Source organism: Molothrus aeneus, chromosome 7, assembly GCF_037042795.1.
Source record: "Molothrus aeneus isolate 106 chromosome 7, BPBGC_Maene_1.0, whole genome shotgun sequence".
NCBI classification, from domain to species: Eukaryota; Metazoa; Chordata; class Aves; order Passeriformes; family Icteridae; genus Molothrus; species Molothrus aeneus.
Genome location: NC_089652.1, coordinates 14,212,924 through 14,461,708, shown reverse-complemented (window position 1 = coordinate 14,461,708; position 248,785 = coordinate 14,212,924). Strand labels below are relative to the sequence as shown.

Sequence of the window (248,785 nt, the reverse complement as noted above, 5' to 3'; positions counted from 1 at the left end):
TTTTTCCTGCTTCTTCCTTTCTTTTTTTGCCAATCATAGGACAGCTCCATTCAGAGCCCCACTGAATGGATTGCAAGGCAGGAACCTCCTACCCCATCATGGCATTGGAGTAATTGCTATCTGCCTTACTGTTCATGTTGTGCTTCTTCCCTCTCTTCTCTTACATTTTTCTCTTTATCTGATCTTCATAAGTCTTTTCTCCATATGCCTGACTTCTCTGTTAGCTGCAGTTCCTAGCCCCCTTCCCACCCAGCAGCTGTGTGGTGGTAGGTGAGGGGTTTCTCAGCCTGCACCTGTGTCTGCTCAAGCTGTACACAGCTGCCTGTGCACCACAGAGCAGGCCAAGAGTGTGTGCTTCCCATGACAGCTACTTTTTACTGCTTGTGCAGAGTTCATGTCACTGGTAACTGCAGTTCTTTTTTTTCTACAGATGTACCTTCCAGGTCAGGAAATCTGCTGCTCTTTTAAAAATGTTTTTGCTCTTTCTGAGGTGTGCCAGCCTGAATGCAATCCTGTCAGTTATGGGGTTTAACAGCTGATGCCATCCTCTGTGGGCACCAGACAAAGAAAATTCTGCTCTTGGGTTTAGCATGTCATCTCTGCTTTTGGTGGAGCTGTAGAGATTCAGATGCCCCCCAGTGTAGCTCCTGTTGGGGTAGAATGATACAGAGATGTTGGGCAGAAAAGGGAGAGTTGTGCAGTTCAGCTTCCTGTCTCTCTTGAATTGATTTTTATAATGAACTGCAAGAAAGCTCTTGCTAATCTGACCTTCACTTCACTAAAGCTTGGTCATGTCCCCAGATGGCAATTCGTGTTAGGCTTTGCTTCACTGCTTATGCAAAAAGGCCTATTTTTCTTGAAGGTTGCAGATGTTTCCTAAACCTTCTGGAGAAATCAGCATGGTAAAGAATTTTCATTTTAAAACATCCCTGGATGTGCAGAGGAGGCAAAACGAAGGTTAAGTTATTGCCTTCTTTGGAAAATAGGGTAGGATAGCACTGTCCCTGCTGGAAACTGAACAAGGAATATAACTGGGTGATGAAGATCTGCTTTAGGAGTGAAGCTTTCAAACACTAGAAAAGCTTCCCAAGTGTAATTTTTCTGCCTTGCTGGAGCTGATCGAACTGCCTTGTAACAGCCCCTTCTCCAGTTACAGGAATCAAAAATGGGAGTGATTCCATATAATTTGTTATGAATTTTCCATTAGCCTGCACCCATAGGCTGTAGTCAGTCCAGGCCAGTGATCAAGCCTGCTTCAGGAGTCCATGACTGATACAGGAGAGGAATATGGCTCAGTGTGCTGGAGAGAGAGCCAGTGATCAGTTTGTGTTTGCTCAAAACTGCTGTCAAAAAAACCACCCTGACTCATCAGTTAAGGAAATGCATTGAGCATGGAGGGAAAGGAGGGTAAGGCACTCTGAGGCATTTGTAATGCACTGCTGGGAGTGACACTGAGGTTACAGCCACATTGTTTGCTGCAGTCTGTAGGTTTCCTTGCTCTGTGTGTGTCTGTCACTTTAGAGAGCCCAGCTATGGCTATTTAGTGCAACACTCATCAGCCCAGCTGTGGATCCTTGTGCAGCAAGCTCCTTTTTTAGTATGGGAATGTTAGAATGGAGTAGAGCTCTCTTAGGAAATTTTAATCTATTTTGATTTGAAGATGGAAATGAAGTTTTCTCCCATTTCTGCCCTCACACCTTGTCTGGCATGCACTGTCACTGGTTCTTGTTTGGCTGGTTTCCTAAGGAAGACTTGTTTTCATAGGGTGTGCACCCTTCCCACTTACTTTTGGCCATTTTTCCCTTTCTCTTACAAGAACTATCTTCTGAGCCCTTAGGCCAAATCAGCTGCATTTGACAGGGATTTGAATTCTCTGCACTCTTGTGTTCTGCAGATTTTGTGAGGAGAAGAGAAGATGACAGAGGCGGGGAGTCTGTGCTGGCCGTGCCCAAGGTCGCAGTCACAGCCGCAGGCCTGTCCCTGCCAGCCCGGGGGAAGCTGAGCCAGTGCCTGCCCTGTTCAGGTCACCAATCTCAGGAGTCCAGGCAGCAGAGCACAGGGGCTTGTCAGTGCTGCTCAACCCACACACTGAGGACATGCATAAAGTCCAGAGATGCCTTCTGCCTCTTACATGGGAATATGGGCAAGCATTGCAACCTGTGGAAAAAAATGTCTTAGTCTAGGAAGAAAGCCAAGAGGGGGAGGTTACTATAATATAGGGAATTGTTGCTTTCTATGCTTCATATTCCTGCTCTACACCAGCAAGCTGCTTTACAAATTTGACAGGATGGTTTTGAAAAGCACAGAGAAAAGCTGTCATTTCATTCCTTAGGCTCTTACTGTAGGACAAGTTTCTGCTGGGAGCTGCAAACTCAGGAAAGTCTATCTCTGTGCCTATGCAACCTGCTGCCCTCAGGAGCAGGCAGCCAGCACAGGTGGTGGGAGCAGCCAGGCCATTGCTAATGCTCTTTATGGCTGTCAAAGCCTTTTACTTTTGCCCCTTGTCCTGCTGGCAACTGGTGAGGCAGTTGTTAACAGCTTAGAGCAAAGGAGACAGTTTACTGATCTAGCCTCCCATTACCTCCAAAATATCCATGAATGCTGGTATCTGTACATTTTAATTAACATGAGCTACATATAGAAGCACCATTGCAAATTAATATCCTATTAATAATAGTAATATCCTTCTGTTCCCAGCAGTTAAGGACTTGCTGGCAGTGGCTGTGGCACGCACCACAGGGTTTAGAGCTGCATGTTTTATTTTCAGTTGTAACATGGAAAGGATGGTCTTGGCAATTTCTGTCCTACTTGCTGCAAAATTAAATATTGGTTATTGTGCAGGGTGGATGTTTGCTGATTAGAAGTCCCTTGGGCAGCTGTTGTGCCAGCTCCCCCAATAGCTGTGCAGTTATATGAATTTGGGCTTGTTGGCAGTCCAATTTAGGAAAACTCTCTCTCCCCTGCAAAGTTAATTATTGACTTCCTTTTTGTGCCCAGATCCTCTTCTGACTTTGGGGCAAAAGGAATGGGGTAGAGCAATACCTTCAGGAAAATCTTCATCACTTGTGGGTTATGCTACCAGGAAGTGAAACTGTTTTAATGACCATGGCAGCTCCTGTTGCTTCTTTACACTTGTTCAAAGCAAGAACTGCTAGAATATATTCCAGGCATTTTTTTGGAGCGTGAGAGTATGAACCCATCTTGACACCTCTTTGTAGTTCAGTTCAGAAGTGGGTTTTAGCAATGACTTTTCAATTAAACAAAAGGCCTGTTTGACATCTCTTAGAATTCAATGCCGGGGTTTTGGTGGTAGCAGACAGAGAAGAGGAACTACCACATGCAGGAAAAAAAAGATGAAGAAAATGTTCTTCACATATGGAGGGTGGGGAAGGAGACACGGTAAAGGTTGCCATGGCAACATTCCTTGAGGAGAAGTATTTTTAAATCTGTGAATTTTAGCATCAAAAACACAGTTGTGTTTCCCACAAAAAGATTTGGGGGAGGGCTAGAGTGGAAAGAATTTTTCCCCCTACTTTTCAGGTCATTCGAGTTTCTTTTACAGAGGAGCCTGCTCCCAAGATAAATGAAGTATGTGTGAGTTCTATGATCTTAATGCTCCTGTAAAGAAAGCCTTGCTTCCAAGAGGCAGGAAGCATCAGTCATAGTTCTATATCTACTCCAACATCTTTGGCACAAGCACTTGATCATCTCTTTAATGGAAAAAGTAGTTCAAATTAATCAATGCTAGACCAGTTAAAAGTCACAAGGACAAATCTTGCAGGATTTTACATTAAAACTAGTGTACCTTGGCACAAAAATCTTAAGTTTAATTGATGTACAGTTAAGTTATGGTAGTAGTGATGAGGTAGCTGAGGCCTTTTGCCCTGGCCAAAGAGGAGAGGATGCAGAACTGAAAATGCAGAGAAACCAGGTAAAAGATGTCCCTGGTGAGTGTCTTGGTTACTTTGATGACACTGAAACATCCCTGTAGGTGGACAAGTGATGCTCCAGTGACACACAGGAAATGTTTGCTCTTGATGTGGGGTATCAGTGTTGGGACCACCTCTGACCCTCTCTGAAGCTTCCCTGCTCCAGTCTCTGCAGTGCAGAGCCACTCATGGGCACTGGCAGGCTCTGCTCCCACCTCCCTGCTGGCATCCAGGCAGGTCAGCTCTGTCACGAGCCTGGCACATCCAGTGCTGTGCCTGCTTGGCTGCCAACTTTGAAGTCTCACCAAAAAAGGCTTTTTTTTTTTTTTTAACAGTTGCTTCCAATTCAGTGGTGACTCAGATACTGCAGCAAGGATAAAGTGATCATCTTCCCCTACAGAGCTTTACAGCAGAAGGCCCTGAGTATCCTCTCTAAAAGAGAGCTTGGTGAGCCCAGCCATCAACTGGATTCAGTTCTTTAATTTAACTGATGGAAAAAGATACTCCAGCAGTGCTGTGTACCTGCTAGCTCAGGGCCTGTGTTTCAGCAATAGACTAAATGATTCCAAAAGTACTTTGTATCCAGAAAGCCTGGGGAAGGGAGGCTGGGAGGGAATGAATAGTCAGGCAGAAAACAAAGGGACGATTCACCCATTAAAGCTTTTTTCCTGACCAAACTTCCCTTGGCCATGAATACAGGAAAGGAACAAAAATCTCTTACAATCATAATAGAAAAAGGTAAGTCATATTTGGCCATTTATCTTTTTGGGGGAGGGATAGGATGTCTAAAAAAGCAAAATTCATACTTCAAACGTAATATGAATTCATAACTCATACATGTCAAAAGTGTGGAAGAAGACTTCCCTTCATCTTCATTGATAAAACCTACAAGCAGTAGGTGCTTTGGGAGGAGGGGAGTGAGCCATGTGAGTCAACAGGAGCTGATAGGGATGCCTGCAAGAATACACCACTGCATATCATGGGAAACCAATGGTTGCAGCCATCCCACATTCATTGATAAGCAAGATATTTGGGAGCAGAGAGAGCACTTTGTTCCTCTGCTGTGCAGAATTCATACTGAATTTGACAGACCCTGCACCTGGATTTGATGTAGTGTTCTAAAAGGAAGGAGCAGATTGATTGCTTTTTAACAGAATGCTTTAAATTAACCTCAGCCATGGGCCTGGTTCTGCAGTCCTTTGCATAACTATTATTTATGCTGTACAATTGCATTGAATACCATTGAGCATCCAGTATATTGGTCTGGTACAGCTGCACTGAAATTCTAGTTGTGGCTTTCAGTTGTTGGAACCCAAATTTTTGGATCTGCTTAGATGTTTGGATTTTGAATACTCTCAAACAGTCAAGCACCTACTTGACTATTTAAACACCTAGATGTCTTTGTAAGTCTAGTATTGCCATAATGTAAAGGAAAAGGAAATTACATGGAAGTTGCCTGGCCTCTGGTTTCATATTCCAGCAGTGCTAAGTAGGTAGAGCCTGTTGCTGTATATACCCAGTAGTTCACAGCGAATGTCTTTTTTACTTGAGGAAGCTTGATGGTGATTTTTACATAGTAAAGATGAAAATACTGCAAACATACATCATGCATTTATACATTTTATAGCTGTACTGTTCCAGTGTGGCAAACTGAGCTGAGCAATCACATTTTCTCAATTACCTTCAAGAACTGGAAATCCTTATCACCTCTGTGTTTCTTTCTCCCATTACTGCTGCACTGGTCTTGAAATTGTCACCAGAGCTAAAAATCCTCATTCTGTAAATGAAACTGTGATTTCAAAAAATTTTACAGTACAGTCTCCTCATAAAACTCCACAAGTCTTTTGCTGATGTGACTCACTCAATTACTCATGTGGGCAGACGTTCAGATAATAAAAGTGGTTAATGGAAAGCTGTGAAAAAAACTGCTGGTTCCTGAGGAGGCAGCCAGGGGGAATGTACTGTGGGTATTTTATCCTAAGAGCTGCTGAATTCACTGAGCTCCCAGGCACTTTTTTAAGATAAGGATTTCTCCATTCTGCTTTTTCCTTTGTATAAAAACAGCTTGAAATATCAGATTGCCAACAGAGAAGCAAAAGCACACCAGTTGTATCTGTTTGCTCTTCTGCTCCTCTTCCTACATATTAGAGATGATAGCCAGTCTGTGCCCTGAAATAATCCCTTTATCCTCCTGATGTACATACCTAGACAACAGCATTCTAATGAGCTCTGGGTTTCTGAATCAAGGAGCACAACTAACAAGTGGCTAAACAACCTCTTTTGCTGGAAGTGTCACATACACTGACAAGGATCAGATTTTTCTGGAATTAATAAAATTAAGAGATTTGGCCTTGAGATTTGGTTTGCCATAGGTCAGGAAATACATCTAGGAAACAGGTTTCAATGACATTCTAGTGAGTGCACAGTAGAGGAATATGGCACCTTTTGAAGTTCACGAGGCAGAAAAATGTGGAAAAGTAGTAAGGTACCACTTGGATGTGAGAACTGCACTATCTAATGAAGTTATACATGTGTGGTGGCTTCAAAGAGACTTAGAATTAAGCCAAAACTGAACTAGTGTAAGTGGATGAACTAACTGAACTAGTGTAAGTGGATTAGAGCTAAGGGCTAGCTGGCATTTGCAGAAATTAACTCTTGGTTGTGTGGCTCTGAGGCTGGTAGAGTTTTGGGGGATGTGCTACTGCAGTTGCTGTGTGAGCCCGTTCCAACAACAGTGCTGGATATAGAAAGAGAGGATGTGAATATATGCTCGTTTTTGATACAAGATGAGCTGGGAGGGAGACTATGGTTTGACTTGTAAAATAGAGCTTCTGGCACAGAGAAGCAGTGCATGCATGTTGAGGCTCTGGACCAGAGAAAGTAAGCTGTCAGGTTATATTTAGCCACTACATGCTGCAGGAAAGCACAGAGGGGGAAGGAGGGGAATGATTGCATAGCTGAGCCCCATGGGTAGTGAGCACACAGAGCAGGGAATGAGGCTGTTAGGAGAGGATGAATTGCCTTGGTGTTCCTGATTCAAATAAATCTCTATGTGAGCCCAGGCATCTGCACAGATTTGTATGCTTACTTTGATTACCAGAGCTCAGCTTTATTTATCCATCAATAATACCCTAGACTCCCACTAGGTGAAGAGTGACCAACCTGTGGCCTTCCAGCCATTCCCCTCTGCTCTCACCCTAGGGATGTCTCCTGCAGCAATCCCATTCCTAGCTGGGGAAGCAGTAGTCTCAGAGGGGCTCTTAAACCAATGTCCTAAACTGCAGTACAGCCCAGCTGCACACCCAGCTCAGTCCTAACCCACTGGAATCTTGTTAGCTAAGGCTGGCATCTGCAAAATGGGTTAGGCTACCCTGCTGCATTTGAATTCAGGGGTGTGAATCCTCCATTGTGTTTTCTAGAAAGCTCAATCCTAAACAGATGAAGATGGAAAAAAAAATCCTTATACCTGTATGAGACAGATCAAACCTTGCATGCTGATGTGTGGCAGTCAGTCATTTGGGTCCTGTCATATACTCCAGGGTGCAGAGATTGTAACTTTGACTAGTTTACAGCAGGATGGGTACAGCTTAGGTTCTTAACTCTTTCCTGCTAAAAGCTCACTTGTATGATTCAGAGATGCTTTTGCCTTTGCAATAAATAAGGCCTTTCAGCTCCCTCTCCGAGGAGACATGTGGAGAGGCCTGGCTGCCTTCTGTGCATAAATATTTCTGTCAAACTGGATTCAGACTCAGGTGGATGAAACAACTGTGCCCATGGGAGCCATCAGCCTCCACCTCCTGCATCACTGAGATTTGTCTTGTTGCCATACTGTCAAAATTAGCTGTGGGTGAGAGAAAGGGCTGAAATGCTCCTGTATGTTCACTAAGCAGGACAACAGAGCAGTTGGGGGAAGGAGGGAGATGCAGACTGTAATAGTGAAGAGAAGCTGTGCAAGGAGAAGCTGCCTTCACAGCCTTGAGAAAGGGGATTATTTGTCCAGATGTGTGATAGAAGGAGGAAAGATGACTTCAAAGGTGTGATTAATTATTCCCTTCCTATGCAAGGGAGTTATGCTAGTTACAGAAACATCACACATTGGGTTTGGTGGCTCCAAAGAATATGCAAGATCATAAAATATTTTTTTAAATGGTTTATGTGGTAAAAGCAGGATTACAAACAGAACAGGATTAGAAAAGCTCCAAGGGGTGAGTTCCTGGAGTTATGCAAGTACCTAAAAATCTGAACTTAAATTTCAGGAAGAAACAAAGACCTCAAAGAATGGTTCTGACTGCTGCAGCTGCTGCAGACCAAATTTGAAAATGTGAAAAAAGCATCAATAAGTCAGTAATAGTGAGCCAGAATCAATATTTCAGAGAGGATGAATTTTTGTATGTGCTGTAGTGGAGCATTAACTACCCTTCAGTGGCTCAGTGACCATATTAGACCTTACCTGGGGGATGCCACAGGGTCAGGAGAGAGTGGAAAAGGACTGGCAGTTGGTCTGGGTTAGCATCTTAGAGAAGGAATACCAGCAGGAAAAACAAATTAGAGCTGTTCTTTCCTCCCCTGTTCCCTGAATGCTTGTCGTTTTATCCCTTGGAAGGAAACTGATGAGCAGCTATGCTTTGTGCTGGCCTCTCTTTGAGACCATTTGTTGCTTGTTTTCTTTTAATGTCTGAAATGTTAGATGATTTTTCCTATTTGGCCTGACCTCTTCCTTCTGGGGAGCGTACTTCCCCTTGTACTGGCTCTGTCCTCACACGGTGCTCTGTTGAAAGAAAGTTCAGCAGAAAACTAGAAAAAAGCTTGGGATTTGGAATAAGATGTGCCCTCAAACAGATGGTCTGAATCTCTGCAGCATCTCCTGCTCCTCTCTGGAGGTGCTGTGAGGTATGAGATGTCAGCTGTGCACTAGATGGTTCTGGAATAGCAATTTTGGGCAAACACTTCCATGAGATGGAAGCTACTCTCCTACCTTTGTGCAGCCAGCCTTTTACCCAGCAGCAGTTTCTCATAAGCAGAGAGGTTATCTGTGGTTATAATCTTGATTGCCCAGCAAATTGCTGAATGCCTGAGGAAGCAGGAGGAGAATGTGCAGCTTCAGGGTGTGTGGGTTTTTCAGTCTGGTTTACAGTGAGCGCTGGAGGTTGAGTGTTTAGGATGCCTTGAGATCCTGACACCATTTGTTGCAGAATTAGACAGCTGCATTCTGTGCTGGGAGGCCACCCCAGCACTCTGGAATAGCCATGGGAGTTCAATAAACTGCTGTTTGCTTCAGAAGCTTTGGATTATGAGGCTGGCAAAGAGTGGCTATCCAGGCAGAGGCAGACCCAAACACCATGTGAAGCAAGCATGAAGACTGTGTCTCTGTTGGGGCAGTGAAGGTACATGCTTCAGTTACAGACTCTTTTCCTCAATTGCCCAATTCTCCCTCCCTCCCTCACCCCTCCAGTAAATGCTACCTTTCTCCTAAAGGGCATGGGCCTATATATATCATCAGTACACATGAGCAAAACTTTGGTACCAGAGTCCTTTGTCCTTTATCCAGCTGCAGATCTGCTCAGCTCCATGTGATGCAGCAGCACAGGGATTTTCAGCTTTTGTTCTGCTGTTTACAAAGAGTGAAAAGATAAAAGGAAAAATGTTCATAAAACTAGAGCACAGTTATATAAAGAAGTGCACTGAAAACCTGCAGCAGGATCTGTCCAAGATCTGACCTGGTCATCTGTCCAAAGATCTTTACTTGTACCCCTTATGTGATGTGCTGTTCAGTTCTCTGTAAAGCAAAAGAAATGGAAGAGACTTTGATTGTGATTTCTTACTCTGTGCAAAACATAGGTGGCCTTTGAGGTACCCCATTATTACTTTTCTCTAATAAGGAATTGATGATTCAAACTGTATGTGTGGGACACCCATGCAGAGTGCTCAGCTGCAGCATTGCATGTGACCAATGGGTTGGCTCACCTGTGTAAATTTTTGTGAGGAGGGGACTCCCTTGGGTGATTGGCAGGGCTAAAACCCTGACATCTGAGAGAAGTTGGAAGAATAGTGGTTTCCCTGTGCCTTTGGATCTTGGATCTCCAATTTAAAGTCTCTAGACTGCTTGCCTTTCTATTTTTTGGTGACTGTTTGAACAGCACCTTTAGGTGAAAAATGTCTTTGCTCCTCAGTCCTGAAGATATTAATATAAGGGAAAATCTTGCACAATAGGATTGAAAAAAAATTGGAGAAGTTACAGTGTGTAATAAATTAGGGCTGAGGGAATGTAAAAACTTAAAATTAGTTTAGCACATCACTTGACAGATGGGAAGTAATTTATGTAAATTTAGGGAAGTGGTAGTTGGATTCAGTTGATCTAATTTAAACACTATTTCTAATTATTTTTTGTATGTATACAGAGGATTATAGAATGGTCATTATTCTGACAGAAGGACTCTTCATCTTTAAATTTAAATCCATAAATCAGTACCCTATTAAAATGTAAACATGCTGTGATAACAAGCACCTGATTATGCAGGCAGGTTAGTCCAGCTACTCTGGTGAACAGCTGTGTGCATGTATTTCAGATAAGGCTTTTTCTTGTGCCCTAAGAACCACAGGCAGAGCCCTTGAGAGGTCAAGAGGTGCCTGATCCACAGGTGGGAGCTGATGTTGAGTGCAGATCTGAGAGCAGATGGGCTCTCACAGGTTTCCACTGAAAGCAGGCCCGGGTGGCACCCAAGGGCACAGAGGGAAGATGACACAATTAAACAGTTGCCCCTCCCTGCACTCTGGTGCTGCTAATCCAAGTTTAAACTCCTAACAGCATCTTTGGAGAACCTTCTCCTTTACATTTTGACAGCTCTCTCGTTTTGCCAAGAGAAAGATCATGTAGGTTTACTGGGGAGCTGCCAAATGACAGCTTGACTTCACACCTGAGAAGCAAATGAATGAGGAGAGAAGGAAAGCCTCAGCCTGCCTCCAGCCTGGCACAAACACAAAGAGTCTTGGAAGCATGGGCATGAGCAACTCCTGGAGCTGCAACAGCAGCAGCAGATGTGACACAAGCAGAATCCAAGCTGAAGCTGCAGTGGAGGAGGGAGCACGGGGCCTGTTACCAAACTGCAAAAGCATTATCCATCAGCTGCACACCCTGGGGGAGGTGGAGGCCTGGCCATGGATGATTCTTGCAGGTGTGGGATAAGGCTTGGAGCGCCACACTGCACAGCAGCCTTCTTGAGTTGATTTGGCTGGCTTTCCTTCCTTGAGCCATTGCAGTAAAGACTGCTCTCTCAAGACATGCATTAACAATCAGCAGGGCAGCTGACAGCCATGACTCATTCTTTAACTACCCCAAACCCAGTATTTTTGGATGTGTAACTCATGGTTTATAAACTCTGTGGGTAGAGGGCACCAAGAGACATCTCTTTGCTCCTTGTGGGTTTAGGGCAGAATGCCAGACTGTTGTGGAGAACTGCAGGCAGCCTGACTCCACGGGTGTTCAGGCACCCCATGGGTGTTCAGTGACAGCACAGGTGCTCATGAGCAGTCACCTCTCTCCTCCCACAAGCATCATGGTGAGGTGTCTCTGGCAGGGTATTCTGTGGTTCATAAGCCTTTTTGTGAGAGTAAGTCTATTACAGCTACAAATTGCCCTTGGCTTTCTAACTGCTTGTAGAAAAGTAGTAGAAGTTGTGAATTTCAGACCACATTTTAAAATGGGAGAAAAATGATTTGCATATGAGGGTTTTTTTACCAGTATGATGAACACTGTCCCTGACTCATCCTTCATATGGGAGAACTAAGCAAGCTAAGAAGAAATGACCTTCAGGGCAGGGATTTTCATCTTCTTTACTTTTATGACAAGAAATTTCCAAGGACTGGCCACAAAGATTACTAGTTTGTTGCCTGACCCGGCCAGGTGTTTGTAATCTGCAATTCTAGAAGTCAGGCATCTCCAGCTGGATGCCTTTGCAACAGCAGCCAAAGCCAGAGAACAGCCGTTCTGTAGGAGCAGGCTGCTGCCCAGGTCCCGCAGCGCTGGATGTTCTCTGCCCAGCTACCTGGTGTCTGTAACGTGAGCGCTGGGGGAGCGCCAGGCTCCTGCACCGCGCCTGGGCTGCACCACACGGGCAGCAGGAGCTCTGTGCAGCCCCACGGGAACAGGAGCGAGTAATCACAGCTGCAGCTTATTCCAAAGGGACACATGAGCTCCCCTGCAGAAAGCTGGGACGCTTCTGCCCAGAGGGCTGGTTGGTTGGGGTTTTTTTTTTGTGGGAGAAGGGCTACTTCTAGGTTCAGGTGGAGAAATTGAGTGGGAAAGCTTTGCACGCTCCTCGAAAGGTGGACATTTTCATCACAATCCTGGAGTGACTTCCCTGGAACATAAAGGAAATCGGTGTTGAAGCCGGGAACTGACCGATCAGACCTGACTAATGGCCCCAGTGCAGCCTCAGCCACGAGGCTGTCCTTCCTCTCTTTCTGCTGACCCTTCATTATGTGCTTTTTTGGCAAGGCTGGGAGTTCACCCTTCCTCACGCCCCTGTAGAACAGCAGCTTTTCAGAGAGGATCGCCACAGAGGACGTTTCGCTCTTCCTGCGGCGATCCCAAGAGCCGCTCAGCGGTCGCCCAGGGGCAGGAGGGTCACATAGCGCTCGGAGCCCCCAGGGCTATGGGCAGAGGTGGCCGCAGGGCAAGTGAATTAAGGCGGAACGATTTAGAAGGAAGCCAAGGCTGCCCAAAAGGCGCACTCGCGTAGTTATTTATTGTTTCCCGGACAGCGGCACCGGGGCCGCCCGGGGGCCGTACGCCCTTTCCCCCGCTCCCGCCGGAAACGCCCCCCGCGCACGGCCGGCACGGAAGTGGGCGCGCGGGGGGCCGCGCGGGGGGGCGCATGCGCAGGAGGCGGCGCGCGGCCGCGCCCCGCCCCCGCCGCGGTGGGGGTCTGGCGCGCGCTCCGTGCGCGCGGCGCGAGGCCGGGCCCGGGCGGCGGGCGCGGAGCCCGGGGGGGCGGGGGGAGCGCGCGGAGCGGGCGGGGGTGAGGGACGCACGGTCGGTCTGTCTGTCTGTCTGTCGGTGAGTCGGTCGGTCGGTGAGAGGATGTGAAGATGGCGGAGCTGCAGATGCTGCTGGAGGAGGAGATCCCGGGGGGGCGCCGGGCCCTGTTCGACAGCTACACGAACCTGGAGCGGGTGGCCGAGTACTGCGAGACCAACTACATCCAGGTGCGCCGGGGCCGGGCAGGGCGCGCCCTCACGGCCGGGCCCGCGGGGCTGCCCCGCTCGCCGGGCCCGCGGCGGCGGGCGGACAGCGCCGGCTGCTGCAGCCCGGGCTGGGGGGGGAAAGCTGCTTCACTCCAGCGTGAGCTACCCTGGCGTGACGAGGCGCTTAAATGTGTAATTGATTCCTAAATTGAATTCCTTCCACTTTGTGAGTGAAATGTTTATCCTGGATCGTGTCCCTGTCCCCCTTTTCGTCCCCTCCGCAGATTCTGATCTGCTTTGCTGCCGAGGTGATGTGATAAACCGAGGGCACGGCTGACTCCTGCAAATACAGTGTTGGTGCCTTTTAATTTAGAGGAGAATGACATAGGCTTCAGTAGAGTTATGTCTGTCCGTTTGTATTTCCCTTCTCGAGCAGGACTGTAATTCCATAGGAAGGGCAGCTACCAAGTGGTAGGTGCAGGATGGAAGTGTGATGTAGTGGAGCTGGTACAGAATTAGGGAGAAGGAGATGAAGTGCAAGTGCTACCGCATAGTGTGGTTTTTGCAGTGATTGCTCTAATGCCAGGCTGCTGCTTCTTTAATTTCTCTTTCTAGTGGAAAGAAAGGCAAAATATTCTCGGTTTAGTTTGATAGTGATAATAAGGCCAAATGAAAACTTTGCCCCCAAACACAAGAAGACACCCTGAGACATGTCTGAGTGTGCAGGAGGGAAAGGTAGGGGGGATGATGTGGATTTGTGGTGTCAGTATTGAGAGAATTCCAAAGTGTCCCAGAATTGTTTCTGAATTCAGTCCCCGAAGGGCAGAGTGCTTGTGTGCTTCCAGAGGGCAGCTAGCGATGAGATCTGTGCTGAGACTGTTCTGTCAGTGAAAATGGGAGAGACTATTTAACCAGAGGCAGAGAATACTTAGAATGTCCCTGTCAAAAAGCTCTCAGTTTCCTTTGAATTGCTGAATGACCAGCTGTCCTTTTGAGAGAAGACTTTGCATATTTTGGGTCATTTACAAAACAGGTCAATTACAGTAAAATGATATCAATATATTTTATTATGTAATGACACTTCTGATGTTGAATTAGCGTGACTTGGGGTTTTTAAGAGACACGTTGAAATCTTGCAGTTATGACCTGACATATGTGTGTTTAAATTTCTGCTTTTTTGAGAAGTGATTTTTCTGGAATATGGGAGAGGAGTATTGGAAGGCAGAACCAGATAGAAAGAACTGCCTGTAGTTGGGTTTTTTCCTTTGACTTTTTTTTTTATTCTTTGTATAAATCAAAGTTTGCAAATCTCTACAGAACAGATCCACTTTTAGTGCCTTAATGAAAACTGCAGAAGGGGACTCCATGCTGTTTAGTGCAAACAGAGATCGAAAAAAAGATGGTTATTGCCCCAGACAGCACACAGTCCATAAGGACAGTCTGGGATCACAGGAGATGGATACAGACAGATGGTGAATGAAGGAAAAGAATGAGGTGCTCTTGGTCAGCCTGATGGATTCTGACCACCACACAGCAATATCTCAAGTGCTGGCAATTTATCCAGGCATCATGGCAACACAGAGCTTTAAGGGGGAGGTTAGAATTAAAGAATGAAGTTGTGCTGTGAGCATTGACTGTGAGGTGCAGTATGGGTCACAGCATCAACATGCTTACATTTTTAAGGAAGTGGGGAATGGAGACATCAGCCAGGCAAAAGGATCTGGCTTTTGGACCGCTCTGAGACATGACAGGGTGGGTTTGCTATGGAGAGCAGGTTCAGTGTGAGGGGATTCAGGATTTAGGTGGTGCGAGTGTCCTAGTAACAAATCTGTCAGCGAGCTCGCCCCACCTTCACCGTGCCACAGCTGCGTAAACTGCTGCACCAGATCTCTGTAAGGAGCTGACTTTTCCTGCTCTACAGGAGGGGAATAGATTAATGGGAATAACTGTTGGTTAATTGGATATTTGTGGTAATAATATTTTTTATTCCAAAGTTGTTATGTCTGGAGGAAGTCCAAATTATTTTCAAAATAGTAGCCTTGAATTTTTGGGGGAAGATGGCTTTGTAAATGCTCTGAAGAGTATGGAAGAGTAATCATCCAGAAAGTCATGTAATGAAGATGAACTAATTCTACTGTAATGCTGTAATATTTCACTTGTGACAGAAGATTTGTTGTGGATAATCTTGAGATCTAGGGGAGGCTCAGGTTGTGGCTGAGACCTAAGTTTATCTGCAGGATGGTAGGTGCTGTGGTGATGGGGACATTGAAGGCCCTTCATTGGCCTGTCTTATCTATTTCAGTAGCCAAGCCACTCCCTTTCTGTGCCAGTTGCTGCTTTGAAGTTTTATTGTCCAGTTCAAAAACTGTTGCAAAAGCCAGTGAGGCACAGGCCAGTGTAACAGAATTTGAAATACAGTGCTAAAGCAAATGGGTTTTTCTCTTCCCCCCACCCAGCAACATAATTGCAGCTTCAAAATAATTAAAATGTAATCTCATACATGAGGAAATTGCTAGTTCATAGTAGTAGAGCTGTGGCAATTGCAACTCATTTGACTTCTGCTTATGAAATGAAAAATCTGTTCTTAAAAATTTTGTCAGTGTTTATCCAAATTATGATTGATATGTAGCTCGATGATTTTAGCAACAGGGAATGTTACATAAAATGTTATCCTTCCCTTGAGTCTGTGATATGGTAATGTATCAGAAAATATCAGCTTTAAATTTTGTGGAAAATTATAGGAAATACAGCAATTATATAGTAAATGGACCTGCAGCAGTGAAAGAAAGGACTGCTGTTTGGGGGAAAAAAGTTTTTTGGTGTCAAAAATGTCTTATTCTTCTAATAACTTGGAGAAATCATACAGTGTTTTTATGTCATGCTGCTTCTTAAAGAGAAGGGGAAAAAAAGCTTTTTTGTTTAGGAGGGTGTTTGTGTGGTAGCTGACAGAATGTCAATCACAGGTTAAATTTTATATGATCTCTTCAATGCTTTATGTACTAGTACTGTGTCCCCTGTTTCAGTCTAAACATGCAACAGAGAAATTCTATAAAATTTGATTTTTTGATGTACTTGGTATTTGCAGTCTACAGTGATTTATCTGGTCTTCCATAAAATCAGATAATAGTTATATTGGACAGTGTATTGTGTTTACAAAGTTTCCCTATTCCTTCTTAATTTTGTTCAGGAGTATCATAAAGAAAATTTCTACTTATGGTAGTATAAGTAACAAGGCCATACAGTTATGTGACTTGCACATCTTGTTACTGACGTAAATTCCAACACTGGCTTGCCCTGTTAAGTTTCTTTGAGCTTGTCTTGTATAAGTTTATTCTGAAATAATCTTTTGTTTGTTTCTCATTATCACTGCTCTTTTAAAAAATCAGCTTTTTCTTTTGTGCAGTGCATAGAGTTTTCTAGAGTAATTGAATGCTTGTGTCTGTAACTCTTTGTTGAAAGAGTCAGAAAAAATTACCAGGTGGAGATATTTCAACCTGTAAGTGTGTGGTGTGCAGAGATTTGAGGTGGGGGAGGTCCCTGATCTGATTTCTCTGATGTGTTGGCTGGATTCTTCTAAAAGGCTCTGTATTTTTTAGTTTTTCAATATTATTCTGCTTTACTTGTCAGCTCTAGAGACTGAAAAGCTTCTGATTTTCCTCTCTTCATAGTCTTCATGTTGCCATCACTGTTTGCATTTTATATACAGAAACAGTCTTCTGGTGTTTGTGAGGGGTAGGGTAGAAAGAGTAGTTTCATTCTTGTTCTTAGTAGTCAGTCCATCCTGCTGATTACTGGAAATAACCTGCTTTCATTCCTGCAGATAGCATTATTTAACTAGACATAGAGGTGAAAACTACTTGTTTCTTGGTAATTTTACTACAGTCCATAGATCAGTGAATTTCATAGTTGCTTTCCACATTTCTGTTATTTTTACTTAGATCTCATAAGCAAACCCAAGTGGCTGTAGATTTGGAAGCATCTTCAGTAGGCTGAACAAGAGAATGAGGCATCTCTTAGCATATTAGTTGTAAATGACAGGAATGGTGGTCTTTACAAACAGCAACTTAATGGTTACAGCTTTAGTAATTTCCATGGAGTTGCTTGTAACGACTGGTACCAGTATATAATTTGTGTAATTATACAGGGAATTGCAGGAAATATGGTTTATAACAAGTTCAGGAATGATCTCTCTTCAATTTACTGAAGATGTGTATCACCTTAACAGAGATGACTGAGTTAGATTTGTAAAATTATTTAGTTTTCAGAAATGCGAATATCAGAGGAAAGTTGTTTTTGCTCTTTCTGGTCCCTAAGCTTGTTTATTCTATAATCCAACTTCAGTGAAGGGGTGATTAATCTTAGCACTGATGGAACACTTGTTCTGCAGGCATGAAAGTGGATATTGATTAGCTCCAGCGAGTATTAGTCCAGAAGTTCAGGAAGATGATAACAAGTTGAAACTCTAAAAAACCTATGAAAGAGTAGTAATGGATACATGGGCCATGTGCTATACTGTCTCACTCCTAAGTTCAGTGAATATTGCATGGGTAGTATATCCATGGGTATATCTTGTCCATCAGCCTATGGTAGGACTTCATGAAAACCGTGGGATTTTAAATTTGAATATGCACTGGTGGATTAAACTTGAAAGTCAGCCAGGTCCCCACCAAGCTGTTCTCTTACTCTCGGTCCTCAGCTGAGCAACAGAAGAAAGTAAGGAAAAAAAAATTCCCAGCTCATGGGTTGAGTTAAGGACAAGGAGGTCACTGACAAATTACTGTCGTGAGCAAACCACTCTCAGCTCGGGGAGTATTAATTTAATTTACTGCCAATTAAAAATAGAGTAGGACAGTGAGAAACAGAGTCAAAACTAAACCCACCTTCCTCCAGCCCTCCCTTCCCAGGTTCAATTTCACTCCTTCTTTTCTAACTCTCATACTTCCTCCTTCTCCAGTGGTGCAGGGGAACAGGGAATGGGGGATGCTCTAGTTCATTCATATCACTTTGTCTCTGCTGCTCTTTCCTCCTCACAGTGTTCTTCCTGCTCCAACGTGGCCTCCCTCCAATGGGGTACAGTCCTTCACCAAGTGCTCCAAAATGCTTTGGAGCACAAATCCCAGGTCCTTCCCATGGACTGCAGTTCTTCATGAATTGCTCCAGCATGGGTTCTTCCCAAAAGCATCCAGTCCTGCAGGAACAGACTACTGCTGTGGGTACCCCACAGGCACTGTTCTGCCCAAAGCCTGCTCCTGCATGGATTCTCTCCATAGGCTGCAGCTCCTGCCAGAAGCTTCTTCTGTGGGCTCTGCACAGGCTGCAGTTTCTTTCAGAGCATATCCATCTGCCCTGCCATGGGATTCTCCAGTGCTGCAGGGCAATCTCCACTTCAGTGCCTGGAAACACCTCTCCTTACTCCTTCTCTGACCTTGCTGTTTGCAGGGTTGTGTCTTTCACACGTTTCTCACTCCTCTCCCAGCTGCTTCACACTGGTCTTTACCCCTTGGTAGATGCCTTGGCACAGAGGTGCCACCAGCATGGCTGACTGGCTTTTGCCAGTGCTGGGGCCCTCTTGGAGCTGGCTTAGAGCTGCCTCTGGTGAAGTGGGGGCAGCTCCTGATCTCCTCTCACACAGGCTGCTCCTGCAGACACCTGGCTACCACTAAAGTGGCTCCTTAGGTTTGGGAACTTCAGTGAGGATTAATTAGAACATGTTTCCTTTAAGTGAGTCAGTGAAGCTGGCAAAGTTGTTGAAGAATTCATCACTCAACCAATCTACTTTCCTTTTTCATCACCTGTGCTGTGTTTTGCCAGGAAAGCTAATTTAATGCATTTGTTAATGCCACAAGTTCAACCTGGAGGTCAGGAAGTGCTGGATTGATCCTCTGTTGAGTGGATATGAAAACAGCATGAGCCATTTTATTAGTGGTAATTGGAGTTGCTGGTGGTAATACTGTACGTGTAGGTATGAAAATAAAATTTGTAAATATGCAAGTTGCTAATATAAATGTTGTAACACTAAATGTTGGTTACAAGTGGTGTTCTAGTTGTTCCCTTCTATAGTTTATTTTCAGACTGTGGTTATTGAATTATATTGATCGAGAATTTTAATTCAGAGTAGAAAGCTTCTGCATCCTACAGTTAATCAGCTCTCTGAAATTTATTGTCCATTGCATGTGTTTTACTTGAGTTTACAGTTATTAATCTTTGTGGCTTAGTGCTGAGGCAGGAAGTGGTGCCTATGTAAGGCAAGAGCGTCTCCAGTCAGTGCTTTAAGCCAGTAAAATCTTACTCTGCAGTGTTCAGCAGAATATTTTCTTGATGAAAAACATTGATTTAAATACCATATTTGCAGCAGATTTATTCAGTAGAGTCTATGTCTAGAGGCTGATGGCCTTTTTTCTTTTTTAAAATTTTGTTTCAAATGCTGTTTTCACACTTAATTGCACACCTGAAATTGACCTCTTGCTTAGTAATCTAAGTTTTGTAAATTTTGTTGGATATCCCTACCAGGAACTTCAGTCATTGGGCTGCTTTATGAAGCAAAACTCCATGTCAATAGATGAAACCTCATCACAGCACACTGAATTTAGGAGCATTTCCTCTTCTCAGGGCTCTCACTAGTAAGGTTGGCAATTCTTTCTTGAATAGAATGAGCTAATTTGTTTTTGCAAGTGAGATGAGTCTATTTCAGTGAGAAATCTTAATTTTCTGTTTCTCAGGTGCAACAACTAAGTTGCTCTGTCAAATTTAAATGTATATGCTCTGAAGTATAGACTCTATATGTGCTATTCCATTTTCCTGTAGCTTATTTCCCAGTAGATGTCATTGTAATACGTATTCTTAATGGTGTTTCAGTTTGAATAGTAATAAGCACTTGCCTTATTATTATTGGTGTAGTGTTACCTTGATGAAGTTGTTTTATGCTCAGTGAAATGCAGGATGAGGAACAAATATTACTTGGTCTGGGGTTTTAGTAGCCTGTCTGTGTTGGATATAACACACAGCCAAAGCTAGCTTTGTGCCAACTCATAAATTTACTATTTTTTTTCTTAAAGGCTCTTCCAAGTAAGTGTAAATGTTTTTATTAGGGTATTCTGTAACTGCGTTGTGAATTTCCTGCTGACAAGAGCAGTGCCATTGCTTTGCTCAGGTGTGGGGGGAGCGTGAAGTGAGGGAGGAGGAGGGAATGATCGAGGCAGTGAGCTGTTAGATGGACAGTTTAGGGTGAGAAGTTCATCAAGATCCCAGCTATCAAGCGTGGTTATTTTGAACTTTTGTGCAGCAGTAGTGCTGCTTTCTGGGCCTGAAGGTCTGTAGTGCAAAGGTGAGGTGTTGTTTGTGTGGCCCCCCGTGACAGCTGTGTGCAGTGGGGCTGGCACCTGTTCAGCACGAGAGAGTTGGTGCACATAACCTGTGGGGCTTTCAAAAGCACAATCAGTGCTTGATTTTCTGCAGAGTCTGTCTCAAATAACAAAGTGTCTTCTTGACACTGCTGCTTTTGCCAGACAGGAATATACCAGCTTAGCTGAAATATTATTTCTCATCTCTGTTCAAATTCAAACTTTTAGTGTGTCTAACAAACAAAACGTGCAAAGCCATTTATTACTGAGTAGTGTATGAATTCAAAGCACACTGATTTGCCTTGATTCACTTTAATAATAATCATTAAATAGTATGTGTTCACTCAATATACAGTGCAGATTCTCAATTATCTTGAAGTGTGTCCTTTTATACTGTAAGTTTGAGCAATGCTGGCCATTGCAGCATTTGTAATTCACTCTAATTTTTAACTAGATGGCGACTTTGTAAATTGGCTTGAGAAGTGCAGCTTTTTCATAGCTGTCTATGTAAGGCAGAGTGTTTGCTGCAGGTTGTAGAAGTTTATTGTCTACCTGCTTTTAATTGGGTAAAAACCAGAGGTCTGCTGCAGCTTGTGGGAAATGTAAAAATGTTAAATATCCCAAATTAAATGGCTATTTTGAATCAGCTAACATACATTTATCTGTATGGAGGGTCTGTGAAGGGACAACCCAAAAATAGTTAGCCAAAAGGAGATGAGAAATAGTAAAAACAAAAGTTAACCTCTTATCCCCCACACTGCTAACAACAAAAGAAGAGGCTGAGGTGGATGACAGGCTTTAGAGACACTGAAAAATGCCAATATGAGCACATGCTCAAAAAAGGAGTGGTTGAGTTTTGACAGAAGAGTAATGAATTACAGGATTATTCAAATAATATTAAGAAAAGTATGAACTATGTATGCTGGTTTCCCATTTTTCTGGGGTAAAGTACAGGGATACTAAATTAAGTTTGAGAGGTAATGCTACTTAATCTATGGAATTATTGTTAGGAGTTAAGGCTTAGGATTTAATGATATTCTAGAAAGGCTAGACATTTTAAATAAATAATGAGAATATAAGCAGTTCTATCTTCTCCTTTCATATTCTTTTGCCTTGCATTTATTCCATGATGGAGTTTTATGTCTCTTATATGAAGTATTTTGCACTGTCCACTGTAATTCATTTCACTGGATTATTGGGGATATTGCTTCTATTTAATACTGTAGTTTCTGTATCCTGAATATGATATATCCTGGATCCTTTGAAATGCTTTTTGCACAATTGGTGTTGGATTTGCCTTTTAAGGAGAGGGAATTAATGTGTTGAGTTACTCATATCAATTTAATAAGATCTAGATAAATTTCATTTGTGGGAAAGAGAGCTAAAGGTTTTTATGTGATGGAGTATATATGTGTGTGCTGAAGTGGTGGTAGTAAAATTAATGGGCTTTTTCCACCATGACTAATAACTAGTGAACTGGGAGTGAAAGGAGTTGTAGAGAAGAATGAAACTGTGACAGTACATTTATTTGTTATTTATGAGAAATCAGTCTGCAGTGTTTATTGATGTACTTAGTTTTCTCACTTTATTCCTCTGTTAGAGATCTCAGGAATTAGTCTCAAAGATTTAGGCCTATTGATGTTTGTGTTGTCCTTAGAGGTGTGATGCCCATGAAGTGACTCTGTCTCAGAAGGGGCAGAATGATTGAGCATGCAGAATCTCTGGATCAAAGAGTAGTGTGTTATCAGCCTAAATTAGTGAGGGTGTTGGTTTTGAAGCATTTCTCTCACATTCTGAGTGCACTGTCACAAGAGCAGTCCATTCCTGAAAGAAAGAGGTAATTCTTTGACTATATGTGCATCTGTATAAATGAATCAGTTTAGATAATAGAAGGTAGAAAGTTATCAGTAGATTCTGAATTGCTATTACATTTGTCTGGTGGTGATAATAATTAATTTAAATCATCTCCAAACTGAGGACACTTCTGTAACCACTTGATGGAATGAGTTAATAGAACTGTTGTAAATCATTCCCATTTTATTATCTGCTTAAAATGTACATCTTGTATTTTCTAAATATACATATATATGCAATCTTTACATTTGTTGGAGTCAGTAATTCAGTATATGCTACAAATACATGCAGTTTTGATGACTGGAGCAAGAGGGAGGGGTAAGCCTCTAATTTTTGTTATTCTCATTTATATACTCATCTGTCCACCAAATGCAGGTCCTTGGAAACAGAGCTTATTAGTGTGATGAACTTCTTATAGATGTTTGTACCATTTTAAGACCCTTCATTAAAGTATGGCTTATAAGTTGTACTCCTTATGCAAGACAGGCTCTTATGAATTGTCTCATTCACTCACCAGTTGGATAATTAATGGAGTTATAACTTATTTAACCACTTATGTACATATGAAAGAATTTTTTCATTAAAGCACAAGTGGGGAATACATTGCCAATAATCCACTTGTGTCTGTAAAGGCTGTGCTTAAAAGTTCTCCAAAGAGAAGGGGATTTTCCCTTGTTTTCTTATGATGAGCAGAAGTTAATATTTTCCATGTGTTTAACTTTCCCTGAAATTTTCTTATTTTTTTTTTAGTTGTAGATTTTGTTAAGGACACAGAGAAGAATGAGATTTATTTGCCACTGGTAAAATCTCAGAGTATTGAATTCTATTACATTTAGCTTCTTTTTTAGCTTGTTTTTTTGTGTGTGCTAAACAGGTAAGTGCCTCTGCACAGACCAGATCCCAACTTGAACAGGCAGCTGCTTATACCTAATTCTGTTGGTTTTAAGTAGCACAGCTCTTAAGTGATGTCATATCTAGATCTTGTACTTCACAAATCAGGGTAAGTACAGCTTTTGTGTGCAAACAGTGGAAGGAGTTTATTTTGGTCTGGATTCCATATGCCCTTAAGGCTCTGAACACAGTCCTTCAAGAATTGTTTGCATGGTTTTCTGTGACTAATTGTAGGGGGAATATGAGTACTTTTTCCTGAGTTGTAGGGACAAACTGTTCAATAAAATGACTGGAAGATGATGCATGATACAAAAAAATCCAACTGCTTGTGTCTAGGAAGGTGGAGGATTAGAGGTTATACAGTTGGTAGATTCTTCTTGAAGGAGGAGAGAATTGCTTGTCTGAAAAGCAGCTTGAAAATTCATACTTTCTCTGTGCATCTTTGTCTTAAAACCTAGGATTCATGTTGTGAAACTCTTCAGGATGGTTTTATTTATTGCCATAGCTGGATGGATGTATAGAGAGTTGATGTTATTTAGGCATGTCTTGTCAAATGAATAGGTCATTCATGCAACACTTTTAATTCATGAAGGTGTAGAGAAAACCCTTCCTTCAGATGGTAGTAGCACTTGCTGAATATATAGTTATAACAATCTGTTGAGACAACTTGAAAATGGGTTCACATTAAAAAGAAAAATGCAAAGCAAGAGAATCTTTTATGACATAGAAAAAGCATTCAGCAGTTGAAATGTTCTTATTTTTGTCATTTCACTTCTTTGATGTTTCTATTTCTGTGACAACAAATTGCTGAGACTTGTCAGAAGAATAACATGAAAATTTGGTGAATAAGTGAAAATTGAGACTCAGCCTGTGTCATAATTATGGTGAAAGTAAACACAGTCATGGGGACTCTTCATATCCTCTATTGGAGCATAAAACTCCTGTGAGAGGAATCTCATGTTCTTTCACCAGTCTGCAATGTCACTTACACTTCCATGCTGTAAGTTTTCATTTCTGCAGTTTGGTGCTGCCCAGGTAATGCTGTGTCCCCTGTGTGCTGTGACAGCCGCTCCATTGCAGTGCAGTGCAGTGGGTGTGTGCTGGCCCTGCAGCGCTGCACGCAGCACGTGCAGCCCTCGGGATGAGAGTTCTCTGCATGTGGAAAAGCTGCCTGCTCCTGCCCTAGTTAGAGATGATGGAATTTGGCCTATGTGGGAAACAGCATGATAATTCTTAACTGTGGGATTAAAATGACTCCTTCCTGAAATATTTGTCACTGAATTTAGATTGTATAGCAGAAAGGGTTTCCCCTATTTGAAACAACCGTAGTCCGTATATGACTTTTCTTTGAAAATTGTTTGAAAAAATTGACTGTGCATTTGAAAAAATTCATTATTAGTTATTTTGTTAGCTGAGGAGAATAGTGTATTAATTTACTTAATGAAAATCCTAGTCTTAAGTTTTACTGGGCTACTCTGGATGTGTCTGTTGTAGGGTAAAAATTTCAGTACATTTGTCTTTTGCTGAGATGTCTGACTGATGGTGTCTTCTCTGTCCAACATGAATGCTTACCAATCTATACATATTGAAAATAGTCAAAATTCTATAAATATAGGGGAAAAAGGTGTTTAATTGCTCTTAAAGAAATGCATTCTGTCTGATATAGGATTGTCTAAGGAATGTTTATAAAGGTCTTGGGCAGAACAGCACCAGTAAGTGCTGAAGTCAGTATATGAACAAACCTTAAAGGGCCTGGTGAAAATCTGGCTCACATTAGATAAAAAGAGACAAGAAAAATTATTATTTCACCTGTTTTGGTAAAATAAGATAGTACCTGCAGATGTTTTTTGTTGGTTTTTTTTTTTTTGTTACAGAAGTGCTTTAGTGGAAGCTGAGGTATTGAGGTATGGAACATCATTAATATGTGTGCAGAGGTGGGCAGCTGTGAATTTTGGAGCATTGCAGCAATGCTCTACTACTTTGAGAGTGTTTGTCTGATTCATTCCTCTGTCCTTTTCTGAAGCTCTTATGGTAACCACCTTTTTCAGGACAGACTTCGTAGAACTTCTTGTACCATTGTATGTAGTGCTTATTTTTCATTTTAGAATTGCTTCCAGGTTTACAGAGCTGTCTTCTGTTGGATCCCAAATAACTTGATTGATTTTTTGAAGGTGTTCTGATAGAACTACGTCCTTAGCTGCAGCCTCTACAACATCCTGCATGGAGATTTTCTCCTGGATGTTCACTGGGATATTGCTGAAGTTTTGTTTTTCAGAATGTCCTCATGTGTAATTTTGTGTGTTTTTCACATGAGTTATAGTTTGTTGTCTTCAGCTGACATCAATGTTAGAACAAAGGAACTCAAACATTTTAGAAATAGTACCAAATCTTGTTTGGTACTGCAGTCATTCTCATGGGGTTTGTTGTATTAATTTAAGTTTATTAAATGCTTTCGATTCAAAGAATGTTTTTGGTGCATCATCTACTTTCTTTGTGTGGAGGCATAAAAACAACCTTACAGAATTTACAGAGCTGCCAGTGGGTCCATGGGTTATTAGGTAATTACAGTGCTTTGTTTTAAGACAGCAGATTTAAACATTTACTGTATGAAATTCTGATAGAGTTCTGAAGGAATTTTCAAAAAAATATGGTCTCCTCAAGCTCATCCTGATTGGTGTTCTGAATGATGGGCCTTTATAGTTAAGCAAGAAGACCCTTATTCCTGGTAGTTTTTGTTTCAAGTCCTGTCTTTTCTTTACCAGACAGAAAACTCTCCATATTGTTAGAGAGAAATTCTGAAATGGCTCAGTGACCTGCAATGCTTTGTTTCAAGTCTGGGGAATCTTAGAATTATTGTATGTGGAGAAAACTTTGCCAAAGTTGGATTTGGTTATCAAGCATATTGCTTTTGATAACTCGGTGTGATACCTGTTAATTCTTAAAAAAGTAACTTGGTAATTTGCAGAAAGAAGTAGTTTTTAAATTGGATGGAGGTTACTGTGTTACAGTTGCAGCATAGTTAACATGGAAAATCAAATGCACATCCTTTTATACATGTAAAATGGCTGTATATTGTTTTTAGAAACTAAGTTACCACTTGCATGAAACAGTCTCTCTTTGGGTAAGAAGTATTGCTCTTTATGGGAATGTAGGTCATGCTTAGAAAATGTGTGTGTAAAATAGAGATCTTGCTGGAAATAATTACAGAACATTTGATGCTGTGCTGTTAAGTTACATACTGCAGGTTGAATATAGCAACTTGGCTTGCTGTTCTTGAGCTACATAGCAATTGACAGAAGGTTTACTTATAATTTTGAAGTAAATGGACCAAAACTGCTTGTTAAGCTAGGAAAAAGAATAATTGCTACTTACAGTGCTTGCAGAAAAGGGTTTTCTTCTGCTTATTTTCTGAGATTCCTAAATTGTAACAGCATAGCAAAGTTTGAGTATAGTCGAAATTAAAAACCTCCCATAACCTTAAGATTTTTTAATTTGTTGACAACTCTCTTACAAGCATGAAGAAGAGCTCTGGAAAATCTTCATTTCTAGCAGTTTACCCTTGGGAATCAGATTGGGACTCCTCAGTTGAGGAGGTGACTTTTATATTTCTAAAAAGTTCTCTAGTAAGTGCAGAATGGAGACTGGGTTTGGCTAACTGTCTCTGCATAAGAAGCCAGAATCCCATTCTCACTCTGCCAATATTGTATTTTGTCCAGTGCTATGGTAACAGGAGCAAAAGGTTGTAAAAACATTCTTTGCCAGAAAAATGAGCAGAAGCTTCTCTCAGGACATGTAGGGAACAAATCTACTTAATAAGAAGGCACTGGTTTTGATTTTCAGATTTCAGAGTGAACTTTCACTAACTTTCTTTCACTGCATCATGGTGGTTTGTTCAGTTAATCTCTATCATGGGTCAGTTATGACTGGGTATCATTGAGTGTTGCCACCACCTTCAGCAGGTGGGTTGTACGACGGGTCAGCTTTCAGAAGGATGAACATGGATATCAAGAACAAACCAGCCTGTTGTTGCTTGCTTCTGCTCTCTTTCTGGCAGCGTTTATGGTGGCAGCAAGGAAGAAGTGTGAGCTGTGTGGGCTGCTGTGATTTGTCAGTCAGACAAGAATATGGCGCTGTCTGGTCGTGTAACGGGCCGCAAATGTGCATCTGAGGTGATGGCACTCAGGCACTCAGGGTGTGGCATTGCAGGGGTCAGAGACTTGGGCCTTTAAGTGGTTCTGCAGCAGGCAAGGACAGCTGTCCTGTTTGTTTTAATGCAGGAAAGAAAGAGGGACAGACTGGGCAACCTTTCATAGAAAGGTTTCATGGAAACCTTTCATTCTTTCATTCTGTGCTCTAGAGTGATCAACTGCTGCTGCATCTCACCCAGGTTCTGCTAATTTAGCATAAATCTCTAGGTTTTGGGGGATGCTGCCAGTGGCTCTTTTGCCTCCTAGAGGAATATTGTATATTGCAGCTGTTGTGTGAAAGTTTCTTATTTTGATCTGTACGCTTCATATAAAATAAAATATTTTTTTTTCTGTTCTGTCAGATTGTGGGCATGGATCTGAAGACAGTTCCTTTCTTTCATTGTGTCTGAATTGGTAGCAGCTTTTAAAAGTGCCAAGCAAGAATAATTTCAAATTTAAGGTTAACTGATCATTGTGAAGGGATCTGTGTAATCTAAGTGTCTTTATTTCCTAGAAAATGAAGAGTGACTATGCAAATTCCTGCCCCCCTTTAGTTTAAACCCTCTATCTGCTGTCTTTGGAAGGCATACTCATGTTGCCTGATAGCTATGCATCTTTACTTCTCTTAAAGCTTTTTTTAGCCATAGTTACCAAAGGTAGTCAAAATATTCCTTCCAGTGTGGTAAAATTTTGGGGCTTGCTTGTGTGAGGAGGTAGAGAAAAGTGAATAGCCATTGAGAGACTTGTATTAGTTGGGGTAGCGATGTGGGAAGAATTCTGAGGATAGCAGGGCTGCCTTTGCCGTGGAGAGGAGGAAAGGCTTTCCAGCAGCTTGCATTCCTTGAGCTATCCTCAGTGTTTTTGAGTGCTTGAGGAAGTGGGAGGGTGCCGGAGCTCCGTGTTGCTGTGGTAACTGATGTGGGTGTTATCTGCACACCTGCCAGCCTCCCTCGGGAGCTGCTGGCCCAATAGGGTGTGCATCTTCCCGGCTATGCTGCAATTACACCCTGCCAGTTACAGGTGTCCTGCATCTCCCTGGCTGCTTGGGGGGGAACGTTAGGGTGTAAGCTAAGGGTGTAAGCTAGGGTGATGGTGGAGGATATGGCTGTGTGTCCTACTTAGCTTTCTTTGCTAGGAGCTTGTGATGTCTGGCAGTGCATGAAACAGTCTCTCTTGGAGACCGGACACTTGGAAGCAGAATCTGCTGCTGCTGCCACAGATCACTCTGTTTGTGATTCTAAATCAAAGCCATTAGTTGACCTCAGTCACTGCTATGTAATGAATTGAATTGAGAATTTATAGTGGAAGAAAGAAACTGGCAAGATTGGGAAATAACTCAGTTGTTACATAAACCCCTGTGACTAGATAATATTTTGTAAAGCTGAAGTAGATACCCTTTCTTAGAAATGATATATTTTGTCAGATTTCGAGACACAGAGATAAAAGTCTGTTAATCTAATATTGATACTGGAGGAAACAATTTGTGCAAAAGCATTTTTTGTACAGCAGAATGTAATTACTATATGACTGTAGTTTTTACTTGTGAAAGCCACTTTGCATATGAAGTAATTTTTGCAAATGCTACCACTTGCTTTATTTTTATTAAGTAACTGTAAAATTAAATTTGACTTTATCAATGATTTTGACTCATAAATTCAGTGAAACCTCTGCATACTAAAGCGTCCTTGGTGAATGAAGAATTGTAGAACAGTAGGTATATGAGATAATAGAGTTAAGCCTATGGATCCTTGCTGTTTCTGAGGTTCTTAATTCAGTGCATTTGTATTGGCCTAGCCTCTTATAGCCACAAATGTGTTGATACTGTGTTGCTATTAAAGCCAAAATTGGCCTTGGCTCTGGAACTCCAACAATAATTATGTTATTGCAGGAACTGGAAAACGACCCACTTCTCTCAGCTGTGTTATTGCAGAAGAGCTACCAGAGAGGGCTGAAACCTCCTCTGGTTTCACCGAATGAGCAGGGGAGTGGGTTCCCCCACTGCTGCTTCCTCTGGAGCAAGAGCAAAGTCTAATACTGTCATGAGTAGCTAGTAACACAACTATGTATTAACTGTATTTTAGATGTAAATGCCTTGGGATGTTAGCATGCTGTTCTTGTGATACAATTTGTGATGCAAATACAAATTGCATTTATACAATACATTTATAAATGTACATTTTAAACTGTGGTACTGCTGCCTTGAAAAAGTTTTTTATAACCTTGTCTAGTAGGTTTGTGTGAATACATCATGCCCTATTATTTTTGCATAAACATGACTTTGGCTCTGTTCTCAAGGAACAGGAACTTGTGAGGTCTGATGAGAGCAGGACATTTGTGTGTGAAAACCGGTCTGCCGTGCTTGTGAATGTATGGAAATAAATACAAAGTTTGATTCTGGTGATGGTTAAGGGAAACCGATGACAGATTTGTTGCAGTGATGCAGGCGGTATGGAAACAGTGGTGCAGGTGATTAGATGTCAGGGAAGCTGTGCTTGTCCACAGCTCCCATTTGCTGTGTTTTTCTCTTGGGTAGAGTAGACTGATATTGCTGTCATAGATCTCAAACCAGTGAGCTAGTTTTACCCTCACTGGCGGCCTTGATTGCAGTATGTATTTTAAAAGGCAGCTTTTCATTTTAGGAGGTTAGGTTCTGTGTGTGTTTCTTTGAAAGGTAGCTTTCCTAGCTGTTAATCAAACCTACATTTTGAGGCTCAGCACAGAACTGAAAACATCAAATAAATTTACGGGAGTGAAAACAAAAGACTGCAATTTAATGCAAATGACCTTGTAGAGACTGCAGCAGGTTATTGATACTGAGTTTAAGATAGCTTAAAAGTTAGGCAGTTGCACTTGTAATCAAGAAGTTCCAGTGACATTTAGTGAGTCATTACAGTTTTTTAATAGTTTGGAAAGCAGAATAACTTGATGTCAAAGGCTTTTCTGGAGTATGAATGGTAAGAGTATATTCTTTAGGTAGCATACTTGTTATTAGTATGCAGATAAATAAAGATAAATTGTAATTATAAATAATTTGTTAAAAATGGGAATAACTTTATTTATATGATATTAATATTAGTGTAATAAGATGAATGCAGGTAACCTTGTGTTTGGAAAATGCTTTTTTAAATACCACATTTATTACTTGCTCTATGAATGTTGTTTGAATTATAAAATCTAGTGATGGTTTTGATGCATTCTTAATTCTGAACCCCATATATTCTGTAATGATTGTGTTTGGCCTAAATGCCAGTGTTCCTTACACAGCTTTGTTGATTGCTGTGTGATCTTTGATCAAAAGATGATGTGTTTTACTAGATGTAGGACATACAGAATTCACAGTGCTGTGAGAATAGTCCTAATCCCATTTTCATCTGTAAAGAGAAGAGTTTACTCTTCAGTTCACACTTACAGGTTCACACTTACAGGTGTTTAAATTGTAAATGCACTTTGTGTGAGCAGTAAGTTAATTGCTTTCATGTAGATGTTGAGCAGAGCCTTTGGATACATTTGTGGAGAATGGTACTTACCTTTCAGCTTGACAGATACTGATAAAATGGGATGGTTTGGGTGCCTGACTATCCTCTGTCTTTGCCTGGATGGTCCATCCACAACTGAAGTTCCATTTACTGCTGATTCTTAGACTGTGTCTTGTCACTTCTGAGAGCAGTTCATTAATAAAAAAAAGTTGTGTCACTAGGAGGCTTGACATGATCTGCTCCTTTCTTCACAGATGTGACAAAGAGTTTTCAAGCAGATTACTTTCATTATAGTTAATGTTCAGGTAAGGTCATGCTAAAATTATTGTGAAATAAAAATATTCCATCTCCAAACTCTAGACCTACCATTGCTACTAATTTGTAGGCCAAATTACCTGTCTCAATGATCTTTTTGCTTCCTGTGCTCATGGTCTCAGTGTGCTTTGCTGCTCATGTTTTCTTTTGAATGCAGAAGAATAGAAAGCTGTCAGAATTTATGAGTGGGTTTGTGGCAGGGTATGTGGGGAGAAGTGTTTCCCATTTGTGTCCAAAATGTTGTTTGCTTATGTTGCCTAACATTTGATTAATTCATAGTATTTAGGGTGCAGAGTATGTGTAAATGGGCAATGACTATGAGCCCTTCTTAATTTTAAAAGGAAAGTGTATACATTTGAGTAGGGTAATCAAGCGATGAAGCCAGCCTTTTGTCTAAAATAACAACAGAAATAATTATATATATATATTCATTATATAATCATGAATAAGCAATTACATAGAGACAGATCTTTGCACATGGAGATGAATAGTAGAGAGATGATGCTATAAAAATTGACAGGAACAAAAAAATTCTACTTCCAGCTCCAGGTACTGTGCAATTTTGGTTATGTTAAAGAACAGGTACACTGAGTTTTCCTGTGTGCTAATAGAACACATGGATTGTTCTGCATCCAAAAGGGAAATCTGAGGTTTTTCTGGTGGCACAGAAGTAAGTGCCTTAGAGATCTATGGCTCTTAGGGGAGAGCTCATTTCCTTCTGTTCTTACATGTCAGTGATTGCTTCTGCTTCTTTGTGCCTGTTTCCTCCTGTGTGTTAGAGACCAGCTCCATAGGAATTGGTGGGTACATGTTTTCTGTCCTGGGAATGAGCAGTTCCGGCAGTGAAAGAGGAGTCAGGGATATTCTTTAGCAAGTATTTAATGAGCCAGTTTGTTAAAACAGAAAACTACTGTATTTTTCACTGACAGTTATGTAAGTTTTTGGCATGATTTTGACTTAATTATTGGATTAATGATGCTCAGTTTTCTTCTCAATCATTTTTTGTAGTTCACGGAAGGACCTCAGAAAGCACTTGGATGGGCTGAGCAAATGCCATCTGTGCAGTTGAATAAAAGTGTGTAAAATACTTAATTATGTATGAGGCTTTCAGTAACTTCAAGGAATTCAGCAACAATTAAAAGGATGATATAAGAGTTCAATCTATTTTTCACAGGAAAACTGAAGTGTGCTTTGTCAGTATCACAGTTGGGCACATTTTGTACTGAATAATGGAAGCTTGTTGAACTCTAGCATGCAGCTTTTGTTCTTGAGGCTTCTTGAAGCTGATGCAACCTCAGCAGAAACCTGAGGGGTTTTGCTGGCTGGTCGTAAGACAAATGCCAGCTTGGGTTTGTCTTAACAGTAATCAAAAGAAACAACTGTTACATCGATTAAATGAAACAAATCTTCTGTCTTCTTTTTAAAATTTTACCATTACTTTTTCATCACAAATATGAGTGTGTTTCACTAAATGCTACTGTTTTGAACAATAGCAAGAGATGCTCTATATACTGGGGAACTGATTAGTGTATTCTGGATATACTTTTTTGTGTAGTTAGTCTCTTCAACCTCACTTCCTCTCACTTCAACCTCACTCTTCAACCACACTCTTCAACCTCAGCTTCTACGTTTATGCCTAAATATTACTGCATAAGTCCCATGCACAAATCCCTTGAAGAATTGATTTGAGTATGAATTGAGATTTTTTTTTCCATTCAGAACTCTGTTTGCTAAAAGATGTGAATGACAGTAGCCTCAGAAGTGAAAAACTCTATTTTTTCACCCCCTTTCAATTCAACATTAATAATTAATCTTGGAAGAAATTTTTGTTGTAGTCATATTGATATTAAAGCCAACAACTTGTGTCAGTGTTCTTTAATAAGAATCACTTATGAGTTGAGAATTTCCTTCTCAACTCATAGGTCCAGAGTTTTTGGCTCATCCAGTAGGATTTGTATAAGTCTTGTTAGCCCAGCTGCAGAACTGTGAATTTCCAAGTTGATGATTACTGGATAAAGAACAATTTTTTTTTAATTGTAGCAGGAAAGAAACCTAACTACAATAGCCAACTAAAATGCCAGTAGCTTTTAATGTTTCCTTTCATGCACCACATTCAGACCTGTCTTTATGAGCTCTTTCCAGTTCATAGGAAATGTATTTTTCTTAATGTGTTGCTATCTTTGAAATCTTTCCTTCTCATTTGGTAGCATTTTGAGCATTTGGTAGCATTTTTTCTTTTATCTAGTTTCACCTAGTTGGATTGATGTTTTGTAAATCTTACTGTAGAGTTCACATTGCCTCCCATAATTTTTTTTCTTTGTAGAATTTTTCCATTAGTAGCTGTTTTACTGTTCAAAATTATTCAGGTTCTTAACAGGGACACAACAGACCTTATCACTAGGATTTAGCTGATCACTCTTTGGGTGGGAGAATGCCTTAAATTCTTTGTTTCTTTCTAGGCCTGCATTTTATGCTCTATATACATGTAAGAAATTCCTTTTGCCAATCCTACAGCCAAATAGTTTTCTCATTTTGGATACCTTACTGCATGTTTTATTTTTTCATCTGCCCCATTCGGTATTTGTTTCTTCTTTGTCATCTGTTTTCTATTGTATAAAATTTGGTGTTTTCTTAGGCAGGAGAATAAACATGGAGACATTTAATTCCTAAAGTAAGAGGATATTTTACAGAGTCAGCAGTCCAGGCTATTTCTTATTCAGATCTGGTAGTGTAATTGTGCAGATAGTGTATATGGAACTTCCCGACTGGGAAGAAGTAGTGATGCCTGGGCTCTGCATCCTGACATGAAAGGTAGTCATATTTACATTTACTGCAGGTTGATTTCCACGTAATTTCTAATGCTAGCAATTTGGTTTATACAATCTAATAAAAAATGAGCAGTATTTTTGAGCAGAACATTTATGATCGTTCCTGAGCTGTTAGATTTAGTGTCCATTGTTAGACTGGCATGTGGAAGTGGAAACTGTTAATAATTCTCCAGTGTCTGAAAGCAAGCTCACGCTATTGCCTTGTGTATGTAAGACATGGCTTTTCTGACTGCCTGTGAAGTCTGTGCATTTGTAGCTGACTTGAGTGACTTTGATCTCCTGCTATCTAAAAGCCCCAGTTTGTACAGTCACTGTAGTGTGTGCTGTAGCTCTCAGGCTGGATTCATCCTGTGAAGCATTTCCATGTAGCTGATGCTTGTTTTGTTTTCTGGTGGAGACAAAATAACTGTTTCAGTACTGGGTGCCTCCCACAAATGGAAAATGCTCCAGGGAGAGCTGGGCAGAGCCATGGCTGCTGCTGTGTCCAGGTGCAAGGGGAAACACTTCCTGCTGCAGCGGGGGGGAGCAGCTCCCTGTAGGAGCTGACCCTGTCCCCAGTCTATGTGTGGCTGGCAGGAGCATCAGATGAGCTCCGTGGTGAGTCAAAATGCTGCTCTTACTGCTGAGAGCAGGAGAAAAGGATGCTGCCTTGTGACTCACATGAACACCTGACGTGTGCATTGTGTGGAGAAAAATGATAATCAGTATAAATGCTGAGCTCCTGCCTGGAAATTCCATAACATGGGCACAGAACACATGATCTAAACATTTCTGTTTAATGCTGTGAAGATGATCCAGCTGTGATACTCGAGTATTTTAACATTGTGTGAGAAGTCAAAGCTCCAAGTTTGAGGTAGAGACACAGTTCAGGTGAAGAAAAACTATAGGTAGTGGAGGGCTGGAAAGACTGCAGTGATGCTCCAGCACTTGTTCCTTTTCTAGCAAGCTCAGCAACTCTGGATACTTCTTCCCTCCTTATTCTTGATTGTATCTTTCCTTGTATTTCTCTGGCTATGCAGTGGTTTGGGTGAGGCAAAACTTATAATTTGGTTTATGGATCAGATGATTTTCACTGGGGATGTGCCTCCTGGTCTAATTCACTACAGTAGATGGAGTGTGCAGTCAGTGTTGGGGACATCTCCTGTGACAGGTACTGCTGATGGAAGTGGATCCCGAGTCTCCATAATACCATGACAATTGCTCAGACCATAATTCACTGAGTTGCTTTGCTTTTTCTTTGTGGCAGCTAAATAGTTTTATTAGGGGTAGTGTTTGCAATTTTGCATGTCAGGGAAGATAATGGAAGTGACTGGAGTTTAAAACAAGCATTCGTTTCTAAAGTTAATTATAACTAGGTCAGGTACTTAGTCTGCCATGTGGCCCTGCATAGACAATGGAATGGGTATGTTAGGTCTAGGAATGAGAGGATCCCTATGCTGGCAGTGTTCAGAAGACTCGTCAGTCAAACCGTAGCTTTGATTTCTTAAATTTATTTTCCATTAAAAAATACAGATCAAACTGATCTAATGGCTGGAAGGATTGCTTTCCTGAGAGTTGTGTGTGGATAGATGTTATGAGCCTGTATTTTTTCATAGGCATGCATAATTTTATGTGTGTGAATGCTAAAGATACTTAAAAACTGAAATGGAGAGATACTCAGAGGTCTGCTTCATGGCATTTAATTTAGGTCAGGGCACTAAAAACACTTGCTATCAGTGCTTGATCATGCTGAACACAATGTTTCTGAGAACTGAAGGGCTTTGAGGACTCTGGTTAATATGCTTAAGTATCCACAGGAAAAAGGTTTTTTGTTATAAAGAACATAGAACATGTTTCTCTTGTTTTTGATATTCTTCACAGAAACAGTATTCCATAGGTTACTGAAATTACTGCAGAGTCTTATCAGTTTGATATTTTTTTCTTTCACTAGAGAATTTTGGTAGGTATGGATGTTGATACAACTTTTTGTCTGCCTTACAGTCTCATGTGAAGCATACTGACTGGTATTTTTGTGTTAGGAAGATCAGGAGTATCAGAACTTAGGCTGCCAAGGATTATGTTTGAATTTTGTTTACTGATAACTTGAAACCATTAGCTTATTAGCAGCAATCCCTTTATTTACATAGTTACACACTCAGTGAGCACGGCAGCATTTGCAAGCAATGTAATTTAGTGTCCATGTGGAGTTTAAATAGGGATCTTGTTACATAGGAGCATATGATAAGATACCAAATCTGGAAATATACTTATCAAATTAAAAGATGGATTTCATGCTAAACACTACTTATCATCTCAAGTTACAATTCAACTGCCATTTATTGTTATATTTCCACAGGGGAACTTAAGATTTTTCTGTAAGTATTCTAGAGTTTTTACTATTGCTGTGGGTCATTGAAGTTTTCAGCTCTTGAAAGTTTTCAGGGTAAACATGATTGTTTTAAAATGCTGTCACTAATTGTTTTTCTTCTTTTGAAATGGATTGACAGTAGTAGGTTCAAGTAGTCATTTTAATTTGAACAGATTCTTCACAGGAAGAAAGTTCAAACTTTAGTTTTGCTGTGCCAAATGTGAGTGGAGTTTGCCTCAGAGATGTTCAGGTTCTGCAAAAAACAGTTGTGATTGGCTAAATACATGAATTAGACACATCAATCAAATGGGGTTTGGTGCTAATAACAGTTCCAAAGTAGTTTAGAGTACTGTTTTGTGAGATCTTTAATGTGTTTTGCATTTGAGAAGTTAGTTCCTTGTTGGTTGGAACTGGGGGTGACTTGGATTTAGCTAGTGGGTTACATCCCTGGAAGGACTAGATCTGAACATGGATTCATATTTGTGCTTCTTTAAGCAGAAAAACCATAGCAGAGGCTCATAATATTTAAAATTACAGGTACTATTCCTTTTGTTCTCAAACACGTAGCCTATTAATGAAAAAACACTGTGTTTGCTGGATTATGCTCAGCTCCTCTGGATATACAGTGTACTAATGGAAATCAGCATTTTCTGCTTCTATAAATAGATTGGCAGCAGCTGCAGAGCCAAACAGGCAGGCTTCTGGTCATTTTTATTATTGCCATTGAGAAGTGGTTTGAATGGCTGTGGAGCATGGCTGCTGCAGGGGAGTGTGCAGGCTGAGCTGGGGGTGTGAGCAGGGAGAGGGCAGGAAAGTGTATTTACAAGGCAGCAATGTGAGAATAGAGGTGAAGAGCTTGATGTATCTTCATTTGGGAGTCCTTAAGCTGAGTTCAAGCTCTTTTGTGTACAAGACATACTGTTCAGCTGGTTAAAAGTCATGAGTTCTTACAGGAGATCTGGGGATAGCGTTTTTCTAACTTCTTTATTGTTAAATATAAGGCAGCATTTATAATTGTGCTCTGTTGGACAATATTCTCATACTGTGCCTTTAGAAGCTGCTAAAATTTTCAGTTCCTTCTTCTGTTGGTCTTGTTTTGTCTTCTACATGGGAGAGAAACATGGTGAGAAGGCTCACTCCTGCAGCACTCCTCCTTCCTGCCCTGTCGAGGCAGCTTTTGGATGAACAGCAGCTGCTGCTCTGCTCCTTTCTGGCAGATGAGGAACTGGTACTAGTGCAGCCTGCTAACTGGCCAGCTAAGATACCAGCTAAGATACCATGTTGTTTATGGACACAGGAAGTTGGCAGGAAATAAAAAAATATTGAGTGTCTTTCATCTAAACATTTAATTGAAGTCTTGTGTGTGTTTACATGTGTGGGATTTTTTTCCCCATGAAAGCTAGCAATCTTCTTTTAAGAATCATACTACAAGGTCTTGGGAAACATAGTGAGCTGTAGGAATTGTTTTCTTGAAATACATGTACGCTTACTTTCTGTGCTTCTCAAAGTCCATATAATACAATGGATGCTAGATTCAGCTTGTGCTGAAAGATGTGAAATGACTTTATATTCCCTCTTAATAACAGCACATTTCTTGGATCTTGATACCCAGCCTATGTGGATAATATAAAAAGCCAAGGAAATAATGAAATGCAGTATAATAATGACAGGTGGGAGTAGAGAAACATTTATTGCTTTAGAAACAGCACCATCAGCCTGTGAGATGGCTAAAGGTCACCTGAAAGTGAAGTTCACTGTGTACTGAAGCCTTGAAAACTGGAAAGTTTCTTAGCATCTTAGTTGTATATTTTACCAGTGCTTTAATCTGTATTCTTTGTACTGGATCACATCTTAGTGATATTAACTATTTTTCAAGGAGAAACACAGAACCCCAGAAATTAGAATTCTTAGCTTATTGTTTTTAATGCTGTTTGAAATGTATGTATGTTTTTAAATTTCTAATGGATATCTTGTCTGTTGATAGCCTAAATACTTTTAGGTACTCTACTACTAGAAAAATGGATCATATTAATTTGTCATAGAAGAAAGTATTCACAATGTGAAAAAGTACAAAACATGTTCAAGAAGAAAACATGGACTTACTCTTTGTAAAAGGATTCCTCTCACATTGTATTCAGCTACCATCTTACAGGAATATAGTTCATTCTCTGTGAATGACTATTTGTAACAGCAATGATTAGGAGATTGAGGATTAAGTGATTAGGAGACATGAGGAATATGGTATTTGGCAGCTCCTTGTAGGCTGTTAGGAGTTATAAATGAAGTAGCAAGTTTAGAAAAATGAAACAGTTCTAAACTGTATAAAATCTAGGATAGGTGTCTCAAAGTGCTTTTCAAGTAAATTGCTAAAATATTGAATGAGAAATTGAACTTTTTCCAAGAAAAATCTGAGTATATTTCAAGAAGAAAAGGAGCTTAATTCTTCTTAGAAAGTGTAGAAATGCTTTAAATACCAAGGTATCTTCTGTGGAAAAATAGCAACTTTTATTTAGAATTAGTTTGATTTGTATAATTCGTTGTCTGTAAAGAGAGGCAAAAAGAGTTCATTCCAAGAATCTTTGTGTGAAAGACTTCATACTAAATAACCCTTTTCTTTGTGTTTTTCAGTCAGCAGATAAGCAGCGAGCCCTGGAAGAAACCAAAGCCTACACAACGCAGTCCTTAGCAAGCGTAGCCTATCTGATCAACACCTTGGCCAACAATGTTCTCCAAATGCTGGATATCCAGGCATCCCAGCTCCGGCGCATGGAATCTTCAATCAACCACATTTCACAAGTGAGACTTTCTTCTTTTGCCTTTGATATTTCATAGCAAGTAAAACTCTGAGCTGACATCTTGTGAGAGAGAAGAATTTAAAACAAAAGGATGCATTTCTTCTCATACTCATTTGGGATTGGGTCTCATCATGTGATTCTATACCAGTGTTAGTGTGAGCATTTTACATACCAGAGCAGGTTAAATGCATTCTCAGCCAGATTATTGTTTGGAGAGGGGATCATTCTGCATAAGCAAAGAGCACAGAAGAATTGCTAATGGTAAAGTGAGAATATTATGTTAAGAAATACTAAATGGATGGTGAAAAACAGTACTCATCATCCTTTTACTTTTTCGGTGGCTGTAATACTGGCATCTAATGACAACAGCATAGATGACAAAAATAGTTTGCTCCTGGCTTTTCTTAATCAAATGTACTTTGCAGTGACATGAACAAAAGCCAAAATTCATGTTTCAATTTGTGTATGGCTGCAGAACTCCTGCCATTGTTTGCAGTTTTTCTGAGCAGCAGTAAACTAAGCTCCTACAATCAGGAACCCAGCTTCAATCACCACATTGATAAGAGTTACTACCAGAATGGGCTGAGAATGAATGATATATAAAAATGGGGATTTACCAGCCACTTGATGGATTAAAAGAGAAATTAAAAGCAATGATACAGCTGGTTCTGGTTTTTGTGTGTTTACTGAATATTTTGTGTCTTAGTTGACCAATACATTTTGGCTACTGGAGTTTCTTGATCTCCATGCAAGAATATAAATTAAAATAAAGAATACTGTGTTATTTAGAAAAACATTTGAAAGTAGGGGCTTTGCAAGGTAGGAAATAAATGGATGGATTGGATCTATTTGAACCAGCAAAATAAGTGAATAATTTTATGCTGGCTAGTGGGCTGAATTGCCTCTGATTGGGTCAGAGGAATCCCAGGGCAAGTACAAAGAAAGAGGTGGGGGAGGATTTTCTTTTGATAGGGCTGTGCTATTAGATTGCTTCAATTGTCTCATGGACCTGCATCAAAAATAAACTGCAAGTTTGATTTCTTCTGCTAGATGCTCCATGTTAATCATTATGTGGACAAGTAAATTAATTTTTTCCCCCAGAAAATGTTATGAATTATCCTGTGTATGCCTGTGTGCTGTATCTGTATGCTCTGTGTGTGTATGTGCTTCCTCACAGGCTAGTGCCAGCTCACATGTGTTCAGCTGTTTGAGAGCCTGATGCAAAAGACAGTATATTTTGCATTTCGTGAATGTGGAAAATTCATTTTGTCAGACAGCTTCTGTGAAGTAGCTTTTGTGGAAAGAGTCATACCATTTTAAATTTTTTCCTCCTGAGAAGGTGACATTTATGCAGATTGAGAGCTAGGTCAGATTGTCTTTGACCTTTATACAATACAGCTAGTTATTTAAAATAGAGCACTAAATTAGCAGTACCCCAACACTTAATGAAGATGTATCTGCAAAATTTCATAGGTTGAGCTTGAACAACCCAAAAAAAATCTGTGATTTTTTTTTTTTAAATTCTGCTGTAAAACTGAAAATCTAGTTTGTCTGGGGGGATTTTTTTATGTGGTTTGTTTCAGGTTTTTTGAGCCTGCATCTGTATGTAGGATGCTCCCCAAATCTTTATGGAAGAAATAATATCAGAGGGGCAGACAGTATTTAAATTTTGGATATTTCATACATGAAGTGTATTGATCCAAGGAACTTTACTAAGTTAAGTTAATGTGTCTGGAAGTGGCTTTCCCCCATAATACCAATGTTGTAGGTTAGCGTGTTATCTGTCTTAATTTCCAGGGTTATTTTTCTTTAAAAAAATATTTTACGCAGTTTCTCTAGAAAGAAATAATTTCTTTTCAAGAAATTTGGTTATACTTCTAAAATTAGCCTAATCTGCAGAAGGTTTCCTTGGTGTTTATGTTGGGTGTAAAGTTTGGTGAGTTTTTTCTAACAGGACTGAAAATGTGTTGTGGTGTAATACCTCACTGCCAAATTAGGATTTCAGTCAGACTGACTTGAAATGAAGTCAGTAACATAGAACAGAAAACAGGTTGGTAATTACAGATGGTAAATTAATTTTTGCATTAATGCTTTAGTCAGTAGGTCTTGTTATTTAAGTTTAGAAAACAGTATATGCAAATTGTGATATCTTGATGGAATCCCACTTTTAATTCTTGTTTGGGATTCCACATATGCTCCAAAGAAGGGAGCAGAATCATTTGGTGCTTGGTATGAAATTTTTTCCCAAAGTGCTTGTTTTGTACAAGTAGCTCAGACTGGGAGAGGTGTGATTAACTTTGTAAGATAAAATACTGTGATTCTCTGTTCATTGGTAGAATGCCAATTTAAATCCCTTTCTGTGTTTCCTTCCAAATGCCAAGCTAATCAAAGAGCTGAAAAGGAAGTTGATAATAATTTGTGCTTTTTCAAGTTGTGTATAGGTTGTGAATAAGGAAATTGTTACTATTGAAACTATTTTTATGGAAGTGATTAAATCCTATTGGTTTAAAAATTAGAATTACTTTGGTTTGGTCTGAAAGCTGATGAGTCTATTCTTACTTGCCTTCTTGAACCTTGTCGAGAACTAGATGATACACAGTGTTTCATATTTGACTATGAATTTAAATCTTAAATGCAGATCATATGTACAAATATTTATACTTATTAAAAAAAATATCTTGCAGCTTTCAAGCTAGCAGTCACTGTGAAATGCTACTAATGTCCAAATTCTTTAAACTAATCTGGCAGATTTTCAGGTTTAAATATTTGTATGATAAGAAATGTTTTTTTCATGTTTAGCAAGGTCATTTATAAATAACTCTGCTGCTGATTATATAAACAAGCAGGTTATCACCAAGATGAGTAGCAGTGCTGAGTTTTCTGCAGTGGCACTGTGTTGTGGGGAGATGTGCTACATCCTCCCCTTCCAGAAGTGCCTGCCACACTCTGGGCTGTGAGAGCAGGCATTGGATAGACTGCAGCCTTGGATTCTCTGCAGGCACAGCTGCTGCTTAGCTGGGCTCCAGCAACATCTGCCAGCTGCTCAGTCTCTGCAGGGCAGTTCACTTGGGCTTCCCACTGAAAAGTCAGTAAGGGTTTGTGACCTTTCTCACTTGTCTTATGCTTGCAAGGCACAAGAATAGCAAAACACTTAAAAAATGGTGATGCAAGGCCAGTTTTGCACAGGGCACGTTACCTGTTTATGGAACAAGTAGTTTTTCAGCATTTTTATAGTATTATGATCTCTTTCTTTTTGTGTATAAATTACATGCAACTTGAGACAATTAATGTCACATTTCCAACATGTCAGTATTAGGCAGTTGCTAATTTTAAAGTAATAATCCAGTTTTCAAGGTAATTTGCAATTAGTTTGAATTGCGTCAAATTAATAAGATTAATCAAAAATAAAAGTCCAGCAATACTAGATTTAAGCAACATTTTCTTCTAAGATTTTTGAAACGGAATTTTAAAAGCCTAGACTACCAGACTAGCATTAATTTATAAATTTAAATTAGAATTGTTTGAGAAGAGGAACAAATTAAGGCTTCTGGGGACTTTTGTCTCTGAAATTTCACTGTAATTCAGACTTTCAGCATGCTTGTGGTTGTGGTTTAACCTCAGCTGGCAACTAAACACCACATGGCTGCTCACTCACTTGCCCCTACCAAGCTATGGGTAGAAAATCAGAAGTGTAAAAGTGAGAAAACTTGTGGGTTGAGATATGTACATATCTCTTTAATGACGATAATAATAATATAGAAAATTAATATTTAAGAGAGGAATCAAACCCAAGGAGAAAGGCTGCAAATGAAAGCAATTGCTCAGCAGCAGCTGAGAGCTGCCCAGGCAGGCCCCAGGCAGCAGTGCCCAGCCAGGCTCCCCCAGCCCGGGGCTGCAGACCATGAGGCCGTGTGGAGCATTGTCCCCTGGTCAGCAGGGCCAGCTCTCCCAGCTGGGTCCCTTCCCACCTTCTTGTGCACCCCAGGGTGGGTGGGATGGGCAGCAGAAAAGGCCTGGACTCTGTGCAGTCTCTGCTCAGCAGTAACTAAAACATCCTGGAGTTATCAGCTCTGTTCACAGCACAAATCCAAAATACCGCCCCATACTGCGAAGAAAAGGAATCCTGTCCCAGCCAAAACTAACTTAAGTTAGTTAAACACTAACTTCATACTTTGGGAAAATTTGTTTATGGGTAGAAGAGAATATTCCTCAAAACTCATGAGTTCAGTGGCTTCTAAGTGAACTTGTAAGTAGTGCTAACTTTCCCAGAAATTATTTCATGGGGTTTTTTCATTTTAATATTTGCAGAGCATGAGACTGGCTTTTTTGCATTCAGTATGAAAACCTGATGTTTCAAAATGGCCAGAAAATTCCTAACACAAAAATATGTGGTGGTTCACACTTATTGTTCCCCTTAAGCTCTCCCTTGGCTATTGCAGGGATCTTGGAAAGCATATGAAAAGATGATAGTAATGAGCCTAACCTCTAACTAACTGTCACATGAAAGCTTTTGGAAAAGCTAATGGAGATATGTGAAACAATTTTTTAAAAGCATAATAATGCTGTCAGGTATCCAAAATTTCTTGTTAGAAAACAGGGTTTTAAGTTGTAGAAGGGCACAGTGTATCCTATCTGCTTTTCCTAACAGTTTTCAAGCCAGGTGTTTTGTTAGTCCAGCTCTAACCCCAAAACCTTCTCATTATACTTTCTAAACTGATGAATAAACATTTTGGTGCATTGTCCTGTCTTGATAAGGGATTTATGTTAGTACTGGAGGTAATAATTACCAGTGTGTTGGGGATAAATGTTTTCATTTTCTTTGGTAGCAGGTTAATCTTTGTTACCTCCTCTACTAATGGAATACTGTAGTGTTCCTTTGTGCTATTTTATGGGTCTATTATGATCTCATGACTTCCATAGTCTACTAAACAAGAAAACGAAGTGTTTGGAAAGCTGCCAGCTAACGCTTTTCAATACCATTTTAGGTGTGTGGACCAGAATTAGGTGCAGTTTATATACATTTAGTCATTCTGTAGCTATTCAAGGTAAAAGAGATGTTCTGAATCATAATGCAAGGGAAATCCCACCAGATGAACTTCAAGTTTTAATTAGGTTTTATGCACTTCATTGTTTGTTACTGTAGTCATGCCTCATGATCACCATAGTCCTTAAGGAAGCTGGTTGTACCCGTGGCTCCTATTGAAAACCCACTCTTCATTCATGGAAACAGCTTTGCGCAGCACCAAGTTACCATTGCTACAGTAACATGAGCATTAAATATCTGTACTTGCATTATATTAGTAGATAATTACATCAGAAAGTACTGAAAGAACATATTCAAAGTTGCAGAGTTCTAGTACTTGAAATAGAAAGTGAGAAATCATCTTGCCAACCCTGCACTAATAACTTTCTTTTTGATTTCTGGATTGAAATTAAAGCTCTGAGTGCAATATCCAAGGCATAAAATGGTTTTGAAGGACCAGATTCAGACCCATAAGATTTTGATGTTCCAGTACATCCTGAAGTGCAGCTGCTATTGCAGCTGAAGTTTTCTAACATTCTAGCAAATGGCATCAGGGGCCTGTGAGACAAAGAACATACAAAAGTCATGTCTCTGCAGTTCTCCAGTGACATGGCTAACCACAGATAGTCTGCAGTAGAGATTTAATTCATCAGTGGTGCATCAGTCATGAGACTGTCCTCCCAAGCTCTTGCCATCACATATCTTCAGCTTCTTAGGGCAGTATGTGTCCTCTGACTGGTGAGGTGAGGAGTCTGTGGACCATCTTTTCCAGAATGTGTGCTCCTATTCCCTCTGCTGCAAAAGCAAGGGTCTAGCACAGAGAAGGGATAAAAGCCTGAGATGGAAGATGAAATCTGACATCTTACCCTGATGCAGAATGGTGTACTTTAGGTACTCTGGCCTGGAAAATGTTGTTGTGCTCTGTTTGCATTTGTGCTTGTACCACAAATATAGCACTGTAAGAGCTCAGCTGCACTGCTCTGTTGGGGGTTGGTGTATAGTCCTGGTCATCTTGGGGAGCTTCAGAAAGGACCTTAGCAAATTCATTGGAGAGTGGTTTAGTTGTTAAGTAGCTGCAGAAATACATGTGTTTCTGTAACACTTGTTTTGAATTCCTGCAGAATTATGTATTGGCCAAACCTGGGTGGGTTTTTGTGCAGGTGCCCCAGGCAGTTTAACTACCCCTATTAAATTCATTGTGCAACAAACTCGAGCTTTCCAAAGAGAGATTTGCCAATACATTTTCACCTTAAAATCTATTTTTCTGTAGCTTTATTTTAAGAAATAGCTATGCACCTTTAGTGGAAACCTTACAGTTCTAGGCAGGTGGAACTAGAGTGGCAGAATGGACATGGCAAAGCTGTAGTCGGTGCCTAATTTTAGGAAAGGTACAAAATCTTGAAAATATGTTGCTGGGAAATAATGGGCAATCTTGATGATAGTATTGTAAGTTCACATATAATGCCCCATGTATTTGTGGAAATCCTTCCATGGAAATAATGCAAAGAAATAACTTCTTGGAAGTAGTTTGGGGATTGGTTGGGGTTTCTAAAATATTTTTTGGTCATTTTAAAGGTTATGATGATTGTTCAAGGTAGCACAGGTTCCATTAGCTTGTTTTGGTATCAGTAGCACAAACAGCAGGGTAAAAGAGTCTAGCTAACCCCACTGCCCACAGAAAAATAAAATAGACAAAAATGTGTGTTGTGAAAGTGAGTTCTCATTTGTACCTGTTCCCCAGTTACTACAAAGCCTGATTCAAAACTGTGAAAAGTGTTTCTGGTGCCATTCAAGATCACTGAAGTGGTAACAAGACATCTCTGACTGTTTGGTGGTGATTCTGGCTGTTTTTACTTTTGTTTTTTTATCCTGTAGCTAAAACTTTTGTTCACAGTTTAGCATATTTCCTATAGTGAAAGCTGTTTTGTGAACAAGCAATTATTTTTGGTTTAAATAAGGCAAGGAACTCCATGGCCCATGATTTAAGAGATTATAATTTCCTGGAAGAGATAAGTGGACTTTTTGGTAGCATTTTCTTACTCTTGTTACCTAACAAGATTCACATACATGTTTTTAAGCAGTGAATTTTCAGCAGGACTTTGTCTTACACCAAAGATTCTCCTGGGGTACTGATTTTAGTATATAAAGTTGGCCCTGGGTGTCCAAAGGGAAGGCAATGGGCTTAACCTCTGGCTTTATTGTGGATACATTAGTATGGAATGTATTTTAAAATTTAATCATTGCTTTGTGATGAGTTGTAATGACCAAGATACTTTCTTGATTTGTCTAAGTGAAAGTTTATTCTATCATAGGATTTACCAGTCCTAATTTAGCAAACTTTTGCAGTGCAACAAAACCTGCTCGTGATTTGTTTTACAGGTCTTAAAATTAAGGTTTGGGAAGGCATCCTTACACTTCATCTAGTTGAAGTCTATGCCAAAGACAAGCTTAGAGACCAGTTGTAAAATAAAAAAGGATAAGTGAAGGAGTCTTACAAAACAGTGTCAGTAAATTGATGCAAACCACTAAGAATGGAAAGGAGATCAATTTTTTGAAACTGAAAGAGCAAGGGTAACAGAAAACCCAAAGAACCCCCAGCTGTTAGCGTGGCTTTAGAGGTGGTAAATTCAGCAGTAAGGTGAAGAAAGATGTTGTAATCAAGTATATGTAGTGATATGTTTAGTACAGTATAGAGATTTTCAAAGCATTAGAACTGATTTAATTTTTTTTGATACTGACTCTGTATTCCAATGCATACCACTGTTAGTAAATACACTGCGTCTTTTGTAGACGGTGGACATTCACAAAGAGAAAGTTGCTAGAAGAGAAATTGGTATCTTGACTACAAACAAAAACACCTCAAGAACTCACAAAATCATTGCACCAGCTAACTTGGAGCGACCAGTTCGCTACATCAGGAAACCTATTGATTATACAATTCTAGATGATATTGGACATGGAGTGAAGGTAGGTGATATTGTTAAAACAGCCAAACTGCAAATTCATTGTCTTTGTATATTTTCAAAATAACCTGATGCTTTTCATGGTAATATACCAGTTTCTCCTTGCCTGGACAATGTGTCTATAAACATGAGAGGAGTCCTGTCCGATTTCCAGTTGTCCCTTCCCCTTCTCTTGTCCCACTGTTTCTAAATGTTGCAAACTCACTGAATCTGATTTCTGATTGGGACTGTGAGTCCCACCCTCAAAAATGCTTCTGAATATCAACTTGTGTGATGCTGCTATTATTGTTTGGGTCAGTTGCCAGGGATATACATGGGGACTGAAGGGCTATTGACCATCACTTTTCTGCTGAATTAGCACCACAGAGTGTGATCCAGCTGTAATTGCCCCTGGTTTACTTTGACGCTCACATAAAGGAAGGGTTTGCATGAGAAATGTTATGGCCTCCCCTTTCTTCTTTCTGCCAGGGTCAGTTATACACAAACCCACTGATGTGCTTTGTTAAAGGGAGTGCTCTAGAACTTTTGTGCCATGTGGGGTTTTGAGATGGGAGTGTTACTGCCAAGTTTAAAGCCAGCTGGTTTTCCCTTTCAAGATAAGGAAAAAAGAAGGAATTTCAGGGCAGAGGTCAGACTGAGGCACAACTTGTGGCTGTTAGATCAATGTACACAGCAGCAGTAATATCATGTTTGAGGTTAGATATATGTTTTTAAAAGCACATCCTGAATATAAGCACAGTCTTAGCAAGTGTGAGCTCATTGTTAACTTGTGCTGCCAGGAAAACAAGTACAGAAATGAGAACACTGACAGTATTAAAGTTCCAGGAAATGAAAGGTAAATAGCACAAAATGACATCATTTTTACAAGGCAAACTAACAAATCTGTAAACCTGCTAAGTAGCAGTAAGGTAAGATGCTTCTTCCAGTCAAAGTACACCAGGATTTCTTTTGCTTGTCTTGTAACTGGGTATCTCTGTTGACCTATTTGCTTTGTCTGCTTGGATGGCCATTTGAATAGCAATAGGTTGTTTAACCTAACTCTTTAAAATTCAAATTCTGAGCAATTTGATTTAAGTATCTTTCCCAAGCAATTTTACTTAAGGTCTCTTCAACATCCTGTTTGTTAATTGGAAAGTCTCCTTCCTCCCATTTCTTACCCAAAGAATCAACCTCTGAATAGATTTTTAAAAAGACAAATAAAAAAACATACCTAACTTTAATAACTACAGTTTTGACCAGGAAATTATTACCAGTTGTGTGTTAAAATCTGCTACCAATTTTGAATTTATGCAGGTCACCAGATCTCCTTGTGGATATGGATGAAGCATATTACCCTTGTAGGATTGCTGTTGCTAATATTTTAATCATCACTTTTTGTTTTAGGGAGATCATTTTAGAACTCATTAAAGAATAGTTTTTAATTGCTCTGCATCACAATCTTATTTAGCACTGGCTCTAAATCATTATAATTGGTATCCCACTTACCTCAATGTAGCAGTCATACTAAGATGCAGTGAATTATGTTCTTCTAAAAGAACATAGTTCATCAAATGGATGATGACTTGAGTGTGTTTTACATCCATTTGTTATGCTTGTGATAGACTTAAATTATATTTACCATGTACTATGTTTGTCTAGAAAATGAAGAAATATTGTGTACTTGTGAAACAATAATCAGAGAACTTGAAGTCATGCTATCCTTAAGATTGTAAATATGTTCCAATTAGGTTAATCCTGTGTTTAGGACAGAAGAAGGAACAGCTTTCTTGCTGATGGGGGAGAGGTGGCCAGTTGTGCTTATGAACCTGTTTTTGTTCTGCTTGAGAAACTCCAGATTAGTTTATTAGATCTCTGGCTTTAGAACAGAGAGAAAAAAATGAAGTATGTAGAAGCTTTAAATTTGTGTATATATAGCTCTTTATTGTTTGAGCTGTGATACTTTTCCCTTCAAGTGAACATTCAGAAGGAGTTGTTGCATAAACAGTGTTGAAGTTCCAGTTAGCATCAGGGTTCCTCAGTCTGCATTCTTTGTCCTTTTTCTGCTGAAGGGCTTCTGCTCCAGTACTTGGACCTGGAATTATGTATTTTCAGGCCAGGCAAAATGCTGATGCAGCAGACATTCATTGCAATCCCTGAGAAAGATGGCAAGCTGAACAGAATAATGCAGGCATAAAAGGGAGGATTCTTGGCTGAGAAATTCAGTATGCTGTGCAGAGAGAAGTGGTACAGGCCCTTAAGCATCTTCTTCCATTCAGAAATTTGAAGCATAGTGGAGACAATGTTCAGGGAGGGTTGCTCTATAGTATGGTTTCTAAATAGATGTGAGAGAAGTCAAGTGCCTCTGTATCATCCCAGCAGTCCCTCATCTTCCCTCCCTGAAGCTGCAATGCTGCAAAAATCTAAAGAATCTTTTGTGTGAAAGAGACTTGCTTACAATTTTTTCAAATGTTTCCCAAGTTACAAAGTCTTCCAACCAAAGAGTTCTTTAGTCAAGAGAATAGAAAAAAAACAAGTGCTCCCTTCAGAGAGAGAGGTGTGTATTTAGGCATTGCAGTTATCAGGCAGTGCTGCTGAGGTCTCTGCAGAGAGACCTTCCAGTGTGACTGACCTCTGTGGCCAGTGCAGGGGGACCTGGTTTTCCAGTAGAGCTGGACAAGGCAGAGACCATAGTGGTTAATTGATCCACAGAACTTTAAACTCTAAGACAGGAGATTTTTCTTGTAAATCAGATTATGTTTCATTTTAGTAGAGCAGAGTCTCTCCTAAATTGATGGAACAAATCAGTTACTCTGGATGCTCTACTATTTATCCAAATATTTAAATAATTATTTATTTGAATATTTAAATATTTATCTGAATATTTGCTGTTCAGTGCTGCAGAAAGTGTAACAAACTTAATGATACATTTAGATGAATTGAACTAAAACCAGATCATTCAAAGAGAAAGACAAGTAATTTTAAAAGAAATTACTATGGAGAAAGATGTACGATATTGTGCCAGTAAGATGCAGAATTTAGTGTCAAAAAGCTAGCACTTAGGCTTTAAAGTAAGATTTTAATCTGTTGATTAATGTCTTAATTTATACTTTAGGAAATGTGGATATGTGGTACAGTATCCATAAAGAGTGCTGTACTTCTTACAAGACTGAATGATTTGCTCTTGATCTTTGTTCAAGAGAGATCTCATGGCATCACGTTAACTAACAGCATTCTCTATAAAAGAACATGCATTAGCTTAATATGCTAGAAGCTTCCATTTCAGCTACTTGTAAATGTGCTAATGCATGTAAACAATTTAAATGAGCTCAGACTCATTGATAAGGCTCAAATAAGGCTTTGACAGCTCAAATAAATTAACCTCTGAAGTTAATCCATCTAGATCTCATGATACATTTTGAAAGAAGCTGCCTTTTTGTTAGCACTGTAAGAACTTGAGTAAACAGTGTACAAGCATTTGAATGCTAATTTTAAAGTGGTCAATGTATATTAAAATTTTCAGCTTGAAGATCTTTTGTTCATGACATTCTGCTTTAACCACTCTTTCTATGATCTACTGATACATTATTTTGTTAATGCTGAATGCTTAACTTTTTTCTTTCTTTTTCCTTTCTCTTCATATCCTGAAGTTCCAACTAACCTTTCAATGCTTTTTTTCCTTACCTCTTTTATTTGCTCCATTTATGCATTAAGTGGTTGCTTAGATTTAAGGTAAGAAACCCCAGGGCTGGATTTCCATTCCTCTTCTGAGATTATTACACACGGGGAGATGATTGACATCAATGCTAGAGATTATTTAAAACAACACCCACTCTGCCTTTTGTGTCACAGAACTTCTGTTGGGTAACTCATTGTGGATAAGCATTTTGTGATATAAATTGCTGTGTATATAAATGGAAGTTAACACAGTTAATTTTAAAAGCTTTGTGGTAAAGTATTAGCTGCCCTCAGCATATCTAGCAGATCATTTATGAGGGAGGGATGTTGTCCTAGCCTTGAGTAGACAAAAATATACACAGACTAGATAGCAGCTGAATATGAGCCTCCCCCTGTGTAATATTCTTTTTATCCTATATGCGGTGTAAGCTACAGTTTGATTGGGATTCATGTTTCAGTGTGAGATTGCTCAGATAATGGGCTCCAAAGGTGTGTAACAAATTCAAATCTGTATATTATTTTTTAAAGTTGCAGTATTCTTATTTTTTTTTCAGAAACTGATAGCAGTGCTTAAATACTCAGAGGTAATCATCTATAGAAACTTCCAGAAATGTCATAATTGTGTAAAATACTCAATAACTGTTAAGCAGCAAGATAAGTGATTTATTTAGTTGAATAGTAAATGAATAGTGCATCAAAGAACTCAGGCTGAAGTATGTCAAATTCTTTAAATGTTAGTAGTCTTAGTGGCTGTAGAAGCAGCAATAAAAAGCATCAAATCAATTAGACAAGCAGTTAAATCAGGTTACATGATATTATGGTGGAGTTCATAGTACATTAATTAATAGATAGGTTATAGCCTTTATTGAATATGATGATATCCTCCTCCTCCTGAAGTGCAGCTGGTTTAGGGGGAGAGGGACTGGAAGATTTTTAGTAGCAGGTGCCATCATTGTAATGAGGGAAGTGTATTTTAGAACATAGAACGCCAATATATAGAATGAGTATATTAATTAAAGGAAGTTCCAAGTTGACGTGAAATATTTTAAAGTATTTTCTATGCTTGGAAAAAGCTAAAAGAAAATCCTGCAAATTCCTGAGATTGCCTATAAAACCAAGTATTTCTGTAGATATCTCCATGATGCCCCTGTGAAGAGGACAGAGGGTACTTTTAGTCAGGTATTTAAGTATATGTAGCATCTCTAATAACAATGGAAAACTTGTAATTTATGAGAGAATTCCCACATGTCATTTGAAATTTATTTTTACAAAGGTGTGTGAGGTGTACAGTATTTCAACTCAGTGTTTGCATACTTTTAATTTGAGAATGGCAAAATATGTCTCCTCCCTGTTTTTTACTGTCTGTTTATATAACATGGGTACTTTTGATGCTGAATATGTCTTATTCTGGACACACTTAATATTGGATGATGGTTTTCTCAGTGTTCTTAAAAACCAATTTTCAAACTCAATTTTCTTTGTTGCTCTCTGCAGTTGCAGTTTATAAACAAGTAATGACTATCCTAAGAAAAGTTTTAACATTGTGTAATTATAGATTGTATGTGAACTGACATATCTGTGCATTATCTGCAGTGACAATAAGAGTTTTGTACGGCTTTTCAGAGTAAATATTTTTTTCTGTTTATAGGTTTGGAATGAAAACATTTTTTGTTATAACACCATTCCTTTATTTACTAAAGTGAACCCAGTCAGAAATTTGACTTGAGGAATCAAACATGTCAGTCAGCTTCTCATTGGCAAAACATGAGTTTGAAAGAGAAAACAAAAAAGGCAAAAAGCTGTGCATCATCTCTCAGTAGACCTGAGTTATTCTTTGTCTCACTGTAGTTTCTGTGCATCAAGCAGAAAGAAGAGTGAAAAGCAGTTCTGTGGGAATGGTTATTTTACTTCACTTAAAAGTGATTGGATATGAAGTGTTTGGCCTGCATTTCTTTTTTGTGATTGCAAAAAACCCTTAGCCTTACCTAACAGCTATAGTTTTAAACTGACGGACTGTAGCATTGGATTTGTGTCTGAGTTACTTAAGTTTTAAACAGATTTTGAAGAAAATTTCAGTTACAAGGCAGAGGAAAATCTATTGAAAATGACCTTGTTTAAGCCTTTTTGTATTCACCAGACTTGGTTCTTCAATTAATTTGCATGGGTGGATGTGGGAACAACAAGTAAGCTCACTTGCTTGAAGCTTCTACTTGTGGTCATTTGCCAAACAGGGCTGAAATTTATACATTTCACTTCCCTATAAACTGGTTAATGAGCTGACAAGCAAATGGTTTGATTAGACATGCACAGTAAGTATTTGAGTGGCTGAGCACAGCCTGAAAATAAATTTACTTTGAGGTGGCAGATGATGGGCCAAAAATCTATTCATCATCTCTGCAGCATTAACAAGATGAAGCAAGGCATGGAAGGGAGTTTTCATTCAGCCTTGGGGTGTTTTTTCCCATAATTGGATACCAAATTGCTCAAGAAGGTTGAGAAACTGCCTGAAGGTTCTGAATATAATCCGTGAAACATCACTGATGGGACGCTTTTTCTTACTAGGTTTGGGGAAAAAAATTATTCTTTTGACATCCTGAAAGTTCTAGAAAATACAGTTTGAATTTAAAGCACCGCTTAAAAATTTGTGACTTTGTCCAGCTTTAGAAGTAGCTCCTCCTGAGGTTTGATTGTGTTCAATAGCTGGTATTCAGGATTTTGGGGGGAAAAACAGCCAACCAACCAAGCAACCAAAAAAAACCCCAACCCCCCCAAAAAGCCCAGCTTGCTTGCTTTCTTGCAGGTAAGTGCCTCACATCTGTATAGATACAGGACATTAATGCAAATAGTTTTGCAGTCTCTTGACCAACTCCCATATCTCACCAGCTATAAATTTCTGTACTTCCTGTTTTGTTTTGTTTTGGTTTTTTTTTATTTTTTTTGCTTGTGAAAATATTCCCAAGAATTAAACTGAATGAACGGCATAATTTATCAGCTTTAGCTGATTTATTTATTTCAGTACAAATTCTTTATACAGTGGAGTGCTAAAGAAATTCAATATGTTAAATGCCGATAAAAATGTAAGTATGAAGGAAACTCAGTCATATGTAGGACCATAAGATGGTGTTTTGATCATTGCAATCTATGAAGAACTAGTTGCCAAAAATAGAAATTGGCCAATTAAGTCTTAATTATTTTAAAAATTAAAAAATTAAGAGGGTAGCTTTTCTGTAAGTACTAGAGAGTACTACTACTAGAGCGTACTCTAGTCGGTGCCATATTGTGTCTTGAAGTCATCAGATGGTGCCTTTCTAAAACTGTAGCTCAATAATAGAAAACAGTGGATGAAGTACTATTGCACCCTTTTGGAACAGAATGGTCCATAGGGATCAATTTTTTACAGTTCATTGTATAGCTGTTACTGTGGGGCTGGATCCCAGTGCATTTTCTAGCATGTCTTACTCACTAAGGATCTGCTTTTTAGGTAGTTTGTGTAGTTTCTTCCTCAGCAAAACTTCCAATTCCAGCTCCAGTGCTGACAAAGTTACAGCTTTGGTAGAAGATATTTTTCTGTGGTGCATGTGCTTGTTAATTCAGCTGCAAGGTATCCAGTTAAAGAAAAAAAAACAGCCAAGATCTCTTGGTGTTCCACGACTTCTGTTGGAAATTTTGGTGTGGTTTTTTTTTCTGTGAGAGAGGAAAAAAGTCATTTGAAAAATCCCTGCATGCATTAGGCACAGACCCTGTGCCCTATTGTCTGTTTACAGGGTTGTCTTCCTGCTTTTACATCAGTCATCTGTGGTTTTATCCTGAGCTTTGTGCCCAATTCATTACTGCCTCTTTTTTTTTTTTTCTGTTCTAAACACAGTGGTTGGCTGGTTAACTGTGCAGTTGTGAGCAAAGGCACAGACAGATACTCCTTTATCTTTCTGGTTGCAGGCTCTCTTTTGCTATGCATTTTCTTAAATTGATTTCCAAGACTTAAGCGAGAAATCAGCCCCAGCCTCTGGGGCTGAAACAAACCACCATCAGACAGATGCATTCCTCTGCTTTCACCCTCTCATTAAATCAGCTGCATCTGGGTAGTTCCAGCTGTGCAGGACCAGGGGAAATGATATCAGAAACAGTGCAAGTTCTGGCAAATACCAGCTTACTCCAGAAAAATGATTTTTTAAACTTGACAGCAAATGTAAATGTGACCTTGAGTTCTGGTTGTTGCTTCAGATTTTACATGTTTGTAAGAGCGATGTGTGTGGGTGAGGATTTGTGTATGGAAACTGTATTTACAACCATATGTGCAAAATAGAAAAGGCGATACAATAAAGTTTGGAAGAGAGGGGGCATTAATGGTCTTCCTTCCCCTCAGTAGAAATTATTATAGAAGGAGACAGCTGTATATATTGCAGTGCTTTAATCTCAATTGCAGTTGATGCAGTTTCAGATTTTTTTAGCATCTTGCATGCTTTTATTTCCAAGGATCTGTCCATTTTGATCAGAAGTGTTGAAATAATTGTATCTTTTTAATTTCTCTTCTGTGATTATTTGGCAGTAAGTCAAAGGGGAAGTAGCACAGGATTGTTTAACTTAGAGTAGCTGATCTTAAAGTCACCAGTCCTGTCAGATTTGAAGACAACTTTGTAAATTCTAATTACTTGCTCTCTGAACAGTTCAATTTCAATGTTGAAAAGTCATTTCCAGTACCCTGAAACTAAACCTACTGTCAGTAAATCTCCTTATCTTTTAGGTTGGGTTTTTTTAAGGATGGTTTCTTTTTGCTAAGTTCCTGGGCTAAAAACGGGTCATTTTTTGTTTGGCCACATTTTCTAAAGCTTTTGTCCCATCCTTTTCAAGGATCTGTGTATTTGCAGTGTTAATGGAAATATCAAGCAGTCACTGAGCTCTGTGTTGGTGAGGCGAGTGTTAGCTCCACTTCTGGCTGTACCCAGTGTGATGTTCCAGCATCCTCCGCCTCAGCCATCCTGTCTTTTCATGTAGCCATAGCCCTGGGATGCCTAGAAGTTCGTTTTTGTTCTTGCAATCATTGTATAAAAAATAATAGCATTATTTGTATGAAATATATGTAATTTTATATTAACTGTAAAGTGATAGCCAGTGGTTACATCATCTTGTCAGAAACAATAGTGTAGCCAATTAAATCCCCTAAATGGAGTATTCAAGGGCACACAGATTGGTCTGTCATCTAAAGACATCCAAAAGCAGAGGCTGAGTGGGCTCTTTGAAATACAGCAAGTGACAATTCAGTGAGCATTTAATTAAAGTGGATTTTGTTTGTTTGTGGTTTTTTTTTTTTTGAAAACTCAAATAGGCAGGTGAGTGAAACAGGCATGTTTAATGAAAGAGGAAATACAGGGGGTGCTGCAACTTTAAAAAAAAATTCAGATTTTGCTATTTCTTAAATGTTCCGTGTATAGAATAAAATATATTTCATTTTACACTTTCCCTTTTCCCTTTAAGTAGTTGTAGTTCAGTGCTTACCTCATCCCTCACTTGAATTAACTTTAGATTTCTTGTTGCTTAGAGTTGGCTTAAAGGACTTTATAATGCTGTGCAACATAATTTTGTCTTAAATTGACATTACAGAGTACTCTTGCACAACTAAATCCAGACATCTGTTTTTGAATCTGATAAAATACCTCTTCCAATGCTTGGGTTTTCTTTTCCTCCCTGCGGATTGAAAATGTGATAGCACTGGGATTATTTAGAGACAGGGAATCAAGTTTCAGTGGATTAGAATACTGAACATATTACTCTTTATTCTGTTGTCAGTATTTATCAATTCACAAATCTAAACATTGCAAAGGTTTTAAGTGAGTTAGAGTCAAATTTTGAAGGAGTAATCTGCCTTCAATGATGTTTGCAAACACTCTTGAGTGCCTTGATCATGGTTTCATTTTTCTGTGGGAGATGGGGGCAGTAGCCAGGACTCACATTTTAGAAAGAAGAAATGCTGTGAGATAGAGCATGACAGGAAGAGCTGAGAGAGGGATGTAAGCACACTTGTTTAGGTTTGCTGAGTATCTCTGTGCCTAAGCAATGGCTCAGGCAGTCGTAAATCTGAGCTGTTTTGTAAGCAGACCGTATACTGATTCCTGTAAGCATGTGTGCATTGAGGGGATTTTGCTTGGCTGGCAGAATACAGGGAAGCAAAATGCACATTGCTAACAATTGTTTACAGTTCCTAGATTAATCAATCAGTCAGGAATGCAAATGAGTTTTTGAAAGAAGTTAGAGTCAATTATTTTATGCAAAATTTACTTCATTAGTATTTTAACCTGACAGAGGGGAAGTGGACAACCGCAGTTATATCACATCACTGCTAAATACTTTTCTCCCTATCCATTTATTTATAAACTCTGAGATGAAATTGCTACAGATTTAATGGGGGGGGGGAAAAATACGCCTTTGTATTTTTCTCAAAATAGCTTTCTCTGTATGTTTATATGTATGTAACTAATATTTAAAGTAAATATCTTTAAAAGTTTTTATAATCTGTGAAAACATTAAAACATTAATGGATGATTTATAGATTACTTTGACTTCTCCATATCTGTATAAATCACATTAGATTGTGGCCTATTAGATAAGCCTTAGTATTTTTAAACAGTATTCAAAAATATTTGTGCAAATTTACCATTCAGTAGTGCCATGTGAAATAACTGCCTTTTTCTCAAAAGATGACTGGGAGGTTCAGCCAAGTTAGGTGCAGTATCTGTATTCTCAGAGTTAACATTTATGTGATAGCCTGAAGGCAAATTCACTTTTTTGTACAATTTCTAAAAACTATGTAATAAAGAGTCCTTTGAGCACAACTCTTGACTTCTAGCAGAGTGGAAATTGCATATAAAACGCATGGCCTCTCAAGTTTTTTTGTTTGTTTAAACCTTCCCTTCCTTAGAGTTAATTGCTAAAGGCATCTCCGTGTCTGTCCCCTCGACCCTGAGCTCAGTGAAGGCCGTTTTTGTCCCCGTTCTTTCATGCAGGTCAGCACCCAGAACATGAAGATGGGTGGGCTGCCTCGCACAACACCACCCACCCAGAAGCCACCAAGTCCACCCATGTCAGGAAAAGGAACTATTGGGTAAGTGCAGTTACTGAGTGGGTGAACAAAAGGGAAAAGAGGGAAGATTCTTTCTTTTTCTGTAGTGGGAGAGATTTCATGGTTTTATTTTAAGCGTTCACAAAGGTCAAGAGGTGTTATATCTGCATCCTCTTATACTGATTGTGTCTTTGTGTGTTAGTGTGCTGCTGCCAGAAGACAGTGGGCATCATCAGCCTTTCCCAACAGGAACCTTTTTCTCAGTGCAGAACACTTAAAATTACATACTGTAGAGTAAAATGTCCTTAGCTGTGGTTTTCACAGGTGGTGCTAAACAACTGAGAAATGGGTGCATGGCACTGTTCGTTATTTGTGATGTGTTTGATGAAAGTAATTTCATGCGAAGTTTATGAACCTGATTTTATGAACCTGAAGTTTATAACCTGATGTGTTATAATGAGTATATAATATATAATGAATGCTGTTTACTGGTGTGTTTTAATGTATATACATACAGAACATGGCGCTTTATTTTAATGGAAGATAATGGCTTACCTTTAAAACAAGAATGGGATGTGGAACACAGAGTTTACTGATAGGAAGACTGAAGTACCCGAAGAACATCCTTAATTCTTTTTTTCCCCTCATCCTACAAAATAAGTACTGCAAAGTTATAGATGAAGCCCGTTTTTTAAGCTCACGTTCCCGATTAGTGTGTAGCTGTGTTTCAGAGAGTGAGAAGTGTGTGGTTCTGTGTATTCCCCTAACTGGCTTGTGGCTGTGCTTGTGCCGTGCAGGCGGCACTCCCCGTACCGCACGCTGGAGCCGGTGCGGCCCCCGGTGGTGCCCAACGATTACGTGCCGAGCCCGACGCGCACCATGGCCCCGGCCCAGCAGAGCCCCGTCAGAACGGCCTCGGTCAACCAGCGCAACCGCACCTACAGGTACCGGCCTGGCCTCTTCCTGCTCGGGGGCAGAACTGCTGTGCCCAGCTGCGAACCCACCTGCTCCTCCCTCTGCCGGCAGCCTCCCTCGTTCACCCCGTGCACCGGCAGTCTCAGTGGCGTGATGAGAATGAGCACTAATCAAACCGGAACAGGGAATCGTGTTACGATTATTCACTTAATCCCTGTTCACCTCCGTTTTAGTGATCTCACTTAGAGTACTTAATGAATTGCGAAGGTCGTGAAGTCTTTCAAGGAGGTAGATCATGATACTACTTTACTAAACTGGGGGAAGACTTTGTACACAGCTTGCTTTCTACATGTTGAAGGGCTGCTTAGATGCTTATACTTGACATTTTGAACAGTCTTTGATGTTTATAGATTGAATAGCTGAAATAGTGTTTTTGGGATATTGGCATAATGTTTTGGGGATATTGATAACTTCAAACACAGAATAAAGCTAAACTGCATTACCAGGGGCTCTGCAGAAGACTATTTTTTTTTCTAGGAAACTAAGATAATTTCATGATGTGATTAGAGCTAAATTCTTTCCTTGAAATCTTTACTTTTAAAACATAATAAGTTCTTGAGGATGGCTAAACAAGTGGACTTAAAAAGATAAGAAATCTGAATTTTACTATCTTACAACTTTTAGGCTTTAGTAGACTCATATGAAAGCATACAAATCACAGTCTAAGCACTCATAAGTTTTAAAGTTATAGGAAAAAGGTCTTTATTTCCTCTGTAAGGGCTTAACAATCCTGGCATGATGTGCTTTGAACAAGGTTCTGGAAGTGTTTAATTTTTGGCAAAGTTCAGTAAGGCTAACTTACTGAAAAAATCCCTCTTGTGCTGTAGTCGAAGTCGAGAGTTTCAGGAAAGCCTAGCTTTGTAGAGATTTATATTATCCTTGTTGCTTTTCTCTTGTTCCCTGTTACTTCTCTGATTTGGTAAGATGCTCTGTGAGGGATCTCATGTTTCAGCACGAGCAGCATCATACTCATTCCCTGGTTACTTTGGCTTCTTACAGCAGCAGTGGCAGTAGTGGGGGAAGCCACCCAAGCAGTCGGAGCAGCAGTCGAGAGAACAGTGGAAGTGGAAGTGTAGGTGTTCCCATTGCTGTTCCCACACCATCTCCTCCTAGTGTCTATCCAGGTAAATGGAAACTTCTTGTTCCTCTTTCTGCCTCATTGTTTACCTTGAGCATTTGCAGTTTCCTAAACTTGAAGGGAAGCCCAGAGTTCATTGCTATTGATAATATGAGTTTGAATCAAGTAGTGTCTTCTCTGAGAGTGTCTGATGTGCTGTAATGTTCCTTTTATGTATTAATTTGTTTATCAGAATTTTTTGCCTGGCTGCCTGCATGTGACAAGGTAGGACACAGTACCTTTTTTAGTAGGCTGAGGGACACTTCTCCCTTGTCCTTTTAAGCAAATAAATGTTTTTTCATTGGCTGTTTATGCAGATTCATAGAAGCATGTTTTTAGAAAATTAGATTGAATGAGAGGCAGGCACAGAGTAAATATTGAGTACATCAACGCAAGCCTGAATTGTCACAAAGAGATACTTGCTCAATGTAATGGCCCCAGACTTTCCAGAAGCAGGAAATGTTATTAGTACTTCTTTTTCCTTTGCTCAGCCTTTTCAGTGAAGAAGAGCCTGTAGTTGTCTTGCAGAGAAGTACATGATGCTTCTGAAACAAAGAGCTGGAAATTTTTTGGTTTCCTCTTTATATTTTCTGATTTATACAAAGGCTAAAGACAGCCATGCTAGAGATTGGAGCATAAATAATACAATGCAAAGACATCTTTCAAAAGTAATACTTTTCACTGAAAAGTTTTGGGTTGTGTTCCCTTCAGACCTGGAAAGAAGTCTTTTTGCTTGACCCTCATTTACCATCTACACAGGAATGAGCCTTTCTTTAACAGCTCCATTGTTTTCTCATCTGGTGCATTCTGAAATACTGTGCAGCTAATAAATAGCTAACACTGAATAGTCAGAGGCTTTCTCTAATCCTTGCTAACATATCTCCTTATTAACTCCACCTCTTCGTCCTCTCTTCACTCAGCCCCTGCTGGCTCAGCTGGCTCTTCTCCCCTTCCTGCTACCTCTGCTCCTGCCCCCACTCCTCCTGCTCCTCCTGCCCCTTCCTCCGCTGCCCCAGATGCTGCTGCTGCTGCTGCAGGAGCTCAGCCCCTTGCTGATGGCTTCACCTCTCCAACTCCCCCTGCTGTTTCTTCCACACCCTCTGCAGGTGAGTGTCTGCTCCAGCTGCTGGGCAGATGAACCCAGATGTGATCGTGATCCAAGGCTTTGCAAAGTTACTTCAGCAGCAGTGATTCATAATTAAAAAAAAAAGTTCAATTATAACTAGAAAATATCTGTTAATACCCAACTATAAGGTCATGGTTACAGTAGACAGTTCAAGGTGTTCTGATTTTTTTAACAGCAATAATTTTATAATTTTATTATTTTTACATTTATGTAATTCACTAAATCATAATTTTATTTCTGTTTGGATTCTGAGAACCTCATAGAATAATTATGTCTGGCAGGAACCAGCACTGATAGTTCTGGGTCTTATTATTCTCTTTCATAAATGCAATTTTAAAAAAGTGCATCTAGCAAAGTATAATTTATGTAACTGTTTTCTTCAATGCTGTCAAATGACAAGTCTCCCTTTAATGAACTGATGAAAAGGGCAGGCTCTCTGTGTCCAGTATTAGGTAAAATGCAAATTTTTATTATGCAGACTACTACTAAAGCATTTTGTTTTCACATATGGTACTTAGGGTGCATATTGCAACTTCCTTTTTTTAGTGCTACACTTTTCTCATGTGCTGAAGTTGCAGAGTGGAGCACTTACCAACCATAATACTGTCCTGTATCTCCTATTTTTGATGAGGAGATTGCAGTGTGAAGATCTCCTTCAGACAGCCAAATTCATGTGTAGCTACCTGCATGCTTTGCTGCTTTACATTATGGTGGAGGCTGCTTACAGGGGAGGGAGTTGGTTTGTGAGTTTATTAGTGATCATCTCTTAGTAAAAATTGTACCAGGTTCCAGAAGCACTCTTAAAATTGCATATAGTTTAAAGGGCTGGTGCTCATAAAAAATTAGAAGATATTTCCACTAGAATCCTTAACTGTGACCAGAAGTTTTTAAAGGGTGATGAATTTTGATCTGAGATTATCATGATGTCTAAACTACTTTCATGAAGATGAGCTGTGGAATATGGAGCCCCAATCAGTTTTCCATTTTGATGCACTGTCAGTATCCCAGTTCTTAAGCCATGTTGCTCCTATATTTTTAACAAGTCAAAACCAAGTAAAGATTAATATTTTAATGACTGTAAATTCACAATTTCATAAGAGAAATTTCACCTTAGTTACTATTTCTAAGATCTTTTGTTTCCCTGTTTTATTAGTGAGGTTTGTCTGAAATAAAGTATTTTAAGAGTGATAGGTCACCACTTATGAAGTCATAGCTTTTGGTCCTTAAAAACCTCTTAGCCCTCTCCCCTCCCTTCTCTCCAATCACCACCAATTTCTGCAAGTATATTAAGTAACAGAGAGAGAGACACACACACATTGAAAAGACACATCAGGAAAAATGGGGAAAAGCCTTTATAGAGTGGATTCTTTCTTAGCTGTTTCTTAGCTGTAAAAAGTGCATTTTTTAATATGGTACACCACATTATTGGTACAAAGCAGAGGGAATGTGACACTGTAGTTCATGCATTTGCTCTTACAAGCAAGTAACAGAGCAAGCAACTTGTATATTTATTTACTGACCTAGTAAGAAGTTGTGCAAAGCAAGCAAAACATAATGAAGAACAGTACAAGTTTTTAAAAATTTGTATGTTCTTTTGTTCTGTTTCTCTGTTTACTTCTCTCCTCAACCACCATCCCTTCTTCCCTTGTTTTCTTGCAAACTCTCAAATTTGCTTCTAGGACAAATGGTAGAGGCAGAATAGTTTGTGGGGTGTAATACTGCATATAAGAATAACAAATCCAGCTTACTGTTATATGCAGTATAAAATCCAGAGAATTGTATGTGAGCACAGAAGATACCTTGCTTCATTTATTGCTTGCTGGGAATCATGATCAATGTCTTGAATACAGAAAGTAAAGAAAATGCAGAGCAAGTTTTTGAGGAGTTGTTTTAATTGACGGCTCCCTTGAAGAGGGTCTTCTAGTTTGACTTCATTTATTTCATCCTTCAAGCAGTTTCTAACATTCATTTCTCCCCAGATGATTCTCTGAATATCTAAGTGGCACAAAGATAGGTAGTACTGTGTTTTCAGTTACAGAGGGTTAACAGCTTTGGATCCTGGAAATGGCCTGCAGTTATTTTTCATGTGTATGTTCCTTAATTGCGGAACTGCAATGTTTTGTGGAGTTTCTTGCAGGTTCAGAAATAACTAAATTCACAAGAAGTTATTGTAATACATTATTTAACATAACTAACCAGATATTATTTTCTTTCATTTTGAGGATTCGTAGCTTAAACACCTTTGTATTTTCCCACTGGCTTTTGTAGGCAGTGCTGAGTGCAGGCAGTTGGGAGAGTTATGTTTTGCATTGCTCTTGAGACATTCGGTGTCCTGCCAGTCTGGCAGCTGAAGTGGCTGACTGCCTTAGAATAAAGCTCCAGAAACCTTTTCAAACCTTTGAAATGGACTGCAGGTGGAGAGAAGGCAGGCAGGCATCATTCTCCTCTTTGCCAACGCACGTCTCTGTGTGCCCTAGGTCACCCGGTTCAGTTCTACAGCATGAACAGGCCTGCAGCTCGGCACACGCCCCCCACCATCGGGGGCTCTCTGCCCTACCGGCGCCCGCCTTCCATCACGTCACAGAGCAGCCTTCAGAACCAGATCAACGGGGGCCCCTTCTACAACCAGAACCCAGGTAAGGACCTTTGGCTGCTCCACTGATATCAGCAGTGCTGAACACGGTGACCTTCAGCTCTCTGGAGTTTTATGTTCTGTCTCCATTGCAGATCTTGCGCTTTCAGTTGCTGGTAGCTGTGCCAAACCTGCAGTGCAAGTGCACAGTGTTCAGCTTTTATTATGGCAAGCATCTTAAGAAATGCTGGCTTTGTTGCCAAATAATTTACCTTTGATGTCACAGTCCCTATCAGACAAGCTTTAGTCCTTGACTACACCATGTGCCATGGACCTGCTTTGGTGTGGGATGGGTGTTTGATTTTGCACCAGAATGCTGATTCTTCATTAATCAGTCTTTATCTTGTGTGCCTTTTCCTTCTGGGTAATGTACAGTTCAAGCAGTTGTACTTGTTACACCAGGGTAGGCATTAGATACCTTGGAGACACCAGTGTGTTGGGGTGCTGTGTCATCTGCTAAGCTTACAGGTGATGTTATTTTATGGGTGATTTGCCCTACAAAGTGAGGGGAGCCCTTACCAGGGAGTGAGTGTCCTGTATGTCAGCATAGCATAGTAGCCTTTTACCTAAGGAGTCCTTCTTCCTGTGCTTCTGACGGGACCAGGAGGGTTTTATACTAGACTAGGGGAGAGTTTCTCTTTTGACAAAGCTACAGAAAGATGCAGGAGACACCCTGAAGGTTTCTTGTCAGGAAATGCCCTATTACTAGCAAAATTGAATGTTGACTTGAAAGTACTACAGTATGTTGGTGTTTTGTGGTGGTGGAATTTGAAGGGGCTGTGTGTGTTGCTTGGTTGCTTTTTTTTTTTGTTTCATTTTTGTGAGTTTGTTTTATTTTGGTTTGGTTTGGTTTTTTTTTGGTTGGTTGGTTGGTTTTTGGTTGGTTTGGTTGTTTTTTTTTTAAATTGAGCATTGAACTTGGAATTAGGTCAAATGCTGCAATCTGTGTTTTAGGAGTTTGTTCAGGTTTGGCTGTTACTGTTTGTGAGCTACCCTGCAGGGTGAGCTGAGCTTGAGATGGAAATGAATGGTCCTGCTGGGCACAGGGAAGTGGAAGAAGTCATAAGGCTAAATTGTAGCCCAGTTGCCTGAAATAGGTCATATTTTCTAAGCACATTATGTGCATATTGAAGGCAGAAGGGGGGAATAGGCAAGAAAGAAAGGGTAATAACAACAAAAGAAACCATTCAGGATTACAATAATGCAATTTTTGCAATAAAGACGATTTTCAGTATATCCAGAGAGTTTTTGACGACTGCTGTGTGTTTTTTGCTTTAGCAAAGGGATAATTCTCTGCAAGTTGCCATTACATTGTTAATAGGTAATCATAGAAGATGCCAAATAGACTTAAAGTAAATTGCATAACCACAGTTGTCTGTGTTTCCAGAAAGAAGGTAATGATTATGGTGATTAGTCATTTGAACTGCAAATCACAAACAAAATACTTCAGTTATACTGGCGTATATGAGACAATATAAATAAGCAGTTGTAGTAGGAAACTTTTTTTTATATACCAGCAGAATACAGAATTTATTGGCTTTGCAGTTACACTAAACCAAGGTTTTTTTGGAGTTCACCTTGAAAAGAGAGGATGCTCAAGCATGCATAATTGATGAAAGCCCTAAGAACAGAGGCACTGTTGTGTCTGGAAGGAGCAGGGTCAGTAGTGACAGGACAGAGGCCACAATTTTTTCTCAGCATTCCTGAAGAGAGGTAGAAAACAAGAGGGGAAAGAGAGACCTTACAAGAGGCAGAGGAGGGTGCCAGCTATGGCTTTTTTGTTGTTTGTAGGCTATTTGGCAATAACCTAGTACTATTATTTCCATTGCCATTTTTTAAAATGGTGGCCTAGCCATGTTTGATTATTCATTTGACAGGAGCATGAAAGGTACTTGCATTGCCCTGTTCTGTTAAAAGCTATTTCATGATAATAATTTTTTTCTGCTTTGTGAGAGACCTTTTTAACAACTCAAAAGAAAATATTAGAAATGCAGACTCTGAATGATCTCAGCATATGTCTGTCCCAAAGCCACTCTTGCCAGCCAAGCCACCGAACAAATGCTTTAACATTGCAATTTGGATATCATTATCTAAGCACTATAGAGCTCAGCACAGACTAAAAACTGGATGGGAGAATCTGGACAGATATTGAGATTGGTTGCACCCTACCCCATCTGTACAGCTGAGTTCTTACCAGTCTGAAGCAGCCTAGTGGAAGGTGCTCTTGAGCATTTCTGAACTAATTTACAGGAACTATGTAATAAATCTATCAGTGATCAGTATGAAAGGAAGATGGGAAAGAATATTTAAGATGATGGTTTATACAGCAGAGGTAAAGTTCTTCTGATGCATTTAATTAAAAAAAATAGTAATAAAATACTTATTGTATTGCCTCTTAGAGGTCAGAGCTAGAGTCATTGTATAGCATGTAGAGACAATATTATGATAAGCCCTCCGTTTGTGCTTCAGTCCTTGCACTGTGCAGGGACTAAGATACTCAAGCAATGATGTCAGCTACTGTTAGCATCACCATTGGGATTAAACTACACAACCCAAACTGAACCTGGGAATTTTTTTGGATTTGCTTGGCATGCTTGTCTAGAGTGATTCATTTTTTTCCATGGATAGCTCATGAACAAAGTACACTGGAGAGACCAAGGAAACTAGAGCTACTCTTCTATGATAGCTATGGATTGTATGAACCCATATGATGTTGAATAGAGGAATCATTTTGAAATGAAACAATTTTCTACTGCATATAATTGAAAAAGCAGAGACAAGGACTGAATTGATGAATATTACTGCTTTTCAGTAGGACTTTAAATTTGAGTTCCCTTTTTCTCCTTTGAAAAGGTGCAAGACCAAATCTTTTCACAGCAATCATGGTTACACTTGAAGGAATAAATACTCTGAGGTCACGTTATTTGAGTCAAAGAAACTGTAATCAGAAATACATTTCTGTTTTTTCTCAAGAGATATCAATTAAATGGTGAGATAATGGAACTTACTTCATATGGAGGCACTTTTGCAACAGAAGGATGGTTGCTGTTAGTCTTTTCATTCATGCTGTGTGGTTCTGAAAGAAATGTGAATGTGAGTGACAGAAGAAATTCAAAGCACTTAAAATGTTACTGGAATGAGCAAACAAAAGAAATTTTGAGGCACAAGTTGTTAATGCTGGAGAACTCTTTTCTCTTGCTATGATAATGTGAATTAATTCTGAAAAATGCTACATCATACCCTATCAGTTTTCTTACTACCTCTGGAATTTGCCTGAAATTTATTTTGTTCTGTCTGGTAGCTAAATAAATGTACTGGTACATGAAGTATAGACTTCCTTTCCCCCTAATCCCTTTGGACATGATTAAATGTTTTTTGTATGCCACATACTAACAAGAAATGTATTATTTGTGCTTCTCCTAAGGTACGCTGTCTGAAAAATCATCTTGCAACTTGCCTAAAGAATTTTGCTGCATTATTCAAAGTGATACTAAAGTTTCATAAAACTAGTTAGCTGATGTTTAAACTAGATAACTGAAACTAGCATTCCAGGCTTAAACCACAGTTCAGCATTACAGCATTTGCAACTGGCTAAAAGCATCTTCTTTAACTGGGAATTCACATATATTGTACAAAGCAGCTCTTATTGTACAAAGAGAGCCCTTCTGGTACCAGTGAAAGGGCTGTTCAGAGTTCAGTGCAGAGAAGTCAGGTGGAGAGGAAATCAGGCAGCACATCTGGAACAGGCTCTGTGGTTTGGCAGCAGCACAGTGTGCTCTGTTCTGTCAATAAGATCAGAAGTGTTGCATCTTTCAGATCTGCACAGTTCTCAAAAGGCATCTTTTTCTGTTTTGTCTGAAATAGCTGCCTCATTCAATAGGGCTTTGGCCTACATCTTGGAAAAAAAGAGGTATATCCATTTTCATTACTAGGGATTCATGGATGTCACTGTTAGTCACCTCTATAAATATCAATTAGATTTGAGATGGGGAGGATTATAGGCAGAGAGTCCTCTTGATACATTTTTAGGTCCGCCCATAAAGTGTTATATTCTGTAGTAAGAAACTTCATCTTAAGGGAATCTCATAGTCATATCAGAAAAATGCTTCAGCATGAATTTTTAATGTTATGAAAAAGAGCTGGGTTGGAAATTTTAAAAATAGAGAAATACCCTTGAAGAAAGGATTAGGAATATGCTTAAACCACCTGAGCCATTTTTCTTTAAATGTCAGTCTTTTTATCTCAGCTTCTTAGCAGCCTGCTGCACTGTCTTAGTGGTGATGATGTCTACTTTCCTGTTTGCTGCTTTGTTGTGTTTCTAACTGGATGCCTCTCTCTTTTTAATTTCTGTGGCAGCATCCCTTGCTCCTCCTCCCCCCTCCATCCTACAGGTAACTCCACAGTTACCATTAATGGGATTTGTGGCCAGAGTTCAAGAAAACAGTAAGTTTGCTGCTTCCTTGTGCAATGTTTTATTACTGGATGTGGCTTTTGGATTGAGTTGATGAAAGATTTGTATGTATATAGCCAGGATTCTGCATTCTCTACTGCCTCTGCAAGTTCTGAAATTATGAAGGGTGGGGAAAAAGAAATAATCTTATTGGAGGTACCTGGTCATTCCTTCTCTGAATTTTCCTCTCTCTAGCGTATTTTCACAAGTTACAATTGTTGGTCCCACTTCCATTAATTGGGCTCGAGGGTATTACTTGAAGCAGCTGCCATGGCTGTAGAGACATTTTCATGGTTGTGCTGTTACTTCTGCTCAGTTTCAGACACTCCTCCCCCCCCACCGCCTGTGGACGAGGCGGTGTTTGATGAGTCTCCACCTCCACCCCCACCTCCCGAGGATTATGAGGAGGAGGAAGCAGCTGTGGTGGAGTACAGTGATCCCTATGCTGAGGAGGACCCTCCTTGGGCACCCAGGACATACTTAGAAAAGGGTAGGTTTGGAGCTGGAAGAGACAGTAGGGTTGTTTTTTTAACAACTTTTTGTGTGTGTTCCTGCCCTCCTGCTTTTGCACATGGGGTCTGCCCACACTCCTTCATACCAGACTTTGGTATGACAGCATTTTAGTCAGTAGCGAAAGAGAATGAAGAGGCCCTGATGTGTGTTTATAGTGTTTCTCATAGTAATGCAAGGTGGTGTGTGCACATGCCTTGAGAAACAACTTTCTATTTGAGGAAATAATGATGTTTGAATGATTGTTCTGTTCTGCTTTCCTGTGGGAGCTTGGGAACTAAAATAGTTTATGTAGGTGCATATAGACATGGATCTGTTCCATCTCACATGGGATAGCAAAACTGTAAAGGAGAGTCTTTAAAGATAAGCTGGAGAAAATCAGGCTTTTAGTCAGAAAATGTTTCCTGTGGAGAACAAAAGTATAAGAAGCCAAACATTTTCTCTACTGATGTAGGGACACGTGCAAAAACAGAATTTTGATCTGTATTTTTAAAACTAGATGACCAAAACATCAAAAAGGTTGGTGTGTTTTTAGAAACACTTTTAAAAGTAGTAGAAAATATAATTGCTTTCAGCATATGAAGAACTATTAAATAGTACTTTTAGGATACCAGAAAAAATGAGATATGGACATAGATATGGATTCTGTTGTAGTTACATGAATGTCTCTACTTAGCCCATGTCTTGAGATTTGACTGCTTTGCTGGAATTGGGAGAGAAGTGCTTGGCTGTGAGTTTTTTCTAGCAAGCTTTGAAGCTTTAAAATTAATGAGAAACCTTATACTAAAAGAGGACTTTAATACTCAAAAAATTTGTATACTTATGCTGCTGGGAATTAAAATGCTTTATTCAGTAAAATAATTTATTCTGTGGCAACTCCTTAAGTTCCTATAAATAGTATTCTGCTCCACATGATTCAAAGTGGACAAAAGAGATGAAACTAAGTAGCTCATCCAATACATTTACCCCCAATAAATAGCATTCCCAATTCTTAGGATTTGTACTTGTACTTTTGATATGACCCTTCTCCTATTTAAGTTCATAAGAGAGCAGGGTTATAGGGTTAGGTTAGATGACCTTTGCAACAGAAGCTGGGACACCAAAGAGGTGTCAAATACAAGAGAGTTGCTGTATACTGGAATGGGATTCAATATGACCCCATTCTGCAGAGGGTCAAGCAGTGTGGGAGGTTAAGAGCTGAGGATGGAGCCTGCAGCTGAGCATGGAAGTGAGTAGCAGATCCATTAGGAACAGATGGAGAAATTGTTCAGGAGGATATGGTTACTGGGGATGCTGAGCTTGAGGACACTGCCACGTGACTGTAATAGCAACAGCCAACCTGCGGTGTCCAGGGATGTGCACTGCAGTGTCCATTGAGCTCCGTGTCTGGACGTGTGGCAGCAAAAGAAAAGAAAATGACCTGGCTCTGCAAATCAGATGAATGGAAATGGGTATCCAGAAGGAAAAGTTGCACTTTCACCACTTAGAGAAAGTGTGTGTTCACAGATTCCAGTTGGATAATCAGCCTAGCCTACATTTGTGGTCAGTGGGATATAAGAGAGTTCAGCCAAAATCTGTAATTGTTGAAGAACCAAAGATCACTCATTGGAAGAATATCAACCTAAATGAGTAATTCTGTTTTTTATAACTGCATTGAAACACATTCAGACAGAAACTAAAAGAAGCCCTGGCTTAGGCTGACAGGGCAGGATGCCACCTCCTGAGTCACTATTGCTGCTTCCTGTCTCATCTGGAGCCTTTCTTGCAATGCTGGCCTGGCCTCCTCCTAATTCGGGGCATGTGACAAGCTCACAGCTTGAACTGATGGGACTACAGACTGAGGGATTAAACAGCCTTTTAGAGAGAGGACTGTTGCCAGTACACAAATAACATACTGGAGGAAGCAGTGCTGATGTAAAAACAAAACCAGGCTTCAGGTAAATTTTATGAGGCTTAACAAAAAGCAAATTTTCTTCACAAATTTAAGGAAGAGTTTCCTTCTTGTGATCATGAAATAGTGAATCCATTCAGTATCCAAAGGAACTAGAGTACACTCAAAAGTCAGAAAGAAAGGAATTGGAAGTTACCCTGGTCCTTGGATGATGATGATTATTATTATTGTCATCAAGAGAATGAAGAAAAATAGCACAGTGACTCGAGGAAGAAATTTCAAAACCCTTAAAAAGGAATTTTGAAGGACTTAAATTGAATGCATCACATGTTCATACACTTGTTTTTCAAGCTAAAATTATACTTGTTTCTCCATTGGTGTTTTGTTTGCTTAGAATTATATGTACAGAAGAAATTACTTAACAACTGCTGACACAATTGTAGAGCTAACAATATTTGTTTTCAAAGTATGCTCTAGTCACATGATAAAAAAAAATTATTTGCATACTCTGATTTTCCACTGGGATTGATCTGTATATTTTATAATCTCTTCTGGATCCTGGTTTCCCTAGTGTTGGTTTGTGTTGATTCCTTTGCTCCCTCAAAAAGGAAATGACCTTTCTTTTGGAAAGAATGATGAGTTTAGTAGGACTCTTGGACAGTGGTTTATGAACACATGCTGTTAATTTTTAATCCTTGCTTTACTTTAGAGTATCTTTCCATCTATCCCCAGCACAAGATTTTAGGATCTCTATCCAACATACTTTTTTTTTTTCCTTAGTGGCAGCACTGCAAGTTTCATTGCCAAGTTCTCAAAGCAGTGATTGATGCTATTGGGTAAAGTACTCAGAGTCTGGCATAGCTAACTTTCTCTATGAAACACATAATGATAGCACTGAGATTGGAAAAATGTTATCAATTTTATGTCTATTTTCTGGCATTTCAGGACTGTTCTATTTAAAATTTCCAAGTGCTTTGTCCAGTTTCTTTGCCTTTCCTAACAACTTTTGTGCCATCACTAAAATATTCTGCAGCTGTAAGAAAAATGTCCTGATACACTGTGTGTACATTTCCACCTTCCTTCTTCATGGCTTCTAACAGGGATTTGCCCACCTTGGTGCTGTGTCCCTGGGAGTGGCTGCTGGATATTGAGATGCACATGACCTTTAGAGATTTAAATGTGGAAGTGGCTAAGGTAGATGGAGGTTTGGGATGTCAGCCTTGGCTCACCCATACTGTGACCTGAAGAGAGCTCTTGGTGCACTCCCTCTTCCATGTTCTCCTGCTCTTTCCTGTGCTGAGATCTGGTTTAGCACACATAGGAATAGTTCTGAGTGGTCATAGCCATGGGGATTCACAACCACCTCGTTGTATTGTTCCACACCAAAAGTTTATCATACAGTTGGACACTTCCTCTGGTGGGTCTGGAAATAGTAAGAATAGAGGAGTTAAAGGAGTCCTGGCTCATGTACTTCAAAGTGTGAGCTTGTACAAAAGGGGGTGGAAGAAACTGTCTGTCTCAGCAGGTCGTTCGGCACACACACACGTGAGGCAGTGCCTGCCTGAGGGACAGTGACTGCATTTTCCTCCTCCTCCCCTAGCTCTCCTAACACTCACATTCTGTTCTTTCCTAGTGGTGGCAATCTATGACTACACCAAGGACAAGGAAGATGAGCTCTCATTTCAGGAAGGTGCCATCATTTACGTCATCAAGAAAAATGATGATGGCTGGTATGAGGGGGTCATGAATGGAGTGACGGGGCTGTTCCCAGGGAACTATGTGGAATCGATCATGCATTACTCAGAGTGAAGACCAGAGGACAGAACACTGCATTTCCTGCTGCAGGAGCTGTCAGGGCTTCCCAGATCTCCACCAGCCTCTGGGGCCCCATCCAGTGTAACTGAATGAAGGATAATAGTAACAACCACTCTTTTGGGTTTGGTTTGTTTTTTTTTTTCTTTTTCCCCCTCATGATAAGACAATAGTGATTTGAGTTGTTTGAACAAATGGCTCTTCAGCTGCCAGCAGAGGCTATCCTGAGCTATCTGACTTTGAATTAAGCTGACCCATTCAGATGTAACAAACTTGTTGATTAGCTCATACTTCACTCCAATTCCGACTTCTGACAGGCCTTGGGATTTGTCTCAGGAGTTCTGTGCGCCCTCATGGTACTATACCATTGGAAGCAGTGCCTGGCACTGGGGATGTCCTGGATGCTTGTGGTGAAGGTTACTGGCCAGTGGACATCCCCTGTTTCTACACTACACTCCTGTGCAGCTGGAAGAACAGTCAAGTGCTAGAAAACACTGGGATTTCTACACAGAGACGTTCCTGTAACTGCCTTCCAGATAGCTGGATGCTTCCTTAGCATACACACTTCTGCAGCTGCTCTGCACACGTAGGCTGACCCAGGGCACACAGAGCCAGCTTTCATTCACTCACCTTTCAGTTTAGACAATTCAGATGGCTGCAGCCCAGAGGATCCCCACCCCCATTTCTCATCTTCTGAATGCCACATATTTGTTTTGTGTTCTGCACTGATGTAACTGTGCTCCTCTCCACAGTGAGCTCCTTGCCACGGTTGCTGCCGGTTCAAACAGAACTCACAGATGACGTTGATGGTGAAGGCGAAACAAAGTTTACAGGTCCTCCTGGGGTCTGAGGATTAACTCTAGGGGGTGTGATCTTAGGTTCAAATCTACTCATGCCTGCTTGCACTAGAGAAACTTGCCCCCAACTTTAGTTTTATGCACAATATAATCTTAAAAATCCAATCAGGTATTGTAAATTGGCTATTTTGTACTTGACAACTAGATTTGCATATGTACTGTGAGAGCCCTGTGCAGAGGCAGGACAAACGGCAATTGTCGTCTTCATGTCTGTTGCCAAAATCTCTTCAGTGGAAGCAAAAAGGGCTGTTGTGTGTACTGGTTTCCCATGGAAATCCAAGCAGTAACTAGTAGTAGTCCTAGCTCTTCCCCTAGCCCTCTCCATTGTTTATTATAATAGGTATTTTGAGCTGTACTGGTGGCTTGGGGTGGAGTAGTACCAAGTGAAGGCTCTGTAGCCCCTTGTGATGATACTTGGCTTTCTAATCTAGTCTCAGTTAACAATTCTACTCAGTGATTGTACACAGCAGATCACTGTAAGTGATGGTTATACTCATCTGCCCTTAGGAACATCTAAATGTTACCTGTGGGTAAATATCATCCATTAACTAATTACATTTCCTTTTAAGTCTTGTTAGCCTGCAAATTGAGAGCCTCCTGGGCAAGGGCATCTTTAGACTGTCACCTGGCCAAGTTCTGGTACCAAGCTGGTACCAAGAGTAGCTTGTCCAAGGTGAGACAGTACTGCAGCTGGAGAGGCTGGTGTTAAAAAAGAGCAGTGCACAGGAGAGCAGGGCTGGATGTGTGATGGCACTGGCACCAGTACAGGTAACTGACCCAACCCCTTGCTTGGTAGTTAGTGCAGTATCAGCATGGAGGTGCAGATTTGGTGCCAGCCTGGGCAGGGAGGTGCCATAGCTGCTCAGAGGGCAAGAGGAACAAACAAATAGGTGTGTTTGTAGGCCATGGAGGAATGTGATCACCTGCTGTGAGCTTGTGGAACTCCTGTGACAGTGCACAAGAAACTGGCTTGGTTAAAGTCTGCAGGAAGGACAACTTTGAAGAAACTTGTGTGCAGATAAAAGTCACTTTTTCCCTTGCTAATCCACATGTTGTCTTCTTTCTGGAAGCTGACAGCATTGTTTGGGATGAGTGCCAGAACAGATACCCTTCAAGCCTTTTACTCTCTGAAAAGTTTTCTTGCAGCAAGAGAAGCAGCCATGTTCAGTTCCCTCAGCCCATCATTTCTGTGGAAGCAAGTCCAGAACCACTGGTTGTGCAGGCACTGGAATAACTGTTTCTAGTGTCATTGGGCAGGTCTAAGCTTTTGGCACAGGGAGGTGGTGCTTCTAGCAAAGATGATTGAACAGCAGCATTCACAAGCCTTTGGTGCTTACAGGGCAGCTGTGTTTTCCAGGAGTATCAGAGGTTTCCTGGCTTCTCTTGCCTTGGATATGTTTGTGGCAAAAACTGAGCCCACAGTGCTCAAATGCATTGTTAGGGCAGCTTAATGATTTCTTAAGTGAGAGCTGAACCTCTGCCTGTGCACCCAAGCTGCAGCTGGCAGGTCACACTTTAGTGAAACATGTCTTAACCCAGTTTGAGCAAGAGCCGGTGCTTGAACACTTCTGGCAGGTGGGTGGGGTAGTGTGTACTCCCACTGTGTGTGATGCTTTCTCTTCAGTCAGCTGGTTTTTCCTCTTGCAAGCTCTCTGTGTTATGAGAGCAGAGCAGTGTGAGATGAACGCTTGCAGAGCACAGAAGATGAGGCTACAAAACCCTTAGTGATTCCACTTTCAGGAGCTGTGTGACAGCTCCTGAAGAACTGGCTTTGGTCTGATGGGCCAGGGGTTATTTTGGTCCCTGCTGATAGAACATGGAATTGTTTATCCTGCAAGAACTGCTGTGGATGGAATTTCTGGGTCACCTCCTGCTGGTTTTATGCTTTATTATACAGTACTAATGTAAAGAAATTTGTTGAGTTTTATGCATATTTTTATTTTGTACAGATTTTAATTCTTTTGCTTGTTTGGGGATGATGTGATGTAATGGTCATAGACCAGGCCAAGGTAAACAGGCTTTGTATATTAATGTTACATAGATTGCATGCTAGTAAAGTCAGTGAGGGTTGTGTTTCCAGTTTTGTCCCTTGTACTTCTCCTTGTCCAAAACCTTCTCTTCCCCACCCCTTTTTAATTTACAGGTTTACTTTAAAAGGGGGTGGCAAATGGGGGGCTGGGGGAGAAACACCTCAGTATTTTAAATAAGGTGCACAACATCTCTTCACTGCTGAGTTTTGCTGCCACAGCTCATGGTGTTTTGCATCACAGGCTGTTGAAGCGGGAGTGTGTACGCATGAGAGGTGGGAGAAGGAGACACTCCAGCATAGCCCAAAGAGTGCTGAATGGCCAAAATGTAGATGTTTCTCCCTTTGTGAGAACTGCCTTAGCCCAGCCAGCTGTTTTCATTGTGCACAGAAATTGTTCAGCATCCTCTAGTGGTGTGTTTTGCCTTGGTTTACTGTGTATCAAAGGTTTCTTCCTTCCTCTTGGCACCAGGGACAAAGCTATTAACTACAGCTGCCTCTCTGTCATGTGCCTGATGAGAGGAAGTCTGACTGAGTCTGTCCACATCTAGTGCTGAAGCAGGTTCATTTTGGTGCCTTCATTCCAGCCAAAGAGAGAGAGCTGAGGTTGCATGTGTCTGACCAGTTCTCTCCCCTCTTTTTCCCCTTCCCCTCAGCTGTTACAGCAGAGGGCTGAGAGGGGCAGGAGGGGTGACCATCAAATTCCATGCCTGAGTGTCCTGAGGGCATGTCCACGTGCAGTGGCTGGAGCAGGCACTAGAGAGCTGCAGCAATGCTGGATCACTTGATGGTCTGACTGGTTAGACACAGACACACAGAGGCACTGAAGAGCCACAGCTCTCACTGGAGGGCAAGAGGTGTGGCTTGGCCCTGAGGTAGATGACAGCTTGGTGTGTGTTACCAGGAGGCTGACCATGTTCCTGGAATTCAGCTTATCCTTGCAGATAGTTGAGTTGGATGTCATAAGAGTGTCTGGAGATGTCTGCTGGTGTGAACCACAGGTCCTGTGGTGTGTGGCTGGGTGGCTTACCCGTGGATGCCAGAAAGGCTTAGACCCAGCTAGTTCTTGCTAGAGCAGTTTGTTCTCCTTTCACAGCTGCTGGGCATTTTCTTTTCTTGCTGCTGAGGGTTCTTGGTGACAGCCAAAGTTGACAGTGGCAGTAATGCAGCTTCTGAAAAGTGCCACTTTTACCTGGGGTGTTTCAGTTGATCATGAAAAGAAAGCAAGGAAGCAGCAGGACTGAGGAGCCTTTTCCAGCAGAGGGTGTGTGGACTGCCTGCCTGCTGTGGATGTGCACATTGTTGACTAGAGGTGGAAAAGGACTCTGCACTGATCCTGTTGCGCTTCTGTGGTGCCTCCCACCGGTGCTTGATGGTGACTTAATACTGTCCTCTCCCTAGCAACTTCCACTACTTCCTAACAGATGCTGTGGATGCACCTCTCTGCTGGAAACGAGCCTACTTTTTTATTAGTTATGTCTGTGAGTTTCAGGCATAGAGCAAAATTTCCATGTTTTCTTTTCTGGAAAGGATGGAACTTCATGTGGTTTAGTAAACTGGGAGCATTTGCAGAGCTTCTCCTCCCAGAGGTGCAATAGGACATTTTGTATAACAGGTGACATCTGTATTCTCTGCAGGTCCTTCTTGGAAGCTGCTTAGAGGATGCTGTTAGACTGTGGTGCTGTGGCTTTACTAAGAGCAGTAGTTACATTCAGAGTATGGAGAGTCACTGGTGAAGGCACTGCAGCATTTCAGGCAGTATTACAAACCCCATGCAGAGACTTCAGGACCTGTGTTGGCAACCGTGGCAGTAGAAAAGGTACAACACTGTTGCATTCACTAAGGCAAGTACTTACAACACTAACCTCTAGGGAAGGTGGTGGTGGAAACTGAGTACCAGCAGGATCCTGGGCTACGGCTTCTGGGGTGCCAGTTACAAGAATTTACCGTGCTTACAGGTGTATTCACCCTCCCCAGTTTCTGGCATCTCCCAGTATTTGGCACGGCTGCATTTTGTGGATAAAATGGTTATTACACAGAGGTCAGAACAGTACAAGAAGGGAACAACGTGTGGTTTGTGTTGGGGATTTTCCCCCCCAGAGTTGCTGAAGTCAATGTGCAGTAACAGTCCTATTTACCTACTTCTGATGTTAGAACTTTAAGCATAGTAAGACCCCCACCTCATATCCACGGGGACATGCTGAAAGCTTGATGCAGCCACAGTCTGAAAACTGCTGTTAAAAAGAGTAATTCACAGATCATGGTGTTCTGCTACTTTCATTTGGAAAAAACCCCACACATGTGTTTTGTGTAATCTTCAGCTAATGGAGGAAGAGGTTTGGGGGTTTTTTTGGTACTCTAAATGTACTAACTTTATTAGCACCTGTGCTTATTACAAGACATATTTCAAGACAGGGATGGCAGCAGGGGCCTGCTGTCCAGGGGTAAGCCTACACCCAGGACCCTGCTGAACACAGACATGGGGACCCTGCTGAAATGGGTGCAGTACGTTTATTCCAGTTTCTCTTTACCCCTCTGAAGAATCCTACAACTATTGACTAATAGGAAGAGCTATGTACAAATTTATTTCCATTACAGCGCCTCTGTAAGTGCTGACATGTCCGAGATTTTTTGTAAAGAACAAGTGCTTCTTTTCACATTTGAAAAAGTGTCTTTTGCAACTTGCATGGACAAGTAGTTTCTATGAATTCTCTGGAGATGTCAGTGTCTAACATGGATTTTGTCCATGCACTTTTTTCTGAAAGCAGATACCCCCCCTTTGGTTTGCAGTTGGAGCAGCACGCTCTGCTTTTGCTTTTGGCACTGCTGCTGCAGTGGATGGATGCAGAGCCCACTGTAAATGACCAAGCCCACAGGACTCTGGGGAGCTGTATGCCGCCAGTAACGTTTAGTGTGTGTGCCATTTGAACCACCTTCCAGTGAGTGCAAAACCCAATTTTTAAATTTTTTTAATTGTACTTGGAATTAATTGTTGCTGTGTACTAAACCCTCTTGTTATGAGCCCTAAATAAAAAGAACAAAGCACACCTCCATGTGTTCTGTGAGCGTGTCACATTTCTTGTCTTTGGCTCCACACTTCAAAGCAGCAGGGCCAGGGATTGTGGCTTGTGCGTGCAGGAGCCTGTCCCGGAGGCTCTCTGAGCACAGCTCTGCCCACAGCAAAGGTACAAACCTTGCAACTGCTGCCTTCAGCAGCTCCTCACCCTCTGTGGGACTGCCCCTTGCCTGCACTCACTACTGTCATTCTCAAACCTCTGCTGCTGAGGGCCGCAGGCTGAGGCTGAGAGCATTTCCCAGGCAGGTTCCCACAGCCCCCAGAGCGGGGCCACAGCAGCACTTACCAGCCAGCAGCTGTTCCGTGTGAGCTGAGCTGGCCAGCGCTCTGCAAGGCCGAGCAAGGAGCAGATGGGAAAGGGGAGCCTTCCCACGGGCTCCAATTCAGCCCTGTAACTGGTGTGCAGCGCCTGGCTGCTCCAGCCAGCTCTGAGCCAGCGGAAAGAACTGTGCAAAGGAGCAGCAGCAGTTTCCTTGGGAGTGAGCACAGGAATGGCATACAGCTGTGGGCCATCACCTACCTGACTCGCACCGAGAGGAACCACTGGTGACCTGAAAACACAATGTGGGTCTGAGCTCATGAAAAAGGAAAATTGCAAAACACAGGATTAAAACAGGCTATTAAATTTAACTACATCTTTATTGAATTGTGCATATTCCATTGTATAATGATCTATATTGGGTACTCTATAATGTAGTATTTCTTTTGTCCTCTCTCATGCTTAAAAAAGTATATTTATACATATATTTATATATATTTATAATATGGCAAAGCTCCCCCCAACCTGACACTATCAGTCTAAAAGAGCTTTGATTTTTTTTTTTTTCTGTTTGGAAAGGGAAGAAGAGGGGAGGCAATCCCATTGAAAGATAAAATGTGCAATTTTCTTTTTAAAGCAGTAAACATGAATGTATTTACAGCACTCAGCACAAGTTTGCTGCACAGACAAATCATCATTGCAATGACACTTCTTACACTTGCATCTCCAGTATTATACAGAATATTCCCAGTGACTGGTAACAATTTGTGTAAGCTATAAACAAAACTGCTGCTCCAGTTCATTTCTGGTCCACTGCAGTCCACTAGGAGGCCTAAGATTTCCAATTACAACTCATGACAAGACATTTAGTTTTTCTTTTAGAAGTACAAGCATTATTGTGCTGCACCAAATCAGCCAGCAGGGTGCCATGGGCACAGCTTTGTTTGCTAAACTGTCCTTGACAAGTGTGTACCCAGTTCCCAGTGTTGGTTAAAGGCAAGGGACACACAACATCTAAGAGTGGCACCCTGTTGTCTCACCAGACATGTGCTAGAGATCAGCAGTATGAGACCCCTGGCAACAAGAGACTGGTGTACACACATCTGCATACCTGGAATTTAGCTCAGAATGCATCTTTGGCATCTTGGGAAAGCTGGAAAGAAATTATTTTCCACTGTAACAACTGGTAGAGTTCCAAAATCTCCTAAAAGACAAGCTGCCTTCAAGCATTTAAATAAGGGGGTGTAGTGTCCACAATCTGTTACGGAAGGTCCTTCTCATTAATTTCTACAGCACTAGTTCCTGTTCCTTCAAGTCTTCTACCGTCTCTACCTCCCCTTTACCCAAGATCCATCTGCTGAGCAGAGAGCTCATGGAGTCCCTGCCCCACCGACTGCCTCAGAGCACCAAATGGCCATCACCCAAGTCACTGTTTTCCCCGTGGTTGGTTAGTAGCAATTAGAGTAATTAGCGTGCGTTTTTCATCTCGCTTGCAGTTTAGTGTCTTAAACTTCTCACAACTAGACCAAGCCTGTGTCACGGTATTAGTGAGTGCTGCCCCTGCAACAAAACCCTGATGGGTTTGTTGTTTTTTTTTTGCCCCTTCATGGGTATTTTTTAATTCAAGGAAAGAAAATTCAGAAAGGAAAATTACTCAGCTTAGACAAACTCAGAATTCCAAAATAAAGCTTAAAACCCCATCAGCATGTGGCAAAAAAATCCAAGAGAAACTATCCCTTATAGTGTTAAAATCCTCTCTGGTTTGGAGTCTGTCCCAGTGGTGCAAGGGAATAAATGCAGAGCTCGACACCAGGTGCTACAAATGGGCCCCAAAGTAGTAAGACTCACCTGCAGCTGAGGAGCACTGTGTGACTGAGTATGTAATCTACACCTTAGTAATGCTATAAGGAAAAAAACCCCAGCAACCAACCAAGTTCCCATGTTCTGGCTTCATCCTCACTACCTTCTGCCGGGAATTCATACTGCTTTTCTGGAGTGCAACTGATTTTAACATGACACTAGTTGAAATAATACTCATATTAGGACCCACTTATAATCTTATTTGGAATATGAAACAAATTTACCTGCGATAGTACCACTGTAGCAAAACAATTTGGTTCTATGCTGTTTTCTGTAAAAAGCAGAAAATTTCTTTTTGCCCTTCTGCTGTTGAAATGGCACTTTTGGTTCCTTAAACTGTGGAAAAAAAAATTTAAGTGAGAGGAAGACTGGCCACACTTTATCTCTGAGCTGATATGATTTATCTGGTTGCCTAAGGGCACAGGAAGAAGGAATTAGAAAACCTATAAATATGCAAGCCCAGAACAGTAAATGCTAAAATGCACTTGTTGAAAAAACTGCTTCCTCTCCCCTCAGACCTGAAACCAAATAATCCAGGTACCAGCACTTTGTTTCCCTGATGTGTCCCTCACTGTTGCCCTGCAGACAAGTGCAGAGTAAGCTCAGGAGAGGAGCTCTTTGGCTTTGAGGTCATCACCAAGTCAGAGCAGTCAGGGGTGGTTTGCCACAGGAGGAAACCACTGTGCAGGGTGAAGCAGGAAACTTCCTCTTCCATAGAAAGTAAGAGAGTGATTCAAACACTTGTGCCTAACTTCCTCTCCCAGCTACAGATGTTAAAAGACTAACGGCCCCAAGCATGGCCACCTGAAACATGTTACCTATGGTTTGTTTAGAACCTGTGGTTTCTTTTAGTTTTAAAAGTAACTTCTCATCTAAGCCTAGTGCTGCTAGAAGAGCCTAATTTTCCCTTTCAAAGCAACTCCCCAGCACCTGAATGGTGATGTAAGCATCTGAGATTAGCTCCCTGCTTTCTACACCTGGGCTGTGGGCACAGACACGTGGTTCTGCTACTCAGAGGTGGATGCTACGCTGCAGAGCAGAGGGGAAATGAAGACTGAATGTGGAAAAGATTAACGAACACAGCTGAGCCCTCTCAGGTGCCCTTGCAGCAGCAGGGTCCTCTGACAGCCACCTTAACAAGTGGCCACCCTGTGCTCTGCGTCATGAAATGCAACTGCAGCTGTACACTCTGTGTATTTTGAGATCAAAGCACTTTTGTGTCTGGAGTATGAACACTCAGCCTTCACATGCCCATTTTAAAACTGCCAAAAGTATTACTGCCCATATTTGTAGCAGGAAGCCTCTTCCTGGGTGTCTGAAATCCAGCCCCTTAATTTTCTGATTTAATAAATATTATGGTGCAATTATGAGATGACTGCACATGGGGGGAAAACAACTTACTTGCAAAATAAGGTGTAAATATTCACTGTCACAAAATCAGTAAATATACTGGAAAAGCAAGTTACAGTGGGGGGTAACTCATAACCTGAAAAGGCAATCAGGTTGTCTGAAGCACACTGTAGCCAAATTTCCATGCTCAGCTGAGAGAAAGCAAGCAGCAGCCACTCACTGGATCACCACTGCCTTAGGAAGGAAACTCTAACTAGAAGGAACACAGGGTGCCACCTTTGCTGATATTCATTCTTTTTGCTGCAGACTTCAGAGTTGCACAACTGTCTCCCAGCAAGCTGTGGGCAGCCTGCAGCCTGCATGGATTAATTGTCTAGGGAGAGATATCAGGGAAATAAATGTGGGCACAAAAAAACGAGAACAAAGCTGAAATGCCTCTGAAGAAATTGCACTCAGAACATTGATGCGCCAAGTCCAAAGCCCAGAGGTACCCGCACTGAATGAGCTACAGTAAAAGGGCTGGAAGTGACACACACCAGTAAGGCTGTCTTGGGAAACGAAAAGCAGATGGGGCAAGCAGAATTCCCTGACTGCTCTCACCTGGGAGCACATGTTGCCAGGAGCAGGAGAATGTGCCCCCCTCCCCATCACGGCTAAGGGCGCAGCAGCTACAGCTGTAGCGAGCACCTTTTGCCCTCTGGCGTGTCTGAGCCCCAGGAGCTGCGCACAGCAGCAGGAGGAGCAACGTGAAAATTAGAGCACCCATGAACTGCAGTATAGCTTAACAACCCTCCTGTGAAGTTAGTCACCAGCTACACTGAGCATGCTTAAAATAACAATGCAAATGCTTTTAAGGACACTTTGTAAGCACAAAAATAGTAGAAACAAAACTTGGTGAACAATTTGAAAGATACAAAAAAGTGCCTTTCCATAGCAGTGCTTTAAAAATGCACATAATGGTATATACTCTTATTGCTCAAAAAATCTAGTCTGAAATATTAAAACAATTTCCAGAGGTGCTGAAACAGATTTTAAAAAAATCATATGAAACAGTTCAGCAGAGACAGCACCACTAATTCTTCTCTTTTCATGATGCACCTATTTAAAACTATATAGTTATAGATGTGTAATTTTCCACCTCAAATTAGCAAAACTTTTTTTCCTATTCATAAAATATTCACAAAGACATTTATTTCATTATTTGGACTTAAAAAAAAAAGTTATTAAAAAAAAGGGAATGGGGGACACTGTCACAATATTTCTTAAATGTATCATCCTGAATTACTTTAATGAAAGATTAGTTTTATTGGTTTTACACATGTGAAGATACTGCCAGGTCAAGCTGCTGTCTTTGTTTCATTCTTTGGGAAAAAGAAAGCATTTAAAGTTTGTTTTTGAAGAAAAAGTAGGCAAACAGTGAAATTATTTGCCCTATGAGTCTGTTGATACTATGTATTGACAATATCCCCATGCTGACAAGGGAAGCTGTAACAGCTGGATGGGGGTAGTTACAGTCCAAGTATTTTAGTTGTTTTACAAAGGCTGTGTCCCACCACTCTGCAAGGAATGTGCAGTGATACATAAGACCACTTACACTACCTTATCACAAGGTCTGAGTATGTGGGTAAGACTGTACAATCAAGCTACTGAAGTAGCTACTGAAGAAAAAGGACTGTCATTCATGCTTGATGTGGTGACCGATTGTAAATCAGTGACTAACAAAAACCAAGCAAACCAATAGTCTACTTTATAATCATATGGGCCCTTAGATGAAATTCTTAGCAAATGTTATTGCCTCTTTAAGGTTGTTTTTTTCCCAGTCTTCTTCCTTGACAGCTAGAAGTGGAACTTTGTAATACAGGTTAATGCACTGGTCACAGTCTCTGGCAGGTCAAAGAGAATTCCTACTCTGCTTGTCCTGAAATTGCTGCTCCCTTCTCTCTTTCCAGAAGGGAAAGTTTCCTGACAATTTCCAGTCAATGACAACACTTTCTTCACACATTTCCAGACACTTTGTGAAGACACTACATCTTACCAGGCCCAGAGCAGGTGAGACTGGACGCTGTGCATGCCTGTGTGAGCGCACAGCACTTTCTACAGAAACCTACCTGTTCACTCAGGGTAAGAGTTACACGGACAGCTCACGGATCGGCGCGGGTCAGCCTTGGGGGTTGGCAGGATTTTCAATTGCAGGAGTCCTGGCAGCTTTCAGAAGGGGTTAACACAAATATATTCATCTTGAGCCATAGAAACAAATGATTGAGCCTATTATCAGTTAGAATGCATAATGGTTTGGAATAATATATATTTATCCTACTTAACTGCATGGACAAATAAGTTTGAAATAATTTCTATCAGTGTATATTTTTAAACTATTTGAAAGGAGGGGGAGGCTCTTTATAGTATAAATATATTTCACTCCAGCCCACTATATATAAAATCTATTTCTTTCCTCTGAACATACTCATTTTCAGTAGTATTATGACCAGAATGTTTTGGTATGTTTCATCTGTACTTTTCAATCAATGGACAACATACAGTTACCAGCCGAACACCTCAGCTTTGCAGAATTTACCCACCACAAACTGCTGAGAAGTTTGTGGGTCTGAGTTTTTTATTTCCTTTCTTTAAAGTGCCCCCTACATCTCCATCTTTATGGTAAGATTTGACCAGTTAGAGTCCGATTCCAGATAATATACTGACTGAAACAATAAATACGGTTCTACAAAAACATTCTGGTTATCTTCTATAATTGCGACGAAATATATCACAATATATTATATACCTACACTTATTATACATGCACAAACATGTCTCACGTGGACAGACACTACAAAAAAATTATCTCCCTCCCCCTCCCCTAAATGCAGAAAAAGTAAGAAAATGGGGGTTTGGTCCAATCCATAAGGAGGGTAAAAGAAACTGAAAGAATGAAGCCAACACCTCTCTACCCACTTTTCCCAATAAAGTATCAACATCCCTATGCCCCCATCTTTCTTAACCTAGCCATGAAAGGGGAATGTCTTTACATTTAGCCATAGCTGCAGTTTGAGATCACCTCTTTTAATGGGGCTGTCATCCACATCCCCACATCCTCTCCACGTGCACGGGATCATGGGCTGGCCGATCACAGCAGCCCACAAGTCATGGAGAGCACTGGATCTGGGGACTGACTACCAGTCCCGTGACAGCTTGGTGTTCTGATCCCTTTTGGGGGGCGCGGGGGGCGGCCCCCTCCGTAATGTTGCATAGCCAGATATATGACTGCCCCCAAAACTGCTGGTCTTCTGCTGGTCAGCCAGCAGCTCTGGCGGTGGCGGAGGCAGGGCCATGTCGTCCATGGTGGCCGTGGGCTCCGTTCTGGACATGCGCGCGGAGGAGAGCGAGCCGTGCCGGGTGATGGATTTCCGCTGCAGCGTCCGGTTGAGGTCTGCCAGGAATCCCGGCTGAACGCTAAGGCTGGACTTGGGTGAGGTGGGCACTTGGGGGCCAGCTGACCCTGGGGGCTCCGCAACCTCTGCCTGTGTCAGTCGGGTGCTGTCGTTCCGCTTGGGCCGTGTGGGTGGTGGGGCTTTTTTCACAGATGGTTTTGACCACGCCTGCGGCTGGGGATTTACAACAGCGACTTTTGGAGAGGTGCTGCCTGAAAACACAGATGGAATTTCTACTGGAGGGGGAGGAAGATCTATTTCAGGGGGTGGTGGTGGGAAATCTGAATCGGATGGTGGTGAAGGGAATTCAACCACAGGTTCCTTTCCAGACACGCTCGTAGCAGAAGCCTTGGCTGGCATCCCCCCTTGTGGAAGGACAATGGGCAGGCTCACACCAGAAAGGTTGAGCTTTCCTGGCTTTGGAGGGGCTGGAGGAGGCGATGACTCCTTGGAAGGAGATCCTGATGGCTCTGGGGAGTGTGCAAATTTGCTGACAAGGCGGTCCACTGAAGGCCTCTTGGACTCATGGTACTCAGCGGAGCTTGTGGACTTGATGCTGGAGTTGCGTTGAGGTGTTGGAGGTGGTTTCTTCCCTCCGGGGCTTGATGTCTTGCCGGCCTTTTTTACCGGAGACCCTGATTTGTCAGGCGGGGGAGAACCTGCAGAGGAAGCTGGGGAAGGAGGTGGAGGAGGAAACACTAAACTGCTCTCTGGTGGAGGAGGGGGGAAATCTGGTGAAGGAGCAGCAGCAGGCTGCCATTTGGGCTTTGCCTTCACTGCTGGAGGCGACTGTGGAGCCACACTCAGTGGAAGGGGTTTCAGAGGCTGGGGCTCAGTGGCAGGTGGCGTGGGAGGAGGGGGGAACTGGCTGACTATCTGCTTCACCACCGATGGCACTGGGGACTGAGGGGACGGAGGAGGCTTTACTGAGAAACTCTGCTGCTTTGGGAATGTTGCAGGGGGAGTGGGGCCAGGAGGGGCTGGGGGCAGAGGAGGCACCTGGGGAGAAGTGACACTTGGTTGTTTCTTTATTGCAAGGGGCAAGGCTGCAGTCACAGGGGGAGTGACATGTGTGACCCCTGGTGATGCTGCCTTCCCGCTAGGCTGAGGGGGCAGAGCTGCCATTACAGGCTTTGGGGGTGCCTGGGGTGGTGGTGGGGCAGGCACAGGAGGAGGTGGTGGTGGCAACGAGGAGGCAACAGCGGCCTGGCTTATATTTGGTTGGACCTGATGTATCTTGGGGGGCGGCGGTGGTGGAGTGAACTGCGGCACGGAGGGGGCACAAGGTGCTGGCTTCAGCTGTGCCATGGCCGAGCCCGGTGTGGGGGGCGGCGGTGGGGGCGGGGGGGGCGGCATGACCCCGTTGGGGGGCACCAGGATCTGAGGCTTTGCCGAGGGCGGGGGCGGCGGCGGGGCCTGCTGCACAGCAGGGGCTTTGGAAAAAGGGCCGCCGTGCTGGGCCGCGTTCTGCAGCCGGGTGATGGTGCTGTACTTGACGAACATGGTGGCGGGCGAGCCCGCGGACGGGGCGGCCTGGCTGGGCAGGGGCGGGGGCGGAGGGGGCGGCGGCGGCGGGGGCGGCGGGGGCGGCGGCGGGGGCGGTGGCAGCGGCGGGGAGGGCTGCGATGCTGTGTAGGGCGTCACCGCTTTCGTCTGCGGGGACACGGGGGCTGCGACAGACATGAAGGGCCGACCTGCAGGCTCCACTCGGGCCTATGGGGAAGGGATTTTTAGTGAAAGTGGAAAGGGAGAAAAAGAAGAGAGAGGGAAGGAGGGAGAGAGAGAAAGAGACAAAGAGATTATAAAGTGAAGGTCTAAATGTGCCCAACATTAAAAATTAAGTGGCAGATTACAGCATGCAAGAATTATTAGCAAAACACTGGAGCAAGAGACAATTCCATACACTGACAAGCCGGGACCATGCAAGGGGATGGGGCAGGCTGGGAGGAGAGACAACAAAAATCACTGGAGCCAGTTCTGCTCCAAGCGAAGCTGCTGACAGAGGGAAAATACACCAGCAGCCTTGTTACTGCCCTGGGGCAGGCAGTGGGACCCAGTGAGAACTACCGGCCTGCTTTGGACAAGCGTAATGACCCAAACAGAGCCCCCCCCCCGAGCAGCCCAGGCCGTGACCGAGGCAGAGCCAGAGGCTCTGTAGACATCTCAGCGCAGTATGACTGGAATCAAACCACACACAGTCTCCCAGAGCATGTCAAATCCTTACATCTGTTAGTTCAGGCCTTATACTGTTCAGTGTTACAAAATGTAGAAATCCTGAACTGCTCTAAAACACACTGAGAGCAAGCTCTGCAGGAATAGTACTGAGATATTTCTCCTTCACATGCTCTACTACCCATGACTGGTAAGGAAAAAATAGGGAAGAAGAAGAACCAAGTTTTCCTAGAAAACTTCCCCAGAAGGAAATGTTTAGACATCTGCAAAACAAAGTAAACTTGGGAAAGGAAAGTTACACATGCAACTCATATGTTAAAGAGAAAAAATAAGGAAAAACAGGGAAAAGCCGACTAATGGAAGGATCAATGGGAAAGCAGCAGGCAGTATTTTAGTCTACTTGTGTTGTGCTCAAGTTAAGTTGTTTCTCAAAAACTGTAAGCCTACATTCTTCTTAAAAAATTAAAATGACAATTGCATTACTCAAATTTATAAACATCCTCCTTATACAACGTGTTTTGGCTACAAGCCAAGTTGTGAATTTTACAGTGCACAGCACAGAAACATGCATTAGAAATACACCACCACCACAGTGACTGACCACACTGGGTACCTATACCTTATTAGTAGATACTTTGCAATAAGTAAGCCCAATTAGGCTCATCTGCACGGGAAGAACACATTTGCATATTGCTTTGTTCTAAACACAGGTGTGCAGTGTCTGCCTGTGCAGAACTCCATCAAAAGGATTAGAGTCAGAAGCAATAAACAGTGATTTTACAACAAACATGGGGTATGCCTCTGCCTGTCACATTAGGTCTGGAAGGCAAAAATATTAACAGGTCTGGATCAAGGTGTTCACATTACAAAACAGAAATCTTCATCTCTTGCAAGTGTTAGTCTGTAAATTCCCATTCCCTCAATCACCCAGGTTAATGAATTTTCAATTAGCACCACCTGACCTTAATTGTGCCCTGTATAAGGCACCCTGGGTGTGCTGCCCTTAGTTGTGCTGAGCTTCACTTTTGACACCTGAGACAGCAAAAGGCAACAGGAAAAATAAAGGCAGCATAAAACAGAGAGAGAGAGGGAGATGAAGCCATAACAGAATAGCTATCCCTGAATGGCAAGACCTTGGGGAATCTGAATTTGTCCCTTAAAGCATGCATTTGGGTACTTGTAGCATAACATTTGAAATAAGGTGTTCAAAATCTAACAAGCAAATGAGACTCAATGAGCTCTTCACTGTCCAACTGGGAACAAATGAATAAAGTATTCTTTGGGCAAAGAGGAATCTTTCAAAATATGAAGCAGATGGATTATCTGTATTTTGGGAAAAGTTTTTCTTAATCTTAGATATATTTGAAAGAGGGTGGTGTTTTCTTTATACCCATTGAAGACAGTCATCTTCACAGTGAACAAATTAAACACTCAGGACAGAGAGAAGACTATTGGGCATCTCAGGAGGAGGAGCCCCTCCCATCTCCACAGAATCAAATAAATTTCAACATCCAGAAACATAGTCCGTGATACTTTCTTTACAGAAGAACCTTGAGAGAGATTCATTTATCCTTTTTTTGTCCTTATAATTATGTGATATCCTTCTGTATATCTTGACAAATTACTTATTGCACACTGGCAATTCCTATTTGTGACATGCATCTTCATGACTATCTGGAACTCTAAAAAAATGCTATAAAACAACAGTATCTCTTTTTATATAATCTGTGCTTTTTTTTAGCTATTTTTTTTCCTGAGAAAACAAACTTTTGCAATTGAACTGTTTGCCATCTCTTTTCCCATGCTTTTGGACTGGTTACTGAATTTAGGTCAAATATGACAGATCTCTAGCAATCTCAGTATGTTTTCACCTTCAAGAAATTATTGGGAAGTTTTGGGTAAATGAGGGCAAAGTGGGCAGAACTCACCCGTTATTAATTTGCTGAGGCACCAGTACAACACCCTGGCTGGAAAGAGCACCAATGCCATCTGCCTGCTGAGACACAGCACGCTCTGTGTTCTGCCCTGCCTGCCCAGGCAAAGGAGCCAAGGCTGACAAGGTGGGAGAGAGCTGTTGCACAAAGGGAAGGGACATGCAGGAAAGTTCTGCCACTTGGCAGCAACCTGGCCCACATGGACTTCTTAAGCCAGCTTTGACACCAAAGCACTGTAGCAAAGCTGCCTCTGAGGTAACTGGCGACCAATCTGACTAAAAGCACATCTCAGTATCACTGGGAACACCTTCCCATGTAAATTACAATTCTTGAACACTGCTGTTACCTTTCTTGCCACACAGTTTAACATATTCCACTGCCAATCTGATTTCCTGGTTATTCAAGTTCCCAGGGCCAGATTTACACTGTAGTTTCACTGAAATTCACTCAATTGTTTAAATACAGCTTCTGTAAGTTCACACAGTTCATTTCACTTGGATTCTTTGGAAGTTTTAGGGCAACCCATTTACCTGTGTTATGCATAAGGTGAAGAAATAAACCTTTTCTTGGATTTGCAGAAAGGAATTCAAATTGATGAAATATTGATACATGGATAGCATTCCTCAATGCAGGAAGCATTCTGAATATTTTATTTTTACCATGGCTTTAATAATGTAGCATAAAAATTCTTGGGGTTTAAATAAGCAATTGCCAGCAGCACTAGAGACTTGATAAAGAACAACAGTAACCCCAAGGTAGTGAACTTCAAACTTTTGCTTAAAATCTCACAGTGAGTATATGTAGCAGCAGAATTTACACTGAACCCAAAACTTGAGGAAAAAGTAATATTATCATTCTCACAGCAGTACTCTTTCACCTCTGTTGGATACCTGCTAGCAAATGCCCCATCTTGTGCAGCTCATTACTGCAGAAATGATGCATCCTATACCCACACAGAAGCCATCTGCTAATGGACATGCACCATGTGTTGCAATCATGCAGTAAGAAAACTTGGACCACAACTTAGCAAGCTACATTCCTGGACTGAGTACTACATTACTATTAGAATCAGACAACTCCCAAGCCAGCAGGCATTGAATAAAAGTTATGAATCCCAAAGGAAGCAGCTATGTCAGCTTTCACACTGTCTTATGCTTTCTCATATGCTTTCTCATTGTGTTATCTTATTTTTAGTTATTTATCTGAAGCACCAGTGCCAGGTATATTGGCCTGTGGTTTTGGTTTTAAAAAGCTTCCTCTGTAGCTTGAACCTGGGGTCTGGGGAAGATTCAGAACTGACAGAAGTAATGACAGCTTCTCATAGTGCACTTCCACAGGTAGCTGCTACAGTTAATGACATCAAGGTTGTTCAGGAACCTGGAGATTCCTTCACATTTGACAACAAACAGCTTCAGCAGAATTTCTCCTGTACACGGAAATCTTCCCCAGGAACTACAACAGTTGACCATAGAAAGAACAGAAAACTAACCAACACACAGAAAACTAACCACAACAGACCTGAGCCCCAGCCTCAGTGGGTTAGTCTTCTGTAACTCTCTACCAGCAACTGGAGATACTACATCTGCCTTAATCCACAACTGCTGACAATGTCAGTTCTTTTGTTTTGACCATATCTGAGGTTACTGGTTCCATTTGCACCTAACAAAACACTTCTGAGTAAAAACTACTGAAGTATTTCAAAACATATATACCTGCTTTCAGGCCCCAGTTATTCACATCTTTACAAAGGAAAGATGTGGCTACTTAACTGGAGAAAGATCTTAGTGAAAGAATTTCATTCAACTTGTTAACAGCTTATCTTTTTATTTTGTCTTCATTCAACATTAGTAAATAGGACTCTGTGAGAGGGGCTGTATAATGCCTTCAAAGAACAAAACGCTTCTATGCACACAAATAAAAGAAAGAACAGAAAGTTGCAGGGCTTAATTACCTGAAAAAGTGAATCCTAAAAAACAATTATATAGCAGTGTAAATTAACCACGTAAAACACAGAAGAAATGCCACTCAAGACAGAGGTGGAAGAGGTACAACACTGTCTCATACATTTTGTTGGGTGTTGGTTCTCAAACTAAAGTCTTCTTGTTACCTTGCTGGATTCCTCCAGTTGAGTGCCTCGTTTCCAGGCCTCAGAGAACATGGAGCTGACAATGCTTTGGGAACGGACATGGCCAGCTGTCTGGGTGTCAGAAACTCCACTGTCAGACTGATTAGAGTGATTTGATTGAGATTCTGTTCAGAAAAAAATATTAAGGAACAGTTAGCATATGTTTTTGAATGTAAGAGTAATGTCAATACAATGCAACTTTGTTAAACATGTCCCTAGAGGCCACTGCTCCCAGTAATGACTGCATAAGCTCTAGCTCACAGCCAAACCATTACAACAGATGCCTGGTATCAACCAAACCTGAAGCTGCACAAGGATGAGAGTGTGTCAGATACATTTCAAAGTAAAATCCCTGCAGCTGTGTGGGTTCTGAACCATGCCACATCCCTGCACTTTGGGAAAAGCACCATTTCATGCAGTGCATGCAGCCTGCTCTCTCCTGCACTCCCTCCCAGCACAAACTTAAAAATGTACCCTGGGCACAGGCCGTGGACAGACAAACTGCACCAGCCAAGGCAGGACACTGCTTCCAATGACTTATTCCTCAACACAAGAGAAAGGCTGGTGTGCATCCTGCAAGTGGCCAACAAATGATGCTCTGGGTCCACAGGGTGACAAGACAGCAGCTGGCACAGCCAGACAAATTTATTCAGCCTGGCACCTGCTTTCTGTGTAATCCCAAGTGTCCTGGCACAGGCTGGAATCAAACTTTGGCAGAACATGCTTGGCTAGTTAGCTGTGGCTCAGCTCCCTACAGGAATTTACACTTTATCAGAATAACATCCAGCTTGGATGGAGAAATTGTAAGTGACCAAGAATTTACTGCTATGCCACACAGTTGAAACAACAAGGTACCTTCCCAGTTAGGCTGCATTTGCTTAGCTCGTTCTTACAGGCTACTTTCTGAACCTGTCCAATTCAGTAGCATTACTTCCCAACCCATATCTGTGGCAGACAATACACCTTCACACAATAGCACACTTTCAATGAAGAACATAGCCCCTGAAGGTTCTGAATAATCCACCAAAGCATCAGTCAGCTCTGAACAAAGAAATTACACTGTATAAACTATTAATCAATTTTTAAACTGTTACATGCAACAAGAAACCAGCCCCAGTTCTGCTGAGAGATAAATGGGAGCACATTAATGCAGGCATGAACAATTTGACATGGGAACAGAAACCGTATTTTCAAAGTTCTCTAAAGAGATTGTTTAGATCTTTGCCTTTGGGCAGGGGGGGCTAGTTCTCATTTTCCAATTTCAAACATTTCAGTCCACAAAGCAGTTTAAGAACTACGAATATATGTTCTATGCATCATTACAATATAAATTTCATTTTTCAAATAGGTGAACATAGAGGCATCAGGAATTTGAAATGATGTTTCCTCCTCTCAGTATAAGAAAAACATTGGTTTTTGGAGGTGAACAAGAAACTGCTGCATATTTCAAACACAGACATCACTGTAAGTAATACAGCAAAATGGGTTTTTACCTGTATGCATATGTATATAGATATACACATACAGAATGTTATAGATAAAGTCTGTGGTTTAGACTAAACATAGCATAAAAGACTTTGGAGAAACAGTCCATTTCCTGCAACAGTCTCTCTTGAGGCATCCAGACAGCAGATGATAACAAAAGCAATAGAATCTTTGTATTATGAGATAGATCACATTGTTACCTGGCAAACTAGATGAGCTGGAGCCTGACTTGATACTGGAGCTAGACAAGGAGGTCCAGTCATATGCTGACTCTGTTCTCTTCAATGCTTCCTGATAGTTCATGTATAGCTGCTTCCCGTACTAAGCAAAATCACAAACAAGTTTAACAACTCTATATAGGCTGTACACTCTTTTCAGACTGTTGAGCTCCACCTCTGGCTTCTCTATTATGCCTTTCCTCCTGCCAGTACCCCCAAAGCAACACAGGCTCTATGTTATGGAGTTCAGGTAATATTAATAGCATTAGTGAATTGCTGAAAGAAAGAAAAACAATTTATTTGTGCGAGAAGAGACAGTGTCAAGCAAAAAATGGCCCAATGAATAAACTAAGACATGCTGAGGATCTTGAAAATCAACTCTATGTTCTAAATTCTCTTTTCCCATAAGCCTTCTTTTTTAAAATCTGAAAGGAGCTGGCTAAAATCTGTCTATGATGGATGCCATACAGAACTGTTTCATGTGACAGGGAGGCAGCAGAAACAAGAAAAGGCCCAATTACTGAACTATTATAACAAAGCCTATAATAATTTTGCTGAGGAAAGAAAAATGTAAGAAGATTTTACAGTTCATGTTCAGAATTGCTAAACAGAGGGAAGTTAGGTTTACCCTGTATTTTGCTAAGCAAATGTAAATGGTCTTAAGCAGATGATGACAACTACTCATGACAGCAGTGTAAGAATGCCTGGGGGTTACCTTAGCAATGCGGATGCCATTGATCCATTGGTGTAGAGTTCTTACATCATCACAGCAGAGATATTTGATATACTGGGACTTCTTCTGGATCTGAGGATGCTGCAAAAAATTGTGCATTCTCATCAATGTTTTCATAGCTAGGAATGCAAGGAAAGCATTTATTTGTTGATGTCTATACAGATAAATCTAATGCTGGAAGCTCTTCAACAGTAGTGTGTATTTAACCCCACTTAAAAATGTTCCAGAATATTTCAGGAGGTGAATTTCAATGGGGATTGCTTAACACACACATTTGGAAGTGAGTCCAGCACATACTGATTTCAACTGATTTCAAACACTAAGAAAGGGCTAGTCTTTCACTATTCTAGGGCTGTAGGTACTTTCTACCCACCAAGAGTCTTTGGACAGAGACAACCGATATTTCACCTTTCTCTCATATAAAAATCCCCCAAACTAGAGGAAAACAAACACACTGGTCTTCTCTGCCTCTGCAGGCTTAAGTGAGACGTTCCCCAAGTGACATGCTCTTAAGCACAATTCTATTTTCAGCTTGTAGAAGCCTTCAAGGTTCCCACCTTACCGATACAGGGCTATCATCTAAAAAAATACTTGCTGCTCCCACATTTATGTATAAAAAATGTAAAAGCACTGTATTTATCAATTCAGCAGTCAAGAAACAAACACATGTTTTTCAAAAATCAGACACTGGAAATCATTCTGGATGTGCTATTCAGTTGTTTCCTGTCCATGCTCTAGAAATTACAGGTTTCTCAGCTGTTGGGGTAACTGAACAGCCCAGTTCTTATCATTTCCTCTGTTAGCTTACAGCTCAGTGACACAACAGAGTTTTGCTAGAGGACTGTAGGTATTTAAGTTTTACTGAAGACTGTTTGAAACATATATCAAAGAACTTCTAAGCTTTTTCAGAATATTCTATTCTGTTGCCTTCCAACACAATTATTTTTAAATGAACATAAGCTGTTTATGTCCATAAAGAGAATACATACAACATATTTTCTTATGATAGTAGATAGTTGTTTTCATTTTTCACTACCAGCCTCCTACACATACAAGTTGTATAACAAAGAAGAGTCTATAGAAACAAATACAATTACTTTGCTAACAAGCCAGCTTCTTTCTGGACTTGTTCAAAACTTTGGTTATATAGAAATAAAAGAATTTCTCAGAAATCTGACATTTAGGACCAAGGAGTTAACTTTATAAATTAGCACACAAATGTTACACTTAACAATAGCACAGCACCTGATGTGAGCACACTAAGTTTTGATATAAACAAAGGAGTGAAGATAAAGACAAATCCAGTCTGGACAACAGTAGAGTATTGGGCCTTCAGTCTGTACTTGCCATTTACCTGTCCCAAAGGAGATACTTTCTAGCTTAGTGAGCCTTTGTGGCACAAAACTCTATTTCTATTTTTAAAACTGTGCGGTTTCTATACATTAGTACTAATTGAAAATGTTGATGTAACATTATAAGAACCGATGAAGGCAGAACTGAATCCTGATTAATATAATAATTTGGTGATTCATCAGTTCCACGTAGAAAATACAGCTTCACTTGGTGTAAGCTACCCAACTAAATCTACCCCATTAATTTACTTAGGGACAATTTCTACACATTTTTGTGTCTTCAGTAATGTTACCATTAAATCTGATTCTCAGAATGGCAATAATTAAAAAAAAAAATCTACTTTGTGCGGTCAAAAAGTCTGAAAATGAAATTTGCTATAACCTGTCCAAATGATATAGACAAAAGTGACATGTAAGTAGAAAAATCAATTTACTTCAAAGAATTTATATATATAAAATATAAGAATATGGAAAATACTTCCAGTTTTAGCCGTGTACTTTCTTAACTAATATCATGTCCCATATTTAATATTACTTGTCTACTCAATGAGCTCAAAGACATGTTGCCCTGTCCACTGGAAAATTAAATCCTTTTCCAGGCAGTGGACAGGCAGGCACACACTCCAGGCACAGTAAACAGTCAAATGTACAACACCACATGAGCTCTAGAGCAGGGAGGGGAAAAGTGCAACTAAAAACATCTCTTGTTACTGGCCCCATTTCAAATCCATGAAGACATGTTATTTGCCTGAGCACAGTGTGAAAGCTTGTTTTTAAAATAGCTTGGTGCCCAGCTATCTTGCAGAAACTGACACCATTCTGCACACTATGTGGGAGTCAACAGAAACTAGGAGATGTGTTGATTCAATTAAAATCACTTTATGAACTCAAGTCATTAGATGCATTTAAGATCAGGTCACTGGTTTTATAACAGTTTTTGCTACTCGTTCTTTCTACCTGTCATTTATATTCAGAAGATGCCTCCTTTACAACATCCCTTTTCCCTCAGGTTGGTCCATAAAGGGTAGGCTTGAATCATTAATATTAATTTCTCCACTACTCTGGACCTACACTGAGAAGATAACTCCCTGCAATTAGCATTTCAAGGGGTATTATCTCTTTGAACCTAAACAGTTGTAAGGTATAGAGTTGCCAAATGGAAAAGAAGACTTTAGTGTATGTTTTAGAGTGTAGTGAACAATTAAATAGACTGGCACTCATAAGTCTGGAAATAAAACAATTCAGGGCAATATGAAAATGTTTATGAAGTCACGACCAGCTCAGAGAACAGGCAACAACTGTTCACATCGTATACAAGAACTAGAGGAAAATTAGATTAAAAGCAGCTGATGGTTCAGAACAAGTAAAGTGTATTCAAGGTATAGCCAAGTGCTGCAGTGTTACCTTTAGCACTAAACAATAGTCTGTGGGTGCCTTGTATTTGTTCCGATAGTCCTGTCCATAGTAAACACTGACATGGTCTAGCTGGAGAAAGCACACGAGATCCCGTGAGACCTAGTAAATACAAAAACAGTCATGTACAAAGTATCTTTACAAAAATCCACACACATTGACACAATCAGTCTAATGCTAAGATCCAATACTAATGTAAGGTCTAGTTAAGGTCAAATATTAGTTTCTATCCGATTCAAAAACTACCAACACAAGAAGGGGATACAGCTATGCATAAACTCTTTCATCACACCTTCATTTTAAACCAAATTCAGTCTGGTTTTTGTGTTTTGTCTGCATTTTGCCTTTTGACAACATTTTACACTGGACTACTACTGTTTACTCAGAGCAGGTATCAGGAGAAAGCAAGTATGATTGGTTGATCAGGAAGTTATCAGCTGCTGGTTATATTTCACCTTGGTAATAATCAAGGTATCCAAATTCCAGTGTGACTGTAAGTAGAATTCTAAAGATGTTTGGCATTGAGTATAGGGCAAAGAATTTCAACAGGCTACTTGCATACAGATTGTTTTAATGAAGCAAAAAGAACATCTGACATGCATTCAGCTCTAAAGGGAGCTGTCATGCTGATAGAGATTTCCTCTTCATTCCCAGATGTGTGGGAGGTGGACTTCCTGTACTGGGAATCATCTGATGCTGTCAAGACTGATGGATTCATGGATAACTTGAACTCACAGTAGTTCAGCCTTGAAGCTGTAATATATTTGTAGTGTCTTTCTACTTATTTTGCATTACTGATACAGAGAACAGCAGTAAGTGATCCTGTAGAAATGGAATTACCTATACGTGTTTCAAAAAATGTAGCACCAATTGGTCCAAAAAAAATCCCATTTATATGAACTAACTAAACATAATGAAATTATGCAGACATTGTGGAGTTGGTCTGATACTTCATGATTGACATCTGCAGAGCAATTTGGTCCTCCATCCAAATTCTGCTTCAGCAAAGACCAGCTTCTTAGCTCCACCAAAAGCTTTTTCTCAAGTATTTCTGAACAACCAACCCAAGAAGCAGTCCCCTGTATTCTTGTAGTTTTAAACTGGGGTTACACCCTTCATATCAAGTGCTGCCACAAAAATTCACACAGTATTTCCATGATAAAGCCAGCATTTTAATTAAGGGATATGGCACTTGGAAAGGCACAGCTAAGCCAAAACTTGAAGTCAACTCTTGTGTGCACTGTTTACCAGCAATGAACAATTCAGAGCAATTGCTTTAAGTAGCATACCTTTGCCTTCCCTTTAGGGACATAGTAGATTCCAGAAGCCCGGAGAAGGAAGTAACGTTTCTTCCAAGATTTCTTACCATCCTCTTTCAGCCACAAAACTCCCTCAATCTCTGGCACAGTTACAGAACTTCCACAGAAGCATTCCTGCCAATAAACACAGCAGTTTGGGAAACAGACAGAATAGAGAGCATGCAGTGGATTGTTTTGAATGACTGAAATTCTTTATCCAAGGAATGCACTTGTAGGAGGAACAGATCTTTTTTCACATGAGATATGAACTACAGATAAATTAGAGAAGCAATAAGGCAATTCAGACAAGCATGATAGGGTGTCTCAACATTTGCTCAGTGCAGCAATGACAGAAAAATCATTAGCAGCTACTGTAAAGATTTTCTGAACACTGTTTCTCAGTAATAGATCCCCCATGGCTTTACTGGCTTTAAGGTCACAAGGTCACCTTATATAGCCTCATATGTATAAGCACACACAAACCTAACTGTGCATCCATCAGACACAGCTGCAATTCATTCCAGGAGTACTTCACTGCTACTAACTGCCCACAACACTGCAACTTCTGCTAACGTTCTATTTATAAAGAACTAGCAGAGAGAAAAACAAATGCTTTAAATACACTCCAGATTAATATGCAGCAGAGACTTATGAATAATCTTAGAAGACAGAAAGAGTTAAGCAGAATTACAATTCCCTGCATGTTGTGGCTTCAAACAATTTTTTCAACCACACATACATACGCACACTTATATCTATGTATACATACATAAGTATACATACATACACTTATTGAAACCCATATTAACAATACATTACTAATATGCATAGGCTACTTTCAAGTTAAACTGTGTTAAGTTTAACTCAAAATTAAATACCCCAAATATTCACCTTTGGGTAACTATGTAAATCATAATCATTATTCTGGAAATCAAGTGGAACCTGTGGCACTTCAGCCATAGTCACAGAAGTATTTAGTTTTCAGCTTATGAAGGCTATATTTACTGTGTGCTTTATTTGTTCCACACTTTTATGCCCTTATTTCTGTAAACTGGTTAATGTGTTTGATAATAATGCATTTCTTAAAATTCAGTAATTTGGTTTTTTTTAAATTTTAAAATGTAATTGAAAAAATTTTTACTACTGCTTCGCTTATTATCAAAATTTGAAATATTAATTTAAACCAGTCTCCAGACCCATGCTCTAGAATTTTGTAGAAATGAAAATTTGGAAAGTGCTAGTAAAAATTCTCTAGCACCACAGGTCAAAAAAAAAGGTCACAAAAAACAGGTCACAGGTCTGCAAATCTCAACTTGAAATTAATGGTTTTAGCCATAGCTAGAGGCAATCTCAATTTGATTATCACTGTGTATGGTATTTCAGATACTAAACTAAGTGCAGAAACTTTTTTAACTGATCACATCTGAAGCAGTGTTACATTAAAACAGCCATTTATCTCAAAGAGAACACATTCCATTCACAGTGTTCCAGAATTCCATTCTGCTCTGTCCATCAATTTCAATCATCACAACCTTTAGCAGTTTGTCTTCATGCTCCAAAATGACTACTATGTCATTTCTAGTTTGACATTCTTACCTCTAGTAGCACCTCTTTATTTCTGTCTGCCATCTCAGAGGTCTCTTTCTTCCCCAGAAGATAGTTCTGTAACAAAATAAAGTTTAATATTTCTTTAGGCATTCTGAAATCGAGCCAAATGGCGTTTCTTGTTTACTTTTCTGTAGCAGTAAGAACAAAACTTTGTAGACTAATTGAAACTGTCCAACTGCTAAATAATACATTGAAGTAACTTATAATCACCTTTACCAGAAATATCAATCAGTCCATACTCCTACCTAACAGCCTCATAACAACATCATCATCCTGCTTTTCTAAGGATCAAACAGCTGTTTATTACAATGCACCCAGATATAAAAATACTATGAACTTGTAAATACAAAAATAAAAATATAAAAAACCTCCGGAGATCTGTTACATACTGTCATTATTTCTGCATTCAAAGAAGCACACATAGAAGCCATTAAATGAATAATAACAAATTCTAAATAAAATACTTGTCAACTTCTTAAAAGGAACTTAATTATGCACAGGCACCATATCTTATTAAATAAGTTTTCTACTCTTATTCAGTTTGGAAAAGACTGGGACAATGAAAAACATCTTCCTAACCCCTAGGGTAATACTGGAAAAAACCCAAATATTCACAAAGTTCTCCAGTTCAATATTTTAAAACAAGGAGAAATATCTGGTTTATGCTGGTACCTCACTCCTGTGACAGTGCCTACTATATGTACTGAGAGTAAACCTATAATCTACAAACTTTTAAAAAGAACGTAGAGTTTTGCTGCTTCAGTGCAAAGCACTTGCATAAGACTGGGTTTCAGATCTTGCTTAAAAAGAAATAAAATCAAGTAAACTGATGTCCTATAGGACGAACATGCAAAACTGATATCCAGTTTAAATCCAATAAATTAGCATATAGATGCCATACAGCTATAAAAATAATTTATAAACTCAAAAGGGAATACATTAGGTAAGAGTTAAAATAGAGATCAAGTGATATTACAGACAAGAGATCAAGTGAATTTTCAATGCAAATTCTTCCAAGAGCCACCTTCTGCTTTTCTGTTTCTTTTCCTCCACTCCTCCCTACAATACTGCCGTGCTGGCAGATACCAGGTCTGTAGCTACCATTTGAGAGAAGGGAGGTCTCTGAGGCCATTTGAGAGGAAGAGGAGCCTTTGTTTTCCCATCCAGGGAGCAGGAAACACAGGTGAATATAGGCAGGTCCCAACTCGCACAGAAGGAGCACATGCTCTTGTCTCTACTCTTGTCATTTGACCATGGAGTGGCTGTTCTCTTAAATTTTGTCTTCCCCTTCTTGCCAGCAATGCAAGAATGCACAGTGGAGAGACATTACTATTAGCAATATCTGTCAACACCTTTCTCGCATGTTTACATAATTGAGCAGCACTAAGTATGGGTGTAAATCTCTGGAAACTGCCTGCCTTCATGTGCATTAAAACTACCCACAAACCTATTAGCAAACAGATTGCTTCAGCTCATGGTTGCCTCTTAAGGATTGACTTTGTGCCAACAGCACTGTGGATGTACATAGTGCTGAAGTGTAAAGTTGCCTGGCATTTTAGCACATACACAAGTACCAAAATGAAAGTATGGAAATGAAAGCTATCAAAAAAGTAAGAAACTGCCATCAGCCACACACACATTCAGCACAAATCTCAGGCTTACCTGTGGATTCTTAAAAAGTGCATATTTCTCTATACGTTCCACGAACATTAGTTTGTTCTGACTGTCTCTTGTCCAGTTCAAGAGATTTTCAACTAAATTTTCATGATCTTCAAAGATCCGTTCTGCAACAATAACATGTGAGCAAATACATTGGAATCTGTTGCATTTTGTGATATTAACTAATCTGTAGTCATTTCTAAGAGACAAAGCATATATGCAGAGAAAATAGAGTATAAGATCTACAACAGTGGGGAAGAAGTTTATGCTAAGAGACTAAAAGAACTTAGTCCACTTCCAGACATGCCTGGAAGCAGCATTTTTTTTACATCCGGTCACTCAACATGGACTTCTCCCATCTTCAAGTTTATAGTTCCATCAACATATGAAATGTTTAAATTTTTTTTTAATTTGAGAAGGCCTACCATCCTGCAGGAACACTGCAGACTCAAATGATAACATTTCAAAGTTTATGAGCACAAATAAGAAGGTTATCACATTTATGTGTTCTCTGGTCTACACAATTCCCAGAGGAATGGACCTTTTTTGGCACAATACTTCTTTCTACATCCCCAATGATTATCTCACTCATAAAGTATCAAAAAGTAGTGGGCAATGACCAGAAGGAAAAGAAAATGCTTCTGAAATGCAGAATACCCATAGCTAGTACAGGTATTGTAAAGAAGTCTAAGAACTGACACATCTACTTCCTATGATCTCTGTCACTCAATAAATGACGTGTCAACAACACCTCTGAGAACTCTGGCTCTCAGAAAAGCTCTGAGCTTTGGCTCTCCATTGAAAAAGTTACCACTAGTGCTAGAGCTTCAGAATACTGAAAATAGATAGAAGAGAAGAGCATAAGGAAAAAGAGGAAAATTTACTGAAATGGTAGAAAATAGCTGAAAATCCTCATTGCAAAATAAAGAAGAAGATATCTTTGGGAAACCACTAGACCAACTTTCTCATCCTTTTAAACACCCTGAAGTAGAATTTTCAGATCATTCTGAAACAAGTTCAATCATGAGCTTTATTACATGAATTAGCATTTACTACATTAATGAACAGGATGACGAACATTATGAAGACAAGTATTTAAATCATTCTGAGAATGCAGACTACTGATGCATCTATGAATTAGAAATACTTATAATTATTACTTACCCATTTGCAATTCAGAGATAGTTTCCACTAATGACCAATCTAAACTGTACCCACAATGTGATTTATCCATCAGATTGTCTAATACTTGTCTCACTGTTTGCCTCTCATCCACCATCATTGTTTTTGAGCTGTCATCAGACATATGGACTCTGATCACCAACTGTTAAGCAGAAAAATAAGAAAACAAAAAGATTAATCTGTCACATTTCAAATAAAAATAAGGTTTCTAAGATCTTGTTTATTCTTCTAAGATTTTCTTACAGTAGCATAAAATCAAAACACTCCCTGAAAATGTAAGATGTCATAAATGATGACTAGATATTTTTACCACAGACACTTAACAAGATACTGTTTTCCTACAGCACAAGAAAGTAAAATAAAGGTCTTTCCAACACAATGAGAAAGTCCTTCAGTTGTGTGTTAAGAAGGAAAAAAATCCTTCCTGCTGAAGTGTCCTGATAATAAAGTGTCTTTCAGACAGTATCTAGGTGGAGCAAACATAGATATAAGAGTTCTGCACAAGCTTACAAAGGATCAGAATTTTTCAGATGTGCAGATTAAGCTTTCTGCCTGCTTCCTACAGTATTTTCTAAAAATGGTTATTATGTAAACAATACAGCAATACTAAACTTTACTTTTCCGGGGAATATGAAGCAGTAGTGTGAAAAAAAACCTGCTTTTAAAACACAACAGTTTTTCATAGGCATTTTAAAGAGGTCATTGTCAAGAAAGAAAAATTCAGCCGTCTTTTTAAACCAATCAAAAGACTTAAGACAACAGATTCTTTTTGCCAATCATTATTTCTTCCATTTTTACATCTTGCTCAGCTGGAAAAGATAAAACCTCTAGCTGTAATACATTGGTACAATTGACTTGTTAATTTCCATCTTCCAGCCAAGAGAGTTTTTCAGCTTTTGATCCAGAAACAATCAATGAAAAGGGCATTTTAAGCTACTGAAAAAATCCTGTCATAAAATAAAAATGCTAAATTTGAAGGATATTCTGTATTCTTTGAGAGTACATCAAGTAATGGCAGTAGGCTTTCTCCATTTGGTAATCTCTGTCTTTAGTCTGGAATACTTTTCTTCCATTTAGCACTGGCAAATCCATGCATAATGAGAAAAGGCTTGTGAAGAAAAGGCTATGAAGAAAACAGGTACAAATTTTAAACATGTGACTGCAGAACATACAAGAACAATCTCAGGAGGCTGGACCTTCATTTCAGTTCTGGGTAGAAGTTGGTAATATCGTCCCAATGAGCACTAGCTGAAAAACAAGCTATTCATTAAGAAAAACATCATGTTATTCCATATCTTAGGCTTCTCCTGATTAGGTCCAGTCTAGATGGGAAAGCACATTACAATTCAGTGTTCTAAAGATTAGAACACTACAGTGTTCTTATTTTATAAAAGGCAACTTAAGGCTTAACAGATACAAATGAAGTTTGCCTGCATTTTCCAGGTGAAAAAAAAATAAAATAAGGGTCTTATAAATGGGTATAACTAACTCACCTTTTTCACTTGTGCTTCTTTAATCTTCTCTAATGCAACCCTAATTTTCTCAGCTTTCAGTTTAGCAGCCTGTTCCTCCTAGGGGGACACAACACACAATTCCAGTTATCACAAACTTCAGTCAGGTTTCAGTAGGTTTGAGGCTACCATGCTTTAAAAGGTGAGCTGAAATGCTGATTTGCTCATCTATATATGTCCAACTATTTCCTAGTGATGATGAAAACTATTACTTTTTAAGACAAAAAGTGTTCCTATATTTAGAGATACAACTGCCATTAACTCCAAAGGAACCCAGCAGAAGTATATATTTTGTATAGACATTTCTCTGTTCTCCTGTACTGTAAATACCCTTATGCTACCAAATACTTTGGCATATTATATATTTACAGTCAGCTTGGGACAGTATTATAGCTTGGGATAATACATATTCAATAAGAGTATACAATGGAGTACAGCCAGGAGATTTTTTGTTGATCAACATAAAACACAAACAGCATGCCAAGAAGTACCCGAATTTAACAGCACACAGAAAGAAGGGAAACAAATCCTGTAACTAGGATTCCATACTACATGCATTAGTTTGAAAGATTTTAAACTGTTAAATCCATGTGCAGAGAGAGGTTTGAATTTACTAAATCCAAGTTGTATTTCTCCTTGTTTTAAGTATTTTAAGACATAAGGTGAATAAGTATTCTTTTGCTCTTCTATGTAATAGATTTTTATTACAATTGGAAATGCATTAAAAATTCAGGTAGCTTAAATCTATTTGCTGATGCTAAAGAAAACTGTGTCTTTTTAAGACTAGCAATAAAGATTCTTAAATTCTGGAGATTATAGATATTTCTGTTGAAATTGCATTTGAAACATGCAGCTAAAAAGCAGCCATTGTTTCAAAAATGACATATGCAATTTTCAGACTTTCAAAATCCTAAACTGTGGATCTTCATTGTAATTAATACATAAAACCATAATTACCTTAAAATCTCTAGCACAAACAAGTCTATTAAAAACCACACAAATCCCTTCCAAAATATTCAGTATCCTTAAAAAAGAATTAATATTTTCTCCAGAGCCAAAGTACCACATCTCACCATAACATTCAGCATACTATAAACATTTAGTTCTCTATTGCTTTCTTCTATGGATGTAATTAATAGTTTCTTTACCATGTGTTTAGATAGTTGCTTTTATTGCAAAAGTCAAGATTCAGTATTCTGAAATCCAGAGAGCTTAAGTTTTGGCTTCTCAATAAATTATTAATATTCATATCAACTGCTAAAGGATATTCCCTTGTTATTTATTGCACTCTTAGTAGCTTTTGGTCCTTCACATCTGTGAGCATCCTGTGCACCATAAAAAAACATCAGCTGGACAGACCAGTATGCTGCCTTGAAATATAATCCTCTGCAATAAAATGAAGCAGTAAGTTGACATGAGCAGAAATAATGTGAGCCTGAAACCTTATCTGGGCACTGAACTACACAGGAACATTGCGTTTATGAGTCTACAGGGAACTTTTTATTCACAATAGCAATGCTGTCCTGTAGCTTAGAAAGGCTAAATCACATTAGCATTCTATGAAAAACAAACCTTGCCATGATAACAAGAATCTTTTATTCTTCCGATTTCTTGCCATTAACAATTTCAATCTGTTGAAATAAATTGTTACTAAAAAATGAGGCCTCACATCACCAAGCCTGACAGAGCTCAAGAAGCACTTGGGCAATGCTCTCGGGCACATGGGGTGACTCTTGGGGATGTCCTATGCAGGGCCAGCAGTTGGACTCAATGACCCTTGGGGGGTCCCTTCCAATTGAGCTTACTCAGTGGTTCTATGAAAGACTTTCCAGTTTCTAAAAGTGATGGTATACACCTGTTCATCATGAAATCAGCAAAAGCAAAAGACTCATTTTATCATGTATTTGGAGAAACTCTAATTCATGGTTTTGAGAAGCTGCTCATTAACCCAATCAGCACAATTTTCCAGCCCATTTCATGTACACCAGTGCAAAGTGCCAGGAGCACCTGCTCACCACAGTGCACAGGCAGCAACACCACGGCAAGCAAGAAGCAGCTGTGACCTCTCATATACCTGTAACAATACAGCTAAAATATCTTTGGTGACCTCAAAGTTTATAATCCATCATTACCTAAAATGCTTTGGAAAATAGATAAATATGTAGACCAAAGATTTTAAGGACTTACTATTTTAATATGTACCAATTACTTTTAATTTCCTACTCAATGTAATGTGGGTCCAGAGATTAGGATTCCTTATACTTTTTTAGAGTTTAACATAATCAGATTAAATTAAAAAAAACCCCGAAACAAAACAGAATTACAACTATCAAAATAATAACTGGTTCCAATGAGCAAAAAATTATAAAAAGAGGTCTGAATTCACTAACTGGAAAACACAGCAAGGAAAAGAAAGCAAGGATTCAGAATGTCTGAAAGCATATAGTAGTCAAAGACTTTAAACTATTTTGAGTAGTAATAAACTAAGCTCAGGCCACTGCTGCATCACTGCTGATGTGGCAAACAATGTTTCATGGGAGAAGGATGAAGAACTATGTATTTTGATTCCTTAAGAAAATTATTTAATAACTCCCCAAAACTGACAACTATGTATTCTGTTCCTCTCCTAATGGCCCAAGAAAACAGTCCCCTGCCCATCAAAGTCACCCGAGAACAGCACTTAGACATATACACAGGTCTCTCCTCCCCCTGTACATGAGAACAACACTGCTTCTATCCAGGAGGAAGCTCATGCCGTTCATCAGCTTGTACTAATAAGCTAACAACTCTTTCCTCTGCACAGGGAGACAGGTGACAGATGGCAAAAATACCTGACTGCAACTGCAAACTATTGAAACTGTTAAATGCCATCAACCAACAAGGTCAGCACGTTCAGTCCAACCACATCTACCTTGCGCATTTATTTCCCCTTTGCTAGCAAATGCTGGCTACAGTGAGGGAGCTGCTGAAGGATCCCAAGGAGGCAGGTAAAGGGCAGGACTGCTGCGCTGTCACAGCTTCACAGGAGGTACAGCCATCAGTCCCTGCCATGGCCACACCTGTGTGCCCTGCACAGCATCACCGCTCACAGAGCACTCAGCGCTGCTGGCACACGGCTCCGTCACAGACTGATCCGGAGAACTGGCACAGCAGGCAAGGGTCAGCAGAACCCACTCCCTGCTTGGACTGCCTTACAGGCAAGCCTCGGAAACACACCAAGGAGATACACACACACTCTTTGTAAAAACACAAAACATAATGGAGAGTCATTTCCACCTCTGGCAGGAAAAGGATATTCCCTTAGTAGTAGCAATATGCAACATTGTCAAATTGTAACAAATTCCTCACTTAACAGGACCATTCTGGGACTATTGTTACACTTGTATTTTAAAGCTTTGAGCTAAGATTACTTTTGGTTATGGAAAACATTGCACCGGATTTCAGGAATACTTGGCAACATACTTATGTACAGAATCTGTTAATCCAAAATATTCAAACATATTTGGAACCAAAATGGAAAATGCATATGTCTGCAGTGCAATGGTCTTAAATTATGATCTTCTTTGCATTTATATACCAGAACTAAGTTTTGAATAATTTTAGCCTACATTGAAATATCAGAAAGAATAACACAAAAAAATATAAAGTTAAGATTTCTGTAATATAATGACAAACACTGTTTCCTCCCCCAGTTTCCAATTAAATATGCAGTTACAAGACATTCCAGCTGTGTTTTAGCAATAAAGATGTGCAAGATGCATGCAATGGCAGAGCTGACCTTGCTCAAAAAAAAATTGGCCTCGCATTTCTAGGTTGGGGTTTTATTTTTTCTTTCATTTTACCTTTTTTAAGTGTTATTAACTAATCTCTTTTACAGAGATAAAAAATGGAATGGAAACAAAAAGGGGAGGGGGGCATCACTTAACAAAGGTTCTTAGAAAAGCCAGTAATTAAATGGTAAGAGCTAAGTAACTATGTCCACATTTATTTAAGTCAGCAAGGTAGATACACAACCTACAAAATGCATAAAATTAAGAAATTTCTTCTCTGTTTAATACTTGCTTTTTTTCTCTGAATTTTTTCTTTGGATGCAGATAAGAAGCTAACTAAATACTCAAGTAGCATTGACTTCTGAAGGACTAAGATCAGGTATCTACTGCTTATTTTCCCAACTACAGTCTACCTTGGGTAGAAAGGCAATCCTGTTTTGCAAGGAATCTCCTTCTTGCAGAGCTTGTACTGAAACAGAGGTTCCTGCTACCAGAGAACACCATATTAACATCTCCATTTGCACCAAATCACCCAAAACTTCAACACAGTGTGTGTGCATGGTTGTGATGCAGAAGGGATCTCGTCCACGGCTAGAATTTTTAGAATTAGTTATATTAGCAGAGGACAAAAATGGTTCTAGTCTCAACATAAGATGCAGACAATACCAGAGAAGGGGAAGAAAGAGAAACAGGTGAAGACAGTAAGAAACAGATGACACACCAGGGACACCAGCACAGACCTGCAATATGATCCTACAGTCAAACGATCTAACACCTTGGTATAAGGAAATGCCCCATTTCTTGGGACTGCTTCACTCATAGAGAGGCTTATCCAATGTTACAACAAGCTGAAGAGATCTAAGCAGCAAAGTGGAATTCCATGTCATCATTTTGCTAAAGGTATTTCTGCTTGCAGGAGGTCAGAAGAGAACCAGTAAGTTCCATGCCAGGCCTGTGTGCTCAGGAGTGAGAAGTGGAAGGCACAGCTGTACTGAAACAGTCACAAGCTGACCAACATTAGCCTCAGGAAACCAGAAGGCTCACCAAAAGCATCTGAATCAAAGAGCTGTGAAGCCTAATTAGTCAACACAAGGATTTATAAATACATTTAACTGTGGAGTGTATTAGAATACCTGAGAGGAGCTACTTCATGGTCAGGGATAATTTAATGTACTTTTTAAAATTAAGTTCCTCTATGGTAACTAACACTCATCCCACATATAAACAACCCGAAGGAAGGATCTGCAGACACATGGAGATGAAAGAAATTTGTGGTTTCTTTGTGCCACAGCTGTTGTTAATCTATTTGCAATCAAGCCAATTGCTGTTTTGGTGGCTGTTTGCTTTGTTGGGCAGTGCAGGGGGGCCAAGAGCTATTGGGGTCAAGGCAGAGGTATGGACTTAAAATTTAAGCAAAACAATCACAAGAGCAGAAGATTACTTGCTTTTGGCTGTTTGTACTCCTCTGGAAGACAGCCTGAAAATCTGTTGTCAAGATACATGCTGAGCATCTTGAGAAGAATATTAAGATATTTTAAAAAAGCAGTAAAGCAGTTCTAAACTTTTATTGCTAAATACAGACTACTTATGCCCAGTGAACATTATCCTCATTGTTTTGAGATCACCAAATTGCATTTTGTTACTGCAGGCTTGCCTGAGGTCTCTCCAGGAGAATGTCTGTGAATTAAAAAAAACCCACACAGATATAGTTTTGAAGTATGTATTCGCTTCAGCAACATCTGACACCACAGCTACATGAAACCCGTTCATCCCAGCCTGTATTTTCAGCAGAGATTTATAGCTTGCTCCATCCCTTGTCCTCTAGTTTCAAAAGGAAATACATATAAAAGATGTAATTTTTAGCAAATTGAATGACAATGTGATCACTTAGTACATTAGTGACCTCCTTGCTGTGAAGAAAATTAATTTATAATCAAGATTTGTATATACCTGGCTCATTAGACCACTGACTTACTACAATATTCTCCCCACGTTATATTCAGTCAACATTCAAAATGTTATAAAAAATATCCCATTACTTACTAGTTCATCTTCAATACAGCAAGAGAACTTATTTTAAGGCTACTAATGGCTTTTAAAACTACTAAACACTCCCACAATTTTTACTAGGATCTTTTTGTTTTTTTAAACTAGTGAATGGCAATAGGAACAAAAGAACTTCAAGCTCAGTACATTTCCTTTTCAACTAAGGCATTTTACCTGCTAATATAGCTATTAAGTATTTAAGAACTTGAACACTTCGATAAATCTGCAGAAACAAACAACACAATTCAATCTTTTAAAAGCACCCTGGATAATCAGGAAAATCATGTAAGTAAATGCAGAAGTTCCTGGGGAGGGCAGGAGTGGAAAAGCATAGCACACACCAAAAGCATTCTTTCTACACAGAAACAGTCACATACAGTAGAAAGAAGCATCATCACCTTGGTCAGCAAATGAGAAGGCTTTCCTGCAATGTTTCTCAGAAGAAGGGAGGTTTCCCTGTCCAAATAGGAGTGCTTGTGCAGAAAGAAAGAGAAAGAACATAAGTCAAAGGAAGTCAGTATAGTAATTTTATGGTGTCTTGATTACAGAAGATAAAGCAGAGTTTAAAAGAAAAAACCCTACATCATCACTTTTTTCCCCTCCCATAAAAACATGAACATTCCCAAATACTATGAGCCTGATACACAGATGTAAAAGCAATTGTGCTTTTACACAAGACACTAATAAAAGACACTATTTTAATCTTCTTCTGTACAAAATGTCACACAATAGAATTAAGATAACTTTTGCTTACCTGTCACTGGTTTCCTTTCTGCAAGAGAAAACTTATTTGTAAAGACATTCAGAACTATAAAAGTAAGAAAACACACTCTTACAATGCTTTTCAAAATCCTGTCCAGTCCTCTAAAACTAAACATTCCACTTTCACTACACAAACATAGAGCCACTATAAATTGGTCATCTGGGAGACATCCTAGTTTTATGCTTTCTACATGGGTTGCTGTTTCATTCTTAAAGAAGAAAGATATTACCACAACAATAAACCAACCTAACTTAAAATTCACGTCCTTTTTTTTAAAATGACTTAAGTCTCTCTTCTCTTGTATAGTCCAAATTACAAAATTATAAATCCCTGTGCTTCCCTTGGGAAGATAAATTAGCAGAAAATATATTTTCATCTGTTTTCAAAATGGGAAGCAAAATCAGTAAAGGGGAAGCAGCCAGTAGAGAAAGACAGAAATCAGTTAATGACAGATCCCAGTGATTATCTTCTCCAGCACCTGCTACAGGCAACAAAACCATCATCATGCAGCGATTTGCAGAACCACAGTCCAGTCTGCTAAGGAAATTAGACTAGTACTGTGGCACTTAACAAGAGCATTTAAACAACTCAAAAGAGCATGAAGTGAATCTCCTGTGTACCACCACCATCCTGCAAGTTTTGTCCCAAGTGGTTACAATTTGTTTCAACGCTATACAGAATAAGGCATGACAACTATACATGCCTACTATACTCTTGTTTAGTAATTAGCAATACAGAATCTCACCTCTTCTTCAGTGCCACAATAAGGTATAGTATGAAAAAAATGAAGAGCCCATGTCCACAACTTCCTGCAAGGCAATATCAAATAGTTTGGGGAATACAATTCCTGCAGGGAGAGTTTACTTGATGTGACTGCCACATGCTGGGATGAGCAATTAGGATCTCAAGGAGGCTTTAAAAGTTACACCTCAGGGAAGACTCTACACTCTACTCTACAGTTTAATTTGAAATTAAACCCAGGCTCCGGCCAAAGCTCCACCTGGGTATTTAGCTACTAATATAGACACAGGTTATGTTACAGAGTAAATTATTTTTGTGCTTGCATATTAAGTACTGTCTCTATTTACATCATATGTTTTAGACACACAGCAGTGCTGCCTAGCTCAAACCACACTGAGGGTTTGTAATACCTGGTATAATTATTCACAGTCATACTGAATTGTATCCTTTCTTACACAGAGGCTCTAACTTCCCACAGAGTCAGTTTAGAATGGTCTCCTTACAACGTACTGCTACACAACTTGCAGAATAAAATGGGTTGGCTCAGTCCAAACCCCAAAAGTATACATAAAAACCCAGTGACAAGTTCAAGGAAAATTTTTTAAGAGTTTCTTCATAGAGTTCTTGTCAGTCATCATGGACTGATTAATATGGATCACTTTCTTGGTGAATGGAGCACTGCAGTAGAAGGAATACTACAATGTACACTTGCAGCCTCTTCTTAAAGAGTTTAGTAACCTTCTGTCTTAGCCTGTAAGTCAACAATAGTGTCCATAAATACAGGATATTTAATCTCTCCTTAAAGGAAATACTATTTGCTGGAGAATATTTCTCCTACCGGGAAGGTCAAGGTAGGCCAATTAACCTTCTTAGACATCTTGGCTGCTGCTATCTTGTATTTAACAACATTATCTCCACCAAGGAAATTCTACCCAAAAATGGGAATGTCATATCCTTCTTAAAACATAATAGCCACTTGACACTTTGATAATGATATTTTACGGGAGTAGGGGTTGGCCAGTAAAATGTGGAACATCAGTGTGATGACAACTGCCTATGTGAATTGGAGCTGCAGATCTCACATGCCTAGAAACAGGAAGGCAACAGCTCTTTTCCAGACATTTTTTGTGCATGGCTTCTTCCTACCCTATAACAAATTCTGCAGTACTGCACATACCCAAAAGTTAGAATGAACAGAAGCAGCAAAGCAACAGGAAAGCCCAAGTTCTAGAAATTATAGCCCAGCTAAACAGTAACTACACACACATAAAAATGTTTAAATATTTGGCATGCACAAACTAGTAGATAAATTAAATTTCATTTTAGAACAATGTGTTACTTTCACAATCCAATTTTAAAGCATTTAGTCTATTTCAAAGAAAGACTTCAGCTCAAACATCAGGCTTTGAGGCAAACAGATGTTGCTCCTAGAATAGTCCATTGTTTGGGGGAAGATAAATATTTTATTATTTTTTTCTAGATGGTACAATCACAATGGTTCACACAGAGGATCCAAATAACCCACTCTTCCTCTCTATGTAAGGACTTGAAATATGTATCAAAGCCCTGACAATATAAATGACTGATCTTGCCAAACAAATTAACCTACTTCTCTGCCCCAGGTACTTCACTAGACTAAAAAGAACAGCAATCAAATCCAGGAAAACCAAAACATTAATTACTCCCAGGGAGACATTTCTAGTCTTCCACCATGAAAAGCATCTGTTCTTCCACCTGCTTCTGCCACAACAATGAGAACTCAAGCTCTAACAACAAAGCTGTCTCTCTCCCAGTGCCTCACCTAATATTCACCTAGGATATAAAACCAATTCCAATGCCATAAACTAAACTATCACTGGATTATCGGGCATATTAGATTTATTTTTTTACAGAAAAGAGCTGATGGCTGGATTTTAAGAAAAGCCTTTAAGAAGAGGTGATGAACTGAGCTGCCTAGCTAAGATCTGAAGCATGAATGCCATGTAGCCCATCTTGCCATGGCAGGAGTCCATTGGTTCACAAGTAAGATGCTGTATATACATGGCCTCTTTTCTTCAATTCCACTTGCATATTTTTGTAAAATCTGAACACTGATCTATTTTCTTGTAATGTTTGATGATGACTCAGTTCAGAAAAGTGGGATCAATTTAGAAAGATTAAGTCTCATTGCTAAGAGACTGAGTTGCATCTAATTCCTCTGATTTTAAGGTAAGGGCTGAGAAAACAGGCACTCAGAATTTAAAAATAGTACAATACAGTCTCAAAGGTGTCACATATGTTCTTTATACCAACAGTTTACAAATAATGATCAACATCTGGGATGGGAACTGTAAGAAAGATGACCTAGTGATCTTCTGAAGTATTTTATCTTCCTGTTCATATGCCTTAAACATGTTAAATAGAAAACTTCCTTTCTTGTTAAATACTATCTTACATTCAAAGACATAATTCACTCACGTTTGTACAGCAGAATAACTTACCTTAGTACCAAAAAAAAGGCAATAAGAGCACACTGAGGACTTGTGCATGTAATTATCTTGCTATGTTTCTTGCAAAACTCTAATAAATACACATGTTTAATTAAACCAGCTGGTGGCACTCTTGTGCCACTATTTTGGATTTAATATCACAGTTGAGAAACACTACAAAATCCTTTTTAGAATGCATTCTCTGTCCCTAAAAAACAAACTAAAAATCAGGGAAACTGAAGTATACAGTGTTCAATTGAAAGCTATATGCTTGCAAAACTTTGTTGAAAAGTTTACTATAGCTTCCATTTCAACTACATCCCTAGACTGAATTCTTTGGACTCCAGCTTCAAGAATTAGAATCCACTGTTTTCAAAAGAGAACTCAAGAATTAAAGATTTAAAATGATTTTTGTAATTTTGATCGAAGGATGGAGAAGGAGCACTGAAAATTTTTTTCCAATCTCTTTATGATTATGTATTCACACGGAACGTACTCATATGGACACAATATGATAAACATCTAGCTAAACATACCCATTTTCTGCTTTCCTTTGCAAAGGGGGTTGTTTAACCTAGCAAAAAAGAGGCTCAGGGGACACCTTATCACTGTCTACAACCACCTAAAAGGAGGTGTGGACAGGTGGGTGACAGTCTCTTCTTGCAAGTAACAAGAGATAAGACAAGATAAAAGGCCTCAAGTTGCACCACAGCTGGTTTAGATTAGATGTTAGAAAGAAATTGTTGCAAAAGGGGTTACAGTTTATTCTTATTAAAACCTCAGAGCAGGAAAATAGGCACTGAGAAGCTGAAACAGCAGCAAGATAATTCAGGAAAACAACAAATTCTTTCCTCCTGTTAAGAGTTTAATGTTCCACAACTGGTGGCTGTGTTCTTAATTTTTGTCATCTGTCCTAAATTTCTTTTTTGGCAATCTGAAACAATGACAAACAACTAATCTGTTTCTAACTTCTTACAGCTTTAGTATTTCAGATCTCTAATCTAATCAAACGTTGCAGAAAAAGGATGGTGTATCCACAAGGAAATTCACTGTTTTAAAAGCTCCATAATTAAGCATCACTAGTAGAGTGATATCTTTACTGGAAACTGCAATCAATGCATACAACTCCCCTGCAGCACACTTTCAGCAAACTTTGGTAACATCATAAAGCAAGACTTGTGATTTCTCAACTCAAGTCTAGTGGGTATTTCCAAGAGTGAGCTGCCTAGATTTATTTCATCATTCATCTTTGGTATTTTTCCTCTTGCAGACAAATCTGGTAAGAGAAAGAACCTCTGAACAATCATTTTCTTGGCTTGTCTGTATTAATGGTACAATTTTTTCCTCAAAAAACATTTCATAAACACAAGTATTTTTCTGAAGTGCTATGGAACAGGCCTAACAACAAAGAGATTAATTTTTAAGAGTGCTTATTTACCCAGCATTTGGTATAGCAGAATGAGTCATTCAGTTGCTTGTCGACAGAAGACTCCAACCTCACAGAAAATCCCAAAGAAACAGTGTATTTAAGTGTATTTAGAGCCAATGCCTTTGGTGTTCACATTTACACTAACAAAGTACATCCTAACTGTAATTTTTGAGTGGACACCAGCCTTGCCAGCCAGTGGTGTCAAAGAAGACTCAAACATACATTACACTGTCTATTTTCCTGTTCCTTCCTGGGAGAGAACTTTAAAGCTTTTTCATCAGTGTGAGGCAAAGCTAACTGAAGAGAAACTATTCTTACATGTTTTATGGTTTCTGCTACACTTCAATTAGTTATTTTCTATGTGGAAAAGTTAAAGGATAAATTTCATGTCCATAGCTACAAAATAAGTCAGATACACTGAGTGGAGAATCAAGATTTATCAATGCAAGGATAATGGTTAAATTCTTGTTTCCCTTTCATGTATTTTAAATCTATCTACCCCAATTTTTGAAACCTACCATTCCATGATGTGCAGTAAATAAAACTTTTAGAATGCCTCCTTTGGATCTCAACTGAAAATGCTTTAAAAAATTAAAACTATCCCTTCCTATAATTTGCTTTGCAGATTCCATAAGTATAATATGAAAAAAAGTTTATGTGCTGGTTTGCAGGCATTGGGAAGTGTATTAGCAATTCTTGAGTTCTGGTGCATTATATGATGATTATGCATAGCCAAGCACATTTGATTATTTACTTGAAATACATAAATATTGTTTATATTTTATAAAATCATATGTTTATCTCAGGGAATGCTTTGAAAGCTTCCAAAAATCTGGCAAATGAAGAGTCATTTTACATGTATTTCAAAAACATTTGAAAAATGGATGGCTCACACTTCTTATGCCAACAAAACTGGAAACCAAAGTAATGTTTCAGGATGACAGATAAGCACAATTTTCCCTTGCTTTTGATTTATAAAAGAACACTTTGTGACTAATAATTGGAAAAAGAAAGAGGAAGAAATGGTCTAATTGTGTTTCAAATTAAGTCTTTCCATTGACTATTTTCAGCTTAGGAAAAGCGGAACTGGAAATGCTCCAGAATAGACTTTGTGTTCTAAACTAAGGACATAACACAACTGGCAGAAAATGATTTTTTTTTTTTTTAAGTCTTTAGAAGAAATACAAACCAAACCTCTTCCATGTCTTGTTTGTTGCTTATCTGTGACTACTCTCACAAATTGGAGTCTAACATCCTTCACATCTGCTAACCACACAACACGGGGACCATAAGGAAAAGTACTCAAACTTCAAAATACAAAAGCCAATAATGCTCTATTCCTGCAAGAGCTAAATCAGACCACAACTCTTCTTTCAACCACCTACAAATAACAGATGAGATTCAGCACTCCAACTCTATTTTAAGACACCGTTGCCTAACAAAGACCATATATATCATCAGTTTATTTGTCTGCATACATTAACAGTTAACTGCCTTTTCATACATAGCAACATATAGCAATCCAACATAAAACATGACCCTCAATAATTTTAAATGGGTACCAAAGCTTCTGTGTTACACCACTGCACAGGCAAATGAAATGCTAGCACATTCATGTAAGAACTATAGCAAAATTGCTATGAAACACAAACTTTATTATTCCCTTATGTCCATTTCAACTTTTTCATTTAAACCCACAGGATCTTTTAGCCAGTATGGATTTATTTATGTGTGCTGAGCTTACATGACAATTGCTACTAACTGTCATGCTTCCAAAGCTCCCTTTTCTACCCTGAAAGAAACATGAATGTTTACTCTACACTGCCTTTTCTGTCAAGTGAAGCAAAAACCATGGGGCTTTATTGCACTGGCCACTCTCTTCTTCTCATGATTTTTAGCCCTCAAGTATCAAGTATAAATCTACAATGAGTTTAAGTAAAAGCTGAAAAATAAAATGCAATTAAATCATGTAGTGTTACCAGCTAAATTTTGCATTATCTTTGTATGAGCAGAATCTCTCAGCTGTGCAAACTGGGTTATAGACATAAAGAGGGGTGGGGGGTGATGCTGAACTGTGCCAGACCAGATGGCAGACTTCAAACTTATCTGCAACCTCTTCACTGAGTGTGTGCAGGACAGTAACAATGACTGCCCATGAAAGGAGCCTTTCACTCTCCAGACACACACAGCTACATAAGCATCATCAACACAGTTCTCTATTCTCTCCCCTCCGCTTTCTTCTCCTCCTATTCCAGCACAGCTCACTGAAAACAGAGACAACTTCTTGCTGGCAGAGGGACCAAAGGAAGAAGAAAAAGATAATATGGATGGAGGCAACAAGTTAGTCACAGAGACATCATTTCCCCTACCTCCAAGTCATGCATGCTATTACTTCACTAATTTAGTCTACATACATGTAAAGTAACCCCCCACAGAAACATTTTAAGGTGCATGCCACTCATTACACAACTAGAAGTATAGAAAACAAAATGCTAAGTACCAATTTCAGAAAGAATACTGTTCAAACAAGGATCTGTGAAGTCATTGTGTCAAAGACAAATTTTAATTTAGCAAAAAATTATGGGGTTAGGGTGGGGTGGGGACAACTTTTTATTCAACAATACTTAAGGCGAGACTGAAGACAAGAACAGAAGTGCAGTCAAAAAACACTTAGTACCATCAAGACAAGGTCTTAAGACTACAAAGTGATAGTCTTTGAAAACATCAACACTCAAAATGTCCAAAGAGATAGTGCTAAGCAAGGAAAGGAGGAAAGGAAGAAAATAAACCATGATGACAACTAATAAACCCACAATTTTAGACAACCAAGGGAACTCCAGTCAACTCCCCTGAAAGTGATCTAAAGACAAATTCAGAATGAGTACAAGGATGGTCCTGGCCAATATGACCACTGAGAGTTATCATCTGTCATCATGCTGATATATCTGCAACCCCAGGAGTTGCCTACAGCACAGGCTGCTAGGAGGAAGAGGAAGACAAGACACTAAGATGTCTGTCCAAATACTCAGGCAAGAAGTTCTGAATAATCAATTACCACCACCAAGTAAGTTCCTGCTCTCCCTTCCAGCCTCCAGTCCCTGGCTATAACACCTCTCATGTGCATCAGTCCTCTGAGCCTCTTCAGTTCACCTAAATAACGCAGAGTGAGATGCAGAATAGAAGCACAAAGTTTTGGGGTACTAATTACCAGTTAAGTGCCAAAGCTGGGACAAGGGAGGAGATGAGAGTGTAAGGAAAGAACTGTGAGGAAGGAAGAATGAGAGGAAAGTGAAGTCATATCCTCCCATTTCTGATGGCTGTAGAATTGCAGCCTTTTCCTATAATATTGGTCCCTCTTACCAGCCAGAGAGTATATTAGACTACACACAGCTTCCGTGGGCCAGCACATGACTGTTCTTCTACAGGATTTTCCTGCACTGCCAAGTCAGAGAGCACTTAAATAACACAGCAGAAGTATATTTTAAGATGGAATACTGAAGTTTAATAAGTGCAAATCCTAATTTCTTTTTTCAGACAAGCATTTTCTCCCATCAGAACTGTCTTCCATTTTACTTAGGAAGAGCATAACATGAAGTTGCAGCAGAAAGGATGACTTTTTAAAGTACCTATACTGCCTGGAGAAGACAAAGTATCGGTCAAAAGGGCAGAGCTGCCAAGACACTGACCTCTTTCAGAAGAGCCACAGCAGTAAAGAAAAATTTTAAAGGTCAGCTACACAGGCAGGCAGTCTCAAGGAAGACAGGCAAAAGAAAAGAGCTAACTTGAAGCACTACTTCAGAATAACAAATCTCAAAACAGATCTGCTGTGACCATGAATAAATTGCCTCTCCCACTTTCTGCATAAAAACTGTTGAGTTTTTCCCTATATGGACATTAGGACTTCTTCAAAGGCTATTTCCTCAAATGGATGTTTTCTATTAGAAACAGCATCATTGAGTCAACTGTGTGGGAAGGAGAATACAATTCAGCCCTACAGGTAAAAGGTGTTTTGGTTCACAATCTAGCCAAGAGGATTAATAAACCCTTAAACTAGTTTTTGGGCACTAAATGAATGACATAGGAAATACACAGCTTTTTTTTCATTGACACCCAATGATTCTTCCAAAGAATCCATTTAAAAGCTAAATTCATTTAAAAAACAGCACCACAAAATCTGTCACAAACTCAAAAAAAAAAAAAGATTTCCCTTTCCCTGTTCACCAGTGATGAGAAAAGAAATTCCTCTGTAAGAAGTCCCATCCCATCATATAACAACTTTAATACTGAATAGTTGAATCCCAATTCTGTAAACCTAGGGACAATTTCTCAGAATTGAACACCTTCCTCAGGCTACTGAAATTAAAAAGAATGGAGCCAAAGCAAACAGCATGGTTAATGAGTGCAGAGGTTTCTGCTCTCAAGAGGAGAGCAGAATCTGGATCTCAAATTACTGACACTTTCTGGTTACCTCCTTCAAAGGAATCAATCATTCTTATCAACTTACCTGGGGAGAGAAACAATAGTCACATTCTTATATGAGAATCAATCACTGCGTTTGTACAAAGGCAGCCCTCACATGTCTTTGAGAAAAGCTTTTGGGGATGATTTTGAGCCTTGCAGTCAGTGGCCAAGTGGTCAGAAAGCAACCGAAACAGCAACTGCAACACTTGCAGCAATACAGATTAGCTTCCCATGAAGACAAAGCAACTTCGTGACCTCTGTCCCTTGATTCACTAACATCAAGGTAATTAAGGCCAGAAGGTGGTTTGTTGATTACTCATGGCACAAAGGATTGAAAAAACTTGGGAGACAAGAAGGGCAATTTTACTGATGCCTCAAGCATATAACTCCCAAAGTAAAAGACAGAATCTAGAGGGAGACCTGCAAGATCAACTGCAGAAAACACCTTCCATTAAAAATCAAAAAATGCAACATTCATGCTATGCAAGCTAGAGCAACTAATTGATAAAAGTTGTATTTTCAGCCTGAGAAGAGACAAAAATGCAAGATTACCTAACTTTCTACATTAAACACAGACATATAATCATGAATAACTGGAGATGCAGAAAAAAAAACAAACCCAAAAAAAACCCAAAACAAAAAAAAAAAAAACCATCCAAAACCAACAACCCAAATATAAGCCTTATCATGCTATAAAAAGAAAATTATTCTCAAACAAACAACCCAAATATAATCAATGACTGTCATAGGCTGGGCTTGAACACTCAGGCCTACAGCAATAATGCAAAGGTTTGCACTTTAACTTTCCAAAGGGCAAAGGGCACATTTCTATCTGTTTTGCTTCACTCAATAGGAAATCTCCAGTAAAAGCATACTGAACGCTAACTTTTTATATGAAAAGAAAGTTGACCTAAAATGTCATTCATTTCTCACCATTTCAAATGACGATTTAAATCAAAGTGTGACCTCAATGAGTTGATCATAAGACTGACAAGCCTGCATCGTTCACTTTACATCAGATGAACTTCTGTTGCAGATGTGCAGAACCATGCTTTCAGTACAGCCCATTCAGATTAGTTTTAATTATTGATTAGAATAAACTCAGTTTGTTCCAGTTTTCTCTCATGAAAGAGAACATGCATATTAGTACAACTGACATTTTAACAGGTCAAATTTCTGTTTCAGAGAGTATTTCTACAAGAGAACTTCTAAGTTCAAGTTCTCAAAATTCACTGGAACATCTTCTCTCAAGTCAGCAGAGTCAAGCCAGCACTTGCAATATTCACTGGCTGTTCTTACTGAAGTTTCCTCTTTAATTAATCAAAGTCATCAATCAATAAAGCATCAAAATCCCAAATAATTATCTGCTAATGCTGTATTGCAGCCCAGTAATTTTTCTGTATTGTGTATTGCTTCATAGAGCTCCTCCTGTCATATATTAAACAAGAATATTAAGTAGCAGCAAATTACTGCTATAGTACAGCTCCAGATAGACACCTGTAGATTGCTCCATGTGTTTCAGGTATTAACTGTATTATAAGAGGAATAGAATTCTGTCAATTGTGCTTTCTTTCTTCCACAGCTGTGCACTCCTCCAGTTTAAATTAAAGGCAATATGTGATATTTACTTGGAATAAAAATATTAACTATAAAATCATTAAAATTTCCAATCATGATTGGCTTGAGAGGAGGAAGAGATAGGAAAAGCTCCTAAAAAAACCCAAAATCTAAACACATTCTTTATAAGAAGTTTCCTTGCAGACAGAACCAAAACCAGAGAAAGAAGTAGCTACAACATGGGCAGTTCAATCAACCCTACTGCACTGCAGATATTTAGCTATAAGTGTTAGCATGGGGAATGAGGTGTAAGCTTGAAGAGAAAGACCCAAAGCAAACAAAAATCTTGAATTAGTGACACCCTACCTCAGTGATTGGTTGTCCTTGTGATGTCAAGTCCAGCTCCTGAGGTCTTGTCACCTTATCGATATCCAGGGAGTCCATGCTGGAAGCTGCTGAGGTCATGCTGGAACGGGAGGAGTTACTGATGGAGCGCACCTCAGCATCACTCACTGTGCCAGCAGATGCTGTCCTCCTGTGCTGGGCAGTAACCACTGGCTTGGTGTCGTCTGCAACAGACTGCTGGGCTGCTTCATCCATGCTCAAAGAGGCCTTCTCTAACTGTGCAGTGATGTCATCCAGAGACACGTTGGCATGTGATGGTTTAGTCACCTTAGCAGAGGACAATCCTTTCACGCTGCTTTGCTTAGTGGAAGGTCGACTAGCAGGTGGTTTCTGAGTTTTGGGTTCCGTGGCAAGGCGTTTCACTGCAGCATTGTTTGCTGAATGAGAGCCAATGCTGCTGAGCTCCTGCTCTATGGAACAGAGATCAGCCATGAGGGCATCCAGATCCACAGTCTCCCCCTGATTCAGGGCTTCTGCAACAAACAAGAGTAGTCAGTATGTGCAGTTATTTCATTTGCAGTGTCTCACTTTGTGTTATCAAATCTAATAGTTAAGAGAGCAAAGAAAGCAGCATTTTCTTTTCCCATCTGTAGTGTAAAATATCTGTGCACTGCTGAAACGAAACTTATTTGCACTACTATCCTTGACCAGTGCAACTTTCACACTATTTAGGTTAAACTCATTTGTCAGCAAAAGAAGTCTATGGATGTTCAGATTACATGTGAAAAGTTTAAACCGCTTTCCTGTGAATGGAATGCAAAAACGCACTTGTGTAATATCATGCCTCACTTTTCAAAAAACACTTCTCGCTACGCATTTTCTGCTAAAGTAATGCAACAGCTTTAAAAAAACAAAACCAAAACAAAAATACTATATACATACTCAAATCTTTAAATTAAGGTTTCCTTCTGTTTATCCTGAAAGCATTCTGTAGCTATATTCCTGCATTCTGTTCCGTAAAGCAAGATGCTCTTTCTTCCTGATTAACAGATACACATTAAGTCATTCTTTCATGAGACTAGATCCCAGAACAAGTTTTTTATACAAGTACTACGCTAAAGTTCTCAAATACTAAGTGTTGTAAAAGATAATGCTTTAGGAGACTCAAATACTTGAAAAAAAAAGGACACCAAAAAGCAATGCCTTCAGCAAATATGTTCTCCCCTCAGCTATAAGTCTATTTAAATGTTCTTATACTTTACAATATTTTAATTTATAGTTGGAATAGTTTTTTCTTAAACTAGTATTTTTCTTAAACTACATGTGGTAAATAATTCAACAAACCATTCAAATTGTACATGGAGAAACGATATGAGAAGTTGGCAAGATTGGTTTCCTGGCGGAGAGGTGACCTCTTCACTGGTGCCACAGGCTTGTCTGCATCCAAACTCTGAAAAAGATCAAAAAAAGGGCAAATAAAATTTGACAAAGATTTGCTTGTCCAATTCCTTAAGATGAATGAGAATTCATTTTCTCTAAGAGAAATTTTTCAGAAGTTACTGGAATATACAAAAGCACCTGTTTTTCAGGCTTTAGACTGAAAACAAACATCGTCATACTAGAGAGATTTAACTTCAGATATGCAGTGAAGAAAAGTTGTTAAACACATTCTGCTATTTTTCAGAATCAAAAGGATAGAAGCATTTTCCAAATGCTTTTCTGAATGGTGTTAGACACTAGCTCATTTTAAAACAGACAGCTGACTTAGCTGTAACTACCACTCTGCATGAAACTGGACAACATTCAAACTGGGATAAGAGTCTAAAATATGGTCTAAAATATCCACCATTAGCTTATGAGCATAATCATGGCATGAGGGCTTAAAAAGATTCAATGAAAAATTGTATTTTATTACCAGGGATTTAAGTTCACTAAATTCAGAATTTTTTTTCAATAGTCTTTCCTGTGAATAACATTAAGTTATGAAAACCAACCCTAGCCAGTTTATGTAGGGCACATTTTTTTAGGAAAACTAGCATAGGTTAAAAAAGGAAACTCTTTCTAACCAATACACTGAGTTGTTATATTATGATGGCTAATATGGGTATAGTACTGTAATAAATATCAGGATTTTCTAAGTAGCAAGTAGTAGGGCACTGTGATCCAGCTGCTGACCCAAGAAGTACAGGGTCAGGAGCTGCTGGCCCTGGAGTGGAATGTGTTACATAGGGAATCCAGCTCTTGCTGTCACTGAAGCTCAACAGGCCTGCAGAACATCTGAAATTAGGCAAGGCTTGTACTGATAGAGAATTCCTGAAGATATGCTTCAAAAGAATGAAGTTTCTCACCTAAACTTTTTATGTTCATTTTCTACATCTTTACTCAAGCCTTTGTTAAAAAGATCAAATGCACTTTTTCCCTAATGTTTATTCTTCCTGAGCTCCCTTCTCTCCTCAGCTTGGCCTGAACTTAAAAACAAACAAACAAACAAACAAAAATAATAATAATAAAAAACCAAACCAAAAACAACAACAACAACAAAAAGCCCTATAACTCTAGAGACCATCAGGGAAACTGGAGACAGAAGAGGCAAGTTAGGCCCCATTCCTTCAGACTGAATCTACAGACTGCTACAAAACATTTCCTGTGAAGCAAATACATTCTGGTTAAAAGCACCCCAACCATGCTTTGCTGGCTTTATTAAAGTTATTGCAGATCATTGGACACACATGTGATATGCCCTCACCATTCTCCATAACTGCACATTCTGCACACTGCACTGAGCACATTCTCCATAACTGCTAAACCAGCACTTTGGAGAACTAAAAGCTACAACAGCACCAAAAGCTTAATTCTAAATAATCATGAGAAGCGTGGCAAAATTTTTTCATTTAACCTGCATCATATAGAATAACTTAAGCAGCATAAATGTTAAGACACCAGATATTCACAGAGAAAGCCAATTTATAAACCTTTCAAGACTACTGAACTGGTCACAGGCTACTGTCTGCCTTGCTGCAAGTGGCAGAGTCAAGCAGTTGGTATACAACTGAAAAGAAATGTAATATCAACAAAAAATTATTCTGTGAGATGTTTGAAGCCTCCCTCACCTGTGTGAGTTTGTCCAGTTCACCCAGCCAGGCCCCAAACATCTTGTCGAGATCCTGATCTTCCTTATCACTATCTTCTTCTGCACCATGGTCAAGCTCTTCATCTGACAATTGCTCCATCTGGAAAAAAAAAACAAGAAAAAAGTTTGATACTCAAACTTTCTTGTCACTGTCTAAGAAAACTGGTGTCAGCTACCATGTTTCTGAAACTGTTCATAAATCAAAGCAAATGTCCATCCATAAATTCCATAAAAACTCCTGCTTACTAGTAAAGACTTAGTATGGAAGTTGTAATAGATAATTGCAAAGCCATTTTTGCAGCTCACTTTTGTCAGATGATGCAGAAAATCATTAAGAACAAAGTTCACGATATATATTATACTATCAGAAATTCATGCTAGCCTTGCATGTGCCTTCATTGCCAACTATTGTTGGCAAAATCTACTGACATTGCATTAGAAAAATTCAACTCCTGTCCAAGGAATTCAGCTGACCACAGTTAAGCAACACCATTCAACCACAGGAAGTGCAGCCTCACTGCACTGCAAATACATCACTACAGATCTGTAAACAGAAATGCCTAAACAGGTCATAGAGAATGTCAGCAATACATCCCCTGAGACAGTTCAAATCTTGGACACTGACCAGATCACTTCAGTGATACTGCACAATTTTTATTCAACAAAGGAACTTCTCTCTGGAAGCAAAGAGTCACCACAGCATCTCTCAGATCCTCCTTCATTCAACAAATTTGTGACCAAGATAAAGACAATGTTCTCCAAAGTTTACCTGGTATTATCTCAGTGAAAAATAACCTTTTGTTTAAATCTCTTTTCCAAACATATCCTCCAGCCTCTTTTATGGAGCTAAGACACACGTGCCTTTCTATGTACACTCATACTGGCAAAGACAAGATCTAGCTCAGGAAGAGAATTCACATACTTGGGGAGACAAAAATCTAGGTAATAATTTGAAAGGAATCAGGCAGTACAGAAGGTAAATTTCAGAGATGTGCCACAGAATGTCTAGAAACACATGAGAACAGATCCCCAGCAAGAGCTTCACAAAAAATCAATGCCGAGTTGAACAGCTTGATTTAGGCAAGTCATGGGCTACATAGTTACTTGCTGCATAGCTTTCAGAAATCACCAGTTTACATTTTGTAGATTTAAAAATTAACTAAGTGCTTCTCTTCAGGAAAAGACAAATCTTGGTCTGAAAGACAGCAATGCCCAACATTGCACAGTCAAACTGATAAGGGATGTTATGAAAAATGACTAAGGTGATCTCAGAGAAAAAACTGCTCAATCCATTTTTTCTTTTATATGACAGTTTTCATGCAAAAAACACTCCAAGATTTAAAAACAGTCTTTTCTTATTACAATATATTGCTTTTATTTAATTTTAACTTGATGAAATAGGTCAGAGGAGACTTCAGAGGTGATCTGTAGTTCTGAGGTCAGCAGGAGCCAATGTCTCCCATGGATGCACGATACTGCCATGCAGTTGCTGTAGGCAAAGCTGCTTCAGTCTACTACCTGAACTTCTACTTTTGTAGGAGAGCAGAATGCACATGCCTACCTTAAAAGAAGCAATAACATTAAAGCTAACTTTAATGTCATGGCACACTGCACTGCAAAAACACTGAACAGATTAAATTCATCATCTGAATCTCCTTTCTTCCACCACTTGCTTTGAGTTCTGCACGCTAAGAAATGAAAGGAAGCACTTCCTAAAATCTAAGGGTGACAATGACATTAAAACAAAACAAATATGCTTATGTAATACTGCTGTATCCTTCCACCAAGACTGCAGCAGTTTTTATACTCTATAAGCCAGGCGTGCCTTCCCCAGCAAGATTCCTCTCCATGATGCCTCCTGAGGCATCATGAAGTCCTCCCACATACAAAACTGGAGACAGCATGGTAGCAGCAACTCATAATCTGCCTGAACTTCTGCAAAGCAAATCTAAGCTGTGTTCCACTTTTATCCCGCTTCAAAGCTTTGCCTTACTATTTCTTAGGCTCTAATATGGACCAGAAATACTGTGAGCTCAAGACAAAACACATTATACTTAAGGTGACATGGTCAAACTGCTGTTGAAGTGCTCACACAGCATTTCTCAATGTCTAGATACATTTGAAGAAAACAATTTTTCTTTGAAATCTAAAGGAAGTGATTAAAAGGGTGCCTTATGAAATATGACTATGAACTAGCAAATCAAATAAATTGAAACTGTGATATAAATGCCTCAGAGCACAGTCTTTACAGAGACTTCACAATGCTAGCCTTTCCCTCTTTGAGCTGTTTCTAACACTCACTCTAGTTAGATGGACTTGTTTTGCAGTGCACTCATTACACGGCACTGTTCATAACTCGCCCTTTCATTAAGAGAGAAGCTTGCTCTTTTTACTGATATTTCTGAAGATCTAAGACATGGAAAGCATTCTCAATTTCCTATAAAGTGTTACTTTAGCTATTTTAACTTGGCATCAGAGACACTGCTTTGGTTCCAGTTACTCTGAAGACAGAATTAGCAGCCTAAAGAAAACTTTTACAAGTGAAGTACTGTTGTGTCAGCATGTCTGGCACTGAACCCTGGAGTACTTGCCAGCTCCTTGTAGTCCCCACCCAAGCTTCCTAACATCAGCTGCATTTCCTATGAGCCTGTCAACATTAACTTGCAAAAGGCACACAGAAGTTAGTGTCTCACTTCAGAAACAGCTAATATTAAGTCTCAAGTTCTGTAAAAGGAAATCTTAGTACAAGTTCCACAACTGGAAGACATCCCAAAGGACACTAATTAAAGAATTAATTCAATAAATGAGGGCAGAGACAAAATGCTCAGAAAGCAGTATATGAACTTAGTGGCATAAGAACTCAAAACATTAACCACTTAAAAAAGAGTGCACATTCCAATTATAAACTTCAAATTTTCCTTTTTATAGCCATTTTCTTTCTCACTGTTGTTGATCACAGCAAACATGCACTGCACTTTAGCACATTATGATCTAAGTGGGAGTTATCACACCTTTCTAAGGATACAATATCTTTATTTATAACAAGAAATAAAACCAGCATAAGGGGTGAGGGGCTGCATGTGTTTTGTTTAGTTGGGTTGCAGTTTTTTTTCCTAAAGGAGTCATTTAGAATTGAGTTAGATGTAAGAAATAGGGAAAGGATAATGGTTCTGATGTGATGCCATAAAGTAAGCCGCTTACATTCCTAAAACATTTGGAGGGGAACAGATTTTGAATAGCTTTTATTTCTGCCTAGCTCGAACCAGATGATATACCAAAGTAACTTCAGGATTCAAGTTATTTTTCAACACCTCACCTTCCATTCTCTTAGAGCGTATGTCAAAGTAGAACATAAAGAAAATGAGCAGCATCGTTCTGGGATACTTGGATAAAATACAGTATCAACACAGTGTAGTCTTCTAGAGGTGAGGCTTCCTGCACTAAATAGTGGTGTATGGATCATTTCATTATCCACTATGGACTGTGACAGTCTATTCTGTCTGTCTGAAATGCTGTTTAAACAGGCAGACTCATAATCACTGTAAGTCAACGATCTAGTTTCCAAAACAGTTCATTAGATTTTATCTTTAAATGCATGGAGCACAGTATTCTAGTATTAGATTATGAAAAATTATTAAGGCTTTCATTAGAAGTTGCCAGTTGTAACATGTAATCATAACCTACTATTTTAAATTACAGTGTAAAGAAACAAAACTCACCAATACTTTAGGGGAATAAAACAGAAAGATTTACTCTTTCAAGATGATTTTTATATTCTTATTATGCCAGGACAAGCATGAGATATTAAAACACATGAGAAAAGATGGAAAGCCCAAGAGAAATGCTTCAGATATACCATTTCAACATTTTCAAGAAAAGACACCACCACAGAATTCTGAAATTAAGAAACAGTTTTCTTTATATCAACAGCTTTGGGACAGAGTTATCAAAAGTGTATCTTAAGTATCTTTTACTGAGACCCTGGCATGAGGGAAGTGTCTTTCACTGAGACCCTATCCTGCACATTTAAATGTTCAGACAGTAGTTCCTACCTTAAATCAACCAAGTTGATTGAGACAAATGAATTTTTTATTATATGGTTAATATAATAAAGAAAGAGTCTTTCCTTATAAAGAAAAGACTGCACTGAAAAAAAAAGCAGTTGTGAAATAATTAAGTTGCAGGTTTTCTCCATAGCACAATTCACTGATGATGCAAAGACTAAGAGAAAGAAAAACAGAATTCTGAGTTCAACTGGAAACACTAATGTGCATAAAGGGTTAGCAACAAGAATGTGTTTATTCTCTATAATTTCAGAAGCAGTATAGTAAGAATTTTGAACTAGAGATGCTTAAGTATGTTCAAAACCAACAGACAGCATAAAACCCCAAAATGAAAACATACCATCTTTCAGCCAACTGATGTTTCTACCTCCAACCTTTCTTATTATTTAAATACAAGCTTGCACAAGGTTCTGCTTGGTCCTGAAAACAATAGTTTGCCTTCTGAAAACAACTACTGAATTTGTTACAAAGCTATTTTAGGGATGCACTAGACAAGATACAAATGTTTCAAACACCATCTCAAGAAATAACTGTTTTTCTGCATTTTAACATCTAGCCTCAAGAACTACATAGCATGCCCTAGTTTGAGAAACACACTCTCTCTAGACCTCATCTGGACATGCCAGTTTCTTCATTTGTGATAATTCCTGTGCTATTATGCCAATACCCATTTCTGTTAAAAAGTTGTATATGATAGAACACTACACTAATATACCATATGAGCACATAAGCACAGAGTGCACACATAAACATAAGATTCTAGCAGGTTTTCATCTCTAATATTCATTCATCTGACTGCTTAAAGAAACAAGGCTACTTGAACAGAAAAAAAACCCTAAAATGCTTTCACAAAACTGACTGGCAAAGCCCACATCCCTGTTCCATGTTTCTAGACATTTCCATAATTAAAGTCATGGAAACAATGATAGGTACTTTGAGCACATACATTCATTTATATCACATTAATACTCCGTGTCCATGTGACAGGGACCAATCAGACCTGGCACACTTTTCAGTCAGAGATTCTTATGCCATAACTGACACTGACACTCTAAATTTAATACTGCAGCACACTAAGCCAGTGACAGTGCAGATCACTTGCTTTAGTACTTCTGTGTTACTTCTTAATAAGCATAAAGTATTCTGAAAATAATTACTCCTGAAAAAAATATTTGGAGGGGGATTAGAAAGTTATAGGAAGTCCTTTGTGCATTATCCAATGTTCTATAACCCAGTTTATGTTAAAAGTAATCTAAATGAAAACCTGAACAAAAGAACATTTGTTTGCTTTAAGCTTCAAATAGCATACTAATAGCTGAATACCTCACAAGGCTTCTGCAGCACAGACATTCCAATGCCTCTCAAATTCAAAAACTAAGATACAAATCTGTCAGCCAAAAAATTCAAATTCAGAATGTTCCAAATGAAAAAATCTTATGTCAAGTGAAAGTCTGTTTCAATATGCTATTTTTAGCCAACTTCAAGTTTCATTTTTCTTTTTTTAAAACCATGCTTCAGGCAATAGTTTTCCAGACTTGGCACTAAGAAAACAAGGTGAAAACATGCTGAATTTCTGATAAAAGATAAATCTTCAGACACTTCATTAAAAGCAAAGAGACCTTTCACAACCAATACTCTGAAATACTGTGGGTGACCTCTTGAAATCCGTCCAATCTTGGACATCAATATATGTTTTACAAAAAAGCAGTCACATGTCAAGATACTGTAGATATAATTAAGGCATATAAAGCATTCATTATTACTGTGACAACCTTGGATTTAAGTCTACTATCTATTTCATGTCTTTCTTCCCTTACTCTCCAGCTGATGAAGGTGTTTTTCTTCATATCAACACATTATCTGCCACAATTCAACTTATCTGTCCTTTCCAATTCAACCACATTACAATTATTAAGGAAGAAAGGGACTCAGCATTGCTCTGGAAAATCGTTTTTATTCAATTCCACACTTATTTTTTAAAACAAACTAATTAGTAGCAATTTGGAAATAGCACTGGCAAAAGAGAGAAACGTTAACACATAGGGGTTCTTTAAGCTGTTCTTCAAAATAGGTAATTGTACTTCAGCAAAAACTACTATTCTTCAAACAGAGGAAGTCAAGAGCAGAATATGCAACATACAAGATTTATTCAGAGCAACTCGGAGAACAAAGACAATTCCAGAATACACTGAAAGAGTTTTAAAGCAATGTACAGTTTGAGCATATTTCTTTTCAAGTCTTACTTTTTCTCAGGCAGTTGGTCTAGACTGCAGAACTCCCACAAGTCTGAAAACCAGGCATCCTCACTTTATGGTCTTATTTTCAGGTTTAACTGGGAGATGCAAAACAGGACAGCCCACAATATTCCCTCCTTTGCCCACTGATCCGTGCAACATGCAAGAATGTACCTTTGAAACCACAGAAAAGAAATCTGCTGTCTGAAAATGCATGTTTTGAACTGCACAGGCTACAGTTTTAATAAAAGATCAACTAAGGCTGCTGAAAGTAACAGTTATTCAAACATTCACAGTGCGATTTCTATTACTCCTCTTATAATCAGGCACATGCCCGTGCAAGAACTTGCCTTTGCCTCCAGCTGTTTGTATTTCAAGCCCAGTCGAACAACAATCCTTTTCACTAAGCTCATAAAATATTTTTCTTTACATTATTTATAAGTTTGTTATATATATATTTATAGCACACAAGGGAACACATAACTTACATCTTAACAACTGCTAATGAAACAATTGTTTGAAAAAGCAACTGGAAAAAGAAAAAATCTTCATCAGATACCAGATCATAACATCAAAGCAAGTTGTCTCACTGCTTCTGGAATCCCCCAAAACACATCAATGCTGTATACAGCAAACACAGGTTTTCTGAAACTTGGTGCTGCTCATGACAGCACTCCTATCCCTCTCACATTCTAACAGACTGTTCAACAACCGCCCCCAGAAATTCTAACCAGGAAATCAAACATATCACAGTTGCTCCCTGGTCTTCCATAGATTCAATACCTAATCTTTAGGACAAAGCAGACACAGATATGACAACTCAGTATTCTTCACAGACAATATGAAAGAATTGAGCTCTTTTTGGCTAGCAGCATGAAGAAACAGAAAAACAATTTCCCATATTCGCATCCTTTGCAGCTCCCTTTGTATTTAAGTAGAATTTGTACACTCCTGCTCTAAGTTTAGTTGACACTAGCACATACAGTTTCCTGAAATAAACACACTGAAGATACCAGAATGTTTACTTCATCATCTTGATTTGGGAAATCATTCTGATGTGCCACAGCAAAACCACCCACAGAATACCCACCCATCCACCCCTTCTTTGCCTGAAAGCTTTGAGAGGTAAAATGGAAAGCGCATCAAATAGAATAGCCATAGGGTTGGTTTCTGGTTTTAAGCTGCCTTTGCATTATTATTACTTTATATTGACTCTACCTTTCCATAACTGCAACCTGAAATTTTAATTTAGTCCCCAAAATATGCCTCCTTGTATACTGGAATAGATTTATAAGGTCTTCTTTCCTGTAGAAGGGAAGCACCAAATTACAGAAATGCCACTACAAGAATCTGACTGCATTTGAAATTTGCGCTGTTGGGAAGGCACACAGTAAAACCTTTATTCCCTCCAATACATTTCAGTGCCTGGCTCACATCTAGCCAAACAGATGCTGCCTTGAAAAGAAGGGGCTTTATCAATCATTGCATCCTATTTCCTGAACCAAGATTCCAGCCAGAGGACCCAAGTGGACATTAAATTAATTCCCATAAAAAGAGCATCCTAGATTACATCATGTCTCACTGAATAGTCTTTATGAAGACAACCTGAAGATGACTATAAAAAAATATTTCAATCATAAAAACATAACTTGCCTTAGCTAAAGTATTTTTCAAGTAGAGAGAAAAATAACCCTGTAAAATAACACTCATTAGTTGCAGAAGCCAACATCTTAGATTCACCAGCTGAGACTAAAGAATTTTCAGTGTCTAGTCTGTCTTCAGTAGGCAGACAAATACTTAGAAACTACATTAGTGCCAATTTTCCGGAATCTTCATCATGTGGTTATTGTAATGCAAATACTGCTGCAGCATGTCTTTGCATTCAGTTTTATCTTTGGAATGATGCATAAAAAACCAACAATAAATATGAACAAGCAGACTAAGAATAGGTATGAATTTTGTTGTAATATTTGGCCTTATGCACAGATCTCAGGGAATACCCAATATTCCTGTAGCTGTGGCCCAGTAATAACAATCACCAGGCTAATAGCAGCACTTTCAGAATCACCCCGCAGTTGAGAATAAGCATTAGCCAACCAATCACTCAAAAAATTCACATCCTTTTACAGACTGGTCTGTTGTGCCTGTAAAGGGTCTCTTTCCACCAGGAATAAATATTGAAAGAAACGAATTTTTACACATACACTAAGTTGTCTTTTAACGGTAAGAGAGCAAAATAAACCAAGCAACTGTCCACTACCCATAAAATTGAACATCTCAACAGTGCTTACTGTTCTAAATGGTATAAATGAATGATTAAACCAACCAGAAGGGAAATGTAAGAAAATCACTTAAGTCATAGGTCAAATTACAATGCAGGTGAGAGTACTTGCTCATAAGGCTGATCTACTCTATGCTTTAGTACAGTTAAAAACTAATTTTTGTTCAAAGAATCCTCTCAAAGGTTAAAAATAAGCATCATGCCAATGCTTACTTAAGATACCACAGCAGACACTAGAAATCTGTATGATGTGGGTACTATCTAGACTCAGAAGTAGCTGCCAAATCCCTTTCCACAAGGACCTAGTGACAGTCTATGGACCATGGCTCAAAAAAACAGATGAGTAATGCTTTAGCTATGATAAATAAACAACATTCTTCACAGGTTGCTTTTATGACAGAGTATATATTTTTTATGCTAACCTCAGCTGGAACAGGCTGGAAGGCAACTTAGGTTTCCTGAATTAAGAATTAAGACTACATTGTGAAGAGGTGCATTTCATTATAGCCAGAACTACTGTCTCTGGAAAAAAAGGTGAAAAAAAATCAAAACCACAATTGCATATTTTTCAGAAAACCCACAAATGAATGTTTGATGCCTCCAAAGAACATAGTTATTTCATTGCTGGCATTTATGAATCATCACATTTTGTTGTTTACAGCTAGCCATGACAAAACAGCATGACATTAAGAGACCCCACATAGAAAAATATTTAGAGGACGAATAGGGGAATAATCTTTTGGCTGAAACATTTATTTAAGAAGGAGTAAGTATATTCAATTTACAAGACAGCTGATTCACTTTAAACCCACCTCTAACAAACTGAGCAGAACACTGCCATAAACCAAAAATAAACACATCTAAACAGGCTACCCCTGCTCAACTAGTTTTATATTTTAAGCCACTAATAAGACCAGCTTTAAGTACTGCAACTGGCAGTCAACTTTCATCCTCCAACTTCATAGCAAACTGTAAGGAGAGACATAAAACCTCTCCTCTATCCCCATCACTCTTTTGCATCACCAACCTCTGCACAGGACATGTGTTTATTAAAGTGTGAGGTAGATGACAGGAGGAAAAAAAGAGGAAGTACATGTTGAAACATGAGGTAACCATGAGAAATGGAATTACTGTGTAAGGAGAGGTTTTTTCCATGCAAGAGCTGCGTTCTTGTGGGAGGCTTGGAAGGACTGCATTGAGGGAGCAGAGGTGAGAGAGAAGGGCTCAAGAGAGCCTTGTATACCTAGAAGAAAGAGTGATGTGGGGCTCTGGACAGAGATGAGTCCCAGCAGTCAAAACTGGAAGGAAAGGCTGGAAGTCAGCAGGAACAGGGCAGCTTTCTGAGAAAGGACAGGGGAAGGGATCATTTGGCAGTAAATCAGCACTGCTCACTAGGTAGAGATGTGAGGCATATAGGCTGAAAGGGTCCCTGCCATACAACGAGACTTGACAGCAACTATGTGGCATGAAAAGGAGAAACTACAGACAAGTTCTTCATGATATGGATATAGGTGGAAAAATATGCTTGTGAATGACAAAACTGAAGTAGAATCACTGCTTCAAGAGAGTATTTTATCAGCATTTTCCCTTGGGTCTTGCAGGTGATTAAGCAAAATTTCAGATACTCATAAGACTCATATGCAATAGTAAAGAAATAGAAAGCCAACATCCTGCTGCATGAACTTCAATTCATCATTTTCCTTGGTAATATTTTAAGAATCCAAGTTGTATTTTGAGAATTCTACCAGCTGAGAGAAAAAAAAACCAACACCTGAAGCAAGTCCTACACTTGCTCAATTCTTCTTGTTTTTCTCCTCAAAAAGTAAAAGAGAAGCCATTCAAGAATTGAAGTCAGTCCACAAAGCAGTTTTTGAGTGACGTCTGGTTGAGCAAGATGCCAGAGCTGGATGCCACCACCACTTTTCTCTAGTAAAGCCTGCACAAATTCCTGAAGAGGAGAGTCTTGAGCAGATTTAGAAATACAGGCTCATCACTGATAAAAGCTGAACATACAACTTAATTCTTATTTGTCGTTTTATCAGATTGTCACTGAAGAACTCTCTCCAGAGCTTCTGACTGCTCCCCCCAAAGCCACGCCCAGGAAAAGAAAAAAAAATAAACAACACTCTACCCCCCAAAATTAAACCAAATAAAAAACCCAGAGAAAACTGACAATAGTTCTCCTGATGTTTTTTTTCTTTTTAGTACTTTCTTCTCTTGGGATTTTTCTTCTACTGTTAATTCAACATCCTTTCTCTCAAGGGTGGTTTAATGATCTTAAAGCAAGAAGTCCACACAATAGCTCAAACCAGTATCAGTAATTGGAGGTACAGAGCTATGAAATTTGTCACACACTGCCAACAGTAATCTAAACATTGCCTATTAAGCACTGCCCTTAATCTATAGCTTATAAGCCTTCTGAAACTAATTAAAATTGTTTTAAAATTAATTTTGTCTACTTAAGATATTCTCTAAAGATATATGTTCGTACTGAAAGGCTGCATTACTTCAGTTTCTAAATAAATCTTGGCACCAGAAAGAGAGGGAGGGAAGCAGGGAGAAACACTACATCTGGGTACCACTCCCTGGAAAAAAAGTATTTAAAGCAAGAAAGCAGCCTCAACATAAAAAAGCTTTGCTATGTCAAAGGTTAGAGAAGTCTAAAAGCCAGTTAACACCAACTGATGCATTGCAAAAGACTTTATCTAGAATTTAATTGCCTCAAGATTAAGACCAAATGTAAATATTTAACACAGAATCAATGTTTTAAAGTGCACATTCCTGAAAAAGTAAGGAAATTACCTTCCATAACAAAAAGGAAAAAAAATACAGTGTAAGTTATGCCACTGAGGAAGCAAACATGAAATTTTTATACAGTAAACGAATCATGAAGATGGGGCTGACAGCTGGGTTTTGTTAAAGGAGGACTAAACAGAAGTATTTAAACTCATGGGATTAGGCCAGCATTCCTAAGAAATGCAGTTCAGATCTTAAGCTGCAGAGACCTTGTCTAAGCAGCTCAGCAAATGAGTCACATAAACAACTACTGTAAACTCTGCTGCTACCACACTCGGTAGCTTTGTGAATGAAGCTTTTCTTGCATATGAAAACTAAAGACAGAGTGTTTTGCTACTGGAACGGGTGGCAGGGGGGAGAAGGAGGAAATAATCAAGTAGATCAGCAGACTCCATACTGCCACTTAAAATCATAAATTTCAAATTTTCTTCCCAAAAAATTATCTTTCCTTAATCACTTAAACTAATGAGGCACTTAGCATTCGATTATTCGTACCTCCTACCCAAGTCTGATGCTGTGGTAAAGACAGGGCAGATTTAGATGAAAAGAAAAAGAACAGCATAGGCTGCCTAAAATAATCTTGAAGTTTACAAAAAACATTTTTAAAAGTAGCACTTCTTAGATCAGATTGATACAAAGCCATCTTAAAGTAAACACATAAACTTGTTTTATGTGTAACTTCCTTTTTTTTTAAATACAACAAAAATGAATGAGCTTTTTTCAACATCTTCTAAGGAAGGTTCACACTGAAAAATACTATATATTATTGTCATTTCCACGCTGAGAGACACAAATTTAGAGGGACAGGAATGAGATACTTCATGTCAGTTATCAGTCTGGGGACAGACCCCCTCCTCTCACTGCTGAATCATGAACCTCAAGGGTCTGCAGCTTCCAAGCATTTAAGGATGGTACTCTGCAGGACAGCTCATGGCCTCCAGCACAGAGCAGCCTCCCACAGAATGCTCAGCAGCAAAATGCAGGATTATTTCTTTTGATAGCTGCTACTCTGACTGCCATCCTGGCAGCCAGAGAGGCTCTCCTCCACCACGCTGGATTTGGAACATGCTATCTATTGAGAAGCCACAGGTGAAGACAACTTACCTATTTCTCAATACAGACAGGGCAGTAACTTCCAAAATAATTTCCATGGCCCACATTCAAGTTTCCCATGAAAAGCAAAGCTGGGAGCAGGCTCTGTGACATGCAATGGTAGCAGATCATTTGTGCTTGCCCCTCCAAAACCAAATTCACCTGGAAACACACATTGGGTCATGCATACCCAAGAGTTTCAGTCACATAGGAAAGGAGGGGCTGCAGCACATCTTCCTCCTTTTTCCTTCCTGTCCTCCCCTTGGATAAATATACCATCTGTTCAGATGAAGAAGCTGAGCACCATAATGTTACAGCACTCCCAGTAGCAAATCCTTGCATTTGCCCTGTTCTCAGAAACATGCCAATGGCAAAGGGGCAGCCTACCTCCTACCTGCATTGCTCTGCAGGATCAATGCATTCATCAAATACACCCCCAACTATTATCAGCTGAGTAAATCTGTACACACTTTTAGCAAAGCATTTGTGAAATTCGGTCAGTTTCTTATTGTTATCAGCATTTAAGTGTTGCAAAATAGTTAAAAAAAAAAAAAACAAACAAAAAAACGCCCACAACACATTTTGGATGGAGGTTTTCTTTGCATTTAGAAAACCCTGACACAACTGGCTCAGAAGCAGTAAAATTGTGAAGTTATCTTTCTCTCTATTCCAGGGTAAACTTTCTACACTAGTTTTCAAAGGAGTTTTTGGAAAAATGTCTCTACAAACTGTCCTGATATCTTATTCTGTTTTAAGCTCCCACTCCTCCAGTTTAAAACAACAACTTACACATTAAAGCTTGAGCCAGGCTAACACCTCCTTACTGTTGTGAAAAGGAAGGAATCTCTTTCCATCCATTATCATGTTGCTCCAGAAGATCACTGAGTCTGCCCAACCTTCTAAACTATCAGAAAACCCACTCAACACTCCAAACACCAAAACAGGCTTTCTGCTGAGGTCATAAGCAGCAACAGATTGCCCTGTGGCTGGACAAATATTAGAGTCAATACTTTGTTTTGGGTTATACCAGACAGCTGGGAGAAGGGACAGGGAAACAAGTGGGACTTCCCCTTCCTGGAAGCAGCAAGTTCACCTGTAACAAGCTCACCTGTAACCTGCAACTCCACTTGTAGCTCAGAGTGTACTGTAAGATTCAAGCATTTATATTCTTAAGCTCATAAGAAACAGAAAAGCCTACCTTTGCCATTAATAGAGAAATTTTCAAATGCTACCTGCTCTGTAGAGCACATGCAATCACATACGTATGACAATGAAAAACCAGTATAATTTTGCAAAATCTGCATTTATGTTAAATTTGGATCAGTTTTACCAAATGAGTAAAATTACAAGTCTTAATGAATTACTCTCTCTACAGACATGTTTAAAGCTCGTAGTTTTTATTACAAGCACTTAATGTTTCAGTACTTTTCAGATATCAAGTTAATCCCTAGAGAAGACCACATTAAACAGAAGTAGGAAGAAGGAAAAAAAAACCCACAAAGCATTACCATCCATAAATACATTTATAATTCTGAACTCAGAAAACTTCCAGTTTAAACTCTGTAGCACTTTGAGAACCCTGCTACTCTGCTGCACAAGATACAAAAACACAGCATGCACATGCCAGTAGCTTTGAAATTAGTGGCTAAACACAAAAACAGCATCTTACCTTTTGCACTTTTTCATTTAATGCTTACACAGGTCAGACATTTCTGCAAACTGAAAATTTATTCCACAAGCACAGAACCTTGCTTGTATCTGTGGAATTGTCTCAGAACCAACACAAAGGCAACATATCTGCTTGAAAATATGTCTGTATAGATACATGTAATTTAAATATATATGTTATTTATATAATAAAAGTCCTGTCAAAGTAAGCTAATCACTAGAGTAGTCTCTAGGTATTTGTAACATCTGAATGTTTGTGCATGAGCAAAGGCGCAGCTCTGTTAAAAAGCATCACAGAACTGATGACAGGAAGGTACAATTGAATAGCTCTTGCAACATAAATTCCACTAAATAGTACAGTTGGAAGGGGCTTACAGTTTACCCAGGCCTGTCTTTGTAGCACTGTTTTCCCAAGTTAGCAGGAACAAACAAGACGTCCTTCCCTTGGATGCAAACATTCCTTTGCCACATGAAAAGGTATGAAGTGGCATGAAGCTGCACCAGGGGAAGTTCAGATTAAACATCAGGAAAAGGTTCTTCACTGAAAGAGTGGCTGGGCACTGGACCAGGCTCCCCAGGGGCATGGTCACAGCACCAAGCCTGCCAGAGTTCAAGGAGCATCTGGATGATGCTCTTAAGTCATGTCATATGGTTTTGGTTTAGGTAGTCCTGTGAGGAACAGAGTGTTGGATTTGATGATCCTTACTGGGTCCCTTCCAACTTGAGATAAACTGTGATTCTATGAATATCTCCTTTAGATGCAGCTACAACTGTGCAGTTTACTACTAAGTGCATGAAATTAAAGCCACTTCAATTCCTTGCAGTCTGAACCATACACATTAACCAGCTGACAGAGGCTGCTTCTCCTGGCAGCGTAAGAAATATTCTGCAGCCTTCATACAAAATAGATTACATCATGATACCTGAGTTCACATTTATAATAATGTCTGTATGTGGCTTCACTGAGATGAGCATCCACAATCAGCTGGCACCACCAGCACCCAGCTGAGCGCCTCTGAGTGCACTAAGCAGTAAGAAACGGGGTGACCAGCTTCAGGCAGAAACTGCAGAGCACCCTTCCTCCTATACTTCTTCACAGCCCCCCCAGACTACAACATGTGCTTTTGAGCCCCCTACATGCCAGTAAAAATCCATCTGGTTTGGGGGGGGGAGTGGGGAAGCAGGGGGGGAGAGCATGAAAAGTTAATGCTATACTGTGGTATTTTCAAAAATAGCTAAATTCTAATACTTCCATAAGAATACTAGGATCACTCATAATCCCAGGCAAGGAATAGTAGGGGCTCATGAAATTCTGTAAAATGACCAGAAATTAAATGTGCCAAACTAAGCCTGGAGTAACTCACACAAAGTAAAAATTTTTCATTCTTTTCACCACATTGCCAGAGGCAAGACTGCAAAATTCCTTTGGAATGACATTTTGAAAGTATCTTCTGCTACACCTTTACTTGGTGTAAAAAGTACTCACAAGAACCCTGCTACTCTGCTGTACTCTCCCTAATATCTTAATTCTAAGTTTTTTAAGAGAACTCTAATTGCAACTACACAAAAGTTTTGTTTTTCAATGTTTGCAATTATTTTTCTCTTACAGAAAGATGAAAAAACAGCCTTATATTCTGCTTTCTGGAAAAGGGAGAATGACTACTTTCCATTGTCCTTTTCCAGCAGAGACATATCTTTCTAGGACACTCTTAAAGTTTTTCTAATGCATAAGGTATCTTAGAAATTTTTGGTTTCAAGAGGTATACAGAGCTCAGTAATCAAACAAAGCTAGCAGCCAACTACCAGTACTCTTGGCTATGGCTAGAGTTCCTCATGATACTCTGCACAAAAAGAGGTTGCTGTTGAAATCATCTGGCTCTAAATAGCATTGCAAGATACATATATTTATATATATACTGTATTTATTATTATTCTGTTATACAAGTCAGAATCTAACACAAATTTCAGAAAATTTCAAGTAAGCAACAGCTTGTCAAGAAAGAAATATTCCTGCTTTTTTTTGCCATTACATCTTAATATCAGATGTCATTGAGGCTGAATCTTTCCTGAACTCAATGGGAAAATGGGAAGGTTGCAGGAAGTCTAAATAGATGACTTTTTAACTAGACAGACATTTTATTCATTTTTCCCTGATAGAAATGTAATGATATTACCAAGATATGGCTTAAACAACAAAAATTAACAAAACATAATACCTTTTACAGACACTGATACTACAAGACTGTTTAAAAGTCTCAAAATTTTTGTAGATGTGTTATATTATTACTAACACAATTTCATTTTTTTCTATAGAACATAGAAATTCATGTCTTCATATGAAAACAATGATAGATACAATTTCAAGCGTTACAATTGAGTTAGAAAACCAGGGCTAAAAATGAGCTTAATACCGTATTGCATACTGAGTTTGCATCATGCTCCACGAGCCATGCCCCTTCCTAAGGCAAATACAGCCTCAGTTTACATCATTGGTGCAGCCAGGCTCAGTTCCTTTCCAGAATACTTAAGCCTGTGTCCACAAGGCTGATGGCCAGTGCTGTCATTTCCTTCAGTGTAAGCAGCAGGAAACGTGGCTCACAACAAAGGCAGGAATACCGGACACACACAACCGAAACAGAACCTACCGTCCACTCTGAGCCTGTTTTGGAAATCTGACCAAATCTGCAACTTAACCTTAGTGAACACTTCTCAGGATTAAGGGTATTCTGGTCATGAATTCTCACAGCTGAAGAGTTTTCTGCTATATAAAACCAGGACAAACTCTTATCTAGACATACATTCTTTTCGCAGGACTATGGGAGGAGGTTATATCTAGCTCACAGAAAATTAGGTCACCCATTTTATAAGCAAATATAAACTGCATGTTGAAGTCTGTAAGCATTTCATAGATACTCTCACTCAACAGAAATTTGGAAGAGATTTATCACAAATTCTGCATAGAGCTAGAATCATTATAAATACAGGAGGAAGGAAGTTCATATTTACAATCTTAGTCAAACAAGAAAAACATTATATCATCTTAGCAGCTGTGTAAGAATTTGGCAAGCCTCTGAGTAAAATTTTTTTCCAAACATCCCAAAAGAACAATTATTTTTGTTTCCTGGAACATATCTTCTTTGGTATAAAGACCTCTCTAAGGATTGAGCCAGATGAATAAACTACAGAATACAACACTGAAAGTGGAATGTGTACCACAATGAGTATTTTTACTGCTAAAGCAGCTGAGTTGACCACACTGTATAAGGAATGTAATTTGTGACACTAGAAATGCTAATTATTTGGACCACATTCACGTCTTCATAAGGACAAGGGTTGGCAGGAAAGAACTGATCTGGCAATAATTTGCTGTAGTCCAAATGAGCCACAAAGCAGCAAGAGTAGCTATTTAAAATGTAAGTGACAGTGATTAGTTAAAAAGCCATGTAACAATCTCTTAATTCAGTACCACCTCAATATTTAAAATGAAAATAATTTCATAGTTTTGTTTGTCTACTGCTCTATGAAAAAGTTTATGCAGATGCAGAAGTTTGTCACACATCCCATTAGCCACAGTCTCATTTCCTCGATTGCTAACAGTACAGTGCGAAGTGGCTGGAAGATTTTTATAGTTTCATTTCTTGCAGAAAAAATTTTTACGCTTGAATCTGAGATCTCTATCTCACACTGAATCAAATCAAAGCAGCAGCATCATGAAAGGATTTACAACGAAGCTTAAAAAAGAAGAATTATTTCATGGCTTTTATCATTTTTCTATCTTCCTTCAGACCTTTAAATGCCCATTCAGGTCTAAGTCTTGCTGGCACTTTCTTCCTAATACCTTTCCAAAGGATTTATAAAGTTTTGCTGATAGCAGCTACAGCCTAGCATACTCTGAAGGGCCAACTTGTTACAAATCAGAACAGGTTTAAAAGCCAAAAAAGAAAATCAAAAATCATTTTTGTAGAGTTATAAATTTCATTCCACAGGGAGTTTTCTGCATATTCTCCCTTCAACCCAACACATCTATGCAGTAAAAGTAGCTTATAACGACTAAAACATATAGCTGAATTCCTTGTGTATATTTATTTATGAGTAATTTATGCCAGGGTCCAGGTCCAGACTGCAAAGGAATTTTGCATTTGACAGCGCCACACATCTACTTCCACCAGCGGAAGGGGAACAATGGAAAATATTGGTGAGGGCCTTCATCCATCTTCACCCTTCAGAACTGGAGACAGTACTCCATCACAAAAAGGAGGTGTTACTGCTCTTCCAGTCATCATCACCACCTTCTTCCTCCCTTTCCTCCCCAAGAAGCATGCTGAAGTGCATTCATACAGGTCAGAGTATCTCGTCTTGTTCATTTACACCACAGCAAGCAGTTCCCTTACTAACTCTAGAATACAGAAGAGGGATGGGTAGAAAGCATGGTCCAGAAATGAAGCTCTTTTGCCATATTTGTCATGACATTAATCTCCCCTCTCCTTCTATTCAGTAGCAGAAACAGAATTAAAACTAACAAAATCTTTTGGCTCCCAACTGTAAGAACAAACAAGGATCTTTTAAAAAAGCTGGAAAATTAGGGCAAGGTAGAACAGCTCTTCAACTGGTATGACACATCAGTAAAGCTAAAAAACAATTAAATCTAATTTTAAAATGAGTAGTCTAACTTCAGTAAAACATGATCAGTGCTTTCTGACTCTACGTCTGGCATCCAAGAACACTTTCTTCAATGCTTTCCAGGGAGACTTCTAGTAATGTGACAGGAATTGTGCCACATTAGACTTCAGATGTAAATCTTTAATGAGAAAAGATTTTTTTCAGACCACAGCCTGACAGAAGACAAGTTAGCTGTGTCTAGCATAAAAGAGGGAAAATAATTATATTTTACTAAACTTACAGAAAGCCAAAGGTATAGATCATGCTGTTTTGTTGTCTTTTTATTCTTTAACATATGTTTGGGTCTTTAAAGTAAAGTAATAGATGACCATAAGAGACACCAGAAACAGACAAGATATTCGAATTTTCATAGCATGTAGGTGTGTTAGGAAACAAGAGACTAAATAATTTTATTTGTGACTCAGTGGCTAAACAGACTTGACATAAGTCAAAGGAACAGTTTTTTAAACAGGTGACATGCTCACAAGCCATTTTATGAAACATAAAAACATCCACATCATCTGAGTTAGGTATCTAGGCTCAAAAGCGGAGTGCATGTAGCCTCTATATACATTTATGCAGAATGGAAGATCAAGAAGTTAATTGCCAAATTGATTTTGCAGTCTGCAGTGGGACAAAAATCAGACTTAAAATCAGACCAAGGACAACCCAAACATTTAATAAAGTACAAAGAGAAAGGTAGGTTTTTCTTAGGAAAAAACTCTAAGCTTTTTGACATGACTATGCAAAATATTTCAGATGCTGTATCCAAAATAACCTCAGGGTACAGATAACAAAAACAACCAAACAAAAAATAGTTAACAATGTGATGAATAACACAGAAATCATCCAGAAGTTCAGTTCACAGGTCATGCTGTATAAAAATAAGATGGAAGATACTAATAAAACAGTTTAAAAATGACTAATTCCAATCTCTTCATTATGGTACTGGAGATTTCTTGATGCAAAGCTCCCACATAAATATGAATACATCATCACTCCCCTCTCATAATCTAGTACTGAGTGAAGCAGGAAGACCTCTCCTTCCCTGCATAAGAAAAAGGTTAAAACTAAACTACCTGTAGGGCACAGCAGAAAATTCAAGCAACTTGTACATGCAAAGTCAGAAAGTCCAAGTTTCTCTACATAAATCTTCTGATTAACTTAAAGCAAGTAAGGTCTTTTTCTTTGCAAGAGGAAGTGATAGCAGAAAGAAGAAAGACAGTGTTACAAAGTCAAGAAAGGTTAGTGTACTTGGGACTGGACAATGGTACACACACCAAAGACAGCAGATACCATTTAAATAATAATTTTACAAGTCAAAGACTGGAAGGAATACCTCAACAGCTTTGTCTTAAAAAAGCCATGAGACCACAAACAACCACCAAAAAAACCCCCAACCACGAGACTCTCCACCCCTTTGCGAATAAAGGAAAGCAAATGAGTTAAGTCCACTTTCTTAGGAAAAAGAAATACATGTCCAAAAATCAGTGGAAGAAAGTTGGGAATGATTTCTACACAGTGCTGTTGCTGCAATGCTAAACACTGCTAAACACTGGAGCATGGACCAAGAATGCATTCCCAGTACTCACTGCTATCATTTTCTAGCGCAAATGTATTAAAAAGTTCAGAAAGTCAGAAAAGAAAAAACCCTTTTACTTACACCAATATACTTTTTGCACACTTGCTCATAAACAGCACTAGTAAAGAGGCACATATTCCATTGCTACACTTCTCAGATATTTAAGTCCCACTAAAGTCTTTAAGACATAGTTAGATTATAGGATTGGTTTGGGCTTTTTTTTTTACTGAACTATTTATACACAAGGTAGATATCATTGTGCTGGTGAAGCTGAAACAAGTTCTGTTTTCATACAGCTGGATTTGACACCCAACTGAAAATGCTCTTCTGCATTTAACAGAAATCTTGCAAAACACTTTGAAGGATGATACATAGAACAGATAAGGAAGCAATTACCTGGGCAATTTCGCCATAATATTGAAGGAAATCTTAAAAATAATTATATTTTACTAAACTTACAGAAAGCCAAAGGTATGGATCATGGTGTTTTGTTGTCTTTTTATTGTTTAACAGAATTCTAGAATCTTAACCTCTGACACAGCAGTATAGCAGAAGCCTGACATAACTGTGACCAGTGAAAAGTTAGTGCAATAACCACTCTTTGAAAGCCTGCCCATGAACAAACATGCACTTGGCAATTTTAGTCAAGCAAGTAGCCAAAACTCGTTATTTAATGGACAGTAGCTAGAACAATCAGCAGCGAATGACTCACCAATGAGGTGCTACTATGCTATAAGTAGCATTTGCTCTGTCAGAGCTGCCAGTGGACTCTCATGCTTCTTTAGGAAACTGCCTGGCTGTGGTCCCATGGCAATGCCACTGAGAATGCCTACCAGGAATCCATGCCTGACTGCCAGCACTGTTTCAATGGCACTGTCTCTTTCTATTCAGGGCAACCACTTACGAGCTCTGGAAATGAAACAGCTCAACCACAAGCCAGAGCGTGCCCCACAACATCATTCAAGAACCAATACCTGTAAAAACCAAATGGGATGCATCCTAAGACCTTGTTTGTTCCTGGTCTCAACTTGCCATCTGATGTCACAACCTTCTCTCAGAAGGAAACCAGTAAAAGAGCAATACATCTGCGGAATCATTCACAGCCTTTGTGGTAAGTAGTAAGGTCAATTCTAGCAGCACCTCTTTCCAGCTCTATTATTCCTAACAGTTAAAAAACTCTATTTTAAAAAATTCAATCAAGTCACAGAAACCAAGTTCTCAGCCCTTTTTCAATTCCTCTGCATAATCTAAGAACTCATCCCAGTTGAGGAGAATATGCACAAAGCACAGGACTAACACAGCTCATAAATCCTATCCAACCTCCCACCGTGTGCATTTTGAGGTGGGGAATACCAAGAAAAAGATCCTGCCCAGTTCTCAGTGGACAGGATATCTCCTGTGGGACAGTTCTAGCCAACAACGTCTAAGTGCATGCATACAAACATAATCCCAAGTGCAGGAAGCAACTGGGCACAGAAAAAAGTATTTTTCTACCTATCCAGTTTCAAATCAAGAAGTATTTCAGAAGCAAACATTCCAAGATCAATTCCCAAAAAGAGGACAAGAGAGCTACAGAGAATTTTCAAAACTACTCGTTGTTTGCAACTCCACTAAAGAACTGGAAGACTGTATGAAGGGAAAAAAAGATGAATGTAACAAGAGAGCAGAAAAAGTGTGTTTCAAAGATGACAAGGACAGCATTTAATCCATAATATAATGCTTCCTCTGTGGCAGACCTAACTTCCTCTCTTAAAATAATGTCCTGCTCCTCAAGACACTATAAAAGCTCAGCAATACAGAGAGGGCACAAATCAATTTTTTACAGAATGCAAAGTCAAGGATATTATTTCAGTGATTATTTTGATCACCTTTAAAAAGTAATATATCAGTTATTTACAAATATACTTTCTAAATACAATCTCTAACATATATTGGCAGTACAGTGGCAATAAAATATGAAAACTGCATAGTTATCTATCTGCATGCCATTCAATATCAGGCTTCTGCATTTACATCAAATGACAGAAAGATCATCACTATTTGCTACTGTTGAAATACAAGCCTCGAACTAGTTCCACATAGCTACACAAACGATTCTTGATGGACACAGAACCAAACTGCTGCTACTCTCCCCAAGGAAATGTCACCCATTGCATTATGGATGCAAGCAGAACTTCATAAATTATGGCAGAAATATTAAGTAAACTAAGAGTGTCTTTTACTGGACCTTCAATTACCTCACAGAGAAGTGCTCTTCAGTTTAATAGACGATTCCATCACAGTATTACATGTCTCCATAATGAGTCATGTCAGGCAAAATTTTAAGTTTTCTTTTCAAAAAGTGAACTAATTATATAGTATTTTAAATAGTTAACCATCCACATATTCCAAATTCTACTAAAAAACCAAAACAACTTTATATTGTACTTACCACCATTTCAAACATTGGTTACTACTATACTCGAAAAAGTTCGATACTTCACTATGAGTGTCTTGAAATAAACAGATATAATAAAAGGCAATGATTTATGATGCACAGTATCCAGATACTAAATAATTAGTCATACTGCAAAAATAAGAAAAGCCCTACTTTTGTATATATGTTAGTTCCATATTCCTATCAATAATACTGCCTGAATCATGCTAAAATACCAAGAGCTCATTGCAATCCGGCAGAAGTAATTTTAGGAATGAAGCAGCAGCTGCTGAATCTATCAGTAGGCTCTGCCTTCTCAACTCCTACTGGTACTTTGTAATATAGTGAAGGCATGCGCAGTTGTAAACTCAAATATTTAACTCCAGGCTGCAAGGCAAAAAGAATGCAGAAAACATAAGGCCAGCTGCAGTTTTTACACTTTCATAAGAGAACAACTGATCTTTTATCTTGTTTTTCAACTCACTCTACAATAGAAAAAAAAAGGATTTAGGCAGCTTTAACTAGAACAATGTACTACACAAGACACATCCATATCTTGTAGCATTTTCTCATGTTTCATCAAATCATGTGTATAGAAATGTTGTTCTCAAATGCTCACGAGTTGTATTATAGAGCATGCCCGATTAACCTTATCTCAGAAAGTTAATAATGAGCATTACCACACCAAAAAAAAAAAAAATTGGTCTCCTAGTTTCAGGTGATATACATTCTAAACAAAAGGAAGACTATGTACCTTCAGGATTAGAAAAATAATGTAGGTAGAATTCAACGTCAGAAGGGGTTACATTAACATATACAAAATAAAGACACTAGATAAAGGGTTAGGAAGACATTTCTTTAAAGCACATTCTCCTGTTTTGCAAATACAGTTCTATTTTTCTACTGGTTAATGCATCTTTTACACCAAAGTGTAAAAGATGCAAGGCTGGCCCATGGTCACATTATACAGGACAAAATTTACATTGTCATCTTCAAAATTAGAAAGTATACACTTCACAACAATTACTGGAAAACATGACTCATCAGAAGTACTAAATAATGAGGAATAATTTAAAAAGTGAAAGATAATACCATAACTTGCCTTATGTAGTGCACTCAGATCAGTCTTTAGACCATAAAGCAAGCAACAATAGGTTCAATTTAAACTATTTCCGTGACAAGGATAGCAAAACAGCATGTACATTAAATCAAAGTCATTTGCATCAAGTGAATGTTTTTTTCTGTACACTATGTGTATTTTAAATCTAAAGGCCACACAAGGCTAACATACTTTAAAATTATCTGGAAAAATAATAAGCACATAAAATCACTTCCTAAGCTTTCAGGCCTCACAGTCTATCAAAGCTAATGATACCTGTAAATTTATTAACTACCTGATCCTTCAGGAGAATGAAGATTGACACCTCTTTGCAAAAAGAGAGGCACCCAATTCATTAAAGTTCAAAAATGAAACATCACTGACGTTGAAAGTGCATAGTCTGAAAATACTTTGTTTACTCTGTGCTGGACTTTCAACTTCAGAATACAGGCCAGTCATTCCAGAAATATTCCATTCCAGCTGATAAAAGTTAATCTAAGATTCATTATACTGTAGTAATAACTAATCTCAAGGATTTTTTTTTAACTTGTTGGTTTTGAGAACTTTCTGAAGTTTTTATGCACATTCAAGCTGAACAGATATAAACGGTATCAAAATAGAAAGTTTCATTCTAATTACACTAATTACAAGGACAGTGCTTTTGGAGGTTTGCTTTCTCTTTTATTTTCAACTAGAACATCTCTGATTTTCACTACCTGGGATAGGAAGCACAAAAGGTTAAGCTGAATGCTGCACTATCAACTGAATAGCTGTTGACAGAGCATTCTTCATAAAGACAGTATATGTCTCATTTTAACAACTGTGATGTGGCTAGGTGGTTCCTCTTGAAAATTTCACTCATTTCCCTGTTTCTATTTTCTGCTCTGCAAGCTGCCAGAAACGAAAAAACACTCTCACTTTTCTATGGGACCCTTCTCCTTCCATGCAATTGCTGAAAATGAGACTTCTCAATTTTGCTGTGCTTCTTAGAAAGTATCTCAGAGGTCTCTAATCCAGAACTAAACATTTCTTCATAATTCTTTCGTTCTACAATAGGCAATAATTTATTTGTGGGAGTCACATCAACCTAACAGCCATTCAGTTCCAGAGAACAGATCATGCCACTAAGTTACTTATTAATAGACACAACAGAGTAGAGGTGAAAGAAAAAGTGATCTTCTCTTACCCAGCTTCAGTAGAACTGTTCTCCTGACCTGTGACATGCTCAGGGATGGATAAAGTTTCAGCCAGTATTATTGCTTTGGAAGGTTACTAGTGACTGAAAACTACTGACTTCCCTCCTCCACCCCTAAATGAAATGCCTCCATTTAATAGACAGAAGAACTATCTATTAGAAGACACAAATGCTACTGACTAAACTCCAGAGTACCAGGAAGGTGCACTGATACACACAACTTGCAGAATGCTTCACCAGGAACACAGCGTGCAACCACCCATGTTTCTGTCAAAGCCACTCAGCTTTACATGTTCAAGTAAAAGGTCATGCTCTTGAGTCATGCATTAAAGATCTAAGTGACAACTTCCTTTGAGAACAGAGATTTGTATGGCATTTTTACTTAAAGGCTTAGAACAACCTAATGAGATTTTTCACGATGGGGAGATTTTTTTAAATGCACTATAAACCACTAAGTCTTTAGTCACCTCTGAAGGAGAATGATTACTGACACCTTGGAAATCCAAACTTGCCTTGGTGTATTGAAACAAATTCTAACAATGATTAACTCGATTTTAAGTGGCGAAACAAGTTCACAGTGATCCTTCCAGCAAGGAGCAGAGCAAGAAACAAAATTAGTAACGTAAGGACAAGTAGGTGTTTAGCATGTTTGGGGATTTTGTGTGTGTTTTTCTTACATCTAGTCTCCAGTGATCTTTACATATACAAAATCAACTCAAGCATAGTTTAGTGGTGGACTTGGCAGTACTAACTTATTGGCTGGACTTGATCTTAAAGGTCTTTTCCAACCTAAACGATTCTATAAATAAAGACAGCTTGGAATGCTTGGCCTCTGGCATAGAATCAAAAATCCTATGCAAGATGCCTCATCACTACACAGGCATGAGCCAGGCAAGTCAGGATGAAATCAAGAACCATACATGAGTGAGAAACTGCTGAGGAACAGCCAACAGTGCAATACCAAAGACTGAGGCTTAAAGTCCAGACACAATCCACAAGTATTGTACCTCCCACAAATCAACTGGGAGAAATCTTCCTGGGCAGCAAACACTGTCCTTGCTTCTGCAGGAATCTAGAGTAGATACTGCATTTATTACAATGTTCTTGTAGACACAGATTCTCAAAGTTAACACAGTTTAAGAACTTCAGATCTTATCTTTATGTACTCTCTGGCAACAATATGAGAAAACCTGAGGGAACACTGTCATAGTCATAATGAAACGGTTTCACATTTGTTAGAGTACTTCTCTTCTTACCTAATTCAATACTTCTTGTTCTAAATTATAAAAGAGTAACAAGCAATGAGCTCAGACAAAAGTAGAAAAAAATCCCATGGGATTAAAATTAAGACAATTAGTATGCAAGCAGAGTATTTCTGCAAAGCTAATAAGCTTCCCATGCCAATTTCACCTCTGGAAGATCATCATCAGGCTGCAAAAATCAGTCTTGTTCCTAAGACGCTTGAAAGCATGCTGAAAACTTGCTATTTTCAATACTGAGCTAGAACCCATCCCAGTTTTGTAAAGCAGCTCATCTTAATAAGTATAGATAACATTAGTCATCTAGATATGAAAATGAAATTTACAAAATCATGAGGCAAAGTATTTCCTACAACAAATTCTGAAAGCCTTGACAGATGCCTTTTCATATTCGTAAGATGCAAAGAGCAACCTGGAAACGTGTTTTTCCTTATTTTTAAAAAATTACTTTACATCCCAGAAGTAAAATAACCCAGAATTCTGCAAAACAATATATAATCAGGATCTAGGAAGATGTATAGAAGGGTGTAGCTTCTCTTCTTTCAGCAGCTCCCAACACATCACCTCTTCAATTTTATCATTTTGGCACGCTGTGGATTATGCTATTAACTGGATCACAGAATGTACATGGATTTAATATTGCCCGTCTCTGTTTTTTTATGAGTATTTTTAATGCACAATAGGTTAGTGATCTCTAAAGCTACTGAAGGATAATTCTGTCAAGAAAAGTGTAAGGAGGGAAAAAGGTCTCTGGGCTCCACTGCTCTTCTCCTCTTACTAATACCATCTCTTTAAGGGACCTACAAGAAAGGAAAAAAAAGCCCACTGAGTGACACATACAGTTCTTGAGACTGGGCCAGCTGTGTCAGAGATGAAAACAGGGACTATTCCAGGCTTAGTAAATGCATCTGTACAGAGATTAATGACCTGAACAAGTATATATACAGCACATGGGGAACTTTATTTCTTTCAAAGAACCTGCACATTTGTTTGGCTAATGCTAGCTTCTACAGCAACTCCAAGCCTGTAACGACATCACATCTTTTCAATACTGCTGTACCACAAGGATCAATTCAGCAACTTCACAGATAAACATAAGAATACCTCTCCAAATCTACAGGACCTTTGACAGAGAGAAAAATCTGTCAAACATAGTTTCAATATACTTTCCCAGTGATTAAACCAATCAAATCAGCATTTTAGAGAGAATATTTTACCATAACAATCAATGGAACAATTTAAAAGAAATCCAGACATCAAAAAAGCATTAGGCTTTTTTCATCACTGATTGAAACAATACAATTGAGCAAAACCATCTTAGCATAATGTCTAAATTGCAAGAAGAATAAAATTCTACATACACAAAAAAAGCCATATTATGAATTCTATGTTGTAAAGTTAGCATTTTTCACATTATGCAATGATTTATTCAACATTTACTGTTGCACTTAGCAGGCAATTTAATTACATATATTGAAAGGATTTAACTGTAAAGAGGATATCAGAGCAAGAATTCAACCATTTGAGATGGGACTATTTTATCATCAATGCTTGATACATACTCATTATTTGCACTTCTAACACTATTCAATGATACAGCCTTTAAAATACAATTTTACAAGCAGGCAATGGACATTTGCCAATTACAGTTTAAGGAAGGTTCACAATTAAGTCTTTTGGACACTTCCAAAAACATTTTTCCTTTTAGCATGACCAACTGGATTTCAGAAAATGAAGTGTAAGTTTGTGCAGAATAATCCTTGACAAGTTTACAGTACTTCCTCAAATAATCAGCAGAATTTTTCACAAGTCACTTTTTCACAAGTCAACTGCTCAATAGCAGAAGACACTACTAGCTCAACAATAGCTTTAAATGGGGGAGCAATTTTACCAGGCATCTATAACCAAGTTCACACACTAAGACCATGATGACAGAATAAACTACCTTTTCTGTGCTACAGATGGCTGTTCTTAAAGCAGAAAAGTGGGAACATAACAACAGAATTTGCATTGAGATGAAATCAACCCATGTATCGAGCAACAAGCTCTACTTGGAGCTTTGGGAGTAAACTGTTGCTTCCTACTGAAGAGCCAAGAAGGCAATGATTAAAGTAACTACGAGTAACTTACTGCACATGTTAACTGTAAGCACATCACAGTTTCACTCTTTTAAAATTTACTTTAACCAGGACAAAAAGACACCAGGAATACCACAAGTCCTACCAACTCAGTGAACTGCTGCTAAGTCTCTGGGAAAAGGGAAGGACAATGAGACAATCACAGCACTGGCAGCAGCCAAGCACCCTGTGCCAGCAGTAGGCAGTGGACTTCAGCTCTCACTGTCATATGAACAAAGGTTTCTGCCAGTCCCCCAACAACTGCTCCTGAAACTTTCTGAAAGGTGAAGTTTTCAGAGAGGATAAAGGATGCCAATGAGCTTCCCTCCAGCCCTTTTCCATATGTGTGTTTTAGACAGCATGCTTTTCATATCAGATCTACATTTGAGAAAATGATCAGGTTCTATACTTCACCAAGACTTTTCAACATGAAAGTCCAATCCTGACGCAAGTAATAAAACTTAGCAGTCACAAAACTGGAAAGTGATGTCACCTCTTGCTCCTATTTCTTTCTAATCCTGATCTGCTAGAAATCAGCTATTCTGTTGTAATAAAGAGTGGAAAAGAGTGAGGTGTTTGTATATGAACACAACTTGGCATTCTAAACACTTGACAGTACCCTCACACCGTACATGACCATTTCAGCAGATGTCAAATACAATAATTAGAACAACACAATGATAACATTGCAATAAGGGATGATAATTCAGATAATTTTCACAGAAGGTAAGAACAATCTACATGCAGTTTACCATTTATGCTATGCAAGATCAGTGCAATTTTACCAGCAACCTGAGTTCTTGATCACTATAATATTTACTTAAGTAAATAAAACAGTTTTACTACTGTGGATAGTAATTCCCTCACCAGACTCCCTGTAATATTTCCGTATAAGAATTTTCACCTTACACACTGGTGTCTTGAAAAGACCAGAGGCAAGGAAGATTCAACCACCTTTTTAATAACATTTGTTAAAATTATTTTGATGGATTTTTGAGACTAGAAATTCAGTAATGGGGTAAAAATTATGTTCTGTGACTATTTTTGTACCATCCCTTGAATTCCTTCCCCACCTGCAGGCCTCCCTCCCCCACACCCCCTAAAATCCAACTAATTAAGATATAGGATGGCAACAAATTATTTTCCTAATATTTAACATCAGGACAATTTCAAATCCTTATGTACATCATCCTCCTCCGTACAATACAAGTACAGAGGTAGCCTGCAGGCCAAGACATTTCAAGAGCTCTTCACTAACAGATGGATTTTAAACAACAAGTTCAACAAACAATCTATTTAACATCTTACACGAAACACTTCTGCTAAAGCTGGACATAGAAAATAACTAAAAGTCCTACTTGGAACAAAGCAGAGAAGTGATTTTAATTCACTAAAATGTCAGAAAATATCAGTCAATATATCTGGATCAAGTAGCATACAAATATTCTACAGATACTTTTCTTAGTCTTTATACAATTTTTCTATATGAAGGATTAGAAGGAACCTCTATCATTATTGAATTTCAGTTCTTTCTCACAGGGACTCATTTGTTTAATTGGGTAATTATTTCTAATTTCTAGTATTAACATATAAAAACTAATATACCATTTTCAATGGACACTTTCTTAAAGTGATGATAACACTTGGGAGATTAACAAGAGAAATTTAAATCCCTTTCTTATCTGAAGAACAAGTATAAAGGGCAATTATAGTGCAAGTTTCCTTACTGGCATTACCTAACCCAGTAGACATTCCTAAAGGTAGAAAACATTCTGTGCGTGTGCTCACTCAAAGTCTGTGACTGCCAATTATCCAAGGTATTTTTTGAATTCTTAAGAGGACTTACTCAATATGTCAACTTTTGTTTCATAAATTACATTTTTTGAAACAAAATTAACACTCCACATAAAAACAGGTAAAACCTGACTACTCAGCAGTGTGGTGTCATTTCAATGTATTATTAACTCATAGCAATAAAACAGATCTGGATTGCATCTTTTTATAAGGCTTGTTTATCTGACATTGCCTGATTCTGCCGTAAACCAACACATTTTCTTCCAGCAATTGCAGAGAAAGAGTGTGAAACATGGCAAAATGGCTTATTGTTGGGGTCAGAAATAGAAATTGGGCATTTCTGGCTTTGGTAAGTGTTTGTAACAAATTCTAGATTTAATCAGGAGGATCCTCAGTGTGAACAGATATTAATGGAAAGTTGTGAAGTACATTATTTCAGTTCTACCTGAAAATTCCATAATAAAACTATTGTTTAACATAACAGAAAAGGCAGAGTGTGATTATTTTGCAACCTTTGGCTTCATTTGTAGCACAAGTGATTTGAAGTCCTTTTCTATTAAGAAGGTGATGTAAATTACTTAATGGCTGCAATCTTCATTACCATTCTTCCTAGTATTTACCTAACTGGCTTAGTCACTCAGATTTAACTCTGTCCCAGTTTGATAGGTTTTTACTTCCCTCTCCAGCGGCTGAAAAGCATTTGAAGAAGGAAGGCAAGTATGGCCAGTAAAGATGAGACTAATGCAGGATAAAGATCTACAATTTAAAGCACAAAGAATTAACTGTTTCTAGCTAGAAAAGCCAGTTGATTCTATCGGAAACCTTAATGCTGAAGGAATAGACAAAGGACCAAATTCAAATAAAGAAGCAACTGCTAAAGAAGATTCGTGGTTTGGGGGAAACAAGGCAATACTCATATATTCCGATAGCCAGAACTCTGAGAGATCCTTTTGAAAAACAATGCCTCTTAAAACCAGCCCCAGAGAACCATTACCTACGAAGGGCATCGCAGCAGTTCCACACAATACTTCAAACCAACAGGTGTTCTCTGTACCCAGGCTTACTTCACTAAGAAAGGAACAGACTCCAACACACAGAAAGCTGCAAACAGTTTATGTCAATACACTACTCCATTGTAAAAAAACTACTTTAAATTCAAACCTGAAGGCAGTAGTCTCAAGATACTATGCAAGGAAGGCAGATTGAAGATTATATAACACTTGTCAGTGTTCTCTTTCACATTATTTTTTGTACCCTTTCAAGAAATTAATAGCCAGTACACTGCATTGCTTTCCTTAACTGTGGTTTATCTCTTACTAATACTTTTCTCGCTGTCACCACATGCTGAGTCAGAGAATCAGTGGTAGAAGGATGCCTCATTGCACATCATCTGAGCATAAAAATTAAGCCATTTTAAGGAAATATCTATCTGAAAATGAAAACTGTACAAGGGCAATAAATAAATTCCTTGGTGCCACTTACCTTTCTGGTGTACGAAAACAAAAATCTTCTGTAACACGGATTTCTGTACGGTACTTCGAGTATCATCCAGTGATACGAAAAATCACATACCAACTTAGGTGCAGAAAACCAGTTCTGTGTTCCACTATCCACCACACCCACCAAGAATGATATCACTGTACTAAGTATGGATATGTTCAGATCTTTATAGATCTTATGTGGAAAGTATTCCCTAGATTATGACCAAGACTTTTGTTCTTCAAGATGATTTATCAAGTAATTTTACCATTCCTCTGTTATAACAGGATACTTCTCAGCAGAGAAAAGCTGATTAAAGACAATAAAACTGGAAGATTTGTTGTTCTAGACATATTGTTTCAATAAACATCTAGAATTAAGCAATTGATTCTTCTTCTCTAAGGTATTTAACAAGCTAATGTATCCATGTCTGAAGACCACTAGGCGGAACAGACAAAAAGAGACAATTTGCTCAAAACGGAGTGGGTGTGATTCTACAGTCTCACAAAACATCCACCCATCACATGAATGGTAATATAAAGATACTAGCCAAATGGAGCGTACCTGTAATCCACCAGTAAAAAATAAATTGTACTACACAGACTGCTGTTCATCTCCTCCTAAACACCTATAGCCCAGTAAAAATATCAAGAACTAGTAAAAATTACAAAATCCAGTGTTCAAACGCGCAGGCGATTGTTTTCTGCCCTACAAGATAATCCAAAAGAAACAAAATCTTCCAAAATGAACAGGTAAGTCAGTGACTTCTTAAGATAACCAGCATTAGTGCAGGAGAAAAATAAGTATAGCCATATGAATTTTACAAGGTCATGTGACACTCGTGTATATAGACACTCCTCCTTTCCCTTCCACCATCAATGATTTTCCCCATGCAGAAAAAATAATATACCACACTCCCAGTTTCATTAAAACCAACGCAGGCATCAAGCTTGCTTGTGAGGCTCTTTGCAAACCAGTCTGCCTTCTGTAGGTCGTATGGCTAAAAAGCTTAACAGATTTCAGGTTTGGTGTTGGGTTTTTAACCCACCATTCCTTCTTGCAGCAGGAACGAGGATTTGCGCGTTTTGTTCCGCGGGTGGCAGCGCGCGCCTCGGCGATGCCTGCGCTGGAGACCCGACTGCCTGCGGCTGCACAGGGCGGAGACTCACCCAAGCTGACATTGTCTGGATGCCACACACTACATCCCTCGCGCATCCCCGGCTGACTTCCCAGCCTCTCCCGAGGCATGCCTCATTCGGGGAAAACCCGGGGGGCACACACATACCAGAATCCTCCACCAGTCATCAGAGCCTCTCTAGAAAAACACACCCGATGGTGCCGGGGGTATGGAGGGGCGCAGGGCACAGGCGCGGGCCGGTAAACGCGCGCCCCTCCCGCACCCTTCGCTCCGGTGCTCCCGCCCAGTCCCGGTGGTGGCTCGGGGGCCGAGGGGACGCGGCAGGAAACGCCGCCCGTCGGCTCTGCCACCGCCGCCCCTCAGAAAAGAGCGAAACGAAGGCGTCTCCGCCACTTACCTCGCCCCGACTCCGGGGGAGCCCCGGCGGGCAGCGGCGACGCCCCACAGAACAGAGGGGCGAGGCGCCTGGTTCGCTCCTGCTCCCTGCCGGCGGCGGCACCCGGGTCCGCTCCGCCTGCAGACCCCCTCGGCGGCGGCTGCTGCTGCTCCTCCTGCCTCCACTAATGGTGGCCGCCGATACCGGTTCCTTTCGCCGCTCCCTTCCTTTCCCGTTCCTTGTTTCCGTCGAGCGCGGAACCGCCTCCGCCCGGCGGCCCTGGCGCGTCCCTGCCCAGCAGCGGAGACGCCGCTCCCCGCACGCCGCTGCCGCCCCAGCACCGCCACCGCTCCAGGCTCCCCCCGCCGCTCACTTCCGGCGCGCGGGCCGCGCCTCGCCCCGCCCTGCCGGGACCGGCGCCAGCCACGGGGGGCGGCGACGGACCCGCAGCGCCGGGGCGGCCGTTGGGCGCGCGAGCGGCCGTTGGGCACGCGGGGGACGGTTGGGCGCGCGAGCGGCCGTTGGGCGCGCGGGGGACGGTTGGGCACGCGGGGGGCCGTTGGGCGCGCGAGGGGCGGCTGGCGCGCGTGGAGCCGATCGATCCTCGCGGAGCCGATCCCCACGGGGCCCATCGATCCCTGCGGTGCCGGTCGATCCCTGCGGTGCCATTGCCCGCTGAGCGGGTCGGCCCGCGCTGGGCGGTGGCCGGCGCGCTCTGGGCGGGCGCTGCCCGCGCTCCGGGCAGCTTGGGGCTGCGGTTCCGTCCGCAGGTAAAGGAGCTGCGGGACGTTCCCTGTTCCGATCACCGAAGGTCTCTGTTGTCAGCAAATTACCAAATCCTACCGAAATCCTCGGTCTTGTGTCCCGCTGACCCTGGGCCAGCCGCGGACCGCGCCGCCTCGGCTACGCTCTGGCCCGGCGGAGAGTTTGCCTCCGTTTCTCATCCTACCACAGCTTCTCCATGATAAAAATCACCATTTTTAAAATTAGTTACAAAATGGGATAAACGCATTGCTTGCTACTGCAGGTAGTGCTGTAGGAGGGGAGGTTCGCTTAAATACAGTTTATTGCCTTGGGGCTCCAAGCTACAGCGCAGGAGAGGCGATATGCACTCTGCCTTCCTCCGGGAACGCGCTTCTCCCCTGTGCTACCACAGCTGTCTGTTGTGACAGGGCACAGGCGTGTTTTACATCAGCCTTTATCTGTCAGTATTTGACAGGCACAAAACTTCAGTCAAAGTACAGTATTTTCCATAAATGTGAGCAATTATGCAAAATGACGCTTGTTGTTCTACTACTGTAAGTACTAACAATGAGATTACAAGCTAGGTCAACAGCCACATGAAGATCTGTTTAAAATACAAGCTAGTACATGGAGAAAATTATTTTCATGTGTACATACAAATAAGTAATTTGAAAAAAGAAAGTTCACCCATTTAATTCTAACATCTAAAATCTTTGCTATATAAATTCACCTTAACAAGTAACCACTTAAAAATTCTGGACAACATAATAAAATGTTGCGAATTAACAACATCCCAGACAAGTTAAGATCAAAGTTATGGATGCAGAAATATATAAATTATCAATATGGAATAAAAATACATGTGTTCATCACCAAGAGACTACAGTAGTCACCTGGAATTGCAAATAAAATATTTTTAATCCAACTGTTCCAAATTCTAGACTGCTACTGATGCATTGCTTCATGGTGTGTGAAGTTCCACAATTAAGAGGTGTCTGGGATCACATTATTTAATAAAAGTGGTACGTTTTCAGTGCTGTTCTGCACTTGCTGCATATCAGCAGTGAGAGTGAGCTGGCAGAGCCTATGTATCTGATGTTATCAGCAGGTTAAACTTTGTCTGGAGTTTGTATTAATCCCACCACACTTTCCTACTGATCCTTCGTGACCCTGAAGGGATTAGAATGACAACACCTCCCCCAGAAGCAGGTTTGAGATGGCCAGAGGAAGCACGGGGAGTGCATGGGCAATGCAAGGAGCAGCTTGGGCGTGCCATGGCCAGGTTCCTTATGGCAGCTCTGTGGCAGCTGACCCAGAACAGAAGCGCTGCCAAAACTCATGTTCTGCACCACTGCAGCTCAGGAACTGCACGGCCATGGAGTGTGCAAACCTTCATACCCTCAGCTATGAAATTCTCTCAAAAGGAAAAGGAGGCTGCAGACTACTGCAAACTCTGCTTTTGGCATGTGGAAATATTATTCCCTTATATCAAACTTGCTAAGTAGTCCCTGAGCCTGAGCAGACAATAGACAGCAGAGTTGATTTAATGCAAGGTAGAGGTCAGAGCTAGACCATTTGAAGCTTGAGAACCAGATTGGATCTGTGAGCATCCTATAGAACCACTATCCAACTACAGACCTAAGTTACTAATGTAAAATCATCCCCCAGGCCAAGGAAGGAATGCATACCTGCAGCAGATGTTGGGTAAGGTGTTCAAAGCAGTACAGGAAATTTTGTCATACATCTGCCAATGAAATTAACAGGTAATGAATTAAAAAAATAAGTGAAACCTTTTGAGAAGGTTAAAAGGTTGGTTTAAATGTATATCTGTATTGAGATAAAAAAGGATAAAATTGATCATTTTTTAAATCAGGGCAATAATTCCGTGGCTACTGACCCTTTCTTCTCCCAAATGCTGCCTATCAATCTCAATTTTACTTATAGCTAAGCACTGTTTGCAGCTGAGCTTAATTTTGAATCCTTCAAAGGTTTAATTTTATGTATTTAAATAATCCTGAATAAGAAAACATAAATAAGCAAAGGTTACATAGGCTTCTGGATCATTAGACAGTTGGGAGAATTTCCATGAAGGACACACCAAGCAAGGGCTGGAAATATGAGAGTTCAAAATTAACAAAAAAACTCTCATCTTGATTGCTCTGTTGGACCTAAGAAAACTCAATGGCTTGTGCAGTAGAAATTTCATATTTTGGTGAAGATCTGCCAGATCTGACCTAGACTGTCAATCAAAACTATATGTGTGTGCATGTACAGGTACATCTAAATGTCCATGCATCATGGAACCTTGAGCACCCGTGGTGCCTGCCAGCTCTAGCAAGGAGAAGAGCAGTCTGACTCTTTTCACCTGCTTCTTTATGAATTTCTTTTGCCAGCTACCAGGCTCAAGGCACAAAATCCTTAAATAGCCTTTCCTGTTCATCAATAGCTTGCTCAATCTATACTGTATCTATTGCTGCTCCCCTAGCTATAATGGCATTTCCAAATGGGAATTCTGACAAAGTATTACAGTATTTCTTAGTAACAGGTATAGCACCCATAGCCATTAACATCAATAATTCAGTTCATCCAGACTTACCTTAAAAATGTCTTCTCTCAGATCTTATCTACTGTTCATAAACAAGGATGTCTTGAAGGGGTTCTGACATTGCAGCAACTGGTATGATGACAGCAGTACTCTGTAATAGGAATGCAGACTTGGACAGGAGCTTCTGGGGTTTCAAGCCAGCCAGCTTGAAACCCCAGATACATAATACATTGTAGAAACTCCTCATGTTCTAGGTTAAGGCCACTAAGCTTCCTCAGGGCTACTGTTTGGTGGGAAGGCTGCTGCTATTTGCAGGGAGGAAAAGGTTCAGAGGAGCACCAACACAAACACTGGAATGAAAATACCATTTTCTGGACTCATTTAATCAGTGTAAATAAGAAAAAATCTTGGCTAATTCCAGCTGAAGTACTCCTGAATTACAGTGGGATGACAGCTCTGAATCCAAAGCATAGAATGTCTGTGGATGAAAATATAACCACTCTTTTCTTTATGCACTTTCCCTTCATTCCACCTCTAAGAACCAGAGAAGCATTCATTGTCTTTCTCAGGTAATGAGAGAATTAGCTACTTCCTTAGAGCCAGAAAGGAAACCTTGTTCATAGCCAAGGTCTGAATCCTGCTCTCATCAATGCCAAATCAGTCCCTTGCTTGGGAGGAGACTTCAGACTTACTATTGATACTCTTTTCATGGAAATGTCAGCATTGCAGACTAGCAAGTAATCTATCTTTAGCATTCATTATCATTATCAGTCCTTTTAATGAAGAACACCCCATCACACATCTCAATAAATCAGCATGGCTAACACATGCCAAAAAAACATTTCTTCTCGACCCTCAAAGCAATCAGCTTATGCTGCTGAAGCAGGAAGCTTGTTTGTCCCCTGCATTGTTGTAATCTGGTGCATACAGCTGCAAATGTTGTCTTTGCTCACAAAGCTTCTTAAATCCCTTTTTTAATTCTACTAAACTCTTTGCCTTGATGACTGCCCATGACAATTGGATTCCATAGACAGAAAATATACTGTGTGAAATCATATTGAAAACGTGTTCTGGAAGATTTTTCTCTATGAATTGGGGCATAGGGGCTGCAATTAGCTGACTTCAGTACACACTTGATGAAATTTCATCTTATGTGAAGCTCCTCTTGCCTCCATGATCTCTGCTACCCTCCATTACTCTTTATTCTGCACAGTTACTTTTCTGGTTCCTTTTCAAGTCCTCTGAGGCAAACCCTGCCCCTCATGAATGTATCAGAGCACCTGTGCAGCCATGCACGTAAAAATAGGGAAGGAACAACACACACACAGATTAGCCTCTTCCAACATACAGGGCACCACAGGGACTCTCTGGACTCTACTCCCAGGCTGAAGTCAGTAATTGATTTTAATGGGAGCAGGGCTGAGCTAATGCTGGCACTTTGGAAAATCCCACCCAAGGGATTCAGTGATATTGAAAGTGCTTGAGGCAGGTTAACTGCAGGCATTTCCACTAATGGGGAATGGCGCAGTTGTCTTTATTAATTTTCCTTCTCCAAAGTGCAATTAGAATGTATATATTTTTATATCCTTAGGAACAAAATAATGTAAAATGCTTCTATTTCTAGAGACTCTTACTGAAAGGCAAGTAAATGAGTGATTTTCTGCAGCACAGTTACAGGCCTTAATATCTATCACATTCCAGAAGAATCTATTAATACTCTCTTGCTGCCCTTCTTTTTCCATCAGCTCACTCAATATGATTACAAGGGAAAATAAAGTCAACATGGGTCCCAGTCACAGCAGATGCACTGGCAATTTGTAAAGCAAGGTTTTTCATCATCTTCCTGGAGACAGGAGAACCAATGCTTTTCTATCTGACCGTACCTTCAAAACCAAGAGGAAGAAATTTCACTGGTGAAGATGAATTGGAAAATGGCCATTTAAATGGGGAAGAAAAGGTGGCATGAACTGGAATGAAGCGTAAACAACAGGAAGAGGGATGATGCAAATAAATGCTAGTGGACATTGTCTCTGTTATGGTCAGTTTTTGGAAAAGTCACTGCAGGGAAAGTGTAGACTAAAAAAAGGAACCAAAGCTATGGCAACCATTTTGCAAACAACTCTACAAATAAATATAGTCTTAACTGTCTCTGAAAACTATGAGGTTACTCATTCATAAAAATGCTGAGGTTCTGGCACATTATTCACTTAAAATACAAATAGTGGTTATTTTCCATACATTTATTCAAACAATACTAGAATTTTAAGCATAGTGGCAAACATTACCACTTCAAAAGATCCCATTGCTATAGTGTAATGACAGAAGTTTGGTCTTTAACATCACAGTGAAATGACAGCAGAGTACGAAAAGTTTTGCAGTCTTGAGAACTGCTTTACATAAAAGAATCAAGACCACAATATGTTTAAAATACTGAGGGAGGTGAGTGGCAGAGTGAGGTAGGAAAAGAAACTCAGTTTGTTTCCTTTTGCTACTTGTACTTTTTGATTCAGACTTTTCCTGAAAAGTTCTCTTCTTGTAATGACCTTCTTGATATGACTATACTGACTCTTCAGGTATAAAGGCTGTGCTTGATACCAAACTGGAGGAGCCCCAGGATGACCCAGGGGGCTGCATCAGGCATTTCTCTGGGTCAGGCTGGAAAGCACTTCTCAGATCTTTGGAGTTCATGTTATCTACGTTACAGAGTGAGGCATAAAAAAGCAACAAGTAGTCACTTACCTTTCAGATTATTTTTAACCTTTTTTACTTCCTCCATGACAACATTTCTCATTTTACACTGAAAAGTCAGCTATTTCAGAAGTGACATCTTTTGCTTATAGAGATAGAAAAAGGGCATTTTAATGTAAATATTGAAAATGTTGAAATGTCCTTCCACACCTAATACTTTATATGCAGTTAATGCTCATTACAGAATAATTACCTGCTAGATCTGATTTAATAATTCTTAAAGTGTAAATGTTTTCATCAATGTGCAATAAAATAGAATTATCAGTTACATTGTTGCCTGAGAGAGAACTGAATTTTGGATCTTTAAAAAATGATCACTGTGAAAATCCAAAAGACTACATTTAGTTTCCTTTCTTTACAGAGGGAAATTCAGTCAAACCCATTTGTGCACTGGCCATAATTGCAGGGGGAGCTTTGTGTGGATGCACTGCAGCAATGTGACAGTTTCTGGAGCTGCAGAGATACAGTGACACATCTCTGGTATACTCAGTACTGGCAGTGGTTTGTTTTTCCAGTCACTATTAGCTGTTCTTCCCCAAATATCTTCAGCCACATCTTGTCCTAAGATCTCATCACTTTCATCCTGGAAAGTGACTTGCTCAAATAGACTTTCCATTTCAGGAGACCCCTGGCATTAATTTATTTGCAAGACCAGGTAGAAGGAACAGCTTTCTCCAGAAGTTCTGTTATTTAACTGCAGCAAATGTTTACAGAGCAGAACTATTTTTTCCTGTCATTTTATGCATATATGAAATATTTGACATATATCTTTTAAATTATACATTAGGATTTGCTGGAATTTCTGTCTTGACCGCTTAAGTGATATTGGCTGGACCATCAACATTTTTTAAAAGAAGTAGTTTAAATTGGTGCAGTTGTTCTTTCAGTGAGTGACTGAAAATAGTTGTGGTAAGTTTCAGATTCTTTTTTTTTGAAAAGCTGTAGATAACTGGACAGTAGATTTTTGAAGAGTAAATTTCAGCATTTTTATCATTGTACTTTGAAGCATCTACAATTTATTTTAAAATTCCCATTCTGAATGGAAAAGTGGAAAATAAACATTTTGGCACATTTAATGTGGTTTGCATGATGTTTCTGGACTTATCAGAGAGAGCTCTCATGATTTTTTGAATAATTTTAGTGATGAGGTAGGAAAAATTAAATGGCACTTAAGAATAACTGAAGATTTTTATTCAAGATTTGATGAGCAAAAATCCAAGCAATCCTCATTAGTAATTCCTTCAGAGAAAATTTCTTTCTTGAATCTTAATGTGTACTTTTGAGATAGATGACTTGGGAGCATCTGTATAGGAAAATTCAACTGCCTTAGCTATCAGTGGGATTTCTCTTAGTCCAAGACACATGTGCAGAGTTATATACACATCACCCATCCGTACACATAATGTATCTTTGCATGTAATTTGTTCTCAAGTACTCAGGGATTACCTTTAACTAAATGAAGAGTGGGATTAAGTGAACATATGGTGTTAAGAAAGCTGAAAATAAAATCCCCCTCCATCGAGCTCTACCACACTTATATTGCTCATTAGGGGATTATTTCTAAGTCTGTGTGGACAAGCTTTCTGAGGAAGGAACTGAAAGGCATAAAGTTTCAAGGGTTATGAGACAAATCCTGGAAAATTATACTGTCTAAGTGAAAGGTACCTTGTCTTTTATTCAAATCTTGAAATTCATTTTTCACTTGTACTGTATCTATTTGTACATATAGAGAAAGAGAAGACCCAGTGGATTCTTTTGACTCATGTTATCTCAGGCAGGTTTTCTGTAAGTCACACTACAATCATAACTGGATGCTGCCTTCTTGTTAAACATCTTTTTATAAATGCAACTGGAAAGCTCATAAGCCTATACTGAAGTGACAGATTTTCAATCAGAAAAATCTTTGCATTTATTTTAAAAAGTTATTCGTGAAATTAGATTCAAACCCCATGATTTTCCAGATTATTTACCTGACAACTAAGCTTAAAACAGATATGAAAAAGCTTGCAACATCTATTGTGTAAGCCAACTCGTAACAAACTGGATAACACAGTGTGAAAATGACATCAAAGGACAGAGCCCATGGTCCCCCAGCAACTCCATGGTTTTGTATTTAACTAGTGTAGCCCAGTTCATGCTTACCAACCTCAGTGAGTCCTTCCCCTCACCTTGGAAGCACCTTACTGGCACTTCTCTTTCTTGAGCTGTGTGTATGTTTGTATTCTAGGTGATTCTGCTAGTCTGTTACTCCCTCCAGGGCCTCCAGATCCTCACAGAGGTCCATTAATGTTAACTAATTTGCCCAGCCCAGGACACCCTCATCACATGAGCTTCAAATTCTTGTAAAACTCATCAAAATCTAACCATTTCTTCCACTTCTACTGATTATTTGCCCTCCTTTAACTACAAGCTATCTTCTTCAAAGAAGGAATAGTAATAATAAGTTCTCAAATAAACTCTCTGGAGCAACCTATGAGGCCACTGCTGAGTCCCTTACAAACCTCTTCCATGTGCACTCCATTTGGACATGTGTAAAGTAGATAGCACCACCAAAGCAACCAGTAGGAATACAAATGTCTTAGAGTAACAATCTCCAAAGCAACCAGTAGGAATACAAATGTCTTAGAGTAACAATCTGCCAATGCTTACAGTGCACAAAATCTATGTGTGCAACTGCCTGTTTTTATTTTTGCTATTCTTGTCCTTCCTTTCCCATTTCCTCCACAGGATATTTTTCCACTTTTTTCATTGTGTCAAAACTCATTTCAGCTCTTTAGTAAAACATATGTCCCCTGTCACATATGTGTGAGTATCTGGCATAAACAAGCACTGGGAACAGAGGCAGGACCTGGGTTACCACACCCCTACTTGCTGCTTGTGCTGTCAGTTCTGACTCAGGCAGCAAATCCCACAGATCCAGGCTGCATCAGCTGTGTGTGAGCAGTACACCTAGTGGGCAGCTGGGCTGGCTGAAGTGGCCAGCCTGGAGACCCTCAGCTACTGAGCTACCTGGCCAGAGAAACAGCTCCTGCAGGGCTGCTTCAGCAGCTCCAAATAGCTCCATCCATCTTATTCCATCAGGACAAATTTTTTGCACAGGATCCTGAGTTCTGTTTCAGTACAATAATAAATGGCACATAATAATAAAAGAAGCCTTTTAGGGGCTTACCGCTGCTGATTCTCAAATGCATTGGGGAGCATTCAAGGTGACAGGCTGTGCTCAAGTGTCACCAGAAATGGGATCTGGGCTGCAGCTGCAGGCCCATCCCCAGGGCATGTTACGTTGTGGTAGCAGTGGGGGTCACAGCTCTGTAAGCTGGGCTGCATGTCTGCTGTGGTATGGCTGCATGTCTCCTCTGCTGGGACTCTGGAGCAGGGGATTGAGGGGCAGTCCCTCAATCTGCAGGAGGATGTGGAGGGCTCTTAATGCACTAGATGTGGCAAGATTCTTAATGCTCTGGCTGCTTCCTGAGAAACTCTCCTCTATCACAGCCAAAAACCAGTGGTAATTAGGGTCTGTGCAGCTGGGCCAGGCTGGGGAAGTGAAGATTCAAACTGCATCTGTGTCTCCTTTAAATAGTTTATGAGTGGTGCTCACTTTGGGTTTTGTTTTACAACCAAGCAGAAACCAACCCCAGCAGCACCCCATATGTTCCTTGTCTTTTGTTTGCTTGGGCATGTTTATTGTACAGGTTTACTTAGGATCTAGCTATGACTGTGTCATGGGTTTGTTGTGTACATTGTCCAAGACATGAGACTGAGCCCAACACCTGTGTTTAAAACATTATGGCTGTCTGAAAAGTTATAAAAATGGGTGTTCTGAGCTATTCTTACACCACTGTAAACAATTTTAGCTAGCTAAATAGAAATCCTGCCCTTAAATACAAGTGTCAGATTGCAACCAGATTCTCAGCATGCCAAGCCCACATCACTGTTGTTCTAGGCTTCCCTTTCACTGAGTAACCTGGCAGTGCCTTGTGTTAAGCAGCTGATGGCAGAACTGCTGTTACTTACTCACTGCTCACCTGTCTGCTCCTGTGCAGTTCCACCTTTCAGGGTGTGACAGTGGACTCACAAATCCCGGGGCATACTGAAGGAAGAGGCATAACTTCTCATCTTCCAGATGAGAATGCACCCTGAATTACTGCTGCTCAGAAAGTTGTGTGCAGAGCAGTGAATGTATTGAAGCTCAGACTCATCCCTTGGAAACAAATGTCCTTTCAAAAAAGATAATTCTCCTTCTACCACACCCTTTGGTACAACATCCCTAACCCCACCTCTCTGTCCCCATCTTACCCTTGCCCTCTGTAAGCTATGCCTAACCAATTTGCTGTTTCTGTTGACCCATTTTTGGACAGGTTAATTATACATCATTCACTCCACTGTGAAGGTTCAGCCTATTTGCAACCTTCTATAGGTGCTTCCCACTTTAGGATTTCAAGATCCAAATGGCTCCCTATGTGTTGATGTATTTTCTGCCTCCTTTGAACCTAAAGAATCCACAGGTGGACACGAGATGTATGTAAGCAACACGTGCTGTTAATTCTCTAGTCTAGTGGAAAGTCTAGGGCTAATTCCACTGAAAGCCTGTGCCATTATATGAGTATCAGTTAGAGAAAGAAAATTTTAACAGCCTTTATAACTCTAACATATAAGTGAGTGTCCATGGAGGAAAGTATTTTGGTCACTGTGGCTAATGCTGAGCTAGTGTAAGCGACACGGGTTAAGCATATTTATTTTCCTTTGCATTAGTTGTCCCTGCAGTAGGACTGTGTTTGAACAGTTGGTAGATTCAATCTAGCACAGACCTGGCACATAGTTTCCTGCTACATCCATTCCTGCTCCTTTTTGGTCAATTGTCATGTGGGATTAGCACAATAAATCTAGACTACAGCAGAGAAGCAGTGTTCATTTTAAATTTTCTAGAATTATTGTTTTGTGATGCAGGCCAAATATAGCTGGAACCCACTGTTTGTATTCAACTTGACTATGTATTTAACTTTGCCTTTCCCACTGCAATGTGTAATCTGTACTAAACAGAATACTTCTGCAGCACAAATTCCCTTCTGTCTCAGTATTAATTGTTGTATAAAAATAAGGTCACTCAAGTAGTATTTTAAATTTATGTGGTGTTGTTGTTTGCTTCTGCAAAATCAGTCTTGGGTGAATACTTACCACAGCATTGAAGACAGGACTGGAAGGGGGTAAGCCAAGGGTTCTTAAGGTTTCACTTCATGAAACTGAGTTTCTGCTGAAGCTGAAGCGGAACCGCATAAAGCTAGAAAAGATTTCAAACCTGGCTGCTTGAAGTTAGGAATCTATGTATCAATGACTAAATGCAACGGCCTGGTTTTCTAAAATGGTTAACATTCTCATTGAAATCAATAGGCATTGCATATGCTTAACACCCTGGAAAACCAGGCCACTTATATTTAAGATTTAAATATTTGGAGCTTAAATTTCAACTACTAGAAATAAAAGAGTATCTAAAGCCTATTTTTAAGTAGGATGTCTGATCTAGTGCTAGAGATTACGATTAACTAAGATAAATGATTCCTTTGCTGACCCCCCACTGCCTCCAAAAACATTACCCTTATACTGAGATACCTTAGCTGTAGCCTAGGACACTAACCAAGAAACTTGGTTTGAGAACTCTTCTTGGAAACCCTTGCTACAACAATGTTTGTCATGGATATTAGCCCTAACAACAGCATTTCCATTCAATTTGAATGCAATTGTTATCAAAGTGCCGTTTGGTCCGTTTGGTTTAAAAGAAAGAATCAAAAAAAGCAGAAAAAGTGGCTGCACAGTTTCCATCCTGGGCAGAGGATTGCTCTCTGCAAAGAGCTGGGTGCCTGAAGCCTCGGTGCTCTAAAGCTCTGTTGTCTGGACTTCCAAATGGGGGAAGGCTGAGGGTATGGGGGAAATGACCTGGAACAACTGCTGACTGGCAGGACTGAACTGGCATAGTCATTCAATCACATTGCCCAAGCCCTTTGCCAGTAAAGGCCTAGCCAAAAGCAAACACAGATAAAGGAGTTTCCCTGCTTCTAATCCATGAAATAGAAACCTTATTTGCTTCTCACTGCTTGGCCTGGGAGGCTAAACAGGTGATCTGCTTTTTTGGTTAACCATTACTACAGCAATTGGCTCCTCTTGAGGGTATGGAGGCACTGGTTCATATTTCCCACTCAGTTCTGGAAAAGGGCCAAGTACTGCTTTGCTTCAGTCATTGAGATCTTTGTGCCTGCATTTGCACCAGGAAAAATCATTATACCACAGGGTGGAACTTGGCTTCATCTTTCTGTTTGTCACATGGGGCATTAGAAGACAGTGCTAGTAGCCACAGCACTACTTTGCAGTCACCACCACACAGTCCATCTCTCACCCTTAAGGAAGAATATTGGGTTATTGCTCCAAACATTCATCAAAGCATCACACACAGCTCTGCTCATAGCAATCAGTTTTATGGATGCAGAAACCAATCTTAGCTTGATACTTTGGCCTGTTTTTATAATGTAGTGTAGGTACCAGCAGTATAGGACCCAGGCAAGTCTCTGCAGTGCTGTGTAGCTGGCTCATGGCCCAGCAGAAGCAGAAGCACAGCCCCAGGGAAGTGGAGGTTGTCATTTGGTGCTAGTTTAAGTTAAAATCACAGTCACAGTATTTCTGGAGTCTCAGTGATACTCCTGCATCTGCACAACTATTTTAGTATGAACTTCCAGCATGTAGCCCATTATTTTTCATGCTATAATAGAAAAGGTCCCTTAAACAAATACAAGTTCTTTCAAATAATTTACTTCATAACCAATCCTTATTTTGAAATGTCCTTGTAAGCATGGGATTCCTACACACAACATTTTTTCTGTTTCTGTATGCCCCAACATCCAGACCTGGTGATCACAGCCTGCTCTCCCTGATTTGTCTGGTGGAAGGAATATGAGGAAAATCACAATGCCTGCATTGTCTATTTCCGCAGGGTTTGAAAAATTATCTAAATAGCAAGTACTGCCTAGAGATTGCAGGAGTCTGAATCCTATTTTTAAAATATTGTTTGGACAGTGCCTATGGTGTGATCCTTTATGTTCTAGAGGCCAGGACTTCTACAGTTGTGTAAAAAAAACTCTCAGAAAGTAGCTGTGTGTTAGGTCATCACTGTACTATTCAGAAGTGGGGAAGGCTGGTGCTCCTGCATCCTGCAAAGCCCTGACTCCAACCCACCTAACACAGGAAAGACTCTTTCTGATTTTAATGGATTTTGGACCAGATCTTACCCATGAGTAGTAGTGAATGTTGGTGTGACCCAGATTCAAGAATGAGGTCTGCTGGGTACTAAGTAAATACTGAGTGCTAGTGGGGACCATGATAACAATGCAGGCTCCCTAGAGCAAGCTCAGAGCACTCTGCATGACTGAATCTGCCTCAAGCCATGATCTGCATCTTCAGAAATCTTTCTGACATTGGGTAATTTATTCTTTCAATACATCTGCAGGGAAAACTCCATGACTAGGTTATAGGAAAAGAAGTAGCAAGAGAAGCAGGGGCACATTTGTGCCAAAGAGCTGGAACTTCTGATGAGTGTGAAAAAAACTGAGGATGCACCTTCTCTGTCAAAAAATCACAAAAAAGCAAAACCAGGCCTCTACTTACTTTTATCCACAAAGAGATTTTGTCTGAAAGCCAGAATTAAAACTCAAAAGTTCCTGGCTTAGACCAAAACCCTGCCGTGGGATAGTGTTTCATTATAGAAGTTACTTGTCTACCAAAACTATTTAAAGACAGGAAGTGTTATCTGTGGTTAGGACTAATCTTCTCTGTCACATAGCCTGTCTCCCAAATGAGAGATTAATGCAGAGTATAGCTTCCTGACAGGGAAGAAGCATCATATGGATTTTGTTAATTTCTGTAGGAAGAAGCAAAGCCAAGTAAATTGCGCCATGCATTGCACGCTGGAACGCTGTCAGCTAAAAATACCTCAGCTCAGACTGCTCATTGTGCCAGACCTGATAAACAGAAATGCAAAGAAACCTCTATCACACCCCAACATCCATGTCTACCTTGCCAGAAAGGGAGAGTGGCCACAATACTGGACATGCAGCAGAAAGTAGGCAGCATCCACTTGTCCTGACAAACTTCAGTGCTCCTTCAAGAAAAAATGAGAGTGCAAGAAAAGCAGGGCTCAACAGAGAGGTAGAGGAAACACATGGAATGTCAACATGGGATAGCAACATCAAAGATGCTGGTTGAGGAGCAGAGGCAGAATGGAAGAAAATGTGACAGCTTTAACTGGCATCTGCTGCTTTGCGTCCTCAATCAGCCATTGGCACCTTGACCACACACACACAGAAGGCACACAGGGCACAGTGAGACCTGACTGCAAAACATCCTCTCTGGGCTCTTGTCATGCTGCCAAGTTGCAGATATAGTGCACTGCCCTTTGTGCACATTCACAGAGGAGAGGAACTTCTGACAATAACCCAGGATAAGATTTTACTTGTTTAACTTGAAGGAAGGAGGTCATCACATACATCTTTTGTCTTCCCAGATGGGGCTGCCTTGTCTGCTTTTCTATTTGTATAGCCGTCTACACAGCTAAAATATTTGCTTTTTTTCCTGTGCCCTGCAGCCAGTGCAACACTATTTGAGCTGGTAAAATGCCAGACTCTTACTCAGTAGTAAGACTGAGCTGGTGATCTAGTCAGCTTTGTTATGTTATTGTCGGCCACAGCAGCAAGATAGCAGACATCACCACTAAGATCATCAAAGAGGACATTCACTCTTAAGGGAAAAAACAAAACAAAACTGGATCATAAATTACAGCATAAATCTATTTCTAGCCTAAAATAATATCTACTATTATCAAAACATTTATCCCAGAAAAGGTCAGGGCTTGACCTGCTTGTTTTGGATGATATGATGTGCTGCTGTTGGTAATGATATTATTGGAGCCATATGGGATCTCCAGAAAATTATGTGCTTATTATGCATTAATGTGATCAGTTCATGTGTGCCTACTTTTCAGTGCTGATGTACAGTTTATTCCCCAGCAGATCAACTACATGTGAGAACTTCAGGTATAAATACAGGAAGTTGTTACTTGAAGACAAAGGAATCTGTGGTGTAACTCCTTTTTTATTCACCTTAAAATGATGATGGGGTTGTTAATTTCAAATTAGAATTATTCCTGTTTTAGTGTAGGAGATGGTTTTTGAAGTATAAGACAATAGAACACTGTCTTGTGTGCTACAGCCTGAGTGTAACACAACAGGATCAGCCTAGTGCAAACATCCCCCGTTTATCTTAGCAGGACACACAAAGATTATTTTTAATCCTTTGAGTGCTTTGTACCTTTAAGATGGTATTTCTGAAACCATGAAGGGCTCATTGTGACATTAAGTATTGATTACTTACAACACAGCTTACACAATGTTTTTGTGGTATACTACTGAACTAATTCAGTTTGTATTTTCACTCTTCTTTAAAGATCTCAAGTTTCAATGATCCGATGGGCAGCTTAGAGCTCTGACACACTTCTTGTCCTCAGTTATCCTTATATGCAGCTTGGAAGGGCTGGGCAGTGGCCAACATCCCTTCCAGTCCCCAATGACACAGGCTCAGACATCAGAGCTGCATCAGAGCTGCCCATGAAACCACAGGGTAATCACACTGTACACTGTGAACGGCTGCACCATTCAAGTAGAACTGTTTCATGCATTCATTACATGTTGTGTTTGGAGAGTGCACTCAGGATCTAAAGGCACTGCCTGGCAGCTCAGCTTCACTTCCTAATGAAAATAAGGTGTATCTTCTATACTGCAGCAGACATGACAACCAAAACCATGTCTCAAGACACAGCTGGCCTTCTCTGTGTTACTTTTACTTTTTCCCTCTGTGCTGCTTTAGTCTTTTCAGACTGCTCCTTATGGGCAGCAGGCTGTGGGTATGTGTTTCTCTGCAGATAGCACTGTTCCCTGCCTTTGAAGCACCCTCATGTTGTGGTTTGCTCTTTTCTTTATTCCTTCCCATGTAAATAGAGGGGCGGGTGCTTTATAGATAAGGGCTGGGAAATGGCTGAATGTGTGTGTCTATGAAACATAATCAGACAAAATGAAAGCTGGGGCTGACCCTTGAAATTTCACTGCAAACATTTTCATGCATACAAGTGGCTTAGTTGACTTCGGACGGGCTGCTAGTTTCATAAAGGCTATCTGTGTTGAAGGAAAGCAAGATGGACACTTTGTTTATTGATATGATAATGCCGCTAGCTTGAGGCTGCTACATTGAGACTGTGATAAAGGAAAGATAGCAAGTTCATAAAGTGTTTCATTTTAAAGCTTGTAGGTTACTATTAGCAGAGCAGCTGTAGCTTTTTATATCATTTTGTAATGCATGTGATGTGGCATTTTGAAATTAAACCCCTTTTTATGGCTGTCTTTTGTCCCATACATCGTGGCCAAGAGCTCTCCTTTTCCAGGGCATTCTCTAACTGAGTGTGCACTAAGACTCAGACAACTTTGAAGGGTAAGGACCTTTAAAGCACAAAACCATTTTCCCAGAAGAAAATTAGGTGAGTTTGGCAGATTGAACTAACTAGCTCTAAGGAAGAGACAGCCTCTGTTTTTGCATCCCTGCAGGGGAAGAGCTGAGACATTCCCAGGCGTGGCCCTGGCAAAGTCCAGTGCCCATGTATTTCTGGAATGAATGCCAGCTGCCTCCACCTCTTCTCACTCACACATTGGAACACTGTACAGTCAGAGCCATCAGGACTTGCAGAGAGCCCTGCAAATATTCTCAGGGGAAAATAATCTAGGACCTTTTGCTCCTAAAAAAAGAGACCCAAGAAACTGGACTCACATTACTAGAGGACAAGAGAGCCTTTTGAATGAAAAACAGAACCTGAAAATTCTTTATGCTTTCACTCCTGAAGGACCTCCTGGGCATTTCACCTCAGACATTAGTTCTTCCAAACAAAATCAATTCACATTTAGAACTCATCCTGATTGCTTTAAACAAAAAGATGGGCTCATGGAAGTAAATAACTGTAATATAATTCCTAGGTCACAGAAAGGGTAAAGGTCTCCTGCCACTAGGTTCAGCCACAAAACCTGCCATCTTCCACCAGAGACATGAAGTGGGTTCCAGATCATTCTGTGAACTTGGAAAAATCACTGAATCATTTCTTGGTTCAGTTTTCTCATCTCTGAATAAGGAAATCTTTTTGCAGAGAGAGATTTAGCTTAGAGATCCATAGAAAGCTCTTTCTACTCTGAAGGAAAATATGACAAGTATATGACAATGTTGTGGCATGCACAAAAAAAGCAGCACTAAATCCAGCTTCCCTGTAACAGTCTTGTAAACAATCAGCACCTTCCAGTGGATATGCTAAAATCAATGACATCTTCACATATACAGGTCCTTTCGAGGCTCAGCTGCCAAACATGACCTTGTAAAAACATTACATTCCTATGAAAAACAAGTCTGGACACTGATAAGCAGTACTGGAAAATTACACTTGATCTGGTAGATGGAGAAGCATTAGATTGTTAATCTCTTATCCCTTCAAAGATCTTGTCCACTTAGAAATGAAAACCCACTGTTACCTTTTCACTGGATTAACTGTTGACTACCTAATGTTTTTCATTCATATGCCAAAGCCTGTGCTGCATTGTGCCTTCTCTTCTCCCACCTAAATTACTGCTCAAGATAAAGAGAGCAACTGCTCTCTGTAAGCTTCTACTGCCTGCAGGCCATCCTCTCTGAGCCACCTGTGAAACCAGTCATTTTACCTTCTCTTCCTGCAGCAGAAGGCAGGTTCATACAGGCTCCCCCAGTCTGTCCCTGCATATCTCTTTCTCCCCCTCCAGCTGCAGTAATACCTTTGCCTGCTGTGTTTCTTTGGGTGGGCGACAAACCAGCACAACCCTGCCCAGGATGGCATCACCAGGTGCAGGCATCACCCTGCATTGGTGTCTATTCCTCTGCTTGTCTGTGTAGTTCAGGGACACCATCTGTCCCTTCCCTCACCTCTACCAGGCTCATTCCAATCCCCACCCACCTGCACCCTAATCTAGTATCTGGCATTTAGGTTTGACTGACTTTCAAAGTATAAATGGGTCAGGTCATTTCGCATAGGCTGATAGGTTGTGATTGCAGCTCTTCGTGTGCTGAGTCACCCTGGCAGCAGATGTCATCTGCTTCTCGTTTGAGGGAGAGGCACACAGTAAATTAAAAATGCAATATGCACTGCTAAAATCTTATACAGCTGTATTCAGCAGAGATGAGTGGGAGTTCAAGACAAGTAAAATTACAGGGGGTTCTACTACGAAGGCAAAAATTCAGGGGAAAAGCTTTTGTATAAGCACTTAGTTCAGTTACCCACGTGTGCTTCAGTAACTGGCTAAATATAGAGCACCCAAACTATTGGAAAAGCAAAGAAAATGGAGACCCAGGAAAAATAAGCCACTGATGGTGATGCAGGAAATACTTCTGAATTAAACCATTCTGCTGCAGCCTTGGTAATAGTCTCAGAAGACCACAGTTGTAAAAAATGAGTCATTCCTGGGCTTGAGTGTAACATCAGCTTGACATTATTGACAAGGGATTGCAAAGGATCCGTGTGGTAGTAGGGTAAACTGTGTTTGTTTTTACAGACATGTATAAAAATACACATCTCTAGAAAATCAAAGCAACAACCACAACATACCAAAGAGTTTCCATAGGAGACAGAGAGCCTAATTCTCTGAGAGCTGGTGACCCCAGCTGCTCTCAGAGCTGAGAACGTCACTCGCTATCAAGACCTGACCCAGAAGAAAGGAAATCAGGGCTGCATTTCATTATTTTGGCACAACAGACTTCAACAGCTGCAACTAAGGTTAACGAACTGCAAGTCAACTTCCAGAAGCACAAACCACATCAGCCTTCCCTCAGAATCAGACACACTTGTTTCCCTGAAAATCTATCAAAATCATTGCAAAAACAAGGTCCTTTGTATGTGGCTCAAGCTGCTGGAGTGGAAAAGACACCCTGAGTAAGCATAGGTCAAATGGGGTTAAGCTTGCTTTCTTCCAGGAGTTATCTGGAAAGGATTAGAATCCAGCAGCACCACTGGCCACCAAATGTGCTCAGACATCTCAGCTGAACTCTTGGTATCTTCCAGCAAAAAGATTGTTTTTTGTTCCTCTATTTGTTCTCATATATGTTTACAGTACTTACAGGCAGTTGACATTGGAAAAAAACCTCATACTTCTAGATTTGTATTTGTTAGAAAAAGGGAAGTTTTTACTGAAATAATTGCCTCTTTTTCACAGGAAAGAAATCAGTAGTTTTTTACTGGACTGTGCAGCTTGTTGGCTGACTAGCTGGGTTCATGGTTACAATCCTGTTGCACTCCCACACTGCAAATTCTCAAAGCAGAAGTTTTTAACCTTTAAACAGTCATGATTGTAACTGTAAATGTCCTGTCTTCTTCCTCTCCCTTTAAATCACCTTCGGCCTGGCATCTCACTCCAATTTCAACAGGATTTCAGGAGAGAGCAGCTGAGCACTGTTTTGTCTTTTACAGCCTTTAAGACAAAGATTTTAGAAGTTTTTACAAGATTAAGGATTTGTTGGGCTCAGTAGTGGATTTGAAATACCTAGTTCCAATGAACAAGATTCAAGGCAGTAATTTCCCAGAAGGCGGCTTGGAAATGCCCTCCATGTGACAAAGAATCCCCTCCATCCCCCCCAAAAACCTGGGAGACTCACATGGCTGAGGTTTGTCAAGCTTCACCTCACCCCAGTCCACCTCTACACTGCCCCTCCAAGAGTCAAGCTCGCAGGGCTTCCCACATGGTGTTGGGAGGCAAATTTCACACAGCGGAACTGGAAAGCACTTCAGATCCTACCATGAGATTTGGATTATTTTAATTTTGTGGGGCTTTTTTTTTACTGAGATCTATTAATTAGCACATTTGACTAGACTGGAGGAAAAAAAAAATCTTAAAAGAATAGACTCCAGGGAACCATCTCAAATTAGAGCTCATGGATGACTTCTGTCTTCTTTTCCAATGATATTTGCTCTTTGAAGGCTTGGGACTCTGTTTCAAGTTTAGCAAAGTGAAAGCTATTATATTACTGAAATCAAAGTCCTTGTAAGTAATTTAAGAAGGTGAGCAATAGTTTTCTTCAAATGGTCATGGACTGCATGGTCTTGTCTGTGAAATTTCTCTGGAGAGAATGTCATGTCCTACAAACTTGCCCTAAATTTCCACCATTTTATTCTGCCAAGGACAAGATTTGCCACAGGGCCCTCCTCCTGCTGTAGTTGCTGTCACCCCCACAGCCTGGACAGAGCCCTGGAATAGAGTCCTTTGCTCCAAAGTGGTCCTAAATCAAGCTTTGTACAGCAGACAGGAGGTATTCACATCCAGCATTTTGGTTTGAGGCCTATCCTGAATTCAAAGATTTTTCTTTAAAATACAGTATTTGAATTTGTAGTGAACAAAACATGTTGAAAATGACCATGCCAGTTTGCAATACCCTCCCTGTACTGTATTGTCAGGGAAGAAGTGCCCAGGAAACAAAACCCTGAGCTACATTGAATCCTGGTGTTAGCTCTTGCATCCATTTTATCTGATTATTTATTTTGCTGCCCAGAGTACAAGCCTAATCAGAGCTCCCTATCCTCACTGCTTATATAACAACTTTCTCTGCTCCCCCTCTCCTTCTGTAAGCTTTACTCTGAAAAAAAAAAGAAAATTAGAGGATACAAATATTCTCCTAAAAATGCAAGTTGCTTGATCCTTGCTACCTTTTAAAGAATCTGGGTCTGTGGGAGACCATGCTTCTAGCAATCAGGGCAAGTAAACAGGAGTTTAGGGCATGCAATTCTGTCTGATGCACTAAGTCTGTCTTTTGGCTTAAATGTTAAATCAACATGAAATGTGTTTGGCACAGTATTTGTTGTGATTTTCTCTCCTCTTCCTTGCTATTTAGACTCGGTGCCTCTATATCTGACTGTTTTTAAAGAGCCACATTTTTTCAGCTCTCCAAGTTAGATCACTGAAGCTATTTTCCTTGGATGAGTTTCATGAATACAGACTGTTAACCACCTTCTTGATCTGGTCCTCTGCCAGTGTGAATATTTTTGTCCAGGGATCTCACTTCTGTTGTAGTGCAGGCCTTGCATGTGGGTGCTAGGAGGTGTCCAGTTGTCTTTTGTGAAGTAACCAGAGGTGTCAAAAAAGAGAAATTCAGGCTATTCTGGAAACAGCTTGCACTCTCAGTAGCAAATGTGAGAAAAATAAAAGGTCAATTATCTGCTTTCTTGTGAAAGGTCTTAATAAGAATATAGAAATTCAGTTAGTGAAGAGTTGAGAGAACCCCTGGTGTCAGCAAACTGGGGAGGCTTATACAATGTGGCTCAGTCATTCTTGATTTCTCATGTTAGAGACAGAAAGCTTACAGTTTTGCAAGAGTCCTAGGAGATTATGTAGTTCTCAACAAATTAAAACATCCAGTAAATTAGCCCTAACTACTGCTTTCAGAGATGGCTTCCTTCTCCTCCCTCTTGTCTCTTTCTGACAAAACGAACATGGTAAATTTATGATTTGTAGCTGGAGGTCCTATTTTAAATTTAGAGCCATAGGAAGCCATTTAAACCTTTAGCACAAGAAAAACTGGCTGACAGTCATGGGTTTATAGGGCAGCACCAGAGCTAGCTCACAAAGTACCCAGCATTTCAAACAGCTCATTCACAAAAATCTGTGTACTGCTTTCTGGAGGGAGTCAAATCCTATTTGCCTTTTGGGAGTTGTCACACTGAAGCCAATTGGATTACTCATTTGTTTGAGGCACGCAGGATTTAACCCTCCAAGAAACAAAATGGATTTGGTAAATGAAAGGGATTAGTTTTTTCTATATAATACTGTGATAACAAAATAAAAAACAACAAAAAGAAAACAAAAGGCATCTCTCCTCATTCTTTTTTTTGGCCCAATATGAAGCAAGAAGAAGAAGAGGACTCATCTGTGCCCTATGAATCTTAATTTTAGTTAATCAACATCTTGATTTCGTTTAAATCAACATGCAAGTGCCAGAGTATGCTTTTCAGTATGTAGGTCATAACAAGCTAAATTGGTTTTGGAGGGTGGAGCTCCTCTCTTGGTTTTGGGACAGGATATACAGTTTGGTCTTAGGCCCAGAGTAATCTGTAGTGGATTTAAAGTTGGACATAGTTTCTGATCTGTCAGTGCTAGAGGCTGGCAAACCAACTGCCAGTACTTGCCATTCTTGGGATGTGCTGATGTTGGAAAATATACTGCCTATGATGATGGCTTACAGCATAACAGATCCAGTTTTTGACCCTTTCTTGAAAGTGAAATAAAGTTTACATTCAATGTATTAGTCTGAGTTAGCACTGCATATGGATATGCATATGGATTCATTCAGCACAGGAGGAAAAAGTAAAAAAGAAGGCAACAGGTCCTTTTGTACTGGAGGAAATTTCATGAATCAGCACACATGAGAGAAGAATGGTGCTGTTCTATAAATGAACAGCCTCTGTGTGGCTGGACTTAAAGAATTTGCATCCACACTGCACTAGAACTCTCACCTTTTGTCATCCTTCCCCAACACCCAAGACCGAAGTCACTGAGCATTCCTAGAATTCCATGGTGTTCCTGGAAGATGCATATGCTTCCAGATGCATCCTGTATCATGGTCAGTGCATAATGACATCCACTCATGAGCTCTGCTGCAGTGCCAGCAGCCCCACATTTGATAAGCTGGGCTCTGACAGGTGGTAGGAGACAGATCCAGTCCTTCCCCTCTCTGCTTTTACAGAAGCAGGGAGTGGCAGTCTCTGCAGCAAGCCTCGTGGGCAGGGTGATACCATCCATGCTGAAAGGAACCACCAGATTCAGACTGTGGTCTGCCTGGTAGTCTCTGCATTTATACTCTTATGTGACTCAATGATTCCTTTTTTTTGCTAGACCTGTGTTCTATCATGAAGCTTTTTCTGTTAGCACTGACAGTCTGTTCTGAAATCTTGAAACCCCAAGTATAAATGTGGTGCAGCATCTGTATCGCATGTAATGAAAATTCTTTATGGGGTGGGAATAAGCCTTTACAGCAAATTGAAATTTATGCTTCTTCTCAAGACAAGGGGCAATATTCAAATGAGTGAGATGAGAACCTGGCAGAATTTTAAGGACCTCTGTTTGGAAGATCCCATACAGATTAAAAGTTCTTACCCTCCATCAATTTATGTAACAGCAGTTAGGCAGAGAGAAGAACAGTCTGCAGCCTTTCAAGATGAAAGTTTCTTAACCTGATCAGAATGAATCTATTACTGATTGCAATGCTATCTTTGAATTAGTTTTTATTCCTCTCCCAATTAAGGGGGACCCCAAAGAGCAGCTGCTTCACAGAGGACAGTGGCTTCCATCAATGCTAAAAAGTTCTGAGTGTTGTATCAGTTCATACCAAGTCCAAGATTCAACACAGGAGAAGGCAGTATATATGGGGAAAAGATTTATATGTACATTAGTTCTCTACATAAATCTGTCTCCCTCCTGAAAAACAGCTGTGAGTTGCACAGACTCAGAGTAACTGTAAGACACAGAGGATGGAAGATTTATTATTTCTTTTAAAACTTTAGCAATGATGCTATTCATCTGCCAAATGACAGATCTCTTGGTGGCAAGGATTTCATGTTCAACCAGACTGCTATTTGAAGTAGACTGAAAAGTTTGCAGTCTGCTATGCAAATAAGAGGAGGAGAGAAAAGTTTGCTCAGTAGCAGCTGTAACTCATGAAAAGCAGAACAAATTCCTCTCTGGCAAGGGGCTGCCCCTCTAAGTCCAGCTACTACAGGCTGCACAGCAGATTAGAGACCTCTGTTTTCCCCTACAGAAGGCTTCTGGTTTACTCATGCTGGTACAAAGGAGGAGCAGAAGGCATTAACTGAGAAGCAAGTGAGGTCAAAGGTGGGTGTTTTCCATCAGTTGAATGATCAAACTGTGCTGCAAGCTAAATTCAGGCTGGTGTAATAGATCCCTCAAACTACCTCACTATTCCTGTTGCTGCTCAGGCAACCAAAGCCTAAGGCCTCTGTTGCTGAGGAACAGACAATGCAGGATTGCTTATATCTCTGCTGTACTAATTATTTTTCCCCAACTGCTTCAGAAAACATCTGCCCTGTCATGATAGTCCAGGTTGTTGCATCATCAGACAAGGTATCAGGAAAAGGCAGCTCTCTTCCCATCTCCAACACCTCAGAAAGATATAAAGAAGTTCAGTCAGGAGAAGAGCTCCTGTCTTGCAATGGTGAGTGTTACAATGTTGGCTTATGGATTTTCCACCGTTACTGGGAGGAGGAGGAAAAGTTTGTCCTTGCCTAAGAGGAACAAGGAAAGCACTGTGTGTGAGGGGATGCAGCAGCTGGTGGGAAGCAAGAACAGAGGCTCAATAAAACATGAGAGATGCTTTGCTGTGCTGGATGCTGTACCCAGTCCTCAGTCTGCTACATGAGGAGAGAGCTTTGCCCACCCACAGCCAGCATTGAGTGTACTCCTGGGCCAGACTTTTGCCCAGCTGAGCACTGATCCTCAGGCATTTACCCCTGTGGTGTTTCCCTTCTCTGCTCTGGTGCCCTGAGGCACAGAGGCACCAGCCACTGTACAAGCAAAGCCTTCTTCAAGGTTGGCTTCACTGATATTTTAAGTCAGATGTGGGTGATGGTGCCTAGGTACTGCATTAAAACTGCTTATTTTTTCTTCTAATCTATCACAAGACTTTGCTAAGGTATCTTCAAAGCAGCAGAAATGCCTGTTATTCTTGGGCTTTCCTGGTGTCCTTAGCTCCTATAAATTACAGGAAGGGTGCCCAACACAGAATGTGCATTATCTTCTAAAGGAGGCTTTTCATTATTACAGTGCCAAGCAAGAAGAGAGCATGAAAAGAGCAAAGCAGGCAGTGACTATTATTTGAGTTGTTGTGCCCTTCAAGGCTTGAAAAGGGTTGCTCTGAGCTGTTGTCAAATAACCCTTGCTTTTGGTGCAGCTGGGTGGCTACTCCCCAGTACAGGGCTGCTGGGCTGAATCCAGCCCTAAGGCTTTGAGAGCAGGGCTGCTGCAAAGAGTGACACACAGCTTTTTTCTACATGGGAATATCAAGATAGGAGTAGCGTTAAATAAACCAGGTCAGAGTATTTCTATTTAAAGTACTTGTCAAGAAATAAAAAAGTGCAGCTTGGTTTTTCTGGTTTGCATTTCAACATTTGTGAGGACTATGGTTGTGCCAGAGCTGAACTGGCAGTCTCAAGTCCAGGACACCTTTGATGGGGTAAGGCTGCCCAAGGCCACCCTGTGATACCACCTGCAGCCCAGCCACTTGCAGGCTCCTGTGCTTGGCGAGTAACAGGACACAGAAAAATGTTTGCAATAGGTAAAATTACAGTCATGGCTTTGTTGGGGCTAAATATCTGCCAGGCTGATCTGGAGTAAAATAAAGCACAGTATCAGATGAAATGCACTAATAGCAAAATCCTATTAACAGTGCATTTTCTCACATACAAAGGCTAGTCATGGGGTCCTCTGTAACAGTGGTCTCATTCTGCACAGCAGATCTTATTTTACATTCTTGGGGCCAGACACTCAGTTGATGTAAGTAACTATATCTGCAAGATGTAGCCACCCAGAATTACGCCAGCTACAATGTTGACCCACTGTTAACTGCACACATTACAATTCTCTGGAATTTCTCTTGCCACAGACTGCAGTAAAAAAGCATTTTCTGGTGGTGAAAGGTCAGTAAACATATCTGAGATGAAACAATGTCTTTGTGATTATGGTTATGCTTTAAGAATGATTTTGTCCTTCCACAAACCTAACATACGTGGTCTAAGAAGTTTTGAGCAAAAATGTTTGTGTACAATGACTACAAATAAAACAACAAATAATTTCCCCAATAAACACAATTGCTGTTCCTGAGTTGAAACCTATCTGCATGTGATTCATCCTCCTAGGATTTGCTGATGATTGCTTGCCTGTTTCCTTTACTTATGGGTTGTAAGACCGTCCCCAGGGCAATGCCTGTTAATTTCTAATTTAGCCTGGTTTAACTAGCCCTGTTATTCAGCAACCCTTAGGCAGACAGAACTAGATTTCTGAACTTGCTTTCCCTCAAATCAACTGCAATCAGGCTGAAGGTGAAGAGGCTATAATCACTTAACTGCAGTATCAATTTAAAGGCCTGTGCCTGTGTCCTCCCTGGAGCTGGAGGGTTTGGCAGGAAGACCAGTCCCTGGTGGCAGGGCAGGGGCTAAGAGCCACTCCAGCTTGTATGGAAGAGCTCACCTCCCTGGCCTGAACTGCTCTGGTTTTTCATAAAGTCATCGTTCCAACCTCATCTGCTGTTCTTGGGAGAAATGCTGAACCAGCAGTCTAGGGAGCAGGGACTTGTGTCTCCCCACAAGGGGCAGGAGCAGGACAAGCACCCTTGGCCCACCTGGCCTGGCTGATTTGTCCTGCAGCCAGAAGTGTGGGTCACCCTCCAGACTGTTTTCTGTGAAGAGCTACACAGCAGCCTGTGGCAGTGGCAGGCAGCCCAGGAGGAGGCTGCAGTGCACTTGAGCTGTTCTGAGCTGTTAGGATACTCTGTGCCTTTGGTGTCTCCTCTTCACCTGCTAGGAAGGTCCCTTCCAGTTATGTCCTGTTGGCCCAGGACATGCAGGAGAGGCTCAGCACAGACCCTGTGATTGATAGACACCATACCATCTAAACCTTCACCTGCCCAGCTGAGTAAACATTATGAAGCTATTAATATCCTGTGCTCCTTCCACCCTTCATGCCCACCCTGTTAAAGCACCAGTGCCTTTTTACACAGCTCAGAGACCACTCCAGACCTATGGAAGCCATGCATAAAAGTGCCTGTCAGGCAGTGTGCTGTGCAATGATCTCAGGCTTTGGAGCAGGGGCTGTCATTTTACTTGACATGAGGCTGTTTCCCTTACTCTAACCTTACTAGTGAGCATGTTCAGTAACCAGCAAAATTCTCCTGCATCACCTCCAAGAGGGTGGCAGAGGCGTAAGGCACACACACACACACAGACATTCATTAGTCCTCATGTAGAAAAGAGAGCTAAAATCAGCAGTAGACTTTACTGCTTAATATTTCCGCCCTGGAATTCTAACTTAAGGGTATGTAATGAAAAGTGACTTTGTAAAAGAGAAGGAAAATAATTAGATCCCTTCAGTTTTTGCATCTAAATTGATGCAGACACTATAAACAAGTATTAATCTAAGAGCTCCATAGGCATCTTCAATTTCAAAGACACTTTATATTTTACAAATCACAGAATTGAGTCTAGATTTTCATCAGAAGTATTAGCAATGATTTCTTACTAACCCTCAATCTAGTTGCAAAACAGAATAAATTTAATATTCTCTTTCCCTGTTTTGGATTTTAGCCCTTCCATCATGCTGCAAGGAGGTATGATTTATTTGTCCTTGTAAGAACCCATAATTAAAGTACACATTGATTACACAATGTCTGACATAGCTACAGACTCTGTGCACTGCAAATGGGTTTTGAATCTAGCAAATGTGACACAGCTGAGACTGCATATGGTTTGGTGTTACATGGGAGGAATTTATGGGAGATACTTGCAAGCAGAAATCAGATTAAAGGAGAGAATTATCATTTTTTACTCTTCTAAATATGAACATAAATAAGGTTATACACAGATTTTCCACATTAGTCAAGGAAAAGGATTATGAATGCTTCCTCTAAGGGATGGCATTATTAAATGCTCATTTGACATGTGAGAAGCTTTATTCTGTGATTTAAAAAACAATGACATAGTTATTAGGCCAAACAGACCTGTATTACTTGACATATTAGAGTACACGTGAATTTAGATCATTCATTGACAGATGAATAGGTCTGGTTCCTTCTTTGAATAAAGTTTCAAAAATACCAAAGAATGTAATCAATTTAATACCAGGAATAACCCATCAATAAAGCAGACATAGTATTTATCCAGACACTGTAAACACTTTGAATATAGAAATGTATTTCAGCCTCAGACTTCCATTAATTCCTTATATAGGATGGGGAGAAAATGGCTGTAAAATGCCAGTTATCTTGATGGTCTTTCTATTAGGTGATGAATAACTTGAATATGTTTTTCATTTGAATCTGGATTTACCTGTGTCATAAGAAATGATGGAAAGCCTTTGCTGTGAGTTACTAAAAATGTAGAGGCTGAATTCAGTCCTTTCCCTGTCCAGCACTTGCTGAGCCTTTGTTAGCCAGCATTGTTCACATCTGCTTACAGGGAGCACACCGAGGAGCATGTGATCCAGCTGTTGCTATGGTATCTAGAGGGATTTTAAGAAAATAACAGAAGAAAATGTGTCAAGAAAAGAGCCCTTCCAACTGACACCTGAGTTAAAGGGACATTGCCAAAAATGATGAGTTGAACACACTTAACCTTTATTTGTTATGTTTTTTGATTTTTTTTTTCCTGAAGAAATTGAGTATTTAGCACTCCAGTGAGAATTAAGAACCCTTGGAGCCTCTGGGGACTAAGGATATCGGTATCAATACTAGTCATGTGATTTATTTTTAAATGTTGCATTAGTTTAGCAGAACATCTGCTTTGAACTGAGCTCTTAAAACATCAAGTAAGCTCAGCTTATCATCAGTGCAAGAGCACAGACACCAGTTTCTTACAGAAATCAATGTGTAGATGAGGATACAACAGCCAGCACCTTGAACCAACCTTTCCCTGCCTCCTGTTCATTCCTGCCAGACTACAGACAATATAGACATCACAACATTGTTCCCCAGATACTTTCCAAAGCAATATCTCTTACACTGATGTCCTGCTGCTGCATAACATCTACAGCCCATCAGAAAAACTGACATATAGAATGAGGTACTGGTTTTCCATTTTCTTCTTCAGAAAAAGGTTTTCCAAGAGCTGACCAATGAGCAGTGAAATTCCAAGGGGTGTTTGGCTGAGTTCACTACTTTGCCTTTTGTGAGACAGACAACAATTTGGAGCCTGCAAAGCCTAAGGAGAGTGGGCTTTCCCCTCATTTCTGCTGGTACTTCCCTGAAGTGTGTTGGTCAGAAATACTGGGATAACTGTTCTGGCTTTCTTGCATGCTTGTGGCCAGCCAGGCTCAGCCTGTAATAATTAGTTTTGTAAAAGCAAGGTACTACAGATGGAGTATCCTTTGCTCCAGGCCCTGGAAAACATCCATGGATAAGAGAATACCTATTTGAGATGACATTATATTTGGTCATAAAGTGGTTGTGAAGCAGCTGTCCTTGCTCCTGGAGAAGTTTACTCTTTCTGACATCCCATCCTTAAAGTCTCAACACTTGGGCGTTAACTTACAGTCACCCAACATGCTCCAAGGTGGAGGGACTCTGAGGCAAAAGCTCAAGGGAGATCAGAGCAACGAGCACTGAGGAAGCCCAGTCTGCCATGGTGCTTCCCCCACCTGCTTGAGGAGCCGCTAAACCTCCTCACTGAGTGTCTGTCCTTTCCCTCTGCAATGAGGTGGCTGTGGGTGGCCACAGTTGTCTCCAGAAGAGCCTCTGTGTGATGCCCTCGCCAGTTCTTGTGAGCCACTGTACTGGGGGGTGCCAGCACCCTCCCATCTGGGAAGAGCTGAAGTTTGGGGGTCTCACCTAGTTGTGCATGAAGGTTCAAGTGAGGTTGATTTTCTCCTGATGCTTCCTCCATTTCTAGCATTAGCCTAATGATGAAAACCTCCCAGAGCCATCACCACGGCTTCTGGGTAGCTGCAGAACCACTGTGTGTTCCTTGCAAAGACAGAGGACCAGACATGGTGCTAATGATAGAACAATGCACACTGTCTTGAATGAAAATTATCAAATAATCTGCTTTCCTGACTTGAACACAAATAGTTTGCTATGCCAAAGCTAGGAGAGGGCTTAAAATCTAATTTCTGCTCCCTAGTTCCTTTTGATTATAGCCTTCATGAATTAATCAGGAGAATACTTGGTGTAGTAGGTGGAGATATGAGAGGCTGTTTATGTTCAGCAGGAACACAAAATGCTTTGTAGAACTAATCTATAAAACAAAGACTTGGAAGAATTGTATGCAGTTTAATAGCTCACTTATACAACTTGATGATAAAATATGCATAATCCAATATTATATGGCTTTTTTTTCCCTGACAGGATATGAATAATTGAAGAATTTTTTTCAACCATAAACCTCTTGTCATAACCCAGTCAAAGTTTATCATCTTAGAATGTTTTACCCTGCAAACCAAAGTATGAGACATTGCACTCTGCATGAGTGGTCCTGCTATGCACACATGACAGAGCAGCAAGGCTGGGAAAAGAAGTGACTCTCAGGTGCTTCCAAGATATTCCTTATAATGGGCTTTGAAAGTTCATATGCTAATTCCACAGCAAAGAAAGACTGTAACTTAACACAGAAGGAGGCACTTCATGGAAAGGTTCAGGAGTACCAACAAGCTGCCTTATCAAAGTGCTGATAAAGAAGCAACAGCAAAGAAGTTTGGGAAGTTCTGCCAAGGCGTTGCTCAGAGCACTGCTGAGCACAAGGAGCAGCAGGCAGGAAGCTGCAGTTTGGGAGGCTGCTGCCTACATCGTGTCTGCCCCTCGCTCTACCCCTAGCCACTCAACCCCTCTCCCACCAAGCCTGGCACTCCACTCTTGTTTGCAAGCTTCTTCCTGTGGATTCCAAATCAATAATACTGATGCCTGTAATTTTCCTTGTTTTGATTAATTTTGGTCATCTAGGGCAAAATCACAGCCTTTCTTCAGAAAAGAACTTTGAGATGGACACCACTGGACATGGGAATTTGTGCCTGATATTCACATATCTTTCTTTTTTATATGGAAGCTACTCAGTCCCACTGTCTACTGGCATCACAAATGACTATTTCCAGTCCGTTTCCTCCTTTTTCGATATATTTTTGTATCTTTGCCTTGGCTTTCTTAACTTTCAACCAGCAGAAGTGCTTGTCAATAAAAAAAGCTATTTAAGTCAAAAGAATATTCCCTGCCTTATACTTCTGTATATCCTATGGATTTCTCCTCTTCCCACATCCTCTGAACCTTTGATTTACCTTTCTGAGCTTCTATTGCTCAGCCTGTGTAATAGTGTGATCTCACCTCTGCTACAGTTCTTAGTCATTTCCTCCTGCCCCTTGAAATCCCATTTCCCTTCATTCCCTAGCTGCCAGCTCTCTATTTCCCTGCACATGCAGTAGACTATTATTGCTATTTCCACATATACAGTGGGAATTCTCAAATACATATACATTGATTCAATCTTAAGTGGCTGCTCAGCTGCAGAGATCTCAGTACCTTTATATTCCAATGGGCATGTGGAATAGAAACCCACTGACATGGGACAATATGAAGGTACAGATTGGCCTAGGTGAACTATTTACAGGTGACATTGTGCATGCCCTGTATATCCCCAAATATATTCTTGTCTATTTTAAATTCCAGCTCATTTGGAGACCCAGCATATTACTCTCAAGAAACAATTTGCTTGGAAAATATAATTTGTATTCTTGGTGGTTTAGTGAATAGTACTCAGTTATCTTAAATTATTTCCTTTGTTACATTTTTATTAAGATGCTCAGTGTCTTAAATAGCAGGTAGGATCCCAGGAATTAAAGATTAACACCAACACCGTTTCTCTGGAGATCTCAGAACATGAAAGGGCAAATTGCTGGTGTACAGAAGGCAAACTCCTGTTGTGGCAATGTGTTCACAGCTGTTATGAAGGGAGGCAAAGCCTTGCAAAGTGAGGTCAATAAACCAGACAGTAAATCAAGTTTACTTACAAGTCATGACCAGTGGGACTACATTAAAATGTTATCTGTAAAATGTGTGTCAGCCATAGATGAAATAACTTTTGTCTCAGGAAGGCAGGTGGGAACAGATCAATTCAATCTGTTGAGAAGCAAGGAAGAAACACTGAATATTGATACTTTGGGAACTGTCTATGGACTAATGACAGGGAGAATCTGAGGTACAACAAAGTGTAGTGGCAACACACAGAAGGTTGTGTTTAAAATTCAAATGCAACAAATGGAAATGAAGTTTTGCAAATAGAAGTTCTGGAGAATCCCAATCTCTTTTGTTTCCCCTGTGTTTTACACTTTGTAGAGCTCATTATGTATTTTGTTTGCCAAATGTACCTATCTGTTGCCCAATGAAGAAGCAATATTTTTTTGACAATACAGAGGGCAGGTGATAATAAGAAATGATCCCGAGCATGATGGCAGGGAAGTTAATTTTGTTGGATCTTCGCATGAATTTTACAAATGGTTTTTAGTATTAGCTCTACTGAACATGAACTTTTGTTAAGAACTTAAATTTCAATTAGTACAATTTACATTAATGCTTAAATAGACAAATTGTAAAGTTAGTAAATCCAATTATTTTCTTTATAAATACTTTAAACAGGCCTGAAATCTGGAACTGACTGCAGTGATTTACTTGAAAAGTAAGTGGGCAGCTGGCTGATGTATAGGAAGCAAATGTGCCTTCCCAGTAATTACTAACTTCCCTGGAAAGCTGTAACTGTTGCTGTTTCACAGTGAGATACTCTGGATACAAAGAAGAAAGTGTTAAATGGCTTTGTTCCAAGCACACCTGGTGGTAGTGGCTTTATTATGACCTAACTATACTTTCTGTGAGACAGTGTTTTTAAGGAGCAGTAATGACATTAATTAGACCAATATAATTGGAAAATCAGGCAAGTTTTCTTGAAGTCTAGAATAAAAGGTGCTGCCCTCAACGCTAAACACAGGTTGAGAACAATTGCTGTGATTTTAATTTCTAAATCTCTGTAAGAGTCTTTCTTTGAAGTTCCCTTAAGATTCACAGCTCCCAAAGAGATAACTAATTTAAACTTCAAATTTGGGTTTCTGCCTGATTTTTCTGCATGCAGTAGTTTTACTTCCTGGCAGCTGTTTTAATCTGCAGGCATTAACAGTACACATGATATGCTGTTTTATAAAGAACACTTATTATACAGCACTTAAGGTATAAACTCCACTGACAAAGCAGTGCTGTGGTTTCAACCCCAAAGAACTCAGGCACCTTTAAAACTTACAGCCTATGGCTATGAGCAAACTGTGTGCTGGGTTCAGGCTTGTTCCCCACACTGCATGCTATGGGAAACTACAGACCTCCACAGAAACAAGACCAAACTGGAAGAAGCACAAATTAGAAAAGGAGAGATGTGCCAGGGAGCTCTCTAACCTGTTTCCTCCCCAGAGGCGGCTTGAAATGCACTACCATGGAGAGTTCACTACTCTGCAAATACTGAAATTTCAAAGATATATTGCCCTCGGTTACTGGAAACTCCTTCTAAAGCAAAGAAGTCATCCATCCTAAAAGCACTAACACTGGCAGATCCAAGTTCTTTGATCAAATAGTGACGGCCCAAAATATTACTCTGAGTGGCACCAGTTCTATCATGTCCTTCAAGGGAATAGCAAAATACCATTATTAGAATTACACATTTAGTCCTCAGGCTGCACTACGTCCTTAGAAAAGGCACTCAAACTTCATATCTCTTGATATGAAGTGGATGATAAAAAGAGAAACATGAAGGAAAGGGAAAAGAAAAGAGCTCTACCAAATGAGAAAAGACATAGTAGACTTTGTTTCTCCTGAGAATGCTGTCTGCCAGGTTGGGCTAAGTGCTGGTGTTCAAACACAGATTTGCTCATTTAGAGTTCAGGCTGTAGGAGAGCACTTAGCCAGCAGATGTTTCCGAATGTAAAAGGACACTATTGTCTGTAGGACTTGCATGCTTCAATGGTATCTAGCCATTAAAATCAAATTATAGAATCAGGGAGAACCAAACCTCATGTAGTAACATCTGTTGGATCCAGAAGTGAGGCAAGAGCCATTTATAATCACCCTGCTTGTCCTAAGAGCTGTATCATATTACACCAAGATTTTCTGTAGATGCTTCAAGCACAAGGAAACAATGAGAACAAAAGAGAAATGTGTTCAGCAACGCCTGCTCTTTTAGAGTCAGTATTACATACACAGGCTCACTTGTCTTCCTTGTCTCTCTGGAGTCAAAGACTAAAGCAGATTCAGCCAGAAGGTGGCCTAATTAGATTGCTTTTATATTTAAGGTGGCACCACCTGGAGTCATTAAAACTCAAAATTATAGTAGTTCTCTCATGACAGAGCACTGCAGTACTTGGTAAATAGGAGGAGACAGAGATGAGTGGCTTTAGAAATCAAGAGAGAAGAAATCAAAAGAACATGGGAGACTCCTGGGACTCCATTGTAGTGGGTTTTATGAAACACCATTATGTATTGAGAATTAGAGGGTGGTTTAGACAACAGAAAACATCTACATGAACAGTGTTTCTGATTTATGTACTCATGAAGTTTTAGGCTCTAAATCTGCCATAATAGAGGGGGAAAAGAAGGCAAGGGTTTATCAGGTAGATAGTATTTTTAATACAAACAACACTGTCACTATGGATATCTTATAAAAATACCTGGGCCACATGTAATTTCTGGCTCCTCATTTTTCTGAGAAAGTTCCAGTAGATACATGAGCAGGTCAGCAACAGTCTTTGCCCATTATTGCTGCTCTTCAGAGGCATCAGAGGGCTAGGACATTACACAGAAGGTCCCTCAGCAGGGACTGGAGATACAGCATAGCTAACTTGAAACACTTTTGTGTCGTCTAATTTATAAAGACCCTAGCATTTAATATCATGTGAAAATAAGGCCTTGTTCTGCTGCCTCTCCAGGTGCACCCACAAGTCAAACCACTATTCAAATACCTGCCTGTTAAGAGCTTTATTCACAAACAGCTCGTGCTACCTGCAACTGACAGAAGTCTGACATCTGGCAGGTGTGCAGGTTAGCCTGCAAATATGAACCAGACATAAGCTAGAAAATTGAGGAAGATACAGAACAGCATCAGGAAGAAAAAGGAAGGTACAAATGTAGGAGTGTGTCTGAGAATGGACTGGAAAAAATCCTAGCCAAATTACTTTAAATGGTATTTTATTATTAGAATCCCAACAGAGCAATAGACCACAGAAATTTCATACACAGGATATTATTTGCATATCTGAATTTCCAAATGATGGAAGTATGGGATCTTTTTTGAGATTCACAAGAACTGTGTGACCCTGCCATACCTTTCATGATGTGGCAGATCCATAATCTTAGGCAGGAACAGACTTCTGTTTTTTTGCAGTGTGGGAGCATTTGAGTTGGATGCCTATGAAAAAAATATTATATAATGCTTTGGAAACACTTTCAACAGGAAGATAACTTTCCTTCACAGAACAGTAATGGTCATAGAGATGACACTGAAGGCCAGATTCTGCAGCCTGTCTGTATCAGCACACAATGGAGAGAGAAGAACAGGCACAGAAGTGGGTTTTGAGAAAGAATTAGGCATTTTTAACATGACCAAGCTTTCCATACAGTAAATGATGTGGTCATTTTGAAAATTACTTTTAAAGGGAATGGTGTGAATTAGCCCTTTGGGTATTTTGGTTTTTCCTTCCATTTCCCTATGTGTCTTCACTGCTAAACATTACATAGTTTGAAATAAATAATAGTCAGTTCCACTGTGTTTGCCAAAGGTATTACAAAGCATAACGGGGTTGTCATGGAGACAGAAATTCATAAGTGAAGCGATTGAATCACTAAAATATTTAAGCAACACTTACTCTGCAGTACAAACTTGAAGCAGAATATTTGTGACAAGAAGCTAGTTTGGAATTTCTTATGTTGGAATTGAAAAATGAAATAAACCTAAACCCATCTTGAAAAATAAAACCAAGTGGCTGCTAGATATGTTTAAATGAGAAAAAAAAAAGTATACAGCCACCTACATGTCTATACAGGGACAAGTAACTCATCACAAAAAAAGAAATAAGCATAGCTACATCTCTGACTTTCACCTGCTTCCTGGCTCAAGTGCTGCAATGTGTCTCTTCTCATGAAGAAAACAAGTTTCTCTAGTGGTTCAAATCATCCATAAGAATTAATTATATTTTCATTTTGCCTGCCATTTCTTTTTGTGTGGCTGTTTAACCTGCTGAGTGGATGCAGTGAGTACAAAAGCATAGGCACCCTCTAAGAGGACACTAAAAAGGTAGCTCAGAGTTACAGAAATCCAATCCTTCCCTAGTGTTGCTTTAAGACCAAACCTTCCCAGACCTGAAATAATGCAGGGGGCAGCTGCCCATTCAACAGATTGCCTTTTTCATCACACTTAATTAAGCTAATTTTGACCTGGTAATTACATCTACAAAGCAAGAGGATGTGTTTAGTGGGACAAGAATTGGATAGCCAAACTCAAAGTGTATACACCAAACCAGCTGTGTCCAGCATTGCTGAGAGGTATTAAGAAATCAATTTTTCCCAGGTTCCAGTCTTTCCCATTACTCTGAGCCCTTTCTGTTCCTTTCTGACAGGTTTCTTTTTCTCTTTACTTGGTATCACCTAGTCATTTCTTCTCCTCACTTTACACTAAGCAACAAAGAGTCAAAGGAAAGGAGCAAAACATTGGCTGAAAAGAAGAAAGAAGAAATAGAAATCTGAACAGATGTCTCAAGCAAAACTCCCATGGCCCTTCGCTGGGATATCTGCCCAAGTAAGGGAGCCTGAGGAGGACAGGAAACAGCCTGGAGACAGCTTCAAAATATTGCAGAGCTAGTAGTTAATTCAGATCAAGTGTTCCTGAGGACAGTTTCTGGTAATGAGAAGAATGTACTGAAGGTGTAGGAGGGGCACATGGTTTTTTCAATATCATTGCTTTCCCAGGCTCTCCCAAGTCTGTCACTTTGAGAGCTGTATGTTTTAATCCTCAGGAGAAAACTGAGTGGAAAATGAAAACATTTGTTGTGAGACAATTTATGGCAGGCCAAATACCATAAATATATCCATTTAGCCTTTTAATAATTTTCCCACTGATCAATGCAACTTCCTAAAGTTACCGCTAAAGGAGCCCTGTGTTCCCCGACAACACTGCAGGGGTAGAGTGCTGCAGCTCTGACAGCTGATATCCACAGCATGCATCAAACAACTCCCTCAACACCTCCCCTTGCAAACTGACAGAGAAAAGGAGGAATGGGCAGAAAGCAAAGGTTCTTCATCTGAGAACCAGCTTACCCACACATAAAGCATTGACAGCTGGCGATACTTGGCACCCAATGCATGGGAATATGGGACCTTGAGCTCGAAACACCCGGGCCCCCTCACAGTGTGTGTCCTCTCTTAATCCTGGCTTCCTGCTAGCTCTGCCTCCTGCTTCCTCTCCCTTTTGCAGCAAGCTCCAACTTCCTCTCCTTGTTTTCATGGCTGTCAATGTTTCAAATCTTGCTCCTCTGTTTTTATTTTCTTATTTCTGATGAGGGCTTCTTCAGGTCTTCCAAATATCAAGTATTTTTTAGCACCAGCACTCATACCTACTGGTAGCAACTTGTCTTCCTTTCTTCTTTACATGCCAAATTTTATGCCACACTTTTTTTATGCTTATTCTACTTGTAGTATCTCTCTGACAAAGCATTTACAGCAACAATGCTCCCCCAAAATACACTGAGTGTCTCAGTAGTCATTCTGTTACATGCAGAAGGATCCTACAGATTTGAAAATCAGTGGTTATCTCACACAGCTCAGTGAACTGACCTCTGTATATATGCAGATTAAATGCAAGGATCTCCTTCCTGAGCAGTGCACAATGGGGCTTTCAGGAGATCAATTGAGCAGGTATGTAGTGATTTCAGCAGTGCATCACAGCTGTGTGTCCTCTGGGCTACTCAATTAGTCCAGAGCAATCAGGTGCAATTGTGTTCTGGTTGCAAAGGCCTTCCTCTCCCATGCAGTCCTGGTGCTGGTTTTGCACCCTGGGGACCAGCAGGATCACCCTGATCACCACCATCCTTTACTCCATAAGGTCAGCCTGAGCAGGGGCTGTGAGGTTGCCCTACCCCTGCCTCTGGGATATCCAGCATGCTCAGAATCAGGGCCTGGATCTTACAACTCACATCAGTATCTGCAGTCCTTGCACAGCCTTAAAACGGCCACACTTGGCTGAGCCAGCACAAAGATGACACTAATTAAACACTTATACCAATAATAAAAGCTGCTGATTAGTTTATCAGGCCTAGACAACATATCCAGCTCCCACCAAGCACTCCTCTCCTCTCCTTGTGCAAACACTGTAAATTTTGTATTATGCTGTTTCAGGAACAGATCATTCAGTAATCAGTCATTAACTGAAACATGCATGTCCAAGAGCATTGTAGTATCTCATCTCTGCGTGTTCAGAAACTCTCAAGAGATGATTAAAAAGCCCCAAGTCCACAGAAATGTCTGGGAATCCCTTTGTTTTAAATGAAACTAAAGACCAATCATTTCCCTGAAATGCCCAGCTTGTTCCAAATGTCTGTTTAAATCAAATACAGATATGCTCTATTCTTTCTGCAGAGCTGTTTGCCTGCTCAGAGACAGAGAAAAGAGAGTTGCAATATAAGTGAACAGACATCTCCATGTAAAACAAACCCCACACCCGAGCTGGTGATCAGGTGGGTGCCCCAGAGGATGAGGAGGTATCTTAAGAATGCTGCAGCTTGTTGGAAGAGAAAGAAGGGAAGTGGAAAAGGCATGGAGGTGCAGAAAAAGAAGAACAGATTTTTCATTTTAAGGATGACATTTACAAATACCATTCCTTTTGGGTGAGGTTACATTCAAGAGACAGCTCAAGGAATAAGTAATCTGAGATGAGGTTCTATTTCTATTTGCTTCTGAAGAAACCTGAAATTCTTTCAGAGGAACATGAATTAAGTCTCACAGCAGCAGCATGTATGAAGCGATGACTATTCCCCATTTAGTAGACAGGAATAAAAATGGGTATAAAAATGCAAAGGGGCCATGTAACTGGTAGAAAGGCGTACAGGAAACCTTGGAACAGTACAGAAATAGAATCCAGACCTCTTGACTCCTACACTTGTGTTTAACCACCAAGTCATTCTTTCCTTAAATATTCAAGCAGTTGAAATCTACACAGCAACAACAAGTCAAAGATCTGAGCAATGCTTGCCTTAGGTTTTGTTAGTATATATCTAAAATAGTATATGCATAGACAGGAAGAGATAATTATCTCAGGTGTCACATAGTAAGTGTAGCATAAATGGCAAATTTGTTTTTTTTTCTTGATGTACTGATGGAGCAGGACTCTAAGTTCATTCTTGTTCCTAACTGGGAAAGGATTTCAGGAAATGGAGTTGGGAGCAGACAGTTAGTACAATCTTCTTGACCTTGGGCCTTTCTAAGGACAATCAATCAGATATTTATAAATAAATATATAAATAAATACACAAGTGTTTTGCTTTGATAAAGACAATGCTACAAGGAGGAGGAAGGACCAAAGATGAACTTTTTATCTCTAGTAAAAGCTTCTGCAGGGTTTTAAATATATAATAAATTATAAAAAAATGAAACAACAAATAAAACTGTAAAGATTACTGCTTATTATCATGTTTGAATGGAGGTATGGCAGCAAAGGTAATCTACTTCTGAATGATAGGTGAATTATTAACAATATTATTAACAGTATTAAACAGGAAAGACTACACTCAAAAAAAACCACAAGCAGCTCTTAGTTCTAGAAATCTAAGAGTTGCTTCTGTTTTGACTGGTTAATGTTTAAAATCTCTCTTCTGGGTTCAATTCACTGACTTAAAGCATCATACAAAGAAGGCAATTTTAACAAGTCTAACCTTTCATGACTAAGGAAAACATCTAGTTACGTTTTCCAGTGTTTGATCACTATGCAGGTTCTGTGACACTGGCTATTTACTTTTGGTCTGAAACAAGGCCCTTCACAGAGGGTGGTATGTGCTCTTTACTGAGAAATCTTTGAATTCCAAGACAGCTGTATATCCAGTACTGTTAACTTGGTTTGAAGGCATCAGTCTCAGAAGCAAGGAGAGACAGAAAACATTTGCCTCCCCTAAGTGGTTAGCCTAGAGTGACCCTAAATAAAGATGAAGAAGAGAAGGAGAGGCCACTTGCTTTTCTTTTCTGTTTTGTTTTGTTTACCAGCTCTGGCATTAAAGTCTATTACCCTGAATGCATGTGTGTTCTGTGTCCTGATTTCTCACCTCACTATTTTTCAGTGCTGTTTTGAAAACTCATAACAGATTCCTTTCAATTGCTGAGCTCACTTAGTGAGCAGCCTATTGCACCCAGTAATTAAAACACCAAATAAACAAGACACCAATGCTTCAAAAGCAATGTTCCAGCTCAGAGATATGCAGAAAAAAGCTAATTTCTTCATACAGGGATAAAGACACACCTGCTTTTTGCCTTGTTCCAAAGGAAAGGAGACCTTAGGCCAGGTTGGGATGGGAGCTCTAGGCCAAGTATAGCATCTGGGTGCTGGCCTTCCTCCCCACACTGGAGCAGCTCCTGACTTTGTCTATACAACAAGATAGGGATGAACAAACATGAAGGGAATTGGCACAAGATCAAGCTACCAGAGCAGCCACATCCATTACATATCTCCCTGGAGCAGAATTGCCACCCCTCATTAAGCTGCAGTCATTATTTGTTATTACTGAGTTTATATTGCTTCTTTGGGGTTTTCAGGAACAGAGTTTCTGGGAATTGGCTGTGGGATGGTTTAGATTCATTTTCAGATCAGAACTAAACTGTGTCATGCTGACAGACTGCTGAGGATAATTTATATTAAAGAGAAAATGCACACTCAAAAATTCAGGTAGTGGCCAAAAAAAAAATTTTATTTATCACTGACTTCTGAAAATTTGACATTTTCCACAGCCCCATCCTGAGACTACACTGTGATTTGAGGGTTGTACCCTAGTTATGATTATCCTGTGGGACACAGGTTAGAAAATGGTGCCTTTTTTCTGCTAAAAATCATTCCTACATTCAAGATTGATGCTCATTACAGCAGGTGAACCTCTACGCTGGGATCCCTTACAGTCTAATGGCAACATGAATTACTGGATTTACTAATGAGATACTCCAGGAAATTGATAGCAGTAATTTTTTCAGAGAAGTAATCTGCCCAGATTAAAAAAAATGTAGTTGAACCTTTATATAAAACTCATTGCAAACCTGAAACAAGCTTTGTCATATGTTATTTGTTTTTAATTAGGAAAAGAAGAGTACAGGGTAGATTTTCTAAACAGCTGTATTTGTCTCTGTCTCATAGATAAAATTCAGTGTCTTCAAAATTCAATGAAACAAACCTGAAGTGACAATAAGGAAGAGACTAAAGGCATAGTAAGAATGGTCTGTGTTCACAGCATTAGAGGGTATGTTTGTGCATGTTGTGATGCTGTGACTCAAACCACTACAGCATTAAAAAACCAAAGGGACTCTTCTGATTCATGGGTCTACACTTGCACCAAGAGAATGATTATGTTGTAGCAGAACACATCAGTATTTTCAACTCAGAGGTAACATCGACTAGTGAGCAAAGGTCAAGCTGTATCTGATTCAAAACTAGAAGAAAACAGTGCCTTGAAGATCTCTGCTGCACTCTGACAAGCATTCATTCCTCAGGTAAAATTACTGCTGTTCTTTGGTGCAGCACCAAAAATACATGAAGAACAGAGATAATTTCCTGGGGGATTTTAGTTTTCCACCTTTGTAGCATAATCCTATTATTTTAAAAGACATTTGATTAATTAACTTTGCAGATAAAAACCAGTGAATAGTATTTTATTTAAGCCTTGCAGATTTAACAATCATTTCTATCTCATTGGTCACCCAGAAAAAGCTTCCTCCACATTCCCATTGGGCAATATTGTTTCCACGTAGCTTTCAGAAGCTGTAGAATTGCTATGATACATCTGCTACCTCCCATCATCTTGACATGTCCTATTACTTGTATTGCAATCATGTCTAGTTGACCTGAACAGATTGTGTTTGTCTGGGCTGGCCACTTCTTGACACAGAAACATCCTTACTCAAAGGGTTATGAGAAATGGACAAAAAGAAAGAGAAGAAGACCACTGAGACTGTCAGACTCAGCTCCTCAGACTGTTCATTACCATGAAATGACACAGCAGTGTTTTCTACTGTTACCATGGCATTTTGCAAACAACTCCAGCACACTGGCTAGAAACTAAATGGGCAAACCTCAAGGATTTTGGCAGCTTGAATAAACGTCTGCAAAGATCTGTCTGGACTTGGGGACAGACTGTCCTTTGCAAAAGAAACCACAGAAACTGGTAGAGATGCACCCATTTTCTAAGGGCCTCTACAAAGTCTAGAGGAAAGGGTATGAGGCAAAAAAGAGAAACAGCCAAAAAGCAAGCAAGGCAGGGCAGTGACTGGAAAAAAGTGTTCTGTGGTGTGCAATTCTGTATAGTGAAGAAAAGCAGAAGGGAATAAGGAAACAAAAAGGTGAATGGAGGAGACTGGAGAGAGAGAGATGCTCCCTATGCATGAAGAAGAACAGGATGCAGATGAGAGCTGCACTGCCTTGTGTGTCATGTGATCACAGTCATGGGCATATTCCCAGAGAACCTCTCAGAAGGTCTCCAGGCCCATGATTTTGGAGAAGGGCAGGTCCTCCTGAGAGATAGTACCAGCTGCAAGAGAAGCAGGGACCACAGAGCTATAAAATGAAGATTATAATTCTGTAGAGTTGGCAAAGTTCAGTGGTTTCATTTAGGAAACCACTAGGGGCAGAAAGAAGCAGAGTGAACCCTGCTAGGTCACTAAATCATAAATTGCTGGAGTTGTCTGGCTCTTTTTTTCTTTTCTCAAAGCTTCCTATCACAGGTTATGTGAGAGTTTAAGACTATCTCTTGGGTTGGGATAAGTATATTCTGTTCTGAATAAACACTACTTATAGTAAGACTTATTGCTTCAAGTAGTGCCTCCCTTTCCAGGAAAAGAGTTCAGTACATAAGGAACACCCTGTGATGACACAGGGACAGTGAGGCCACTGGCCAGCCTCTTCTCCAGGGTGACTTGGCTGAATGTGGCAGTGTCAGATGCCTTGCATCTGTGTGCTCCCATTCTTGTGCTATTATGTACACATCCCAGTCTCAGCTGAGGCTGCAAGCAGGAATAACAGGAAAAATACCACAACAACAGCTGTTTTGCTGGATTTTATGGAACGGAAGCCCAGGAGTACTGGAAATCTTCAAATAAATCTTTTTCCCATAAAAGAATGCATGAGCCATGAGTGCTTGTGAACAAGCAAGTTTGGCTAGTGAGCTTGCCCTTCTGATGTCTACAGCTTGCCATTAGATCTATACTCAATCTGTAGTAACTTGCCGCCATCTACCTGACTGCATATTTCTTCCCTAGAAAGACTGTTCTTGAATTAAAAATTCCAAAACTGAGAGCAGTCCTTATGAAAAACATAATGGGTTCAACAAGCTAGTGAACAATCGCATAATGCTGAAAACTACATGTGAGTACTGTTTTAATTTTAAGAGTCAATCAAGGAACCTCTTTTTATGTGAAGTATTTCAAAGAATACCAGGTCATTTGTTCCATGTGTGGCAGGATGCTGTGTGCAAATATTCTCCCTACATTTATCATCTTGTAGTAAAATGAACAGACTTAACCTACAAAAGATTCATGAAGCTTTACAATGGCTATACCAGCTCACTGTGATGTGTTACACACTTTTCAATGTCAATAGAAAAAGGTGCATAAGGGGATTGTGATCCAAAACAGGATTTGTTCAACATCTAAATCACTCTGGAGGGATGACTAACCAGTTAAAAGACTCCAGCACTAGAGATGGAAACCTGTGGTCACTCTGCTGCTCTGCTCGGGTACTCTTGCCCTTTGGAGAGTTCTTTCTAATGCTGAAATCTGGCTTGCTGCAGTGCAATCCCATCAGTTCTTGCCTTGCCTATGACAGACATGGAGGGCACACGATTTCCTTCCTCTTTGCAGCAGTCTTTTGTGCATTCAATGACTGCTATTCTCCCCTCAGTCCCCTCTTCAGTGAGTGAACACACTCCTCAATCCTTTCCAGACATCTGACTGATCTTACTGCACTTCTCTCCTCTCCTTCCAGCTGGGCACAGCTTTCTGTCTGCACATTGCCCTAACCACCACTTGCTGCTCTAGCTAAAGGCATGGCTGATTCAGATCCTCACAGACCATTTTTTCCCACCACAGAGCTGTTACCTCACCTGTTGCTCCTCACTATGTACTTGTACTGCAGACTGCTCCTGCATGGCTGGTGAACCTTGCACTTTACTGGTTTGGTGCAAGACCAGTTTCTGCAGTTTGTCCAGTTTTTACCATTTGAATCCTATCCCCCAATATGCCTGCAGTTCCCTCCCACCCAGTGCTATGTGTGCAGATTTGAAAAGCAGATTTTATTCATCATCTACGTTATTAATGAATGTAATGAACAGTGCCAGGCCAGACCAACTCCCATGGAACTAAGAACCAAGGAGCTCAGTTTATCCCTCTATTTTTACAGCAAATTGCCTGTAACTACTGAGCCTTGTTTCCAAACAGTTTGATACTTTCATCTGACCATGTTTCTCTTTCTTGCTTACAGGAAGCTCTGCCAGAAGCCTATGAAAATCAAGATACATGGCATTTACTGCTTCTCCCTGTCAGCAAGGATTACCTCATCCAATGATGAAATCAGATGTTTTGACGCAGTTTGTTCTTCAGAGAGCCACAATTTTTCCTTTCAGTACTTATGAATAATGGCTTGACTAATTTTTCCAGTGTTTTTTCAGGAACTGAAATAAGCTGAGCTCTCTCTAATACTCTGACTTTTCTTTAAAAAGAGAGAAAAACAAGTATTATGTATGCCCTCTTTTTTTCTTGATACCTCAGCTTTCTTGAGAGAATCATAAATGGTTTTGAAATTACATCAGATAATTCTCAAAGTATTCTGAGCTGTAATTCATTAAGACCAGTTCATTTGAATATATTTGGCTTCTTTATGCCCTTTCCAACCACTTCTTCCCTTACTCTAGGTGCAGACCATACTGCTTTGCTGTGGTGTCTGTTGTGCTGATTATCTGCCTGCAGCTGGGTTCTGAAGCCCCTGAGTCGAAAACAGCACATGGTTTTCTGAGTAACATTTCCCCTTTCTGTTCAGTAATGACCCATTTCCCTGGGATTTATTTTACTGTAGATTTCTTTTGTGTACCCACAGAAGTGTTTCTTCTTAGTCTTTACATAATTTACTCATGTTACTTCATTTTGTGTCCTTGCAGTTATGTTTCAATCCCATATGCTAGTGCCACACTGGTATACTCATGTTCAGCAATCCTCTAGCTTCTTAACACCTGTCTTTTCTTTCTTAGCAGACTTTCCCTTACATCTGTCCAGAGCAGGAGCTTCCCAACCAAATCTCTGAACATTTTAAAATATGCATTCTGGAGGTCTACGCTCTTTATTTGTTCCCTTCCAATTTCCAAAAGAAGGTCATGGAAGCTGGAAGCACTTACCTCCTCTGAAAATAAGATATTCATTTTGTTTTTATTATTCTGATCACAAGGCCAGCATTTTATTTATATATTTTAAAACTGAATAGCAAGAAGAGCTCTAGGCCTTCTGTTTCTTCAACATGTACAGATATTTTCTGCCAGACAGCACTAAAGTGTGGATGCCTCTCATGCATTCTTATCTGTTCATGGTATCTGATGCAAGGTGCAGAGAGTGCTTTGTGAAAGTTTTAAAAAAAATGGCAGCATCTCCAGCTGCAAAAGTTTCTTGTGCTTCTAGTCCCTATCACAGAAAACAGCCTCATATCATCAGAGCTTTCACAAGGGTTACAGAGACAGCTGACTATGTCACTCTTAGACACAGTTGGTCTTGCTGAGAGAAATACAATTGTCTCTGTGGATTTTTAGCTATATCCATTAAAGTGCATTTGCCCAAGTATATAAATCATCAACGTCAACTGCCCACAAGGTAGCACAACTGTATCTTCCTGAAATTGTATTTAATCTAGACACATTTGCTACCTGATAGCAACAATGGCTTTGAAAATTTAGATGACAAGCTAGACAAAACTTGTGCATTTTGCTCTGTGGTGAGAGAGCACATTTAGAAGGCATTAGACCTTGGTTTCAAGAGCCACACTCTGCATATTTTTCAAATTCTGATCTGCTTGTATTAGAAACTGATCTCAAGCCTTTCAGCTGGTGCCTATATCTATGACATGTAAGATGATATGTCTGAAGTCATCAAAATTCAGCCCATATATGTCTTACTTGAACAATGAAATGCTGATGGAACAATCAAAGCCAAGTAACAAATCAACAAACTAATCTACATCCTTTCACACTTCCTAAAGTGTGATGTAACCACACAATAATACCACAGCCTACAGTTAACACGTCTCACACAAAACCTGAGTACTTGCAAATATTAGGGAGGGCAGACCTAAAGTAAAAGTTGCATCTTTACATTAACTGAAGAACACCTATAGCTCTTCTTGCTTTCATGTCCTGTCCTAGAATTGAACTAGAATCAGGATTAGATAGTTATTACAAAGTGGGGGAGAAGGTGGGAAAGCATCAAAGCTTTAGAATATTTCTGACTATGATGGAATATTCCAGAAAACAGATTATAAAAATGTGGGAAGACAGTCTCCTCATAGGGTCTGCAGTCTAGGCTTACCAGTTTAACAGAATTCAATAGGCCAAATGATAAGTAGGTAAGAAATCTTGACCCAATTAAATCCATGTCAAAAATCCTATTTATTTTTATGGGACCAGGATTTCAGTCTGGTCATATTGTGTTCAAATCCTGACCTTTTTTAAAAAGCAGAAAACGTCATACAGTGTTTTAGACATCTACACATTCATATTCATACAAACCAGAATGTTTTTTGGGCAAGGAAATATACATAGGTGACTTTGCTGTGTGGTTAAAATGGACTGCTGTTCCAGTATACACACTGTAGATGAAAGCACGGACAAAGAAACACACTGCAGTGCAGGCAGATGGTGGCCAAGGAGGTGCTCTTTTGAGCTATGGTTTTTGTTATGAAAGCCCATAACTCCCTAGATCCATGTGAGTTATATTATTCTCAGCAAGATGCAATGAACTCAAATGCTACTCAGGAACAGAAGAAGTCTCTCTGTTGAGCAGATTAAAAGAGGCCAGTGCTGTTTGCAAGAGCTGAGTGGGGTGTTCTGGAACTCCAACACACTGGCACCCAGAACCCCAGATAATTAGTTCTCCCCCAGCTGCTTAGCCCAAGATCACTGCTCTTCCTCAACAGACAGGACCATAACAAACAGGCATACCTAGCAAGGGGGAAACCTGGGTCATGACTGTGCATTTGTTCCTTCTGCTTTGAAATCTACCCTGCAGTCTCAAACAATGCTTCCCCACCTCAGCTGGCTACAGCTGCACAGTGCACTCCATCTGCCTGCAGACTGCCTGTGCATGCCTGCCATGGGCACGTCCTGTGCTCTTCACACTTCCTGTCGCTGTTTACAGCCAGGCTGAGAGAGAATTCAAGAGCTCCTGTGCTGGCTCTGGCTCCCCACACCTTTGTAGGCTTCTGCCTGTCCAGAACCAACATTGGCTCTAGTGCTCTGATATTAGCTTAAATGCATTACTCTAGGCTAATGAACAAAGGAAAACTAGTACAACCTACTCCCAGGGATGAAAGGAAAAGTCAAGAGCCAAGAATATCAAAGTGATGATGTCAGTTCAACCTCTTTACAAAACAGTCAAGTGGAAAGACTGAAAAGGAAGGCTGCTCTTTTACTCCAATACAGGTCAAATAAAGAACTAAACACTCTTTCTCCTTCCCATTATTACAGTAGTACTAGAGATTGGGCTCTTTCAAATTGTTTCCCTGCTACAAGCAAAGATATTTACGTTCTTTATACAGGTATGTCCTCACACAGTTAATCCCCTCTAGGCATTCAGAGAAAGAGATAACTATTTCTACTGGCTGTATTAGTTCCCAGACCCGGAGCTGGATGAATTGTTTATGGTAATAAGTGATTCGTTTAATTTAGTACATTTTTCCTACTTGTGACTTGACCATCACATTATCCTGACTCCTGTGTTTGTAGGACTAATCATAAATATTCACCAAACAGATTATACAAATACATTTCAATTGATGAGCTGTTTGTAGACCAATGTCTTTGAAAATATCCAAATTACTGTTTAAGCCCCCAAGGGTATGTGACTGTTTGCATAATTCCCATGCCATCATTTCTCACAGAAGACGTGAAACCTTTTAAATAGGAGAATAATGATGAAAGCATATCAGTTCCTGAACAGATAATAATTATTAATACTAATCTGTATTAAAAATTGTTTTTAAAATGTTTAGGACACTCGAATAAATTGTTAAACTAACAGTTTAAGTAAACACGACCCCTGGAAACCAAGAGTGAGATGGGATTATGAGAAGAGTTATGAATTACTTTCTTCAATTTCCAAAAGCTCTGCTACTTCTAATTTGTCTATTATCAGACAGTGCTGCTCTGCAATGGCCTCCAAGGATACTACATATAATGCAAAACCCACATGCAACTAATCATGGAAATTTAAGTAATAGTAAGAGAAATTTGGCTGAACAGGCAAAATGTTATATAGAATAATTTGTTTTGTAAAAAACATTTACAAAATTACTTCCAATTATGAAAGGAGGACTGAATTAATTATTGCCTTTTTATGAACCACATGGACGCTTCAGAGACTTGTGAGAATATTTCTTTTTAAAAAAGCATGTGCAAATAGAATTCAGAATTAGGGTTAATAGGGTCATCAATAATAATCTGCTGAAGCCATAGCAAAATGACAGCAGAAAACTTCAGGTTTCCAAGGCATAAAACTAAAAGCTCAGAAATTTAATCATGAAAACTCCAATTTTATCATAAAACCTTAATAGAGCTGACTACAAAAATGCACTTCAATTCTTATAAACTCTCAGACTGTCCTGAAATCAGCAAAACCAGAGGTTTTACATTGCTTTTAATAACTTCCAAAGCTTAGTGAGATATTAGAATTTGATTGTATTTTAATATCATCTGAAAGATTATCCAACAGCTGCAATAAGCAATACGTAGCAGGACCTCTTCAGGGTCAAACTTTGTGTATAGGAAGAGATGAGATTATTCTGCTTTTATTAGAGAGGAATTCATATGCATACAGGGCAGCAGCAACATGAAGCGGAAGCTTTCCAATCCTAATAGCTGCCTACGGGCTCAGATTTCCCAGGCTGTTCTGGCACATGGTGCTTGGTTGTCAGGCAGTTTGGGATGATCTCTGGTGGGAGGTTTAGCTTGTAAGAGCAAGTTGTGCTGTCTGGTGGCCATGCCAAGGACAGCGGGTGGCACTTTGCATTACAGGGCTGTGCGTGCGCCTGCCACTCCTGTGCTGAGGGATGTTCCACTGCCGTGTCCGGGGGACCAACACCTCTTGGGCTCAAGAGACATCAGGGGACACACCTAAACATTCAGGTGGCTACCTACAGGACCCTATGGATTGCACCAGTAGACAGACTGGACACCTTTGAAATCAAGGATGGATATTTTCTCTGCTTCTCGTGTGGATGTGACTTCTAATAAACCACCATACAATTTTTTTCTCCTCCTCTTTAAGCCAGCAAGGATTCCTACCCTCCGAACCCAGTAAGGTCCTAGTAAACAGCAAAGCAATTGTTTTCAATTTCCTGTTTAAAGGAATAGTTTAAGGGAATGCTGGCATGCTGAAAAAAATGCAGGCTTTATTTGCTAAGAAAAAATTCCATTATAAAATTAATAAGCACTTATCAGAATTCACATGAATCTTCAAATGAGTAAGCAGATGCTTCGTACTGTGATTTGAAAATTATTTCTCTCTGTTTTCAGCACTTTTCAGTTAAGAATCAGGAATATTGGTCTTTAATTCCTATATGGAAATATTTAAAACTCTTTCTAATGTGTTTGTGATGTTTTCCTATGCAGCCCTGCACAAACATTTCCAGTGTGCTATGACTCAGTACTTTTTTGAAGCAGCAGAAATACAATGAAAAGTCTGTTTCTCATAGTATTTTGGCAGAAAACAGCTCTGTGGGTTGGTGTTGGCAACACCACAGTCTAAGAATAGGGCATTTCTCAGGCAAAAAATTGTTGAATTTGGACATGAGCTAGGTTTGCCTAGGCGTAAAGAAGCCACTGTCTTCAGGGAAAAGACTAATTTGGAAATGCTTATCCAACAAGTTAGTGTGCTAGTGTCTACCAAAATAATTATTTCCTGTGAGGAACCTTCAGAATGAAGTAATCTCAAAGGATCTATTCCATTGGATGAGTGAGGTTGCTGGGCAGCCCTTTGACACTTCCTCAAAGGGGCTCTCATTGTGTGGAGTGCTGTATTCCAGTTTCAATTGTTCATAAATATGAGTAATGCTTCCTTCCAAGTTTGTGTAAATGGGAAGAACTGTAAAAGTACAGTGCTTCACCATGCATGCATTCTGCTGATAGCACTACCACCAATCATTGTGAAATGCAGGGCAAGACAAAAAGTAACAACAATGAGGATGTGAAAGAGTGAAAGCTTTTAAAATGAGCTTGAACATGACAGTCTTGAAGCCTAATATACTGAGCTGAGCCTGGGTTGTGCTGGTTCTGATGAACCCAGAGGAGGTGAAAATGCTTTCTCTAGCTAAGGCTTTATCCATATACACAGGCTATACAGATTGTTCTCTAAAAATAAAGGCAATTCCTTGGAAGCCTCAGTTACAGCATTCCCTTACTATGGGTAACATTTGCCAAGTGACTCAAGTGTCTACACCACCAGTTTGATTTCATTCTTACTTTGCCCCGGGGCTCTGGATTCCTGATTATCCATACCATTCATGCCCTGCTTTTGGCAGCAACAATTTTGGTCTATTATTTCCCTCCAAAAGGAAATGCTGGCACAAATGGCAGAGAAGCCACGTCTACTCAGATCATATTGGATGTGTAATTCCTAGGCTTGGGCTCCTGTTCCACAGGACTGCCATTCAGCACAGCCCCAGAAAGCCTTCATCCCTCAGCAGCCCTTTACAAATCTTCAGACAGGACCTCCCGTGACACTCCACCTTGCCCTCAGATATGAAAACCCAGCCCCAGCAGACAGAAATCTTTGTACTGGTATTTAGAGATCTATGTAACTTCTCTGAAGAAGATATACACAGTCAGATCTGGAAGCTGTTTTTTCACACAATGATGAATTTTGAATTTGCCTGCTCAAGATTTCTAGGTCTTAAGCTCTTTGGAAGATGCTGCTTCTTATTTAAAATTGCTTGTAATATATCTGCAGTGCTTACTATCTCTTTTGTCTTCAGCAGGACAAAGGAGAAGGAAGTAAATTATCTCCCTTTGAAAGAATGAGACATGCCAAACTCCTTCCTATACTGGACAACTGCTTTGTTGCTCTGTCTTCCGTGGTAATATGTAGGGTTCTTGACCTTCTCTACCCAAGAGGAAAAAGCACCAAGCAGTTCAGTCAACAAAAATCCTTCTTCTAGCCCTAATCTCTAAATGCTTTTATTACACAAGATTTAGCACACATATGTACTCACCTGTGGGCCTTATTTCAGGTGTTCCTACCTAAACACTGGCCTCTAATGAAGCAGCAGCCATATGTCAGATTACAGGCAGGTGACAAAAGGAGTTAAACATGCAGCTTTGAGCCATTTTTCTGCTACTCATTAATCAACCTCCTTTAAGACTTGTTCTAACAGTTCAAACCAAAAATACCAACAGCCAGAAGAAATGCTTACAACTCTGAAACTTGGATGAGATTTTTAACCTGATAAGAGCCAGGAATGTTCATGTGCGAACCCCTGCCCAGCAAGCACTAATGAACACCTTCATCTAGTAGCATTAAAATATTCAGTCTGTCAAGGAAATGTTTCTCTCAAATAGGGAAGGCTTCTCTCAAGCTCTTTCAGGTTTATATGTGTTTGATGGCAGTGCTTAGTCCTATGTTAGTGACACACTAGGACTGCTATATTGAGGGCTAGAAACAAAAAATTCACATCTTTCCAAAAGAGAAAGTTCCCTTTCTACCATGACATGTCATATTTAGTTCTGGTCCTGGAAGGTTCCTACGTACCAGACATCAGTTATAACATTGTAAGTAACAGAAAAACAAAATTGTCTCTGAAGGAGTATATTGGTATTTCCGTCTAAGGATAATCCTTGCACTTGTGATGTGAAGGTACCTAGACTCATAGAAGGAAGGATGTAAACTTGGAGCATAGTGAACATTCATCAGTGTGCATGGGAAATGACAACATGGAATGAAGGCCACCAGAACAGTGGTCAGACCTTGCAAGTTACACAGCTTACCAGGGCTACTTATTGCCATCTTATTGCTGTCTCCTTACCACAAGTCCCATACCTCCTTGGTGCTCCTTGTCAGCAGCTCCTCAGAGCACTGCCTCTTTCTTCTTCACAAAGCAGCCAACTGACTTCACTTCCCTTCTCAACCAGCCACCCCACTTTTTTATAGCACTCTTCTTCTCATTGGTTACAGCTGTGGCCTGTTAAAGTCAGGCCTGTTCCTAATCTTTGATAATTGGCCCCGCTGCAACTCCTTAGGGGTAAGATATTATTTTTTACACTATCTTTATTTTCTTATATTCTATCCCCCTACAGCTAGTTAAAGCACACTTGCTTATAAGCAAGATGTGAAAGAATCAACCTTCCATCTGTACCAAGGGTACATAGCACTGTTCAAATCAAATCATTACTTGGAGCAGCAATGGAAGAATCAAGATGCTTTAAGAATTAAAGCATGTAAGAAAGAAAGAAAGAAAGAAAGCATTTACTTTAGCAGGTGGCAATGTACAAGTATGCAGAACAAGCAAAAGAATGCTACCTAGACTTACGCACTCAAGGCCTGTGTCATGATTCTTTATGGTAGGGAAGCAAGAGGAAGATTGTCTCAGAGAACTGTTAAATTTAATCTTACTATGTAGCTGCAGGACAGTATAGGGATATTAAAGTTAATTGTTTATAATAGTTAAAAGGGAATTTTAGAGACCTACTATCTCCCATCAGACTGGACTTTTAAGAAATAAGTGAATGATAGTATATTAGTGCAATTATTCTTCTAGTGTGCATATACATTTTTATTTGCTTGAGAACAAGAGTATGTGCTGGGAACAATTATGGCACTATGCAACTTCCAGTGCCTGAAGGAAGGCTTCATTTATTTTAAAATTGCCTTCTAAACTATCCATTTGTTTAATCATAACAAATCTGGAATGTCCTTCTTTAACAGCTGAACACTTGGCTGAGGATATGTGGGTCATTACCTCCTCATTCTTTAATGTAAAGGCAAACTGGCAGCCTGCTTGGGATTTCCTGGTACTCTTAAAGATATCCAGAAATATCCTTCAAAAACCTTTTAGAAGGATATTTTCCTTCAGAAACCATGCTGGATCCTGTTAGATTTCTCTGAAACTCAGGTCATAGCTCATGTCAGTGCTTGGTTTTTTAACAGTAGGCATGAAAAGCTATGCTCAAATACCTAGACTGTTGTTTTATTTACATACAGTGATGAGTAAAAAGCCCAAACCCATACTCCAGATTCTTGTGTACCCTGGAAAACTATTTACAAACCTTTAATTTACTTCACTTGGACTGCAATTTCAGCCATTTTGTGATGGAATGGAAACATTTTCTTTTCCCAAACATAGCCAAATTGCATTTTTAGCTCTTTCAGCGCTCTCACAGCTCTCGTTCTACTGAAATTACAGTGTTAGTCTGGATTTCCATTGCTGTGACAGCAAGCAGATCCTATCTGCCAGTGTACAGACAGACTCAACAGACCTGAAATATGAATGGAAAATGGGGCAAGAATAGAAGTCAATACTGCCTGAATTAATGTTACTGCAGAACAGCCTTGAGTAATGCTCAGGATATAGAAGGAGAGATACTTTAAGAGGTGGAAGAACAATGAAAATTTAAAAGTGAGGGCATATAGACAGAGATTTTCACACATTCTTTTTTCCTAGATAAACTTTTATGTGGTTTGTCCTGAGTACAAGATGGTTTGCTGAAAGCTAAAATATCTTCTTCCCCTGCCCTCAGGATAATTTTGGCAAAAGAAATAGATCACACATGCGAAGTGGTGAAGCCAAATACCTAAGTGATTGGAAACTAACTGTTTAAATTAGAGGAAGAGATGCAATTTTGAGAAGGAAAGGAGCCATACCCTTGGGAAGACAAGGGTTTAAAAGTCCTAGAAAATCAAGAAGTGCAGATGAGCCAAAAGCTATTTGGGGGAAGAAAAGCACCTTTCCTTACTCCAGAGATCAAAGAAGAAATGATTAGGCAAGACTAAAATCACAACTAAAAAAAGATTCTCTGAAAAGGGCAATACTGTTACCCCTATTCACCAACACAGAGAGAAATCATCCATCACAGCTTGGTCTCCAGAGCCACAATGGATAATTGCCCAGTGGCCCCTCTTTCCTCTCCTCCATTCCACCAGTCTGGCCCCTGTTTGCACTCAGTGCCGTGGTCTGTCCTCACAATGGGAGAGGCACATGAGGAGCAATAAGGGATGGAAGGGAATAAATGGGACCTCACCTGGAGAGTGCATACTGTTCCCTCAGGTTTTTGTTAATGGTATTCTTAGAGCAGGATCTCTTCCTGCACAGCTGTTTCCATAATCTGGTTTCCACCTGAATGGTGTCCCTTTGCCAATGACAGGGAAATGAATGGCAGTATCTCTCTCTCTCTGCAATATATTCTGCTAATTCTGTGATGAGGGTAAAAGGCACTCCTTGTGTATTTCCAGTCCATATCCCAAATACAGAAAGGATCTGACAGCCAAGATGCAGATTATGTAAATTGAGTTACCAGAGCCAGAAGATGCTACCAGAGCCAGCAGTCAGTTTTCATCTCTGTGACACAATTCAGCAAAAAGGTACTGAATTTTGTAACTTTTTTGAGGGATTCTCACTACAAGTTAAGCAGAAACAATTTCATTGTTAACTGCAGGTACACTCATATGACTAAAAAAAACGTGTCAGAACATTTATCTAGATACAACAAAAGTGGGCTAAGAAAGAGAGAATCTTATTTTTTTCTCTTTTGTACTTTTAAAATAATTTGAGGAAATTCCAAAACTTTGAGTATTGCAGACAACTAACACTGATTATGAAACAAAAGAATATTGTTTAAATTTCTAGACTGCAGATAAATATACCTGCTGAGGCTGTTCATAAATTGCATTTGCAATTTCAGATAAAACATGGTCTAAAGGCTTCAGATACTAAGGTATATGAAAGAATAGTACACGGTTCTTCACCTCTCTCTATAACTGCCCAATTTTCTTGAAAGTCTTCCTGCTAAATGCCTTCCCTTTTCTCTCAAATAAATCAAAGATAGGGACAGGCATTGATACGGTTAAATATTTCTACTTTGGCAAGTAACTACAAAATAAACAGTTAATAACCAGAGCTCCTCACAGTTTTAAATGCCATCACCTGGCTCTCACAACGTGCTCTTGCAAGGGAGGAGGTGACATTGAGCTTGCAGAGCAAAGGAAGGGAGAGCGTTTACCTGATGAGCTCAAGAAAAACCTTTACATAAGGTGGCCTCCATGAAAGCACTGACTGAGCAACGTGCTTGCTGCATGCTGCCTTTACTCTAGATGTTAACTGGATTACAGTTGCGGTCATGATAAATTGGGATGTTTTTCAAAATGTGAAGGTATTCCAAATCACTATTTACTGCATTATTGGCTCTGCATTCAAGGCAACAAGCAGATGCAGAGAAATTACTATGAACGAAAAACTGCCCAAAAATGCCAGTGTTCCCAGGGGCTGGGAAAACAGGCAGAAGCAACATGGCAGGCCAAGAGAGGAAGATTTCTGCTCCTAGGAGTGAGGAAAGGTGAAGGTTCCTGAGCACACAACTTCCTGAGGGGCTAGATCTGGCCACCAGGAACTTAGAAACTGGTGTTTGCATCTCCCGTCCTGATGGAACCAGTATACATGTGTATGTACTCTTGGTAAATAAAGAGCACTGCATCCCTGGGGAATTCCATTTCTCCCTGACAGGAGCAGCCTTGCAGAGCCCCAGACATAACCACTCCTGGCAATACAGGGCTGACAGTCCCTTCTTGAAAGCTTCCAGCACCTTTTAAGCATTACTGAGCTTCGCAGGCGCAACTTCCTAAGACTAAAATCATCAAACAATTAAACTTCCTGTTCAAGCACTGCTGTTACATTTTTACTTGGCAGTGTACCACGTGCTGCAGAGAGAAGAGGAGAGAGATTGTGTGAGCACCTGAGGGTGCAGCCCGGCCACACTGGGAAAGAAGGCTGGTGCTGCGGGGCCCTGGGAGTCGAAGCAGTGCCTGCAGGGGGTGGAGACAAGGCAGCGGGCCCACCATTAACACCATGCTCCTGGGGATCCTCTTGATGCTCTTCTTCATCCCCACTGCTGATGTAACAGGTAACAAAAACCCCTGACATTTCAATCCTTTCCCCTATTTTTTTCTCACTTTGAAGGTCTGGGAAAGGAGAGTGAGAGCATGCTGCAATCGGATCAATTTGATATAACCAAGAGGCTAATTTTTCTCCTGCCAGAAGTATCCCTCCAAGATGAGACCCAGGAGCTTTCTTTTAATTTGACTTCTCTCTAGATCCATTTGGAAATTGCATGCATAGGTAGAGGGGTGTTTATTTCACCTACCCCCTGGCTTTAATAAGTTCTGCTCACAAGTGCCTTTTCTTGGGGGCAGCAGGTCTGAGCAGACCTGGCGCCAGCACCTGTGTTGGGGCAGACTCTCCACATCCCCAAATCTACTTCTAAAGCTTTAGGCTTCCCCATGGCCTGGCTTCGTGTCATGGGCTCCAGTGCTGAGTGCAAAAACATCCTCACAGGTTTAGCAAATAAATGCTCAAAAGGAGAGTTGCTTACTGAGCTCAAAGGTGGAAGGATGGGACTTGCCAAGTTTCTGATTTTTGCATTGTTTAGTGGTTTACCGATACTAACTAGACATCTAGTTTCTTTCTGAAGATCTTTGGGAAAAAAAAATCTTTTTGAGATTTTAAAATCCTGAATCTTAGTGAATCTTCCTGACTCTTCAGTTGTTGTGCTGAGGGTATTTATCTTGGTGTTGGCTTGCTGATGCAGTGTTCCTATGTTCAGACCTAACACATCTTTCCAATGGGTACATTTAAGGCAAAGCAAGGCAAAAGATGCAGGCTTTTGCTAGGATAATCTTGAGACAGACAATTCTTCAGACTGCTGGCTGTGAACTTCTCCAAATATCAGTCTTTTGTATTTTCCAGGGAAGTTACAAATAGGAATAAAAATCTGTTTTCCAGTACAAAATTTTTAACATAGAGAACATCTTAAAAAGTCCCTTTTTCTAGTATGAGAGATGCAATTGAATATCTTTTTTTCTTATTTCTACATTATTCTTCTGTAGTTCTTTTCCTTAGTGAAGGCATTGTTCACACTGTGATATACATTTTTTAAGAAATCATAGAGTTTTTTTTCCTTGTCTTTTCCCATGTTTATAATTCTGTTTGCAATATCATAATTATTTCCACAGCAGGCCCCTGGATTGTCAAAGAAGACACTAATTCCAGGAGGGGATAAGTATCAGCAGTAGATTAACAGTTCTGAACACTATTCCATGAGGTCTGAACAGCTTTTAAGCAGTGCTTTTGAATTGCAACAAAATAAATCACAGTGTGTGGTTCTCAGACACAGGTGTTATGCCACGGCTTTATAGACACACATACACTTGCTTTGCATGAAGACCTTGTGTTTCTCCAACAGATTCACCAAGATTGTACAACTTCTTAAAGAGAAGCACATGAGGTCATTTGCTTCTCAGGGCTCTCATCCTTTCCCCATCTCTATTTTCTTCACTCTTCATTTTCAAGATAAGTGGTCCTTAGTATGTGGAAAACATTAAGGCACGTCAAAACCCTGCAGGACTTCCTCAAGCCATGAAGTGCACTATAAGCCTCAGGTATTTTGGTTTGGGAAAATCTACAGAATTCATCCTGTTGTTAGACTATACCAGTGGCTGCTGCAGGTTGAGTTTAAATCATAAAAAAGGACTTGAAATACTAGTACAGTCATTTTCCTTTTGCAGAAACACTAACGTTTGCAAAGTTTGTCCTCCTCCCCTTTTTGTTGGCTAAATAATTACCTTGCTGTGGACTGTCAGAGAGGCAGCTAGATCAAAGATCAAGCGTCTGGTATTTTGTGAAATAAGTAATATAAGGAGGCTCCCACTGCAGTGTACCACAACTGACCTCATCTTTTTACTATCCACATAACCTTCTGGCTTATGGTCTCTGGGGGTTAAAACCAACTTCTAACCTACCCAGATTACCAGAATGCAAAAGATGGATGGATATGAGGCAAGGTTAGCCAAGAGTAGGATGACATCAACTAATTCCTGTTTTAAAAAAACAAATCACAAACTGCCAAGAAAAACCCCTGTGCTCACACTGGGTTTGACTAAAGCAAGAGTGGCACCTGGGCTTTCTGGAGTACTCCTGCAGTACTTGCAGCAAAGCAGGAAAGAGCCAGAAGGAGAGGATCCCCCCAGCTGCCCATCACACAGCTGGGTGACCTCGAACCAAAGTGAATAAGAAGGACCCTTGTATCTGGGAAAGAAGAGTAAGCATAATACAACAACAAACCAGTAACAGCAAAAACAAAATAGCTTTGTTTATAACATATCTCTGTACCTTTCTGCCTGTGGCTTAAACAAATTCCTTTCAGTTTTTTCATTTAGGTTTTTCCCTATCCCCCCAGGGAGTTAGGTGGGCCATTTTTTTCCTGTGCTTTCAGAAATGCCAACTTATTTTAGATACTTTGCTATGGAAAATAGCTTCTTGAAGTCAGCTGGCATAAAAAAGGACGAAGAGCACAAAATATTTTAGCAGAATATTTTTTCCAATAGCCGATGATGATTCATGAAGAGTTCTGGTGAAAAAAAAAAAGCAACACCTCAAAATAGTTATTTTCCATACTTTGTCAACCCTATTTCACTTTCTTGGCGAATAGGAAAAAAAAAAACTTCAATGAAGTTTTGCTTGCATTGGGTTCAATGATCAGAGAGTCAGTATTTTACAGATATTATAGATGGATGGCATTTTGTTTCATGGTCCAAAACCCCCTCACATGTGATTACAAGAAATATTCAACACTACAAATAATCAATAAAAAGCTTAAAAAGCATTCAGAGATCTTACACACCATTGCATATAAATCCTAAGATCCTGAGAAGGCTTGCAGCCTGTGTACACTGACTGAAATGATTTTACATTTTTAAAGTCACTGCTTTTTGAAACTGTAAACAATTATTTTTCATAACTGGTATTTTCTTGGCTGGGTAAGGCCAAGATATGGATATTTATTACTACACAGCATGGCTGAACACAGCTCTGAAGTGGCAATCATAACCCTACCTAGGGGAATGGAAACACCAACTACATGTTTCAGAGTTTCACCATTTAACAAACCCAAAGTGGCATTTATTAGGAAAAACTGTCTTTGTGAAGGCAAAAGCAGCCTCAGCCCATGTTTGCTCAGAATGGGCTAGATCCTACTAAGAACGTAGTCAAATCCTATTCAGATCACCCAGGAAGTGAGGGATGTTCGGCATTACTCTGTCATCCCCATGAATCCAGCACACATTTTAGTATGACTGACTTTCTTTAATTCAAAACATTCTCCAAGTCCAAATGAGGAGGACAACAGCAGGGTTTCTTCAGCATGCCAGCGGGATATGCTTGCCTTGCCCCTGTTGGCATTGCCGCCCAACCAATTCATATGGTGCTAATGAGTTCTTCCTATAAATGAAAACAAAAATATCTCCTTTAATTTAGATTTGAACTAATTTGTGAAAGTATATTTGGGTGCTTATCTTCAATCATGTAGGAGCTGTCTTCATTTAATGACCCGCAAATGAGCATTTCCCACTGCTCAGCCAGTCTCCATCCCAGCATCAGCAGCATGGAGCTGGGTTATCAAGCCTAGCCTGCAACACAAGGCAAGCAGAGTGGATTATAAATACAAGAGGTGAAAATAAGTTGAAGAAATTTATCATTTTAGGTGGGTGTATCAAAAGAGACTAGTTGCCAATTAGCACCGTGTCATGGCAGGGACATAAATAGTCCAGAGCTGCAGTTAAACAGTGGAGTTCAAGGCATGAACTCGCAGGTCATCATCATCATCAGGAATACAGGTTAGCTAATGACACCAGAAGAGAGGGGGGTAAGTCATTGGGGTCTGCAGAAGAGTCTAAATAACATCTGAAGGCAGTCCCTCAGGGATGGGATTTTCAGTGTTCTCTGACTTTCCTCTAGCCACAGAGAAAATGTGATCAGGCTGAGCAATAAATATCCATTAGTTTTCTGTAAGTACTTGCAATGAAAACAGGCAAGCATTTTTTTAAGTGTAACACTTCTGTCTGTTCTGGGACCCTATTTTGGTTGTCAACTCTGAGACAGAAAAGGTCTCGCCTGAAGGTGTATTCACTCCCTGTGACAATCAGGGTTGTAGTAGTGCACAAATACTGCAAAACAGTAGAACAACTCTGTCTCAAGTGAGATGTGTAGAATTCAGCTGTGCTAAAGGTGGAAAATTCTACTGCAGACTTGCAAACTGCCACACGGGCCAAAGATCACTTTTCTGGCCAACAAAAATATGATCAAATACCTTGTCTAAAGCAGTGGAATCCAAACCTCACCCCTTACTAGAATGCCTTATAAGCCTATGTGATAGCTTTTGTCGGAAAATGCTGATTCAAGGAAACCAAATTGTTTTGCTGAAATGTCTTCATTTTGATGAAAACTCACCACAGGCACCACCTTGAGTTACTCTCTTACTTAGCCACTCTGTCCTAGGATTCAAAGATCCTTGTCTCTTTCTATTGGAAGGCCTGGAAATGTTATCCTTCAATCAAAGTTTCACAGTGTTTTGGTTGCCTGGACATGGAATTTCAGAGCTGTTATGAGCTCTCCTCCACTCCTGCACTTACAATGCTGAGCAGAGAGACACAAGGAGGGTAGGCTACAGTCTTTCTTTGCTAAAGATAGGCAGTAGAGCATTCCCTGTCTCACATCTCCTTCTCTCATTTGAAGCAAGGGCTGGTAAATGAGACTTTCAATAAGAGAATTAACAACTTCAGCAGTTTCACAAGTTCTGCTGATAACAGAAGAACCTGCTAGCCAAAGGTTGTTTTTACTACCCACACCCTAGCACTAGTCCTAGCCATCTTATGCATCTCTTGTGTTTACTTTCGCATTCATCCCAAAGGAGTATCCTGCTCAAGAGGCTGGGATACTTCATCTTTTTGTGCAGGCATGACTACAGTAAGCATCATTTGGTCCTAAATATTGTTAAAAACAGTTTTAAACACTAATTTTCTGGGCATTCTGGTTCTGGCCTCCTTCCCACTTCATTTCCCTTACTAGCCTTTTTGAAGTCTCACCACATGGATTAAGTAGAAAGAATCTATGTTGGCACCACATTTTGAGGACAAGAGGCACAATTGTCATTCTAACAGCCATAGTGATTTTCAGGGATCTGTAAAAGACTTTCCAGACCTCATATGAGCTGAGCTTGCATAAAGTCATATAAAAGCTTTGGCAAGTCTCTAGATTAAGAGCCACAACTCCCTTCCTCTTACTTAGGTGTCATCATTTGGAAAGAAGGGTCTCATTTGTACAGGATGGCTTTTCTTGGAAGAAGCTGTCATTCTGCATAGTCCTTGCTATGTTTCATTGTTTGGCAGATGATAGCACAGAGGTCTACATGTCAGAAAACATTTCCTGTTTATGTATCAGTCTGGTCAATTAAAATTCAATTATACATTCATGTGACATGCTTTTTTCAGGCTTTTTTCAAATGCTACATGCCAATGCAGTGTCAGATTAGTCAGCTCCTGAGTCCTTTGAGAGATTAAGAATCTACTACAGCTTCTGGCAAGAGAAATTACTTATTTTACATTAAAATGATAGCTGTTCATGCTTTTAGTGTTCATTGCCCAAGGTCCAAACCCTTGAAATGGTTCAGCAAATCCACCTGCAAACTCTTCAGGAGTTCTTGAATTAAAAAGAAAATGTATAAATAATATTCTCTTATCTGACTGCAGTGTCAATTCATAGTATTTTCACTCCATAATGTTCCCCAGGAAACTGCTGGCAGAGTAAAGGATAGACTAAGAGGGCCTTAGGTATACACACAAGCACACAGGTGCAGACTAGGCCTCTGAGCTCTGATGTTACATCTTAATCACAGGACACTCTCTCTGCTAGTGTTCTGACTCTGAAGAAAAACACTCTTGATCTCAGTCTCCCCTAGAGACTGTGTAATATTATTTACATGCAGGTGGATTGCTGCAACAGTAGTTCCTGTGAGAAACTGCTTCTGCAGATGGGTGGTTTTGTACTCCCTGGTAGGGAGTGTTAGCAGGGGAGAGGAGATATGGAGAAGAGTTGCATGGGAGGATGTGGGGTTCTGAAATCTCACACTATATTTTATAAACAAGTGCTCTTCTCATTTTCTCCCCTCCCTTACAGAAAACAAGATTTTAGTGGCTCAGCATCCTTTGCTCATTGTAACTAACCAAACTGCAACTCTAGTTTGCAACTACACATACAATGGGACAGGGAAGGAATTTCGAGCTTCGCTACACAAAGGAACGGACAGTTCAGTTGAAGTTTGCTTTATTTCGTGGAACATAACCAAAATTAGGAGCAATTCAACTAAAGAATTCAACTGCCAGGGGGATCATGATAAAGACAAAGTCATCTTCAATCTTTGGAACATGAATGCCAACCAAACTGACATCTACTTCTGCAAAATTGAGGTCATGTATCCACCCCCATATGTCTACAATGAGAAGAGCAACGGGACTGTCATTCATGTTAAAGGTAAGCTGAGAAACCTCTGCAGGCCAATATCCTCCCTATATACACTCCCTACATAATGGCTGGAGGCAGTTTGTTGCCTTAAAAAAAAAAGTTGGATTGCCTGGTAAAACTACATTCCTGCTCTGGACTTCCTGAAGAAGAGATCTTAAAATGATGATTAGTAAAAATGACACATTGGAACAAGGAATAAATAAGCAAAAATTGATGTTTTTAATTTCATATACTTAAAGTTTTCTTTGCTCTTTCCTTAAAGAGACACCTACCCAAATACAAGAGCCTCAGTCTACAATTCCTTTGTGGATTCTGGCAACAGTGACTGGAATTCTTGCACTCTACAGTATGCTAATAACAGCAGGTTTTTTTAACTATTGGGTAAGAAACTTGTATTTTCCTTTGTTTTGTATGCTCTAGTAGTTCATTTCTCAGGCTATACTTGCCATGCTTACCACTAACTCACTGATACCCCTTCAGTAGAGGATGACAGTGTTTCTTCATCCCAGCTATGTATGCACACCCATGGTGAACCCCAAAAGAGCTGAAACACCAGATGCTCTCCAGGTGGGCTGTCAGGCCTCTGCAGTAGAGTCCTACAGCAGATGGTAATGCCACAGTGTTGGCAGTGCCCTGCACACCAGCAATACTGGGACACCTCTGCCAGCTGAACCCGTCGGGGAAATCTAGAACTACAAGCATTTCTGGCAAAACCCTATGAGACTATACTGACAGGAGCTCCCCTACAATAAAACAATCTATAGGGAGCCCTCAGTCCAGGACCATCTGCACTGGTGTCTTGTGCCTTTCAGCAAGACTATTTCTGGCAGCTTGACTACAAGGGAGTAGGAGCACCTGGATCTCAATAGTCTCTTGTCTGTACATCAACAGTAAGAAAGCTGAGACAGCCTTATGGCTCATAATTTTTGCTTTTTAAACTCTCTGGAGAGTTGACTGGCCCGAGTTGCATCTAGTTCTCCTCCTGGCATGATACAGGGGCAGCAGAAAGACATTTTCCTTCCTAAGCAGAAGGACATTTTCCTTCCTAAGGGCAAGTCTTAGGACTGTGATCTCCAGAGCCAATTTACACTACTTACTCCATGTGAGAAAGACTTGAACATATAGAACTCAATTCCTTGCACTCTGACTTTCCCCTCCATTTTTGTTGTTAAATAGCAATTTTCAACACAACGATTATGAGGTAGCCTGTATAAAGGGTCCAGAGTCCCTGCCAGGTTAAATGTTGCATGTGTACAGAAAGCCACTGTCACTGCTAGCTGAAGCTTAAGATCTGCTAAGTGTTTCACAAAAGGACACTTTCTCAATCTGTGGCTATTTCTAATGGAAAACAATCAAAGGAGGCACTGCCGCAGGAAAATAGAAAGGCCAGTTAAGTGGTTCCTCTTTGTGCCCTATTGTAGAGGCTGACTGACGAGAGCTGAGAGGATTACTAGAGCAGCTGCTGGTGTTACAGTGCTGTGCTGCAGATGAGATGCTATAGCTTCAAATCCATCATTTACAATCTGAACCATTTTCTCTGTGCTTTATTCATTTGCTACCTAATGGCTTCACACTTTGCCACTAACATGTCTGTCCCCAACAAGGGTGACAAGGCTGCATTGCCATGTGTGCTGTTTGCTGCATCATTTTTTACCTGCTGCTATTACTGCTGGTAGTATTTTTCAGATAATATGTATTCTGATTGTGGATGTATTTAGAGTCTTGTTGAATGTAAATACAGCTGCCTAGAAGACACTGTGAATTGTAAAAAAAAAAATTGTGGTACTCGACAGACATGGCAAGCCTGATCAGTTCCTGAAAGCAGCTAAAGATTTGTCTATTTTCATACAGTTCTGCCTTCCCTGAAGGAAAACTGCTTTCCACTGCAAACGTAGCAGTCTTTCATCCTGTAACAGCCCAACAATCACTCATGCTAGCAAAATGTCTTTCTCCCATGCAAAAATACCTCCTAGGTGAATCAGAAATCCTGTATTATGGAGATGAACACAGAGATAAAGCTTTGTATCTAATGCTCTACACGCACTGACTGAATTACATGGCTTAAGCAGTATGTAACTCACATTCAACCCTTTGCATATATATAACATTAAAGTTAAAAAGCTTAAAATATTTCATAGTAACTGCCTCACTCTGCACATACAACATAATTCATCCATCAGATTTTCTAATGCAAACCTCCTCCAATTCCACAGCATCATATGCATGTATAATGCAGCATATGCAACTATTTCTGTACATGGGAAGGAAATATCAGTAAAAAGGAGATCACAAAAGAGGGTATGATCACTATTAAAGGAAAAAGCATGGAAGCACTTTACTTACCCCTGATCAATAAAGCCTTAAGCTATGTAAAAAACACCAAGCTTTTGCACAGCCTGCAGCAGTCAGAGGCTGAAATGCTGCTGTAGCCACATATTTCCTCTGTGATTTTAGGCAAATTATTTCACCTGTCTTCTGCTTATTTCTAAATTTCTTATTTCTAAAAAGAGCCAATTCTTCCCTTGTCACACACGGGCATTATAAGCAGGAATCCAACAGTGGAAATAAGATTTTTGAGGCCCAGATTAGGAGACATAAAAGATTAAAATCAGCTCTGATTCTTTCACTCCTTGAAGGAAGGTTCAGGACAACATATACATTGTGTCTTACTGCTGTAAATAATAGGAAAACCATAGTCTGGGCTGATTTTTCATGCTCTTTTTTTGTTTGAGTTAAGCTAATTTCTCTTTACTTCCTAATAAATGAGGATAGCCTTCACAGCTCAAACTCTGTTGTTTCTGCTGAATCATTCCACAGATGAGAGAGGCAAGATGATGGTAAGAGGCATCAGTTTGTATCCTTGGTGTGTAGCATTCCTTTACCTGAAGAACTAACACTGTTAATCTCCCGCCAGATAAGCTGGAGACTTGCTTTTAGGTTGGGCAAATTCCATAGATTATTTGATGAGAACATGTGTTCTATTTCTTTTGTAAATGTATTTAAACCTAAAGCCGCCTTACAAATACGCCTGCTTCCCTGAACAGAGACCTAGGGCCAGAACTGTCAGCAGCTAACATGAGAGTTTTCACAGTTGTCTTCCCCCTTTCCCACAGCAGAAATCCAAGAAGCATATGTACCATCAGAGTGACTACATGAACATGACTCCCCGGCACCCTCCATACAAGAACAAAGGTTACCCATCCTATGCACCAACGCGGGACTACACTGCCTATCGGTCCTGGCAGCCCTGATCCCACAGGAGCCTCGTGTGCTTCTGGGCAGACATGTGCTCTGGGGCATGGAAGGAAGGACAGCCTCTCACCTTCTCATCGTCTTTGTTGCTATTGATTACAGACACCTACACCATAGCAAGTATTAACTAAACTTTGACCTACTAAAAGAATATCAGACCAACAAACCAATATAAAAAGGGGGGACAGAAAGGGGGGAAGTAAAAAAAAGAATTTTTCTCCATGATGGCTGAAAATGAGGCCCAGCTTGTGTTGAGGGTTGTCAGTGGATAAGATGAAAAGATGGCATCAGACCTCAGAGCTGGTTTCTTCCTAGCACTTGTGGTTTTGCTCAGCTATTGGAAGAAGCAGAACTTCTGATCTTTTCCAATTATTACTACCTTAGATTTAACCCTTAATTTCCTTCCCTGTATTGTTACTGTTAAACCTGGCAAAATGTAAAAAATATTTTTTTTTTCTCTGTAAGACAAAGACACAGTTTGAAGTTCAAAACACATGCTTAAAAGAAAGAGGAAAAGGTCAGTCAGAAGGCATCCAAGCTATTGCGCTATGGAGCAACTGATCTGCCAGGACAAATCAAGCTAATAGAAAACTAGTAAACCTTCAACATAAGCGTCCTTAGGCTGGACACCTTGTAAATGTTCATAAGGCCATCTGCAGTCATGACCAAGCAACTCCACGGACCGAAAGAGCAAGCAACCTGAAGACAAAATCAAGACAAGTGGGAGAGGAAGAAAGATGTCTTCATCATGAACAACCCCATTTCTTTTTTGTTTGCCTTCTGCATCAAGGGAATGCAAAGTCATATATGAAGCATTAGAAACAGAGAGTTCAGATTTTGAGAAGATTTTTACTTTATTTTTTAATTTGAGATTTCAGAAGGTATTCTCCTGAGTCCTCCTGAAAATTCATGCACATCTTCTGGCTCCTAGGTTGTACCAGAGCTCTTCCGAAAATCTGGGTCAAGTTATGAGTAACTAAAGACCACTTAAATTTTTTTCCCGTAAGTAACTGGTTTTTGGAGTGTGAGAGGATTCTTCATTCTCAGCATTGTAAATCGGACATGTAAGTTCTCAGACATCTTCAGGATCTGCTCTGGGCACTTTGAGGAACTTTGTGTTATCTGGAAGTTGCTTTTCTCTCTAAAGATGTTCTTCAGGGCTGCTCCATGCCAAAGCAGGACAAAGTCATTAGCAAAATGTGATCCATTCTTTCAATCTAGTATATTTACAATAACAGGACATCCTAAATTGTAAATGGGGTTGCCTTGGCATAAAATCCCTTTTCATACTGAAGAGACAATGTTTATTTTATAAAGACTGCTGAATAAACAATTTTAAAAAACCACATTCCCATCTTGAAATAAAATTTGGATTGTACAACATTTAATTTCCTTCAAGCTAGGATAAGAATATTCTTTCTCTCTTTGAGGAGGCAGGGCGAAAGTAGAGATGTGGAAGAATGACAACAATCTACTTTGATGTCTTAAGCCAAGAAAACAACTTTGGCACTTCCAAATTGGAAGGTTTTTTTAAAATTTGCTGACTGGGCCTCAAATCTTCCACTCTGAGTCTTATATCACCATGAACCATGTTCCTGGAGGATGCTGTGCCACTCTGAGCAGCCACCTCTGAGTGCCACCTCTGAGGTGCCCCCTGCCCTAGCCAGGGACAGCAGAATCCCAATGGCAATGGTAAACAAAGCCCAAGAGGCAGTGCTGAGTCCTCAGCTTGAGAATCCAGTCATGAACCTGGCAGGCCCTGAGAGCCTTGGTCTGGTTCAATCCAGCAAACTCAAAAGCTTATGATTGAACCAAAGGACTTCAAAACAAAGTCTGATTTATTTCTTCTCCTTTCCCCTCACCACATTCACAAACACTCCAAGGCTGACATTTTTCCACATACAATTTTTTCACTGCACCTTTGTACTGCAGCTGAGGCAGCTAGGAGCACATGCACAGAGCAGAGGGGAGGGAGCCAGGCACATTGGCATCGCTGCATGGTCCCAGCCTGGCCCTCCTTGCTGGCACTGACAGAGGGATGCTAATGCCTTGCCACCTCCCTCCTTACTTGGAGGGGAGATATGAGTGATCCTGTGCTGGGGCACCCAGCCACTTCCAGCAGAGAGCAGCAGGCTGAGCACAGCTCTCTGTCAGGGTATGGCACTGTCTTGCCAATTTCCAGGCTGTCACTGTGTGGCACAATGACACAATGACATGCATGATCACATGGAAAACCACAACTTCTAGTACAAGTATAAGGTGAGATGGCAAATGTGTATCAAACCCACAAAACAGAATGGATGTTCTTTGCATAAACTGCATATATATACGTATTTAGGTATAGATGCATCTATTTCATTGCATATATATTCCCTAGAGTTTTATTATACTTTTGGCAATCTCCTTTTAAAATTATTAAATAGATACAGTAAACTAAATCTTGAATGAATGTATTAGGCCTGAGGCTAGTCAGAGGAAATTATTGCTTTCTAAAACAAATATTGGTATAATTTGCTTTCCTTCTCCTAACACTTTTCTACTTTCCATATTTAAAAAATACTGGTAGCTCCCAGGACATGATACTGGAAAGTAAGACCTGGAACATCTGGAACAAGTATTAATTCATTCAACTGACCAAAAAGGAAGGGAGATACAGGGAAATATCCTAACATGAAAAAATGAGGAGAATCAGGACATGAGAAATCCCAGCACTGTGTTAAAATGGACATTGCTGTTATATCAAAGCTCTACAGGGACATGAATTGCAGACTGTTGGAGATGGGATACCAGTAAATTGCTTTTATCCACCACTGTAAAGGATGAAAATAAAGTGTTTGCAGTCTGCATATGTGGATCAGCAGAGTCTACAAGCAGCAATCCTAATTTATTCCATCTGGTTTTAGGCAATGCATAACATGCCAGGACAGTCCTGTCCCTCCCTGGCCGTGCCTTTGGGGTCTATATGCTGTTTATGGGATGATGTAAAAAGAAACCTCCCTCTGCTGCAGCTCTGAACTTGGAAACTGTGCCTCATGGAGGGCAGAGGTAAATCAATAGGGTTTTCTGCCTTACACATAGGTTTAAATTCAAATGCAAATATACTCCTGCCAAAGAGTGATTTAATTTTTCATCCTCCTTTCCCCTGCTTTTGGGTGTCAGTGTCAAATGAACATCTGATCTGCTGTCATCACATCTGAACAGCAATCAACATATGTTGCAAGGGGTCAACCAAGGGTTGTGCAGCTCCAGCCCCCTGCATGCTGATTCCTGTTCTGCATGTCTCCAGCACAGCACAATACAGCCTGCCTCTTCTTTGCTTCCAGGAACCAAAGCCCTAGAAGACTAATGCCAAGGAGGTAGCTTGTGTTATCTCTGCAGTCTTGAACCTTTCCCATTGGGGTGGTCAGGCTTACTAAAGCCAAAAGTCTTGGATGTTCCTTCTAGTCTGAATATTCCAAACTCCAATATCATCCTCCTGTATAACATTTTCCCCAAATGCCTCTTATTTCTTCTGTAGCTATAAATGTGAATCCTGCATCTCTGCCAAACAATATCATATCTTCCTTCTTTGTGCATCATCTTTTCCCTTTCATTGCTATTCCAGACTCAGCAGTTCAGGAATCCATCCTATTTGTTAATCTCTAACACCATTGAGCCTTCCACATGTACTCCTTCCTGACTGGTTACTTGCTTCACAAAGACTGTCTTGTATGCCACATTCCTCCTCAGCTTAGGGTAGGGAGTTGCCATAGGAGATTGAAGCCATGTGGTGATTGGATAGGTACATGTTTTCTGTTTGAAGGATTTGGAGGGTCTTTCATCCCTTTGATTTTTCCCATCATCTTCAGATTTTCAGTTGTGCCAAACAGCCACGTGGGAATCCCACATACCACATGCTTCCCACGGTGCATTTAATTTCTGTACATTTCATTTCCTGTGCATAGCAGGCTCTTGGCTATGGCCAAGTTCATTATGCCTGCAGACATGCTCGGACAGCAGAAGCAACTTTGGCTACTGATGGTTTGTTTGACTAATAAAAATATGGTACAAAAAGCTTGAGTTTTAAGAGCACACAGGCAAAGGCTTCAGTGCTAAAGATCAAATCTTTCCACTCTCAGCAAGGCTTTTGCTGTGTGACTGGAAAATGCGTTATGCAAGATGAATCACAGGCCAAGACATAATTTTGTTAGTCATATTAACCAGAAAACAGGTTAGGGTGTTTGAGAACAGGATCAGCTTTGTTAAGGTTCAGTAAAGACTGGGAAAGGCTGAAAACAGCATTAAGCAGTAATTTGTAGCCAAAGTCAGTATCTTTAAGTGGCTGTGAGAAGGAAACAAGCTGCCTATCTTGATGCAAATGGGTTGTTCTTCCCAATTAGGTGCTTTTGTTAGAGCATCACATTACAGTATGCTACTATTCCAGCCTCAAGGGCATGCAGATAGTATGATGTGGCCAATTTGGCTGACAGAGTATTAGGAGGCTGCCAATTTCATATTAACCCATTTGCAAAGAAACAAAAAGTTGAATGATCTCAAATTCATGGTGGGTTTTTTGTTTGCTTGCTTTTTGCTTTTTCTTACCGGATCTTCAGAATCAAGGCACTGGTTCTTACTTCCTGCCACTCCTGCTGCTCCTGCTGTTGTTGTTTTATTAAAAATTAAATGTAACTTTAGGTCACATAAACTTACCAGGACCACTTCAGTTTCATTCATCTGACGATTGAAATGATGAGGAATTTTCAAATGTCATAGTTTTCATAGCTGTTGTATCATTATGGGGCTACATAATTCCTTTTTCTTATTGTCTTCTTATTCCTTCAAGGGAACTATTTTGGATTGGTTGAAATGTTCTCATGGGTTAGAACAAATCTAGTTTTTCAGACAGGAAAGATTACTACCTAACCAGCAAAATCAAAAATGCGAGCAAGCAATTTATGACAGTTTTGTGGAAATTAACGCAGTGGTTTCAATCTGGTAGGAGGATCAAATAGCCAAATTTTTTATAATATTCTTTTACTCTAAGAAGCTTAATAAATTATATAGTAAAGTACCTTAAAAGACAAGAGATCAGGTTGCGAAATTAAGAAATCAAAGGCAGGAAATGCCCGAAGGAAGCTTTCCTATCCAGCCTCCCTTCTGCCCCCTCGTGTGACCGGAGCGGCTCTTTAAGCTCGCTGCGTTTCCCCTGCTCAGCCGAGCCCACGCCGAGCGGGGCCGGCCCCGCTCCCTCGCAGCGCTGCAGGGAGGCTCCGGGGAGGGCCGGAGCAGCCGCTCAGCGGCGACAGATTCCGACAGCAGCTCGAGCCCTTCACATGGGAGGGCTGCAGCAGGGCACAACTAGCAATCAGGCTAGCTTAGATTATAGCTAAATTAGTGCCCGACAGCCTCCTCAGTGCCCCCCTAAATTAGATCACTCTGTCGTGAGTCAGAATGAACTAATTTTCCTGCTATGCTTGCTGCCTGTGACAGCCCTTGGGCTCCTTTAATCTTCAAACACCAGTGGTCAAGATGAGAGCTGATTTATTTTTTTTCCTCGTGAAAATGATTAAGTAGATTGCTCACATTTCTTCCTGGGCTTCTCAATCTTCCCCAGACAAATCAAAACTGGCTGCAGAAAGGAAATTGTTTATCAGTTTGCGTAGCTCATCAGCTCCTGATACTTAGGGACAGAGGCTGAAGTCCAGGGTGGAATGATGACTTTGGGAGCATTATCCTGTCTTTGTAGCTTTTTCTCTCATTAGCTGGTTGTTGGAGTAATGCCAGTGCTTTATCTTAACAACAACAAAAAAGTGTAAGACTATGAAGATACAGAATTCGACAGCAGGGGAATAACCTCTCTCCCTCCTGAAGACACACACAGTTGACACTACTTTCAAGTCCAGCCCTGTAAGGGAGAAGTTCACCAGTAAGGATGGAAGAAGCAAAAGGGGTTAAAGGAGAAATCACTCTAAAACCTCTTCAGTGAAATTCTGGAAAAGTCCCTCAGGGAATGGAAATGAACAAACCAGCTGCAGGATGTACTACACAGCTCAGATTTTTGCCTCTCCCTAGCCATACACTAGAAACAACTCCTAAAAACTCCCTAGTCCTTCTTGCCTCAAGAAGTACTTTTCACTGTTTGGCTGCTCTGCATCATTGAGACATAAGCTGCATTGATGGTGAAAGCCAGGTTAGGTCCTGTGTGTGGACTTGGGTGCACAGTCGACTCCCAAGAAACTCTTGAGTTGAAAGCACGAATTATGTTCAAAGGGCAATGGACAAGCAAACTGTCTGGAAAGGTAGGATGGATGAATGGCTGTCTGCAGAAAAAGGGAAGTTAAGCAACTTCAGAGCTTTCCTCCAGCAACTAGAGAAATCCATTAGTTTGAACTGCAGCTGTAGTGGATTTCCTCCAGTAAAAGCAGCTCTTGGAAGGATGAAGTTATTATTTCAGGACATTAAAGTCAAAATAGCCATATATATGCAAAAAAAGATTTTAAAATATCCTTATTTTTGCCTTTTCTCTTTTCTGTACTAAATGATTACTTACTTACAAATCATACATTTAACCTGAAGTATGAAGTTTTAAAAATCAGCGTTCCTTCATTGTCCCTTTTTTAATTTTTTTTTTTTTTTTTTTTTTTACTTTTATTAAGGCATTTATGTTGTAGTTCTGCAATCTGATTTCAAACCACTGACGCAGAGACAAAATGAGGACTGGGGTATAGGCAGAGTACATATGGAGTGCAGCTCAGTCCAGTCACAGCATAGCAGTACCCACATGCTGTAAAAAGACTGCAGGTACAAAGTGGAGTTCAAAGAGTCCCCAGGTTACATGAGCAACCTGGTGAAGAAATGTCAGTTAGAAACGAGCAGCAGAAACCAGCTCTATTTTCCTACTGCTGTGGCTTTGCTTGGTGACGATGACATACAAAGATTAAGCCTAACTGCACGAGCTCCAGTTGTTTATCTCCTTTTTTATCATCGCCAGTAAGTGGAGGAGATGTGTGGGTGTCACCTGCAAAAAAAAGAGGTTGCATTTCTGAGAGAAAAATATCTGCAGATCCAAAAAGGCAAATGGTCTTGTTTAATTCATGCATATCCAGTTTCCTTCCTGTCACTAATCTGCAGCACTGAATTTAGTCTCCTGGATTTCCTTAGCTTTATTATGCTGAGAGAGAGTGCAAGAGAGAGGGAGACAGAGAGACTTGAGCAATATTAAGTGCTCAGAATGACTTCAATCACTGAGGTCATTTGTAAATCACTAAGATAGCCTGGCTCCCAGGGCATGGAGTTTGATTTTCCCTCCTCCAATCTGCTGAACTATGGAGATTTGCAACAAGAAAAGCTATCTGCTGTGCAATCAGTTTACAGAATAACATTTTGTTTGGTTGGCTATTGATGGATGCTAGCAGGAACTGGAAGCCCTGGGTTCATGACACTAGTTAGGTCCATGGAGAATTTTGGTTTTTCTTGCGTGTTTGTGCCTGTGACAGAATGAACCTCTGCACACAGTTAAACACTGCTTGCTCCATACATTACACAGAAATCACTAGTTAAGAGATTTAAAGGAAAGGCATCTCCTACGTTGGATACTGAGGGATACTTCACATATGGGCATGTAAACAACTGTACAAACACAGATGCAAGCTTTGGTCTTTCCTCTACATTATTATGTATGTATGTAACTATGAAATAAAAAAACCCAAACAAGTGAGCATATGTTTTGAATTGCACATCGAGCACAGTATGCTCACTGCATCTAAGGTATCTCTAGATTAATAATGTTTGACTTGGCTGTCTTGTCTGGGCCAACTAACCAGCCACTGAGATATAAGGAGTAACAGAAAAATTATAAATTCAGACTATCTGTATTTAGAAGTAAGACTTTCTTACACCTCCAAATTTGCTGTAATTTCCTCTAGCCCTGGACTTGAGATATATAGCCATAAGACTTTTATCACTAAGCCCAGTGACAACACTGATAACCATCCCTTTTGACTGCAGAGCAGAAAGTGGGTTCCCTGTGGCACTTCTACAGCTATTCTAATCATCAAAAGTGCATGTTGCACTCTTCTTGTGCCCCAGCTACAGCCCAGGAAAACCAAGGTCTTGAATAACCCTTCTTGCCCCAAGTGCAAAATATGACATTCACCTTCCCCACTAAATAGACCTCTTTATAAAAATTAAACTCACTTGTTCTCGATAGCTGCCATAATGAATGCTTGGTCAATAAAGATTAACTCCTTGTTCTTGCAAACCACAAGTTCTTGTGTTCGTTTACTGAGGGAAGGAATCCAGTTGATGTATCATTAGTTGTGTGAGGAAGTTGCACATCTGTGCAACTTGGTGTGGGAGTGTCTTCTTCCCTAATGTAAATGCTGGGTTGCAATCTGGGTCAACAAACTAAAGTTTAGCACTTTTGACTACAGAAGAGTAGATGAAAAATATCAGAACCAAAAATCTATGAAATTTGAGGGACTGATCAATTCAGTGCTGCCTCTGTTGAATGACATGAGCAGAAGCAGCTGAGTAGCACTCTCAGATACCTTAGGATTGAGTTCATGCTGTAATCTTTCCAAGTTTAGCATCTCATACACATATGGATTGCAAAGACACAGTAAAATTCTAAAGGATCCAAGACAGTTGGAAAATATAGAGAAACAAAGGGTTTTGCTTGCTAAAGGCAAACTGGTTTTGTGCTGGCAACAGGAAACCAAGAGACAGTGCAAAGGATGTTGTGGCTGTTGGAAGGGCCATCACTGTAGTTGCTGTGCATACCTGGGTGACTCATCATCCCTGTGACGCTGGCTTGCACTTTGATGTCCCTCCTCTCCCAGCTGAAGCCCGGCCCCTCTGTGTTTCATCTCTGCTAGGGTAGTGGAAAGCACTTGGGCTGGCACTAGGACGGACTGGAGGCTGGAGTTGTGACATATACAGAATATACATGTGACACACACGGGAGTGATGTGCCAGTCCTTGCTTGAGGAGATGAGAAATGCAAAAAGGAAGTGAAGGGGCAAGCAGAGGTATGGTGCTTATGCACACGTATGAAGCTCAGCAGTTGTGAGGACAGAAAGCACAACTGCAACATTCTTCACACTGCTTGTAAACTCCACCCACTGCACCCACCATGCGTACAAGTGCATCTCGTGGGTGCTCCACAGGAACTAGAGGGGATAATAATTTCATCATTCATTCATTGTAAAGCTTTGGGATTGGGATTTTTTTGTAATGAGTTTTCCTCTGGTCACACAGTTGTCCATCTCTCACAGGCTTTCCATAAGTCGAATTGTCCCCTAACACTATGGACAGAGGATCACAACCTTTGACTATCAGATGACAGGATTGGGAAACACATTTCCATGAAAAAAGGAATGTCTGCTGCTGTGGGAATAAAGTAGTAAAGCAGCATGGCTGTACACTGTGATAATAGAGTATGGCAAATTGAAGGCAGCAGAAAGTCAAAGATCTGTGTCAGAATTTGTCTGTGCCACCTGGTTGGACACTTGTGAAGGTCATCTGTTCCACTGCTTTTCAGGAAAGATTGGGAATACATCACATTACACAGAAAGAAGGCAAGTGAAGGTAATGAGTCTGACTTGGGAGCAGGAGCTTCAGACTGACTCACATTTTTTATTCCTCAAGAAGATTGCCAGGGTATTGAGAAGCATCCTTGGCATACATTCCCTCTTCAAACTGTGGAACTTGCTTTGCATGCAAAGGATAAATTAGTCTGCAATTTATTCTTGCACAGATTGCAAGCAAATCCATGTACAGCAAGAATAATGACTGATGTCTATTCCTTCATCTATTCCTGCAGATGCCCTGTACCTCTGGGTACCTGCTGTCCCTACAATTCAACAACTTGCTGGCCAAGATCACCTGTACTGGGAGGTCATCAGAAAGTTGTGGCAGAAGCAAGATGATGTAAAGATGACACAGATAATTTAAAGTTGACACAGGTAAGCAGATAGGTGAGCTTTGTTGTAAGCACTGCCTCTGAGCTTTCATTGGCACTTTCTATGTATATTCCTTATTGTGACTCTTTGTACAGTGCCTGGGACTCCAAGTCTTGGTCAAGGTCCTCATTTTGTAGTGCAAATGACAGTGATAACTTCAGAAGATGTTTTGTCGGCTCCTCATTCCCTTCTTCAGTAAATGCCAGCACTAAGAGCAACAGAGGGGAAAGTATAAAACCAAACCTGCAAAGTTGCAGGGGCTGGGACAGAAACACCTAAATATTCTCATTTTCTTTCTTCCACGCATTTCACTTCCTTTCTGACATATCTCTTATTTACCACTTGGAACACATCTGGCCATCAGAGCTGTGGTCTTTCTAAAGCTTATTTTTCACTTTATCACTTATTTATATGGCTGTACATGTCAACATCAAGGGAAGCCAAGAAAACAGTATCAACAGAGAGCTCTGTAAGTGATCTCTCTCACTGCACAACCCAGAAACCACAGGTGATCCCCTCACACTGAATTCAAGCACAGCACTGCTCTGAAATAGTTCCACCAGAGAGAGATTTGCTGATGCTTGACTCGCAACAAATTTGCAACATCATGGTACTGGGGAAAAACGAGGAAGAACAGAGTTTAGATCAAGCACAGGTACACAACCCAGAAGACAAATGAGTGCTTTTCAAAGGGCAGAAGGAAGCTTTAGACCCACACCCCTTCTGCCCCTCCCCCCCACTCCCACCATTAGAACATACTGAAAATGCTTTATCCTATGGGAAATATCTGTACATGGTTGAGAGGGGGTAAACATTTACACATATAATCAGTTCTGTGAGAATTTAATGTTTCTTTTAGAGTTATGCCAGCATAGTTTTCTATTTCCCCAGCGTTGCTCGGTGTAAGGTCTCCTTGCACAAACCGTCCACCTGCTCGGTGACTGCTGCCTGCCCTGCTCTCTGGTTGGCAAAGTGTGTCCCTTTCTAATGGAAAAAAACATGCCTAAAGACATTTTCTTTCCGAATGCATCAGTCCCTCCTCTTGCAAACTAGATCATAGGAACTCTCTTGCGTCATCCTGGGGGACCCAGAACTCATGAGGCTTTTTGCAACAGAACAGAAACACACAGACCTGTGCTCCATCTGGCAGTGGTGTCTGGTTTCCAGCAAACCTAGCTGCTCCAGTGGAAGATATTAAGCCTTTATGATGGCCTAACTTGCCCTAAAAGCAATGTGTTTCTATCATTAGCTAGCAATCATCTCAGGGCCTTTAACAGGAGCTTTGAGAAATAATATTTATGATTTTCATTTTATGCAATTGCAGTAACTGTGATCACAAATACAGTTTATATTACAGTAATAATCAAAGATCAATTTTTTCCCATGCTATACAAGGTGAAAAGTGAAATTCCATGCCCTGAAGAGTTTAGAGGGTAAAGACAAAACAGATGACAGCTGATTGACTGGGAAATAGAATACAAGAAAATGTAAGGAATTGTAATGTGATTGACATATGTAGCTGCTTACTTTTAAATTGTCTGTATAACCAGTGAAAAATGAATGAAAAGAGGAATATATATTGTTACTGCCTTTTGGGGTTAGCTGGCTTTGTTTTCAGTCAAACACCAGTTTAATGCCTAAGAAGAGGAACACAATCTACATCTCTCTGCTACACAACAGTGAACAGTCAGCAGTGACTGTTTGGGATTTACACTGGTGCAAGAGCGTGAAATTTGGAACTGGAAACATTTTTTTGTTTCATAACACCACATATAACTTGCCTGCTGCAGCCAGCAATCTGCAGAGGAGTGTCTCCAGTTTCTGGCTAATTGGTTGAACAGTCTTTTTCTTCCTCTGAGCCTTCATTAACTTCCTCTCTGCTCCCAGATATCATTCCTGGAGAGTTTTAGTAGGATGCTGTCCGATACATGTGAGGGAGAGATTTCTTTTCACTGATGAGCTGATCCCATTTTCCTTTCCTGACAAACTATGGTGCTTTCTCCTGCCAGTATGTGACTGGCAGAACTAGGCTCTGTATTTTATGCCTCACCCAGATCTTGACTGCAGCATTGTATTCACTTCATTCATTAATTGCAACAGTTCTCTTTACTGCGAGCTGTAAAAGCAGAGCAATAAACCTAATGACATTATGTATGTGGACTCCAGCTCATGTTGTTACTCATTCTCTCAAAGCAAGGACGGCTCAGGACAAGTATGGTGCCTAATTAACCTCCTGCACTGAGGAAGCCTTGGCAATTGGGTCATTTTAATTTAGATTTCAACACCAATGACTTTGATTTCAGAAGAACCCTCCCTTCCATGGATCAAAACAAATTTGTCATCTCCAGCCCATTGGCCTCCAGGTTCCAGCTGCACTCACAAACATCAACTGACAGAATAGGGAAATTGCTTACAGTGATGCTGAATGAAACCACAAGTACTGTGCCCTCTTTGCAATGTCAGCATGTGCTGATATTTCTTTAACAAATACAGAATCTCACTGCTGACATGGCGGAAAAGATATCTCTACATTATAGCAGGAACCCCATCCCCAAGGGAAATAGTATGGCAACATGTAAGTTGCTTTGAAGAGCTAATACAAAAATACACAGAGGCTGTGTAATGGTTCTTTTGCCCCAAATCAGAGGTCTCTGCCACTGAAACAGAGCCCTCTTGATATGGCTTGGCAAGTTCTGTGCACAGAGGGGACAACCAAGGGAGGAAGCATTCCTTCAAAACCTCAGAAGAAATTTAGCCATCCACTGGGCAACAGCCTGTATCATGAGAAGGTGAAGTCTCACTATGAAGAGTGAGACAAAGAACAGTGGCACATCAGAACAAACTTCTGGTGTTACAAGAAAAAAAGAAGGACAAACACAAGCTCTTCAAGAGATCTGGTACTCTGAAGGAACAAACCTACAAATCAATGTGAGATCGCTATTCTCCAGGGTCAAGTACCTGAAAGCAGCTTAAATAAATCAGGAACTCCTGAACCACCAGATGTACAGAGACCATTGTAGGCCCTGCATGGCTGAACTATGCATGCCACCTAAATAATCCATTAAGTTTTTAGGACATGGTTTCTTTTAAAAGCCTTTGACTTCTCCATACACTTGGAAGGAGTCAAAATGTCAGGTCATCTTATCTTTTCCTATATGAATAAAGCAAATAATTTTGCAAAAACTTTTCAGATGCTCTTACTGGAAAAGTATTTTAGGAGATACATTGAAGCTTGAGTCTTTAATGTAAATGAAGAGGCTGACAGTCAACTTTTTATGACTTTCAGACAAGGAAAATGGAGAGAAAGTGGAAACCACTCCATTATCTCAAAAACAACATGGCAACCTTCACATATGTAAAACCTGTTTCCTTTTCTATTGAGATGTTTAAGGTTTTGAAGGGTTAAGTCACCAGAATGGAGCAACTCCAATGCTGCAGAAAAAAAACCTGTGAGACCTTTTTAGTGGTGTACATATCTCTGCAGAGTGATGTGTCTGCAAACCATCCTGAATTATCTGATTAGAAAGTGAGAAAAAACAAAGGCAGCCTGCAGTGAGAAAATGAGACTGTGCAGAATCTATCTGCCAGCAAAGCAATTAAAAAGATGGACTTAGAGCAGCATTGATTGTCATTTGTGTATGACACTCAGTGGGCTCTGATTCCCACAGACTCACTCATGCATTGCAGCACCTGAAGACCATGTGATGATCACTATGTGGCTCACTACATTTTCAGTAGCTAGCACTAGTTTAATCCCTAACTAAGCTATTTAACAGGTGTGAGACTGAACAGTCTCTTCACACAGAGAGTGGTGCAGAAAGACTTGCTTGTTGTTTTGTATTTCCTCTAAATTTATTTCTCAGAAGGTTTGTGGATACGTATCTCCCTCCTCTGGTGCACAATAAAGTAACACCCTGGTGGAAGATTTGGAAAATTAGATGTGGGAAAAAAAGAAAATAGGGAAAGGATCCTCAGTGAAGGAGCACTTCATAAAATTCATGGGAGATAGTGTATTTATTTGTTTCTCAATTAATTATACTAATTTCATCACGTAATATAAATGTAATAACTGTCTTCTACACCTGGGCACTTTGTATTCATTAACAGTTTGACTTAGAAATGGTTCAGCCCTGATTTGATTCCAAATCTCCATGAATGTCAAAGAAAGTGCACACTGCCCCCTGGCAAACTGGTAACAATGGATGAGGAGAAGGCTGAGCTACTCAAAAACTTTTTTTGCCTCAGTGTCCACTGGAAAGCTCTCTTCCCACATCTCTTGAGTGGGTGGGCTGCACAGCAGGCAAACTGGGGGAGCAAAGTGCCTCCCACTGTAAGAGAAGGTCACGTTTGTGACCATTTAGAGCACCTGATGAGATGCATCCCAGAGTCCCAGGGAATTGGCTGATGTAGTTGCCAAACCATCCTCTGGGATATTTGAAAAGACATGGCAGTCAAGTGAAGTCCCAGGTGACTGCAAAAAGGGAAATACTGCACCCATTTTTAAGAAGCATAGAAAGGAGGACCATGGGATCTACTGAGCTGTCAGACTCACCTCAGTGCATGGGAAGATCATGGAACAGATCAACACAGACAACCTAGTGTCCTTCTATGATGGAGTGACTACGTCAGGGGACAAGGGAAAAGCTACAGATGTCATCTATCTGAACTTCTGTAAGGCCTTTGACATAGTCTCTCTAAATTGGAGAGAGATGGATTTGATGGGTGAACTGATCAACGGATGAGGAATTGGTTGGTCAATTGTATCTGGAGGGTAGAGATCAATGGCTCAATATTCAGCTGGACATCATGACAAATGGTGTCCCTCGGGTCTGTGCTGGGGCCTGTAATATTGCATGTCTTCCTCAGTTACACTGGACAGTGGAATAGGGTGCACCCTTGGCAAGCTTGCAGACACCACCAAGCCGAGTGGTCCTGTTGGCACACCTGATGGATGGGATGGCATCCCGAGGGTCCTGGACAAGCTTGAGAAGTGGGCCCATGGGAATCTTATAAGATTTAATAAGACCAAGTGCAAGGTGCTGTACCTGGGTCAGGGCAAGCCCTGTCATAATCCAGGATAGGGCACAAACAGACTGAGAGCAGCCCTGCTGAGAAGGACTTGGGGGTGCTGCTGGATGAGAGGCTGGACATGAGCCATGTGCTCCCAGGCCAGAAAGCCAGTCATGTCCTGGGCTGCATCCAAAGCAGTGAAGACAGCAGAATGAGGGAGGGGAATCTGCCCCTCTGCTTGCTCCTATGGGGTCGCACCTGGAGTACTGTGTCCTTGACACAGGGAAGGCATGGACCTGATGGAGAACATCCAGAGGAGGGCCACAAAAATGATCAGAAGGAGGAACACCTCTCCTATGAGGACAGGCTGAGAGAGCTGGAGTTGTTCAGCCTGGAGAAGTGCAGGTTCCAGGGTCACCTTATTGCAGCCTTAAAGGGGCCCTACAAGAAAGATGGGGACAGATATTTTAGCAGGATCTGATGCAATAGGACAAGAGGCAATAGTTTCAAACTAAATGAAGGCAGATTTAGACTAGATATAAGGAATAAATTTTTGACAACGAGGGTAGTGAAACAGTGGAAGGCTTTCCAGAGAGAGAGAAGTCCCAGCTCTGGAAACATCCAAGGTCAGGTTGGACAGGGCTCTGAGCAACAACCTGTTCTAGTTGAAGATATCCCTGCTCATTGCACAAGGGTTGGTCTAGAGATCTTTAAAGGTCCCTTTCAACCCAAACTACTCTATGATTCTGTGATCTTCTCTGAACTCAATTTTTTCATTCCTATCAGGGTGATCCTGTTTCTTATCAGGGTGATACAAAGACACATTTTCACATTTTCACATTTTCCTGGTTGTTTTGTTCAATCACAAAAATGGCACGACTGCAAGTTGCCAGATCACATGTTAAAATGACCTGCATTTTGCTAATTTTAGTAATTTATGTAGATCTATACTTGGCACTACAGCGAGTTCATTAATGGTCTATGAGAGAGGCTAAGGAAACCAGGTTCATTTCATCTAACATCTGACATCAGTAAACAGATGATTGCTCTCTGATGATTTGAGGGGGCTCTGGAGAACTCCCTGGACTACAGACATTTGCACTGGCTAGCAGCCTGCCTTAGGCAGTTCCCAGAAAAACACTTTCCCACCTTTTGCTCCGCTCTGCCTTCTGTTTGGTTCATCTTCAGTTTGAGCTGGGTACTCTGCCAGAAATCCTAAGAGAATAATATCATTGCCCTAGTGCAGAACATCAGCTGGCAAGGGAAAGTGATCTGGGCAGGGAGTAGCAAGCTTTCACTGCTGACATCCGTCTGCAGCAGAGCAGGTGCTCCCTCACAGGTGGGTAGAAAACTGTTTGCTGCTTCTCCAAGCAAGACTGCTCAAGCTGGTGCAGAGAATTCAGATTAGAAGAGAAATACTTCATCTGCAGACTTCTTTATTCTTTGACACAGTTAAAGGAATTTAGAAGAAAAACTCTGTGGGGTTGAGCGCTTGCTAAGAGAAGAGGAATTAAAAGGCTTTACAGTATGCAGAGCTCGACAGGAGCAGACAGCTGCCAAAGAGCTACTTAGCTCAAGTGGCCTCACAAAATGTGTCTGTACTATGACTGCTCAGTTAACCATGTCAGTGGTACAGCAACTCTTACATGGTATTTGGGGATGGGGGTATGCTGCTCATCCAAGCCCAGCCATCCCCTAAGATCTACAAACACCCAAATGGACCTGAGGTGTTGCCTGAAGTAGTCACAGTGGGAAAGGCACAAGCAACAGCTCTTTGCTGTTTCAGTTTTTACTTGTCTGCATAGAATTTCAGCTTTTCCCCTTGAACACATAGGCAGCCTTTCAGCTAGAAGGAGATAAATAAAAAATCCCAGAAGGAAATAAATTAATCGGGAATTAAAAGGAGCATCTAATCCTAAAAGAGGAAATGAGAAAATACAGAATATGATCCTGAAATGTAATGTACACCTATGTCTTTACTGCCTTCAGAATAAAATGGCAACAATTATAGAAAAAAAAAAATAGATCACTGTGTGCCCAACACTTGGAAACTCAATTGCTTTACTAAGTGTAAGTGATACAAGTGTGCAAGGCAGAGTGATTTTAAATGACTGAAATGATATTAAAAATTCTGTAAACCATTTCTCTGCCTTTAAACTTGTAGTGTTCATACAGCACATAACTGCAGTTCCTGGGGGAGGAGGGGGGGAAGAAAAATTAAAAAGAAAAAAGTAATCTTTATTCTTGCACAGGAGCTTTTGAGTCATGGACATTAAATAAACGAATGCGGATTAAGTACGCTGCTATTTGCTGTAGGTCTGCTTGTGGGTGCGCTGATGGAATAGCAGTGGACTTCAGCAGCATCCACAATTTACAGAAAGATGCATTCACACTGTCATCTCCTGTTCCCGAGCTGCGGCGGCAGTCAGTGACAAGAGGCTGAGGAATGAGCTGCCGCAGAGCTCGCACACGCCGAGCACTCTCCCTCTCGCGGCACACAGACGCACTCCGTGCCGTGCCGTGCCGTGCCGTGCCGGTGCGTGCCCGGGCACAGCGCTGATGCCGCTCGGGGCGGGAGCGCGGGCGGGGCCGGGCGGGGCCGCGCTCTCCCTGCCCGCGGCGCTGGCACCGAACGCCAGCGCCCCCCCGCGGCCGCCACCCGCCGCTGCGGCCGCTCCTCTCGCCCCGGCCCCGCAGGCCCCGGCTGCTCTGGCCACGCCGGGGTCTCTGCCGTGAGAAAGCCGTGAGCTGCTGTTTTGCACCAAGAGTCTGCAAATCGTCGGGACGCACCGTCCCCCCTGAGCAGCCGAGGGCTCATTCTGGCTCTCTTCACATTCATATTGATTCACAGCCCTTCTGCCACATGCACTTGGGGACAGGAGGGCAGCTAGGAAAGGGACAGTCCCTGGTACCTCAAGAAGCAGTGTTTCTCCACCTGCTGATCCATGTAGATCAAAATTCTCCTGCCTTTACAGGCCCACAGGGAGCTAGCTAGCAGCACCCCACAGATTCTGGGATGTGCCTCACCTCAGCTTTGGTCCATGCATCTAACTGTTCAGTTGCAAGCAGAAGAAGGCTAAGTTAGGTAGCTGGAAGAAAAGCTGTGTGTCCCTTTTGGAAAACCACCTACTCTGATGGGCTGCTGCACACAAGGGGCTGCAGTCCTCTGTGCAACACGGGCACTTTGTGAGCTGTGCTGAGGAAAACTGCATGTGGGAAAAGGTGATGGGAGGTGCCTCTGCAGCTGAGATCCCATTCAGCCTTTCCCCAGGGTCCAGAGGAATTTGATGCATTTCCAAAAGTGACAAATGTTCTTGAAAGCAGTGACATCAGTGCGGAGTACTAGAGGTCTCCCAGGACTGGCTTGGATATTTCCCACATAAGAGGATGTGGGGAGGAGAGAAAGAGGTCAGGGGTCTGTTTGCTCATTCTTTATATGAAGGCCAAATGAGGTAACTGGAGGCTTCAGAAGGTTCACCACAGTTCTCACAGCTCTGTTCATTCCATAGTGCTCACTTGTCTCAATTGATAGAAAAAGCCCAATAATACAAACCCCGGGAATAAGCTTTACTTGATTTAGTCAACTATTCCAGGTTTACACTTCTACTTCCCAGTTTAAGACTCTGTAAGACAAAGAATGACTCCATCCTAGGATAGCAGGAAATATTCCCTACATTTCCCACGAGCTCCCAAACTACTGATAAAGGTTGGGTTTTCAGCTCACATTCTTATGCAGTGAGCCTTCAGCCTTGTAAATTATGAAGACACCAGCAGTGAGCAATGATGAAATGTTCCCTGGCAGGGGAATTGGGCTCTGCACAAAACTGGCCAAGACACAAAGCCAGTACTGTTTTCCTGTGTGGTGCTCCCACCAGAACACCTGCCAGGATGCTCCACTCTCCATGCCTCACCTGCTTACTGGGGAATGGTGTAGTGACTGTGCAGTGAGAAATGAACTTGATGTATTGGATTTGTTCAAGCTTTGGGCTGGACCCCATGACACTGATAGCACCTTTTCCCTATCTCACGCAGCACCTCTCCTGATATGCCTTGTGGGCTTTGTCTGGGGCCATGCAAATCTCTGTGACTGGACCCTGGTGCAAATATTCTGTGACCTGCAGAAGGGCATTGAGCTTTCAGCTCTGGTGTCCAGCTCTGTGCCCAGCACTACTGTGAGCAACACTGAGTAAAAAAAGCAGAGAGCACATTCCCTTCTGGAGGACACCTGAGAGGGGCATCCAGCCACGCAGCCATTCCACACTAAAGCAGAAACCACTGGTGCTGAGGAGGATACGAAAGGAAAGACTTGTCTGGCTCACACGCATTTCATAGTTACCCTTGATCATCATTCCTGCCAAGGGCACGGTATTGCTGGTTCTGAGAATGTAGCATGTCAAGTGACATTTGGCTGTGGTAGACCTATTTTACAGTGACGCTTTGTACAAACCCACAGCTCTCAAACTGAAAAGGGGGAGGCTTGCGGGAAATGAATTCTTCAGGAAGGTATGGCAGAGGCTTTTCTAAGAATATACTGCATGATAACACATAACACTCTTGCCAAAGAGGAAAGGCCAAAGATATATATTGCCCTGTTCACCTATCAAGGAGGCCTGATAAGGACATTATTGCACACTCAACTCATTTTTTAGTTCTAAGTTATTTTTTTCATTACACATTTACACCAGAGTTCTTACCTAATTGGCTATGCTTGAATATTTTGGAGGGATGCTAAATTTAGAGAAATTAGGCTTAGATTCACTCCCTATCGCTTTTTATCTTCTCTTTTCTTTGGGGCTGTCAAGTTATAATGGTCAGTAGTTGTTGTTTCTTGTTGCAGCCCCACTTACAAGGACTAGATAGAAGATTACAAACCTGGTCCTAATGAGAGGATGACAACACCATAAATGTGAAGGATAAATATCATAGAATCATAGAATATCCTGAGCTAGAAGGGGCCCACAAGAATCATCAAAGTCCATCTCCTGGCCCTGTACTGGAGGGCCCCATACATCATACCATGTGCCTGAGAGGGTTGTCCAAATGCTTCTTAAAGGTGTGGGTGTATTTTAGAGGAAAAACTAACAATGCTATTCAGATCTGAGGCCCACTCTTTAAGGTAAAAGGTATGTTCTTCCTAGAAGGGGAGAGCCTTGTGAGTTCCTTATAAAGCCTCAGGGTTCCAATCACCAGAGTTACAGGAACGTCGTTCAGAAAGCTTGCAAGAAAAGTGCCCTTTTCACCCTTTCCTTGGGGCTAAATCTTGCTCTGTCTCTGTTAGTAAATCAAATGGGCCCAAGGACACTCCTGTGAAAACCTCTCAGCCTCCAAAGCTGGGTGGCTGTATCCAAACTGCTTATCTGGCTGGAGGGGGTACTGGAACATACTCACTCCACAAGTGAAGGCACTTGCTGGCTGCCCCTAGGGTAAGGGCTGGCTGTCCCCCTGCCAGAACTGTCAGCTGGTAACTAACACTTGATCTTTGAGTTTAAATACCTTACAACACTCAGGCATGGCTGCTGGAGAATGGTGTGGGGACAGACAGGATATTCCCGGAGCCCAGATCCACTCATTCCAGAAACAAGTATCTTGCGGCAAACAGCCAAAGCAGCATCTGCTGTTCACAGAGACAAGTAGCAGAGTTCCTCACATCTCCATCATTCCTATGGCTATGGCTGATCCAACAGGATTTACCTTATAAACAAAGACAACTAGAGTGAAATTCTGGGCACCTAGAGCTCCTTTTCCCTGACCTCCCTCTTGAGGTTCCCAACATGCCCAGATTTGCCTTTTCCTTTGGAGAGAGAGCTCAGCCTTGCTTTAACCCCATCACATTCACTTAATATGTCTGTCTGTCTCCGTAGTGAACTGTGTGTTTCTGGAAGACATTTTCCTGTTCAAATTAAATAGTTCTGATATTTTTCACAGCCCCTCCTTCAGCCCTTTCTATCAGAGCAAAATTACCATTTTGCTAGAAAACTTTATGATGGAAGTCATTGCTTAGAGGACCTTTGAAGTCAAAGCTGAGTAGACCTCAAGTGCCACACCAGGCAACTGTGCAGAAATAAATTTCAATTTCAAAGATTAATTCCATCCATGTATTCCCTGAGGTGATGCTGCTCACAAGTGTGTGCCATATCACACTTGTGTGTCAAGCCATATAATAGACTGCATGTTTAGGATTTAATTATCTACACTGTATATTAGATGTACTACATACAGTGTGTGGGAGAGTCAAGACTCAGAAAGATTCAAACACAAACAAAACATATATGGTTTAGGAGAAAGCCTTGAGGAATTGTCTGACTGTCAGGAGTGTTTTGTGCTAGGCAGTATTTTACAACATGTTTTCATGATCTGCTTTACCTGATCTCAATCAGCATCATCAAGGAAAAGCAGCACCATCCAGACTGTTTCTGTGGTCTCCAGCTGTACTACCACTCTATTGGGGTGGCACTGGGACAAATTTGGCAGTGGCATGAACTGGAGCAAAGAAAGGATTTATCTTACACAGCTGCACAAAGGCTAATTCCACAACAAGGGAGAGAGAGGCACTGGGCTACTTGGCTGGGGATTTGGGAGGGCAGGGAATGATCCTGCCCATTCTGGTACAAGTTGCTCTTCTATGGGATCAGGCTGTCAGTGAAACCACACCCACATGACAGGGAGCCTTCCTTCTCTCTGTGATGAGACAATTCATGCACTATGCAGTGTCTTCTCACTTGGATCAGAATAATTTATACAGTAAAATCCCATGAGTTTAATCAATTAAAAGGTGGTGGCTTGCCTGAGGGAAATGATGAGGTGGGAGAGTGATAGCTACTTTAGCTTAAGAGATAAGAACTGAGATCTGGCAGTAGCACACCTCCAGCTGCAGGCCAAGTCCTCCCTTTGCAGGGAAGTTTTAGTGCTGCTTTGTGTAAGGTCACTGTCACAAGAGGAACCTTTTAGCAGCTCAAAAGCAGCACCACAGTGCCTGCACTGAATGTGTGCCCACAATGTAACAGCAGAGGTAGTTGGTTGGTAAACAGCATTGCTCCCCGAGGAGAATTTCCTCTTGAAAGTTGAGAATTCCCAATGGAAATTAGAGCTGTCTGCAGTTTCAAGAATAAAAGGACAAACTTTTTGTCATATCTTCACCAGAAATCAAGTTACATGAAACATGATTTGCCCCTAAGGCATGCTGATTGTCTGGGCTTCACAATGTCCGTGAAGTGCAACTCAGAGGATAAGGTGCCATTGGCTAAGCTCCGCTGCTGCCTGATCTTCAAGGACTGGCAGTGGAATTGAAGTATCAATCTACCCTTGACAACAAAATACCTTATCATCTGCCTTCCCTTTCCTGCTGGTTGCTGTAGGCATACACTCCTGTAGGAAAGTTCCACCCATCAAAGGGAGAAAATGTCCAACAATGACATGGACAATTATGGTAGACATTTAAACAGCTAGGAGTGTACAGGCTTGATGTGACCTTTATGACATTTGCTATTAAACTGGGTAACAGAGGAAAAGCCTTGAAGAAACTGTGGGCACTTATTTGAGTGAATCCAAGTAACAGCAAATCCAGGTTAACTAAAAATGCAGTTAATAATGGATTAACCATTGAGCAAATGGGTTTCCATATAAACAGCATGCAGATGGCTGCTGTCCATTTTAGTGCAAAGGGAAGGACCTGTGCCCAGCTGGGTACCTGGGATACCACCCTGAGGTCTCACTGGTCCTATATATGAGTGAGAAGTGCAAGAAAGAGAACATTTCTTGTGCAAATTGCAAGCAGCAGTACTAAAGCAAGAAGCAGAGGTGTTCCTATTCAAGGTCAGTTGAAATGTCTGGCAGCATAAGGGTGAAAGAGGCCAGGGTCCTTCAGAGAGACTGCTAGGGAGGGACTGACAGTGATTCACTTCAGGAGGGCATTGATTGACAGTAAAGAGGAAGTTGGCAGCCCTTGCTTCCCACCACAGTCACTGGTGGCAGTGTTTGCAGTCGCAGGGTACAGAGAAGAGGGAAATGAAGAAATCGGGGTGGGTGCAAACGGTAGGGGAAATCAAAGCTTCTTCGTTTCCCTCCTCTGCCTCTGGTCCCTCAGTTTGACCTTGTGTGTCTCAGTTCTGGTGTGTTTCTTGGTATTTGTTTTCCCTAGGCGTTCACCTGCAAGGACAGACCTCTGTGAAGAGAATCCCTCCACCTATTGCCAAAAAGAATTCCTGCCCTGCTAGAGATCCTGAGCAACATCAGCTGGCAGACCAGGCCTGCTCTCCCTGCTCTCCCTGTCATCCCTGTATTGGTGCTAGCTGGGGGTGTCAGGGTACCCCAGGGACAGGTGGCTGCTCCTTGTCCTTTCTGCTGACACCATCCGAGTAGTAACAGGTTTTACAAGGAACTTCATGAACCAAGTCATGTAACCATTTCTGTCCTCTCAGTTACATTTGCCTCAGAGGATGGCAGCATTTGATATCTCAAAAGATAAAGAACAATTTTTGTAAGCAAAAGAAAACTAGAGAAGATTGATGGTGGTATGGAGGAGGATGGCAATGAGCTCAAAACCATAGACAGGGCAAAAGTCTAAATAATCAAGTGAGTGAGGAGGGTTATATTGTGCAAGTGAGAGTCATTGAGTCATATTTCAAGCTTCTACCATAAAATGACCTATAACTATTTCCCAGAAGGTGATTCGTTTGCATAATTCGGAAGTTTTATGAAGGGTGTTCATTGGAACTCAATGAATAATTAGTTTTTGTGTTTCATTGGCAAATTTGGAAAGTCAAGAGGGCTCATTTCAGTCAGACCGAAAGGAAAAAAAAAAAAGGTTTTTTTGTGAATAGAAAAGTAAGACAAATAATAATTTGGAGGCTTCAAAACAGACATTTAATCCTAAACCAATTAAGACCTGATTTGGATGGTGACTATTTAAATATTGTTGAATATTTAAAAATAGAGGGGTTTTGGAAGGAAAATAATGCTTTGAAAGAAAAAGAAAATAATTTAATTTGAAAAAAAATTTTGAGAATTATTAAATGTGAAATTCTGATTTTTTCTTCCTTGTTATTAAAGAATATGATTGTACTGGCCAAGCTCCTGAGGTGTATTACAATCTCCTGTCCTAAACTTTTGGCTGCAGAAGTTTGCTTCAAAAACAAAAGCCCCATTCCAAGGATTGACAGTATATCAGGCAAATACAAATTTCTCAAGACTCCAGAGCCTGCAGCTCCATGTGTCTCCAGCTCCTCAGTGGCCCAGGGAGTTTAAGAAAACACTAACCAGTCACTGCCAAGTCAGAGACAGAAATTATTGCTGCATCCTCTCCAGAGCCTGCATTTGCCAGCTCAGTGCATTATGACTTCTACACAATCTACCATTAAATAGCTTGAAAATGAAACTACTCTGTTTCAGGACGTAGTATTAAAAGAGCAGCAAGAAAAGTGCTCTTAGAGAGCATTTGTAGTTAAATCCCTTCAAGCAGGAATGGGCAATGCTGTAGTTCAGTAGCTGAAGGAATGGTAATGAAGAGAGACTGTCTCCTGCTTAATCCCTCTAGCCCAAGTGTCTAATACAGAGATACCATACATGTACTTTCACTGAATCTTGAGCCCTGGCAATAACCCAGCACAGGCTGATACGTGAAGCATGTAGTACTGCAGGAACAGCAATTACAAGGCTGTGGCAGCAAATTTGTTGATGTGCTTAGATTAATGAGAACCTGGCAGTCTGCTTTCTTCTACTTTTTCTAAATGGCATCAGTTAGTTGCTGACATTTGAAACTCTCAAAAAGTGGGT

The 248,785-nt window shown here is 40.3% G+C and overlaps 3 protein-coding genes across 12 annotated transcripts; 2 read left to right on the top strand and 1 right to left on the bottom strand.

Moving 5' to 3' along the window:
* The first annotated feature begins 12,946 nt into the window (after positions 1 to 12,946).
* ABI2 (abl interactor 2) lies at positions 12,947 to 78,288 on the top strand. 10 transcript variants are annotated; one of them, XM_066553692.1, is made up of 12 exons: positions 12,947 to 13,133; positions 38,979 to 39,146; positions 46,959 to 47,135; positions 50,822 to 50,839; positions 57,784 to 57,881; positions 58,637 to 58,783; positions 59,817 to 59,938; positions 60,852 to 61,037; positions 63,535 to 63,693; positions 68,046 to 68,132; positions 68,456 to 68,629; positions 72,174 to 78,288. In XM_066553692.1, the coding sequence occupies exons 1-12, from the start codon at positions 13,017 to 13,019 to the stop codon at positions 72,347 to 72,349; spliced, it is 1,629 nt and encodes a 542-aa protein (XP_066409789.1). In that variant the 5' UTR covers positions 12,947 to 13,016; the 3' UTR covers positions 72,350 to 78,288. The 10 variants fall into 10 exon arrangements, with proteins under 10 accessions (XP_066409789.1, XP_066409788.1, XP_066409790.1 ...); XM_066553691.1 differs by having other exon boundaries at positions 59,814 to 59,938; XM_066553693.1 differs by lacking the exon at positions 50,822 to 50,839 and having other exon boundaries at positions 59,814 to 59,938.
* A 643-nt stretch (positions 78,289 to 78,931) lies between these two features.
* RAPH1 (Ras association (RalGDS/AF-6) and pleckstrin homology domains 1) lies at positions 78,932 to 158,199 on the bottom strand. Its single transcript, XM_066553242.1, has 14 exons — positions 157,882 to 158,199; positions 124,592 to 124,711; positions 122,826 to 122,931; positions 121,503 to 122,014; positions 103,884 to 103,961; positions 102,373 to 102,532; positions 101,212 to 101,333; positions 99,538 to 99,603; positions 97,933 to 98,076; positions 96,635 to 96,745; positions 93,861 to 93,959; positions 93,128 to 93,248; positions 91,425 to 91,567; positions 78,932 to 86,924 (listed from the first exon to the last, which is right to left on the bottom strand). The coding sequence occupies exons 2-14, from the start codon at positions 124,709 to 124,711 to the stop codon at positions 84,954 to 84,956; spliced, it is 3,753 nt and encodes a 1,250-aa protein (XP_066409339.1). The 5' UTR covers positions 157,882 to 158,199; the 3' UTR covers positions 78,932 to 84,953.
* Positions 158,200 to 214,257: 56,058 nt separating this feature from the next.
* Positions 214,258 to 224,062, top strand: CD28 (CD28 molecule). The gene is made up of 4 exons (XM_066553912.1): positions 214,258 to 214,362; positions 220,467 to 220,820; positions 221,074 to 221,192; positions 223,925 to 224,062. Exons 1-4 carry the CDS (start codon positions 214,308 to 214,310, stop codon positions 224,060 to 224,062), a joined length of 666 nt encoding a protein of 221 aa, XP_066410009.1. The 5' UTR covers positions 214,258 to 214,307.
* Positions 224,063 to 248,785: the final 24,723 nt, after the last annotated feature.

Excerpts from the sequence above, each read along its gene's own strand:
- ABI2 (XM_066553691.1), top strand. The coding sequence starts at position 13,017 with ATGGCGGAGCTGCAGATGCTGCTGGAGGAGGAGATCCCGGGGGGGCGC. Across the intron at positions 58,784-59,813 it reads CAGCGCAACCGCACCTACAG|CAGCAGTGGCAGTAGTGGGG; the intron begins GTACCGGCCTGG and ends GGCTTCTTACAG. Across the intron at positions 68,133-68,455 it reads GGCCAGAGTTCAAGAAAACA|TTTCAGACACTCCTCCCCCC; the intron begins GTAAGTTTGCTG and ends ACTTCTGCTCAG.
- RAPH1 (XM_066553242.1), bottom strand. The coding sequence starts at position 124,711 with ATGGAGCAATTGTCAGATGAAGAGCTTGACCATGGTGCAGAAGAAGAT. Across the intron at positions 122,932-124,591 it reads AACTGGACAAACTCACACAG|AGTTTGGATGCAGACAAGCC; the intron begins GTGAGGGAGGCT and ends GATCTTTTTCAG. Across the intron at positions 93,960-96,634 it reads ACTATTGTTTAGTGCTAAAG|CATCCTCAGATCCAGAAGAA; the intron begins GTAACACTGCAG and ends AATTTTTTGCAG.
- CD28 (XM_066553912.1), top strand. The coding sequence starts at position 214,308 with ATGCTCCTGGGGATCCTCTTGATGCTCTTCTTCATCCCCACTGCTGAT. Across the intron at positions 214,363-220,466 it reads CCCCACTGCTGATGTAACAG|AAAACAAGATTTTAGTGGCT; the intron begins GTAACAAAAACC and ends CCTCCCTTACAG. Across the intron at positions 221,193-223,924 it reads CAGGTTTTTTTAACTATTGG|CAGAAATCCAAGAAGCATAT; the intron begins GTAAGAAACTTG and ends CCTTTCCCACAG.